This window comes from Gambusia affinis, linkage group LG13, assembly GCF_019740435.1.
Source record: "Gambusia affinis linkage group LG13, SWU_Gaff_1.0, whole genome shotgun sequence".
NCBI classification, from domain to species: domain Eukaryota; kingdom Metazoa; phylum Chordata; class Actinopteri; order Cyprinodontiformes; family Poeciliidae; genus Gambusia; species Gambusia affinis.
The window spans coordinates 9,881,311-10,088,619 of record NC_057880.1 but is presented as its reverse complement, the minus strand read 5'-3'; the positions used below and the strand labels follow the sequence as shown (position 1 = coordinate 10,088,619).

General features: G+C 38.4%; 7 protein-coding genes across 11 annotated transcripts; 4 read left to right on the top strand and 3 right to left on the bottom strand.

The window, feature by feature from the left end:
- Positions 1-1,868: 1,868 nt before the first annotated feature.
- Positions 1,869-16,686, top strand: LOC122842129 (coiled-coil domain-containing protein 6-like). Its single transcript, XM_044135727.1, has 9 exons — positions 1,869-2,268; positions 4,191-4,340; positions 6,471-6,599; positions 8,066-8,169; positions 8,901-9,061; positions 10,533-10,689; positions 12,989-13,089; positions 13,680-13,801; positions 15,442-16,686. The coding sequence occupies exons 1-9, from the start codon at positions 1,897-1,899 to the stop codon at positions 15,646-15,648; spliced, it is 1,503 nt and encodes a 500-aa protein (XP_043991662.1). The 5' UTR covers positions 1,869-1,896; the 3' UTR covers positions 15,649-16,686.
- A 5,138-nt stretch (positions 16,687-21,824) lies between these two features.
- Positions 21,825-28,916, top strand: LOC122842128 (monocarboxylate transporter 9-like). Of its 2 annotated transcripts, none has more exons than XM_044135725.1 (6): positions 21,825-22,230; positions 22,980-23,237; positions 24,581-24,724; positions 25,932-26,027; positions 26,425-27,300; positions 27,444-28,916. In XM_044135725.1, the coding sequence occupies exons 2-6, from the start codon at positions 23,039-23,041 to the stop codon at positions 27,626-27,628; spliced, it is 1,500 nt and encodes a 499-aa protein (XP_043991660.1). In that variant the 5' UTR covers positions 21,825-22,230; positions 22,980-23,038; the 3' UTR covers positions 27,629-28,916. The 2 variants fall into 2 exon arrangements, with proteins under 2 accessions (XP_043991660.1, XP_043991661.1); XM_044135726.1 differs by lacking the exon at positions 21,825-22,230 and adding an exon at positions 22,251-22,832.
- Positions 28,917-29,927: 1,011 nt separating this feature from the next.
- Positions 29,928-48,307, top strand: LOC122842126 (protein FAM13B-like). Of its 2 annotated transcripts, XM_044135721.1 has the most exons (22): positions 29,928-30,215; positions 31,041-31,242; positions 31,373-31,582; positions 32,103-32,283; positions 34,137-34,311; positions 35,934-36,055; positions 39,463-39,684; positions 39,781-39,862; positions 40,120-40,220; positions 40,558-40,566; positions 40,884-40,941; positions 41,465-41,539; positions 42,628-42,820; positions 43,664-43,913; positions 44,039-44,171; positions 44,821-44,902; positions 45,258-45,493; positions 45,614-45,697; positions 45,788-45,889; positions 46,192-46,406; positions 46,924-47,025; positions 47,526-48,307. In XM_044135721.1, the coding sequence occupies exons 1-22, from the start codon at positions 30,186-30,188 to the stop codon at positions 47,647-47,649; spliced, it is 2,988 nt and encodes a 995-aa protein (XP_043991656.1). In that variant the 5' UTR covers positions 29,928-30,185; the 3' UTR covers positions 47,650-48,307. The 2 variants fall into 2 exon arrangements, with proteins under 2 accessions (XP_043991656.1, XP_043991657.1); XM_044135722.1 differs by lacking the exon at positions 40,558-40,566 and having other exon boundaries at positions 29,942-30,215.
- Positions 48,308-49,059: 752 nt separating this feature from the next.
- phyhiplb (phytanoyl-CoA 2-hydroxylase interacting protein-like b) lies at positions 49,060-65,150 on the bottom strand. 2 transcript variants are annotated; one of them, XM_044135724.1, is made up of 5 exons: positions 64,682-65,150; positions 55,140-55,327; positions 53,203-53,377; positions 51,843-51,960; positions 49,060-49,849 (listed from the first exon to the last, which is right to left on the bottom strand). In XM_044135724.1, the coding sequence occupies exons 1-5, from the start codon at positions 64,713-64,715 to the stop codon at positions 49,312-49,314; spliced, it is 1,053 nt and encodes a 350-aa protein (XP_043991659.1). In that variant the 5' UTR covers positions 64,716-65,150; the 3' UTR covers positions 49,060-49,311. The 2 variants fall into 2 exon arrangements, with proteins under 2 accessions (XP_043991659.1, XP_043991658.1); XM_044135723.1 differs by lacking the exon at positions 64,682-65,150 and adding an exon at positions 63,221-63,897.
- Positions 65,151-70,596: 5,446 nt separating this feature from the next.
- On the bottom strand, positions 70,597-138,019 carry LOC122842125 (protein bicaudal C homolog 1-like). The gene is made up of 21 exons (XM_044135720.1): positions 137,489-138,019; positions 110,350-110,396; positions 103,208-103,277; positions 96,224-96,303; positions 95,520-95,678; positions 94,389-94,442; positions 89,967-90,149; positions 87,090-87,341; positions 85,425-85,556; positions 82,719-82,923; positions 80,909-81,070; positions 80,645-80,811; positions 80,413-80,548; positions 78,762-78,915; positions 78,216-78,375; positions 78,101-78,140; positions 77,851-78,005; positions 76,773-76,929; positions 76,349-76,512; positions 75,546-75,645; positions 70,597-74,363 (listed from the first exon to the last, which is right to left on the bottom strand). The coding sequence occupies exons 1-21, from the start codon at positions 137,685-137,687 to the stop codon at positions 74,236-74,238; spliced, it is 2,904 nt and encodes a 967-aa protein (XP_043991655.1). The 5' UTR covers positions 137,688-138,019; the 3' UTR covers positions 70,597-74,235.
- Positions 138,020-141,087: 3,068 nt separating this feature from the next.
- LOC122842124 (ubiquitin-conjugating enzyme E2 D2-like) lies at positions 141,088-145,674 on the bottom strand. Of its 2 annotated transcripts, none has more exons than XM_044135717.1 (7): positions 145,499-145,674; positions 144,893-144,956; positions 144,696-144,727; positions 144,390-144,467; positions 144,134-144,239; positions 141,494-141,587; positions 141,088-141,416 (listed from the first exon to the last, which is right to left on the bottom strand). In XM_044135717.1, exons 1-7 carry the CDS (start codon positions 145,520-145,522, stop codon positions 141,371-141,373), a joined length of 444 nt encoding a protein of 147 aa, XP_043991652.1. In that variant the 5' UTR covers positions 145,523-145,674; the 3' UTR covers positions 141,088-141,370. The 2 variants fall into 2 exon arrangements, with proteins under 2 accessions (XP_043991652.1, XP_043991653.1); XM_044135718.1 differs by lacking the exon at positions 145,499-145,674 and adding an exon at positions 145,100-145,385.
- A 4,430-nt stretch (positions 145,675-150,104) lies between these two features.
- On the top strand, positions 150,105-205,972 carry rgs7a (regulator of G protein signaling 7a). Its single transcript, XM_044135716.1, has 18 exons — positions 150,105-150,339; positions 152,160-152,278; positions 182,757-182,853; positions 186,943-186,993; positions 193,198-193,304; positions 194,360-194,411; positions 195,680-195,744; positions 195,981-196,057; positions 196,224-196,305; positions 198,299-198,373; positions 198,474-198,572; positions 198,819-198,880; positions 199,294-199,404; positions 199,526-199,651; positions 201,208-201,394; positions 201,629-201,718; positions 202,192-202,228; positions 205,430-205,972. The coding sequence occupies exons 2-17, from the start codon at positions 152,201-152,203 to the stop codon at positions 202,210-202,212; spliced, it is 1,380 nt and encodes a 459-aa protein (XP_043991651.1). The 5' UTR covers positions 150,105-150,339; positions 152,160-152,200; the 3' UTR covers positions 202,213-202,228; positions 205,430-205,972.
- Positions 205,973-207,309: the final 1,337 nt, after the last annotated feature.

The window sequence follows — 207,309 nt, the reverse complement described above, 5'->3', positions numbered from 1 at the left end:
ATTCACTGTCATCATAGAACAGTGAATGTTATATGATGACATGCTATGTCTTCTAGAGACATATCATGTGTCTGAACATTGCTTTCTCTGTTCCTATGTCCCTCTAACACTAATCTGTTTTTTATATATTATTTTTGCTTTAAGACTAATGGCCTCTTCTTTGCTGAGTGACATTCCAGCCCTCATCTGTAAATAAGGACATTTTCTTACTGCATTCACATTTTCCACCAAAAGATGTTCATCTCCCTTTCCTTCCTAAAAGGCACGATGGCTGGACATTCCCTTGGCTTACATACAGTTATGCTCATAAGTTTACATACCCCAGCAGAATTGTTGATTTTTTTTTTTTTGCCATTTTTCACTCATGGTTAGAGATTATGTGAAGCCGCTCATTTTCAGTCAACTGTATTTACAGTTCATTGAAAACACTTTAGATGGCAGAAAGACATTTTCTGCCATTTTTTTAATAAAAGAAACCCAGTGAGTTTCTGGTCTCTTAACAGACCCTTGTGTCTTCCATGCAGCGCTGCGTTGATGTTTTGAGTTTCTGAGTCATGGGGAAAGTAAAAGAATTGTCAAGTCATCTGTGGGGTGGAAAATAGCAGTACTGCATAACTGAAAAGATATTGGGAAAAAAATGTCCAAGGAACTGAGAATACCAGTCATTAGTGTTCGAACTAAAGGTAGAAAATGAGGGATTCTGTTGAAACCAAAGCACGATCAGGCAGATGAACAAATATTTCAGCAACAAAATGCCCAAAAAAAAAAAAGTTTGGTATGCAAAAAACCCCTCACAAATAACTTGGGCTGATATACAAGACTGCAAAATAAAAGTTGTGTGACTGTTTCAAGATGCACAATAAGAATGTCTTTGAAGAACAATGGGCTGCATGGTCGAGTCACCAGAAGAAAGACATTACCACAAAAATGCCACACAGTATCCCACTTACAATACGTCAGGCAGTACAGAGACAAGTGTCACTATTTCTGGAATAAAGTTATTTGGATTGGTGACACCAAAATGTTGAACAAGAAATCTGGTGGTCCACAGTTCTCTTCCTGATATCTTGTCTCATTTATTTATATTTTTTTCCATGATTCCACTCAAAGATTCGGTGTGTTTGAGGTTCCGTCGTAAAAACCACCCAGATGTAAATAAACTCAGATAACGAAAAAACCCATCAGAAGCTTACAAAGCAATGGAAGAGCAGCGGAACAAAGTGACCTGATCTGTCTTGTCACATAATCTTTGTGTTTGTGTGTAATGTCTGCACATGCCAGGTGAGGGAAAAGAATTTGGCAGGGACAGTTTGATACATTGGTCAATGTTCTGCTGGGATTCCTGAGAAACCTTGCAATTCTGGCATGCATGTGGGTGTTACATTGACCTGAACCACATTTCTAAGCAGTAGACGCTGGGCTGAATTTTATCAACAGTTCAAACTGTGTCACTGGAGAGAGTTTTGTTAAGTCTTTATTCGCTTGGTGACAATACACACACACACACACACACGCACACACACACACACACACATACATACAAAATATTTTCTGCCATTTGTCATCAAGCAATTCTTACATTGACACAGGCAGAAATAATTACTGTACACTGATCAAAGGTATGTTCCCTTTTGATAGACTTAGTTTTCTCCATAAACATAGGTAAATGATTAGATCTCTTAACAGATGTATTTTGTCTGGGACCTTGAAACTCAAGTTTGTATTATAGCACTAACATAAGAATAAAGAATATTGAATTTTTAGGCGTAAGCAAGAACATTTATATCTTATATTTTACAAACGGAAAGAACTGAAGGCTCTTCTACTTTGTCTAAAATGTCTCAGCAAAATGTACCATTCACTATGCAGTACTGGAGACATCCTGATGGGGTCGCTATGTCGGCACGCCGGGGCAAGGTCACATCGTGTACAGTTCTGCCGTACTCGCCCCTCACGCTTTCTGCTGGAGCAGCCTCTTCCCTTCCTTCCCTCTCTACTTACTGCCGCACAGCCATGGCGGACAGCGCGAGCGAGAGCGACACCGACGGAGCGGGGAGCAGCTCGGCCACCCCGATGTCATCCTCCGCTTCAAATTCTGGGAAACCAAGTATAGTCATTTCACAGTTTCGCCTGGAGGAACTGACGAACCGTCTTGCATCGTTGCAGCAAGAGAACAAAGTTCTGAAAATTGAGCTTGAGACGTTTAAACTAAAGTGCAAAGCCCTGCAGGAGGAGAATCGGGACCTCCGCAAAGCTAGCGTAACCATTGTGAGTAACGTTAGCCAGCTAACTAGCTACACGCTGTTCTCATTCAACCACTTATGTTGCATTTGTCAGTAAGTTAGCTGCGGCTGGTGGTATTTATTTAGTGGGGGCTGGTCCTTGCTAACAAATTCGGGGCGTTATGTGGTGATATTGCTAAAAAATGAACACAACTCTTGGATGTTTTGCTAGCTTTGCTAATAGTTAGCTTGTTGCTAAGTAAGCCAGCGGGGTAGCGTTTGCCAGGTGGTTGGGCAATGACTGGCAGCTACTTTGCTTTGTTGTGCTTTGGCTTGCTAAAAAGCTCCAGGAGTAACATGTGCACCACACATTGGTGGTCTGTTAGCTGATTACGCACAATACTGTCCCTACGTTATAACCAAGAAGGATACAGTAACTGAGTTAATAAATAGCCGTGTAGCAATGTTGGCACATGCTGACGCCTGACGCGTATGTCTTCATGCTGGGTTAATCAGCCAAGCTTCGTAGATATGTGAAAGCGATCTGTCGGACGGGTGGGGGATATTTAGGCCAAACTTTACGACGTAGCGACATGCCACGCCATTAACATGGACAGGTCGACCTCCCTGCTCACCACTTAACAATTTCGGGAGTTGTGCGTAGCTATTACACGGGGCGACTCGGTCGTATTGAAAAGTTGACACATTGTTTCTGCTTGATGAACCCAGTTTAGCCATGAGGACATTGAAGAAGAGATGGGAAATGAGACTGGCAAGGACAGACATATCATCACTCTGTAATGCTAGCTGCCGTGACTGTCCCAAAACACTTCTCCTTTGCCCTCCCTGCTGCAGTCTTCCTTTCATTAAAAAGTCGACCTCTACTCAATACCTCTTGACTCCTTTGAGAAAAGTATGCTTCCTCAATGACTTACAGACTTCCCTGCTGCCAGATTTGGTGGAGCATCTGTCTATTTTTTTTTTACAGACAGGTCTAATTAATTTTTACACATACAGTTTTAAGGCAAAATGGATTATTAAAATGTTAATATTTTTGATTGATTGGAGACTTTCCTGACCGATACAGAATTTTCTTTTAGTTTTAGCACTGACCTTCCAATTTTTGTTTAATTTTTTATTTTTTCTTTATAGGGACTAAGACACACAAAATAAGTAGTTCTTTCTTTAGAGGTGGTTTTGAATCAAACAGAAAACAAAGAAATTACAAGACTACTTCCATTTAAACAGTAACGTGTAGGTTGATGTGTTTATAGTCCAAGAATGGTGGGAGTTGCTTGTCTTGATGCATTTGCTAAATAGAGAGTGTTGTTTTATTATTTGACCTGCTAACCCAAAAGCAAAAAGAGGGGTGTATCATATGTTTTCTTATGCTACTCGTGTTTTGACAGAGCTTATGTAAAATCTCCCGATTGATTGAAATGTTTACATGTTTCCTGCTCAAAATTCAATCTTGTGCCTTAAAGGATTTTGGTTAGCATAGCATTATAAATATCTGAAAGTAAGCTATCTGCTTCAAATGCAGATGTTGTCAGCAGAAGCAAGGTGTGAGTTTGTTGTGTAGAAAAGTGAACCGTGTATGAAACCGGTCACGTCACACTCAGGGCTTCAGCATACAAAGAAACAAAACAAAAAAAACAACACATTTTTACCTACCTCTTTTATTTTGAAGTGTGAAAAGCCCTTTGACAGCACATAGGATATGAATTTGTTTAAATGTGTGAAACCCTTAGCTATCCCATGATTTACTGAGGATTGTGTTCATCAAATTTCTTAGCACATTATCCACTTTGCAGGAGTCTTAGCTTCCCGCATATGCTGTACTCATTGCTTTTTGCTGCTCCAATTTAATCAGGATAAAGATGAAAACATTATCCCATGCCAGGTTGCTAGAGTCTGTTTAACTGACATTTCCTTTGGCACTGTCCCCATTTGTTTTATGTTGCACAGCAAGCAAGAGCCGAGCAGGAGGAAGAGTTTATCAGCAACACTTTGTTCAAGAAGATCCAAGCTCTCCAGAAGGAGAAGGAGACCTTGGCAGTCAACTATGAAAAGGAGGAAGAATTTCTGACGAATGAACTGTCGAGGAAACTTATGCAAGTGAGTGATCGGATCAAGAGAGGTGGGGATCGGCTTTGGAGAATTGCCAAACCTTCAGAGTTTTGACCAGTTTATGTTGAGTGATCATTAGTGGATGATTTAAGCAGATTTTCAAGGTAATCTTAGAGGCTTTCTACATCATCATGTTTTTGACAACTCTTTTTGTCATCCATCAGATCTTTTTGGTGCTAGAAATTACACCTCAGTTGGCCGTATTGCCTCAAAAGTGAACTTATTTGGTGCTCTGTTTCAACCAACGTTATGTAAAAGTGGGTCAAGGAAAATGTTCCTTCACCAAATATTGTGTATTTACAGGTAAAGGTATAACATCCTACTAATATTTGTGTATAAGTCAGGATGCATTTCTGGTGCAGAAGCAGTTTCCAGGAACAAGAATAAATTTTTTGTATGCAGTGTTGGTCAGGTGGATCTCCTGGATTTTCTCCGGAGTTTCATAAAGGGAGATTTCTTACCTGTGAAATATTTCCAGTGTTTGATTTTACTCGTGTCCCAGATGAAACCTGTTGAGCGTTCATATTTTCTCATAAATCTACATTTTATATTTATTTGCAAACATCATATTCAAACCCAGCCATGTTTCTGTGAGCTGACTTTTAAATGCATTCATAAAGTCAGACACACTTACTGGAAATCTGAATTAAATGAAGTGTAGACTTCTGCTTCAGTGTTTGTGGAAGGTAACCATTGTTAAATATTCACAAGTTATGGCTGTAGAGCTCTGGGTGGTAATCTTGAATAATCTGTGTCTTCTTATATAAGAAAGTTCTGACAATATTCATTGAGCTACTACTACTACAGGCTATTAGTACTCAACAGTGCCGCCTGGGGTCCTTGGGACCTTTGCCTCATATCTCCCCCTGACCCCTCACCCCTTTCTCTCTCTGCCCAGTTCTTGCCTGTTTGCTGCAAATTAAGGCAGCAAAATCTTCGAACAAATCAGCTACTTTTACACCTTTATCTGGAGATTAGAATGACTTTAATTATAAGGTACTTGCCATGACAGAATAATAAGTTACATATTGCTAATAATCACAACTTATTAGTGACCAGATCAAAAGTTAAAGTAGGTATTGCTTACATATGCTATTTTAACATCTTACAGTTGCCCTAATTTCAAACCAGACTTTAAAACGTTGATATTCTGTACATTTTAAAAACTTGCATTTGAAGAATTTCAGACTCAGTGGATGGAAACATTTTAATTCTCAGTCCCAGTAGTGACATTGTTTCTGATTTTGTTTTCTCTGCTTCAGGAGCAAAAAAAAAACAAAAACCGATTGGATATGATGGCTCTGGAACGTTTAGCTGAAATGAAACCAAACAAGCAAATGTCCAGAATAAAATGTAGGAGATAAAAAAAAAAATAATAATACAGTTTAAAGTCTTAACCTGGTTGGACAGCAGACCATCTCCAAGTTTGAATTTAAGTGTGTGTTGAGAAACTCACTATAGAAACAGCTAATTGTGTTTGGTTGTAACGGGGTTAATAAAATGTCCTTTGAAGAATGAGAACAGAGAAACCTGTAGCTGCAGACTACAGTAGGAGGGAGGATGCATTGCTGAAGCCAAAATAGTCTGCAAGTTGATTAAAAATGACTGCTCTGGGTTTGCCGCAATTTACTGAATGTCTCTATTCACATGAACATTGTGGACTGAGAACTAATTGTGTGTGAATTTAGCTTACTGGTAACAGTCACAATGTAGGAAACATTTCCACTAATGAGCAGGTATCAAAATAAAAATGCTTCCCCCCCCATCTTTCCAGTATTTCACATCAAGTGAATTTAAATTCTTTTTCCATATTGGTTAGTGAGTTATGTAATTCATAACAGAGATGCTCTGATCTGCTCTGTTCGGCCGCACCCTGGTTTTGTTTTTAGTTCACGAGCCCAAAGTTCTGTGGTTACCATGTAATTTTTTCCTGTCTGTCTCTCCGGGAAGTTCGTCCCCAAATTCAATACAATATTTAGTTTTTCCTCCAGGTATGTAAGCCAAATTTATAAATCTTTATTCAGGCTGCTGCTCTAGCTCATATTTTGTCTTTTGTTTTTGTACATTGCATGCATTTTGTTCATCCCCCTTTTTCCTTTGTCTGCCTTTCTGTTATAGCTCCAGCATGAGAAGGCGGAGCTGGAGCAGCACTTGGAGCAGGAGCAGGAGTTCCAGGTCAACAAGTTGATGAAAAAGATTAAGAAAATGGAGAATGAAACCATCTCGAAGCAGCTAACCCTGGAACAGGTAGGCTTATTCTTGAAGACAAATGTGTCTATTAGCCCCCTATCAGCTCAGCTACAGTTTTAATGTCTACATCTTTTCCCTGTTCTTCTTTGCATGTTTTTATTTGTGGCAGCAGCAGGCTCTCCCAGCTGGGAATGAACTTTACTGCAACAGTCTGTTTTTTGTTTTGTTTTGTTTTAATTAACCATCTTTATTTACAGAAAAAAAAACTTCGAGATTAATGTATAATACCTCCATGGATTATGATCTACAGAATCTCTCAGCATTATTTTAGAATATGGCTGCAAGAAGAAAAATATGCTTTAGCTCTCAGTACAAGGACTTTCCCTGCTATTCTCTGTGTTGTCATGAAGCTGCCTGCTGCCCTCATCACTGCCTGTATAACAGGAGAACCTTCACCATGTATTTCAGTTCCTACAATGTGACCATATTGCATCAGTGGACATTTTTTGAGAGAGTATATGATTTTTATTGTCAGATTGTGAAATTTACACACATTCAAGATTACAGTTTAGGAAAACCCAGATGAGAATATGCAGCAGTTAAAAAAGCTTGTCAGAGAAGAGGAAGCCGTTACTCCTACAGGAACATAAACAGCCAGATTAGTTTGTAAATTGCCTCAACGACACAGACCTTCATTTTGGAGACATGGGCTCTGATGAGACTAAAATTTTAATTTGTAGTATTTGAAGGGCATGGCCAGTGACAATAAGCATACCTGGATTCATCTGAATATATGGGGAAAACACATTCTCAGTGTTTTTGTCAATTAATCAGCAGCCTGAGAGCCAGGTGACATGTTTGTTGTGCACTGCACTGTTGATTCGGCTTGCTTTATTCTCTGAGGACGTGCTGACAGATCTGTCAGGTTTCGTCCACACAAAAAATAAAATGCCCGTTTTTGCATTTACCAATGTGAGGTAAATACTTCCCAGTCCTGAAACCTGAAGTTGGTTTCTATTTTCATGAATTTTGCTGTGAATGCTCCAATCAAACCAGCAGGCTATCGTATTCCTCTTGTCTTCGATTTCTTGATGCAGATCAGTCTCCTCTTCCTCCTCCTCGGGGAATAATGTGCCAGAGCTTTTCTTTTACAGACTGACAGGTACACACTGCAGCCAAACAAAAAAAAACACAGTCCATCCCTTCAGTCTTGCAGCAATTGGCATCACCAACAGTAGATTTGATTTGAGGTTTCAACTCTCGACTCCCCACCCCAAAGGTGTGTGTATGGCTTCTTATGTGCCAAGAGTCTGAACATGGACATTTATAGCGCTGGGTAATTTTTTGGCATGTTTGTGCTCTTAAATGTGTGACGGGCCAAAATACGGTGGTTCTTTATGGAACAGTTTTATCAGGATGTAGTTCTTGGGTTTGAGTTACAGATTTCTTTTGTGTGGTCGCTTCACAACATCAGAGGTTTTTTTGTCTCTGAATGCCATTTCTTTGCCTTTTCTGTTTCTCAGTTGAGGAGGGAGAAGATTGACCTCGAGAACACATTAGAGCAAGAACAGGAAGCCCTCGTCAACAGGCTGTGGAAGCGCATGGATAAACTGGAGGCAGAGAAAAGGTAGAAAACTGCAGCGTCTCGGCAGCTTTGTGTAAACAGAATTGTTCAAAGATGAGCGTTTTATTGTCATGTGAGGAATGGTTCTAATTTATGAAGCCAAGGCTGGAGCTCATTTTACCTGACATGTTTTTTCCATACACAGGAGATTTCCTTATTGGAACTTTTTGTTCTCCGCACTTCAGAACCGTGTGTCTCCTAAAAAAAAATGTGAATATGGTTATTATCTAGATTAGGTTTATTGTGTGATTAAAATACTGTTTATATTTGTTCATTTTAATTTTACAGCAAATGGAACTTTAGTTTATTTAGAGGCAAAATCCACACTCTGTCGATTATTTAGATTGCAAAATATAACATTAAAAATTTGTGTTAATGTTATATTAACTAAACATTAACTGTTTTTATTGGTACAAATGTAATTTTAAATTTATTTTAAATTTGCAAGCCCATTTTTGTCCCTGAAAGTAGGTTCATTAATGCCAACGGGCAGAGTTGCACTAATTACAATCACAATTTCTGTAACAAATTATTTTGAAAGTCTTAAAACAAAAGAACAAATATTTTTAGGCAATTTATGATCAGAGATCAATAGAGAGCACATTTGTGTAAAATCCTTTTCTATTCATATGTTCTGTAAAAGTTGCTTACGCTAAATGTTTTATTTTATTCTTATTAAAGCATCTATGGCATCTATGATTCTAAATTAACATTGCATCTTTCTTCTAAACTAGAATTCTTCAAGAAAAGTTGGACCAGCCCGTATCGGCTCCTCCATCTCCCAGAGACGTTTCCATGGAAATAGACTCACCGGAGAACATGATGCGGCATATCCGCTTCCTGAAGAACGAGGTGGAGAGACTCAAGAAAAGCCTGCGCACCACAGAGCTGCAGCGTAAGTTTTCGTTCTGCCCTGTTTTATCTGGTATCACAAAGACCATTGAGAACAATCTGTCTTCTTTCATGGCATTAGGTTTGTTTCAGCTTCATGACCTCGATCTTCTCTGGATGCAATAAACCAATGTTGTGACTGAAAGTCTATAAAACTGACCTAATCATTTTTTAAAATAGGTTTATCTCCGGTCTTTATTTTAAAAAGGTAACCAGTGTTTTGTCTTCACTTTATTATTATAGCCTTATTAAAAAGCACACATTTCAAAATGCTGATGTCACTATGAAAACAGTTCAAATAAATAAAGTAAACAAAAAGTGGTTTATGAAGACTCGTAATCGAAGGTGTTTGCTTTGGGGAGGGATCTCTCTCTGTAGAGATTTTTTTTAAACAAAGATGAAAAAGTTGCAAAGATGTTTTTATCTGTACTGTTTTCATATCCCACAGTCAGCATTTTTGCTTTCCCAACTCTAGCTGTTGGCCAACTTTTACAAAAGTCCCACGGTAAGTGAGGAAGTTTGAATCACCAGAGATTGCTGCGAGTGATTTGGAAATTGTTTCATGGCCGGGTGACAACAAAGCTGATGCAGTGATTGTGACAGCTGATCGACTTATGGATCTACATCATCTGTAAACGTTTTGAATGGAAATATTTAACTTAGAGATTTGTTTTCAGTGGACCCCAGTTAAGGTTTTATGATATATTATAGTATAAAGTACTGGAATCTCTTCTGTACTGTTACAGGGGATAGTTTGAATGATAATCTGTTCAAGGTTATCCTTGTCTTTAATGGTATTGTATAATGTATGCTTCTGCAGCCATACAGTCAATAAAGGACGGATTGGCCATTTTAAAAAAATGCACCAATCAGAATTATATGGTCTTTTTTTTTAACTCTAGTTTTTTGTTTCACAAGCAGATACTGTTTTATTTCATTTATTTATTTATTTATTTTTACAGAGATAAATGCTCCATAAAATAGTTGTGGGTCATTTTTTTTTACACAGGAAGCAGAGGCAACATCATGCCACATGTGTGAGAAAAATCACTGTAGAAATGCTGAACTCTGTTAAGCATCAGTAAAACAGACTGGATGCAAAGCAAGGTAGACTTTGGATTTTATCTTTCTGCTTTTCTACCTCTAGGGGGAGATGTAATGCTAAATATTTAAAACAAACTTGGTGAAAGACATTCACAACAAGACTGCCATGTCATTCCTCTTTGCTTGTGTTATCCAAGACTGGCATTGACCCGCTTTGTAGGGAAAACAAAAACATTGTAATCCACAAACTGGGTTATTTTGTGAGATTACTGGAACACAATGTGCCATTGTTCGGGTATCTCTGTTTTTGTGTGCTACTGGTTCGACTAGCTGAATATTGCTTCAGGTGTTCTTTATTTTACCACCCTGTATTATATCTGTGAAAAAAAATCTCTTGTTTTTTTTTTTTTTTTTTTTTTTTGTCTGTCTAGACACAGAGAAGCGTGCGCAGTACATAGAGGAGGAGCGGCAGATGCGGGAAGAGAACATTCGATTGCAGAGAAAGCTTCAGAGGGAAATGGAGCGCAGGGAGGCGCTGTGCCGGCAGCTGTCAGAGAGCGAGTCCAGTCTGGAGATGGATGATGAGAGGTAAAAGGTGCAATATGCCACAGTAAAGGTTGCCGCTTGGGTCAGAGTAATTCTGACTTCTACTGGTGTTCAAAATTATATCCACCAGTTAGTTCAGTAGATAAGTCAGAGTCCTGACCAAAGTTTTGAAAGCATTTAACTTGTTGGCGTTTAGTTTGAACATTGTAAATTAAACAACGGGTCATTAAACCTGCTAGTTTGAAGAGATTGAAAACCAAAACAAAGATGAATAACAATGCAAGACTCCTGTTCAGATTACAACTTGGCACCAAACACTTGAATTTGGCTTCCTCTCTTTTTAAGGTGGAACCTGTACAGTAACTTGCAGAAGACCAAACCTCTGTCTTGTTACAGTTTGAGGCTGAAACGTTCTGAGTATTTTAACAAGATTTCATGTGATTAACACAAAATAGTGCATAATTGTAAAGTGGGAGGAAAACATGCAACGCTTTTCATAAATACAATCATGAAATCTCTGACATGAAAATTCTTTTAACTAGGTAGATTGAATGTGAGGAGTAGTCATTCACTTTTTTCGTGATTAATTATGTTGAAGCCTCAGAGGCGACCATGAACTCAGTGGCCACTTAGCCAGAGCGCCAGTGTTTGTTTTTCTGAGATAAAACCACACAGGAGGTGAGCCATTGATAATTGACTCCAACAAAAGGCCTTTATGTAAGAAGTTGAGGGTATTTATATTTTTGCAAGGTGCTGCATCTCATTTTGTGTTTTAGTGGAGTTTCTTGTCTTCAAGCAAAGCGAGAACAAGACAAAATGCTGGCCACATCAAAGCTTTGCATTTCTCAAGCAGCTCTTCTTAATTGATGATGCTTCTTACCTCTGACAGACAGTCTTGTAAATAAAACACACAGGTTGTACCCACACTATAAAAACACAACATCTTACCAAGTATTTTGGTCAACTTACTAGAGTAAATTTACTTGTACACCTGAAATAAGACAAAACTAATTTATATCTTGGGAGCAAGATATAGCAGCTTGTTTGTCTGTGAAACATGCCCATGAAGAAAGAAGTTCTTTCTTTCACTTGTAAGAAAGCATTAAGCTGATGTAAGTCCAAAAAAAAAAATCTGCCAATGAAACTATTTTGGTGAAATTTTATTTGAGGGGTTGTGTATAAGACTGACATTACATTGTCATAAACATTACACAACTGTCATGAACACAAAGGAGTCTTCATCAATGGTTGACTGTTGTCATAAAGTGTCAATTGGTAAATAATGACATGCATTTTTAATGCAAATTCAAATTTGCATTAAAAATGCACTAAAGGTGTCAACTTTGCATTAATTGGTAAATAACACTTTTAAAGCAAAGTTGCATTAAAACTCGCTTTAAAAGTCAATTAATTGTCAACTTAATTATATATTTATATGCAATTATAAATATATAAATAATTATATATTTATATGCAAATATAATTATATATGCAGGGTATAGAATTGTTCTCCTATACCCTGCAGAACAATTCCTTGTAAGTTTGTTTTTGTCCTATTTCAAGTGCATGTAGATATTTGCAGTAGGAGCTGAAACAAAATACTTGGAGTCCAGGTGATTTTCTGCTTTGTTTATAAGTCTACATTGTTTGCTTTATCAAACTGATTGGGACATTAAGGGATTGTTAGCTGTTAGCATGCTAATACAATGACCACAAACTGTGCAGAACTTCTTTACACACAAAAAAAAAAACATTTACTGGTTCATTGACAAAAGTACTACAACATCTAGAACCGTGTTGCCTGCCATTTGTGCAGCTACTGCAGAGTTAAAAATAACACCAAACAATACAATATTAGATTTTCCTGGCTTCAGGGGTCTGCTGGGTGTTTCAGTTTTAGGGCGCGGCACATCTTTGACACCACAGGGTGTGGAGTATACACATGATACTGACTGAAAGTAAGTCAAATCATTCTAGGTCATGGGCTGTCGATTTTATGAGCTGTAACATAAGATAGCAAAAACCCAGTCACATCGTTCTGTATTATTAAGGATTCATCCAAATGGACAGACTTAGACTGGATTTATATTGAAAAATCAATAGGAACCTGTTTGCTTATTGTAGCTTAGCAATATTACACCCATATCACAATGAACATCTATGATCACATCTACAATCTGTCTTGCTTCAGACTGACTTGAATGTGATCTTCCTGTTTACCTGTCATACCACTAATCTAACTCCAGTTTCTCCATTTTTGACTTTCTGCATTTATAACTGCCAGTTTATGCATTTATATGTCTTTTCGCAGGTTATCATAAGGTTGTCTGATTTTTCTCAGGTACTTTAATGAGATGTCTGCACAAGGCCTGCGAGCGAGGACCGTGTCCAGCCCCATCCCCTACACTCCTTCCCCCAGCTCCAGTCGACCCATATCACCTGGTGAGGACAAAACATCAATAAAAAGCACCTTTGATGTCAATTAATGTGACTTTTATCTTTGATCCAAGTTTTATCTTTGTGACAAAGATAGTATGGTTATTGTTCTGTGTCTAACCTGGTGCAAATATTCATAAACAAGGTATTATAAAATCCTAATCCCAAATCCTATCTGATCTTCATCTGATTGAAGATACGTCCTCAAGGGCTTTTGAACTAGAAGCCCTATTTTTAATTTTATATCTTTAATATCTTTACTGACATACAGTACTGAACATGGTTTGAGTATAGTTTGATCTAAGGAAAGCTATATTTACTAGTGAAAGTTGCCATAAAACCAAAACAGGTTGAACACACGACCAATGATTGAAAGATTTGACAGGGGTTGGCAACCATCTCTGTTTGATGCTGCTTACTACAGTTTGACCAACTTTGACGTCTTTGTAGCAAACACACTCCACAAAATGTGAAATAAAGCAAGAATATCGAATTAAATAATTTAAACACATGCAGCTATTCACGTCCAAATCTCCGGTTTAAATATCGCTCCCGATGGGTGATTACTCTAAATTTCACTCCACCTTCTCTTCCAGGGCTCTCGTATGGGACTCACACAGTCGGCTTCACCCCTCCAGCGACGCTGTCCAGAGCTGCCATTTCCCACTACAACACCCCCGCCCTGCACATCCACGGAAGCTCCTCTCATGCCGTAACAGTAAGTAACATCCACAAGTTATTGTCCTCAACTCTTTAAAATATTGGTGGCGCTCTGAGGAGAGTGTTGACCTCCAGTCTTAAAGGGCGAGTGTGCTTTGTATGTTTCTGCTCTAACACAGCGGATTCAAAAGGTTGAATGATCTCCTCAACATGTCATCAAGTTTTACAGCAGCCTGCTAATGGCTCATTCATTGATTCGAGTTTGTTGCGGTACTAAAGCAAACATGACATCAGTCCTTAAATACAGACTTTGTTTTACTCTGGTTTACAGTTTACAGATGTGGATAATAAAATAGAAAGCGACGGTAAACAAAAATCAGCATGTACACTTTTTAGATCATAAAAATATCCCATGACAGCAGGTTTAAAATAGTACTTTTATGTACATTCAGTTAAGATATGTTTAGATGGCAAAATATAAATTGTAGTTTCTTAACAGCCAGTTATTTAAATAGGTTTAAATTAGGGCTGCAACAATTGCAGTTTTCAGGCCGATTGTCGATTACCGATCTTTCAGAAAGCCTGACCTGCCAATTCATATTTTGGCCAATACCAGTATTTTTTGTCTGAAATTTTCCTCAATATATAGTAGCAAGAAAGTTGCTGAATTGGCAATAGTGGGGGAACTATTGTTAACTGTAAATGTTCAGACATTACCCAAACCATCATTCGTTTTACTTCACGAATTCATTTATTTTCTGGGAAGACAAAAAAAAAGATGCCAGATTCCATATAATTTAGGTAACTTTGAAAAGAAATTGACTAATGATATTTTGTATATTCTTCCATTTATTTCTTATTTAAAACATTTTATATTGTCCTTTTTGAGATTTTCTTTAAATGCAAAGAAATTACAGATTGTAATTTTGTCATTAGCAACTGTCTCTGGCCTAATTTCCGTCTTTGACTATAAGATTGACTCTGTTGAGCGCTAATGTGCTCTTAGGGTTTATGTGTCTGTTTGAGTACGGAAGTATCTCTTCGAGGATTTGAGTAATTGATGTGAACCACCACCACCTCCAAAAGCTCAGCCAGGGAGCATAATTGGCACCTTTCAGATACAAAGCAACTGTCTGTAAAAACCACGTTAAATAAAAGGCTTCTGGTACTGAAATATTCTTGATTTTTGAACAAAGGATGTCACAGACTTCAGTAGATTGTTTTAATGCTTGTTGAATCATATTACTAGTAGCAAGACCTCAAGCTATATAACTTTTATTTGGAACAATGGCTGTAAAGGTATTTTCTGCCTCTTGGCTGTAATTTACAGGCAGGAGGTTTTCACATGCAGATGTTTGGAATAGTCATAATTGCAGCCTCAGTTCAGACATAAAGTAGCACCACCCTGTCAGGAACACACCACTTCCCATATAGTTCTGCAGTTATTTCAAACTAAAACCTGGCAGAGAAAACTCTTGGTTTTGGTTCTAATATGGCTGCACTCTGCCGCTGGGTCTCGACTGCATGTTCATGTTTTCAACAAGTTGATAGCAAAATGTGCGTACCATGTTTACATAACTGTTTATGACTCAGTTGATGTTTTAATGAGCTGGTTACACATCCTGCATGCCTCCATGGTTCTTTCTCTTGTCTGTTTGTACAAACATAACTCATATTTATTTCCTCTTTCTTTCTCAGAGGCCCTCCCCAAGAAGAAGCACCAGTCCCGACAAATTCAAACGTCCAACGCCTCCGCCCTCTCCCAACACGCACTCAGGGGCCCAGCAGGCTCAGCCGCCACTCCCCCCACCAGCCCAGCCCATGGTCCAGTCCATGTCCTCCCCAGCAGCCATGTCACAGCATGCAGCGACAGCACCACCGCAACAGCCTCCCTCCCAGCCTTAACGCCGCACACACACACGCGCGTGCACGCACACACACACACACGAAGTCTCTTTGTTTCTGCGCATGACTGCGCATTGAATGCCACGATGCTACCGCTGCAACTTCCATCATTACCAGCTCTGGAAGTGAAGTTTCTTACTCTTAACAAAAGTCCACAAGACGCAGCTTCTGATGTTTCGGAGGGAAAAGGAAACAAGAAGGCAAACTTGGCCTCAGTGACGGCAGCAGCCTGCCAAACCCACATGTGGCGTTATTTAGCTACTCTCAAGAGGAGTGGATGGATTTCAGAATGAAAGCTTCTGGGATTTGTAGGATAATTGTTCCACCCTCTGTCTCGTACCTGTTATGTTCTTTGTTTGGGACTCTAGCTGGTTGGAGTTGTTGTGGCGCTTCTAAGATAGCACAAACGGCACAGTTAGTGTGTTTCATGGTGGTGTTTTATTATAGGTTGGATGTTTGGATCAGTGGATGTACAGCTAGAGAACTGGATGGATTGATAGATGGTTATTTTTTTTCATGCCTATAATACGACATAGCAGTAATTTCCTGCACTCCAGTTCTCCCCTGTTGTCTTCTAAGCCGTGTCATCATGACTCCAAGTTAATTGTGGCTTTGATTAGGTCCTCATAAAGTGTCGTGGAAGGATGTTCTCCGTTAACAGGGCATTGGATCAAAACAGAACCTGCAATGCAGTTATTTTAGTTCCCGAAAGCCTTGAGTTTAAAACGAAAGTTTAAAAAGAAAAGAAAGAAAAAAAAAAAAAAGCATCCATGAAGATGGACACTGGTACATAAACCAGAGATAAATGTCACCAAATATAGTCCAAGGTGTTAAAGCTTAGTCATGTACTCAGTCTTCTCTCTGATCTCTCTATCTGGTGTATTTCTGAAAGCTTCTATCATCCTAATGGATATTTCTCATCAGAAAAAAAAAAAAAAGCATAAATCTCTTTACACTAAATATACATACTGCTAAAGCATTCTGACTGAATGGTACTGTTGACTAAATTTCTATGTATGATTAAAGCTCTTGACATGACGACACCTGCTTTGTCAGTTTTATGGGTAATTGTTTCTCGTTTGTAATCCTGTGAGGGTATCAAAAGCAACCCGCTTACAGCCTTCTGTTATGAGTTTTCCTAGGCAAAAATCCATTGATTTTTTTTTTTTTATGCACATATTTATCAGATCACTGTGTATTTAGCCTGCCTGTAATGTTTCTTTGTGGAAGTTATATTTTACATTCTAACAGTAATTGATGGAGAATGTTTGTGCCTTAAATAAATCTGCACCATCTAAAAGCCCAATGTGATGCTGTACAAAGACAATGCTTCTGATGAGGGGATTCTTAGTAAATGTCCAGCGCTGTACAACAGGTGAGTCCGTTTTAGACCCTAGTGCCGTTATGGTTCGGTAACATTAAAACAGCTTTTACTTTTCAAGTTGTGTGTAAATTTCTAATTTTGTTCATTGAAGTCTTGCTGGTCTGACGGGATTCCTGCAGGGTCTTAAAAAGTCCTCAGTTCAAAAGGCTCCAAACATCTCTGATGCATCCAGATGTTCAACAGCAGCTTTAAATCACGTTTGGTTTCATTATACAGTTGGACACATCTTCACTCAAGTGTCTTTCTTGGACTTTGTCAACATTATTTTTTCCGCCGCTGCCATCTTAAAATTTCTTTTGATTATGTCCAAAAATGAAGGGACAGGAAAAAATAATAAATTCAATTGACATTAGTAATTGTTACCTTAATTTTCTTGCCATTAATCCTCATTCATAAAACCATAAACAGCCCAAAGATTCACATATGTTTGACAAGACATCTGCTTAAATGTCTTGCTCTAAATGTTCTCTTTCTGTATTTAAAGATCAGAATAAAATACTTTAATTATGGTTTATAGCTAGTGAAAACCTGTAATTCAGTTCCTTAAAATCATAAAACACCAATTAAAAAAAGATTGCTTGAAACAAAAATGTTTACCCACAAAATTAAAAAGATGCTTGTAGTATAGGCACTTGTGCATACTGCTTACATTTTCTCTGGTTGAGAGGCCGATTAACTCAATGAATTACTTGTGTCCCATGTTCTGGATGCACCTGTGTCTTGTAGCTCTTAAAGCACAGACTCCAGCTGTGGCCTGCATCTTGTCAATCTTCACTCAAAGAAAAGATTTTGCTTCACAATCCTTTTAAAATTGCATTTTTCTCTGTGGCCTGTGCACCTGTGTCTTCCCTAATTCCTTCTACTCAAAATTCCTCTAATAGGCTTCTATAAAATAAAAACAAAATTTTGTTTTGGCAGAGTCCTTATATGGTGACTGCTGGTTAATTGTAATTTCTTCACTATGGGCCATAACAGTCTTAAAATAAATGTTTTATTGGTCTCGTATACCATTGTAATTGCTTGAAAACAGTTTGGGGTTTTTCATTAGCTACATAATCAGGAAAATCAGCATTAATAAACAGAGTTATCTTCATTCCAGTGGAGTCTTAACATAACTCTTACTTGTTGAATTGAACTATTGGAGGGGGAAAAAAAACAATTCAACAATGTAGTGAAAAAAGGTGAAAAACATACCCGTGATTGAATTTTTGAAATTAAAATTGCAATGATCAGTAAGCTGAACCTTGATTTCAGAAATCACGTGGCACATTAAAGCGCTCACGATCACATGTCAGGCGACCCAAATTTAACAGATTTATTCAAAGCTCTTATTACATTGGGGACCAAACTGGTGCCTGCAAGGACCAGCAGGGTAGCGTTCCTTTCTGCACTGCTAAACAAAAACATATGGAATCCGTTACTCTTTATATTTATCTATTGTTATATAACCAAATCATGTGATATTCCCGGCTGCACTCGGTCAAGTCATTCCCCCTGTGCTAGCATTTAATTTTTATGTAGTCGGCAAGGTTTAAACCGGTTCTAACTGGCTGGACGCTGGAGGAGTGGTTTCTATAAATCAATCATCCCAGGATCATTAAACACCGTAAACCTTTGTAATGTGGGTGTAATAACAGCATGTGCGAGAGGGAAAAAGTACAAGAATGAGACACATTAGGCTTCCATTAGGTTAGTCCAGGTAAATGTAGCTCATTTACACACACGCACACACACACACACTGTTGGTTGAAGCTCACCAGAAGCAAAACATACTACTCTGCACTCTAGGCGCGATATAATTATGTTTTCCTCTATAAAGACTTGCTGAGAGTTGTGAAGCAAAGTAAAAGTGTATTCCGTGTCCCGAGTTTTCTTATTACGTTGCCGCGTTATCTCAGTAACCTGAACTAATCCAAGCAGGAATCTAGGCTGGAGGCTCAGGTGGCCATGTTGGGTGCTGAAGTCACCTTTTCACCCCCGCGGCTCTCTGGAACCAGGCTGCCGGACTGGAGAGATTTATCCAGATCGCGGGGGGGCGTTCAACTGTCCGACCTCTCGCAAGAAAGAACAGCGGGTTGCTGCTTCTCAGGTCTCACGAAAGTCCTAGGCAAAAAGAAAGTACTCAAAATATCACGTCAGCACACGTGATAAATGATGGGAATGTAGAGCCTCCCTGGATTAGAACAAAATGATCCATGTTTATGTTTACTGGTGTGCATTTTACAGTAAGAGGACATCGGAGGGACTTAAGTAGCTACATGTTAACAACTGTTAAAAAATGTTTGTGGAAACATTTCTTGGCTCTGCAGCTGATTCTTTTGATTGTTCCTTCTTCCCTTTATCTTTGATTTCTTTTTTTTTCTGTATATTTAAATATCCAGCTATTTCTGTAGTCATCATTCAGATTTCTGAATTACTTCAATTTAAAATCTTATTTAATTTTGTCCGTAATCCTTGACTGGAGACCTCTTCCTGTTTAAAATGTGTTTTTGCAGTACACAGAGTCAAAACAAATTCAACATATGTTGGCATCTTTTGCCAGATGATGCTTCACAATTACAAATCTTTTCACCGGCTTGTGAAATTAAGATTTATTTCTTAACAAAAGACTGGAAGGACTTGTCCAGAATTAGTGATAAATAAATAGACATAAATGCAAATTAAATACACCATATAAAAGACGTTGAATTCTATAAAATGCTTAATGTGGAAAAACACTGAAGTTTGCAAACTGGAGTTTATTAATGACAAAAACAATAACTGCAGTAATTTATAGAGTATAGCTCCCTTAGGTTTGACAGTTTGTCTCTTTTTCCCATGTAAACTAACAGAACTTCAGTAGTTTTTAACGCTACTAAATAAAAAAAATGTGATATTACTAGGACACTTTGGAAAATGGATTAAGTAACTAAAATGTAGCTTTCCACCATTAACGTTGCATTGCCTTAAACCTAAAACTCACGGGTCAATAAGCTGTCGGGATTAATGACCCATTGAAGTTCACAGCCGACATTAATTCCAGAAATGGTTAATAATCCACTCTAAAAAATCCTCTGAATTTGTTCCACCATATCCCCGACATCTAGTTGAAACTGGTCTGGAGGCACTTGTCAGTGAAATGCCAGTATAAAGTACAATTAAATGGGGATTATGGATGCTAAACCTTTTCACTAACACCCTTCTTGGCAGTTGACCTCAGTTATGGGAAAACGCATCAAAGATCCAGGAGAGCCTTTATCTTGAAACCTGCTTGCACTTTTCTCTCCGTTCATCCCTCCAAAATTTCCTCCTATTTATGGCTTTTTATCTCCCATGTCCTCGTTTCGACTGGCTGTTTATTCTCAGCGCTTTTATTTACAACCCTTCTCTTCAGCGTGTTCTGCTGACAATGCCGTACACTGTGTCTGACGATAGGTTTTTTGAGAACAGGGTGATATAATTTTATGATGTAGAGTGACAAGGAGCAGTTCCCCCTGACCTCACACCTTAACAGCGAGAAGGAAACAAGAAGACACAATGCTCTGCAAAATGTATTTACACCCCATTGAATGTGTTTTATTGACATTCGCCCTGAATAGATCATCCCAGCAAAATGCTGTGGGAATGGAGGGTTATTTTCCAGCAGTGACAGGGAAGTTGGTCAGAGCTGATGGGAAGGTGATTAGAGCTCAGAGGGGAAATCAATGAAGAAAACCCGATAAGGACTGTAGAAGATTTGGGATTGGATCCTACTTTAATTTCCCTCGGGGATAACAACACTAAAAACAAAGCAAGAGATTCAATTGAATGGTTTGGATTGACTGTTTTAGAGTGGCTCAGTCAAAGTCCAAATGTGAATCCGGTGGAGCCTCTGTGGCAAGCTTGAAAATGAATATTGATAGGCGATTTCCGTCTAATTTGTCTGAGGGTATTTTGCCAAGAATATTGAGGCAATTTAGCGAGAAGTAGAGTCAAACCTGAAATGTGTTGCAGCTGTAATTGGAGCAAATTGGGGTTCTATAACATATAGCCTCATGGGGTCAAAATGCAAATACAAGCCCTAATTTCCAATGCTGTTTTTGTTATTATTATTTTTTGTTAAGCTGGGTTAAAAAAAATGAGCATAACATTTTGTTATGGAGTTTTGTAAGCCACAGTCAGGCATTTGTTTATCTTTCTAAGTAACTAACATTAAGTTTTCTTATAATCAGTTCATCGTCTGACGCTATTCCTGGGGTCGCTTCTGACTTGATCGGGCTATTTATGGTGGACTCACGTGTTGCAGCCTAATCTTAAATCGCACTTATCCTTCCACAGTATTCCCAGCCTTTTACTTTCTATTGTAGTGAGGAGAGATAATCAGATTCGGGCGTTTTTACGCGGGTTTCCCCGTTCAAGGCGGCTCAGCGCAGGGAGTGCTCCCCGCTGGTGCTGCGTGGCGGCGTTTTCACCATCCATCAACCGGTTCAGACTGGACTCAAGGCAGTTGTGACTGGGGGGGGGATGGAGCTCACTCACAAGCACTCCTCAACTTTAAGCATGCAGTTTGCCATTGCTAACTTTTCTTATTAATCTGAAAAGGTGAATTCTTAAAAGAAAAAAAGAAAGAAAGACTGTCTCCTGTGGCTGAATGAACTTTGCAGGTAAATAAGTGGGATTTTGTTCTTTGTGCGTGCACGCGCTGGTCTTTGGGCTTTAAAAAAAAATAATAATAATAATTTGAAAAATAGCCTACGTGTAATTGATTTAAGCTAAAAAAAAAAAAAAAAAAACACACACACACACACAAAAAGAAAAAAGTAGAAAATAGAGCCACAAACGAAAGCAGTCGACACATCTTTGCGGAGCGACACGGAACCGGTGTGCTGCGCGCGGCGCTTTTAGACGCGCAAGGAGGAAGAGCCGCTTCCTCATCTCTCGTGGCTGCGCTCGAGCTGCTGCTGGACCAGCAAGAACAGCTTTGAACCGGTTTGTCACCAGCTACAAAGCAGTTAAAAAAAAAAAAGAGAGAGAGAAAAGAGCCAGCGCACAATGAGCACCATTGATGTCGAGCGTTTCCCCACTTCACACGCATATCTCATAGAGCTCGTCATAAGGCAAAGCATTCCGATTTTTTTTTGTAAAGAGAGATTTCTTTCTTTCTTTATTTATTTTGTACATGAAAAGTTCCCGTGGAGCGCGCAGCTCCGCAGGCGCTGTCTGCTGCTGTAGATGCTGAGGTGAGTGCGACGTTTGTATACAATAACGTTATACCCGCTTTCTTTCCCTTCTTAATGCTATTTAGCAAAAAAGACACAGACGAAAAAGAATGTTAGTGCTTGCGGTGAATATCGAGTTATTATGGCATATTGATTTTCATTAGATTTCAGTGGGGGGAAAAAAATAGCATTCCTTAAACAAACCCAAACCAACTATTTTTATTTTGAATGCGTTGCGAGCGGATGAATCTGTAATCCAAAGAACATATTTTATCAACTTTTGCTTTTATAGTTTAAACGTAAATAACACCTAATATGGGGAGGGATCCACTGTGCTGCAGTAGAGTGCAAAGATGCGATGGGCTCCAAATAATTTAGAGAAAGTACTGTAACTGATCAAAGACCCCCTATCGGAGATGAATTATGAAAAAGTCAGATCACAGAGGCAGAGAGAGGCGATCAGCAGCATTCTCCTCCTCCTGTAAGGTGTGGTTAGACAGAAAGCAACAAATAGGGCAGCTGGCTGTGGGGAGGCTGCAGTCACATCGAGCCGAGGACCTCACACAGGTGACCGACTGCCCAGGCCAGGTGTTGCAGCAGCCCTCCTTACATCGAGGCTAGGAGTAAGTACACAGTCAGGGAGATGTTGTAGGTCATGCTTTAAAAAATGTCCTGCATTTTACACTCACATAGACAAAATTAACAACATATATATATATATATAATTTTATTTTTATAATTTATTTTTTTCTTTTTCTTCTTTTTTTCAGGAACTACTCCTCAGTGAAAGCTGTAACAGATCCCATCGGCCCCCAGTAACATCAGCACCATGACTTCGTCCACCAAAGTCCTGGATGGAGGCTGGGGATGGGCGATCGTCGCTGCATCCTTCATGGCCCAGCTCCTGGCTTATGGATCACCTCAGTCCGTGGGGGTCCTGTACCCCGAGTGGCTGCACACCTACCAGGAGAGCAAGGGCATGACGGCCTGGGTAGGCTCTCTGGTGGCAGGAGTGGGATTAATAGCCAGTGAGTAGCAGCAAACATTGCAGTCATGCAATAAACTATTTGTTATTTCTTAATTAATTGATTGATTAAATTCTCCCTGGATAAATACAAATTCAGCAAATTCAACTTATGACTTTTAGATTTTAAACAGTATATTCCTATCAATATGATCAATACTTTGCAGGAATGTTGTGTTTGTTGTGCTCTTGAAGAGCCCTTTCAGCCTTACACTTGTCGTTCAACCTTTTCCTTCCCAGTCATAATCACTCACACAGTGCCACTGATAAAAGAGGCAACGCAATGTTTGTTCAAAGTCTGAGTGATGAGTAAGGAGCCACTACATTACGGAGCAGAAATACAGCACAGTTTTTATAACGGCGATTAATCAACAGATGGACAAAGTTGCATCATGACTATGAGCACTTTGTGGCTCCCTGAGCAGAGTTGCAATTATTGATTTTCCCAGAGAGCAGAGCGAGTGCATGTCATCCTTGCTGTGAGCGTAGGAGGATCATTTAGCCCTGGAGCCAACTGCTGAGACACTGAGAGAGCAGAGGAGACGCAGAGGAAGACAGAGATAAGGGAGAAACATGCATATTTGTTCCTGTTCTTGAAAATCTAAAAAATAACTAAATGAAATAAAAACAAAAAGAAAGTGTCCGAAAAATGTGGCAGAACAAATTCTTGCTGAAAAGTTTGCCAACACTGTAGAAGTTTATTTACTCTCCAGGAACGCTGACAAACAAGAGCAGTGGTAGACTTGTGAATTTGTCTGGTATTCCCATCTTGGGTACATCTCGCCTCTCAGCCTGGGTTCTGGCTGTCTGTCTCGAAAGAGAGTGTGGGGGGAAATCTTAACTGGACAGATCTGCCTTCAGGCCTGGGCAAGACTCAGACAGGTGTCCCGACTGTCTGCAGTTGAAGTCCTGCAGTTCCTGCTAGACGACAGCAGGGAAAGAAGGGATCTTAGAGGAATGAGAATAGGAACGGCTTGCATAATACATGAGTTCACCGGCTTCAGGACATGGATATATTTCCATTTGTGAAAAAAGAATGTTTGTTAGGTTTCATGCAGATGCACTTACTGTGGAGGTGTTGCCCGAAAGTTAAGAATTCCTTTCATTTTCACCCTAAAGGATAGTCAAGACTACAAAATTGTAGTTTAATGACACGTCTGACATGTGTGGCTAGAGGCAGCAGTGCATTGCTCTTCTCAGAAAGCTCTGTTATGAAGGACATGACAAAGCAGTTTATATCTTCTCTGCTCTTTCTTAGGTTGATATTTTTAGCTCTGATCACACTGCCATTTTCCTCTGACTCTACTTGTCTCTCCCCTTGCCTTCCTTTCCCTGTCTTCCCCTCAGGTCCCATCTGCAGCGCCTGCGTAGACAACTTCGGAGCACGTCCTGTTACCATCTTCAGTGGTGTTATGGTGGCAGGCGGCCTGATGCTCAGTGCCTTTGCTCCAAACGTCCAGTTCCTCATATTTTCTTATGGAATTGTTGTTGGTAAAGATTCACTTATTTTACCTGTAATTTTGTTTTGTTTTGGTTTTTTTAGACAGTCTTCACTTGAATTTCTACAAAGTTTGCTCTTTTCCAGGTTGAGGTGTTTGGACATAAATATTAAATCATGAAATAAAACATTCATATCCATTTTCTCTACACTTTTTGAAGTCCTACTAAAAGCAAATTGGTCAATGAAGGGAAAGAAAATTGGAAAAGAACTGCTATTTGGTTTGTCTACTTGCAAACTAAAGTGGACAAACCCAAATTAACATTGGTTTAGAGTTGCTTCTAAAGTCAATTTACAATGCAGGCCTGGTAATTTTTGTTTCTTTTTCATTTGCTAAATTTTTTTCTGATGGATTTTTTAAATATTCCTCATTTTCCATTAGAGTAGCATCCTTTTGAAGCAAAACTTACTTGTTGACTACAATCAAACACATACCAAATCTCACGGTTCAAGAGCTACTGGGTCTAGAGGGCACTATCCATTTAGATCTTATCTCGTAATAATAGAATATGTGGTTTATGTTGCTCTGTTCCTGGGCGCAAATTTACCTTGTGTCCTTCTGACCTATGACAATCTCATAACACATTGTATAATCACTGGAAAAAAAGCAAAAGTGCATGTTGAGTCAAACGCTTATGTAACATCAGAGACTGACTTTAGCCTTAATTACTAGTTAATGAATATCAATGGACCAGAAAGGATGACAGGATATACAGCTAAGCATGGCTCCATTTGTTTGACCATTACTGACCACTGTTGACAGAAAAATAAGAACTAATGACTCAGTCAAAATTCACATTTGGGCTTTTACAGCCTTTGTTCCTTGACTCAGCTACCACCTGTTGCTGCATATTAAGTGACTGTCCATGCGTGCTTGATTCTGGTGAACCCTTTCACCGCCCATGTTATGTTTCATGCAAGATGCACTGATCAGCAAGGTTGTACATAGTTAAAGAGCAATTTATTTTTAGAGGTGCCCTCAGATAACTGACCGTTCCTGCGCACGCACATGTAGCTTGTTTACTTGTCATCAAGTTGCATGGTTTTCTAAGGGTGTTGCATAAATCTTCTGACTCACACCGCCCTTTGAAAGTAAATATGTGTTTCTACAACATGGGACAGTCAAAACACAATTGTAGGTGCAGAAAAGGCTATCCTTTTCATCCAGGCTAATGCATTTTATATTTTGTCATTTCCTAGGCCTGGGTTGTGGACTTGTCTACGCGGCCACCTTGACAATCACCTGTCAGTATTTTGACAAGAGACGCGGCCTTGCCCTTGGCATTGTCACCACAGGTACTTCTGCCTACCTCTCCCCCGAGATCTCTGGGTGCCTTCCTGTTCTCCATGCTCATTTCTTTAATGTATGAGCTGCCAGGAACCTTACAAAGCTCAGGTAAACATATGTAGTAGTTAAGCCAGATAGGCCTATTAATAAATCAGGTGGACTGACCTGTTAACTACGTCTAACCTGGCTGAGAATGAAAATTTCCTGGTAATAGGTCAGGATGTTTGACTCCTTAAGGTTGTAAGATAGAACTATGTAGAAGACTGAGCACATTATTTTCTTACACATTACAACATTATAATGTTCAGTCTTATTTTGCATTAAATAAGACTGAACATTAGTCTTAATGTTCAGTCATTAAATCTGAACATTAACATTAAATCTTTCTCCTTTCCTCTTGTGCAGGCACAAGCGTAGGCGCATTCATCTATGCCACTGCTCAAAACGAGCTGATTGTCCTCTATGGTCTAGATGGCTGCTTGCTCATCATCGGAGCCATAGCACTGAATCTCATGGCGTGCTCTGGTTTCATGAGGCCCTTGAACATGCCAGGTTACTACCTCAAGCAAAAGGCCGCCCTCGAACGGAACACAGAAGAGCAGCTCTTTGTCAAGCCGCCATTCGACGACCTCAAGATCGCAGCGGGTTCTGCAACAACCACTCCAGAGAAACCTCTCACAGTGAAGGAGTTGCTCATCACCATTGATGTTAAGGACTTGTCCATTCAAACAGAAAAGAAAGAGGGTCACCTGACTGGGCTAGCCATTGTAAAAGCAATCAAGAAAAAGCAAAAGGCTTACTCCAAGTACATGCGGTCATTGTACGAGATCTTACAGGACCAAGAAATGGTGGCCTTCTGCATTGCCATCTTCCTATTCAGCTTGGGTGCGTTTCCACCAGTTCTCTTTGTAGAGGACGTGGCCCAGAGTGAAGGACTTATTGAAGAAGTTAGTGTCATTCCTCTTGTATCCATAGGTGCTATTGCCACTTGCACAGGCAAATTAGCGCTGGGCATCCTGGTGGACATTAAATGGATCAACGGCATTTATCTCTATGCCTTCACAATGTTAGCAGCAGGTTTGGTACTACTTCTTATCCCTATCACCAAAAGTTACGTTGGACTGCAAATCCTGACAGCCATCCTTGGTTTCTTCTCTGGAAACTGGTCGCTTACTTCTTACATCACCACTAAGATTGTTGGCTTAGACAGACTGACACAAGCCCATGGCATCCTTATGTTCTTTGGGGGATTTGGGATCATGCTTGGACCTCCTGTTGTAGGTAAGATGCTTGTTTCTATCCATAGTTTAAACACCATACACAGGCATGTTTTTTTTGTGTGTGTGTTGTTAGTTTTAAGACGTTTTTTGTCTGAAGCTTTGTTGCCCATTCTAACCATGGTGTTTTTCCATTTCACTTTTCAGGGTGGTTTTTTGACTGGACACAGTCGTACGACTTGGCGTTCTACTTCAGTGGTAGCTGCGTTCTGGTGGGGGCGTTCATTCTCTTTCTACTCAGCCTTCCCTGCTGGAACAGGAGGCCCTCTGAGAATGACAAACCTGAAGTTCAATACACCAGCACCTGTGACAAAGTTGCCTCAGTAGCCTGAATTTAAGCACCTTTCATGAAGATCATGGCACCTGCTGCTGACTGACTGTTTCCAAACTATGCCCCCCCCCAAAAAGCCCCTGGAGGATTTTTTTTCCTCTGAACATGCTGGGGTTTCTTCTTTATTTCTGTTGTCAGATTTCAAAATACCAGGTTCTCAGGTTGGACCCATTTACAACTGATATTTTTAAAGTATCAACTCCAAAGCCTGCTATGAATATTTTTCTTATTACCTCATTTTACGAGGTTAACAGAACAATGTTGGTAAAAATCCAAAATTTCTCTTTTTTATGTGAAGACTATTACTTTTTCTTCTCTGCAGCTTTGAAAATATGACATCATGCCACCCATGAGACCAGGAAAAAGATCCTGAAAACCACTAATTGTAAAAGTACTCTAACATTTCATGTCAAAATGCACATATAGCCACCCATTTTAAATATAAGATAATTTATTCTATGTTGGTTGGAACACTTTTTATACCTATTAAAGTAAAATTTGATTCTGTATTTTGGTCTCAGTAAACAAGCTCTACATTCTGAATGCTACCAAAGCATCCATGATAGACAGTCCCTGTCATCACATAATGCCTGTAGAACCAATTCATAGGCCTTTGTTTGCTATGAGATTTTGATATTTAAGTGCATGGAACTTGTTTGCAATGTTTTACAATAACTTACACGTCATGTAGCTCTTGTTTCTGGACCAGACAGATGATTCTAGAACACGTAGAAACAGCTGCGGGATCTTGCTGTATGTACAACATTTTGCAACATGCTGCATGTCCTTATCATGAGACCGCACAGACATTCAGTTTGACCTACCTGGTCCTTTTCATCACATTCGGTGTGATTAAATGTTTGTTTTGCGTGCATCCGTGCACCGCTGTATCTTTGTGTTAACCGTAGTTTGTAAAACCCTATGTGCTTGTGACGTTTAGAGAAGGCTCTAAGGCACAAACCTGTGCCTTAGAGCGGCACAGTTAAAAATTGTGATCAAGGTTGTTATTGTGATTTAAACTGTAACAGGCTTTTAGAACTCCTTGAATGCTGTAAAGTAAACCACTAGAGATGTTTTTGGTAGCTCCAGCTTCAGGTCTGAGAGTGAATCTGGGACATTTGTGTTTAGCATTATTTTGTTCATAGAGGGTGTTGTTAACGTACTGTAGCCATTCAGCTTTATATTGTAGCCTCTCATTTTTTATTTTATTTTATTACTGTAGTATTTATGTTTGCCTTTCAGTTATTGTGTTTATTTAAAATGTGCCAATAAAGACATTTCGATTAGTAGCACTGTGTATTGATTTGTTATGAAGTCTTAATATTTTAAATTCTAGGGTCAGAAGGTCGGAAACCTGCAAGAGCACCTTTTACTCTGGCTCATATCAATTTTAACAGAGTGTAATGCGGCAAAAACCCCCAAATGTTGATGGAGAACCTCACTGAAAAGCAATTTTCAAGTTTGTCACATTATCAATGAGTTTTTCCATTGTAACTGGTTGTATGTTTAAGGTTGCTGTCCTGCTGAAAAGTGAACCTACAGAAGGCCTGTAACAGGCTTTCCTCCATGATTGCCCTGTATGTAGCTTTGTGTAACTCACTGTTATCCCTGACCAACTTACTTGTTCCTGCTGAAGAAAAGCCTCCAAAAGCACATTACTGCCATCATCACCATGTTTTACAGTGGGGAATGGTGTGTTTAGAGTTACATGTTTTTTGCATCCCTATTTGCTTAAATTTTTTACTACCATGCTGATTGCAAACTTGATTTCTAGCTCTGTCATTTATTTAATAGTATTGAGGTACAGGGGGCTAAAAAGGCACCCAAAAATTACTATTACTAATTTTTCTAAACAAATAAAATTTTGTCTGGATTTGACACACGCAGCTTAATATGAAACAATTGCTGATCTACATGAATCAAGATGCTGCAAAAGGAAACAAACAGTGAAGACTTTCAGTGTTATAATTTTATTTAATAATAAAGTTGCGAATAATGATTTGCACTTAGATTTTCTGAATATTTAGTAAATTGCTAAATCTAGAAATTTGAGGCAAGACATTCGTGTAGTATTATGAAACTATTTCGCCGGAACAATTTAACACCAGGTTTATCTGTTATTTCTCATTTTAATCAAATGGAGTCGAAATTTAAAAACTTCTGTCTTATGTAAAATGTGCTGCTGACCACACTGGCCAAACACGGCAAGCATGATGGAAACCATTTCTACAGAAGTTCAACTTGAGCATCCTGAGCCACTCAACTGTTGCCCTTAGCAATTCCCATAGCGACCGTGTACCACGTGACTTGTAACGTAAACAATTTGCCAGCGAAGTTAGCAGGAGGATACTGAGCCAAAAAGGCTTCCTTAAAATAACTTTTTATATATACATATATATATAGATTTGGGATTATCCAGCCGGCGGGATGTGAAGACCATGGCAACGATTAGTCGCGAATCTTCGAAAGTTTCTGCAAGCGGAGCATTCATTTGGACAAGATGAAAATCCGACTACAACTCAAAGGCGGAGAGCAGTTCCAGTCCGCTGAGCTGAAAAATGGGCGCAAGCGCTTCATTATCCTCGTGTGTAAGTTCACACATTCAGTGTGTTATTCTACTACTAAAGGCTTTCCTACGTCATTATGTAGCAAGTGCGGCTTAATTTTGTACAGTTTTCCTTTTTTCAGTGGGTCCCTGAATGCGTTTCTTTTTTTTTTTTTTTTGATCACGCAACGTCTGTGTCATGTTGCCAGGCACTCTAGGATGGACTTGTTTCAAATATCTTGTAGTTCTGGAGATTGACGTTACTTTTAAGAAAGTTTCAGGTTACGTTATCTTTAAGGGTCAGTAATGAAAGGAAAAAAGAAAACAAATCTACATACTAATAAAATTATTATCAAATTACTTTGTCATTCTTCACTTTTATTCAATAAGTTATATGAAAATGTAAAACCAAAATGAATTCTAAATGATAAACAAACAACGAACCTTTGAAAAAATATTACTTATAATACTCTACATTACATAGGTATAGAAGGGAGGAGAAAAGATAATTACAATATTGTAACTTCTGTCTCTGGTCCAAGGTGTTATAGCCTATAAGGTTTCTGTCCATCCATCCTGATCTACTTGAAAGAAATCCACAGTAAATTGAATTTTTGTGAACTTTGGTTTTCTTACCAATTATAAACTGTTGGAAAAAAAATAGACGTGGAAGCAAATTTGAGTCCGGAAAAGGTTTTACATTTAGATGAATTCTTGTAAGTATACTCAGATATTTATACTAAAATCAAAGTAAGTGTAAAATGATAACATATTTAACCGAGACAATTTTTTTAAGCTACTTCTGGTGTTTGTTAACGTTAATACAATAAATGAGATCTCCCGCTGTTAATTTCTCTTCTCGCTGCAGAACAAATTATCTTCAGTGAAAATAATAAGACCCAACTCTAAAGTCTGCCCAGAACACACAGTTCCTGCACATGTTCCAATTCCTGGAAAACCACCAGGGTGTGTATTCGGTGTTGCTTTGGAAAAGCTAAATGAGGACGGGCAGATGGTCAGTGGGATACCTCTTGTCTTAAGAGACATGGTGGAGTTCTTGGAAACGTTTGGTACGTAGAGCCCTTCTGAGTCTCTTAACTAAATATTCACCCCCTTTTTAAAAAAATAAAATAAAAAAATTACATTTAACTCAAGCATCATCCGTATGTGTTGTGACTGATTATGTTTTCCCTATTTTAGGACTGCAACACAGGGGTCTGTTTCGTTTGTGTGGGTCCTTAGTACGTGTGAGGCATCTGCAGGAACAGTTGGACCAGGGAAAGAAAGTGGAACTGGACCAATTGGGCGACGTCACCACAGTAGCTTCTCTACTCAAGCTCTTCCTGCGGGAATTGCCCACGCCTTTAGTTCCTGAACCGCATCGCAAACAGCTGGTTCTCAGCCTAAAGGGTACTTTAGAGGATGACAAATGACTTTTATACATTTTACTAAATTTTCACTATTTGTGTGTGTATGAGCATGTGTTTCTTATGCTTCAGATGTAAATCATTTATATTTCAGGTATTTGAATTGATCAGGAAGTCATCAGTGACTTCCTGTTGCGCCGAGCTGTAAAAACCACGTCATTCATGTGTCCAGATGTGTTTTCCGATGTTTAAATATGAGGAAATGGCTACAAGAAATGTGATACTTGTCTAAACATGCCAAGATTTACTGGATCCATGTGCTTTGGTCTGAAAAAAATAAATAAAAAAAATAAATAGGATCCAGTTTTATGAATTACCTGCAGTGATTTTGGAAGGAGGAATGGTCAGAGGTCTGTTTCTCCGTGCGTTCTAAGCTGGTCAAATCTTATTGGCCCTGGTTGCTATGGGAGATTCCACTTAAATAAAACTTAGTTAAATTAAAGCTTTATACTCATCTTTACCAGGGAAACTAATCAATTTTCAATGTTTCTGCATGTTTTTAGAGTGTACACATCAGCCAGAGCTGAACCAAAGACTGAGAGAAAATCTTTCCCTCCTGCCTGATTTCAGCCTCAATGTTCTCTCTTACCTCTTCCACTTCCTGTCGAAAGTGGCCTCTCAGAGTCAGTGCAACCACATGCCTATGGAAAATCTAGCTACCGTCTTCGGACCTTGTGTATTTCAGTAAGTTGCTTCCTTTTTCCCTAAAATTGTGATAGGAGACATGAATTCAGCATGAGTTAAGTTTTGACCAAATGGTGTAATTTATCTCAGCCTTCTTTTTGTTTGTTAATATTTCAAGTTCAAAGTACATTGTTTCAGCATCTAGACCTGTTACTTTGTTACTTGTTATAAATACATATAACCAGACCAGCAGTGCTGTCTGTGGTGGATGTTTCTGTCACACATATGTTTGTAATTCTGGTAGATTGCAGTGCAGAAAAAAAAAAAAAAAAGTTCCTCATGAAAGCAGCCTTCTGTGTATGTGGCATAGTTCAAACGCTTTGCTGCCGAGTGTTTGTCGTGTGAAGTCGAGTTCACCCCCCCTCATAGGAAATGGGTGTGATCTGTGGCTTGTAATGCAGAGCATGGCAGAGCAGAAAAACGACTTACAGATATCAACAAGGTCTTCAAGAGTTTGCTTGTTGCTTCTCCCTTCCTGTTTACTGAACTGTAAACAAGCCAAGTCTCTATGGAGCCTCATACAACTAGTGACTGCTGTGCTTTCGTGACAGTAGAAAGGACTCATTATAGTTTAGGCCGACTCGTCATTCTTTGATCTCTGTTGTATTAGTTGTTTTGTTAGTCATCGCATAAAGGCCAGGGTCTGAGAGGAAAATGTTCATCGTAGCCACTGGCGAGAATCGTCAGAGTTTGGGTAACTGGAAAAAAAAAAAAGTCTGGAAAAAACCGTGTGGGTTTGAAGGTTGTGAATTAAGCTGTTTATTTTTGCTTTCTGCGAAAAATGTGAACGGCTTTGGGAGACAAATATAGTGTTTTATTTATTCAATTCATTTCAATAATAATAAAAAAGGAGTTATGGCAGTTTATTGGACTGAGAAAATGTATTTTCTCTGGTCTAATTTAAGATTTCAATAGTCTAATCAGGGAAGGCAGGCTCTGTATGCCAACACTGGAACATATGTGCTTGGTGGCAGCTCCAGTGACACAGTCTGCGCCCCATAACTCCTCCATATTTGCCTCCCAAATGTCTTCATAGACAGCCACTTCCTCTCATATGTCTCTGTGATGTAACAAGTGATAGACTTCAAAATGATTTGTCTGCCGTGCAAACACATCTGTTCCTGCTTAGGTTTTCTGCGTTTTAACTCCCACCACCCTTTAGATCTTTTTAATTTTTTATTTTTGCATAAGGGGATTGAACTGATTTTAAATTAATAGCTTCTGTTTGATCAACAGAACAACGTGTTGGAAATAAATCTTAGCTGGTAGGCCAATTTGATATGAGTTGATGAATAGGGCTGAAATGATCAAATTAATTGTAATGATTCGATTATTGCAATAATTGTCAACTAGTTCAGTAACTGATTAATCGTTAATTTTAGTATTCAGACTCAGAAAAAGGCAAATTGTAGAAAAAAACCTCAGAGCAGTAATTAAGCCAAACTTAATATATATATATATATATATATATATATATATATATATATATATATATATATATATATATATATATATATATATATATATATATAGCTTCACAAATATGTAAAAATAAATAAATAAATAAAAATCTCAAATTAGCCACCTTGTGCTATCAAATTATTAATAAATTAATACAGTTTTTTTATTCAGTTCATTAATTATCAGAATAATTGATAGTTAAAATAAACGTTACTTGCAACCCCGTGCTTTCTGTTGCGCTTAATCTGTTCCTCTCAGTACAGTGCTGTTTGTGCCTCTGGCCACTAGATGGCAATCTTTACCACTATGTTTGTAACTTAAATAGCCATTTTGAATGTTGTAGCGTTGACAGTGACGTTGTGCTGTTGTTTCTCTCTCCCCTCTTCATGCAGTGTTTCAGCAGGGCCCAGCGTCATTGAGGAGCAGAGTGTGTCTAACGCCCTGCTGCTCCACCTTCTCAGACACCAACCAGATCTCCTTCCGGTCAAAGAAGAGAGCTCGATGACCCCATCCGCTACTTCTTCCTCACCTCCTCCTCCTGCTCTCTCTGCTCTTTCACATTTTGAGGTGTGGATCATTTTGAGCTCAAACACTATTATCTTGACAGGACTTTAGAAGCGTTATTTTAGCACAACTTAGAAAAAAATAAAAATAAACGTGCCAGTGGTTCTTAATTGATTCGAGGGAACAATGTAGCCTTTTTATTTGTGCGTGACTTAGGAGTGAAACTTTCTAAATTTCATTTTTGAACTAAAGCAAAGAAATGTCCTGTGAAGTCAGAATCTCAAGTGGGAAACTCTGAGGTTTCCCCACCAACCCTGACTTTAAAGTGGTCTCTATGCAGATGAAATTCAAAACTGCATGGAAATAGAGTTTTTAGCTTTAACATTGATTTAGTTACTAAATCCCACTGCTTTCTGATATTTGAGCAGGGACCGATGTCATTCCTAAATCCAAATACTGACTTCAGTGTTAAAAGAGTATTTTGTTCTTAACCACTAGAACTTGTCCTGTTGGTTCATTGTCATCCACTACAGTTTGTACCTGGAGAGCTCTGAACTTTCACGACTGAGCTTCTGATGAACAATTTCCAGATGAAAGAGTTTTTTTTTAGTTCATAAGCTTTATGTCATGGTTAAATGTTCTATTTTGGGTCCTGTACTACTAAAAACAACCCAACTACGACTAACGCTCCTTGGCACAGTTGGAGAACCAAGGATGTGCGAGATAAGGCATAACATTATGACCATCTGTGCATTGTGTCGGTCCTCCTCGTGTACCAGCTTGCCTTCTTCCCATATTGTGTCTTGATACGTTGTGCTTCACAGTGAAGTGACAGTTCTGCACTGAAGCTCGTCAGACTCGCTGTAATTGTAGTGCTTGACATCAAAACGTCAACATGCTGCCTCATGTAGCCTGTCTGCTAAGCATAAACATTTTTTTTTTTTTCATCTTTCAGTGGTCATAAAGGTATGCGTAATCATTACAATTATAGTGTCGGTCAACATGAAAGGAGAAACAGCGTCGCCTCAATAAGCTCCTTTGTAAGTTGGTATCAGCAACCTTCTTACCACTTCTGGTTTATAGAGATGTTTTACATATGAATGTCTATCAGTGTGTAACAGGCACATCATTATGAGTTGTAATCGAAAGCTGAATGGCCTCCTTTAAGAGTTACAATCACTTGATGATACTGATTTATGAAACTCTACGTGGCTTTGCTCCAGCTCGCTTAAATTCTCTTTTACAACAACCTACCACTGCCCATTCCTTACCATCTGACTACATTCTTCTTTTGCGTGTTCCACATGTTCAAAGGAAAAACATTCAGTGTTCTTGCTCCTTTATCATGGAATCTGCTCCAGTCTGAGCTCAACACGTCAGATCGGATTTCATTGGAATTATTTGGAGCACTTCTCAAAAACGATCAACATGTTTCTTTTGAACAATGTCACTGCTTCTAAACTGTTTTTGTAATTTTCTTAAAACTTGTGTGTGTGGCGTAAATTGTATTACTTTTGAGTAATGTGTTGCCGATTCGATTTCTGGAAAGAAAGAAAAGTTTTTATCTCATTGTGCAGAAACGGACAGTATGCTGTGTTTGCGGAAAACGAATCCGCCTGTTCCCGTAAGCAACATCTCGAACATTGCCACGAGTTTATTAATGTCAGTGTTACCTGTTTTGGCAGGTCCTACCCCGCAGCTGTGAGTGCGAGAACAGCTGCATGGAGACGTTGGAGGAGGAGATCGCTTCAATATCTGGGAGCTTTGCTTCTGAACTAACTCTGCAGATGCAATTAAAACTCAAAAGGTACTCTTCATCTCTCTATGGATGGATGGGTTGATTCTTGCTGTGACTTGGTCCAAAATGAATTAAAGAAAGTAGAGTTTCTTTCATTAATTTAAAACATAGATGATTTAATTAAATAAGAAAGAACTACTCTGCATTGATAATCACCTAAATGTTCCTAAAGTTTTAGTAAGACAAATAACATTTAAGAAAAATCTCTTGCATAACAAGCTTTAAGCAACTTGGTTTTCATCAATCTTAGAGTAGACTGATTTATTGTAGTTAGTAGGAACACAATATTATTAACTATTGTTTCCACACCCACAATTATATTAATACACCTCGTCAAAAAATTGTATCTAACAGCCATCTTTAGTCTATCGTACTTTCTTCTTGAAGGCTGTGAGGGTGTATTAGAGACATGAAGTTGATATTTAACATCTGTTCTCAGTGTTGCGTTTGTGCGTCAGGCATTCGGATGCTTTTTCATAACTGACATTTAAGCATATGTGTCCTCATTGTTTTGTAACGGAAGTAAAATGAAACCGTCTGGCTGACTGTTCCAAGTGAAAGGGCAATTTCAAGTGAGAAATGTAATAGTTTCGATGTTTGATACCCAACTAGCTGGAAGTTTGATTCAAATGTAGCCTCTGAACAGATGAGTCATCCGGTCTGTTGTTTGAGGCATTGGGACATGCAGCTGATTACGCCCTGAAAGTGTAATTTTCCCCGTCTGACACTCAAAGAATGACGATGTTGCAGGTCTGTGCATTCCAGCCAATCAGCAGACAGCTGTTTGTTGTTTCTTCACACCTCACGCTCATTTTATGTTTGTTTTTCCTTTTACATATAAAGCAGAACAAGCACAGTCAAATATATGTTAACTCAAATAACGTGTAGATTTTAAAATGCAACATTTCTCCAGGATTGGTTCCCACACTTGTAAATTATAAATTTGTCCTATACACAATGGACTCAAAGGGATATTCCACCTACATGTGTTTCAGTCTAAGCTGTGTAATCAGACATGTCTGCTGACAAAGAGTGGCCAGGTGCAGCAGAAGCAGAGTGTGAAAGAAGGCCAGTGTTATGCTTTGCCTTTGTTTTTGAGTCATCATGGGGCAAATATCAATCATTTTTCATCAACAGCTTCCTACGCTCATCTGCTTCTGCAGGAGAGAGATGCTGCTTCTTTCCAAATGTTTGGCTGGTTTCCTCGGCTCACCCAGGGCGTTAAATTGGATAGCTGGAGTAAATATTAGGAAGGAAATATCTCTGTTTTCCACATTTTTATTTCCCATGTAAAAAAAAAAAAAAAGAAGCTGTCCAGAATCAAGATCATACACCTACATTTCTTATTTTTTCTCTCTTTTTAAAAAAAATCAAATCAGTTGGAGGTCTGTAGTTATTTTATTCTGGTTTGTCAAAATCACGTGTTAGCTAAAAATCACTTTTTTGGCTCGCACAATTCTGGTTGGACAGCATAATAATATGTGAGGGTTACAGTATATCAAATATATTGGGGTCAATGGGACCAAAGCCAAGGGTAAATAATGTTTGGATTTATGAAAATCTCCTTTTCTATACCCATTGCAATAAAGAGGGTGGTGTAGTTAAAAAAATAATAATAATTTGAAACAACTCCTGATCAGATTTCATGAAATTTGCCTTGAAACTGAAACATATATTGCAAATCATAAGCTAAAATAAGAAAAATAGCTCAGTTTGGGTCAAAGGTGCGCCGAGGGTCATCCCGACACTTATGCTGGTTGCATGTAAACTTCTGACCGGTGCTGTAAATGTGGGTCACCTTGATGCTTCTGCTTATTCTGATTCTTATGCTGTTAGAATCAACAACATTTACATAATTCTCATTCACAGATTCTCCTCTGTATAATTGTGCGTTTCACTTAGGTTCTGTATTTACTAAGTGGTTTGTTGACGTCGTTCATTTCACTTATTCCCACCGTGGTCCTTACCGAGGTCAGTTCTAGAAATGTACCATATTTTGTGAGATGAGCTTAATTCCTTGTGGGTTCGGTCTTTGATGATGAAGGAGTTTCTCCTCAGTGGTAAATGTGCTCGGATGTGTGTGCTGTCCTCTGTTGGCCTTTCTGACCTACTTCTGTCCGTGCCTCTGTGCTGCGCCGGTTCTGCTAACTCTAAATATGATTGAGCAGTTTTGAACTCCGGCCCCTTTATCATCACAGGCGAGAGTGTGTGTGCAGGGAAGTAACTAAAGCGACTGGGTCAGTAGTTTTTGCCTCCGGAGCTTTTTTTTTTTTTTTTTTTTCCCTTTACTTTGCGACCATTAAGCCTTTGACGTCTCCGCACTCCTTTCTTTTCTCCAGAGCAGCAGGCCGCTTGCTTGCTTGTTGTCTTACATTTTAGGCTTCTGTGAGAAATGTTCTCGTCTTTGATCTGCTTCAGCGTCGGCGACGGCAACTGTGGATCGACGGTTCACGGCAAGTGAGTGAACAAGTGGATAAAACTATCCTGAGCACGCTGCTGGTATTTGTCTGCAAAGAAATCTGCTGTATGATAATAACTGACTAATATCTATGATGATTTAGTGAACATTTATCACTGCAAGTGTTATCGACACCCTCGGCTATTTGTTAATTCATTTTCATCACTATGTTTTGGGTGTGATTGGAGTTGTTTGAAGAGGGCCAGAATGGATTCTGTATTTCATCTAGTGCTGAGATGCAGAGCTTTAAGCGACGTTTTATCCTGTAGATTTAGATCAAAAATTGTTTTCTGATCTTTAAGGTTAAACTTTAATACATGCTTACTGTGTTTACATTCTCTTGTGAGCATGCCGTTTTCGGTTCTGCTCCCATAATTACAACCATAATTTTTGAATAAATTCTTTTGTGTCAGACCAGATTAAATCAGAGCTTGAAATGTGTAGCAGTAAGCAATGATACATTAAAATGAGCTATTCTGATTATTAATGTTCTTTAAACTGCAATTTTGTGTACGGAGACTTCATAATCCATTTTATTCATGGCTTTGGTTGTGTGTGGTTTGTGTTTCTGTTTTACTTATCGTTTTTGATTGTTGTTATTTTTATTTTGGATATTTAAAGTATGTCACAGTTCCAGTGTGAAGTTATCCTAAAATGCTATCATTATAAATATTATTACTTGAAAAATGTCTTAAAACAACAATATTATAATTTTTTTGTACAATTACTGTGGAAATTTATTATGCATAAAAGTGTTTTATCTGTGTATGTTTTCACCCCTTTACAGTGATACTCCTGCACATTGCTGACTTTTTCGGCCTTATCTGTTTCTTGTTAGATCTTGCATCTTTCTGTGGGAGTAGACACAGTAACCCCTTGTTGCCGATCTGCTAACAGACTGATTCCCTTTTGTCTTTCTCTCCCTGTTCGTTTGTTCTCACATTTCTGTCGTTTGAAGTTCTGACACACTGCTGCCAGCTTGTGAAAACCGCTCTGACGTCAACGCTGACATTCAGGCGCCGACTGCAAACCGGGAGGTTCTGCAGGAAGGCAGGATCCCAACGGAGGCGGGCAGCGCTCTCTCCAATCACGCTGACCTGCTGCCAGGGCGTCAGCCGCAGACCGCCCAGCCTCGGCGACCGCCGGCGAAACCGTCTGAAACGGCGCCCGCCGTGCGACGGTGAATTTGTTGTTTTTTTTTAACCCAGTGGTCACGTGAAGATTTTTGCTGAAATAAGTTTTCCCTACTAGTAACTCATTCACCTCATCTCACCAGGATTTTATTACAGGCACCACAGCCCAACACCGGATCAAAGCTGAAACAGGAGGAAGAAGACGGATTTGTTTGCTCTTCTTCGGTGTGCATCTGTTCCTTCTGCTATTCTCTGTCTAAACTCATTCAGCAATACATATTCTTTCACTCTTAAATATTACTCCTAGAATTTCTTTTTCTATTATTATTATTATTACTTTAGAAAAACTTCAGCAATATACATTCTGGAAGAGTTAAATGAAACTTTATTTGAAAATTAATTTTCACGTCCAAGACAAAATAAAAATGGATAAAAAATTTTTTGTTTGTTTGTTTGTTTGTTTGTTTGTTTGTTTGTTTCAGGTCGCCTGCAGCAGCACAAGACAGAATTGTCCTCATTCGGATCTCTGCTTGTCGAGCGAATCACAAAACAAAATGCAAATAAAGAGTCCGCTCCCAGACAGGTGAGATAAAACGCCACCAGTTCGGTTTGAGTATTTATGGTGATTGAATCACTTTTTAGTGAGTTGCTTTTTCTTTTTTTCTTTTCTTTCTTTTTTTTTTTTAGCAGTGAAAGTGTATCAGATGTATTTAGATGGATACTGGAGTTATTTTTCTTCCTCTCAGTTCAGAAGTAGGTTATCAGAGCAGAGCGCTGCTCATTGACATGGCTTTGACATGATTCCAGTCCAGCTAACACTGACCCGCTGCAGGGCCTCACGTGGAGCAGGCCGACTAACTGCATTAGATGGACTTAGTGTGGCTGGTCGCTGAGATTTTGTCTCTTGTTTGTCTCCACAGATCGCCTTGGTAAGCCATAGGAACCGACCGTCTCAGTTGCGCCTCACTCATTTGAGCCATAAACAGTCCATAGTTTAACAACCCGACTGCAGATCTAAACACATCCGTTTTCAGCCATGTTCATGAGCAGATCCATGCATTGCTTGCTATTAAACGTACCTGGACTGTAGCCTGAGGTAGAACCAGAGCCGGCGCACAATTTGTGAAGCCGGCTTTTGTTTTGTTGTTGTTGTTTTTTTGTTGTTTTTTTTTGCACTGGCACTCAGTCCGATTTGATTGGGTTTTTCAGCTTCAGTTCATTGTGCTTCCTTGTTATTATTTTCTAGCCTACTGTGCTGCATACAGTGCAAGACAGAAGATGAAGGGATGGTGTCCCAGTACAAGGTAAACTGGCTTTTCTACAGAATAGTGGCTGTGGTCTGGAAATCGGTTTATAGTTGCAGATTTGCATTGTTTCGCTTGAACATCCAACGGAAAAGATAGTGTTTTGGGGTTTTTTAAGAAAAAAAAACAAAATTCACTTCAAGAAATATGTGTTTTTCTTGAAGGTTTTTTTTTTTTTTGTAATGAATACCTTGATCATAAATACATAATGCTGTTAAAAGCAGTTGTTTCCTGTTTTAGGCCAGTTAGGATGACTGAAATTACCTTTGTTTGTTAAATCCAAAAATAATGGCAGACAGTTTTTTAGGTAGTTGTTTAACTTTTTTTCTGGCATACATTTTGTGTTTCAGATCAGGGTTCAAAACATTGTCGTCCTTTAAGCTAATTTTTAACTAATTTAGTCATGTTACTTCCCCCATTTGGTCCCTTTTGAAATCTAATAAATCTGTCAGAAGCTAATTTTTTTCTCCAGCTCTGTACATGCGTATGGCTTTGTTACTGATGGAGTTTTCTCTTCCTCCAGAAGAACAAAGGAGGAGGATGCTGTGGTCCCTCTGACACACATAGTGCCTGCAGAGGCGCAGACAGCCGCCATGACGTAAGTTCTCCTTCCTCGCAGCCCCTTTTATTTTTGTGCCACGAATTGTAAAAGAAGGACAGGTGATACCTGGAGTTATTTTCTGTGTCTGGGTGTTTGTGCATGGCCGCCCGTAGGTGTTTATCTTCTGTAATAATAGCCTCACTTGCTGCCCTCCCCTCACTTCCGTCCACCTCCTCTGGCTGACGCACAAGCCTGGTTTTATTTATTTATTTATTTTTTTATGAATGAACCGCTGAGGAGGATGAGTGAAGGGAACCTCCGCCTATAGCTGCTGCCGCTGCTGCTGATGTCAGATCAAATATGTGGTCCAACACGACTTTGTTTTACGATAACACTTGTTCGCTCAGTTTTTTTTTATTTTTTTATTTTTTCCTTCAACCTGCAATACAGAGTCAGAACGAACTGCATCCACACACACACACACACACACCGAACATACACGAACAGTTATTCTGACTCCCCGCATCGACTTCTTAACCCAGCCGGACTACGTTGCCGTGGAAACGGCTCGTCACATACAGTAGCTCTCTCCTCCCCTGCGCACGCACCCACACGACACGCAGCAACACGAGCGATATCCCCGCCGCCCCTTCATCCGTGCTCTATGAATAATCCATGTGGAGGCTGCTCGTCCGCAGAGGTGTCGGGAATGCCGGTCGGAAGGATTTAAGAAATTCTCAGAAGGCGCTCGCGGAGACACAAACACGTGGACGAGGGGAGGCAGGGAATGCTTGTCTGGATGCGGGTGCAGCTCGGGAACCCGACCCGCTCGCCTGGTGGGGAGACCGCTTTGAGTACAGCTGTGGAACTTTTGTGAAGCGGCAGGGGAAACGTCTTTGATTGGACTTCTTTTTACAAAGATCACGTACACAGAGCTGCTTTCTGCTCTCCCCCTCACCCCGTCTCACCGATCAGTTAACCTAATTTCGAAAGTCTGTTTCCGACCAAAGGACAGGATTTGTTTTCCAGGACTTCCAGAAAATTCCTGAAGCTCACGTGAAGAGCCAAAGACCGCCAGCTGCGCTCCTTTCCCCGACCTCGTCAGTCATTTTCCTGTCCGAACGATGTTCTGCTTCTGTTTTCAGACTCCTTCCCTCAAGCTCCAAGCCCTGGACTCTAGACCCTCGTCAGACTCATTAGAACCCCCGGCTCAGGATGACACGCCTGCGCGGCAGCAGCCTTTTCCCTCCGAAGGTCATCATTTGAACCAAACTCTGGCTCTGTCTCCGTCTCAGCATCAGCATCAGCATCAGCACACAGTTGACTCATCACAAGAAAGTAAGACGGAACCAGTGAAGTGATACTGATGCGGTGGAAGATTGCAAATGAATTGTTTGGACTTTCAGGGACAAATCCACTGTCACAGTGAGATTAATGTGAATCCCATAGAGAATAAAAACACTTTTTAAATATTTTATCGGCTAAAACTGTGCTTCCAGTTTTAACGGGTTTTTTTCTAGAGTCATTTGTCAATCAGACAGAGATCGGAATGTACAATTTACCCTGATCCGGTCTAATCTGTGATCAGGAAGTCAAATAGGGAAAAATCAGATTTTTTCAAATGCATTAAACGCATCAAAACTCTGTTTTTGGACTATGAGCTAATCAGAATGCATGTGCTTTTATTCTCTTAAAAAAAAAAAAATCAGAGGTCATTGACACATTTTGATACATAAATCAGAATAATTATGCAATGTTTTCATTTTATGTTGGATTTTAAGCTACTACCTTTTTCCTACAGTGTCTTAATTAAGTTCCTCATATTTTAATTATTAAAAAAAATCTGAATAGATCTAAATCAGACCTTAGAGAAAGTGGGTATCATCCAGTCGTGAAGATTAATCCAGTCACATTAATATTCATCTTTACTGCAAAGAGTCATATATTTTATTAAATCCAACTTTAATAGACCTACTTGAAATGAGAGTGATGCCTTCCACATATTTGCTGAAGACAGAAGAAATTTCAACAGTAAATACAATTGTGTGTTTTATTTATTTATTATTAATTTGCTCTATTTCCCTTTCCGGAACCAGTTCTTCGACCCACCAGACAATTTTTATTTTTTTTCCCCTGTTATAAGTCTCAGATGATATGCTGTCTTTGCTCCCTGTCTTCTAGCGCTCCACTCACCTCCGTCTCTGTCAGAGTCCGTCTCCGCTCTCTCCTCCGCCTCCAGTACTGAAGGACTTGTGAGAGAAGGCAGCTTGCTGAGCCCACCGCTCCCTTACTCCAGCCCGCTCTTATCTTGTTTTACCCCCGGCGATTGCCCTGTTCCCTCGCCGCGTTGCCCAAGCCTCAGCCACAGCCTGCGCTACAACCTCGACCCCGACACGGCTCCGTCGCCGCCCTGCTCGCAGCACATACGCATGTGAGACGAGTGAGACAGCTCGGGCAGATTTCCCATTGTTTTGTTGGTGTTTTCTTTTTGTGTGTGTGTGTGTGTGTGTGTGTATCGCAAGCAGCATGGGTTATTAACAGACTTTACCTCTCCAGGGCTCGCTGCAGCGTCCCTGCAGAGCAAGAAGACGGTTCTGTGTCCGTCTCGGCGCTCAACAGACACATTCACACGCTCAGGAAGAAGATCAGGCGATTTGAGGAGCATTTTGAACAAGAGAGGCACTACAAGGTACATAAGCATGAACTCAAACCAGCTGGACAGAATTAAGAATTGTAAATGCAGTTCATAGGGAACTGTTTTCCCAACAATTTGACATGGTGCCAAATCTTTATCTATGAAGAGCCTTTATTGTTTTTCTTAGATGAAGTTGATTATGTTGATTTATGTTAAGACTTTTTGTCTTTGGCTTGTCATATCAAGACATCAACCTTTCTTCTGTTCTTTAAGAAAAAAAAATTACATTTAGTGTAGGAGAGTCCAGTCCAAAAGTTACTGAATGTGAAATGAAGTGGCTTTATTTTTGTCCATATGCCAAAAAGCAGTACCATGGCCCTTTTACCATTCCAAAAACCCTCATATTTTGTTTCATGATTTGTTTAACCTAGACCCAGTTGATGTTAAAGCAGTTCAATTCCATATCTTGGACCTAAAACGTTTTAAAAGCAGGAGATTTATACGTTTGAGTCTGGAAGAAAGTTGAATTTTGAAAATAAAATGTGTCGAAAACCCTTTAAAGCGAGCAAATGACTCCCTCTGCTGGTAAACTGGAGAACTACAGTTTGTTCTACAAAGTATCTTTTACAAAGCAGGTTAGCAAAACAGAACAAAACAAAAGCGGCTCTGCTGTTAATGATCACATTTCTTTTAATGCTTTCAGCCAGCACATAATGACAAGACCTCTCATCCAGAAGTGGCCAAACTGATGAAGGAGCTCATCAGGAGCCGCAAGCAGCTGAAAGGTCAGTTATTAAACCTTACAGATGACCAGAGTGAGAGGAATATTTTTTTCACTTGAAAGCTGCTCTTTTGGGGTGGATGTGGTTGTTATTTATGCAGAAAGTCGCCTGGAAGCGATATTGGTTACTTTACTGCTAATGCTAATGCCGATATTTTCAGCTAGACCTATTTATAAAACAACTGTATGAAGATATCAACCTATCTGAAAGTCTGTAGAAAAATCTAAAGTTTTATGGAAAACTATGACTTCTAAAGTCCAAAGTGGTATTTTTAAATATTTTAGTTCAAACGCTTAAAATATACACATATTTTTTTACTTTAAACAAAATCTGTTCTTTTTTCTTGTTTCTTTTTCAGAAATAAAGCTGACACAGTCTGAAGGGTCAGGAGTTAAGGGACGTGGAGGTTTCAGTCCCTCGGGTGAAACCTGCAGGACCAGCGCAGCGCAGCGGGAGGCGGGGCCGACAGGAACCGAGCTTCAGCCAATCAACAATAACAGCAACGCCACGCAAAACGTGGAGGAAACGGTGAACCTGATAACCAACCAACTGAGGGAAAGGAGGAGTGAGCTGGGTTTGCCGGACAGCATCAAGGTCGGTGCTGTGGAAACGTTACCATCACTAACACAGTTATTTTACATTACGTTTAGAGTTCGAGTCGAACAAGATGCTAAAATAGATGCAAGCTTTTTATGCTTTGTCCTCTCTGTGCAGGACATGTCCAACTTCCAGTTGAGTACAGAGAAGACCTGCATGCAGAAGTGTCTGCTGTACTTTGAGGGTCTGCACGGACGCCCAGTACGACAAAACTTTTTGCTTCTTTGCTTTTTAATTTGTGTAGAATTTTAATTCATTTGTGACAAAGCAATGCTCTTTGTGCCACTTCAGATCACCCGGCAGCAACGGACTCTGATGAAACCGTTCTATGATCGGTACCGTCTGCTCAAGCAGCTGCTTTCTTCCGCTTCCACGGCAGCCATTACAACCATTGTGAGTCGCAGGGCAAGCAAAATATGTTTTTGTGTAAAGAACATCACTCGGATCGTAAATTCTCACTAAGACATTCAGGAAATTCTCTCAAACAAATCCAGCTGCCAGTAGTAGTGTCTCTGCGCCCTCTAGTGGTCATTATGAGAGCTACATAAACTGCAGCCTGTATGCACATAGCTAGATGTTGACAAACTGTTGAATAATGATGCAGCAGCTGCTGGTTTTAACAGATTAAAGGATAGGCATCTTCTTTACAGTAAAGTAGTGTTTTGTTTTGTTTATTTTTTATTTTTTTTCTCCAGGAGGAAGAGGAGGGTTCCGATGAAGAGAACTTTAAGCAGCAAAGCTCCAGAGAGGAGCCACTTTGGTTAAAAACGCCTATGTGCATGTCGCCAGAGGAGCCCCAGTTTACATCGTCTGTGGAAATGTCCGGAACGCCGGTGGTGTCTCCGCTGGACGAGGGGAAGACTTTCCACGCACAGATCATCACTATGGCAACACTACATGAAGCATCCAGGTACAGCTTCTCTGCATACCGGTGTGTGTGTGTGTGTGTGTGTGTGTACAACAAACCAGAGGCTTTCATAAGGTTTGCATAAGGTCAGTTGTCACATTTCCAGGTTAAGCGAAAATGAAATTGAAGAGCATGTTTAACACTTTGAATAGGTGTTTATTTGGGACCCACAGTCTAATATGAGATTTGATTCAAGTATTTCCCTAGTCCAAGTAAGTCTGGAAAAATAAAGTATAAGAATATTTGCCTCTTAGATGAATATTCATATTATTTACAAATATTTGCTGCAACCATTGTGTTTTTAGGATTCGTTTTATACAAAAGATGCAGCCAGTAGTGTTTTGTTTTGTACACCACTTTAACCTTTTAACATCATCGCTTTTTTTGAACCGCTGACTAAATAAACCTGAGATACCTCTGAAGGTTTCATGGTTGACACGATTCATGCATCTTTTTGGCTTACTAAAATGACAGAATATGCACGTTGACGCTCGTGTGTAACATGTCTTCCTTCGTGCAGGCAAGAATTACTAGATCACCTCCGGATGGTTCGATTGGAGAAGCGACGACTTCACCTAACCCTCCAAGAGTTCGAAGACCGTTTCTACGCACAGACCGGCAGGTAGCAGCAACACACACGAAAAACACACAGGTCCTCCTCATTTCTTGGCATTTCCGTTTTATTTAGTCTTTTAATAAACTTGGAACATTTGGTTGCTTTCTTTCTTTTTTTTTTTCTTTTTTTTTTTTTGCCTTGTGACAAAACAAAAGACATCCACAAAAAGAAGAAAAACCATCGCAATGGTACAACAGTGTAATGTACACCCATGTAACGTTAACCCAGCAGAGAGAGCTCAAGAAGGAGACAGAGATAGACGTTTGTTCTGAACTGTACACATCCTTTTGCGCTGTACATGTTAGTCCTCCAAAGTAAATACAGTTAGTTGATGAATACAATACACACACCGTACAAAGCTATTTGAGTAAGGCAACATAGGGACCATCAACCAGTCGTGGAAGCTGCTGCACTTTGTTTCGAAACTTCGAAAAACAAAAGAAAATAGAAAAAGAAAAGGTTTTTGCCGTTTTTTACATCGTCTCACCTGCGTGTCTCGCTAACAGGGTCTGTCAGAAGGAGGACCGTGGACCAATGGCGGAGGAGTACTGCCAGTACAAGAACCTCAAGGCGAAGCTCCGCCTACTGGAGGCTCTGCTCAGTAAACAAGACTCAACCAAAGCAAGTTGAGTTATTCACAGTGGGACTTTTTTGTTTTGTTTTTTTTTTATTTAGTTCAACACAACTCTTTTGTTTTTTTAATTACTTTGATGCTGATGGGTCTTGTTTCATTCCATGCTTGTAATGTAAATGCACTTTACATGAAGAAAACTGAATGACCAAAAATCGCTGACACTCTGAATGAACACTGGATCTGGATCTGTGTTTTTTTTGTTTTATTTTTATTTTTTTCATCCCCACCATTTAGGACACTTTTTCATAACCCTGTCGTAGCCATTTTAGCACAGTTGCCATGTCAACAATGCAGCAACCTTAGTTACATTCAACTAATTTGTGAAGACTTCATCTATATTACAGCACTTTACTACTCACTTCCTTCCTTTATACCAAAAAGGTTTTCCTTCATCGTAGTTGATGTGGGAACTGCATTATCAAAGTGCTGTCTTATGGAGAGAAAAAAGAAAAGAATGAAATGAGCTGAAATCAGCAAGACAATCCAGCAGTGTTTGTGCATGTCGTGTTTTTTTTTTCGTACTACATTGTGCTACGATATGCATTCATATTTTCATAGGTCATCTAAATTGTGATCATTCGATTTAGATGTTGATCTTGAAACATATGCAGTGAACGTAGGCGTCATAGTGCAAGTTGAGTTTGAAAATTTACTTCCCCCCCCGCCTATATGAAGTCGCCCCCTCCCCTCGAAATGTCCATGTTGACAAGGATATGAGCTTTTGAGATTGTGCACTTCTGGTTTATATAGTTTTCTATGTATTTATATCCATCTATATATAGATATCTATATATATATATATATATATGTGAGTGTATCAATAAAAATAAATATTTTTTCACATTTATTCTGCAAAAAACACATTTCATGGTTCTACTTTCTTTTTTCAGTGATGATGAAATATGGTGGAGGTGCTGACAGTTTCAACACTCGTGCTGCACAGAACTGCATCATGCTGTTTTTTTTGTCGTCTTTTTTTTTTTTTTTCAATTTAATAAATTGCTCACAGTTTGTCACCTAAAGACCTTGTGGATACACACGGAGAGATTGTTGCATTAGTACGGTTCGGATTCCACCGCGATTTAACGTCCGGGTTTTAATCCTTTGGTATAAAAGAAATCATGTGAAACTGATTGAGAGTGTTGCAGCCCTAGAAAACTGTAGTACCAGTCCGTGCCACTAGTAGGAGGTAAGTAGAGATCTGAATTAATCAATTAAAATGATAGATATGGAATGCAAATTCAGAGTCTCAATTGCTAGTTAACAGTGCATCAGTAAGACAGAGGCTAAGATTGTTAATTTAACATGGATCATTACATAATAAAAAAAAAAGCATAATGTTTAATAGAAGCAGACTTATAGTACAGTTAAAGGGTTTGGTCAGTACACAAATATGAACTACGTGATGATGGTGTTTTTACCTTTATTGGATGATGATTCAAGGGTGTTTTTTTTTTTTCTTTGATCTTTGGGAATGACGGTTTTCGGTAGGGACGGGGAGCAATGGGCCTTCTAAATCTGCTGAGTCATGCATGTATTCGCCTGCTTCGTCGGTCCTTGTGGCCTTCCTTCCGTTTGTGTGGATGGGGTCAGTCAAAAAAATTAAGTCCCTCTCTCCCCCTCCTGGACTTTGGGCTCCCTTTTTTTGTTTTTTGTTTTTAGCGTCCCACGCTGATGTTGCACGTCTTGCAGCTGGGGTCCTTCTTGGCGTTTACCGTGGACAGACTCATGAGCTGGTGCCCGCTGATCTCCGCCACCGTCCCCAGAGCCAGGTCCACGGGCTCCGTGTAGATCACCTCCAAGATGACATCTTGGGCGTGGTGAAACACCAGGCCGCCCTCTCCGTCCTGCTTGCAGGTCAGGAAGCGGTTGTTGCCGATGTCGAGGGCGGGCAGCCTCTGCTTGCAGAAGTCGTCGCCCCTGGAGCCCTTCGGCGCCAAGACCAGGATGACGTAATGGTAGGCCGTGTACATGCAGTAGAAGTCTCCGAAGTACAGGTTGGTGTCGGGGTTGAAGAGCGCGTCGGCCCGCACCTCGAAGCGAAGGCGGCCGTAGGGGGAGTCCTGCGGCGGCTTGCCGGTGTTAAACTCTGTGTTGCAGCTGAAAAAGATTCCCTCCAACTTGCCGCTGATGGGCGAGCCGTGACTGCCGCTGTTGTCTTTCACCGACGGCATCATACGGTTGTCCTGCGACTCCCTGGAGTTTTGAAAGAATAGATTTAGTTTTATGTTAGCTTTCCCAAGGAGCGATCTGCTAAGGAATCTGCAACGTGTCTTTTATTTCTTGACATGACAACCACACACTTTAATGTACTTCAGTTGGATTTTATGTGATAGACCAAAACAACGTGGCACAGTCTTGTGTTCCTTGATCTTCATGATGGTGTTTATTTACTATTTTTCTCCATCAAAACTTTGCGAACACCTGGGTTTATGAGAGTTCCTTCTGTGGAACAATAACACCAGTTTTTAGTCTATTTAGAGGTAACAAATGTCTGAGTCCTTCACAGAATAATTACATGTGCACTGAAACAGAATTATGCAGTTTGATATAATTGACTAAATACTTCATCTGGATTTAGGAAAAGGATGTTAAATACAAATGCAAAGCTCACTTCCCAGATTTTCCAAATAATATATATATATATATATATATATATTTTATTTTTTTTTAAAAAGAAAGAAAGAACAGTTCTGCACTACTCTGTGTTGATATTTCATGTAAATTCCTAATGAAATATTTTGAATTTGGTGGTTGTAGCATGACAAGAAAGATGAAAACGTTCAAGAGACATCAATGTTTATTTTTTGAGGCACTGTACAGATTTATGTAATTAATTTATTTTTCCAATTAAAAACAGGACAGCTAGGATTTAGTGGAGGGATCTTAAATGACCAATTATGCTTATCATCTGTTACCAAGGAGAGGACAGCACAATCTCTTGTATTATGTGTTTAAAAAACCCCACTTAATAATTCAGTTTTCTTTAACCTTATAGACATAAATTATTTAAGGACAGGCATGGAAGTGCTTTCATAAATTCATAGAAATCTAGATTAAAAAAAAATAAGCTAGTGCCACCACAATAATAAAAAAATGAAAATAACATTTTGGACAACTCCAGAAAAAAAAAATACACACTAAAACATAATAAATCTGACCTCAAATTGTTAAAATAAATACCCCAGTCCTGTAGCTAAATCTCCAGAAATCCTGTTTTCATTGTGGGAATAATACAATTATTCTGCTCGTCATATGAAAACGGCAGTACTGGTAATCCCCACATGATGGGGTAGTCCACCAAATGCGCTCTCCACGAACTAGTTTAGTTGCAACTCAGCAAAAAAAAAAAAAAAAAAAAAAGTAAAGAGTAATGACGTCAGGTTGTACAGCACCAGACAAAAGGGTGCTCATAATCTGCAGCCCAAGTAAAGAAACTGTTGTATAACTGTGAGCAATTCCTCCAGGCAATCTGATGGAAGGAAAACAGGAGAAAGAGAGGAATGTCCGTTTGAAGAGAAGAAAGAAAAAAATCGGACACAAGCCGTCCGCCTACTCTATGTAGCTGAATGTTGTCACCTCACTTTCAGTAAAAACATGAGGGAGTAAAAACAACCTTCCTGTTATCTAAGGCTGTGTGTGTGTGTGTGTGTGTGTGTGTGTGTGCAGAGAAGTCTCCTGGAAAAGCTGGCTGTTTGCTACAGTAGCCTTGATGTGGCACATTTGGATTGATGGCAGTAATTAGGATGCTTGCAGCGGCTCCCTCCAGCTGATTCTCATTTCTTCACTTAAGGCACCTGGAGAGAAATGCTATAAAGCAGAGTTAGGAGGCCACCATGTTGTTTTGTAGAGTAAAAGGTTTCTGTAGTGATCGGTCTACGTCCCTGAATTGTCTCGGCAGCAGCATACGCATAAACTCTAAATGTGCCGAGAATGAAGTGTTAGAAAATCTGTCCTTGTTAACTCATGACTGTTTTAATAAATATCTCACTGAAACACATGCTTGCCAGAAGCAGAGAGCGCTACATGTTATTAATTTAAAACGCATAAAAGAGCAGCGCTGCATTCGCCTTCATTCGGGGCAAATTTGATGAAGTGTTTCATGACATTAATAACAAATCTATCCAGAGCGAGGAAGTAAGTGATGATAAAAATAAGTGGTGATGAACTTAGTTATGGTTGTACCCACCTGGCGTGATCAAAGTACTCTTTATGCTGGTTCCTGTAGAAAACAGAGAACCGCAGCATCCGCCCGGCAATGACTTCGGCCTTCTCCAGCAGCTGGTTTAGATGAACCGTAGAGTAATCTAGAAACAGATTCATTATTTTATTGGTAAAACACACACCAAAGACAGATCATCAACTGTCATGAATCTATATTGAAATTTTCAGGTATTAAAAATGCTAAATATCTGCCGCTCTGCCAATGAAGAAATATGAACTTAACATGAAGAATAATTAAATGACTCCCCTCCAAATATCCTCTTTGCGACGAAGCAGCTGGAGCAAAAACATTTAATCAAGTCTCGTGATGTGATTCTACTCCCACCAATCACACGAGGGGCCTTTTCTTAATGAGTGTGAGTACAGGCCAAGTTCTCCAATAAACGAGTGCTTGAAGACAAACGAAACGAGATGTGCAGTTTTGTTTTGTTTTCTTCCAAGAGTTACATATGCTTTTCTAAGAACACCTCGACTTTTGCTGCTACCCTGATCCTTCCTGTACACACAAAACATTTGTTTATTGATGTTACCAGGAGTTTTTCTACCCAGCTAGAACGTTATACCTCTCATGCTTCGTTCTTTCTATTATTTTTCATTAGCTTAACTAAAACAGAAATAAATTGGGTTGTGTGATAGGCTGATAAAGAGCCAATATCTTTCCCAAATTTCCTTGCGTGTCAACAATCTTGGTTCATTTCTTGAGTGCAGCCACTTTTTCATGGCTGCTTATGTTTTGATACAAGCTATGAAATTAAGTTCAAGCACTTAATTGCTAAACAAAATTTATTCGGCTTTTCAAGAATGTTACCTTGCTACACAGCAGTTTGCTTTTCCATCTGCAGTAACCCAATAAAAATAAAAAATCAATTGAATTCAATGAGCTAATAATATACTGCTTGGCCGCGAAGCGTCAGAGTTAAGGACAGGCAGGGGAATGGGCACCTAAGCTGTGTGTCTGTTCTCTACCAGGAGGCCTCAATGGATAAGCCCCCTCTTACCCCCCCTGGTCTGCTATCCATTCTTTCCCCTCCCCCACTATAAGCCTCTTGGTTGTTATGTTATGTGACTTTAGCATTCCAAACATATAGCACATCTCCCCTTCTTCCTTTAATCCCTCTATTTTCTCATCCTCCTCCACTCCTCTATTGATCTTCTCCTCAAATCATTGCAGACTTCCTTTAATATTCTCCCTCCCAATGCCATCTTCTTTATTTCTGTGTGTATTTCGTACAGTTTGTCCCCTCCAAAACCTGAAAATGCAGCACTGACGGAGGTCGATCGAGGATACGTGCTACGTTGGACTGTGAGTTGTGTTGTGTACACACCGGCAGTGCAGAACTCAATGATCTCGCTCCACTCGGAGACGGTGTAGTCCCCGTCGGTCTGCTTGGACGCAGTCTGGACGGCCACAGTGTACTCTGTGCGGGGGCTCAGGAACCAGTGGCCCCGGACCGTCATGGGCAGTGGCACCGCCTTGGCCACGAGCTTGGTGGGAACGTCCTGGGTACAGAGAAGGGAAACAGGATGACAGGCAAGGAAAGGAGCAAAAAAAAGGTCAACCTTGACACGTCCTAATTACTCAGCAGGAGATTGACCATGTATGGGTCTTTTTTTTTTCCAGCTAGACTCATATAGATCAATTCTATACCCAAAATGCTCTGTCAAATTTCATCAACAACCCTCCTGCCCCACCAACCACCGCCACACAGGTATCAGTTGGCCTTAGCAGCTCAGTGATTGGACCGACAGCTCCTGCCTAGCAACAGAGTCATCCCGCTACAACAAGGCAGAAAGAGGAGAGGTTCTCTGCAGCAACTCAAATAAAATAAAATACAGAAAGAAGGCGGCTGATGAACCAAATGTTAAAGAATTACTAAAACAGACACAAAGCAGGGTCTGTTTCAGTGCCGCAGAGTTGTGAAGGCGTCGTTAGCCAATCAGAGCATCTGGTGTTAGTGTCCTGAAGTCAAAACCACCTTGAAAGGAATGTTCTTTAAGCTCTCAAAGAGCGGTCAAGTTGAAATAAACTCCACCTTTATTTAAAAGAAAAAAGTACTAAAGTATAGTAAGAATATAAATTTAATGCAAAACTTAAGATCCATTTATTTCCCTCTACATAAATCAAGGGTGAACAACACACTTTTTTATGGATGGATGGTTGTAATGGGATGGATGCCACACTCTTTTCCCATATTTATTCAGACGAATTTATGCATTTCATATTACAAAATCATACTGTGATAAAATATTTAGATTTTATTTAAATTTTAAAATATCTCCACCACTGCCAAGTGCATTATGCATGTAAAAACAGACTTTTTTACATGCAGACTTTTTGGAACGCGAAGTTACAAATATAGATACTATAAAGATATTCGGGTATTTATAAGTATTTGTATACTTTGTCTTTGTCTGTTTCAGAGAGAATGAGCAATAATTTTCATTTAAATGAAATTAAGATCCCTCCCGACCCCTCTACGGGACAAGGGTGAACAGAAAATGGATGGATGGATGGATGGATGGATGGATGGATGGAATTAAGATTTGATCGTATTCTGTCACTCCATTCATATAAAGTACGATAAAATAATAATATAAAAAAAGACCTTGAACATTGTTTTTGAAATCAGTGAATCAACAGTAAAACGTCGCTGTAGTGTGCTAATGGAGAATGGCAACTTAAAATAAATCTGGAATGAATTTATGCATTTTATTACAAAATGGCATCATCTGATGAATATCTCGATTTCATTTGACTCATAACTGTTCAAAGCAAAATCTTTGATCCTAGATGGCTGAATTTAAAATATTAAAAAATGATTTAAACATTTTTAAACGTGCATAATTCATACAAGATTCTCTCTACACATAAATCAAATATCAAATGAAAATAATTTGAGCAGCACAAATTTGGTCATTGTTTGTTTTGCCATCAAAATGGTTATGTTAAATAAAATGTGCATCCATCTTTAAACATCGGAGACATGAAACTAATCAAAGTTGAGCTGTGTTAGGACCTGCTCTGTTACATTGATTGTTACGACTCATAATTTGATAGGAACATTTTGTTACCAATAATAAAATTTAAAAAGCCATTTCAGAGGGTGATTTGCGTTCTGAATTCAATTATTTTGCAAAAATGTACCAGTAAAGAGCCTATCGTTTATCTTCGAAAGGCCATAATAACATCCTGTTTGGTGATTCATCTTCCAGTGGCATCACCTTTAAAAGTGTCTATGTGTCTGACTCGCGCCTTTGTTACCTTGTGTTTGAACTTGTTTGAGTTTTTGTTCTCCTTCTTATTCAGGTCAATGAAGTAGTGTGTGATGCGTTCCTTGCTGCGCGCCTCCATGTCCCAGCAGATCTTAAAGGAGTCGCAAGTGATGTTGCTGATTTTGATGTTCTGAGGAACAGGGAGTTCTTCCATGCTGCCATCCTGGGATTTGCTATCTGTGTAATTGAAAAAAAAAAAAGAAGAAGAGAGAGAGAAAAAAAAAAAGACTGTCACCATGGACCGGCATAATAGAATAGCAAAATGGGCTTAAATGACAAAAATTTTTTTGAATAATTACACTCGCTGCTTGAATATTTGCTTACAACAACCCAGAGGTGATCATAAATCACCATTTTATGTACACAGTTCAAAACAAGAAAACCCTGACTTCACGCATTTATAGTCAGCCTGCACAGTGGAATGGCTAAAGCTTACCCAAAAAAAAAAAAAAAAAAAAAGTAAAGAAAAACCTGCAGTAGCTATTCAGCACACAGCATTTACAGTATAGCCATCAAAATGCACAGCGGGACAGAGCTGCGTACTGTATACGCTGCCATGGAAACACCACTCTCTGCACGCTTGTGCACATATCTGCTTTACAGAGCCTCAGCAGCATTACAAATCCGATACTCAACTCCCTTCTCTTCTAAGCGCCCTCATCGGTTTTATGAATCTTCTGCAGAAGCAAGGGCATTCAAACAGTAATTGGGGTCACGTTATTGCCACAGTGTCACTAACCCATTTGGCCTCTACCAAAAACCCAATGTGTTGCAGCAAATCTCAAATTTTCTCTGCTACACGCCTGCCAACGGCTTTACAACTCAAAGTTCACCCAGAGGCTGATGGAAAAACAAAACCCAGCTGAATAAGAGCTTTGTCACGTAAGACAGAATACGGACTTTGAGACGCCCACTTGGCATGGCAACAATGCATTTTCTGTGTATGCCCTGGGGTCTGCACACAACAGTGCGTAAAAATTCAAGAATCCCGTGTTTGGGGGGCAATGTTCAATATGACTGGGCTCTATAGAGGGTTAACAATAGCTGGAGTAGTGGAGCATGGAAAATCCATCTCCGTTCGTTCGCCGGGAGAGGCAGAGATAAAAGAGTGGGCTGGTAATTGGGTTTGTGCACTCTAATGCCTCACCTCCAAGTAATTGTCAAACAGTGCAGCTTTTGTGGATTGATTTTCTTAAAATTAGACGAACGAAGGGTAGCTTTTAACACTCAGTGTTGCATGAGCACAGAAAGCAGAAAAAAAAAACCCTGCAATCACTGCTTTTCCAAATTAAAGCCCTTACTTACTCTTGGTCTCCAGAGAGTGTTTTCAAAAAATTATTTGCCATAAAACATGTCAACAGCATCCCAAAATGAACCTTTGGACCTTGTAAAAATATCTTTAATCTATTTTAAACTGGTTATTATTTAATATGCCAACACAAAGTAATGCACAATGAAGTAAAAGGAAAACTATGTACGGACTTCAATGCTATTTTGAAAATAAAACAAATATGGATTTGTAATCAGAACAAAACAATAGGTGTTGTGCCTAAAATTTCACATCAATTTGCATCTGTTTTGAAAGGTCTTGTATAAGATTTCTTTTTTAAATAAATGTGACAACAAGCACTTGTCCCAGCAGGACACATCTGCACCATCCAGGAACTGTGCTAGTTAATCATCAGCAAAGACCAAATGATTGAAAAAAAAAAAAAAAAAACAACGAAAAAGAACAAAGTAATACAATATAAAATATGGTAGCTAAAAATAATGAGACACACTGAAGAACATAAGCTGTAGCTTACCAACCATCTGTAAACTGTGACTGTCACTGAAGGAAGAGAATTAGGTCTAAACTTCTCTTCAACTACCATTGTTATCAAATATATTCTCATATCGACCCAAAACGTTCCAGAATCTTCCAGACAGGGCCGAATTCCAGAGAGCCAAAGACATTAAATTCAGCGATACTGATTGGCCAAATGTCTATTATTTTTCCCTAGCAACCACACATGATTCGCCATTTAGCGCCGCCACTGGGTCGCTGTCCTGTTGTACAGGTGAAGGATCGGTGAAGGTAAACTCAACGTTATGTGTTGAGGCGGAAATGATAATTCAGATTATATAAGCACACACTCTTAAGGAAAATAAGCCAATACCATTTTTATTACCCAAATAAGTTCTTTTTAGATTTTATTTCACCCCCAAGTCAGGGAAACCGGCGCCACAGCGCCCCCTGTGGAGCAGTCATCACTGCTTCAGCCATTTCCCTGTCTTCAGCTAGGGAAAGTGTTGGTATCTCAGCAACATATATTGCATTTTGTGGTTTTAATATGACAAAATGTGAAGAACGCTTGCAAAACTTATCAGTTTATGATAAGGCCACAGGCTAAGTTCCTGTATTTTAATATTCAGCATGCTTGTCTGCTGTCAGTTTATGAGGCACAGGGAATAAAGCAGCTCCTGATAAGCAGCCCTCTTTCTGAGTGCACTTGGCCTGACTTCTCAAAGTCCACAGGACACGCCCAGTCCTCTCCGCGTTGATTGGTGGAAACCTCCTGTCCCGTCCTGCTGGCGGTTTAATGTGTCCATCTCATTAAAACAAGACCCCACTGAGCTGATTCATTTGGCTCAGTCTGAGGGGGTCAGCGCAAGACATGACGGGGCACAGATCAGAGAGGAAGTGTTTCATCAAGTCAGTGCAGACCAGACAGTGATGCAAGCACCGTAAAGTCCCATCGGAAACGGGATGGTGCTGACCTATACCGAAGTAAGGGGGGGAAAAAAACAACCTTTGTTGTCATTTTTTGACATCTCCCTTATGCAAAAATTAAATATAGCTGCAGAAGCATACAAGGACTTTTTCTTTGGTTTCCCTTTACGGTTATTGTTGTGTAACTCATCTCTTTCGGGAAAGACTTCTTTTCTTCTAATTCTGCTTGCTCGATTTAAAAACCTTTTCCATGTGTCGTCAACAATAATATTTTCCTTCTAAACTAAATCCTGTGAAGATTTTTACCCTCCTGCCTTCGTCTGACTACAGGATGCTGACTCATCTCCTGTTTACTCCACCGCTCACCTAATTCATTTGCAAACTGTCTTCATACCAACACACTCAGCCTTCACTAATGTGCCATAATGCTGCCTTTAAAAACCGTAAGTCAGTACTTTCACGCAAATCTTCATTCACCACCAATCTAGTCTACCCCAGGGAACTTAAATTGTGGCAATGCAATGAACTGCAGTGGGTTTTAGGAGTACTTTATGTAATTGAGCAATAAAAATGGAGGAAAAACTTATCTTGGAAGAAAAAGGACACATGGCTTCCATTTATTTTTACAACCAGTACATGCATGAACTTCCACAATCAGTCTCAGGTCTTTGATAACTTTTAAGTATTTTTCTCCCAGGATTTCTCCATATTTACTTCCATTTATCTCCCCGTCAACTCTTATAAACTTCCCTGTCCCCGTTGGAGAAAAGCCTTCCCACATCATGATGCTGCCACCAACATGTTCCACCACAGGGATGGTGTTTTCCACTGTTTGTTACTTGTTACTCTCAGTTTGCTTCCTTTGGTTATGATTCTACAAAATACACAGGTAAAATAAAGTTCACCAATTTGTATATTTGTCACACAATTTGTGCAAAAGTATTAAATACATGTTTTTTCATCGACTTAAACCCAAGAGTAACTAAACCTGAGACGTCAAAGATAACTTCTTGAATATGTGAGATACAAAACCTTTGCAGACATCACAGGCAAATCTGCATAAACGTAGGATTACTTTTCACCCACATTTATAATAGGCAACGTTCTTGAGTGAGCAAAATACAACTTAATTTAGTTATTTGTGGTGGTTTCTAACTGGGGCGACATGGGCAACCACCCAGAGCGGCAGAAAACCTCCACCCCACCAGCCCCTTGGGATGTGAATGTTATGAGTTATGACAGGGCCTAATGCATTACTCAACTCAGGTGAGGATGGAGTAGCTGAGGGTTGTTCACACAGGGAGCCAAAGAGCCCAGGACCGTCTCTGATAAGAAATAATATGAACTCTCATGTTATTAACTTAGTTGCACACACACAAAGCTTTACCGAGTAGCTAGACGTCTTACAACAAAGTCAGTAGTCCTCTCAGTCCTCCTTCACTCCTGCCACTCTGCAAAAGTCCAGAATATTGAGTCTTTGATTATCTGCTATGAATTGGGACCAGCAGGTGGGTCGATCAGTGACGGTGAAGAGCAGATTTTAAAGCACAGACTGGCAAATCCTCCCCTCCTCCATCTTCCTCCTTTTTGTTGTCTGTTTGTTCATCAGTTTGTTTTCTGCTAATCAAATCTCACAACCTGCCTTCCTCTTGCTTGCATTCGAGTTCCCCACCTCACACATCACTTCTCAAATGGTCTACTTTGTCTTTTCCTATAGCATATAATCCCAATAAAAGGCATTAAAATTTGAGGAGGTGATGGGAATTTTTCTTTTTTTTTCTTTTTTTGAAAACGCTCAAGGGGTATGAAAACTCTGCTTTCGCGGCACTGTAAGACCATAACCACTAAATGTAAACAAGATGAGCCAGGCCCTTTCTGTGGGAAACTAAAGTCAGCTTTAAACCTTCGGGGACTCGGAGAGCGCAGGATGAAAAATGGAGGGGCGAGAGTCAAGCTGGATGAAGGTCAGGCTGTGAGAACGAGTAAACTGTTCAGTCTCTCACAGGAGGCCTTCATCCTCATCCAGACTTTAATTAATCTGCCAGCCTTACGCCCTTGGCTCCTTCTTCTTGGATTCGCTTAACGCTTAATTTGGCCACCGTGTAATGTTACCACAAAGACATATTACGATGCGCTCCCGTTATGTTTTGCCTCATGCACTGACGGACTGTAACGCTCTGCTGCACGGAAGAAGGAGGCTGGGCTTTGGCGCATCATGATTAAGCAAAAACGAGGCAGTTTATGAGTCATTATTTAAGAGTTCAGAAGTGCAGATTAATTATGCAGCTCCCAGAGGAGATTGCAACAAACCCAGGAGACCTCTGCATGCTTCAGCAGAGCACCGCATATCGGGATGCAGAGACGGCTGCTCTGCAGGAAACTAGTCGGCCAAAATTATTTAAACTCAAAACACACAATCTTATTGTCTGCAACTGCGTTTGCTGGGAAAGTAGTTCAGACTCAAGAGGCGTAAAAAGATCAAACATCAATGAATATCTTGGTAAGATGCCTATGCAGCTCCATCTAGTGACACCTGGAGATATTGAGTGTTACATTTCAGCCGGCTTCACTGCTTCAATTCAGTCTGTCTGAACAGCTTTGATATGATCTCTGTGTGGTTGCCATGTCCACCATGTATGACTAAAGCTCCATTTGAGAGCTCTGGTGGGAGCGAGTTTGAGAGAAATAAAAAGCTAGATGGTAGTTTGACAGCAGAGGTGCACACTTTAAGACAAGCATGAAGCACAAAGGGCGAGTCTAAAATTGATCTGAAAACACGAAGAAAGCGATATTAGTCAGCATAGATACTCAGAGCCCTTTGGAGAAGAAAAAAATAGATCACAGCTTTCTTATAGCTGTAACACAGGCTAGCCTGTGATAGGAACCATGCTGTGAGCCTGAGAAGCTGCCAATGGCAAAAACATCTTTCAGAGTGTGAAAACACTCTGAAATATCGGGGTTAAGATATTTATTCCACCTTTAGTCATGCTCAATAAAGATAAATAGCTTTTTATTATTTTTATATATATGTACTGGTATATATATATATATATATTTGTAGTTTTAGGAAAACATTGTTTTGCTGTTTTCCAGCACAGCAAAAGCTGATTATGTCTGCCATTTTATTTGTTTAACTCATAGTCCATAAAGAACCTATTTGTATTTACAAGCTAGCCCAGATGGACCATAGAGAGCAGTAGCACCCCAGAGGTTGATGGCAGCTGCAAAAATCCACAGCTCAAGAGGAAGGATTCTTCACCACAGAAGAAGATGGGACGTTTCACACCCTGATGAGTTGCATTCATAGACTGGTGAAGGACATGACACCAAAACACTAACACAACTCAATACAAGTCTAACTTATTCACTGATTCTGCAGTTTTGGCCTCAGTAAAACATCCCCCACCCCCGAGTGCTGAAGACACACATGTCATAGCCACATGAGCACAGTGAACCATTGACCCCGTCTCTGACACAGGGAACACAGAAACAACTTGTTTCCCACTGTGCATTGAAAAGCTCTAACAGTCTCTCCGTGTGTGTGTGAGAGCACTCCATGCGTTCGTTCGGCTGGCTCAGCCTGGGCGTTCGAGCCTCTCACGTGGTCGGTTAAATATTAATGGGGATTCGGATAAATTTAGAAAGTAAAACAGAAATGGATGCGGTCGGCATCGACCCGATGCGATGACGCCGGGTTTCCAAGAAGGGTGAAAGTGAATGTGAGAGAGAAAGTGAGGAGTACAATGCCTTTCTGGGAGGAATTTGATGCACACAGTACCAGCTGAAATGAAAGCGTGAAGTGCCTTTGGGATCCAACTCAAACAGTTGGAGCTGCTTTAAGTTTGCGAGTTTATCTTCAACAAAGTCTATGCCACTGTACTGACTTCTTTTTGTTGTTGCTCATTTTGTCACACTTAGACGGTTCAGCTCTTCCAACTCATTTCAGAATTAGGCAAAAATTAAATACATAAATAAATAGTTTCTTTTTTCTGCATATATCCAAACCAAACCTTAGATTTTAGACTGAGGACTGACAATAACTTCATAAAGATTTGGTACTTTTTTAACATTAAAACATAAAGACACGACAAAGGCTTGCCAACGGTTATTACAACACTGCCGTTGTTCCAAGTGACATATCGCATGAATATTTTAAATCACAACAACCCATCTTGTGTTGAGAAAGAGAGTGGACATTGCTGACAGAGCAACACAGCAACAGAGAGTATGTGGGCGTCTCAAGGACAAAGACTTAGCTACTACTTCCACGAGGAACAGTGCTGCAAACACAAGACTCACTCTAAAACCCTGCCTGGAAATCTACTTACGTGAAAGTACTAGAATGATTGCAACAAAGCACCAAGGGGTTATGGATGCATCCTGTTGTATTGCAGCATGTGAAGTAGGAGAAAATGTGCCACTATTGCTGGGGGAGCATTAATGGAGATAAACCACTGGCTTCTCCAGTCAATCGACCAGTCCTTTTATTTTATATATATATATAAGACTGTGAACACATATTTCACTGGTGCATCAGTGAATTAATATACAATTAATCTATGTGAACTGGCATCTCTACAACCAAGCCTCAGATGTGGAATCAGTGCTGTGTAATTGCACTAACGGGTGTGCGGGGCTGCACCGCCTGTGCACGCTCTCGTGGGTGCAGCCATGTTTTAGCTTTTTATTCTCCTCTCATGATGACTTGCTTCCCCCTCCCTCCCTTTCCCTCCCACCAGCATCAACTGTTTCACATGAGGAATATGAACAAATTCAGTTTTAACTCTCAGATGTGCAGCCTGCTGTATTAAAAACGACGTTCTTCCTGCCTCCTAATTCTATAACTTTGGACCTTGATGAGAAGTCAGTCAGTCACAGACCGCAAACGTGGTTTAATGAGATATGACATTACTGTGACATTTTGAGTTATACGATGCAGAGAAGTTACTGAAAACGAACTGGCTAGGGGGCTGGAGGGAAGGATGCAGGTTTTTCCTCCAAGAGAAAATGAACAGAAGTAATGATAAGCTATAGGCGGGGTTGGTGCCTTTCTCTGTCCACGCCTGTGGTGCTGAAATGAAAAGGCGCTTATCAGTTGCCAACATGTGCATGCTCAGTCTGCAGAGACAGACAGTTATTTCCAACAAACGACTTCTTCTCCTTTATTAATGTAAATGTATTCAGCTATGTTCTCTCCACGGATATAAAGCGCACAGTTTATCTGCCTAAGCAACCTGCGGAGTCACCGGCCCTCATCCCTCATGCAAACTATACGGGTTCTCCAAGTAAGAGCAGCGTTTATATTGCCCCCTTTCGCCCCGCTCTCTTCCACTTTAGAGCTACAGTAACATACTCACCGTCTCTTTCGCATAACTGTATGGAATCCAGACTCAGGTCCTTGATCATCCCCTCGCAGGGACTTAACGGGCTGGTGATATTGTGCGCCAAGCCTGGTACCTCCATCGCTGCTGGGAAGTCGGGGGTGATGCTGCCGCTTTGATTGCTGCGTATTGCAGGTGGACAAAAAGCCGTTCGTCCGCGTTGGAAGAAGAAGGAGGAGAAGAAAGAGTCCGGTGTCCAGCCTCGCTCGGTCGCTCTCCTCTTCTGTCTCCTGGGTGGTGCGGCTAGTGGCGCGTCAGCGGAATCGTCACGGCCCCAACAGCGCAATGAGCCGCCAGCTGCAAAAAGAGGCAACGGCAGCCTCTGCAGCAGAGAACGCGTTAATACGCCGACTTTAGCCACCGATCGCTACCCGCTTCCAGCACCTTTTTCTTTTACTGCACAGAGACTGCGAGCCTGCGAAGAGCCGCACGGAGCCACAAGTGTGCGAAAAGTGACTGCGCCCTGTGCTTTAAATGTGTTGCCTCGGGACAATTGAACATGAATAGTTCAGAGGATTACCGCAGAGGGAGTCTGCAGACTCAGTGGCTTCTTATGTAACCAGATTAGGCCGGTGTTCCCCCTCTGTTTTCGGTCTGCATCTGAACCACGCTCACATGGACCGGTTCTTTTTCTTTTTTTCTTTTCTTTTTTTTTTTCCATTTTCACGTCCAACGTCATCCCAGCGCAGGTTTACCACATGTCCTTATTTGGTAAGGTGTAACTCTCTGGTTTCGGAGCGCAGGTGCAAGTGGGCCGTACCAAAATGAGCTGGGGAACTTTAATTTACTATTAAAAAATGCTAATGGATGACCAGGCTTAATGTACCATTTTATGGGTCAGCAGTGGAGGCTGGTGAAAAATATCTCTTGGTGGGGCTGACGTGCCAATAGATCTCCCTTCCTATAATATTTACAATAATATTTCTTCATACAGCAAAAATTACATGGAAGGTTAGATTAGCTAAAAGTAAAAGGTCTGATCACTAACTTGCAAAATATACAGTATTTATATAAATGCCAGCTAATTCTGAATCAGACTCACAACTGTGAAAAATACCAAACCAATCCAAACCAGTGTAGAAGTTTAAATTTCTAACATTTAGAACGGCCATTTTAGGCTACCCAGCAAACATTATTATATCAACCAATATAATAGCAGGAGAAACGCAAAGAAGGCAACAAGCTCATCATTATTATAACTTTTTTTTTTTTAAAGAAATCTTAGCAACATTTATCCAGAGCAGCATTAGCATTTTGATAACCAGAGGAAAGTGCTTTGTTTAGCATTGCTGTGGTTCGTCAGATAAACCACAACATTCTTTAACCGATTATCAGCAAAGAATAAATGACAGCAGCTGAAACAGAAAAAGCAAACAACAAAAAAGTACAGTAACTAAAACTAATAAAACGCGCAGAGGTACAGAAACTTTAGCTTACCATTCAGGGCCATAGAGAGAGTGTTACCAGCCATCTACAAAGTCCTGCTCCGTCATTCAAAGTGGAGAATCCAACTGCCGTTGTCAACTATTGATTTTATCACCATGGCGACGCAAAACTTTCCGGCTAAGCGACCACAAAACGTTGAATTTAGTGATGCTGATTGGTCAAATGTTTATTATTTTTCCATAGCAACCATGCACGATTGGCTACTTAGCTTCACTTCTCGGGCGCTGCCAGCTTCGCTACGGAAAAGAACTGGCAGAAGTCTGTCGAGGAGAGTCAGTTTGTCGAAACGTAGTAATTCAGATTACATTTTTAGGCACACAATCTAAAAGAAAACTCGCTAGTACAATATTTAAAAAATCTTTATAGGTCGTCTTTACAAGCCGTCCTCCCCTTCCACGTAAAGGAGTGTGGCACCTCAGCGCCCCCTATCGACCGGCCGTTCAATGCTTTGATTGTTGAAAGAGATGGAGAAGTTGTGTCTCATCACATTTAAGCACACCTGGGTCAACTTAATTGACTTTTATTTACTACGCTTTGTTTAATCCTTCAGCTGCATTGTGATTTTGATTGCTTAAAACTTGGTTGCGAACTGAAATCCTCACAAATCACATTGACAATTGTAATATGAGAAAATGGGTTGTGCATACTTTTTGGAAGGCACTGTAATGGTCTCAATTGGGCATCTACTCAGGTTATCCACAGGAATAGAGACTTCTTAAGACACAAAAGGTCAACTGCCCCAGATTTTGTGGTTAAATGGGCTACAGGCTCCTTGGCCTTGGGTCATCGCTTCACCACGCAAAAAAAAAAAAAAAAAAAAGCTGATCATGCTAGAGTCACTGTTGTCCACACATTCCCTAAAGTGGTTTTGCTTCTATGCACTACAGAGAAACACCACAGTGATGCAGTGTCACTTTCTATTTGTTATGGCTTCTCCCTGTGTCACACAAGGCGCGGCCACAAAAGCGATTATCTATTCCACTGACAACGCATTCTGCAGCTGTGCCCTCAGATCTGCTGCGGCTGAAAATGCCAACGAGGAAGCTGCAGCCTAATGAAATGCATGGGGATGGTTTTTAGGAGGTCAGGCACTTCATCTCAGCTGATGGGGTGCATTAAGACGCCATCGTCATCTTAAGTAACACAACAGAGGAAAACAAAGCTTTGTACCAATTCCTCGTTTTCACTCGGTCCACGCTAAAGTAGCTGGTGAGCCTTTTCATAGGGCTTCGAGGATTTATAGAACGGGGTTATGCCGGGCAGGTGAATTAAACTCCCCGTAAGCTCATAATCACTGGCATTCAGATGCAGCCTCGTTCAGATTTCATCTGGGCACTGCTGCATCTGGCTCAAATTTCCGGCCTGGGAAATGAAACTCATTAAAAGTGAAGGTCAGTGGCAGGCAGAAGATCCGATCAAACACAAAGGCATCTTTATCTGAGGGGGAGATGCTGCTTTAGCTTACAGTAAATTCAGACAAAGCAGAATAAATACATTTTTCTTCCTTTTTACTCAGTCTCAGTCTTCTTGCTACTTATTACTTATTATTTTTGAGTGCCTGCTCTGCATTTTTTGGTTCAGGAGCAGCAGGGTGTGAAGATAATACTGCCCGATTCTAGAGGATTCTTTCCCATCCCACCTCCATCCATCCTTCCTGTCAGCCCTGCTCTCTCTCCACCCACCCGCACTCCCTCCAGCGAGAGTCATCCTGTGTTAACATCAGTGTTTCCAGTAGGAGCTGCAGGAGGAAGAAGGAGAGCGACTCTGTGTCCTGCGTAACTCACACCAGGCCAATTCCAACTCCTTTGCCTCCTTCCTTACCAAGCCCGATCTTTTCTCTTCCAGTGCACACATTTTCTGGTTTTATTTCGTCTCAAAAATGACCATTTAACTCCCCCCCTTCCTATTCTGCTGCTATGGATCTTCTTTTGTCTCACAGCATGCTGTGTTTTGGCTGTCCTCTCGGATTTGTTCACTCTGCTGTGCCTAAAGGCCACATGATGGTAATACTCCCAGACAGATGGATTATTAGCAGGGAGAAAGGTGCAGAAAGATTTTAGGCCAAATAGTAAAATACATTTAAAAGAGCAAACCAGAGACGTGTATTTAATCTTGAAGCAGGGCAATTTGTATCGCACGGTTTATACACATGGTAAATCAAAATCCAATAACGGAAAACAAGAGAACATAGGTAGCAAAAAAAACAAACAAACAATCAAAACAAGCAATGGAAGGAAACTAATAATAGAAACACTTAGTCATCAAATGGAAAAAGCCAGTTAACCCATGTATGTGATGAATTCATAAAATAATCAACCTTCATGGAGAAGCTGCAGTTAACGGAGTAAACAATACTCTGATGACCTGTCTAAATGGGTCACTCCTCAGCAACAATTTAAAAATTGACATAGGTTCATCTAGCGTCTTGTAAACGATCAGCATGGATATAAAATCTATCCTATTTCTGAGAGTTAAAGCAGGGAGTTAGTGGATGGCATAACTGGATTAAGAATCAATTCTCCAAAAGGTTATTGATTTCTAATTCAGTCAAAACTAATAAAGCAATGACTTCCTCAAAAATGAATGACACAAATCACACAAAGTAAGTTTGCAAAGTAAGACCAGAAATAATTCAGCACATTCCCAGATAATCCCAAAAACTGTTCCAGCTACCACCAAATCTCAATTGCAAAATAAAGTTTGCTTTTGCAAAGTGAAATAGTATTTGGAATCCACGCCAAGTGTCAATTTATCTAATCTTAATTGATTTAGAGCTAATTGTCCTCCCTAACAAAACACAACCCTTGTGTCTTTAAGCAGGCTTACCGTATTCATCCTGGGCTGTGGCATCATTGCACCATTTTATTAGTTTTATGCCTATATAAATAAAACTAATAAAACTAGCAATCACAATCCGGTAAAACCATGTTTTGAAGCATTACTGTTAAGACGGGTTATTTAAATCTTTTACCTTTTTTTTTTTTTAGAACCTTTTTGTGGATTTTTTTAATCACTTGTGCTCCTGTATGCACAGCACAGTCACTACGTGTCTATTGTAAAACAGGAAATGGGATAAGAGGCAATGCACGGAGCACAGGGCGCAGCATTTTTCACTGGGAGACAATAACACAAAGTCTCCAGGGTCCAACGAGACAAACATATTTGTTTGGCATTTATGGGATCACCAAATGAAGCATGTCATTGATCTGCAGTGTGCAGACTGAGCCCGGCTGTCGCTTGATTGATAACGTTGATGCACGCTGTTGGCTCTCTAGTGACATTCCGGTTTATCTGCGCTTCACGCGAGATTCAAATGGAACAAGTGGGCCACTCATTTTAATCAGCAGAGAAGAATTAAATGCAGAGCCGAAAAGGTTATTAGGAAAATAAATTTAATTGGCGCACAACATCGTAAGAGCCTGGAGGAATTGCTCGACATTCAATGAAATAATAATAATGTTTGGTGCCAGGAGTCTTGCGAGAAAGTAAAATGAAGCTGAAAAATAAAAAAAGATTTGATCCAGGATCATTATAAAAACCTAGAAATTAATTATACCAGATTAAGCTTCTGGTATAGCTTCCATCCCCCTTGAGTTGCTTTTAATGCAGGAAAGATGATCTGGTCACGACCCAGACTCCCCACTTGACTGAAATGCTGTTGTAGGACCTTAAGAAAGCTGTGGCGAATATCTCCAAACCTCAACAGACATAACCAGTGCTTTAAGGGCCTAGATGTTCCACAATAATGTGAAAGACAAGTCATACTGAAAATGACTACTTCAAGGTAATGCTGCTTAACTTGCTTCCACAAGCTAGAATCATATGATTCAGTCACAGCTCTTCTATTTTGGCTATGTTTGTGTTTCATAAATAATGCAAGGTAACACTTTATTTGAAGGGGTGTGCATAAGACTGACATTACACTGTTAGAAACATGGCATAACACCTGTCATGAACATGCAGGAGTCCTTATGAATGTTTGACTGTTGTCAGGAAGTGTTTTCTTGTTAAATAATGACACATTTAATGCAAATATGCATTAAAAGTTGCATTAAGAGTCAACTTTGCATTAAAAGGGACATTATTTACCAAATGACACTTCATGACAACAGTCATGAACATTCATTAAGACTCCTTCATGACGAGTGTTAAGACATATTATGTTTATGACAGTGTAATGTCATAAACCCTTAAAATAAAGTGTTCCCCATTCTTATTATATCCTAATAGATAAACCTCAATGCTGCTGGGTCTTTTTTATTTATTTTTTTGTTACAACATGGATCAACAGTTCATCTACGGTTTGATTTGCAGACCTACTGATTTGGATGTGCAATTAAACACATTCCCGAGAAACAAACGCATGTTGAAAAGTTGAACGTCTGACAGTAAATAACCTCGACACCTCTTTACAAATGCTTGCAAAGATGCTCTTCAGGGAAACAAAAGATGTGGAACAGACTGTGAGCATATTATCCAGTGGAAAGAAGCCAGGGACAAAGAGATGGTGTCCAAGTCACAGCTCCTGTCATTTACACCTTCCCTGCAGAGGGAAGCTGCCCATGAGAGCAATATGTGATGCTGTAGACTTTGCAGGACTTTAAATAAGGACATCTTAATAATAATAATAATAATAATAATAATAATAATAATAATAATAATAATAATAATAATAATAATAATAATAATAATAATAAAAACAACCACTTCTCTTCTCTGTAATTTAGCTGTCGTTCACTCTCTGCCTCTCACAGTAGAACATGAAATTAGAATTAGTCATGCAGGGCTCTCAGATTGATTGCCAGTTCGTGTTTCTGCCTTGAGAGGGACTATTAGAGATTTCATCTTTGGTTAAACAGCTTTTTCTCCTGCATACTATACAAAATATCTTTCAGTGGGTAAAATGTTTACTGAAGAAACTCAACTGGGCCGTGTTATATACATATACAACCTATATTTAAACCTGGTATGGCTTTTTTATTTGTTTACCGCATACAGAATTGGCGAAGACGCCATAATGAGTGTTTTCTTAGCGCATCTCCCACGCGTTAACCCTGGGCTTCTCAGCTGTAACAGACCAGTATTTACATCCCATTGGCGTTACACAAACACGAGGGCGTTCTGTGTTCTTCCTCCCCTCAGCCCAGCACCTGCTTAAATTAATGAGGGTGGAGGAGAAAGCGGGTGACTCAGTGGCTGCCCACAGAACAGAGTTCAGAGGCGCCACCTGTTTCTGCAGAGGGCCTGGATGGGACACACACCGTCTCTCTCTCTCCGACCATCTGAACAATAATCTGCTGCCATGACCAGGTTGCCCTGTGGACCACAATTAAGAACACATTTAATTGCCATATATATTTAAACTCAAAAACACTCTCCTCTTTAACTGTAAAATCACAAGATTATTTACTGTCATCACAATACACTGTAGGCGATACGACTCTCGTGAGAAAATAGAAAGTATTTCACTTTCAGAAAAACAAATCCGGTCGGGAGAACGTGAGCGACTACTTTTTAAAAATGTTCCAGATTTCTTTTGAAGTGATAACACTGCCCTCTGGAGGTTTTTTGGAGAACCGCATTTGAAAAATAGAAAAATAATGACAGCAGGAACAAACCTGCGAGTTCTTTACATTAAACATACTTTTAATTTTAATGAGCCATTGACACAAAGATATGTTGCGGAGACCAGATAGCTACACATACTGTATAGAAGACACATTTCCCTTTTTTTGGTCAGTAAAAGGACTCTAAACCTCGAAAATGTAAGGTGGTTTTGGAAATTCATCTTTTAAAAACTGTAATATATCTTGATACAGCTTACAGACCTAAACCTATACTGAGCATGTGATGATTAATAATTACGTTTTCAGGTAAACTCTGTACAGAAAACAACAATCCAATTCTGATTTTTTTTTCATAAATTTATTTCCTTCATATTATTGGAATCTTTGAACATTTATTTTTTTATTTTTTTTCTGCTGGATGATTTCTGCTTGTGTCTTTGCTACCGTACAGTTAGAATAACATCATCATCAACAGATGGAACATGAACAGAGCTTTGGCCTCATGGAAACGTTTTACACGCCATTTCTTTCCAGGAACATTGAAAAGAATTGTACCTATTCTCGGACAAAAAAACAAAACAAAAAACAACAACAACACCCCCCCAAAAAAACCAGATGTATAAGAAGAAAAAAGAAATACATAATACATAATTCCTGTAGTGGTTTACATTTACTATAAATGTACCATTTGACTGCAGTACAAAGATTTATTCAAATACATCCCTTTGCAAAGAACAATACAACAAGTCTTAGACATAATTAAGAAAACACTAATAAAGGGAAATACTTGACAAGCTGGTGATGAACTTGGACTTATTGAATTTTTTTTTCTTTTTTTATTTCTTTTGTTTTGTTTTTTGCTGGTCTGCAGTCACATGAATCAATAGTTCTCCAAACAAAACTCACTTGATGAGACGCGAACCCTCTATGCTCCTCTGAGCAACGAGAGGAGACAAAACAAATGTCCGCCAGAGCAGGAAGACGAGTCGCAGCGCTGCGAGAGCTCGGATGTACGCACCATGATGAGTCGAGGCGGGTTTTTCTCTCGGAGTACAGGAGCACACTCTTAATTTAATCTCTTCGTCGCTTCGTAAGACTCGAATGGCACGACAACAAACGAACAAGCAGAAGAAAACCTACTGTACCTGGTCTGCATTAGCAACCATGTCAGAATATTGTTCAGTGAAAACTGCTGAAATCAGATGTGAGGAGTGTTGAAAAGTAAACAGAAAAAAGACTTGAATCTAAAAGCATGAGTAACTGAACGATTCCCTTCGTTTTGTTTTGGTCACGGATGGATTGCTGGTTCATTACATCGAAATTGAATTCAGATAGATAAGTCTGAGGGATTTTATACATTCGACTCTCAATTAAACTAATGCAGTTCTCATTCCTCCCTTTTACAATTAATGAACTGCAAATACAAACAAGAACTTTACAACAAGCCATTTAATTGCACTTGAACATGCTCCGGACGCTGGGAAATGGTGTCTAGATTAAGTCAGGGATATTTTAAGAACGTCACAGAAAATAAAGCAATATTTCAGCTATCCAAGTTAATGAACTGCTGGGAAAAGATGTTTTTCTTTTTCAAAACACATTCCTGAAAATATTACAGGAATACAGAACCGGCAAAGGCTCTGATGATAAACATCGGTGCATGAATAATCTTGTTACTTCACTGAAGGCTGCTTAACTAGGTTTGTTGGATAAAAGATTGAGTGGACCGATAGTAGAAAAATCTGGATTTTTGTTTGTTTTCCTCTTAAATCTCAGCACTTTTAGCAAATTTATTTCTCCATATTTGTGTCTAGCATAAAGTCTAACACTAGAGCAGTCAGATTGACTTTTTGTGTGATGCATGATCTATCTGGACAAGGAGGGTCAGACCAAAATATTAGTGTTATTAACAAAATATGTCCCTGCTGAAAACGACTTATGTACATTGGCACTTCACTCTACAAACGCACAGCTTTGCTCTGTTATGAGGTCTTTGCTTTCTCTAAATTAAAAAAAAAAAAGAAAAAAGAAAAGAAAAGAAAAGAAAAAAAATGGCAAGCAAGTCTTGGCAAAGCATCTCACATTCCGGATACAAGCAATATAGTCGTGATTTAAAGCACATGGAGCTGGCAAATAATGGATGAAATATGCCCTATGAGCAAAAAAAAAAAAAAAAAAAAAAAACACGATCGGAAAGAGGACTCTTTTAAGGCTTAGCCTGACCACGCTTTTCTGCTGTTGTGTTATGGCACAGCCATATCATGGCTCCACAGATTTAGGGGCAGAAACAAGGAAAGGAAGCAATAAATGCCAAAAATAAAGACAAAATAAAATCATAGAAACTCATCATGAACATATAAAAATACATATGTAAACTGATTAACAATAAACATTCCACTCATTCGCCTAAAATAGTAATAAAACTAAACATAAAATCATAATGCGGTAAGAGTACAAAAGATTGAGTTTTGCTTTGTCTAGAGATACACAGACAAAGAGGAATGTCATCCTACTGACACACTGCAGACAGCCAATGGTAAAAGGCCACAGGTATTTCCTTTGGTTTATTTTGTTTAAAGAGATAGGTCAGGATTTTTGAAGTGAGGTTGTAATGTTTTACTTGCAATAGATAGAAATATCATCCGGTATAAATCGTGATAGTCTGAAAAAGCCAAGGACCAAACAGATGAAAAACAAATCCAGACTCAAAACCATCACAGCAGTTTCTGAAAACGCCTCTTTATAAACGCTTCAACTGTCTCTTTGTCTGCATTGGTTGGTTTATTTATACACACGTTTTACAGAGGTGATGAAGGATTGGAGGTGGTGTGCCACCGGTAATCTTTCTATGTGAAACGTATTCTGAGAGAGGAACATATAGTTTATTTAAGCATAGGTGTCTTAAATAAAATGAGAGATTATCATAGAAATGATAATTGCTATGATAATTATTTAGCAGTTTATATAATCTGCTAAAGAATCCTTGAGCAGATTATATAAACGCAATTTTAATAATTGCCTTACTTTTACATCAGATAGTTACTATAAGCTTAAAAGCTTTACATGCTCCATTCTCAGCAAGTGTTTGCGGAGGAAGATTATTAATGATGTGCCACCTCCGGTCTTCATTTCCTGCGTAAACACTTCTTGGTTTCTGTGCAACAAGGCGTCCAATGGAAATGTGACGGCCGTAAAACAGCCATATTTTCTAAGGTGTAAGAAATCTGGTTAATAGTTAGCTTCAGCTAGGATCAAACATCTGCAGTTATTTATATAACATAAAAAAAATTATCTACTCAAGTTAATATTATAACTGCTTATAACTTCTTAACAGAACCTCACTTCTTAAATCCTTTACTAGTCCTTTAAAGTGGGTGGAGTCACTGCTCCGGTGTGGTGACCTGCTTTATTTGGTGCAGCCCTAATCTCATTGGCCAAGTGCTTCCTTTTAATTATTATTATTCTTTTTGGTACAAAATGCATCTGTGCTTTTATTCAATAAAAAAAAAATGTATAGTTAGTATTCCTTCATTGTAAGAAGTAAGGCTCTCACAGGCAAAAGTCTAGTAATAAAGTGCATGTTACTGATACAATTGCATAACACGAATGCAGGTAGTATCAATCTGTAAAAGGATTGTACTAATCATTCTGCCTGTTCCCTTAATACAAAACATGGTGAGAAATACTGGACATTATCCTTCTTCAGAACCACAACGTTACCCTTCAATAGAAATGCTCTGGAAGGAGTTAACACTGAAACATCCCTTATCTTTAGTTGGCACTTAAGGCACAACTATGGCTTTTTATAAAAATAACTTCTTTTTTTTTTTACTGCATAATAATGCAACATTTGAAAAAAAAATAAAAATGAGGGGAGGGGGAGTACACAACCGCAGAAACTTGGGCACCAATGAAAAAAAAAAAAAAAAAAAAAAAAGCACAGGCAGCTGGTCTTCATGGACGGTTTCCAGATGAGGCCTACCACCGTCCGCTGACGCTGGCCACTTCGGCGTGAAACTGGCGGGAGAGTCGGCCGCTGGCTCCCCCCTCCAGGAAGGAGGACCTGATGGGTGGCTCAAAAAGCTTCCTTCGGTTCTTGTTTAGTTCTGCGGATCCCAAGACAGAACAAAGAACCACAAACTTTCAACAGAAGCAGAGGTGATAAAGGCTCGATTTCCTATTGCGGACGTTCCCCCCCCCCCACACACACACACTCCCCTCTTCTGCGAATCAAAGCACAGAAATAAACACAGCCAGAGAAGTTTGTTGACAATTTTTCCCCTGGCCTCAGTCCGTCAACAGTGACAAGAAAATAAGATGCGAATCACCACAGACTTGCTCAGATCAACAAAAGCCGTCTTTGCGGTCATCTGGTTTTATGTTAGAATAAAAAAATATACGTTAAAATGGCACGATGGTATCTACGGCTTGTTCATATGATAGGAGAGTTCGGCTTCTGCCAGCATAAACCTCCACTTTGATTCCTGGAGACAGGCAGCTTGCTGCAGCAGCTCTTTTTGCTGGCAGGGGAACAGGAAGTTTAAACTCTTTATAAGAAGGAAAATACAAAACGGATAAGGCAGACAGAACCGTGCATATTTTTGTTTTCAAGGCCTAGACATGGTCAGCAGAGATGAAAGCTGACCATTACTTGGCACTCTAGCCTTTGGAAAACGGCATCATTAATAATCAGATCAGGCCTCCATATTTCCCCTCGCTGCCTCACCCTGGATCCACTCCGAAGTTTGTGGACAAAACGTTTGGACAAAATCCCCTCGACAGGAAGCCCTAGCTCCCAAATGTAGCAACAGCTCCGGCTGCTGCCGCCTCCAAAATATGATGTCAGTAATGAGGTGTGACACAAACCACATTCACATTAGATGAAGGAGTCTAAATCAGCACCGATCCACTTAGGCTCGTTTGGGGGAAACGTGAACGGAAAACAATTAATCTAGGAGTATCTTTAGCAGGTTTAGTTAACAGGATCAGGCTCCAGTCAGCATCAGATGAAAATCAAGAATAAGACTGCAAGCAGTTATAATGGGTTCATCGCCCGACCCGGCAGGTGCCCCTCCTAGCTCCGCCCTCCTGCTCCACCCTATCCCCTCCTAAATTACACCTCCCCATGTGCTTCCCGTCGGCCTCGGCATCGCCGGCGCTCTGTGCGCGAGGACCAAGTTGGCACTTTTTCAGGATGAAAACCAAGAAAAAGATGAAAGCTCTCTACACTAACATTTTTAGCTTCAAGGAGAAGTCAGTATTTATATACAAAGTTTCTTCATGCATACCTGAAATGGCAAGTAGCATTTTCCTGCGAGCACCAAAGGTGGTGATTCCTAGTTCCTTCAGGTCCTGGTCTGTTAGAGTCAAGAATGTCTGGAGGTCAATCTAAAAAAAAAAAAGGATCCATTAGCAAAAGATAAAATTATATATATAAAAAAATATTTTTAGCCAATTATTTGACCAGCGTATCATTGGTAGATATATATTTGACATGAGCTAGCAGAGACGAATAATGCAAAATGTGGTAAACCTCTTTACTCATATTTCTTTTTGATTTTCCTTTTGTGTTATTATAGATATTTCATCAACTTTGGTCCTGATCCTTAAGAAGTTGGGAAATGCAGCCCTCAGCAAATATACAATAAAGTGTAATGAGGGGATTATCTTTCCCAGATATCTGTATTTGCAGTTCAACTTTAAATTTCCATTGTTCGTCTTTTAAGAATAATGGAGCAAGTGAAAATACAGCCGTACTTTTTATTTTTTATTCACCACTTTGAGTGGCGTTTGTTGTTGTATGAGTTTGTATGGCGGTATTCAAACGAACACATTCAGAGTTCAGATAAACAACTGAATAGAATAAAAGTAGAAGTAGAATAAAAATAACCAAGCAATTAAAACTAAAAAAAAAAAAGCAGATAAAACATTCAAATTCTGGCGCAAATAAGTAAGTCACCACATGATAACATCATCCTTGCTCAGCATTTAATTGCTAAAATCACAGACATTTGGCTGGGTCGAAGCTTTGATAAAGCACAGAAATTATTTTAATAACACGTGAAACGATAAAATAAAAGAAGCTCTCGACCTCCTGCTGCTGGAAGACGTCGGTGTATTTCCCTAAGCCCAGCTTGCTGAAGAGCTCAGGCAAGTCGGAGCCTTTCAGGGATGAATTCAGGCTGCAGCCGTTGCTGCCGGTTACCGAAGAGATTGAGTCCATGTAGTTGCTGCTGCTGAGGTAATGCTCTGCAGCTGCACAGGCAACGTTCAGAGCAGCCAAGAGAAAAAAAAAGACAAAAAAGGGAACAGCTTAAGTGGATACTCCAAGCCTTCTGTTTATTTGTCACATTATTATTAGAACTCATGCAAAAAAAGATGTTGGACCTTTATGTTTCATTATTATTCTAGGGTGAATTCTCAACAAACTAGATTGAAAAAAATATATATTTTAAAAGTTTGGAGTCAGAGGCAAAAAGTTCAACAGTATGGAGAAAATATGCAATAAAACTGACCAGATTTGTTCTGCTTCCTCTTCGGGCTGCTGACCGCGGAGGGGAACTCTGTGTGGTTCGGCAGACCGTTCCCGTTTCTCTCCCTCCAGTTGTCCGAGTCACTGCCATTTCCCACGCCTTCCCGGCTGCCGGATCGAGACAGGGACAGTGGAGAACCCTGGAACGCAAGAAAACGAGACAGACAAGATATTTGAAGAGTAATTCTAAATGTAAAGACAATGTTAAAATACACAAGAATGATTTTAAAGTAAAAACACGACTGAAATGTTTCTATGCAGTCTTGAAAAGTATGGAACTTAATTTCATATGTCTGGATAAGTATGAACAAATGTTGAATATTCAAGATTTAAGAGATCATAATTTGACTTTACAGGGTGTTTGTGATGGGTGTTACTTTGTCACATCAACACATAAACCTTAATACAGCTTATTGATTATGCTTGATTTTTTAAGTAATCAAAAAAAAAAAAAAATCACTGCTTTACAGGATTCTGGGTTGTTTCATATCTGTCTCTAAAAAAGGATTTGAAGGTTGTATATTTCACATAAAATGATCTAATCCAGGTTTTTCCACATTATTAAAAAATTTTACATTTATTCCGATGACTAAGTAATTCTTTAACACACTGATGATTCAGAACCCAGCTTCAGCACAGTACCGCTTCATAAACTGTAATAAAGACAAACCCAGTTGATTTGTACTCAAATAAAAATGCTGTAATAAAAGTGATACAAAGCATGGCACATTTTTCTTTAAAACCCATTTCCAAATAACTGTAAAAAAAAAAACAAAAAAAAAAAACAGGCCACTATTCTTTCTTTAAGAAATCCTATGAAAAATAAAAACTTAGTTCAATAAACCTTTAACAACTTTGTAAGTTTCAACATTTTTATTTACTCATAACATTTCCTAGGCACATACTTATTTTTTGTTTATTCATTTTTACATTTTTTTTTCTATTTTATTGGATTTTATTTAACCTTTAGGATGCAAGAAAAAAAAAACCCTCCAAAGCTGTTTAGACATCTGGGCTGCTGCTGATGCTAGAAGCATAATTTTTTTCCTTCTATGTCTGACCTCATACGTGGTGCTCATGCTGGGTTTGTACGGGACGTGATTGGCTCTCCGCAGCTCCTTGATGGTCTCAGCTGGCATGGACTTTGAGAAGCCCAGACCGCTCCAGGTGTTGGTCGGGGTCCGCACCTCCGTCACCACGGGTTTCTTTAGCATTGCTTTAATGAAACAGATAATCCACGGTCAAACTGAAGAAGGGCAAACATTTGTAATTTGGTTACATGTTGCTACATGTAGCGAAGCACAAACTGACCTTTGGTCGCCAACAGCTTTTTCTGTTCGTAGTCGAACGCCTGAAGAAAAACAGGAGACAAATTAATCTCTTCACATTTAGAACAGGTAGAAAGAGTTGTGCCAAAATGTTTTACCTGCATGTTAGCAAAAGAAGTCTGCGGCACCAGTCGGATCCTCTCCCTCTCGTTTTGCTGTGCTGCCCGTTCGGCTGCCCGCTCACTGCCCGGTGCCCTCTTATCCGCCACAGGACCGTCCGACGAGCTGGACTCGGCGTCCGACAGGAGGCAGTCAGAACTGGCAGAATCACAAAGAAAACATGAAAAAAAAAAGATGCAATTTATGCCTTTCCCTTTCATTTCATCTCTTGATGTAATCTTTGAGGATGTCTTGTGTTTAGGGGTTATGGGATGATTCTACAAGGACCTAGTTGGCTCTTTCTGTAACAATCCTGTCCAGGTTTAGTGTGCAACACGGTCCTTGTGGCAGCCAACACCTAAAACTCCTAAATCCTCTTTCACTCTGCGGGGATAACTAACCATCTGTCATTAATGTAGTAACATCTTGCCTTAATTAAAACAAAATCTGTAGATTTGCATTTCATTTCAGCCAGATACCATTTCATCCAAAAAAAATAAAAAATCTACTAGGAGACGCCAAGGTCTTTATCGACACAAACATACTGTAGATGGGAGTTCTTGGTGCCCTGCAGGAGCTCCACAGCCTGTCGCTTCCCAGATGACGTCTTGCACGAAGCCAGCATCTGTTTCAGCTCGCTCCCATTGGCTGAGTGAGAGGGGCTTCTCGGCATGCCCACTTCCACAAATGTGTCAGAGCCTGAAGAAAGAAAAAAAAACCTAAATATTATGCCGACATAAGAAAAAAATAGAAAAGTCCTGAAAACAACAGCTGAAATAATTCAGGTTTGAGCCCAACTGTGTCACTGTGTGTACGAAGACGAGCGGTAACATTTTAGTCGGATGCTGAATTAATTAAAAACACAGCGGCTGTGATGATGATGGTTTTCGTATGACACTCGTATGAAAAGAACCCGCTCTGCGCACATCTGTGTGCGCGTGCTTCGCATGTAAATACAACTACACCAACACTGAGACATAAAACACGATGTCAGTGCCGTTTTGATGTTTGCTCAGACGATCCTTGGTGCAGAGTTGACATGGATCGCCTGGGCCGAGTCCAAACACATTCTGGGGCACAGAAGGAGGTGAGAGAAGGCGGGAGGAAAGCATACCGGGACGCACCAGGAAGGAGAGAGTCGAAGTGCTCGGAAAGCAGCGGGGAAAAACGAGACGCGTGAGAGTGAAGCTTTTGAGGGCAAAACCCCACGAGTGTGAAACGCAGAGGAAATGAAGGCCTTTCTGAACCGGTAGGAGACCAGCAGTTAATCTGTCTCCGTTCCAATAAATGCAGAGCACGAGCTCGGCCGGACATTATAGAGGAGAAGCAGAGAGACGTTAGCATCACACATTTCCCTCAGTGTGGTTTTCAGAGCGACATAAATCTCAAGCGGAAAAGCGTGATTTTGGACGTTTATGCTCGGTTCGGATGGCTGAGCTCCAGCAGAGCGCAGTCGAAAATGTTAGCAACTCAAATTTTTAGTCCGGCCAAGGTCATAATAACGCATAAATCACACTGCTCTGTTTAAACATATATGATGGAGGAAGTGGAACAGGGCTGAATATTATGAATGGGAGGCAAATTTCTGAATACAACCACAACCGCTAAGGTGCTTTAATCTAGTTCAAGAATTTCATACCTCATGACTTGTTTTTTTTTCTTATTATTATTTTCTCACGTAGCAGCAACTAACTTTGATGCATTTTGCACGAAATTTATGGGCCAGACCAGGAATATTTTCAAATAGGTATAAAACCTAAAACTAACATTTAGGACTGTGTTCCCCATCTGGCTTATGGCAAACATCTGACCTTTCTTCCATAAAGGCCAGAGTCTCCTTCCACTGATACTGATGGACTGAACAGTGCTCTCCAGAAAGCTTTTTACTATCTAAACCTAAAAGGTAAATAGACTTGTGTAGCATTTTTCTAGTCACAAGATGAACCTCGACAGGCTGTTTCTATGTGTCTGATTCTCCCTTGTGCACCGACACAAAGATTTTTAAACAAAATCACAACTTTATCCATGACGTGTTCTTTCATTGTATATCATGCTGTTTATTTACTAATGTTCTCTGAAATACTGACATCCACGTGGGGCTCAATATTCAGGAACAGAGATGTGATCCCATCTAACGAAACAACATTTATTTGGTGTTTAATCCAGCATGGTTGCCTTTTAGTTTGACGTTTTTACCTTCGTCTGGGTTAGACTTGCTTGACAGCGGCTCTGAAGGACTGTGTCCACTGGCCTCCTGGGCCGAGTCGCATGGAGTCGGACTTAAGACGGTTTCTGTGAGGGATGCCGTCGCTAACCTCCCGTAACCAGGATGCTACGCGAGGAAAGACGGCAACACGCGAAGATATTCAATTACTTCATTTCCAGCAAAACTGAGTGACGGGAGGACAAATGAGGATGCGAGGCTGACCTTGACGTGTCCGTTTAGCGCGCATTCAGGGACCCCGTTTGGCTGCTTGTCTATGGGGGCGAGGCCGGGCGGAGGAGACGGCGTGCTGTGTGTGTAACCCTGCACGCCTGACATCAGGATGCTGCTCAGGGTGGCCTGAGGGTGCAGCACCAGCTGGGACGTAAAGCCTGCAACGACAGATAAAGCGCAACCGCCTTGTGGGCAAGTCCGGACGAACGACATTTGAGGAAAGAAGGGTTTTTAGCAGTTGTTCTGTGTACAAACTTTGAGTGCTGGTGAGCGAACTGGGCCACATGGAGGGCGCTGGCGTGGGGGTGCTGGGGCTCGGCGTCTGCAGGGGGCTCAGAGCCGAGTTCAGGCTGTTCAGAACCGTGTTCGGGGTGGCCGAGGCGGGGAGGGAATGGGGCGCCGTCGCACCTAGGAAACCTGCAGCGATCACAACGAGACAGAGGAAAAGAATGAGATCAACGGTGGTCCCGTCGAAGTGCAGGGCCATTTTTCAAGCTAATTACACGTTTCGCTGAGGCCCTCAGAAAACAATATCGGTTTTCTGGCTATTTTACTGGAATTCCATCAAACTCCGACCAGACAGCAAATGAGAGGAAGAATGTCTTACATCTCTCCAAGGTTGTGGAAACAAAAGCATATATCCAGCGTATCATCATACCCAATAAACCCATGTTAGTGAAAGCACCCAACGAAATGGTGCCTGGTGTTTAAACCCAAACACAGTGTATGAAAACAGAAAGAAACAGGTCTGTGGCTTTCACAAGGGGCTAGTTTGGCTCCAGGAATAAGACCCGGGATTCTTCTGGCAGGCGGGCCTGTAATCTGAGGAAAAGAAGCATGTAGCAATTACTAAAGGCCAGGATGTGGCCATCCACAGCTTCACCCCCGGGCCCCTGGGTTTAAATGAAACAGCGAGAAAACGTCTACCGTAGCGGGTTCCCCCAACCAATTTACACATTTTACTAAATTTATTGAGAGGAGAGAACAAGACGAAAAAAAGTGTTTAACAAGCCCCACGCTTTATATCTTAATAATGGTTGTTTAAAGGACAAAGGAAAACTGAAGCATTTAAAACATTAATGTTAAAGAGATTCGCACATAAGGCTTCCTCCACTGATACAATAGCGCTCTCCACAGCGAGTCCTCAGTGTCCACTATTAATAATATTTAATTGTGTAAATAATGAGAACGTCTGGATCAAATCTGAACCAAATTAATAAGATTTAAGTAACAGTCTCTATAAAGCTACACGCTCTATAATTACTTTTTTCCCCTTTACACGCTGATTGAATTAGGACATTTTGTTGTTTATTTTCATCATAATTAACTTTCTGAAAATTCAGGGATTTGCAAATATATTGTTAAGAACTGGATGGTAAATTACAGTCTGGCTGTGGTCATCTACACATTTAATTATTCATGTGAAATGCAAAAAGAATATATATATTTAGATATTACTTTGTGAGATACAAACAAAAGCGAACATTATGGAAAAAAATAAACACATTAAAAACAGAATTTGGTGAAATGATCAGCAAACAGTTAATAGGTTATAAAAAAAATAAATACATTTGCAAAACTGGAGCCCCAAAATAAGGAACAAAATTCTAATCTGTGATTATTAAATACCTCAAAATAAAATGTCCATAATTTTTCGACTTAGTGCAACTACATGTGCGCTGACGTCATTTTCTCATGTTTTGAAAGTCAAAGATGCATGATAGTCAGCAAGTGATTCAGATTAAGACAACAATGGCAATCTTATGGTATTTACATCTCTTTGTGCCACCTGGGATTCTACAGAAACAACCAACATCGCACTTTAGAGACATCTGCGATACTGTGAATGTGTCACCAGATGCTGACAGGAAGTAAAATGTGATTTACGAGGAAGTCCGCTACACTGTCAATAAATTTCATCTCGGATGCACTTTGTGTAACCAATAAAAGAATAACATGTTATCTTTTGAAACCGATTTATCTTTTCTACATCACGGAAAAACATCTGGAACGGCACCAGAAGCAGCTTAAGAAAAAAAAAAAAGATTTTGGACAGCATTGTTACCCAGATTACTCAGCCCCAGGCCAGCTGAGGTCAGGATGTCCAGGCCAACGGGGCATATGAGGGACGGCGATGGACCATTAGTGGTGGGATTCAGTGCCAGGGAGGGTGAAGAACAGGACACCCCGTTGCTCTCGAGACCCAAGAGGAAACGCCGAGCTTCGTACATGTTGACGGCGTTCCTCTCCACACTCTTCACTATCACGGACTGGGAAAGAAGACAAAGGAGATCAAAACATAGTTGGGAAGGATAAAAATACATGGTGAAGAGGGGGAACGAGCAAGGGGACGAGGCAAAGAAAGAGAGGGGTTGGGACATGAGAAAGACGCAGAAGAAAAAAGAGAGGAAAACACACATGGAGGAGTGAGGCATAGATAGGATAGGGAATGTTGGCACCAGAGATAGGGAGTCTGAAGGAGACCGAGGAGGGGGACAACAAGAAATGGGAGGAAGGAAGAGGGAATTAAGAGCAGATTAGAAGGAAAAACATTAAGGCGGAGTGGGAGAGACAGGGGAGCAATGTTCTAGAGAAAGCATTTCTTCATCAGCTGCTAGAAATCCATCACCTATCTCACTTTTTGACAGGAGAATATTGCGAAACAGTTAATATACTTAATGTCGGAAAAAATGTAAGACATTTCATCATGAAAAGAAAAACAAAGCTTTCCACGTTACTGGAATCCAAGCCCGTCATAAATACTCAAAATAAATCTGTGCACAACGTTGCCCCGAATTTGACCATTTGGAGCTTTTGAGAAGCGATTCCCAAACACGATCACTCTCGGTGACACAAACGCAAAGCCCTCCGTCTTTGCCAGTGCGCCGCGAGCGCTAACACTGCAGCGCACACTCGCATTGGGCTTCAGGGGGACTGCAGTCACCTCGTTAAAATGCTTAAGTGAAGGGTTCCTGAGTGGGTGTGGGCTGGGTCTGTGTTTACCCTGGCACCTCTGCAGAAATCCCTACAGAGCTGTCTGCTCTGGGCACAGAGCCCCGGCTCAGGGCGGGACGCGGGCACCTCAAAGTGTCTCGTCAGGACTTTAGCTAAGTGGTGAAATACGATTAGAAATATTAAAAGTTGTTGAGAGGGAGAATGTGAGCAAAACCAAAAGCATGTTTTTTGAATCTGAAGCTGGCTGTGGTTGTTTTAGCAGACTAGAAGTCACGGCATGGAGTAGAGGGTTTTGCAAAATAGCCCAACTTGCTGCTTTAATGTATTCCTTGACGGAAAAGTGCTAATCTAAAAACGAGCAGCTTATTTAGAAAGGCTGAGAAAGAACATGAGCAAAGTTCCCATCAATCAGGTGGAACATGCTTTGGCAGCCTGTTCTGCAGAGGAGACAGCTCTGATTCCCCACTGTGGCAGATGTCTGATTGCCAGAACTCTTCCCACTGTTGGTACTTGGTTCCAGTTTTCCTCTTTCAGCTTTCTTCGACAATAACAAAATGCAGCAAGGCAGATTTTTTTTTTTCTTATTTATTTATTTAGATGCCACACTGTGACAACTGATGGAAAATAGTTTGGAAATGCAACAGTGGCTTTTTTGTTTTCGTAACTCAATCCGTTTTTACATTTGATCGAATGAGACAGAAGCCATGTTTTTTCCAGGGAGAAATCTTAACACATGTTGCCTTCTAAATATTAGGGTTAGCTAACATTTGATTTTAGTCGATCTAAATTCTAAGATTTGCCATCAATCAGAGTAAACTATTTTCTGACAAAACCCCTGACAGTTATTCGTTTGCTGGATAGTAATTTACATAAAACAGCTCTTTAATTACGAACGAAATTACTGCAGATAGTGAGAAGGCTTATGTCTAAAAACGCAATGGGAATTCTCAATCATCTATTTAATACAATGCAAGAACAAAATGTTACCCATGCATTGACGGCATGTTGGCAAAGCGACAGCCATTACTGTGGGTCATTAGGGTGATCCAAAGTGCCACAGTGATTGTTTTAAGATTTTTTCCCCTAAAATGTTTACAATATGCTTAACTGAAAACAGACTCATTTGGCCCCATCATTCTATTAGTAGTGTATCAAACCAAAGGTGAGCCATTTTGGGCCTTTACACCGCATTTTCATTTTAGCCACAACAGCTGCAAAAGTAACAGCTGTAAAAACAGGTTTTTTCTTTCTGCATATTCTGAAGATGAACTTTGAACATGCTTCCACACTTTACTGAAGTGAAGCATCTAATACTGGGGAATTTTTTAGAATTTTTTTTAACCTCTTCTAGGCTTTGGAACCATCTTAATTCATTGTTGCATGGATGCAAAAAGGTCTCTGAAACATTCATTTGAGTTTGTGTCTATATTGACACGACAGCTATCATGCACTTGCTGCAGATTTGTTGGCTCACATCTTGTAAATAAACCTCTGGTCCTCTACATCCCAAAGAAGCTCTATCAAATTAAGATCTGGTGACTGTGGAGGTCAGTATGATACAGTCAACCATTTTAAAAATATTAATCTTTGTGAAGTTGTACTCTATATTGCTTGAAGTAACAATCCATTATGATAACAGTCATCATAATGGAGTAGACATGGTTAGCAACAGGAAACAGGATGCCTGTGGTTTTTAAACAATGCTAAATTCTTACAAAGGAGCCAAAACAAATATTTCCCCCCCACATCATTACGCCACCACTGGCAGCCTGAACTGTTGACAAGAGGAGCGACATTAGTATGTGCAGTCCCGTACCTTGCTGGGTTGCTTTGGCTTTGGTTTGATGCTGATGAAGACGTCCAGCTGCTCCATTAGTGCCGTGATGCACTGAGGTTCCACCTCGATGTCCTCTTTGATGTCAAACATTAATACCAGAGGCAAGCAGCCCTGGATAAAAGGAGGAAAACAGGATAAAAAAACAAACTGCAGCAGACCCTTTCACACTGTCGGGAGCACGACGACACTGCTTAACACTATGGTTGCGTTTTATGCCCTATTTGTGTACTAAAATTATACACTTTCTCAAACGAGCAGTAAATTGTCTTTCATACTCTGCCATTTATAGACCGATATGTTAGCCATGCCGATAAATACGAGTTTCATGGCGGCATTCGACCCGTTGCAGCCTTCGGGAAATTCCGGCAACTTAAATCTCTTCTGCACGATCACCACCACAAGCACCACAAAGATCTGTATTTTGAGCTGAGATCTGGATGGCTCTCCGATTGAGAGTGGGTGTAATTAGCAGCAGAGTATATAGAGCCAGGCCGGCTCTGACAGGGCCCTCGGACCGGAGCTGTAATCTACCGTCTGGCCTACAGGCAGCAATCTATGGAGGCCAAAATCACAAAGCCATAGGTCTGCGGGTAGAAGTCTTCTCCCGCTCCTGCGTCGTCTTCTTTCTCTTTCTACCCTCCGAGTACTCCTCTTTAATTCACCTTCTCTGTTTTCCGTGTTCATCACCCCTTCTATTACTCCTTTACTTTTCAAGCAGAGAGGGATCGTCTTGTGTGTTCTCTGAAACAACTCTGGCACTCCCTCAGCGTCTTTGGGACCAACTGGGAGACCACAGACAAAGAAAAGCAGCTTTTCTCGAACAACTACACCGCATTACGGATCTCCGGACAACAACCCATTCGCTGTCTACAACAGAGAAGTCCTAACTAGTTTAGCAGAAGTTCAAGCCACTGGTGATTAAACAGCCATTACTTTTACACATCTCTGAAATAGACTTCTTATTATACACCAAAGTAATTTAGGAAAGAGTAGCCTCAGTGGTTGAGGGCAACAAGACAAAAATGGCCACTTAGCATTTTTGGACAAAATGAAAAAAAATTATGAGGTGCTACTCTTGATCCAACACATGAATGCTAACGGAGGATTTTTGTGAAGCGGAAACATGCGGATGAATTCCAGCTACACGCAGGCCAAACCCTTATCATTAACTCTAACTAGAAAAGTATGTACGCGGACAAACCATGAAGCCCCGAAGCCAAACTAATTTAGCCGGAGTCCATCCTGCATGCAGGTATGTAGACCCTACGATCACACAATCTAAGCTTGAATCGGAAACAGATTCTCCTTTTGTCCGATCTGAATATTTCAACAGAGGAAGAAGAGCCAAGCAAACCTCTCTCAAGGCTGCTCGCGACCCATGAGCCAATCATGATTCACATTGCGACTCCCCCCGCTCCCCTTTACTCGATTTAAAAACCACGCATCACTCAAACACACCATGATAATGTAAATGAGACAGAAGCATCCATAATAGCTACCACAAAGTCAAAGGAATCTGTGTATGTAAGGAATATGCTACCACTAGCATCCCCTAACCACAAAACAATGTTTAGTTTAAAGGAATCCATCTCAACCATTGGATTGGATGTCAATTAAAAAAAGAAATGCGAAGAAGACACACACCATGAGATACTGCCGCGCCAGGCAGACGGATTCGATGGTGCCCTGAATGTAAACGGTGGATTTCTTCTGGGGGCCGTTGGGGTCGGGGAAGTGGATCTGGGCTCCGGTCCTCTGGGTGATGTGCTTGATGTTGCTGCCGTTGCGTCCCTTCATAAAAAGGTGGTGCTGCGGCGCGATGTCGAGGTGGGTGGTGATGGAGATGGTACTTGCCAGACTACCGGCCAGATGTTCCAGCAACAGAGCTGTGCCTCTCTGGAGAGACAGGGGTGACGAGGTGGTGGATTATAAACAGAACTACTTAACAAGACAAGAAACTTTCATTAATTCTTATATGTACCACAGACACATTTAACTCCTACAGTTGGTGGCAGAGATTATGCTTTCTCAGTCTTAGTGATATAAAAATCAATAAATCTTATCTAATGAGTCAATTTCAGTAATTCAACCCAAAAATGAAGGTTGTATTATATGGACTCATTACACGATGACGTATTTTAAGCATTTATGTCTGTTAATTTTGATGATTATTTGCTCAAGATATTGAAAATGTAAAGCTCAGTTGAGTATGTCCAGTGCATCCGGAGAACATTCACAGCACTTCACTTTATCCACATTTTGTCAAGCTACAAAATGTGCTTGACAAGATAGAGTTCAATTAATTTCCTTCCTCAAAATTTTTGAACACTTCTTGAATATAATGCTACAAGCTTAGCACATCTATCTCTAGGCAGATTGGCCTATTCTTCTTTGAAGGGAGGGCTGTGCCGCCATTTTCAAATGTTGAATCAAATTTAAGTTTGGATTTTGGCTTCTGAAACACTCCAGGACATTTGTAGAGTTATTCTGTAGATTTGTGCCTCAAGACAATCCTGTCTTCAAAGCCCAATTGTCCTTTGTACAAAGCAAATTGCACATATTGATACTGCAATGCTGAAATATTTGTGATATACTGTGCAACCCTACGCTTGATGCAAAACTTAGCAGACTTATTCTTTGGTGCCTCTGTGATTTGTCTCTTAGCAAGTCTTTTCCAGTGTTTAACAGGAATCCACACACTGTGGCCAGCAAATGAGAACAACCCAGAGCGTTTTTGGCAAGAGTCTAACTGAGCTCCGAGGGTCTCACACTACCACACAACATAGCTTACATATTCTTATGATCCTTTAACCTCCATCTGGCACGTTTCCCAAGCCCTCAGACCCAACCCATCAGACCTACCCCAAAGTCGGGGATAATTCTTGCATTCACTTCCATTCGTTGCAATGCGATTACAATGTAATGCATTAAGGCTGTTCGGCAAAATATGATTTGAGCCAGAAGAGATGCATAAATGTGAAACAATGGGTAGTAAATGCTGATATTTGCAGAAAACAATGACTGGAACAACAACCTTTGTTCCCAGCCAAATGATTAGTTAGTAAGGTTGTTTCCAATTACTGAAAGGAAAATTTAACAAATACATTGGAAGATCAATGAGCCATAAGAAAATCTGTAAACAATAGGAGTCGAACTAAATAAGTACAGATTTTAAAAAACCCCAACAACTATTCAGTCAAATATGGCTGCATCTTTTACCATATAAAGACGTCTTTATTTCCCATTTAGAGTAGATTTCAAAAGTATCCATATCCCTTTAACACAGTTCCAACAACAAACTTAAAAGTATTTTTTATTATATGTGAAAGAGCAACACTAAGTGACACACAGATGCAAAGTGGAAGAAATACTTTTTTAATGGTTTACAATATAAACCATTGTTTTGTGGAAAGGTCTAAAGTAGATTTAAGTTTTAAAACAATATTCCAAGCTTTGAACATTTTGCTGGGCATGGTAAAAATAAAGAGGCAAAACTGCAAATCTGACAAAGCATATTTATCCAATTAAACTGACTGACTGGAGAGCATCAACTAGGGAAGAGACCAATGACAATTCTTGAGCTGCAAAGATATAAAGTTCAGGTCGGAGAATTGTAGTAGAATTGATGATAAGACAGATGGCTGAATTCTGGGCAACACTAGAAGAAAACCTTTAGACTGAGGTGGAGGCTTAACCTCTGGCTGAATAACAACTTTAAACACACTCCCACAATGAAAGCACGGTCATATGGTACAATGAAATCCTGAGTATATGTGGGAAAACCTGAGAGCTGCTCCACTGTTCACAGCAGGAATACACTGACCAGTCCCAGGTGTTGGGTCATGGGCCCAACCACAACATCTTCAATGATTGATATTGACAGTCCCTGGTCAAACTCAGCTCCCAACACCCTTTGAACATCAGTTACGTGTGATTATTTTATCCATACTTGCACAAGAGATGCAGTTTGACTTCTTGTGCATCGTTTGTATGACTGTGTTACCGTTCTAGCCGTTCTAGCCATTGAATTTTATGACTTTAAAAACAAAGCACAATGCTTCTGAAGCTAGAGAAAAACTTTTTCTGCAGGATTTATCTGAACACAATAATCTGGGACCACAACTGAATCATCACCAAGTCATATCAAAACAGAGTAAGCACGTTAGTGTTAGCTTACCACTGTAGCAGAAGCGTAAACGTCTTCTGCTGAAGACGTTTACGCTTATGAAAGACTGCGACTGTAGATGTTAAGTCTTAAATATATACTTATAAAGCTAAGAGCTTTTTAGGTGATGCAATATAAGAACATTTCAACCAAAATAGTAGATAAGCTAAAATGTTTTTGCGTGGCAATGTAACTATTAATTCAGTTTGTTCCAATTTTTGATAATTTGTACAATCAACTGAGGTACAAGTTCTTCAAAATAAAACATTCCTTAAAAAAACACAACTAAAAACCAAAAAAAAAAAAACTCCCAGAAACATTTGCAGCCAACAACAAGACTGGAAGACTTTGCTCACCTTTACTGCGTTGACATTATTCTGTGAACCACGAATGACTCCGGTGGCCCTGTAGAGACGCGTCGGGGGCTTGAAGGAAACTGTGAGGTTGTACGTCTGTGAGATGTGCTGCACAGTGGGAGAGCTGGGGTCTGACTGCATGATGGCTGGAAGCTCGAAGGACAGCACGAGAGGTAGCAGCTCCTGTAAGGCGAAGGGATGACGGGAATGATGAAAAGCAAACCAGCAGGTCAAAACTATCATTGTTTTATTCCAATGGTGAGCTAAGAACTTGTAGCTGGTAGATTATGAAAACTGCCAGAGCCACATTTTGCTAATACAGACTAACACAGGTGGAGTAAAGCAGCTTGCACCACAACACACCAAACAGACTTATAATGACCAATGGGAGAGGAAGTGACACAGCAGGGATAGGGTGATTTCTGTTCATGTCGGAGACTTATGACAGCTGACACACAGACAAAACAGCCAATTCCTTTAGCCAAAGGTGGAAGAACTTCACATCCAACTGTCAGGTCAATCCAGACAAAACACTGCAATAAGAGTGAAACTGCAGAGCTCCTGAGTCCATTAAATATTATGGCTGCAGAGCTGCTCAAAATTAGATTTACAATTCTAACAAACATCAGCAGTCGTTAGCCTGGTCATTCTCACACATGTATGAATAGAAAAACCTTGCATGGAACCATGAGAGGTCAGTATCCTGTTCAATGTATCAAACACATCCCTCAAGTGGAATAGAGGCTGACAGGAAGGCTACACTCATGCATACACATGCATATGCATGCATGAGGGAGAAATTACACTGGCTCACATCCATGCGGATTCAAACTGAAGGGGATACAGAAATACACACTGACTGATGAATACGTACACACAGTTATCCAAACACTGACTTTTTGGGCAGAGCGCCACTATGGTTTTGGCTGTCAGTGAAGGGCAAGCAACATGAATTGCTCTGACCAAAGAAATGTATCCCTGATCACTCCCATATGCGCTTGGCCTTACATTTATATCACGTTTCAGCGCTCCCTCTCTGAGGGCTCGAGAAATTTAGGTCAGGATGGAAGGATAAGCAAGAAAAGACAAGCAGTGAGCAGCAGGAGTCAGGCGCTGAATGAAGAATAGACCAATTTTTACTGTGGAGCTGACTTTAGCTTTTTTTATTTTTTTTATTTTTTCTCCTCCAAAAGCCTACAAAGCAAACAGTTGCACATGTATCCAATCAAAGAGTACTGCTTTAAAGGCCTTACTTCTACTGACGCGACGGGGAAAAGATGAAGAAAAATGAAAAAGTCTTTGAGGTGAAGCAACTGGGCGAAGCTTTCACCGCCTGCATGTCCGTTCCACCTTTGAATGAACAAGTGGCTTGTTACAAGAGCTGAGCCCGGATGGCTTTAGGAAACTGGCTTTATGTCCAAGAATTTAATAGACATCACGTGTATTGTTAAGGCATAATAAGGAACCATTGATGATATTTGGGTCAAACAGGGACAGGAGAAAATACTGTGGTGTTCATCACAAATTCTAGCACCACATTATTCTGATTGTTGAGGACAAAAAGTAAAAAGACAAAAAAAAAAAAAAATCGGCAAATGTTTGACAGGAGAAGTGGCAGGTCAGTGAGTTTTGGTTCTACATCTGAACAGGAGCATTGTTGGTTATATTTACTAAACCATCCGTCCATTTTCTATATTCCAATTGCTCTTGAACGGTCGCAGGCCGCCACTCCATCCCATAAGATAAATCACTAAATCATTTTATTTTTTAAAAATTCCATTTGGATTAACAGCCATACACATGATTTGGCAGAAAGCCCAATATGTCACAAGAATTTTCTACAATTGTTTTGAGTTTTATTGATGCTTTCCAACATGTGACTCACTAGAAACCTTTAGATGCAGCCAATTTCAGGAAGTGTTATTATTCTCATAATTATTCACTGTAGGACAGTAGATAATTATTGTACACAGTTTAAAAAATGTGTAAAGTTTCAGAGAAATTCAGTCAAAAATTAATATCTTGAGACTGCAAGTGAAATTCTTTTATGTTTGTTGCTTTAAGGCTAAACTGGTTTTAGCAGAGATTGACAAGCAGAAGAAACACAGGAGAATGAGCAAGACAGCCAATCACTGTAACATACGCAAATAATATAAATGTCTCTGTCCAGGTGTACCACTTATGTTTTCATTGGTATTTCTATGGATTTAACAAATAAAACAAAACAACACAAACAACATTCTGTTTCTAACTACATTAATTTCTTCCTTGCTGATGTCCAAGAAGCATTTTGTTGGTAGTGTGCGGGATCTACACCTGGAGGTTTTAAAGACATGGCAGATATGTGTTTCCATCCATTAGCACAGTACAAATTTTGTGTTAAGAATATTAATTTTTTTTTTTGTTCAAATAAACTAAAACACAGAGTACCTGTTATGCTTTAGTTTATGCCTTTAACATTTTTGGATAATTCACAGACTTTTTTTCTTTGGGACGTTCCAAAATATTTTTGGAATGTGTAATTTTAAGCTTGTAGGACTCCAGACCAAGACGAGATATATAGGATTATAAATAGAATTACACATTTACATCTTAGTAGCAGTAGTAGTAGTAGTAGTAGTAGTAGTAGTAGTAGTAGTAGTAGTAGTAGTAGCAAGCCTCTCCACTGCAACGAGCAAAAAAGTTTACATTACTTTTTTTTTTGTTCTGGATATATAATAGTATCTGATGAGATTATGGGGTGGTATAAAATGCAGCATACTCAGCACTAAGTGGGTTTTTTTTTTGCACGTTTTATGAATGTGCAATTCCCCTCACTGCACATTTATAAAAGAAAAAAATAGAACATTCAAAGCCCAACTTACAGATACATTGTTTTTTTTTTTCTCTTTCTAATGCCGCCCTGGGCAACCGGCAGTGTAAAAGAATAAATACATTAAATAAGCAAAAGAGTAAGTAGATTTAATCATTTTGGAAGTGTGTCATAACTGTTTCAGAATGGGTAAAAACCTGAAACAGAAAAAAAAAATCAAACTTTGGTTGGATTTGCATGAAATATTCTTCCTTTGAATGCAGCAAGTTTGAAGAGTGCCGAAGTGACCTCCCGTGACTTACTCTGCAGCACACACTTCACTCACTCGGCTGTTTTCACAGGCAAACTCAGCACTGTTGGTTCTGGTCAAATCGCAGCGGAGGACCATGTTTGCCGTAGACACAAATGTAGTGATGAAACGCAGCGAGAGTTAGGAGAGGTAACAGAGCCCCCTGAAAACCAGCAGAGGTGGTCCTCTGGCCACTAAAGCTGGCTTCCAGTCAGACCAAAACTCAAGATGAGGAAAAGGCGAGGAAACGGACGGGTGATGGACTTGCCAAAAAAGGAGAAGGCTCTAACTTTTATTTTACAACTGATCAGAGGAAGGGGTTAGAGAATGAGGTAGGCTGAGTTGAGACTGTAGCTCTTCTCTACTTTAGTATTTGGTAAAAAAGAAAAAAAAAAAAAGAACAGAAATTAAGGCTATTTTTCCTTATTCTTAGTTGCAAGACTTTTGAAGCAAATAAAAGTATTGTTTAAATTATTTTGTACTTTTATTAAATGCAGGAGTTCTATTAAAACATGCTTTGTGCTGCATATTTACAGACAAGGTAAAAATGTAGTTCGAGTTAATTGAGACATTTGTCATATATTTAATTTCAACAAAAGTAAAAGAAATATATATGTAAGAATAAATTAGTTTTTTCGTAAGTATCCCAATGGACAACTGAGATGCATCTTTTGTGTAAATTAATTTAATTTTTATTTTTTTTAAACTCAAGTGCTAGCTCAATAGATAGATAGATAGATAGATAGATAGATAGATAGATAGATAGATAGATAGATAGATAGATAGATAAATAAATTTCACTTGAGTTTTATTTTTACAAAAGTTATCTATATAGATATAGATCAAAAACTATCCAAACTATCCAACCGCAGCATTTTTTGTTTTGAATCTTACAGACAGTTTCTGGGCTGACTCAATCGGATCAATATTTTTCTATTGCTAAGAAGCAAACATTGATCAGTACCAGTGCTGTCAGGTTTGGTTTATATTTCTAGCTTGTTCTTATCTATCCTAATTGAGGATGTAAAAGAAGGACTTTAGTAATGTCAGTATGAAACAAAATTATAAATGTAACATTAAATAAACAACATAATCTAACCTAAATGCATTTTCAGTATAAGCTAAGAAAAATAAGTGGCACACTTTGGGAAAACATCATGGAAATATGTTGCTCTTTTTCTCCCAACAGAAACAGTAAAACTTTGCTTCATGAGGATAAAAAGCATAACCTTTCACGGGTGTAAGGAATGAGGAATTGCCATTTAAAATTCAGGGTGGAGTATCCCCTTTAGGCAAAACTGGCCGATCTCCAGCAGCTTACCCTTATTTTTACACGTGCTGCCTCCACGCCTGCTGGCTGCCCTGCGATAGACACCTGTTAACAATAAAAATATGAAAATGGGTTAGCCAGTTTTGGCCGCAATCAAAACTTGATAATGCCAGAAATGCAGTGCATCAATCTGTACAAAGCTAATTCTTTCCTGTAGGAGCTTCAATAACTGGCTACAACTCAAGTAACTGAGTTTTTCAACAACAAGTCAATGAGATTCAGAACAGAGGAATTACATTTTCAACAGCATTTTCAGAGGACACGGGTAAATATATATTTTGAACACTGGTATTTATGACTAAAATACAAAAATAGGTTGAAATTCATTCTAACCCGATTGATAATCAAACCCTGATAATCAATTTTGAAATGTAGCAAAAAAAAATTTTTTTTTCTTAATATAGTTGTTAAGTACAACAACAGCCTAAGTCCCACTGGATTCTGTCAGAGATACAAAACAAACAAACAAAAAAACACATCATTGATTTATCAACCAGTCTATATCTCATTATCAACACCACCATCACTCTCAGTATTGGGAACATATCAGCAAGGTTCAGCTGAATCTGAAAGTGTTCGGCGTCAGAGGAAATTCAAAGGAGAGTGCATAAAGGGGCCTAGCCCTGAAGGGAGTCGTCTTGCTGCTAATCAGCCAATGCTTGCATCATCAGAGAACAACTGGAGGGGATTGAGCACTACATGAGATCAGAGCAATGAAAGGATTAACGGTGCCAAACATTCAAACTGTACTGGGCTGCAGAGATCAGACTTGAACTTTTTAAATAATGGACAAACTTCCCAGTGGGTTATACAATGACGCATTGGAGACTAGCTGGTAAAAGACGCGAATGTGACGCTTGGCTTAGTGCTACACTTCGGCAGGAAGTACAGCAGGATCCAGCCGGTCTCCTTCTGTAACTGCCAGTATTCACAGGACACTGTACAGACACCGTACAAACGATCCAGCCGGGTATCTTATGTCAATTAGCATAGGAAACAAAAGCCTACACTCACAGATTGACCCACTACGCCTGGAGAATCAATCATTATAAGACGACAATTGGTCTGCGCTATCGGATGACATTTTTGGCTCATGGGATAAAAAATGAGCAAGTCTCAAACCTGGTTGCTTTTCTCTGCCTGGTTGTTCCTGTTTGAGTCAGGAAAATGGATATGGCACCCCGTCTCCTCCATCACCCTCTTGATGTTATTCCCACCTTTGCCGATGACATGCGAGTGCTCTGTGTGGGAAACGTCCATCTTCAGCGTCACCCTGTTGCTCTAATGTGCAGAAACACAGAGGTGCATAGTGTAGAGAAGTAACTTTGAGCTACATATAAAAATTACATGTATTTATATACACAGCATTAATGCAGATGATCAGAAACACCCCTAATTCATCTCTAAAATAAACTTTACTCCAAAGAGATCTTATTTCAATTTCCGTTTCTGCTAAATACTTGCATAAATTAAATCAGAAAAATGAGCAACATGAGGAGGATTAAGAAATCAATCAAATATACAATATTTGAGTCAAATCTAATGGACTAAAACAACCGTTTAGTGACAAAACATGTAAAAGTGTGCAAACAAAACAAAATCTGCACAAATACATTTTTTTCTCTAGGAGGCGCTACAGTGCAGTGCTCCAGATAAGCAAAAGTCTGTGTTGCTATGGCAAAGAAGCTACATACAAACACTTAAATCCATGACAACATAGATATAGGAGCATTGGGCATGACTGGAGACTAGTCAGTGTGCAATCTGTTATTTGCACTGCAGTAAAATACATTTAGAGCCAAAAAACAAAAAGAGTTAAACTTTACCTTTGTGTCAAGGACAGACATGATTCTGTATTTAGCTTCCCTCACGTTATCTCGTTTTCCACACACCTTGATGTGTGGATCTGAAACAAAGAGACAAAGCGTTGTTATTTAGTGGGAAGGTGTTGGTGCCGATAAGGACTAACGACAGAATGCGAAAGAAAGAGACAACTTAAAGCCCATTCAACAAAAGATGGCTGCATTTATCAGCAAATTAGTGAGCTTAGGAGAAAAGCTCTGCACGAATAATTGCTTTTTTGATATGTGCAATCTCGATGAAGCCTGCAAGCAGTCAGACGGCTCCCTGTGGAAGTGGATTTATGCCATTTGTCGCTCTTTAGAGTATGTTAAAAAACTGCTCATGTAAAGCATTGCAAAAACAGAGTGACATCTTGATTTTCTGCACATCCTTGTCTTAAAACCTGGGAAGCTAACTTAATTATTTTTCCATCTGTTTTTTTGTGCAATTTTTATTTTATTTTTTTACCAATTTACAATGGCTGTTGTGTGAACCCAATAATGACTTGATTTTCATATTTTCTTCCACAACCAATCACTTGGAAGAAAATAAGGAGACAAAAAAAGATTACCACCAGCTTAGATGTAGCTGACAGAAAGTGGAATATTTTCTAAATTTGCAAGCAGGCATTCATAAACACCTGGCTGTGTGGTTGCGGTTTTATTAGTTGCTTTGTGCAAACGTTTGCACCTGAGTATTCCAAGATAAAGTTCAAAAAGAGAGGCTACTGGTTTCTTTGTATCATTTGCAACAATATTACACAACACATCTAATTCCAGAATAATTGCAACACATCCACAGTGGGCTCCGTTACAGCAGGAAAAGTAAACTTGAGGACTCATGCATTGTTTATTAATGTACGGTTCTGCTTTATTACTAAACACAAGGATAGCTTTTGATGGAATCTGAAAGATAATGAGCAGGAAATATCTGCCAACCAGATAACAACATGGAGGCCACAAATAGAGCAACCTGGGCTTTTTTAGCACCTTAACATAGGCTAATCATCTCGTGCTATGCTGAATTAAATTTGTAATTCATGCAAAAGGAACAACGACCAAGTACCGAGTTCAACTCATGGACATGCTCATTAAACTGAGTTTTGTGTTCTTCTATTAGCTGTAGTCAATAATCACAAAAATTAACAGACAAAAATGTTCCAATGTGTAATTAGTCTACATGAAATCTGACTTGTTTTACTTAATGATGATAATATTCTAATTTATTGCTCTTGTAGATGTTTCGAACATAAGAGCATGCAAACAGAGAAGAAGAAGAAGAAACAAACAGTGTTCCCTCAGCTAAGAAAAAAAAAAAATCCCCAGAAGAGAGATTGTAACGATTCCCAGGTAAGGCTCAAAACTGGCAAATTTCACACAAACATAGACCCATAGAAAGAGGACAAATTACTCTGCACCCTTACAGTCCATTTGCTCATGTTTAAACTGTGCTGAGTAGCAGGAAGCTCACCAAAGCCCCTTTTCCGGGAATACCCCTCCCAATGTAGACAAAAACACCCCAGGACTCAGATTTACAGTACGAGCTGCACACCAAGCTCAATGAATCACATTTATTGGTTTAGCTTCACAGTTGCATGTTGTGAGTCTCAAAGAGGGCAGGACTGGTGAAATCTCCAGGACGGGTCAGAAGACTGCAAAAGCACACATTTCATCAAGAATATGAAAAAACACATGAGTGAAATCATAAAGCAGCCTAAGTAGAAAAAAAGAAACGCAAAGGGGGAAAAAAAAGTGCACAAAGAACCAATGGAGACTTTTCACAACCTCACTGCTGATTCCAGGCAGTTTTCCCATCACTTGGCTGTTGCTGTAAACAACCAAAAGCTCTCAATTTCCTCCCGCAAAACTTACTGTGACCATTAGGGGGAGTCTGGCTCCTCTAAGTGTCCGCCAACTAACCTGCAGAGCACATCTGGCAAACATTAGCCAGCCTAAACGAGTGTTGCAGTCGTGATGTAGAACACCCCCGCATTTCTGGAGTGCGTTAGGTAATTTTTTTTTTCTCCCCCTCTTCTCTTCTAAGGTGATTGATTGTGGAATAAAAAATGAACACCTTAAGTCATAATTTGGTTCACACGGCAGCTATGAAAACAAACAACAACAAGGGCTGGACTCGCAGATGAGGACAGTTAGCCTTTTCAGTTGCAAGCAGCTTTGCTTGACAGAGGAGAAACCTTTTGACCCACTGTGAATTCTCCACTGGCAAAGGACTTTTTTCCAGCTACATTAGAAAATACCACACAAATGAAGCGAATTAAGAGAGTTTGACTTGGCTTTTTCCATTCAAAAACATCTGCGGAAACAGAGAAAGTTCCAGTTGGCGTCGTGGAGGGGCTATTAAAATGATTTTCATATAAAAACAAAGAAGAGAACCTGAAAAATTGCAATCTAAATATGATCAGATTGAGTTAACAATTTGTTCAAAATGTTTTTTTTTTTGGTTTTTTTTATGGGGAAGACAGGCATGAGTCCACACTGTATTAAATCACTGCCAGTGTGCTTCTTCTGATAGCTAGCTCCTCAGGCTACTGACTGGACTTATCACACTTCTGCAGGTTGCAGAGATTACTTCCTGCAGGTGATAAATGAAATGGAGAGGCTGTTTTTTTTGTTGTTTTTTTTTTTTGGATAAAGTGCTAGACTGAATGTGGAGAGGTTACAAACATACAATTCCCGTCAATTGAGATGGATTTCTGTATATTAACACCAGATGGCAGAGGAAACACTGCCGCAGAATTCCAAGGAAATAAGCAGAGCTATAAAAAGCATGACTTTAGATTAAAATAGTTAGAAACACATTTCAGGACCAGAGAAATGGCTGAGTCGTCTGTTACTTTAAGGGCTGAGCAATTGAGGTTTGTGTTTTATTTATTATTACATGATGAGAAACAAATGCGGTGAAGCTCTTCGCCTTAAGTAATTTTAAATGTAGCTTCTACAACATTTAAAATACCAGTCAATAGTAATGTACTAATTATACTTGCTATGTGCACATTTATTATGTATTTATGATGTTGTTTCTCAAAATAAAATACATTAAAAGGAATTAATAACGGCAGTAGTAAAGGTATTACATGACAGTTTTACTAATAATGATCAATAAATTAGAATATTAGTGAAAAGTTAATCAGCTCAGTAACTCAATATATAGTTAATTACACACAGGTTGATGTTTTCAAACCTTTATGATTATCTGTTTCCGACAACAAGGTTTTGTCTTCAGACAAAGCCAAAAAAATAACAATGCCCTTATAACACAAAGAGATAACTTACATGAAAAATGGTAAAATAACAAATAACATATTTAAATAAAACCATGGGAATTACTGTAACACACAAATAATGATAGCACTTCAAAAGAAATAGTCATTGAACCACAAGAAGGATTCATGCAGAACAGGAAGTGTTAATTGTTAGAAACAAGAGTGTCGGCATTAACATCGTTATTTTTGTCTTTAAAGGCAGCAATTAGCAAGGTTTAAAGATTTGACAGCTGTCTTTAAATAAACCATTTTTAGAACAAATTCCAGCAAAACAATAATTACTTAAATAGTTGTAAAAAGTGTTATTTTGAGTATTCCTAAGGCCTGTATTGTATTGGTTTGCAGAAAACTGTCTTTGTCTGCTATGTCATTAGCATTGCCAACAAATAGCATTTGTATGTACATCTAAACAAATTCCAAGAATACTCAGAAGATGAAAAGTCAAGGCCAATGTTTACTTCATAGGACAGAGAAAATAGTTCTCTTTACCAGTTTTTTTTTTTGTTTTTGTTTTTTTGAAGTATGATCCTTGCTAAATGTATTAACTTCTCTCTTCTGAGAGAAGTTGTGCCTTTCAACAGAGAAACCTGACCATTCTGAAATCTAAATGCATTCGGCTAAAAGCGAACTTTTAGCCGAACGTAGCTGCCTACTTCTACCTAGGCAGCTAATAGAAAACTGAAAAGGCTGAGAACAAATTACATAATGTCTCTCTCCATGTAGGTAAGACAAAATTAGATTCAAAAAAGTTTGAATACCTTTAAAAAACATTCTATAATACACCATTTACTTTTAACGTAGCCTGAGTTGTTGAACAGCCAAAGATCACACAGTTTTTAATGTCACAGTTACCGAATACAGATTTAATAACTTTATTTTAATCTCTAATTTTGCAGTGTGAAATGTTATTCTGTCATCTCTTCTAGTGAATGCCCTTTCTCTTGATCTTGGCAGATAAAAGCTAAATGGAAGCTAATGGGTTTCCTCGACCTCTTCCTTTCCTTTCTTTGCCCTGAGTGCAAATCATTGGAGCACTCGGACAGTTCCCCACATCTCTTTGCTCAAACACTCATAAGATAATTAAGTGATTCCCCACAAGTTTTCATCCTTGCTGCTTTTCTTGGTTTCAACAACACAGCCAGAAAAATGGACAAATAAAAATCCTGGGACACAATTGAAAGTATTCTCCATATGTAACTTCCCCCAGTCGGAGTAGGAAGCAGGTTTTTGTGAATGAAGGGACCCTTAGCGTGAATGAAGGGTAATGTACATATGAACTGCCAGGACTTAAAGTTGATTATGCATCAGAGAGGGAAAAATTTTAAAGAATCCCCTTATAATCCCTTCAACATTTGTCTGAGCCGACAAACTGAGGAAGTTACATGATGTCAGTGGATCACACATCTGGTTCGAAGACTAGTGCTGGCAATTCTCCTGGGGGAAACAAGAACGGGCACAGCTACACCTAGTCTCTCCCTCCCGGAAGAGCTTTAAATAACCATGCAAATCTTTTATTGGTAACAGAATGCTGGAGCAACTTTACCAACAAACACGAGAGCTTCAACTCCCACACCTCCGCCTCCGCAGGAGAAAGAAAGGGGGAAAAAAAACAGAAAGAAAAAGTCCTGCGTGCAAGTGAAGTTATTGGCTTGCGAGGAATGGAAAACATGTAAGCTTTCATCTGTGCAAATGGCTCAATTAGCTTTTTACTAAAGAATGCAAGTGCAACGTAGAAATACCTTCCTCTCATCCATCTGATTCTAATAACATCTGGCTAAGACAACACTCACTGTTAAAATAAACTCTTAAATAAATAAATAAAAAAATCTACGCAAAACATGACTAGATGTAACAGTTTTGAAATTCAATCTAACTGGTGAATTTTAATTTAAAGCCTCTTTTTGGACACTGATTATGACAAAAATGCCCTTTCCATTAAACTAGCTGCTGACTGTTCTATGTTATATTTGTTTTCATTAGAAAACACTGTGCAATAACAAACTAATAGATGACATAATTAGCATGAAAATGGGAGCACTAGAAAACAACAATCACATAAAATAAAGTTCCTCTTTCATCATTAGGGTCTTCTAGTAACATATCTACGTAAAACCAGGTTGTAAAATGGCATTTATGTTTTAAAATCCTGTTAGTAAAATGCCAGAGAAAAGGTCGCAGTAAACCGAATTTTTTTTCATTTTAGCAATGTAGGAGCAGAAATTGTTTTTGCTTTAACTAAAAGCGATTGGATAATGCTACAGACTTTGTTTGTGTAACAACATTGAAACTGTGGTATTTTTTTACCACAGGTTGTCATAACGGGATAATCACACAGCAGCCCATGCATACCCTAACTTTGAACTACTCACCATTAGTACAAATAACCGTGAATGTAGCAAATCCTGTAAGGTAACAAGATGTTCAACTTCAGAAACTAATCTGCACGTCACTTGTCCTCTCTCACGAGTAAACATATTCATACTGGCCACGCATTTTACGAGCACATTTTATGAGCTCAGCACATCAGACACAAACATCCACAAACAGAAGAGGCATGGCAGAAACAACATCCAAGTAAAGACTAACATTGCTTCAGTCTTTGACATGACTTCAGAACAATAGATCACAATCAGGGGATCAACAATAAAATTTATGTTGTTGTTTTTTTTCCACACCAGTCATTTCAAAAGTCCTACCTTCCACGAGCGTCGGATGTGTCAGTGAAGAGCATTTCACTGTGCAATAAAACTAAAATCAGAGGGCACACGAGGAGGATAATAACTATGTAAGAATTCAGGAAACATGTATTTTTGCAGCTTTCTTTTACAGTACAACCTGCTGCTTAAGCTAGTAGTCCAGTAGCCCACTAACTGGAGCAATTTGTTTTGAATTTATAGCGACAGAAACAGAAAGCTCCTTAAACTGTCAGCCACGGCTGAGACGAAAACACAGATTTAGAAGGGCTTTAATCACAGTTCCACAGCGATAACACGAATGGGACAGAACAAGTGTATCTTGTACCTAGAAGAAAGCAGAAGGGTACATTTCTGATAATAAGTTTAAACTCATGAGCTAACTCATGAAATGTATGATTTATCTCCAAATGCATTGGAAAAAAATAACATAGTGGTGCTATTTTCTCTGGAAAACTTGTGGATATGTGAGTTTTCTCACTTTTAGAGAGGAAACGCTTCTAAAAATGTTTTCTCACATAAAACCTACGTTATGAGGGATATCCTGATCGCAGAATATTTGAAATGATCAAAAATGAAGTTCCTGCCTAAACTGAATTCCTGAAACATAACATGTAATATTTTTTTGTCAGACAGAAAAAACACCAAAAACACCAATCTAGACCAGGTAGAACAAATGAACAATTATATTTCATGTGTTCAAGTAAACATGCATTTACGATACTAAGTATAATGTAGTATCAGCCTGTGACTCAGTAACAATAATTGGTTGAGGATAAATGACTCTGTTCTACATTAGGAACAAAAAAACCCCCAGATCATTGTCCTGATTTTCATTTATGAACAATACGCTCCAGTTTCAAGGCGGACATTTTCAGCCACGATGAGAACTCTTTGAATCCCTGCTACCATTTCAACTGCTTACGACGTCACCATCTTGTCAAAAGGGAATAATAATCACACAATATCTTTATTTTATTTTATTTTTTCACCTTTTTTGGACTTGGCTCCAATCTTCAGTTTGGAAGGCCAGGCTATCTGTGTTTGGGTTTCATCCATGATCTGGAAAAGAGTGAAATTGGGAAGATCATTAGTTCATCATACAGACAATGACATTAGCAGACACTGTGTGTTGGAAAGATGCAAGGAAACTGTGTCTAACTGTTAAAGGAGTAAAGTGATGATGAACACAAAACTAGTAAAATACTCAAACAGTCAGAGGAGCTACAGCTATTACTAGATTTCACTTTGAACCTATTTGCTGAATCAGGGTGCTTTTGTCCAGACATATATTTCTGCTCAGGGTTAAAATTCATCCCACCAAAAAATGAAAAAAAAAATTAAAACAGAGAGGACTTTTAGGTTGGGAACTACAAAAAGGAAGAAAAAAAAAAAAAAGACATCTTTATGAGAAGAACCCTTTGACAAATCTAACCAAGAGCATATGCTAGAGTGGTTTAAAAAACACAAACAGCAGGAAGTGGGAATAAAAAGAGTAAGAAGGTGTTCGGGAGGCACTTGGGTTTCTTAATAAACTCCCGCTTGTCTTTTTTGAGCAATAAGAAGTTCACCTCGACTGGATTAACAATTGCAGTCCATAAACAACGCTCTTCGGAAGAAGCTCGTCCTAAGAAGGGGTTAATCTAAATGGAGAGGGACAAAAAGCCAACAGAATAACACCAGAAGAAAAAAAAGAGAAAAGGAATGATCGCTGTGTCCTAATGGATTTGTCCTCCTCAAGATGTTCCATCCTTGTTTTCACAAACGTCCTGCAGTCTTTTGTTTATTTTCATACTTTCCAGGGGTTTGTTCTTTCAGGGTGGAGAAGATATGAATTTGTCAAAGTTCTCGAAGTCTCGGCCACGTGACGACGCACTGGAGGAGCGTGTCGAGCCATTACAACACCGCCAGCCACCACTTAATATATCTCAGTGGACAACTGCATTGAGCCATAAGATAAACAATGCAAGTCAGATGGACGTGAGTGTGCATTAAGCCCCATTAGTGCTCCCTGCAGATGTTCAAGCTTATTAACACAGACAGAAAATCCAAAATGAGACGACTTTTCTCTTGTTTGTTAATTTCAGTGCCAGGATAACGTTTTGCAGCTTGCAGCTGGTGCCAAATACCTAACAAAGGTATGTGTTTAATTTCTCCGCATGGCCCTTTGGAAGCGGCGCGGTTTGTTTGGGATCCTTTGAAATAAAGTTTGACAGCTTGTCTATTGCCACCTACGCCCACCTGAGAAACGGAGAGTGAGCTCTGAAAAAGTCCAACACATGCCTTTCTTCATTCTGCAGCTTTACGCTCTGAGTCTGTGATGGTTGACTGGAAGCCCTTTCAAGCCTCACTGGTTTCCTACATCCCAGCCCTATAATCACATATAAAAATGGACAGGCTGGATCACCAGCTCGACGAAAACTCTAAGGCAATGTTCAATCTTTTGAACAGGCTCGGTAAAAATTGCCGTTTTTAGAGGTTGTAAAACAAAAACAACAAATGTGCGTCGGTTCTGATTTGAAACACAACATTCATCTGAAACACATTAAAGCAAATTAATGCAAGACAAATTTCTTGCGCAACACATTAGCACAACAAATGCCTTTAATAATGTGAGACATTCTTGTTTTGTTTTTCCAGCTTCGGCTTTACACCATGTCCTAATGTGGATTCAGATCTTGACTTTAACTGAGCCAATCTATAAAACTAGAATGGCTTCAGCAACTTCAGCAGCTCTGAAGCCTTCACAGAACATTTCTATTTCTCATGAGTTTACATCATATTCATAAAGACATGTGTACTATTACACTTATTTTTAAAGGCAGTTGGTTGAATTGGATTTCATGTAGGGGTATCAGACTGAGCAAAAATGAAAACAAATGCTTGGCACTCTTCACATTTACTTTGTAAAAACGTTTGAAAACCACGTACCACTCCTATTTCCCAATTACGCACCGCTTTCTGCTGGTCCATCACACAGAATCTGAACAAAACACAGTAAAGTTTGTGGTCTTAATTTGAGAAAATGTTGAAAATATCACTGGCTAGGGATATTTTGGCTGAGCAATCCATACTTTCACAGATCAGCATTTATTTGTTCTCATGAAGCAATCGCAAAATCGATTCCTTGTGAAATAAAATGCAACAAAAATAAAGCCAAATATTATTAGAGCTGAAAATGCCATAGGATTGTAACAAATAGTGGATGTGGACAATAAACAATTTTTAGTGCCCACTTTCACTGCCGTTGCCTCATAAAGAACCACATCAGTGTTGTGCAAACAGTTCGTCAAAGGCCTGCAGTAGGTTGGCTTTCTAATGAGATGCCACAACATTCGCAATAAGAACTACACTATCATGAACTGTTTCTCATTGTTTTGGTCTTGCTCTTGTTCCTGCGTCACTCAAATTTCTAAACAAAAGGAGAGGTGGTTAAAATTGATCCTTAAAATTGAATAATCGGGTAAAATATTGATCGATAAGTTGACTACCAAAATAAGCACTAGCTAAAGACGCACAATGTTGCCATCCCTTCTGTCTGTGGAGTTTTTTTTTTGTTTTTTTCTTTCTGCAATAAAATCAATGACTTCACATGCAGTAAAATACAGGCCTGAAACTTTAACCTGATGAGTTTTTTTTTCCTAACTGGGTACTTCATGTTATCCTGAGGCAGTAATTCCAATCTATTACAGGACACCCACCCCGCCGTCGTCTGGTACATGTGAGGAAGCCCAATAAATCATCTTCAGCCCAGAGCGGGACGCTATCTGCAATGACTGAAGTCACATGTTCGCGCGGACAGCTTAATGTGGTACAAACAACTGGAAAAAAAAGGCATTTTGTATTTAATGATACAAAGGGAAACCAAACCACATCAGTTCATGCTTTTTATTTGTCTATTTCTTTCTATTTTCACCTTTTTTTTAATTTATTTTTGCTTCAAGTCCTGTGACACGGTCTGGATTTTATCACAGAGGCATTCTTTTAGAGCACTGCAATTTAACAAAAATAATACTGCAGCCAGTTCTCAGAGGTTGCTGTAATTACGGAGGCAAGGATGGACTAAATATAAAACCATGACTGATTCCGTTTTGAGTTTTAGATAAAATTGTAACTGGAAAGTGCGACTTTAAAATTCTATTTTGCTCTTTTTTTTAAGCTAAGGTAAATTGCAATAACTTCAACAAAAAAAAAAGTTGCATCACAGCCCTTCGCTTGTATCGTCAAGCACTTGAGTCGTCAACATTTTCTGTAAAAAGGGCTTTGTTCGGAGAAACCCGCTTCCTGTCCAGCTTTGCTGTTTTTGGCAGCGCTCAGCAGATGGGACTGATTTCTGACAGACCACACACCATTTTAAAGGGCTGGATGGCGTTTGTTTTCACGAAGGGCCTTGAAATGGCTAAAGGTATTTGAACAAATTAAGAAACCTATACATTTACTATTCCACACTTCTTTTTTTCCTGCCACTCCACCCTTTTTTCTAACCTGAACAAATACAGACACTGCTGCGATAGGTTTTCATGGCATCCTATTAACAACACTGATTGGATAGTTGAGGTTTTCAGCTGCGAAGAAGTCTAGAGCAATGTGTAGCATCACAAACGAAGGAAATGTCTAAAAAAGACAGCACATGCAGTAAATGCGTGTGACTGGGTTGTCAAAGCAGCAAATCGGCATGGCAGAGTTGCTGCCTGCAACGGTGCAGCTGTTAGTTCAGCTGGAATGTGTGATTGTGGAGCGAGACGGGGAGAGGGCTTTAGTCGGGTGTAAAGCAGAGTTAAGAGGCTAAAGACAGCAGAGTTCGAGGCGGACAGAGCTGACTCAACCATCCCCTCGAGACTCAACAGCCGTGTCAAGAATCCAAGTGCTAACTCGCAGCTATTGCCTTGTTACTCCTCTTGGCTAGTAATGTTTACATAATTATGAAAAGGCAACACAAATTACAAGGACGGAAGATTTGCAAACACCCTTGTCGAACATTTAATCAACTATATACATCCTCAACCAGAGGAAACCTAATTATTTAAGCCGCCAAAGTAATATTTCTTTACTTTGCTTCTTAAAATCATAAAACAAAAAAATCCCCGCTGAAAAATTGTGTCAACACAACCTGCTTGGCCACCAGGTGGGGGAGTTTATGTTTTTTTCCAGCCATTTTAGAGCACAATCAAGTAATTATGTTGCATTCATTTGTTATAAAAATGCTGCACATATATCAAATGTGACTTAAAAGAAATGTGACTTTGTAATTTAGCGTCATAAAGTTGGTTCTCTGTCTCTTTAACATCAGCGGTCATACCATCTTCGCCGCTGCCATTCCGCAATATCTCCTTAATTTAGGATCTGCTTGAGGAAAAAAAAGCACAAAAAATATAGCTTTTTTTAATAGTATTGGAAAGAAAATTACACAGTAAAATATAAACTATATGTGACATGCAATTCTATTGGTCAGTGTTGTGATAATGACATGACATGTCATAAATAAACACTTCAAATTTTAATAGGAGCCAGTTAAAGTTAGTATCTCAATGACTTGGGCCGCAAAACTGTCTGACCTACTTATGTCAGCCTCTCATAATTTCCTGCAGGACGATCACTCAATCTGGACTGTGGTCATTTTTATTTATTTTATTTCTTTTGATGTCAGAGCAAAGAAATACAAGCTGATTTGGTGCAAAAAAAAAAAAAAAAAAAGAAAAAAAAAAAAACCTAAACTAAATAAATGATGTTTGGCCTCAGATCTAAGCGTGCTGGCACTGTTATATTAGGCCTGGCAAAATTTAAAGAACCACACTCTCTGGGAAGGAGAGACGGAACCGGCGATCCCAGATGAACTGGCTACAAGTTCAAAGTTGCCTCTCAGCTCAAAATCCACTCTGACACCTTCTGTGGTGAACAGTTATCATCTTCACCAGCTTCAGCTTAGGTTCTCAAGTCTCTCTTTTGCCTCACGGCTCAACCTCTGCACTGCTTTCCAAAAAGCTTTCTGGTCTTGGCCATAAATTCAAACTCCCAACAGATCACAATGGGAAACTTTTCCAGCACAACAGCCCCTTAAACTGCCTACTGACACATGTTTTCTATTAAACAATCATGAACCTAATTTGCAGAGAAAAACGCTCACTGCACCAGACTGATAGCAGTGACACATCTGTGGTATAACGGAGTGCAAAGACAAAGCGACATGAAAGCAAGAGGAGGAGTTTGAGGGCCAAAACCAAACGGATATTCCCTCATATGAGCTGCGAGAACTTCGACGGGGCCAATCCCAATGTGGTCCAGCTTGTGGTCTGCTGCCATCATTGTTACTTTTTCACTGACTCTGTGAACAGGGCGGACTAAACTAGACTCAGAGAAGTCCAGCAGATGGTGAGTAAGAGACTCTGATCAACCGAGGTAGCGGGCTTGGGGAGGACGCGCAGGGACGGACCGTTTCATGCTGAAAACTGAACAGCAGATCTCAATCCCAAAGCACAAGCAAAAAGAGTGTGTGTCGAAACAATAAGTACATAAATAAAACTGACCATATGCTTTCACGAGGAAGCTAGAGAACCTGTTTATTAGTTGTGCTGAGTATGTGTGGTGGGGGGTTTGGGACAGGCAGGAAGCCGTCCAACTAAGAGTTTCCATTTTAACCAAATTCAAGGTATTCTATGCACCTCATCCATTTTCTCTCAACAATACTGCTCCGCACTCCACACTTGGTGTTTATTTTCCTGACTTTTACTGGGCATTTACGGGGAATCAGGAGTTATGGAACTGGAAATACTGCTGGAAAAGCATAACGCCGGGACCCCCGCTTCTTGCCAAGTCAAACATCGGCAAGCTAATTATCTGATTTAACGTGTAATTAGGACTATTTCTTTAACACTAGAATTACCAGAGAAGGGTCATTTGACATTTCTACCATTGGAGCCCAGAGGAGGTCAAAATCCCTGGTAATGCTAGTGTTAAGCAAACTTTAAGTCACAGAATTTATATCCATGTACACACAAAGCTACAATACGGTGCATCCTCCAAATTCCAGTGAAGGGGAGAGGTGGGAAAGAAAAGGCGCCTGGCTTTAACTACTTAGGTTAAGAAAACTGCTGCAGGAAAAAATGAAATAGCTGCTTTTTGACATTAAACTCAGCTTCCCAAATTCCAAAACCAAAAGCGGAAAACAGAGAAAGGAGGAACGCTGAAACAAACCCCGCTGTCCTTCAGTTCTTTCTTTACAGCCCAGTAGCTTTCTGAGGAGGGTGTGTAATACAGTCTGAAGCTTGTTTTAGGCAAGTAACAATCTACAAGAGACGTTTCAAAGAGAAGAAAATAACTGGCAAAACTGAGTAATAAAACACAACATGGTGTTGATGTTTGAAATTTTCCAAAAAATGACAGAAGAGTTCATCTAATAGTTGCCATGTATGATGGGGAGGTTGTTCAACATTTACCTAAGACTTTCAATCAGAATGGCTGCAGCAATAAAGCCTGTTGTAAAGATGAGACTTAACATTTTATTGTTAATCTGTTTCAAACGTACATGAATGAACAAATTTGTTTGTACCCCTGCAGTGACATGATCTCACGGTGCATGTTCCATTCTTTATTCATTAAGATGTAGCTGGCAAGCAATCCACCTTAATCTAATTTTGGGAGTGTTGGATAGTCTAAGAAAATACTCCTCAGCACAATGGGAAAATACTTTTATATAAAACCCACACAGATTCACACTTGACTGACATATCAGAAAGAATACAAAGAACTTGGGGTGGAAAAAAACGCTTTGAGACCTTCTAAAATCAAGGAGAATCCTCCTTGTGCTATTCTTTATGTAGCGCCTTCATTAACTTTTATTACAACAGTCCGTAAAAAGACTCACCGCTGGGCCCATTCTTAACAAGATAATCTTGTATGTCACAGTACATTATGTAAGTGAGAATGGCCCCGAGTGTTGTGTCAGCTGTGTTTTGGCATCAGAGTCCTGGGGCCATTTAACGTCAGCGGCGTTCTATTGTTTTTATTTGTTTCGATTTGTAATTAGAAGTGACTGGACGAAGCACCTGACGTACGCTCCCTTGTGAGGAGAGAAGTGTTGCTCGAGCGTAACCCAAAGACAAAGCAAACGTTACCCAGGTGCAGACCGAACACTCACCTTCTGAAAGAAATCCTCTCCGCCGTTCACTCTCCCCTCGGAGGCAGCTAGAGAGAGAAAGAAAGAAAGGAAGAGAGAAATAATTTTTAATACAACTACACAAACATTCACTTTTAAAGGTGCAATGTAATCCTGTGACAGCCAAATCACACAATGATTATAAAGTCCTCACAGTGCTACAGTGTTTTCATTAAGAGCTAGTGTTTATGGTGGATTTCTGTTTCTCTGGATATTTTATTTGGCACATTTACTGGGATTGCTGATTGGCAGCAGTGGAATAAAATGTTCCAAGTAATTTTCTATAATCCCAGAGATGGGACACAGCTTCCGTGAAACAACTTGGTGGACACAAATCTTTCAGCGTTTTACACTAGCCAAAAATGAAGTCTTTCACATATTATAGTCAGATAGTGCTTTTGTGTTTTGTTATTTTTTCACAAACTGGTTGCCTAATCTCTTGGAGCACAGCTTCAAAGAAACTCAAAGCCTGTTTGAAAAATCACCTGTAAGCAAACTGAGCGTTAGGTGTTTACAGCCAGAGCTCAAAACAGAAGTGAGGCAGGTCTGAAGTCGCTCCAACACATCTGCAAGTCCTTCAAACTGCTTCAGCTCTGTTGATCTAAAATACATTATCTGCAGCGCAGGGCAAATTCTTATAATGCTCTACAGCGAGAGTCTAAATGATGCTTTCAGGATGAGTTTTCAAGATGGGTCACAGGCAGTCTTTGTAATTTTGGCAGCAACTGGTAGGCTTTGGTTATTGATGGTGACCTCAGTGAAACAACCGGAATGATATTATTAGAATAGAAAATAAATTCCTCCAAAAATGATGGTACTGCACTGAACTGAAAAGCCACAGAGGAGGTCAAACCGCTGAATGGAGCATATTACAGCACCTCTAATATAATTAGATGATGCCTGGGTCAGGTGATTCAAATATAAATTGGTAAAAGTACGTTGCAAAGCCGTTCTGAAAACAGATTTATTGAAATGTGCACACAAAACGCTGTTTACAGTTTCTAATCCATCCAAACGACCAACCGCCAAAGATCAGTTTCTTGTTCAAGCAGAGATTAAAGCCAGATTGTTGAGAGCCTACATCCAGAGCCATTTGTACTGAAGCAGACTTCAAAATAAACACGTCTCCAGACGAAGACGGAGAGTCTGGCTTTGCTCAGTAGATGAGTCCGTTCCTGGTCAAAATGTGTGCATGTAAAACCATCAGTAGCCCACTCAGCTCATGAAAGACCAATTCTGGCTTCTCTGAGACATTTAGATTCAAACACAAGAATTATTTAAGGAAAAGTTATATTCCCAAAAGCGTTCATAATTCTGAGTCATTTAATTTAAATTCTTTAGTAATCAACAAGAAGATTTTATCTCAGTTCATTTAAAGCAAAATCCCATTTGTGTCACAGTTTATATTTGTAAAGACATAATTAGATGTTAGCTTACTGTCACATTTGCTAGCATAGGGAGCATTTTGGTGCATCCAAAAACCAGTGATGGGAATAATGACATCAAAATAAGTAATGTTACTAACGTTGCTATGTTTTTCAATAGTGAGTAGTCTAACCAAATAGCGTACTTCTTTCACTGAAACAATGCCATTTCCGCTGCTAAAAAGAAAAAGCAGCACATTACTATAATTCAGAACTCAGATCATCTAAGCTAGCATTTTTAACTGAAAGTGCGGATGTCAATTTTTTCTCGAAGAGCTAAAAAGGCGCAAATAAATATTTGAAATGTAATTAATGCCTCAGTAGTAATGTTGTTCTTTATACCTGTAATAAGCAACTTCTCACAAAGCACCCCATGTTCTTCAACAGAACTAGTCGCAAAGAATGACAGCGTTGATGCTAGCTAGCTTGCAGGAGAAGCCGAAAGTCAGGCAAGGTTAAAATGAAGCGGATGGGGTCACGTTGTCCAAGCAGCCTAAGCTTAATTTTACACCGAGTAGCCATATCATTAGTGTACAGAGCTTACTACTTGTAGCTCGTTCTGCTAAGTGTCCATTTTTTATACACTGGATGAAAATACGTAACTTCCTTATTCCATACAGGTGAAAATGGGATCCCACTGAGACAGGATACAGATAAACATGTTGTCAGCTTTTGTAACATTAAGAGGTAATGAGGAAATAATGTGGATGAAGCAACGCTGGATTCCTTTTTAGCTACTTAAAGCGCTTCAGATTTTTTAATTTTATTATTTTTTTAGGTCAGAGTGGCTTCAAAGAGTGACTGATGCTCACAGTGACACACTTGGAACACAACTAAATATGTGTTCAAATCCTCAATTTCCTTGTAAAAATTCAACTGCAATAATTGAGGTGGAAAAAGTCTATAATTAGAACAACAATGTCTCAATGACATTTAATTTAGGTTCACATCAATTACAATAACTGGTGTGATGGTAAATACAAGGATAATTGCTCTGTTCTTTGGCAGCTTTAAATGATCCCAAATTATGAAAACCTTGTTATTGTGCAATTCCCCTGCTAAACTTGAGACTTTCAAGTTTAGTAGCTGCTTAGAGAGCAGCAAATAAGCATGGTTTATTCTCGGGTTGACAAAAGATAAACAGTCTAGCCCAACAGAACAGATTTTCTTCTGCATTCAATTCATCAGAAAAAAAAAATTGCTAATGTCAAACTTAATGTCTCTATTACAGGAGGTGAATAGAAAAGAAATGATTCAGGGTGGGATGTGAGGATGCAACAACAGTTTGCCTCTCCAAACTGTTTTTGCACAGATGGTTGACAAACATGCACCAATAATTTTGCCAGTGATAGAATTCAAACAATTTTATTTTCAAATACCCAGATGGACCATGGGAGTTTAGAGGTTGGGAGTAACAGCTGAGCCCTGCAGGATGTCTGGGGTCCTGGTTGATCCGATGGGTCTGTGGGTCATGGGTTGCTGATGTTGGGGGCTCACTTTGCTTTAGCATCTTTTGGGCTCTCAGGGAGGCCCCTGGTCTTGGTCGGCACAATGTTGGTGACCAACCTTTCACTATGTGTGGGCGTGTCCTGCGTCTCTATTTTAATACACTATAGACACTTAGGACTTTGGTGTTTAGGTGGGCTAGACACCGCTGTTTGCAAGTAGTGGAGGCAATTATTTTTCACACAGTTTTAATATTTATTGTTAAAATTTGATACTGAAGACATTTAAGTACAACAAAGAAGCTGAAACAGAAAAAAAAAAAATCTGTAAGTGGGCACTTTTTCAAGGGGCTGTGTGCTTAAATCTCCTAATTCCCAGCTTTAAATGTTCAAGATAATGCAACTAAACAGCCACTGGTAAATTTAACTGCATTTGCTCTGCATACCTCAGTGTACTGTTTTAGCTAATGTATGTGTTGTTTCAGCTAGCAGTGCTCTATGTGAAAGAAACCAAAGGTTTTTACAGCGGTTTTGCAGGCAGAGCAAAGGGAAGTGATCTTGATTATTTTTATGTAGCTCTTAATGTAAAACTTTAAAGTACTCAGTATGCCATGCTATTTATTTTCCATGAAAGGAGGTTGTGCAGCCAGTATGACGAGGATGGAGATGCTTTGACTACATAAAATGAGAACAGGAGTAATTCGTGCCAGAATGGGCTGTATGGAACTCTGCAGGGTTTACTTGACCAATGCAACGTTCATATAAGAGCTGCTATTGTGCAAGTAAGTAATTTTGCAGGTGTACGCTGCAGCCTCATACTGCTATAAACTAAACTTAAGACTTTAACAGTATAATTCTCAGTTTTATGACAAAATATGTTTTGCATAATGTTCCTGATACATAAAAAGAGGTAGGATTTTTTCCCCAATAATGAAATTATTAAGGAAATTATTAGGAAATTTTCTTTAGGAAATTATTTTCCTAAAGGAAAATAATGACAACTTTAAATAGCAAAGTAAACAATAAAACAAAAATAACATGAGAGTTAAAGCTGGAGATAAACAGGGAGATGTAAGAAAATACATTGCGTAAAGAAAAATACTAGTAATAAGTAAGGCAAATACTAGTAATAAGTAAGGCAAATAGCTCAACAGCATTTTTGGAACAAGATTCGGGAAACTGAAAGGAATCTGCATGTTCTCGCTCATGAGTGAGAACATGAGTGATGTGTTCAGAGAAAAAACATCCTGTTGAGCGCACATGGAAGAAGACTTGGGAGGGACACAGCACGGGGTCTCTGAGCTCTGCAACAGTGAAAAACACTAACTTTAACATGTCCTCTGGGGTGGACATGCTCCTGCATGATGCAACAAGCTAGCAGTATAATCATCTTGGTGAGGTTCTGCACTCAATTCATGAGAAAAATTAAAATGCAATTTAAATGCAATGAGAATTCTAAATGCTTTATGTTGGGCATCTATTAAGATACACCTGACCACATCTTGACCTTTCCAAATAAAAGTGATCAGCAATAAGTATAAGGAACATTATTTAAGTTTGTACGTTAGGTACAAGTTTGTAGAGGGATATATAGCATAACAGAATGGATGGAAAAAAAACTGATTACATTTACCATGAAGCTTTTCCTCCTCTTAATGGAAATAAGAGGAATATAAAGCTGCCCCTAAAATGCTCAACCTTCAGCTGAAGATCCCAGTCAACTAAATTTACACATATAGAAAAGAAAAATGTGTCTTTGTTTGACAATAACACCAAAAACTAAAAAAAAATAAATCAATAAAATATTTATTAAATATTTACTGATGAAAATTGTTCTCTGCAGCACGTTTTTGTCCAAACAAAAGAAGGCTTTAGTGTTGTCAGTCTGTATTATTGAGGTGATTGAAAAGCAGGAAAAAAAGTTGATAAAAGAACCCCAAAAAGTGACTTTTTTTTATAAGTATCTAGAGAAGAGAAAGAGAAAATTTTCCATAAAAATACACAGCTCATGCCTTTCTGCTTAGAGAACCGTGAACCTTTTTTTCATTTTGTTTGGCCCAGAGCTAAAGAGCATATATCTATTCTTCCGCTGTGCTTTACATAAAAACAATCTGCTTCTGTGTCTTTTCAAAGGTTACCTGAGTTCAGTGCGCTCTCCTTCGTTCCAGCAAAAGCATCCAACTAATCGGCCCAGATTTGCATGTTGCAATCAGTTCTGTCATCAGACCCACTTTGAAAAATATGCACTGAATATCAACAGCTATTCTCTTTCGATGGCGATTTGAGAAAACAGTTATGACATTTGAAGGTAATCAGACACACACCCTTGCAATTTTCCCTATCCGACTTCTTAAATGAATCTCATCACTGTAACGGGATGAAAAGGGCGACGGACATCAGAAGGGAAAGCACCCGGGGCTCGACGCTGCCAGATGAAGCGGGAGCGTCTGGGATTCATTACTCTGCGGAAAGACAAAGGTTCTGGGAGAGTCCGCTGTTTTGACGGTAAAGGAATGTAAACAGCGCTTATTTATACGGTTATGACTTCAATCCACACACAACAGTCCGCAAAACAATAGAGACAGAAACCCAAATCACAAGGCAATTTTGACATAAACAATTTCACTGTTGCATAGTTTGAGTTGGACACTACTGAGGGTTAGCGAACGACCGAGAGGGAGCACAAGTTCAAGAAGTTACAACAATTCCAAATGGCACACATGCAAGCCATCACGCATTTAGTTTTGACACGCTATATAGAAAAATTTATTCTGACATAATAAAAAGATGCATGACCAATGCATGTTCACCTGTGGCACCTGTGGGTTTTCAAATTGGTCCTACGTGGAGGGATGTAGTTTTGTCTTAGCACAGAATTCACTAATCAGAAATTCTTGTGTACATCCTCTTTATTCCAAACTCGATATTGTGATTCCAATTGTTTTTATTAATTAGCACCCTAACTTTAAAGAAACAATTTGTTTCTCTGCTGTTGCCCAGGGTGACCAAGCTGGACAAAAATCAACAAAATCATGAACTTGTAGTGTTTCAATAATTATGCTTTTCTAGTTAATAACATTATTTATCTTTCTTTTTTTTTTAAATGTAAAAAAAAACTGAACTCTTTCATTTACAATTTTACAATCAACTTACTTTAACTCAAGTGGTGATAGTAATAGAGAGATCACCTTGAGGATAGAGCAGGGGGCATAGGACTGTAAAGATACAGAGGAGATCGCAAACAGTATATGTGCTGTTTTTTAAGCACTTTAAAACAGCTTAAATTTGCACTTGAGAAAGTGCAATTTTCTATTAGTTTACTTGTACTCCCTAATGTCCCATAATTTCTAGACAAACCAGTTAAATAAATGCCATTATTATATATGTATTTTAATTTCTTCTTTTAGTTTGTATACTAAAACCAATGCTATCTTAGAAACTTGATTTTATTTTATTTTTTTTCAGGAATAATTTTTGTTTCCACAATTACCAATCACCAGCCCCTATGAGTCAGACTGATAACACTTTGCATGGAACTCTGTAAATTAGACCCAGTTTGATATTTCCAGTATGAGTGAAATGTTTTAAAATGAAGCCTGAGGAAGCAGAAAGTAAGAGGCTACACAGGAACCTGCTGGACGAGACAGAGGCACCAGAGTTAAGCTAATGGTCTGTAAGGTAAACACAGTCTGCTGTTAGTATATGAACTGTGCTAATCATACTAATAACTTATCTGATACTGGTGACATTTTGAAATGTGATATCTAGTTGTTTTGTCCTGTGTGGTGTGCTCTCTGGTTATTTTACAAACAATTCATTCCTGATCTCTGAAATACTCTTAAAAGTTCCACGTTTCTTCAAATAAATGAATGAATAACTGAATCTAACACATAAAAACAAAGCTGAGCTTTTTACTTTCACATATTAAGTTGGGCTTGTAGAAAGAACTTAAGTATACTGTGATAGAATAGACAGCACACTTTGGGATCTTGTTAATAAGTAAATGATATGTAATTTTCTTTAGGTGGATTTTATTTATGGATGCATCTGTCTCATAACCTAGGATTCTACCATACTTATAGGTTTAGATACAGAGAGAGGTAGCCCAGTAACTCTGGGCTACCTCTCTCTGTAAGAAAAACAAACCTTTTATTGTTAATATGGCTTTTTTTTTTTTAAAGCTGATAAATACATATTTTGTTATTTACAATATAAAAATACATATGGATAGATCAGTGAAAGTAGCAAAATTATACTTGTGACGCTTGTGACTGAAATTTTGAAAAATTACAGATTCAATATAAAGAAAACTCCTTATGATTTCAGGGAGGACAAGTCAAACCTGCAATGACAAAAAGATGAAAAAAAATACAAAACATTTTATTTCAGAAGAAATGGAATTTTCTTCTTTTTCATTATGTTCAGAAACATGACTAGATACCTCTTTTTCCTGAAAAACTAACAGTATGCTTTTGCGGGCAGAATATGGTAAAGATGGCTGTTTTCACAATCACCTTTTAACCCTCTCCTCTAAGTGATCCGTTTTTCTCAAGTCTATGATTATCTTCCAATTTTGAATTAAGAAATGAGACCACAACATTTCCCTCCAGTCCTTAAAAAGCTGCTTAAACTTCACATTCTTGAAATTGCTTTTCTTTGACGCCACTTATTCACCACAAGTAAAAACCTACACTGTAAAATGTCTTTTACACAAAAAAAAGAGCAGCAGGGAAGTAGTGGTAGAGAGATTTTAAACCTATTGCTCATAAACAAGCAACAATATATATATAAGGCATAGCAAACACACTTCTCTAAACCTTTAACCTCTGAATCAAAAATGGAAAGCAGTGACAAAGTTAATACCTAACTAATAAAAAAATGGCTTCATATTTACTTCAGTCAAGATACAAGTAATTTCCCACCAAACAGGCTTCAAAATAGATTAACCCTGTTAATCAAATTTTTAACCCTGTTTCAATGGACAGATTGTACTGAAGAGATCACATAAAGAAGTGGACTTATTGCTAATTGAACACACCAAGCTGGTTTTATAACATATCATCTTCTTTACATTTTATGTACTCTGTATTTTTCTGCATCTGAGAAATATTGTTGAGCCGTAAGCTTCCTTTTCTGCAAAAACTAAAACATAAGAAAGGATTCAATATCTATGGGGGTGCTCAACTCGACATCTTGAAAATATCCATTTCAAATGCGAACCACTAATTCAAATCCCAGTTTGCAATAAAGCCTTTTTACAAGACTGGCTTGGTAAAATGTATGCCAAACAGATTTAATTATTATCAAAGCTTTTGGCAATTTCTTTAAAAACAAAGATTAGGGTTTGGCAAAAACACATGAATATAACAGAGAAATATCACAACTAACCATTTGTTGTAGCTTTGTGACTATCAATCATCAATAATCCATTTGTAATGAGTCTGATGAAAATCCGCTCGGCTTCTCTTCATATGCCTTCTTGTTTTCTGATTTGTTAGCGGATTTAGTAAAACGTATGATTTTTAAAACAGCTGTTTTTCATTTGCCTGAGATGACAAAGTTTGGCTCATCATCTCTACTAACCCCCTTTTAGGCACAACATGCAATTAATCTTTATCAAGGGCAGTCTAAGCAATGGCAATTAGTCATTGGTTAGACTGAATAACAAATGACTAATTGGTTAATAAGATAATATTAACCCACATTAATATTATCTTATTAATATGGATCTGTAAAATAAAAATGGGCATTTTTACAGCTGTGAGATCTTCTAAGTTTAGCTAGACATGAGTTCTGGCCTGGCTTATGGAATTAAAAACTAAAATATGATATAATATTACTTTCCTATTTTCATCACGGCATGAATGACTCACATCAAGGGACAATGAGAAATAGGGTATTGCGATATCCTACTGCATAGCAAAGTGTAATTTTGCCTGATCTTCCCTGATAAAATGTACCAGAAAATAAACCATATCAGAATATTGATATGGTTTATCTATTTGGTGTTCCTTAGATAGAGGACCACTATCTAAATCCAATGTAACCTATTTTCTTTAGATATTGAAGCTCATGGAAAGCAGCAGCTGAAATCACATTGCAGTCTTGCAATTACATTACAATGTAAATTTTGGCCGCTATTGATATCTAATATAAATACTAATGTTATGGCAATACAATAACTGATATTCACTGAAACTGTACATGCTTCCATACTCTTTCAACATTGTAAAATAAATGATGCCCCACTAACATTGCTTCTCTACTTCAGTTGAACACCCATAATCCCATGCTGCATTCCTGTCACTTCTACATACCCAAACAAATTCCACATGATCAACACTCTCTCCATCCTAAAACACATTACACAAACGATGACAAAATGGAAATAAATATTGGTTATTGGTATCTGTCCAATCTGTTTCACTTATGGAGCCGATACCTGTATGTTCAAAACTAACCAACGGCCAACACCAATGTCAAAGCTGATACATTGTGCATCTCTGGTAAAATGTTTTGCTCCTTTGTAAAATTTCAGCATGAAGGCATCTTCTTCACATATGGACTGCGTTCATGAAATGTTTAAAAGATATTCCGGGAAGTTAAGGGGGCTTTCAAATGCATTCTTGAACTTCTTTGGAGCGTTTTCCACACAGCTCAGTGATAGAATGTCTATAAAATCAGCAGATGAGAGAAAATGTGCAAATATTACTTGAAACCAGAGGATTTGCTACGAGTGAGTGAACGTGCTTGGCGTGAGTTGTATGTCGAATTCTTCTTGAAATCGTAGATTTGCTCAATAAATGTGCTATTCCTAAAACATGGCATGTAGCGTCAGGTGCTCTTCTGAGAGTTTTACAGTCAATCGGTGATTTCCACAACTATACTTCGTGCATCATATTTAGCCTTTCTCTGCTACCAAAAGACCAGTTCCCGCAAAACTATGGTGGTGGTGAGATGGTCCATCTCCAAAAGAAAAAAAGAAAAAAAAAACAATCACCACGAATTATGTATGTAAAAAACATCTGAGCCCAATCAGCTGCATGTTCTCATGAATCCTTCTAAATGTTCATGGAAGAAAAAGAAAACAGACAATACAACTGATAGCATTTGACCTGGCTCCTTTTCCACGGAAAGGGCTGCTCTCATTCATCCAGACTACACGTCTTCCTCCGCTGACCGAATGTTTCTACAAGTGTACGACCTTGTAGCTGACAGGTAGTTGGCAGTGATGGGATTGAAAGCTAAATGAAAACAGATAACTCTGTTTCCCCGTGAGCCGTTCTGGGATACTTTTATTTATGTTGGCATCTTAGCAACAGATTCCAGCACCTGAGACGCCTTTCAGCTGTTTCTACATGGCAACAGGGCTATCTATTTGCCCATTCATGACTGATGCAGCTGAAGGAGAAACAGCTGTCTGGTTAATATGCGCTGCTGCATCAGTCCTGCCAGAGAAGCTTTCTAAGTTTTCAACATAGACATCGTTTTTCAAAGACAACTGGAAGGTTATTACCCCCTTTTTTTAGGCCAAAAAATCATTAATATTTTACCAATTAATCTTGTTCGTTGATGTCTATCAGTCGTTACATCCTGGCTGCCTTTTATCGCTTAATCCACATTCCTTGTTGTAACTCTTAGTCTAAAAATAGTTTCGGGGTTTGTTTTTTTTTTGGTTGGAGCAACAGATCACATACCTAACACATAACTTACTGTCTGCTTTCTGTGTTTCCTGCCTCTTTCCCTTTGACTGCTAGAGGTTCGGTTATAGCAAAAACATAGGTCCGTCTATACCCATTTTAACCTACCAGTGAATCAAAATAATAAAATCCAACACCAAGTATACAAAATACATAGCACATACATTGAAAGTGGGAGATGTCAAGGAGTTTAAGTGACTTTGAACGTAGCATAATTGTTGGTGCCAGACAGGCTGGTCTGACCATTTCAAAAACTGCTGATCTGCTAGCATTTTCGCACGCAACCACATCTTGGGTTTAATCCGAAAATGATAAAGCAATCAGAGAGCAGGACTTGTGTGGATTAAAGTGTTTATATCAGAAGTCAGAGGAGAATGAGCAAAGTGGTTTGAGAAGACAGAAACCCAATTTTAGCTCATAAAAAACTAACAAAAAACAAAACAAAACAGCTGCCACACTTGTCGACTGTAATCAGCAAACTATGGCTAAAATTCTGACAGGTTCGCCAAAGTTGGGTAGTAAAAGATGGCAAAAATATCCCCCTGTTCTGATTAATTTTGATTTCTGCAGCAAGATTTTAAGATCAGAATTTGACACAAACAACATAAAACCATAGATCCATCCTGCATTGCATCACTAGGTAACACAGCTGAAGGTGAAATGGTTCAGCAGAATTTCCCTTATTATATTAAAGTTTTTAGGTCTCTTATGAGAGTTCCATTTACGTTTATGTGAAATTAACGTGAAAACATTAACGGCAGTGATAGCCTCCATGAAACTTTTTATCTTCCTTGCAGGTCTACTATCCCCCATAATCTACATTTAGCTTCTCTAAATATGAAAAAAGGCTGCTCTTCCTAAAGATATTTCTAAAGTGGAATGTAGTTGTAGTCTTGTATAAACTCTTTTCTTGCTGCTGATTTTCATATGGAGCAGTTTGCTGAAATAGTGGGCTAATTCTAGCATGTTTTTCATGAAAAAAGACTAATATTTTATCCCATTACAAATATTTTACTAAACATTTTTTTGCAGCATTTAGACCTCCAACACACATGTAGTCTTTGATAGAAAACAAATTTGAAACTGAGTTTAAGGTTTATGTATGTGAACCAGATACAGAGTAATACCTAAACACAAAGGTTCATTTTACACTTGCCCACTCTGGCTTTTTGTACTAATAACCACAAAAATGAAGCCATTTTTATGGTTCTGTCCAGACTTTTTCTAACTTTGATTGTGTTTCCATAAATCTTCCAACATGTTAAGCCGATGCTGAAACTAAAAGGTGAATAAAGTCAGGAATAATACACGAGCTGCAATTGTTTTTGATATAATATTTAGCCTCTTTAGTATGCGCTGGATCAAATTCTTATGAATATTTTTGTAGTTACTGTTGACATCTTTGCCAAATATTAGCAGAGCATTGGTATTACAAGGTTTTTGTAGGAATTTCAGAGACACTGGAGACGCTTTTTTTCTACAACAGAGCTTAAAATATCCAAACTCTTTTGCGCAAGGCCTAAATCCAGCATCTACCGCAATGAGTCATTCTGACTGTTAATAATAAGCTACTTCCAAAGATCTACTAATAACAGCAAGACACTTTTTATTGACATATACTGGCCTGATATGTAAATATTCCATTATGTTAGTATTAAACAATATTATTTCAAGGATTTCAAGTACATAATTCTGTTTCTCAAAATTTTAAAAAATGACCACAGTTGAAATTCCCAGCCTTTTCATCAAAGTAAAAATATGCTTTTTTTACTTTGACATTGCAATCACTTAAAACTTTTTCGGACAGCTCACACCCACAGCTGACGCCTATTCCCAAGCAGCTCCTCTCTTCTCCAACTTCCTGCTCGGTTGCCAAGCAACTACGCTATAAAACACATTTACTAAGTGCCAGATGTTCCTGCCTGACAAATACAAAAGCCTACCGGGAAAACTAGATTCACTCACCCTACGGTCACAACAATAGGGAGTCTAAAGACTAAGAAAAAAAACCAAACAAACAAAAAAACGTAACCTGATCCTATGACAACAATTTTATTAAAAATAAATTTCTGCAGCATGTTCAACAAAACCACAATCATGTTTGTTGTAGAAATAAGATGTTTGTGGTGAAATGTTTGGGTCATCTTCCCCTTTATCTGCCTTGTGTAAACACTGCCAAAGGGTTACATAATGATATGCATTCCTGGTGCCTGGTATCTAATAGATCCCCCACTGAGTGTAGGGAGTCGACTTCTATAAACATTTCACTGTACTATTAGGAAATCACTGACATTTGATGATCATGTCTCTTTAGTTACAGTGCATAAGACCTGCCTTTTAAAGATGAGACAGATCTGTATAGAAGATTATTTTTATAGTTTTTTTTTTCTTTTGTTCTATTCCTGAACTTCATTACTCAACCTCTGAAGTGATACATTTGTTGGGGATTGTCAGAGTGTAATGATACAAATTTCCTAACTCATTTAAGGTTTTGGGAAGTTTCTCTCTTAATAATTAGATTTCCTTTTGGTTCTCCACCCACTCTTTATATATATATATATATATATATATATATATATATATATATATATATATATATATATATATATATATATAATTTGAGTGGAAAATGTTCCAGTAATGACTGGGACTAGGTGCACACATAAAACGGCTTCGCTCCAATCAAGGCAAGTGGAGAAAGGCAGATTGTTCTGGTTGCTGAATGAGGAGAGAGAACAACAAACCGAAACCCAAGGTTATCCACATATAAACATTAAAAAAAAGTGATGCTGAGGGAGGGGTTAAAGGCTGGCTGGTTTGGATGTGTTGGTGTGGCTGGTCTTTGCGTTTACGTGCTCGTGCGCACCCCCAGTGAAAGACTTTCTAAAATAGCAACCGCAAACCAGACAGAATGTAAATCTGTGCTTTGAAAACGACCGATGAAAAATAAGTTTGAGGGCCATAGAAAAACAGGTATTCATTTCAGCCCATTTACAGCTCCAGCAGCAGAAGAAATGGGTCACGGCACTCCAGCTTGACTCAGAATGTCGAAATAGCACGCCTGGTTTTATTTTCTTGAGTAATGAAATACAGGGTTTTCTGTAGAGTGAAGCTCAATTATATTACAGCTTCTGAAAGTCTCCTCCTGCCCAGCATGGAGGAATTTCACATGTAAGCAAAGCTAAATAAAATTGGTTAATTGCATCAGCATGTTTTAGAAAGAGAGAACAACTCAGAAAGGCAATGCCAACTAACAAAAAACAAATTAAACCAGTATTTAAGTTTACCTTTCCTGGACATGCTGAATGTTGTTAACGTTTTATGATTTCAATGACTACTGAATAGAGGGACTTCAACTTGGCTACAGAAACATATATGTTCTTTCAAAGTACATGGAATTTAATGTAAATGGAAAACACTGAATTACTGGTGCTTTCCACAACGTTCATAGGCACTGGACTCACGTTAGCATAGTTTTGTGACGGCCTACCCTGCACAGCAACTACAAAACTCCTATTCAAAGTCGTCAAATACCCCACTGTTCTTCTACCTGACATTGTGTAGAAGAAGAAAAAACAGCAATGATGCTTGTTCTCAGAAAAGGTGCAAATTGAGAGGTAAGCTGTTTTCTGGCGTCACACAGGTGTGTACTGCTATTCTGATAAAATATCCAAAGTAAATGCAACTATTACACACACCTAAAAATATAAAAAAATATTCTTAATATTTTCTATACTTTTGTTATTTCCTTGTATTTTTTGCTATGGAGTCAATAATTATCTGAGCAGTTCTTTAACTTGACTTAATTTACTGATGGTACATGAACATCATCACTTCAATCCAGGAATTTCCACAAACCATGATTTGTCATTATACTATATAATAAAGTGGAGTAATGTGCATACAGAAGCTAATCTATCTTATTTTTGCTAAATGATAGGGAAAACGTTGTTCAGTTAGTAGGTAAACTATTCTTATTGGAATCTAAAACTATACATAGATCAAGAGTTAAGGCACAGCCATCTTAACTCTTATTCAGCATGAAATCCAATCAGAGTCTGGTGAACAAATCTTTCTGAACGGCAGACAATTTCCAAATCTGGACACGAGACAGGGATTTTCCTTTCTGTTGCTGGCCCACTCTCTTGTTTTCCATTCTTTGCAATGTTTCAATCCAACAATAATCTGTTAGAGGATTCTCTCCAAGTTCCCAGCCTTTCCATCTTTACTTTCACTTTAGGCTCATCACGTATGAAAAAAAGCATCATCTACTATGTCCCAAAAACCCAAATACTTCCAAAGTCCATTCACTTGTATACATTATGATGAACATAATAATAATAAAAAAACATGTGTTGCAATATGCAGCTGTTTTAAAAGTTGCTGATGCCTGAACTTCTCCACTTTTGTGTGAGAAGGTTTAATGAGTATTGAGCTGTAGGGTTGGGAGAACCCCAGCAAAATCTGGAAACTTCGATGACTGTACCATGGGTTTGATGGAACAACATAGCAGTGTAGAACCGTCAGTGTTGAGAAATAAAGGGGAGAATGAAGGGAAAAATCAAAAGCCAGCAGAACATTCCCCGAAAGACACTCACTTCCTGTCTCAGAGTCTTACTCAGCAGCCAGGGGAAAGAGGAGGCTGAGGCCCCTTTCACTTAGTACCCTCATTATAAATTGGTGGAAAACCTAATGAAGTCATTCTTTGAGTTATAGGAAAAAGACAACAGCTGAATTTTCTTCAAAGGTCTAGATTAACTACTCGTTTTTCTTTTTTTCATAATTCTTTTTTTATACTGGCTAAATGGTTACATTTTTAAATTTAAAGCAGTTATTGCAAATTTAACTACCGTACTACAGCTATTGCTAAACATAAGCAACATTACAGCAATAAAAACATCTGGACTAAAAGAGGAAGGCTGACTATTAGGCTCGGATGGTAGTACAGTATTACATATATGGGGTATGTATCTAAAAGATTTTTACATATTTATAAAACTATCACTATGTTGTAACCATATAGAATGAAATTGATAATCTGGAGAGGGGGGGGGAATCAAGATCCTCTGCCTTCTTCCAATGCTCCAAGGACTAACTACAGAACTAACACAGCTTGGTCAAAAACAATCAGAACCAGGAGGAGGGTCTTAGCGTTGTTAATCTTGTGTATGTGCCTCTCAAAGCTGCCCTCCTTCTCTCTGCCATGATACAGATTCTTCCCATCAGCACACCCTGCCACAAATGACTAGTTAGTATGGCCACCGATGACAGCGGATAAACAGTTTTCCTGTAACAGTAAGTTATTTTTCTGCCATTAGCACACTGAGCATAAGTGATTGGCGGTGCAAAGACCCTCCTCCTAGCTCTGATTGGTTGTTTTTGACCAGGAGTGGTGCATTTCTTCAGTCGGCAATCGTAGCTCAGGGAGGAAGTGGAGGAGATTGACATGTATGTAAAAAACTTTTTAAATAAAAGTTATATCCCCCAGCTTTATGATATAAAGCAAGGGTATTTAAGTATTGCCATTACAATCTACTGAAAAGTCAATGTTTGTCATGCAAAGATATTTAAAACATTTGATTTATTATCAATCCTACTGCTTATATTATGTAGCCAACATCAATTGACTGTAGTGAGTGTAATTTAGACATACGTTGTTATTTTACTATCAGGATGTTTACATTGGTGTCTCTGAGAACTCCCCAGGTGTATTTGGCATTAACCTGTTTACAGTGTTCACACCTCTTGAAGTATTGTCTTACATCTTGCCCCATGACACCTAGAAACCAATGGGCCAACACTGTGTCACACAGTGTTGTTTAATCTCAGTATAAATCCAGCTGTTGTGTGAAGGCCATCGAAGTTTGTTAGAAGACGCGAATGAAAAGCAAAATGAGAAACAAGAAAAACAACAGACAAGTCAATGAAAAAGTTAAAAAAGCAGGGTTAGGATTCACTACTGTCCGTCGGCCACAGGGCAGCAGCAGTGACAGCTTAGCTTGCCACCATCAGTGTGTGAATGTGTGCATGAATGGATGAATGCAGTGTGAAGCAGCATGGAGTCCTCTGGTCTAGATAAATCACTACACAAGTGCAACAGATTTACCATAAAACAATTTGTCAAGCTTTGAACATTTCACAAAGCACAGTTCAATCCATCAGCTGATGAATGGATTGAACTGTCCTACTTAGCTGACACGTCAACCAAAGGGAGCATTAATTACAGAATCAGCCGAGTAGACCATTGCAGCTGTGACAACCATGGCACAGGTGGGGCAACCTTTGACAGGACAAATATTAATCATGCCCACTACAAAGTTTGGCCTTTACGGAGGAGTAGTAAGAAGAAAGCAAATCAAGCCATGCAGGGGAACCCACACATGTGAGAAGAAAGTGCTCTGGTCAGATGACATGAAACAAAACCTTTTGAGCTACATGTCAAACACTATATGATGTGGAAAACTAACAATGCATGTCTCCCTTAATACGTCATCGCCAGAGTGAAACATGGTGGTATCAGCATTAGGCTGTGGAGATGCAAATCTTCAACAGCGATGGAGGAACTGGTTAGTGTTAATGGAAAGTTGGGGCTAAATACAGGCTGAGGAGGAGGTTCTCCTTTTAGCAGGACAATGACCATAAACCTAATGGACGGCCAGAGCAACAATGTTGTGGTTTAGATCAAAAGATGTTCACAATAAGGTAGTAGAATATATCGGAATATATTGTGTATGCAATATTCATATCTAAAAGGACTGTTTGGAGAGCAACAGGTGTTCAATAATGTATTTCAAGTATAATTAACTTGTAATTTAGATACTAATGTAATATTCAACCAGTTTATCAGAGTCTCATGGCATAAGATGCTCAAACTAATGTAATTTCCCCAAATTCTAAAGGTTACAGCGCGATACACACAAAGGTGAAAAGTAAAATAGGCCTACTTGGCAGCTGATATACTCATCACACTATTTGCTATTACTATATTAATTGCAAGATTTTCTATTGTGCAGCCCTAATTCACAAGTTGGAATGACCCAGTCAAAGCGTGGACCCTTCTAAAAAATCCTTTAACATTTCCATTCCACTTGACAATTGAGCAATGCTTTATCACAAAATCTCAACAGAATACATTAAAGTGTGTTTGTGTGACATCACAAGCCCGTCTCGACAAATAGCATAATTGTATACCCGGTAATTTTGGTACACACTCAACAACCCCAAAAAAGTGGATACAGCCCAGCCCTACTACAGTGGTCAGACTGAAAAAAAAGCATCACTTAGCTCCACTGTTTCACCACTTGTGAACCAATAAATTGTTATTGCAACAATTTACTAATATTACACCTGTCTCATGGCTCCATAAACTAAACAACAGTCAGGAAGCGCAAGAGTTACTGCAACAATTTGCCTATGACAAACATAGTTTACATAAATTATATTTACAGGTACTGATAAAATTGCAAAAAATCGTTGCACTCTTACAAAAAAGAAACAAAACAACCCTGCTGTCCCTCTAACCCATAATAGGCTGTGGGGAAAGCAAATTAGGTAAAAGAGGAAAATGATTCACTTAGCCTAATTGTGGGTTGTTGCCACCGTTTCGCAGAAAACATGTTGTTACGATGTGTACACACACTGTCCCACCAGGAGTCTGAGCTTAATCACAAACACCACAAAACTATCATTACTAGTCTGAATGTAGATAACCCATCCACAGAGAGAAGGATTAAAAAGTTATGCATTGCTTTTTAAAAAAAAATTTAAATCATGATTATTTGGAGAGAAAATTCTGTTTCTTTCCAAAGCTATGTTTTAAGCTATTCAGGATAAATGTAAAAAAAACAAAACAAAAAAAAACCACACACATGCACTCTCATGCAGCATCTTTCAAGCTTTTGTGTCTCTGTGAAAGTCGTCAAGGCATTAAATGGGGAGTTCTTATAAAGCGTGCCAAGAGTACAACTGTATACCCAGAGACCATTCAGGGTGAGATTTTGTTGTCACTTCACCCTCTACTTACTGATCTGAAACCCTGGAAACCCAAGTCGCTGCCAGTGATGCAAATGCTAAACTTGTAGTTGCTGAGCAGCTAATAATTTCCATGTTTTTCTATTTAAACCATGCAAAGACATGGGGGCCATGCACAATATCTGACCCAAACAACAGTTTAAGCGAGTAGATTAGGGTTTATTACTGGGAGTTATTTTACTTACATCCCTATTATTTACCAGAATTCACACTATTCACTGATACTCAATTCTGGTTTTGTACTTTTATGTGCCAGTTTTTGAATATTCTAGCCATTAGACAAGGGTCAGAATGAGACTGTCATGTTGTAGTAGCATTTAGTAAAAAATGGTTTGGGCATGCTGCTTGGAACTTGTCACCTAGTTTTAAAACAACATTACCTTAAATATGAGTGATCGGTGGTGTGCCTTTAGTTTCCATTCCATGACAGTCTATGTTTAACAAGAAAAATTTATATTTCCAATTGTAAACATTGGAAAGTGTAATAGCCTTTCATCTGCCAGCTTGACAGCAGTGTGCAGCAACAGGTGGGGGAGGAGCAGCACTTCATAACTCTTCTCTACAAATAGCTGGCCAAAAATCTAATTAAAATAAATGCATCTAAGTCACAACTCCTTCAGGTTCCAACTAGAAAAACTACATGCATACATGCATATATAAATACATACATACATGCATATGCCATTAAGACAAGGTCATAATGAAAACATAAACAAAACATGCGACTGTTATGGTACATTTTACCATCCATTGTGGTAAAAATGGATACGTACATTTTCAAATTGCTAGTGTTCTGCTAGACACCCTCTTTAGGAGATCGATCTATGCCGACCCAGTTCATACCCATATACTGAAAAATATATGGGTATGAATATCAAATTATTTCTCCTTGCATGTGGATGCTTTTGATTAATTGCTTAGATGGGGAAAAAAAATTATTAATAAAAATCTTACAATAATTTATTTGTGTATAACACTGAGCACCCTGTTTTCATTAATTGTGCTCCTGATCATTGTTTGGGCCAGCTGACTCACTTGTGAAATATGTGAAATTATGACCCCTGAGTAAACCGCGCTGCAATTCAGCAGGCTGTGGGTACCATGGGGAAAATCACTTTAAAATCATCAATTGTCAAAGCAGGTACAAAAATAAAAACGCAGGAAGTGGATAAGGGGTGAAATTACTCCTGGTGGAAACATCGCATTACACTTGGAATGGATTCGATTATGGACCGTACTGTAAGCACACAGAATGCACAGCAGCTTTATTCTGCAGAGGAACTTTTTTTACTGAGCTCAAGGCTCACATTTCCTTTTTTATAGACATAGCTTAAGAACAGAAAGTAAGGCTAATACTCTCTATGCAATTCAGCAGGCTGGGAGTGCCATGGGGAAAATCATGGTACTACAGGATGTAAAAATATTAATGCGTCAAAAGGGAATTTCAAGATTACATTTGCAGTTATGCACATTAAAACACACACAATACACAGAACAACTGTGAGGGCTTCAGAGATTATTGGAGATGCAGACGATGTTGGGAAGAAACTTTCACTACAATATCAGAGTGTGCAGTGTTGCAAACACAAACGGCTGCTTGGCTGTATTATTTCAAGATCACGCAATAACACTGTACACCTGGGCATGCTGTGATGGCGTAGGGGAAAGCGCAACCCACATTCGGAGGCCTTGAGTTCTCGATGCGACTGTCGTGGGTTCGAGTAAAGAAAATGTTGGTGAATTTAAATAATATTGAACATTTTACGTTTTTGACCCTAGTTCATACCGATGATAAATTACAAACAGGTAGACTATTATTCCTAATTGTGGGACTTCTGACGAGAGTTATACTGGATTTATCTAGGGGCAGCAGATTAAATCGGCAGATCTTTGAGAATGTCAGGTATCCTTAAAACCATGTATTCTACTTCTTCTTCTTTTTACAATTATGCACTAATTTGAGTCAATCCCATACAGTGCACATGAATTAACAATCTAATTATAATTACAGACATCTAGTTAAATTCTCACCTAGTTAAATTTTTACTGAAACTTTCTTTTTTATAATTATTGTCTAACATTGCGGCAGAAGTTTTCAATGCCCCATTGTTTAAGACTGCACAGTTTCACCATTCACAGCAGCATTTGCAATATTTTGCAATTCCAGACCAGATGGTCAGCGTGGCTTAAAAAAAACAACAAACTTCTGCAGACAGACTACCTGGATGCAGCCAACAATTTGAATTATTGTTGTGTGGGAAGTGATTACAGCATGATGCCCTTTGGTTCGTTCCCCAAAGTCCAGTTAATTTTCCGGGACAGACAAAGCAGCGAAATCGTTACAGTCGATATAACAGCGGATATAAAAATATACTGGGGTTCTCATAAAATGGTTTCATTATGGTCCAAACTCTGGCCTTACCAAATCCAAATATATAATGCTATCCAATCAAAGCACAAGCAGATGTTACAGAGCTGTGACTTAAATAGATGAGGCTGAGGGAATCATTTGTTACAATCTAAATTGACTTAAAAATAAGAGTGTCTGATTCTCTACTTTTTTTAAGTCACTAATCACTGTTTGTAAAGCAGTTCTACTGCGCACTCTGTCTGACTTGTCACCATAGCATACATACATAAAATATTTTGTTAACTGCTGCAGGGGGCAAAGGTCAAAAGTTAAAGCAGTTTCAAGGGTGAGAAAGTCTGAAGCTCCGACCCACCAGACAGATCAGCGGCTGAAGCAGAGCAGACGTTTCCAATCTGCATCCAAACTGCAAAGTCAACAAGAGCCGTTTCAGCCATGACGTAATAAAGACAAGATTGGGAAACGAGATGTTGGCAGGAAAAAAAAAAACCTGAGAGGCTAAAGCGAAAAACTGTTGAGATTCACCCAAACAGCTCCATCATGTCACATACACAGATGCAGAACGGCACAAACAGAAATGTTTGGGTAAGCTTGCGTGACGTGGCGCCTGGTATGTCCGGAGGACTCCGACTCGGGGCCGGCCCCTGCTTAAGTTGTTTTCCTGGAAGAGTTCGAGATGACATGGAGCTTTGAGGAATGTACGGAGCAGCGAGGCAGCCACCAGGACATTCTCGAGGGGAGCCACATGTGTGCATGCACACATCTGTCTGTGTTCAGAATAAGACCAGCTGCTTTCCAAAATATTATATTAGAACACCATAAAATTTACTGATGTGCTCCTAAAACCCCATTACCCAGAATGCACTTTAAGTGCAAAGTTGAAGCACTTGAAATGTTCCATGTTTTCTGTTCTGCAAACGTTTGACACAGAAAGCAGCTTCAAAGCAGTTCGCAGCAACTGTGTTCCTGTGATACTGATAGCGACTTCAGCTCCACCAAGCCAATGCGTCAAGATGACGCACCCTTGTTTTGAAATTAAAGACAAAATGAACTCAGCCTTTCTTGTAAGATATCTGTTTATCGTCACACAAGAATTGTTAGAGAGACACAGACAGAGGGAGAGGCTTATTACTAAACATGAATGGGTCAGTCATCAGCATTGAGACATAGACTCTACAGGGAACTGCATCCGTTCCCTATAGAGTCAATAGAGCAGCACATGGCTATGCCCCTCCCTCACCTGTAAATGCCCACTGCCACTCAACTGCTTGACAGATGGCTACTACACTAAAAAAAATAATAATAATAATTTCTTTAGCAAAAAACAAAAATAAGTAAGTTGTGTTAACTAGTATAGACATGATGGCAGCATCATGCTATTACCGATATGAATGTTATTTTAAGGGAAGCACTAAAAAGTAGGGATGCGCAATATTGGATGTTTTGGTCAATATCCAATATGCCGATATACTAAAACTCATTTGGCCGATAACCGATACCAATACTAGTATTTTCCCAAAGCTTGTAGAATCAACTGCTGGTGAGGTTTTTGGGTTTTTTTCTCCGCGGTTAACCACTCTCTCGCTTTCCCTTTTGGCCACCATGAACTCATCATAATGGTCAGAATGGTGGTTCTTGTCATGGTAAATTAGGTTCAAAGTGTTGTAGGACTTTGCTGTCGCTCCTCCTTGCATCACTGATGCTGAGCAGCCACCACAAACAGCAGTTCTGCTATCAGTTTCCTACACTTTAAAAACCTTCCACACCGCTGACGTTTTCACTTGATGCTCTCCCGCCGTGATCACAACAGTTATGTGTGCGTGACATTATGACGTTGTGCTGTGCTGCAAGCGTCATTGTCACTGGTTTGCCATATAAAAACGGCACCTTTTATATCAGTGACTTATTTTGACAGAATGGCCGATGTCCAATGTTAAATTTTACAGCTAAAATCGGCCGATACCAATACCATGCCTATAATATCATGCATCCCTACTAGAAAGCCATGCATGTAGATTGACTGGTAGCATGACTGATGGCCTCCTAAAATCCCAATACACTGTAAAATGTAAAAGTAAAGTGTACTCAAAAAGAAAAGTGACCTGAACTCATTCCAGCTTACTCTGTTGACTATACTAACTTAAACTTAGCAAAGACAACTTTCTACTGAGGCAAGTAATCAAACTCATCAGCAGCAAGTAACCCGAACTTGGAGTTATGAGTGAGCAAAACGCATCTGCATAACCAGCAAAAAACTCGGCATCATTCGGCAGCTCTCGTTGAACGCACATGCGCATTGGACACTGACGAGTGACGACGTGTTTGAAAGAAACGCCAAACTGTCAACAATACGGCGGTTCCTCCAGCTAAGTTTTGTCACGGTAAGTCCCACTGTTTTTTTTAGCAAACTTATATTTGTTATCTCGGCCGTATAATTCATCCATAAGTCCAGGTTTTGAGGTTAACTTTATGTGTAATGATTTAGCGATGCCTGGGACTAACGTTAGTCGAAAATATCATGTTTATTTAGTGGCAACAAGATGGAGCGGCAGTGCAAAAAAGCTATCCGGGCGCAAAACAAAAAAGGAAAAGGATAAGGATAAAGATGTTGGCGGGTTAAAAAGCCGCTGTACTGTTATAGAAGGCTTATGATGAGTAGACTGCCATAGGTAGACAGCTGTAAACTGTAGGAGAAGCAGCCATGATGAAGAAGTGTAGGGTCACCAGATTTGGGTTTCTGAAAAGGAGGACACTTCGTTTTTGTTGGCGGGGGTAGAATCGGCGGACACACATGCGCCAGGGGTGGAGATGGGGAGACAGGGGTGGGGGTAGAACCAGCGGTAGCACAAGAAATCGTAGCACATGTGTACATGTGCTACCGATTCTTGCCATCTAAAAAAAACCTGGAATGGAGTAGTGGAACGGAGTGGCAATGTAATCACAATGCACTGTAAGCTATGTAATGTGTTTTGAGGCAGTTGACCAAAATCCCGATTTTTAAATTCCCCGGACATTTTTTAGGTCTGAAAAGTAGGACATGTCCGGGAAAAAGAGGACGTCTGGTCACCCTAAAGAAGTGTTATGTTGATATGTAATTGTGGTGTTACTTCTATTGGTAGGACTGCGAAGACCCAGACACACCCCATTGTCTCACACCCCCATTGGGATCCTGACCATCATTCCTGAGGACAGGCAGGCCTCCACTGACTCACTGCACCTCCAGTCTTCAAGTACTGCCATCATTTTGGAAGGAAGTCTTGTCATGAATGATCTTGGGAATCTTCCACATGCCATGTGCTTGCTCTTTGGACTTATTTATTCTCTGAATTTGGAGTACCCTCAACAACTGAAGTACACCTTTGACTTCATCCAAAGGGTGCTTCTCTCACTTGGACATAAATCCCTAAAACCAAAAATACAATCACTCAAAAATCTTCTGATGCAATGAGTGAATGTGATGTGACATTATGGATCAACGTTGATACTTTTACCCTTATTGGAAAAGTGATTTTTATTTCTTGTTTGATTCTTTTTTTGTTGGAGAGAGCATCATTGCACTTGCAGACTACTAAATGGTTTTATGTTAATGAGGAGAAACATTACTTCACTTCACTACTTCACTATTTACTTTATCAATGTTATGATAAATGTTAGGCTCTAGTATTGAGAATTGAGTTTTTGTTTCACACCAGTCAACAAAGACATTTAAGCAGGGATTCTCAAAGTTTTAAAGACTGAGGGCCATTTGAAGGATTCAATATTAGATTGAAGGCTAACCTAGAAAAAAAGTCATGTCATTTTTTTTTCCCTAAAAAAAGTCTATGGAAAACTTTGTTTCCAGGTTAGTGTGTATGTAACCACACTTGAGAACCTTGTATTTAAGGTAAACTTGTTTAATTATTAAACATTTTTTTCCATTCAAACTGTTGTCTGTTGGCTCTTCGTTTCAATAACTTAACACTTTTGGTTCATCTTACTTGAACATATCAAGGCAATTGGTTTCCTGATATTTTGCAAGTAATGTGAACTCTTAAATGTGTAAGCATAACTTATTTTTATGAGTACTGCTTAATTGACATAACTCACAATTTGAAGTAGTCACAATTGACATTTTATAGTCAACTTTACTAATGATTTTGAGTTAACGGCACTCAAGTTTACTGCCATTACATGAGTTGTCTGAATGAATATTTTACAGTTAACCCAATTAATGATTTTGAGTTAACGGCACTCAGGTTTACTGCCTTTATCTGAGTGGTCTAAACATAGTTATTTTTAGCAATAACACCTTAAAATGAATTAGCTACTTTACTTGAAGATTTTGAGGCAATCGGTTTCCTAACTTTTTTTAAGTAAAGTGAACTTATTACTTTTTACAGTGTAGCATGATATTAGCTGGTAATTAACCAGCTAATATCATGCTATTAGATTTGTGTTACTCTGTAGCAGATCGACAAAAAGGTATATTTAGCAAAATATACTTTTACCTTGAGAACTACTACTTCTAAATTTAGATGGCATTTATTCTGTTTTTTTTTTTAATATAGATAATTATGACTGTATGCAGTACTAAATGCTAAACCTGCAATATTATATCTGGATATTTCAATGATGGAACTGATTGTGATTAACCCAGGCGTTACTCACATTGTCTTTTTACATCAACACACTGTCTCTACTACTGTCCTTAGGCTTTAGCATCTTAGTCAGCACAATCTACATGAGAAGTGAGTCTTAAAAATAATGACGGTCAATCCATGTGGTCAGTTTATAAGGAAGCAGAGTTTGAGTACATGACCTCTGAAGTGCTACAGCCTACAATATGTTGCCTTTAAGCCATCTATGCAATACAATTTATCACTTATTGTGATAAATTTCTTGTCATGATAAGTATTTTGACTTATCATCATTACAATAATTTCCAATTGATGATGCTTTTTTTTTAAAAAACTAATCTGTCCATATTGTCAAGATTATTATTTGTACTGTTTACGCCACTGTTTGTTCAATGAGAGTGTAAATAAATATAAATAAATTTAAAAATATGACTAAATAGAGTTACAGAGTGAAGTCTGGTGATACAAGTCACACTTTTTATGTTATTGGTGACCTAATGAAGCGTATTACAAATAAATACGTTTTTCAGGAGTGGTATTTGTGTTTGTGAGGCTACAGTAGTTGTGCCATTCAAGTCACAGCCACCTCAGAAAAAAATAATAGTTCTTATCAGTACATTTGTCATTATCACAATAGTACCACAAAATATTGTGTTAAATCCATATTGAAAACCAATACTGTGCATTGCAATATTACATGTTGATGCTACAACATGTGATTATGACAGCGCAGAAATGGGAATGATTGCTGCTTTTGCCTTAAATACATCACTGATACCGTGTTGTGGATTTAGATTTTAACATAAATGCCAAGTTTGTATTCAAGGTTACAATACAGTGGCACTCTAAAATTAACCCAGTCTTAGTTCTAATACTGTAGAAGCTTAAATTATTCCTGGCAGCTCAGCAGGAACCAGTTATGTTTTAAGCAACCATGATGAATGGAGGCACTGGCAATAAAGAAAGGCTAAAACATGAAAACCTTGAGATGAGTCAAGCCTGTTTCATCAGCTGTACGCATAAGCAAACTCTTCTGCTGGAAAGCAAGTAAACTGAATGTTCAGGTCAACTTCAGTTTAGTCTACAGACACACCTGCAAGCAAACAGGAACTTGTGTCGCGACACCTTGTGGTCAGAGCACGTAAGTTCGGCTACAACTTTCATGACAAAACAGAGAAACTCTTTTTTAACTTCTTTAAATTTAGGGCCTCATCCACCGACAAATTACAGAATAAATCTATAATTTAATTTCCCTCACAGCTACTTTATGTATTGGTGTTAAAGTCACAAAGCAATCATTGAAAACACTAATTGCCTTGGGTTAATTGCTTTGATTGATTATTCCAAATAATGCACAAGAAACTTAATTTTATGCCACATGGTATCAAGAAAAACCAACATGTCCGCCACTACAACCATACTTGCCTATCAATTAAGTATCCGAAAGAGTCGGGTAGTTGCTACTTTGTTACAAATATTTAACATTGAAATTAGGACATATTAACTTAACTGGAGTTTTTTGTTTTTATTCATTTACCTAACAACATGATTTCCAGCTTCTTACGGTCCACACGGAACCTCTCCTCGGTCCACTCCGGGTCTGGTAGCGGATGGGGCCCGCTGAGGTCCTCCTCTGATCCGGGGAGAGGGGAGTCGGTGCTGCGCTCGCTGTTTGAGCCCTGGTCCGACTGCTGCTGCTGCAAGTATCCGCTCAGAGTGTCGCACTGGGCAGCCATGGCGCCGCACGGTAACTTTCTCCAGGGGCCACAGCGATTTGACTTTTAAAGCTAGAGTTAAATAAATAAAAAAAGACAATAATAATAAAAGAAAAAATCCAGACGTCTGTTAACTTAAAAGAAAATAAAAAAAAATCCGTCACTTCGAGGCGCCGTGCGTGCTCATTGTAGGGCAGTCGAAGTTTTTATTATTATTATTATTATTTGAAATTTTTCCTCCGCGGTTACTTCAAGCCCAGTCGTTTTTCCCCCATTGGACAGACTCATAAAGGTAGGCAGCAGCAGCAGCAGCAGCTCAGAGATCCGCTCGCTGTTGTTCGCCTGTCTGCAGAGTTAACGGAGCCTCTACCAGCACACATACCAAGCAGCTCCTCGGGAAAGTTTCACGTGTCAGACTCCTCCCAGAAAGTTTTAGAACATCACCCCCCTCCACACCCCGCCCTCCGGGTTCCTGCGAAGATCTCTACATTTTCACTGGTTCCGAGAAAGTTTCTGGATTTCATTTGTTGTTTCTGGTTGAGCAACTTCATGCATCACTTGAAAGAAGAGGCTACAGTCACTTTTACACCTTAAAACATGTGCATTCAAAAGTTTTTACAGTACTAAAAGAAAACATGAGGCCGTCTTGAATCCTGCAAGGAACCAATGCACGAACGGAACCAAAGAAAAATTTAGAGCAGGCCATCTTTGAAATTAGATGCTACATGTCACTGGCCACTTTATTAGGAACACCCTACATGTACTAGAGTCTGCTTGAGTGAGTCTTATGCGGTTTCTACTGATGCGCTGCTGACCCCCTTTCCCACCACCTTCCAAGCTACTCTATTGGACTGAGATCTGGTGACCAGAAGAAGGGTATAGTGTCCAATGAACTCCTCGTCATGTTCAAGGATGCAGTTTGAGAGGATGTCAGCTTAGACTACATTTCCTCCAGAACACAGCCATCAGAAGACGGGTATGGGATCACGATGGGGGAGATGTATGCAATACTTAAGGTGGAAGTGGTGTTTCAACAATGTACAGTAGGTTGAAAAGAGCCCAAACTGTGCCAAGAAAATATCCCCCATGGCATTACACTACCATCACCGTTAATAAAAGCAGGATGAATCCATTCTTTCATGTTGTTAACACAAAATCCTGGCCCTGAATATTGCTGCTCAAATTGAGACTCATTAGACCAGACAACATTTAGCCAGTTCTGGTGAACTTGTGTACATTTTGATTCTAGATTTATTTTTGTTAGCCAACATGCTGCTGTTTCCCCATCTACTTTAACATGTTGCACATTCAAGAGACGGTATTCTGCATACCCTGCTCATAAGGTGGTTATTTTAGCGATTGTTGTTTTTCTCTATTGTCCATTCTGGCTAATCACCACAATCATCAATAAGGAAATTCATCCACACAACTAGATGTTTTCCTGGACCACTCAGTAATCCAAAGAGATGGTTGTGCATTAAATCCCAGTACATTGGCAATTTATATAATATTCTAACTACCCAATCTGGCAACAATGACCACATCACATTCAAAAGTCACTTAAACGACCATTTTCACCACATTTACTTGTCTAAATTTACAGAGTGAGTTGCTGCCATGTGCATGGCTGATTTGCTATCTGCTTTAACAAGCAACTTAACAAATGTGCCTAATAACACAGCCAGTAAATGTACATAAAGTGTGATTCTGACTCAGCAGGCAAGTAAGTCTTTGTGACCAATGATGACAGCCATAATCTGATTGCTAGACTTTTTCTTATTCCAGTTAGCATGCTGCCGATAAATCACATGCCATTTGTTGCTACCAGCAAGTTTCTTCCAGATATTTTAACTTGTCCTTCTAGAAGTGCTAAAACTTATTTTTTTTAAAATTGGTTGGCTTTTAGGTACACTACATCCACTTTCAAGAAGATTGATGTCAGGCTATCCTGAACTGAAAGCACTTTAATATTGTGGATCATTTCCCTTCTTATTCACCCAATCTGTATAACAGTTTCAACAATTTACTTGTTGATTTAATTTTAAGAATTTGAAGGTAGTCCTACTTCCTTATTGTACAGTTCCAACATTAAACTTTTTTTCCAGAAGCTCCACAGTCCAAAAACATGACTGTTGGGTTGATTGGTCTGTCTAAACTCTTCTCAGGTGGGCGTGCGTGCTTGAAAGATTGTTTATCCTGTCTGTGTTGCCCTGAAATGGACTGGCCATCTGTCCATTGCAGGATCGCATAAGTCAACGCCTCTTGCCCGTTGAGTGCTGGAGATAGGCGCCAGCACGCATCATGACACCACTAGGGGTGTGTAAGAGAACGAGTGGATGGGTAATAATGGGGGTGTATGTAGTATTTTGACTTGTGTAGATTAGAGAAAAGTCATTGCAAATTTAAGCTTGTGCACCCAATTGTTTGAAATATACAACCACTGAACTTGTCTGTCACAGCATGTCTATTGCATCATAATTACTGCACCGTATAAAATAAAATGAACAATTTAAATAATGAATGCTCAATTATGTAGCAAAAAAATATTTTTTTTGCCATAATAATTTACCTAAAATGGTTTTCCCCTAGCAACTAACTACAATCTGATCTAGTGAACAAAATTGGCCTGTTAAAGAATGGCTATGAAGGCAATGCAGACTATATCTGCATCATAAAACCCTCATGTATCTTCATACACTGCAGGAATTAAATAATAAAAACTGTTAAAACCAGTTTACCTTGTAAACACTGTAGATTTACTACACAATAGGTACAGCTGCATAGAATAAAGTACCATAAAATGACATCCTCATCATAATGTCTGCATGCTATATGACTAGAACTCAGAACTATTTTGTTGCAACATAAGGTCTTTCCTTGAAATGAAGTTTAATTTATGCTAAAATATAAATGATTTTTTAAGTACAGCAAGATAAAAAAATTTTATATTTTGCAAACTGCAAAAATGTAACTGTAAAACAAAAAAGCATGTTTGCAGCCCTTCACATAAATAAGCACAAATGAACATTTTAAAAGAAATCTGGAACATCTTCATTAATCTGTATTTGCTAATTGTACAAGAACATTGGGACAGCTGTTGGAGAAGATAATTCAATTTTAATTTATAGAACATCCTTTCTATTTTTATTTCATCATTCCAGCAAAACAGTAATAACCACAGTCCACATAATTAGGCATTTGGCAAGTAGACCAAAGTTAAATAAAACAAATCATGTGGAGGGGAACAGATAACGCCTCATTAAAAATGGCTTGGTTAGTATAAAGTGAGGTGTGCCATCTAGTGGTCATGTAAACTATAAAACAGACAATAACGGGGTTAAATACGGAAGCCCTCCTACAACACATTGAAGGAGGGTTGCTTTATTAAAAAAAAAAAAAAAAAAAAAGTAAATGGATTTCATATTCTGCTAAATATCTTTATTTCAAGATAATGAAAAATATAAATACAAATCTGTTCAAAGAAACATACAGTCGCTCCACCGCAACACTTCGAATAAAATATTCCGAATAATAATTCCAATAATGCCAAAATAGTAAAACGGGTAAGTCAAGTAAAACCTCAGTAGAGAAAGTGCATTAAGCATATTAAACACCTCAGTTACAACCAGTGTGGGGAAAGCACTTGAACAGTACTGTCATCTGTTGAGAAGTTCTGGCAGAAGTTGTTGCTTTATATTTTTCCGTCACATTGCGTACCTCTGGGTCCATTCTCTAGCTAGTTTGTTATACCTTAAGAGGACAAAAAAAGACATAAATTAGAAAGAAGAAAAGAGATTTGTCAGATAATTTAATACAAAAATACTCACTTTTGTCTATCTGTCTTGTAGATCTGTGCAATCTCAGGGACGAGCGGATCATCAGGATTTGGGTCACAAAGAAGGGAGCAGATGGACAACAAAACTTAAAAAACAAATAAGAACAAAAAATGTGTGTAAAAGAAGTGCCTTTTTGTTTGAATTTGCTGTACATTTCCTGCTTAGATCTTTCTAGGAGCCTTCTATTGAAAAGAAAACAAATTAGCAAAAAAGGAAGATTTTCTTATTGTATGTATGCTCCATCTTTCTCCCGCTTCTTGTGCACGCCGCAGATATCCGACACGCACTTCCTCACTTTTCTATCTTTCTGACTGTATTTTAGCTAAGAGTTTCTCAAGAGAAAGGAACAACTCCTCACCAAGTCTTCAAGGTCAGTTTGCAATTAACACCCTCATTTCATGCCTCCAGACAAACTCTTCTTTTTGTTTTAATGGCAGGGGAAGACAAAATGAAACACTTCTGTGTTTGCCTGGTTACTCTGTGGCAAACACAAATTCATCACCACATGTACCACACAGCTCTTTTACGGACATGTCGAAAGGTTCTGCTGCGGCTCTCACATGTCATGCATACCACACATGTGAGTCTCACGCACAGAGCTGACACAACCCACAACTCAAAACATCAAAGCTTAATAAGATTCTTCTCAAGTGAAATGTACTTCAAAGCAGCTGGCTTTCTGAGGCGCAAACAAGACAAGAAATTGCAAGTTTCACCTAATTGCTAATTGATTTGGTTAATAATTGCCAGACTCTGGAAACTCTGAAAAATGGTCCTGATGCACCTGCAATTCTCTGAACTACTCAGAATAAGAAGACATTAAAAGCAACACAAATATCTCTAAGACATTGCATTGACGTCACACAAAATTCCTTTATTTCCCTCACATTTAGACCAAAATGGCATACATTTGGTAATACACCATTATATATGGAAAGCTATAGCAGTTTAAACCACAGTGTATCAATTTATTTAGGTGCTGTTCATTTTATCCGTTTGAATCTTTTCAGCTGTTGCCACTGTGGATCCCACCTTTTTGGATTCACGTCATGTCAGTCATGCAACCAATTCATATTACAAGGAAATGTCCTTCATGGCTAATTACTATATTATATTTAACAAAAAGCAGCAGCTCACTTAGAATTATGATCTTGTTCAATCATAAGTATCTTAATCTGGCATAAGTGTCAACGAGCCAACACTTGTGTCAGAACAAAATAAAATAAAATGAACTAGAATTAGGGGCTGCAGAGTGGCGCAGTTGGTAGAGCTGTTGCCTTGCAGTAAGAAGGTCCTGGGTTCGATTCCCGGCCCGGGGTCTTTCTGCATGGAGTTTGCATGTTCTCCCTGTGCATGCGTGGGTTCTCTCCGGGTTCTCCGGCTTCCTCTCACAGTCCAAAAACATGACTGTCAGGTTAATTTGTCTCTCTAAATTCTCCCTAGGTGTGAGTGTGTGTGTGAATGGTTGTGTGTCCTGTATGTCTCTTTGTTGCCCTGCGACAGACTGGCGACCTGTCCAGGGTGAACCCCGCCTCTCGCCCGGAACGTAGCTGGAGATAGGCACCAGCAACCCTCCCGACCCCATTAGGGAAAAGGGTGAACAGAAAATGGATGGATAAACTGGAATTAGCATGTGAGAAGAGCATTTTTATGGTGAATCGTCTCAATAATTTAAGAAAATAGTTAAATACAAGGAGAGATGCAAGGATATGTCAGACTACATCTGTATAAAATTGGTGGTTACTGGTCCCAAAATAGAAGCAAAATGGATCAAATGAAGGTGCAAATTAAACCAGAGCCATTTATTTCACACTGTATCAAATAATCTTTGAATGAGTCGTGGTGATGAATTGCCACAAACACTGAAATCTCACATATACCTGAAAATTTATATGACAGCCTATTTCCATTGATTTTGATTCTGATCCCATTTTGGGCCAGGCTGTGACCTTGAACAAACCAAAATGACTGAGCAAGAAGGAAATAAGGAATATATGTACCCTTTTTTCACATGTTTTGTGCAATCTATTGCAAATATGATAACAGTGACAATAAAAAGACACAAACACTTCATACTGCTCTAACAATAACGTTTCACAATTTGAAAAAGGGTTACTTCCCTTCAAGGCTTAAATTAAGCAGCACAACTATGCCACTTAAGACTATATTAAGTTATATTTTTAAATGTAAATGCTGCATTTATTGATAACTTCATGGAAATAAAGTTATCAGTTAGGTTCAGCTATTCAATTATTCAGTCAGTTTTGAGGTAAGCCAACAGTTTAACATGATAACACAATTACTCATTTTTGTCCCATTTCCCCCCCCCAAGGCAATGCTAGATAGTACAATAAATGGCCACCCCTACATACCATTGTAATAAATATAAAAGGAAAGAACAATGGTAACAAGTAAATGACAAAAAATTACTTTAAATCATCAGTTGTCAAAGCAGCTACACAATGTCTACATGTCTTATACAAACTGAGAGAGGATCAGTATGAAACATGTGCCTCATTTTTTGTCCTTCACCCAATTTACATTTACAGTTGTATTGTTGTGTATCATTTTTGACCCGCATCTGTTGCAGCAAAGTCTGTAATGAATTGGCAAAATACAAAGTTTAGTTACCTTTTGAGATCGTAAGAGCAGGGGACCACTGAGACCTCAAGATGTCAAGGCAAATGCTGCCATTGCTGTTTATGTTTGGGTGATAGATTTTTGTAGTAAAGGCGACCTATGGAGGAAAAGAAAGCCCAAAAAAGAAAAAGCTCTTTTTTACAACGAGGTTGAAGTCCAGCTATACCAGACTGTAGTTGATATTTTTATGTAGCAAGTTCATATCTGACAACAAAGATAATGTTTTAAAAGACATTTCTATTTTTACCTTTGGTGGTTTAAAAGGATAGTCAGTGGGAAAATGGACAGAAAGGAAAAAAACTCCTCCGTGGTAAGGGCTGTCATTCTGAAACACAAGAGTAGATTATTGCCAAAGCATGCCCAATATTTGTGGCTCAACAGCGTCATGGGCTTCAGTGAATAACATTACGGTAGAGTATGCTAGTCTGTGTTCTCCATACACAACAGAAAGAGCTGTAAAGTCAACATAAAACACTATTGTCTAAAGATCTAGAAGCAATTTGGTTTTTAAAAGTGCTGCAAGCAAATCCAGAATCCAGCAGAAACAGCTTACCGGTCCTGTGATGGTGGCTTGCCAGTGAAACACTTAAGGAAGTAAGATAAACAAACATCAGGTTACGCAATTAACACACATAACATCTGAGTCACAACTCAGTCTCAAAAACACAGCACTAATTCAAGGATTAAAAACATAGAGAAAAGAACAGATGGTTTCTAAAAATTTTCACAGATCCAGATCCTCACACTTACTGTCTTCTCCTACAGGTCCAGCAGAACATGAAGCTGGAGGGTCTCTCTGCAAGTCATTTAGCTCCTGAAAAGAAAACTAAAACTTTACTATTTTGCACACCTTAACAATATTAATGCTTACACACATTTACTTTTACTTAAGTGTCAACTAGTTTTAGCAAACAAGCATACAAGGGAGGAAGCTATACTACGCTGTAAGAAACCAACCCAAAATGTGTTGTCATTAATGCTTTCATAATGCCGCTTGCTGATAGCATAATAAGCTTCGGCATACAACCATCACATGTACAAATGTGAGCCTTTTTACAAGTCCAATAAATGGCTCGTGTCCTGATGTCGGTTCACCACACTCTGCAAATCAGCGACAAAAGCAGGAAATATGATTTTTTTTTTTAAGACACAAATTAATCAAAAGTTTGATTGACTCAAAAGCAGATTGCTAAAGCAGCCTGCTAATTGTACAAAATCGAGAAAATGAGACTTACAACAAACAGCCACCAGAAACGGCTAACAAACAGATAGCTAACATTACATAGGCGTTTCCGCCGCATAGCTTCATCCTGTCGGGCACATTAAACAAAATTAAGAAAAGACGACTGTTCTCACCTTCTGTATTCTCTTCAAAGCCATGCTAAGTCTTTGTGAGTGGGTTATGAGAAGCTACGGTCTAAACTCTGACAGCTGTCACCCACGACAAGGCTCACTTTATGCCGACTCGTTGCTTGTTTTGAAAAACTGATTAGTTCTTTTGTTTCCGCGTTTTTGTTCGACGACGAAGAATGGGCAGCTGGATTGTGGGAAATGGAGTCTTTGACCCAGTTTTTAAAAACGCAACAGCCCACTTCAATAATCTTCGTCAAAATTATCGTTAAGCTAACTACTGAAAGCTTAGGCAAACACAGTATTGCTATAGTACTCTCAACAATATTTAATTAAAACCTTATTTGGGAAAATGCACATTGATTCCACTCTACTAAAGCAAAAATACATATTTTCAGTTCCTCAAAATAGAACAAATTTTTTTTTATTTTGCTCAGTTCCAATTCAAAAATAGTTCATTATTCCCAAAGAAAATTAAAGGTATCAAGTACAAGTCTATGCTGTTAAAGGATGCCTTAAATGAAAGATTGTTTGGGTTAGTATTTGTTTGTCATTCAAAGTCACAATTTGCCATGTAAAATGACAAATTGCTATGAAATGACTAATAGTTGTGCACACAGTCGCAGATGTCAAATGTGCACACCATTATATTGTTTTTCAGAAAACAATATTATCATAAAATAATGTAAAATACGGTGAAATAGCACAGAAATATACTACTACTACTACTACCCCATAAACATGCCATTTGTAAAATAAACAAATAAAAATAAAGACAAAATCAAGGCAGGGCAGAAATGGATCAAAAATCAATGTGTTTCAAAGAAAATAATAGAATATGGGTGTTTTTTTTTCTCACCCATCAGCAGTTGGCTCATCACATGTTTAACTTGACACTCAACTGGAGCAGGGTTTTGACTCCAGGCCTTTTCAGCTGACTGCCTCCTGAAGACCCAATGAATACAGTGCATTTATGTCTTTATCAAGCAGATTAAATATTTATTTTGGCTGCAAAATCAGCATCAGTTTATATGACTTAAAAGCTGATGCCAGCGCTCTTCAACTAATTGGCAGCAAGAATTAAGATGTAAGCAAAAACCATATGGCAACATCTTAAAAGGATTTGTTATGACCAAATGATTTGCAGGGAAAAGTAAAGAAGGATTTAGCTTAACTCCACATCTGATTTGATAGACAAGAATTAGTCATTGTTACCAGTTACAGACAATAAATGATCATTTCGGCACAATATTGACATTAATGTATGCTAGAGATCCAGTTTTATTCTTGAAAAGAGACAAAAAATAATCTGTGATGCATAAATTAAAAAATAAAACTACAAAGACACAGTTCAAGTTTTCTTTTTAACTAAAAAATAGTTGATGTTTGCTGCAGGTCCATTTAAAAATACTATATCTAAGTAAAATACAATGAAACCCTGTTACATGTGTTAAAGAACTTTGTGTCAACGTTGTGGCTGTTTTCTGTATTATTTCTCTTTTGAGTTTTAGTTCCCCTTTTATTTTATGCATTTTATTTTGACAATTTGCTAACTATTCTTGTGCAGTGTTTTCCATAAATTCATTGTTATTCATGTAACATCTGTCCATGGATTCCTTTATTACTTTGCACAGCTTTTAGATCACCTTGTGGAGCATATGGATCTTAAAATCCAAGCCTTGAAGGCCAGTGTTCTGTACTCATAGATGTGTTTCCACATGTATAAGTGTCAGCATCAGGTGTCATCATTTGACACCCGAGTCAAATAACGAGGTCAACAGCAGGACTATGGAGAACTTGACTGGAATCAACCATTTGATTCCAGGGACACACCCAAAAGCTGCATGACACTGGTTCTAGAGGCTTTAAAGCTGGAGCTTCTCTGGACCTGGTCACCTCCAAGGCTGGTCCATTAACACTGTCCTTTTTGACAGCCACTGGACTGACCGTCCACCTATCCATTTTTTTAAAATCTTTGTTCGACCCTACAAGCCCTGATGTTGCCGTTATATGAATTTCCCCAAAGTTCTATTCTATTCTATTTGGTATGGCTTCCAGGCTTTCTGCATGAACTGCATCCCAGTCACCTTCCTTGGCTCTTTTGCATACTTTCATTCCCCCAACAATTTGAGTCCTGATTGCTTTTGACTCTCTCATCAGAGAGCCTGAATAGGTGTATAAAGCTGGCGTTGAGAGACTTTGTCTTAATGTTGTGGTTTTATTCTGTATTTTTTCGGGGGGAGTTTGCGTATAGGCTTAGGTTCTTGTTCAAGTTGCTGTTTCTGCTTTGTTTTGGTCATTGCCTATTGCTTGTGATTAGCAATGTTTCCACCCAACTCCCTCATTTCCTGCTCCACCAGAGGCTTTCCATCATCATTTAATCAGTCTTCTGTTTTAATCCTGTAAAATTCCTCCAGGTCCATTTAGCCCTTATCAGATCCCCCTGTGTTACTCTTGCTTAGTGCTTAATTTTTCTTACCGTTTTTGAATTGGACAACAGTTGTTACTCTTCTTCACATTCAGTTCAGATTCTGCTCTACTACAGTTCTTCGCTTTCACCATGAACCTGCCTGCCTCCTTCCTGTATTGGCGTTCTACACAGCAAAATCCCACTGTAGAATATGAACCTGTGCATCTTGCCTTTCTGTGACTGATCAAAATAAAACAAGTTTGAGTCAGATGGATGCATTAGTAAAAATAATCAAATTGAAGCAAAGATAAGAAGAGATTTTCACCCTTGCAGTTTAACATCAGTATACTGTTTAGCGTTGTTCCGTATTTACCTGTTTTCAATTTCAGGACGGCATGTTTATGATGATGAGGCTAACAGTATAATTGGACATTTTTCAGGTAGAGTGAATGGCATTATTTGGTCAACTGAGTGAAGGGCCTGAATCTTGAAAGGGCAAAAGAGGACATCAGTGTTAGATAATACAGGGACATACAGCACATAGGGGGAAGGGGCACATCTGTCGCCTTTCATGGCTGATCTGTTGGATACTTCAAAGCCAAACACAGCAACAAAACCGAGAAGTATTTATATCCATTTATCTCAGTGGATTCCAAAAATGTTTCTAATTAATCATGGTTTCTTACTCTCCATTCAGTGTCTGACTAGATCTCATCACAAGACTGCAAAGTATAGAAGTCTAGAGTCACATAAGTACTTTGGCATTGAAACTTGGGTGCTTGTCTTCTTCTTCTTCTTATTAGTATTACTTTATATCTGTGAAGCCACCAAGGATCTTTTTATTTTGGTTTTTAATCCTTGTACATTTAAAATGAGCAATTTATCTTTCCTAGATTTTAGATCACAAAAACAACTCAACATGATAATATTATCAGAGGATTAAAAGTTATTTTGGCTCCATAATATTTTAATAATCTTGTCTACAAACATTTAATGAAAAAAACAAACAACTCCTACCTTTATAAGTCAGTTAAATTCAATTTCTTTATTTAGCACTAATTCACAATAAATGTCATCTCAAGGTACTTTACAAAACAAAACAGTCCAAATTATGCATTGAATCAATATTAAATATTCAAATCTGCAAAAGCACACAGACAGAATAAAATTCAATTGCACACTTTTCAGTTTGATCCTACTTATGACACAGTGCAATGAGGTTCTGTTCTTTTTTCTTTTTTAACCAGTTGAGGGGAAACAACCATTTCCCTAAGGAAACCCAACCAACATCAAATCATTGATTTTGCAGCAGTGTTTTGTCCACACAGACAACAGACAGCTTAGCAATGAATCAATTTTAAACTGGATCTTTAGAGTCTGTTTTTAGCAGCCTGCAATTTCTTCACTTGAATCTAAAAAGAACTAAAAATCCCACAAGTTGGCAGACCTAAACTAGCTTTCCATATTTGAAGACCTTGGTTATTTTGGAAAAAATGGGTAAAAACCTAAGACATCTGCAAATTTTCATTATGCTTTTGGTCAGTTGTACATACAATTTGGATTTACCTGAGCCATTTTAGCACACATACAAGTTTTGATCTAAAACATTCTATTTTAACACTTGTCCTGCTGGAAGGTAAAAATCTATAGACTTTTGCAGTCTGATTTTGTCTAGGCCTGCCCTGCATCTATCTACCTAGCTATCTATAAAATATGACCAGCTTCTTTCTCCATACTGTAAAAAGACATTCCCACAGCATGGTCCTGCCAACACCATGCTTAATGGTGGGATGAAGGTGATTCAATGACAATGCAAAGACCAAAAATTAAGTCTCAGTTTCACATATTCCTGTGCACCATCTTCCTCTACATGGCTTTAGGCAAACCTTAAACTGAATTTTTGAATGGCCTTCTTCTTACCACCTTAAATAAAGGTAGGCTTTGTGGACTAGCCGGTTACTATTACTACCAGCTGGAACGTAAATTGCTGCAGCTCCACTATAGTTTCCATGAACCCTTTTAGTCTCCTTTAACATGTTGTGAGTAGTCTATTTCTATCGCTAAAGCACCTTTGACTGTCAGAGCTATCACTGCAGTTAATAACAAGTCACATTTTGTGCCAGAAAAATAGCCCCACGCCTCCAAAACAGGTTGTAATTTATTCCTCACACGCCATTGGTCACACAGATCGATGCGCGCTCGCGGCGCTCCGCGGCGACGCGCCCGCTCTTCTGAGCATCGTTTCGAGGGGACGAGAGCAGAGCCCGAGCCAGAACTGAACCACACGCCGACCGTCCGCCGAATGTTTGCTTCTTCCCGCCGCCAATGCACACCCCTCACATTCCTATGTCCGCCAGTTGACACACTGAACTTGAAGGACCAGGCTTCCAACCCTGCCGGGATTCAGGCGTCCTAAAGCGGGCGGCTTGTTTTTCAGGTAAGCCTCTCCCTCTTCTTTCCCCTCTTGTCCTCTCCTTCTGTCTCTTCTCCTTCGGTGATCGTGGTTCTAACTGTATTCACGCGTCGGTCGAGGGGGAGCGGATAATAACGGGACGCGGGTGTTATTTTACGGTTGCTGTCCGTAGTGCTGAAAGGGCATCGACACTTTGTAGTAAAAGCCCAATACGGCACCACTCTATGGCCTCACGGTAAAAAAGCAGGTCGCATGACTACGCTCTTTGAATGTTATAAGGTGGCTCTTTCTGCAGACTACACAAGGATGCCGTGAGCGTGTCAATGGAAGGGCAGAATATCAACGCTGCAGATGATTTAGCAAAGTCTTACTCATTTTGACAATGGCTGACCCACTCCAATGGATGTTTCCAAGCTGCGCTGTAGAGTATGATACCTCCTCTAGGGACGGTGTGTTTTACTGTTGTTAAGGTCTTTGTCTCACCTTATCTTTCCTCATCTTTCCATTGCAAACATCCAATCAATGTAATCTCTTACAATTACAATGTTTCTGTTTCAGACTAATGCAGAAAACGAGTCCATATTAAACAGTGGCCGATACAACAATTATTTTAGGGTGAACTTTTGTCTTGCCCACAGATAACTTTAACCACTTTCTCTATTTACCAAGCCGGGCTTTGTATAAAATAATTCTTGACACATTTTCTGAAACAGTGTCATTGAAGCATTGCCAGTTTCAATGACAATGCTTCATTGCCATTGAAACAACTCATTCAAGTTGTTACAATGCTCTTGTTGAATGCTCTTACTCATTTAAGTAAGAGCAAAATTTCCAACAAACTGCAGCCTGGCTACCTGAGCAGATAATGCAATTAATTAACCGGTTCATATTAGCTAGAGATGTACTGATCCAATATTTATATCTGGATCAGTCCAGATAAAAAAAACTAATAAAAGATGGATCAGCTATCATGACAATGCACCGATAAATGAGAACAGATCTATTCAGTCTATTTCTATTCTTTGTACTCTGAGACAGGTCATGCTATTTATTTCACATTATGCTTAGAATAACTAATTGCACTTTCTGAATCATTAGAAAAAAGGATTGTTGCTATTAATTTTTTGCATGTTTGACCAAGATAGCCATCCTATTGTTTTTGTCAGTTTCTTTATGATTTTTTTTGACACTTTCTGCTATACAAATTGCACTGACTGAACAAATTAAAGTTGTGTTGTTTTTAAATGTTTGACCTAGCGTGTAAAGTTATTGGTATATTTAAGAGTGCTCTAATTGTGCAGTTATAAAATAAATTGATCATTTAATACATTTATGTGTTTCCTTTTTATTTCCTTCTTTATAAGATATGTTTTTGCTGATGCTGAACCTCAGATATATGTATCAGTATCAAAAGTGAAAACGTGGATTGGTACATCCTTGATATTAGCTTGCTATTCTTGTGTTTACTTCTTCCAAAGAACATATCGATTCTACAAACTGTGCATTTTCTTTTAAATTTTGGCAACTGTTAAAAGATGTAATGCTTTTCTGCTTTAAATACAAGTTCTTATCATGGCATGTGATTTTGTGCAAACACTGAAATTGTGGCATTTTTACCTCTGGTTATCCCATCTCATATCAGCCAGTGCCTAAAACATATGAATGTCTGAGGGTCTTCACCTTCACAATTCATGTTAAAATGTCAAATGTGTTGAAACATGATCCAGCCCACTAGCATTGTTTATGATTCCCGTCTTGCCAAAGGTAAGCAGGAGTCACGTTTGGTCGGCTGCTGCTGCATTGTTTCTCTGATGGGCCAAAATTTCCCTCTCTGCCTACAACAGGAGCTCCTGACATTTCCCGTGGCAGATTTACTCAAAGGATCATGGCACAGACCAACATCAGCGGGCAGGGGACCAACGGAGTGGCGGATGAATCCCCCAACATGATAGTGTACAGAAAGGTAAGACTGGCGCTATTTTTAGCTCACTCTTGTGTGAGCATGCATGACTCTCTGGAATCAATTTTGCTTGATAATGAGCTGTGGCATAGAAACTGCAGATACTTGTATCGGAACATAAGACATAGGAGATGTTGTCGTAGTTGTGTTAATATGGAAATCCAGAAATATATAACATACTTGTCTCAATGTAGGGTTGTCTCATTGGGAGTTTTTTGCGAGTTAACTAATGAAGTAAAGGTTTCATACATCTTAAATTTAGTTTGAAATGTATGTTTAAGAATCTCTGTGCACAGTAGAAAAATCCAGTTCAGTTTGGCCCGTTTTAGTTTTTGATAAAATGCAGTCCAGATTTCTTAAAAACAGTGAATTCAACCTTTAATTAAGCATGAATGTGGAATCTCAAGTTAGACATCGAATTGGGCATCATTTGCCAGCGGTGAAATGTACTCTATTGCATTACAGTGCTGCCGCTCTTTACAAGGAGGGGCCCACTCTGTAGCTCATAGAGCCTCCCCCCTAGACTGACTGGTGCCCTAAGCAGTCTGCTATATTTCTAAAATAAAGGAAAACAAACTGATTCTGCAGGTATTATATTGCCAGCAGTTGCCTAAATACATACACATATTTTACATATTTTCCACTTGAATCATTGGATATTATTAGATGATGTCTTAACCCCCTGTTATGGTGACATTAAGAGCACATAAAGGAAGTCAAAGGGAATTAAAACATTTCGTATTACACTGAAAGTCATGTATTTCTTCACTGTTAAATATGTTGCTACATTAGGTAATTAAAAGTAGCAGAGAGAGTGAAATGGCCTCACTGCTGAGACACCTTAATCTGGCACTGGTCCAACACTGAACAAATTAATGAGATTTTAATCTGCATGGAAGATAACGTTTGTTTACTCAAACCATGACAGCCAAATGTAGTTGTTTTATTTATATATATTTTTAGGAGATCATTTACAGTACTTCTTGAAGGCGTTTGCATGTTTGCAATTTTTCTCCCCGCTGTACAAAAGCTGTAAAGCTAGATTTAAGATTAACCTACACATAAGCCATTTAGAAAATTGCTTTTGCTTTAACCGGGAGGGGTTTTAGTTTCCTAGTGGCACAGCTTTTGTGTGATGGTTGGAATTTTTTTTTTCCTGATCTCCTAATGTAAACCATGCTGTGTATCTCTGGCAAATAAAAGCCAATGCCTCATACTTAAGTGCCAATGGATTAGAGCTGATGGCGACCTGCAAATGTATTGAATACCAGCAGGAGTGGTTGTGTATGAGGATATAATTGCCTGTTTTACTTCACTCTCAGATGGCCCAATGAGGTGATCATTTGCTCCCTTTACTTGTGGGTGACTCAAGCAATGATTAGATTTCTTTCTTTCTATTTTCTCATCCAAAAATGCTCCCCCACAATGGAAAGAGGATGCACTTAGCATGATAATATAGACTGACAGGCTTTTTGTTTTTTATGGCACTCACACTGCGTTAAGCAATATCTATGCCAGTGTGGGACAAGACGTGTTGCTGTGTTAGTCGCAATAGCAAGCGCTTGCTGTTTTAGAGGTCAAAAGTTTCAGAAGCTAGATTTGAGGAAACTGGTTTGATGGAATTAGTTTAGTCAGTAAAGCCTCTATAGGGAGACTGTTGTTACAATTTTCTTTACCCTACAGTACACACTACTAAAATATACAAAGTCATGATGAGGCTCTGACTGCATCCTGAATGAATATTGACTTGAGGTCCAGATATACAGTTACATGTTATGTTTCTTATTTTGTCTCTCTATTGATCTGCACGCCTTGCACTTTTCAATTATGCAGTTGAGTTGATGGAATTACAGGTACAAAGAAGCAAAATTGAGGCTAACCCTGCATAATAAGACTACTATTGAATTTTATATAATTTCTTTAATTATAGTCTTGCAATGTCAGGTAATATTACATCTTTTCAGACTGACAAAATATATATATATATATATATATATATATATATATATATATATATATATATATATATATATATATATATATATTAAAACCTATTGCTGCCAGTTAACTTCAGAAGTCACCTGATTAGAAAACAGTTTTGCAGCGTGCAATTTCATCCCCATATTTTTCCAAGACGTCAGAGGTTTTTAGTGAACATGAATAAACAAGCAGCATCATGAACAACAGCAGAGAGATGAAATCTGGCAAGAAGTCCGTGGCATCTCTGGAGGACCTGCACCTAAAGTGAAAAGAATCTGTTGATGAGACAACCAGTAATTAATCACGGCACAAATGTGTCCCTTAAGGAAGAGTGACAGAAAGTGGTTGGTGAAAGAAAGCCTTTTTGCTCCTTAAAATATTCTGTTGTTCAAGTCACATGTAGAGATGATGATAAACACGTGGAAGAAGGTGCTCTGGTCACACATGACTAAAATGCAACTATGTAACTAATCCGAATGTCTTGCGTGGCAGAAAAATAACACTGCAGATCACACTGAGCAGACCATCTGCTCCAAGAGTCCTGCTATGGGGAAGACTTTTTTTCTCAACAGCAACAGGAAAGCTGATCAGTGTTGATAGGATGATAAATGGAGCTAAACACAGGGTAATCCAGTAAGAAAACCTTTTAGATGCCTCTAAAGACTTGAGACTTTAGTGGCTGGAGGTTCACCTCCCAGTAAGACTACAAGCCTAAGCTTAAAATAGATTTTTTCTTTTTTGTATTATTATGGTTTCTCAGTATTCAAAAAACATGTAATTGTAATGTTATCACTGAATAATGCAGTATTATCCCAATGCCACCAGTGTTCAAGAGCTCTACCATCGCTGTCACTAAACTGGACATTAGATGTGGGACATGAAAGTCCATCCAACTGACTGGATTTGTTCATAGTTATTCAGAGCATACACGCATGACACTGAAATTGTAATAACCTACCAAATATTTCATTAATGCATTCCTTTGTTTTAGTAAAATGTCAAAGTTATGCTGTGATGACATTTGCTATTTGACATATTTTGCAGAAGTGTATATCAAAGCATATTCATGTGCTGTTTTGGCCCCATTTGAAGTTCTTACACTAAAACCGACTGTGACTTTTAAGGAAGACTTGAACATGGTCATTTCTTGATGCTCTACATCCAGTTTAACTGAGCTTAAGTCATACTGCAAAGAAGAATGGGGAAAAGTTTCAGTCACTGGATGATGGCACCCGATATCCTGAAAGCTTTGCTGGTCCTATAAAGTTTAAACTCAGAGAGGGCTGAATGCATGTGCATTTCACGCTTTTTAGAGGTAATCTACTTAATAATTCGATAACTTCTGAAGGCAGTAAAGTGCACTGCATTTTATTTAGGTACTTTAGATTAAAGAGGGCCAAAAATAAGCATGCATCTAAATTTTTATGACATAAAATGCCAATAAAATGCATTAAGGTTTGTTGTAACTAGATAGAAAATTCATAAATTCTAGGGGTTTATTTCTTTTGAAAGTCTTTGTGTTATGCCTGGTGCAACAACATAACACCAGTTAAGGTGATAACCTCCATCTGTCAAGTCATCAAGTTAATGCTGTCACCTTTAGTGGCACTATGTTCTTTTGCTGCAAGTGACTGAAGGCAATTATATTGACATAAAAACTGTCACAATTATCTCAACTGATTGCAAAACTACATAATAATAGTGGCGGGTTCAACTGTTGCATTTTTATCTTTGTTTGTACAAGTTTGGGGGAACAATAATTGCTTTAAGGAGGATGCACTCCATAACGCGCGCATACAAATGGCCACCGCTCGGTGACCCCCCTCCGACAAAACAAACTGAAAAACATTGAGCACAAAATCATAACACTGGAGTGGGCTTAACTGAAACTGCAATTGGACGAACACTCTCTGCAGACATGCGGATGCTGCCAAGATGAACAGGTGCTCCGAAGACTTTTCAGATGGAGATAGCTTGGCAGAGGTGATGCAACCCTCAATGAGATGAGGTGAATTCTCAAGTGGGAAACACACTTTCAGGGTCCTGTTTTGCTGCTCAGACCTCCAGCACATCAATATCATAAGTGCGCACCGAAAATGCTGCAAGAAACATTGATAGAGAGCAACGAGCCACATCTACTATGTATCTGGTGATGTGTGAATACAGCATAGTAGCGGATGTGTTATGTAATACGAGCAGAGGGAGTTTTATGGTCGAGGACAGCAGATAGTGGTTTGATAGTCTTTCCACAGGGAGCATAAATATATCCGTTCACTTTCTCGGTCTTTCTTTCTCTCCCTGCTTTGTCCATTCCTCTACTCCTGTCATTAATGTCTAATGAAAATTGATATGTGTGTGTGTGTGTGTGTGGGCGTGTGTGCTTGGATGTTGACCTGCTTGCAGAGGAGATGAGTGCACAGATGCCAGTATGCATTGAGGACAAATGAGAATTGCTTGAATGCACATAAGCAGTCTGAAAATAAGAAGTAGTACAGATAAATAAACAAATACGGCTTTGGGTTGAATCTGTATTTGAAGGACTGGTAATTCTGAAGAAATAATCCCCCAACAGTGTCAAGTGAAACGATAAACTTCAAGTCCCCCAAATTTTTAGAAGAAAAAGTGCCAAAATAGTTTGCATTGACTGGATTTAATACCTGAATATATGACGCTGTTCCCCATTACTTACAATTTAAAGCCTCTTTTAATGTTAAGTCATGCCAAGTTGTGCTCTTTATGGGCCGTTTTATGCGAGCATCATAAATAACGGTGCAATGTGTGTGAGTGCTGTATGTAGGGCGAATGTTGCTAAGAGAGAGTTGTGAATTTTTTATGCGAGCCTAAAACAGCTTTGGTTCACAGCCACTCAGCATGAAGCAGGAACATCTTCTCTCACTTTGTGCTTGCGTCTGTGATTACATTTGTGTCTTTGCATCTATGTGTCTGTGTGAGGGCACACATGTGCATTTGTAATCAAGTAAAGGAAGTTTGTAACGTTCTAATTATCAGGTTCTTTTTGCAAAGTACCTGCCTGGTTTTTTTTTTTTTTTTGGCTTGTTAGTTTTGGTTGCAAAAGTAAAAACCTGAGATGATTCTGGATGCTAAATCTTCTAAAATCGATTATTCAGCTATTTGTTGTTTCTCAAATGTTGCTATTACTAGAAATGTAATGCTTTTAACATTTCAGTTAACGGTTACCCAGATATAAGTTAATGTCAATCGACGCTGCTTACACAAAAAGTCAATTTTAGCTCTTGGGAAACGCATTATTCAAAGGCTCAGAACAAAACAGAATAGATTATTAGGTTTTGGCATATTTTTTGCAGTAAATTAGAATTTGATCATCCTCGGTGGCCTGCTAACTGACAGCTGAGACATCAGCCCATTCTTACTTACATCTGAGCTGCCGTAGGGTATCCAGTAATTGGTCCTCCAGCTGCCAGTTTGGATTCTATATTTGTCCTGCACGTGCCGTATTTATTAGTCTTGCTCTATTTTCTCCCAGTAAAAACACAGCGTATTATAAGTTTTTAATTTTGTAGTTAGTAGACACAGTTGAGTGGTGTCTTGGGTCATCCATAACGCTTTTGAGTTAAAAACACAAGTGGAAAAGTTAAATGGAAGAAAAAATAAAAAATATCTATTACATAATTTAATAAAAAAAACTTTTATATTTTATTTTTGAAAACCATACCAACAAAAGGCAAACAGAGTTCAATATAAGTTCCAAACAAACCTATTATATTGTCTTCAGAGTAGCTTTAAGAATACCATTAATAATTTGAAGAAAGATGTGTCTCAAGAATTATATGTTGGAACTTATTCCAAATATTTAGGGTAAATAACTTCCATGTTGAATATATCTATTTTCCTTGTTTCAGAATCTGTTGAAATCTGTCAAAAGTTGCTCGTCCTCTATGCGTTTCACAAACGGGAGTTTTTCAGGTTGATTCCTGTGCGTCTTGTGATGCCAGTTACCCAGATACACACAAAACATAATTGAGTATTTCTCTGTAGCCTTTGTTTGTACTTTGTATTTTGTGGAATGCTGCATTTGGAAACTCCTATTTCAATACCCTTCTGTGTTTCATGGCATTGTGAGAAAATACACTAATGGATAGTATTTTTAAAGAACTTGCTGTCTGTGTTTTATTGTTCAGCCAATAACTGTGCCTGAAGGAGTAGATAATACTTGTGCTGAACAATTAACCTTGTTAAATAATGAAATAAATGAAAAATGCTTTTTTTTTTTAGGCCTGATGTTAACAAAATCCACAGCCTTACTCATGTCATTATTGTGACTTTTTGTTTCACTCCTTTGCAATAATTGGTGTAAAATTAACCAGTCCCCAAGGGAAATATGCCTCAAATCATCAGCATGTTGTGTAGTCATGCCATTGCTTCCACTTTACATGAACAAATAAAATGTGACACGCTATGGTTGTACTGTTAATGTTGCATCAGTTTCAATATTTCATTTTCTGTGCAGAGGCTATGAAAAAAGCCAGCTGTGTACCTCTGCTTTCAGACTATCCTCTGTTCAAAAAGCTGCCTTTAATGTAATAAATTAATAAAAGCATTATCATTGTTCTAATTATTTCTGTCTAAATTTTGTGTTATGTTGTGATTTTTTTGTTTTACTTTTGCATATGTGTGTATTATGAGTCTGGTATCATTGTTTTCCAATTTGTGTGTTCAAAGCTGAGCGATTGCAACCATTTACAACATTTAGCTACAATGGATATAGAAAGTTAAAGTAACAAACGTGGTCATGTTTTTATGATTAGATTTGAACTGTTGTCCCATCAGTGAATGTAAGTAATGAGGCACTGAACAAACAGAAGACAAACCGAGTCATTGAGTCATAAATTGATTTGTCAATTGATTAGGTTAATGTGTAAAAGAGATTGGTTTGCATAGACAAAACCCTCAAACTCCTCGGAATCACTGCAGCACAGCCCAATAAACTTATTAAATTTACAGTAGCTGTAAATCTTTGAGGATTATGTAAATTGATATGTGTGCATTATTCTGTAAAAAAAAGAAAAAAAAGAAAATGAGAGCGTTCTACATTGTTACGTTTTATTACAATTTTGGATTACGTAGCTTGTGTTGGATTATTTTTTTTTTTTAATGTTGCTCAGGTATCATGACCTAGACTCTTGATTAAAACGGTTAAAAATCAACACAGATTGTCTCGTTGAAGGGCACTTCCTTTGTATTTTCAATCTGCATCCGTTAAACACCTGCTTCATCAGCCTTCCATGTTATCAACACAATTTCCAAACCATCCCACAGCGTTTATGACTCATAAAGCAGAGGGAACTGAATAGATTTTCAGCGTTTTCTCAGTTAAGAGCCAGATTTGAGGGTTCTTGTAAAGCTTTTCTCCCTTGGTGTGCAATCAGAAGATCACTAAGACCAAGAGAAAATGGGAGCTTGAGGTGGAATGATCCATAATTGGTAGATCAGAGAGAAATCTTTGTGCAAAGTGGAGTGCTTTGTGTGTCAGATTGTGAGCCAGGTGATTTTGCTTTGAATGTATGTAGATATGGATGTTCTCTTTAACATGTCTTTGAGAAAACAAATGACTAGAGTTGGATTAATGGTTGACTTCAGTAGCCTGAGCTAGAGTTCCTAGAAGTTACGTTATTTTTTCTGGATGAAATGATAACTTGCCTGATGATGCTATATTCTTACTACAATTTAGCTGGAATATCTTAGAAAACCTTGTTGTCATTTACGTGGGTATGAAAAATGACAATCTCAAACTAGGATTCTTTAATCTTTCAAACCCATTTCCAGCCTCAAATCCTACACTAAAATCTGATGCTACAAGGACTGCTTGACACAGAATGATATATTTACTTACATACTTACATATATATATGTAAGAAAGAAAAAAAAAGTATATGTATAAACTTATTTTGAGATAAGTTACATCAGCCAAAGACTGATTAAGAGGCTGTCAAGGATTTTGGAAAATAAGGGTCTTGGTAAAAACTCAAGAAAAAAAGTTATGATCACATTGCCGTTTAAAAAAAAATTAAGCATCATCTTTGGAACTTTTTTCTAATTCAAGAGGCCTGAGAGAAGAGCACATTTATAATGTGCAGTAATAAATGACAAACAATGAAGTTGTTTCAGCCCCAGGCTTTAATGGAGCATATCTGGCCGCCTGAAAAGGTTAGTTCAGAAACGGGGTTTGAAGGAGTTGTGCAAATCAGAATTGGCGAGAAGCTGAGCAGCTTGTCCGCTACTGCCATTTTTTGTAGTGGACAATTAAGCTGGCAGATGGGGTGAGATTGATTGCAGACCTGCTAGTATCACTGTGTATCTTAGTATGAATGTGCTCAGGAAGACACAGAGGGGCAAAGTTGTCGGCAGCCATGAAGGTGAGAAGTACAATTTTATAAATGACTATAACTGATGCAGAGAGCGAGTAAAGCTGCTGTCAGACATTGGGCAATGTGGTTGAAGGTATTCTGGAAAACCTTGGGTGCAGTTGAGGTTTGAATCTGTGAATGGACAAAAACCCCCCTAAAAACTGTGGTTAGAACAACCACAACAGAATGCAACCAGAGGTTACCAGAACCGTGGCACGCTTGGGTGTGAGAAAAGGGTGCGGATGTAGAATAGTATGTAAATGGAAGGAAACTGACTCCATGAAATTGTGTATGTTGGATTACCGCGATAGGGTACTTTTAACAATAAAACACAAACTTTTAACCTGGTTGGTAAGAGCAACAGATGAACTATCAAGAGAAACAGCTATTTGTTTTGACCCCATTAGGTTTTGGGATGCTGTAAGAGAACTAGGATGTGATTTAATTTAAGTTATGAAATCCGGAGAGGCTCGAGCACATAGCCTTGGGCTGTGCCAGTAGATATAAGGATGGGTGAAACTGAAATATGTGAGTTTCATCATTTGAGCTCTAACAAATAAATATAGTTTAAATAGATAGGATTTAACCCAAATCCTCTACAAGAATAATAATCAAACCTCTGTCATTTCAGATTTTACCCCATGGCTACGTTTTTCAGAGTGGAAAGAAATTGAAGTAATATGCAAAGCCAAAGCCATTTCAGAGAGACAGGTAGAGAAGATGGAGTGCTTTGGGGGGAAAAAAAAAGAACAACTCTAAACAGTGACATTTAAATACCATATTTGACTTGAGGGTTTCAATATGCCATCAGTTTGTAGAGTTGATGGCGGTTTATTTGGGTTGTTTCCTTCTTCCTGTTTTAATTTGTTCCTTCAAGGCAATATTAAAATCCCATGAATACACATAAAGCTTGGCAGAGAAAGAATAATAAATAAAATGACATTATCAGCTCCAGACTTTAACTGTTACTCTGTATCTTACTGTATCTTAATATTTCCTCTTTTTCTCATTTAGCAAAAACAACTCCTGAAACGCTTCGGCTTGTTTTGGTTGAAGTTATAAATGATCCCTGGCTGTGAGCCAGAGCTGTTAAAGTGACAATCTGAAACCATTTGCAGAGAATTATTTTAATACTGGATGCCACTACAGGCTTGTTTCTAAAGAAGTGTGGACAACAATGTAGAGTTTAAATAAAAATGAAAACATTTGACTCTCAAACATTACCTAGTAACGAAACAAAAGGAAGTTATAAAGTTAGGAAACTGAACAACATTTTGATATTAGATGCTGATATGTGAGCAATAAAATATGTTGCTAAATACATTTAGAAGTATTTTTCTCACACAGATTACATCAAGAAAATGTTATTCTCAGAGCTCTTTTTAATTCAACCAGAACAGCTTTAGATGGCCTTCTCCATATTATGCCAGTCTTTCATGTAGTTCAAACCTGTAAGTCTTTAAGCATATTTGACAGATTTAAAATACAATGTATTTTAATGATGTAATGTACAATATAGCTCCAAACTGCTGTTAAAAAACTATAGCTCCAATTAGCTCAGAATTGATTTTGAAAGTCTCCTAATAATTGCTTGTTTTTATGATGGAAAAACCCCAAATTACACTGATATAGACTCCAGTTGACCTCTGAGGCAGAGCAGGAGGGAGGCTGAGGAGAACCATGATAACCGAGGATTCACACAGCTCTATCACTCCTAAATAGTTTTCACATTTTGTCACATTAAAGCTCCAAACCTTAATGTGTTTTATTTGGATTTCATTTGACAGACTAACACAAATTAGTAGAATAGGTGTGGCAGAAAATGTATTCTTTAAGTAGAAAATATCACAACAGTATGTGAATTTGTATATTGTATCACTAATACTGTAACTAAAAGTCAGCATAGCCTGAGAGCTCAGGAGTTACCTCACTTGTTACAGTGTAACCTTTTTCTGTAAAGGCCTCAGAGGTTTATTTAAGAACATTAATGGACATCTAGCATCACAAAGACCAAGAAACACAGCGAGATGATCAGGGATAGCATTATGGAGGAGTTACATCAGGGCTAGAGTATAAAACAATGTTTTAAGCTTCAAGCTATTCTATTTATCATCCAGAAATGGAAAACCCATAGCACAACTGCTTACATAAAAAAGTGTACAAAGTATTCAATCACAGGAGCTGAGTACAAATGCACATCTCACTTTTAATAGTTTTATTTTGAAAAAATGTTCAAAGCTTTCAAAAGGTATTGATACTTTCACATGACACTTTTTGAATGTTGACTTACCAATCATGCTTATGAACACTTGAGCAGATTGACCCTCAGCACTCATGTGTGTCAGTGTCCTTGGGTAACATACTGAACCCAGATATTGGCTCCCATTTATCCAAAAGTGTGTGTCTGCAGAGAAAAAGTCTGTAAAGCTTCATCCAGACTTGAAAGAGCACAACAGCTCTGTAACGAAAGTGAGCTGCTACTTGCTTTAAGCCATTCCAGCTAAATACGTCTCCCACAGCTGGACTCTTTAGGCGTGTCTGTCAGGGTTATGTAATGGTGCAAGGAAGCTTGTGCATTCAGATAGAGGGTGACTCAGACATCATCTTAGTCTAATAATTATTTCAAGTTCAACATTTTCTAAAAGATTATAGAAGTGCCCTGAACCAGATCTGCTAACTGCATGCTCTGTCATGATGGTGTTAATGAGCACAGAGACAGTAGGTTTAAAAAAAAAAAGAAAAGCAACTTTATACAACGTACAGTGGTATTTTAAATTAATCTGTTCACATGAAGTGCACGCTGTCTGTATGTTCACATAAAATACTGAAAAGTTCTTGCTCTCTCCTTGTTTATAACTCTGTCCCCGCTCGCCTTACTCCTTCATTACAGCACACACCATCTGCAGTCAAACCGTGCCCATGCAGTCTCCACTTCTAACACACCATCCAGTCACTTCTTGTGAAGCTTTGCTCCTTCCCACACACCGTCAACAGTGTATAAATTCCCACTTGCCTGCTTGTCTCTATGCCTTGATGTTTATGGTGTTGTGTCTGTTTATTGTAGAAGCTTGGTGTGTTGCCTCCCTCATAGTTTCCAGGTCTATATCTTAACTGTTCTGAAAGGAACTGCATAGACGTAGCTTTAAATGAGTGTACGGCTTTTTTTTTTCTGGATTCCAGAGATTCTGAGCTTGCCATATAATGACAATTGCGCAGCAAGTCTTTAACTACGAAACCGAAAAAAGAGAAATCTTATCTTCACTCAGTATCACGCTCAAAGCAAGTTCTTGGTCTTTAGATATGTCTGTCTTCCCAAACTTGTAAAGACACTTCTCTCACTCACAAATTTGCCTTCCCAGTTTTCATCACTGTCTGTTTGTCACTGGCATTCACGCTCTCATTGCTGTCTCTTTTATCCCCCTCCGCCCCGTCACACTCTCTCCCTCCCACCTTCATGCCCTCTTTTGTTCCATTTCAGGTCTTTGATGTTTCTCAAATGCTGAAAAGATCACACTAACTTTCTCTCTTTGTTTCTCTCAGGCTGTGCCCAACACACGTGTGCACTCTCGCCCTCTGCTTCCACAGAAGCATCCATCTACCCCTCCATCACTGTGTCCCCTCCTCTCAGATCCCTCATCTCTCTTTGAAGTCATCAGAGCCCTGTGCCTCTCCAGTCAGCTTTTATCCTCACATACAGAAAAAGAGAGGAATGCATTTAGACTCTGCTGGAGTACAGTAATCTGTCCTCTTGTGTGAAGTGATTCACTTGTGACTCACAGCTTTATTGGGAGCTTTCCCTAAACAAACAACCATTGGACATAGCGTTTTCCGTCCAAATGGACTCTGGCTGTAACTGAGAATGCGAGCCTGATTGTGCCCCTGCAGCTTGGTGACCCTCTCCACAATGAGGTGTTGTTTTCCTAGAAGCAATCATGTCTCAGCGATTAGCCTGCCACGACTGAGTGCCAATTCACATATCCAATACAGCAGAAATAATAAAAGCCAAATCACTCCAAAGGGTACATTTGAAAATGGTAGAGACATACTGCATTTTCATCTTACAAAAAAGACAGACTTTTAGCCTAAAATTGTGTTTATATGCACCTTTAGCTGCAACCCACTGATTCTACCAGTTGCACTGTTAGTTTGTCAATATTAAAATGCAGTCTAGTCTATGAGCCATTGTGACTTAATTTGTTTTTGAGCTGAGTATTAGTTGTCTAGATGTGAAAAAAAATGTTTTCTGTTTTGCCATACATTTTTCAATTAAATTCCAGAAGGAGCTGGGCTACAGACTCTCCTAAGTAGCTTAACATATTGCTCAATGTCAGTAAAACATAATATTGCATGTTTTAGACTGATTTAACTCAGTAAATTTTAACCTTATAAATATCAACTTATACATATGATGCTATCTTGGGGTGCAATTGACACTGAAACATTTATGTTTTCTTTTTCTTTTAATGGTTGTGACATCCACAGTGACATAATAATGATGATGGCACCCTGGAATACCATTTCCTTCAACAACATTAATAAATTGAAGACATAACACTATATTGTTCAGCAAAGATTAAAGGTCTAAACACTCAAACCTTTTTAATGTTTGTGATTCTGAGTTTTTTTATTTAGAAAACTGGATTTTAGGTGATTATTTTTTATGTTTTGAGTCAATATCCCAAACTAAATGTTGAAACAGCTTTGAACTATGCAGCCAATATGACTTAGTGAACAATAGACAGTGACAATAGACAGTTCCCTTCCTGGTTCTTGAGAACATTTACCTCATACTGAAGGATCTGGTTCATTGCGATCCTGGAAATTTCCACTAGTCCGTAGTAGAAGGGATATTTTTATACACTCTTTGTAATTTAATCATCTAATGCATAAGAAAATAGGGTTGAACATTAATGATTAGCTGTGAAAACAATATATTAACGCACATCTTGTACATTCATAAAATTTAGTAAAAAAAAAACAAACAAAATAAAAACACTAAACATGGCAACTATAGAGAGTCGCTAAATTTCACTTTAAAACAATATTTCCTATTATCTTCCTTTGTGAAATAATATAGCCGGCAGCCAAAACAAAGCAACTCTACCACAGCATTCATTAGTTGTTTGTCATTATTTCATTCCTTTTGGCTCCCAGACACTGACTGCTGAAAGTGACTCGTCTGCTAATTGAGAGATGGCATTCCTGTGGACACTGCTGCTGTGTGCAATGGTTGTGCTTTCTCCTGCCCTCTGTTTTGTTTCTGCTGTGTTATTCGCTGGTGGCTGTTTTGATCAGAATCCCAAGACCACCATGCCAGCCGTCTGTCAAACACAATTATCTCATAACACGTCCACGATGTGTCCAGAACCCCTTTAGCTAGCAAAATGGCAGAGCATGATTGTTTATACGCATGCGTTAGCAAACATCTGCCCATTTCAAAAAGAAGACTGTGCAGTCTGTGAAAGCCTGCACAGCAATATTCAAGCATCTTTCTCCTGAATATTTTACTTATGAATACACATATGCAAAGTGTAAAGGCTTATTCTTTTTGTACTTGATCATATTATACCAGGTTTATACTTTGTATGGCTTCTGTTATTTTATCTGCAACATTTATACAGGTCTGATATCATTATATTTTCATTTTTTGAGATCAAGTCATGATGAGATCTAAGATTTAAGGGTGGAGGTTTGATAAGTTCTTTTTAGGGGGATTGCTCAGGTCTGCTGAGCTCATCATGGGAACTACTCAGTGCAACACTCCTAGGAATGGTTGTAAAAGGCATCATGAAAGAGACTGTTGTGATGGCATGGTGAAGGCAACATGTCGGAAAGAGTATAGGAACTTCATAAAGAAAGAGAGGCCAATGTTATGGCGTTGAATTGTGAAGTGAAATTGCAGCATACAGCGTTTTAGCACTGACTAAGGTAAAAATAATTAAATGTTGCTTTGTTCTGCCTCCAATCTTTCAAATAACTACGACAGACGAAGAAGGTAGTAAAATTACAAACCAGGCTCTTCAGTTACAGTACTTTGATGTACGGCTGTTGTAAACAACTATTTTAGTCATACATGAGCAATCACTTTTCCCAGGCATTTACAGCCATTTGTGTCCATTTGCACAATGGGATTTGACTCCTTCAAATCATCTGGCAGAAAAACATCTGACAGCTGCATTCTGCCATGGTGTTCTGTGCCACCCATTTATTGTGACTGGGATGATGGGAAATTTATTTTTCTGTTCGTCTGTATAGCTATGCTAAGCATCAGCTGCAGCAGCTGCAGCAGCTGCTGTGTTCTGTCTGCATGTCTCCACTCCACCTGTATACATACACCCGACGTGCACTTCACCGCAATTCGCTCCAAACTAGACAGTAGCTCCCCTGAAAAATTACAATAACATATGATCAATCAATGAAATCCCCCCCCAGATACCACAAACTGAATTTGAAAATTGGACATCGTGCAGCTAGCATTTAGCATTCATCGACAACTCATAAGCAGAAATGACAGGGTTGCGCAACATTAATAATCACATGGGTGGAACACAGTGCTCTAAATAGTAAAAGATAAGTTAATGAAGCTCCGAAGCAGATAATTTGCATTGAGGAATTTTAATAATCAAGGTACTCAAATCAATTGAGGAATTATTACAGCCCTACTTTAATGTTATATGGCACATCCAAAGGAGCAAGAAGACGCAAGAAGAGTAGTAAATCCTACTCCCAATTGACTCATCCAGAATATACATTATGCATTTTAGTCTTAATACCTGTCTATACTATCCACATATATATGTAATTAAATCATTGTCTCACAGTTTGCAATATTTACACCTACTATATAACTATAGACACCTTCCTTTAAGAACTTGTCTAATTGTCAACCTAAACAAAAAAAACAAAAAACTTTTACACCATTTAACACAATCTGGTTCCGTTTTCCCTGACAGACAAACTTAACATGCTGTACTCTATGTTCACTCTAAAAAACAATTAGTAGTCACACGTTGATATCAGTGCTGATTGTCACCCAGTAAAGACCAGTCAGAAGAATAGCTTTCATACCACCAATATTCTGTACAAAAAACAAGAAAACATCACTGTCTACCCTTGAAAGGATAAAAAAAGACAAACAATACTTGCAAATGTGTTGAAAAGTCTCCTTCTGTTCCTTGCAGAGAACTGACTGGATGTGTTAGCAATTGCTTTCCTCGCTTGTGTCAGTAGACCCATGTGAACATGAAGTTATCAGTAGTGGAGATTGAATAACACGACAGTGTGAAGGTGACAAGATATGCTATTAATAAAGCCTTCCAGTATGAGCATATGAATTGTGAAAATTTGTTTTCTGCCTTGGCTTCGGGTATATGGCAGCTTAATCTTTAAAGTCTTCCATGTTCAAAAAATCTTAATCTTGTTTGTGAGTTTTTTTTTTTTTTTTTGCTTACCATAAGGACCACTAACAAATGTTTAATCATTCCTATCTGTAATCTTCTAAAACATCTACAGGATCATTTAGGTCTGTATTAATGATTTCTTCAGTCTGAGTCACTTCACATGTATTTAGTTCTCAACCATGATCTATCATCCATCATGTCCTCACTCGGCGGTTCAAGTGTCACTTGCTTCAAACACTCTGCCATTATTTGTTTATTGTCTATACTGAGTGATATGTCCTCTGATATGCATGTGTGCGAGTCTTGTCGGACACCCAGTCCTTGTCTCGACTCTGCAGACAGGAGAAGACAGAAGGATGTCAGCCTGCCAGGATCCAGCTGCTTCTTGCCTATTGATATTCTGGGCACACAGAGCCGTCCCGAGTGTCTGTTGCACGTGCCAAGGAGGAATGTGGGAAATGAAGGGATAGTGAGTCCCACTCTCTCTTATATTGTGCAGACCTAAAAATAGACCGCATCCTCTCTTCTTTTCTATTCCCCATGCATCTAGGTTTCCATATCTAGCTTCTTTCCCTGTTTCTTTTACTTTCCTATCATCCCTATTTCCTTGTCTCCCTGTTTGGTCTACGTAAATATAGTTCCTGGTGCCCTGAGATAAGACTCCTCAAGAGTAATGCCAGACAGTTTGAAAACTAGCTTACACACATTCCTTGAAATAGGATTAACTATGTGGTTGCTTTTGCTTGCCAACACTGTATTGCCTTTGCCAGTTTTCCACAATAAACCACCGTGAAGTAAATAATCAATGTCATTAAGAGGTGCAAAAATCAATGTTAACAGTGCTGTAGATCTGTATATGAGTAAATGGGGTGTGTGTAAGAAGAACTGAGCAGTCACAAACGACGGGTTAAGCCACTGGGTAAATTGTTAGAAAAACTTCTGCAGGATTCATCTGTATCAGGCCTCTCATATTATTATCTGCTAACTTATGATGGCATACTACCGAGTGATAAAATCATGGTGGGTGGGCAGGAGGGATATGGGCTTTCAGTGGATTATTGAGCGGATGGCTAACCTTGGCTTAGTCATTGCGCCCACTACCCGCCCACCGAGAAAAAGAGTGAGATGAGGACGATGAGTGGCCTCGCCCTTTAAACAGTCCCACCAATTAGATCAAAGTGAATTTTGAAAAAGACAGTAAGAAAAGAAAGTTAACTAAATAGCAGTGTCAAGATGAGAAAACTGAAATCCTTCAAGAACACATGTAATCAAAGATTGTTGAATTTTTGTTTAAGTTGCAGATACTTATTAGTAAATTCAAGAAACCTTGAGCAAGCTAGTGTTTAACTTACTTATTTATTTGATACAATTATTATAAGTTATACTTATTTAACATACTATTTCATCCAAAATCTTAGTTAAAACTTGTATTCACACATAGATAATGCTTATCCATGACAATGTGGACTCTCAACATGTAAGCTGTGGATTTGACTATCTTAAATAAGAAGACAGGCAAAATACCTCTAAGTTCAATTAACTCTACTTTGGGTATTCCACTCTTCAAATAGTGGCACAGATAGGGAGGTGCTGGGAGGCACCAGAAACAGGATGTTTTTTTTAATGTTTTTTTTGTATTCTTTATGTATGCTTGAAAGATAAATAAGCCTCCAGTCACAAGGTGGCAGCAGTACTCTTGCTAATCAACAGGCTGCCTGTTGAACCCAGTAGAAGAAGTAACCTACAAAGTCAGGCAGACCTATGATCTGATGGAGAATGAGACATGGAGAAATTTGTTACAGTGGGGGGGGAAAAAAAAGGGTGGGGACACCAGAAACAAGTAAACCAAAAGTGACAGTAGCCACCTGAAACAAACCATGTGATATGACAAAACCTGCATAATAACCCTTGGGTTACTGTGAAGGCAAAATGTTATGCACTTTATATCTCTTCTGGTAAAGTATAAGCTACATTGTGATGATGTGAATGATTCACAAAAACTAGCAAAGGAATAAGCTGATGAAGCTGACAAGTTAGCAAGGTCTGGTTTCAAAAGACTTCTGAATGTTACTGCATTTAGATACATGCACATCCGAGTAAATCATTTGCAATCTTTATTTAAAGTTACGAGTTTAGTTAATAAAATTGACTTGAAAGAAATTCTTTTAAGGGGAACATCAAAATGAGGTGCAACGACTCAAAAAATAAGCTGTTCTCCAGCAGCTCGTTTACATGAAAAAAAATTTATGTTCTCATGAAGAACCACTGAGCTATTCACTTTTAAGTCAGCTTTTTCATGCTTTTATGAAGGTCTATTTTCTCCTCTCTGAACATTGTACAAAATTTGTAAATATGCTAAACTGTTGGAACATGTTTTATCGTATTTTAGTTCAATATAATCTAAGTATGAAAGAAAACAAGTGAAAGCATCAATTTTCTTCTGAAATGGTCAATAAAATAGCTGCTTGGTAAAAATATAAAGGGTTTTAATACACCGCAAGGCAGCTAGAATTGTAGTGAAATAAAAAGTTAATCACTTTAACTAAAAAAAATATCACAAAAGGCTAAAGGCTGCCATAAGGTGGAGATGTGCTATCATTCTTTCAAAAGTCATTTTATATGTATTGCATAAAGTATGAGCTGGTATATTTGGAGCAGAATCTTCATTAACTGCAGCACAGTCAAATGGGGATAAATGGTATTTTTTTCTTTTTTCTATTCTTGTAGCAGAAATATCTGGATGATTATGTCTCATCCATGATTCAATCCTCTTCTCTTTATCTTGTTGCGGGTGATTAAAAGGAGCCGTTGAAGAACAAGGGAAAATATCAAACATCCTTCTAAAGCCATACACCAGAGCCTCTGATTATCATTGGAAGTGTAGAAGAAAGCTGTTTTGCAGTAAATTGTTAAAAACACGGTTAGTGATGGGATTACTGTGACGATTTATAGCCTTCTGGAAAGCATTCTTAATGAAACAGTGGCAATACCATCTGTCCATCCAGCAAAATGATGGAACTATTATTAGACTTCGAAATAAATCATAAAAAAAAAAGCCGAAAAACCAATGCAAGAAAGGGACAGTTTAAAACAACGAGTAATTGTGTTTTCATAATAACAGACATATTTGCTCCTCTGTCTTCACAAACACAAATTTTAGTGACATCCAATTTTTAACTCATTGGCAAACCATCTGTTGCTATAGCAATCTCAACTCTTTCAAGAAGGCTTTCCTCAAAGTTTAAGAGCATGTTTATGGGCATTAGTGACTGTTTTTCCAACAACTCCACCTCTGGATTTTATTGCACAGATGCCATTCACCGAGTTTCAGAGAGTGACCTGTTCTTTTGCAAATATTTGTCGAAGAGGTCTTCATGTCTTGGTGATAGTTTTTATCCAGCTGTGACTGTGGAATGTATTGTAATATATGAACTAAATGACTTGGGGGTGGGGAGGCGGGATGAACAGATACTTTTGACAATATAGTGTACCTTTGACTTCTAATTAATTGTCGTGTCTTTCTATGGCAAATGAAGATGCACAGCTTTAAGAAGCTAACCTTCTAAGGTCATGATTATATCCATTTGATGTTGTAACATATTCTTTTTATTTTATTTTCTAAGCTAGGCTCCCAAAGATTGTTTTTGGATACTTAAAAAAATTTTACTTAAGTGAGAGTTGCAACTCAGTGACATAGTGTATGTGGCAAACAGATGAAAAAGCTATGAAATGTAAGTGAATGCTACTCAGTTGTTGTAGCACTGACCTAATACTACAATTGCCTAATCTCATACTGATAGTAGTTTATAGAACTATTTTTTTATTGCACCTCCATTCCACATCAACATGCTGAAACTTCACTCACTATGGCAGTGAATTACAGAGCGGTTGCAGTGAAAGCACCAAGGTCATGGAAATGTCTCTGAAAACTCCATCTCATAATTTTTTGACCACTTCCGGTGTCTTAATGGTCAGACAATCACTAAGTATGGAAAGAGAAAAAAAGTGAGCAATGTTTTAACGTATGCCTTCAAACACACACAGTAACACACTGCAAAACACTGACGCATCTAAAGCATCACGTACTTCAAAACATGAAGACAAAGTGCTGCTCTGTATGTCTTCATGTTAGAACTCATAAAGAGACACACCAAGTGTTTTTATGAGTTTTGAGAATAAATTGTTACACAAAATTGACAAATACATGTCCTTTATTTCAATTGTGTACTTTTGATTTAAATTAACAAAATAAATGCATTGTAAGATATTCTATCCCTAACTGGGCCCACTATGCATCTATTTATGAAGTGTGAGAGATTCTGACCCCTGATCAAACCAAAATAACTACAGGCCACATGCTGCTCACAGATATTGTTTATTGCAGTCATAAAACCACATTTTATTTAGCCGACAAGTAGAATTCAGAAAATTACCAGAAATTGTTAGTTCTCAAGATGACTTATGTTTGGTATGAAATTTGCATCAGCAGAAGTAATAATTCTCATGAAAACAAATTAGGTAGAAAGGAAATGGCCGAAGTTGCAAAGGTTTAAAATTACAGAGGCAAAATGATCAACATTTACTTTTTCAGCTAGAAATCATTGTACATTTCCCCGAACTATCAATACTCCACCCACTTAGAAATGTATGTGGGAGCAAGCTGCTTCTCTTTACTAATCCAGTTTGTGTTCTCAAATGGTAAAAGTACACTTTATTGCGTTGGATAACATCAATGGTAATATAACTTTAAGTCAGGCCTCTATATCTTTAATACTAGGTAAAAAATAAACCAAAAAAAAAAACACAAAGTCTAATTATTTGCACATTAACTTTAAAGTAAATACTGTATCACACAAATAGTTCTCGAGTACAGAACAAAATGCAGAACTAACAACACAAGGCACTCAGTCAGTATCATTAAATTGGGAATCAAAGATATGCTTGTTTGCCTGCAAACATCAGACTCGCTTTCATCCATTAGCCATTCAACCCAAATCAGATCAAGCCATTAACAGGCTCTCAGTCACATCTCGAACATTTCAAAGCAGCGAAGGCATCATGGTTGACAACATCCAGGCGAAATCTTTCAAATAAATCAATGTTTGTCATCACTGTCCCACCAAAGCTCTCAAATTTGTGAGAAAGAGGTCTTCCCTTAAATTCTCTCTTGTGTTATGGACAAAGAAGTACAGTACCAGCTGGTACATTGTGTAGCATGTTAATTAAATTAGTCGTGAGAGGAGGTTTTAGAAACCAAAAATTCCATGGTTTCTTTATAATGTGTGATTAGTTTGTGATATTATTGCTCGTGTCACATGATGGCATATCAAAAGAGACAAAGAATGAAACTACAGGGAGAGAGAACAACCTGAAATGTGAAGCAGTAAAGTGTCCTTTTAAGAAACAAACATTCACATTTGGTTGATTGCTTGCTGGAGCGTGAGTGTATATGCAAAGGCAGAACTGAATCGATGAATTCAACTGAAAACGAGGCTTACAAAGCAGCAAATTGCAGATATTGTTAAACGGCTCATCAGTGCCTTTTCACAATCTCCCTCACAGAGAGCAGAAAAAAAACCAACCTCTGCTTGGATAGAGTAATTGCCTTCTCTGCGGGCGCTGTTCTCACCTGGGCATCTGCTCCTCTCGTTAGGTGACCCTGGCCTGCTGAGAAGCAGACTGTTGTCCGTTCTCCATCTGAGCACCCCCGTCAGCAAACCTATGATAAATGAAGGGCTGCATGAACAGGGAAAATTGCGAGTGGAAAAATAAAGGGACAGAAAATCTCAGGGAAGGAAACAAATCAACCAATCATGTTTCAGGTGGGCTGTGTTAAGTGTGCAGCCTTTGTATTTACAAAGCCAGAATGTGCGTGTGTGTGTTTGTGTCTGAATACAATCTGTGTTTTGTGTCTCTTCTAGGATATTGAAGTTTAAAAACAAATGTTTGAACGACAACAGCTTTTATGACCCTGTATTGGTTCACCTTTTCCGTTTTAAGAAAAAAGATCACAAAAATAAAGAAAAAAATCTTAGAAGTTGGTATCAATTTTCTTTCTGGTTTTTGTAAAGCTTTGACTTGCAGATAAAGACATTGACTTATTCTAAGTTCTTTTTAGGAATAGTGGTCAAGAAAATATTTATTTTCTTGACTTCCTAAAAGTCTTTTAGACACTGACAACATCACACTGCTCTGTGGGAGAACTGTAAGTGTAATAAAGGGAATTACTATTATGTAAAATCAAAGAATAAGTGATTACATTTGAGCATTTTAAATTGTTCTTAGAATCTTGTATTAGCAATTAGCACAGTTATTGAGGCTAGCAGTAGCAGCTAGCAGTAGCAGCTAGCAGTAGTTTCTGTGTATGTTCAGGAGAATGTAGAGCCTTACCCAAGTCTCAATCTTCAGAAGGCTGCCAACACATCCAAATCCTGCATGGAAAAAAAGGCAACTTTGCAGTACTCTGTCAGCCAATACTATCTACTCAAAGTCACTCTTTCTCTCACTCTCCTGCAGCCTAAAGATAATTGTTCTTCATACTTATTTTGGTGTTCATAGATTGTCATTTTTCATAAAAGCTAAGAGGCCCAAGTAGGAAGCAGAATCAACCTAGATATTGCTTAAAATATTCTAAAATTATATTTGATTAAATTTAAACATGACTTTTGAGTCATTTATGATTATGAGTATTATTCATAATACTCTTAACATCTTCACAGAAGTTTTAATATAATCCAAGCGAACACAGCTCAACTGTTTTTTTTTCCCTTTTCTTTTTTAGATAAGTATATTTTTGGCTCCTTGTTTTTCTGTTCTTACATAATTGTCCTTTTCAAGTATTCCCATTACTCTGAATGCTTGATGGTTAACATGCTGTACTTTGGGCCTATGGGTGATACCCTGTGCATAATGCATATCAGGACTCAGTTTAAATTTGTCGCTTTCTGTTTTGTCTAAGACAAAACTACATTGAGCAGAAAGATACCTTTATTTTCTTGGGTAATTTCAGGCATATTTTTGTGTGTGGTTAAAAAAAGTATTAATTAAATCAGGTAATAGTAATATATTTATGTATTTTTGCTTCAGCTGCAGTCTTGAATAAAATAATGACCTTAAAGTAATAACAAAAAACATGACCATAGGGTACTCCATTAAATGTACCGTCCTATGCGCTGCATGACCTCTTCCCCTCGCTTTCCTCAAGACTCTCCTTTCTTTCTCTCATATGAATGAGTGGTGGCAAGCTGCCAAAGATATCCTTACAATAGTGGTTTTAGAATGTGTTGCTGTGGTAACTAATATGGCGACGTCAGTGTAACTTAACATGGAATCTATTCACCTTATCTGCATGAACCTATCATTTTTCTGTAGGGCAGTTTTGTCATTTAATAAGTGAAAAAATAACTAAGGCAGTGTTTGTTTAAAAAAAAAAAAAAATCTTAAAGCACTATATCCGGTGAGTCAAACTGAAACATTTGTTGTCATTTACTGGCCTTGAACAAAATATCCGCAATTGGTTGTACTGTGAAAATTTTGTTTTTATGCTTTTTCCTGCGTTATACGGCTTGCCCTGTTCCCCTTAGAATTGCACGAAGAACATTTTGTTTCTGCTTTTTCTCAATATGCAAATGCACAAGCCTGTTCAGAAGCAGTGGGTGATTTATGTGTGGCGACACAGCTTTTCAGAGTTATTTAACAAAGTTGTAATGTAGACATTATGTTGTTTTTTTTTTGGGGGGGGGGGGGTTGCGAAAGCTGATCAACTTTAACTGAATTAACTTTTAAAGCAGTACAATCAATACTACTTTGCTTTTTATTGATCCCGTATTTTCTGGTGCACGCTGGACATTTTGTCATTTTTTGAAATCACAACTGGCTTTTCTGGGGCAGCAGAACATAAATATTATCCCTCACTTTCCACATAGGTTCACTGAGTCTAGCAGGAATTCAGAGAAAAATAGGATCAACCAGCCTCTGAGACTGTTTTATCTGCTGGTGCTGTCATGGTTTATAGCCACTGGTTCTGCTCTGGCGGCTCTCACTCCACCTCAGGCAGCCGGTTTTTAACTGGGTTGCTCACCTATTTGATGCTGCATTTTTTTTTTTTAACAAGACAGTTTGCACCTTCTGGCTTAATAATCGTCTGAATACGTGATATATATTTGCATAATTATATAATATGGAGTTAGGAGTACTTTTTATTCTCTCTTTGTAGACACATTTGTCCACTGTCAAAATAATACCAAGGTACTACCACAGCATTCTAGGCCGCAACATTTAGAAATCACAGCAATGCTCGTGAGAAGACGGGAGGGGAGCGAGACACAAAAATGTTACACAAGTTCCTTTAATTTCCTCTCTATCGGTGTCGAACTGACCAACAAAAGCTAGCATGAACTGCAAATTAGTTTTCAGCTGACTGACAAGACTATAATCATTAGAGAAAAGGGAGATATGATTCAACATATTCAGATTTTAAAAAGGGGTTGCACTATGAACTCTTTGAAAGTACATTTTCTGAATCAACATCAAAGCTAGCTGTAGGCACTGGTCTACATTGGTATTTAATGGTGTTCAAATTAGGCCTGTTTTAAAAATTTAGTCGGTTTATTAACTATTGAGCTTTTTTATTATTTAAACCTTGCTTAATCATGGACAAATATGCACAAAAAACTGAAACTAAATGCTGGCTTCATGCTGTTAAGACAGAATTGATTTAGGTTTGACTAAATAGTGTCAAAAACTGCGGTGTAGAGAAAAGAGTTAAAGGATGCGCAGATCACCATTTTCAAGTTTTAAACAACTTGATTAGACCTTATTGAACCTCTTTCCCAGTATTAAATTAGATATGTTGCACTAATAAAATATTCTATATAAATATAAGGGATGGAAATCTATTATGATATATTTACAATGTTTATGTTTGATTCAAAACAATTATTCAGGATTTCTGCTTCAATATATGGTTGTTCAAAAGATCCTCATTCATCTTTTGAAATTGATTTTGGGGCATTTTATATTGACTCTGAATTATAGTACATAATAATCATTATTCTTATGTGAATCTCTTTTTTGGAACACACCTAACAAAAAATATTAGTTGTCACTACAGAACAACTTTGTCCGCAAATCTAAATAGAGTAAGCAAGTTTTATGTGTTTAATAGTCACACTTTCACCAGAGAAATTGTGATAAAGTCAATAAATCCAGGTAGTTATTTATAGCTAAACAATGAGCTTGACTGTTGAAAGATCTTTTAAGATATCATCAGATAGTCTTAAATTCCCCCCTGATCATTTAGCACATACACAGTGGTGCAATGTTGTGTCATAAAAAAAACTTCTGGGTTTCAGTCCTATTTGGTTGCACGTTCTTCACTGGACATACCTGGATTCTCTAGATACTTTGACTTTTTCCCACTTTCCAAAAGTATATGTGTGTTAGCACTATAAATCATCCTTAGATATGAGAATGTGTATGGCAATATGTCTTGTTTGTCTGTGTGACTTGTTCAGGGTGTACCGCACGTCTTCCAATATTTTAATCTCAAAGGCCATTGCAGTATCATTGTGTGCATTATCACAATTGCATATATCATTATAATGGATGCTTACAATATTTTGTGGGATATTATATTGCGTGGTGTGCATACAGATTCTGCATGCCAATTATGGACACTTTCATTTTTCTCTTTTCCCACGCTTATTGCATTATAGTAGTCTACAAGATAAGAAAACTTACAAATATTGCCAATTGGACATTGTGATAAAGAAAGGAAATCTGGACATTACTGTTAGTTAGAATCTGGTGGTATACTTTGTGCAGCCTCTCTTCAAATTCTTTGGCATCTCATTATGTGGCCAAAGTCTTAACCCAACCTTGTTGTGTTCACTTAACAAGAGCTGGATAACTACATTTTGCACAAAACTGAGCCAGGAAAAACAACCCGCCTCAGGTGTTTCATTGCCCAGCCGTTTTCAGAGTATGACCTACATTGTGTACTCAAGCCGTACTTAGAAATCTGCAGGTATTGCAGCCCTTACAACAATTATCTCTCTTGGCTTGAGGAGCTCACTTAAATGTCAAGGTCATAGCAGTTCCCTGCAATTTCGAGGCGTGTCTCTTGAAGCATACTGTAAGCAGCTGATTGAAGCCCAGACAGATGTCCATCATCACTTCACCCACATTCGTTTTCCTAAACGCATGAAGCTATAACGGTTCATGCGTTAAGTGGAGACTTGTATGACTTCCTCCATTCTCACTGTGATAGCTATTTTTCTCTTGTTAGGAAAACTAACAATAGTCACCTCCACACGGATTCTCTTGAGATCAAATTCTAAAAATACAGCACCTTGCAGATTTATGTACTACTGCACATTTAACATTATATGTTGTCATCTTATTCTACTTAAACCTGGCCCCTTGGATGAGTGGGCAGGTTTTGCGTAACAGTGGCTTAAAAGAAATCCAAGAGGACAGCCCTGATTTACAAACCGCATTTGAGATGTTTTTTTTTTTTTTTCTTGCTCCAAATGGTACTTCAGAACATTCTGATTGCACCGCAAGTGCCCTCACTGATAGTCTTTGAAGTGCTTCAAGCTCTGTACTAAAGCTCAGTGTGTGCTTATATCCGCAGCTTTTGTTAGTCACTTCATATGTACTGAGTCCAGTCCCATCATTATTCAGTGATTCACACTGTGCAGCCAAAACATTCACTCTTATCTGTTAAGAGGCTGCAGAGACGCAGTCAGACAGCGCTGGGTGGGTGGATGGGTGGGAGATGGAGAAAGAAAGACAGGAAGAGAGTCTTGGTCTCTCTCTCTCTTTCCCTCTCTCTTGAGGGAAATGATTTTCCTCTCTTCCTTTTCTCTACATGAAGCCAAAGAGCATCCCAACGTCAAGAGCTTTAGATCTTGAATATTCACGCTGGTGGCATTTTACCATCTGTGGGCGGTGAGGCTTTGCAGGGATTGGAGAGAGCGTGTGAAGTATTGATCACTGTTGCTGTTGTCCTTGTTTGCTCTGTCTCTGTGTGCCAGCTGACTCTGAGCAACAGTGAGACGAAGACAGACACAGAAAGACAGTTGGTGTTATAAGGGCATTAGCATTCTGTTTAAACACTGAACAAAAATGCCACCCATCGCACAAAAGCAGGTTACAGCAATTACATGACTATTGATTTATTAATCATGAAATTACTTATACAGTTTATGCTAAGCGTTAGTAATATTTTTGACTGAAATGCATTGTAAAATGTGATATACTAAAAAAAAATATAATGTCAGAGTATGGTGATACATTACACTGAAATTGACCAAATAAAAAAAGCATAAAATCTGCCACCATCTTTTTGGCTCACAGATTCAGATAGCGCTATGAAGTTAAAAACAATAAAACCAAAAAATAGGATGCTTCAGTACACCATTTACAGAAAGTAATCAAATTATGCTAGTAGTGAGAAAAAATAAACATTTAAAAAAAATTTTTATAGGAGGAGACAATAGAGTTTCTTGCTGGAATAGGCGAGTTGTACAAAGGTGACTTACCATCACAAAACCAGGAAGAAGTGATCAGAGCCAAACACATTAGACCAGGCACAGGGCACTAAGTGACCTGGAGCATCAACAATAAAATGGGCTTGATAAAAAATATAGGTCATTACATATTTAAATGAAAATGTGTGAAGCATGGTCATAGATGTAAGCAATACAAAAGCAACAAATTTGCTCCAGAAAAAGATGAATCTCTACCAGCGTCCCAGTGGAACTCCCATACATACACACAAAATCCAACCTCCTCCCAGTGATCTTTTATATTGTGTTTCATTTTCAAATTTGGAGAAGAGACAGCAGGATGATACTCTCTCACACTCTCTCTCTCCTTTGGTCACCGTCTTATTCTACTTAATACAGTTTTGCTGTTTTGGTGGGGGCAGTACCACTGAGTATTAAGTTTAAGACTTGTTCCTTAGGATTGTCGAAAGTTCTCAATTGAAGAACCTGTCAAATGGGATCATACCTTTAGGGGTTCTTGAAGTACTTGAGGCAATCCAACCACTCAAAATCATGATCTAAGGCTTTCATCAGAAGTGGAGATCCGATTATCTAGAATCTTTAACAGTGTTAGAAAATATTTTTTTTGTGGTCTTTTTTCCATTTTCAGTTTGGTAAAGGTTTTGTCAACACAATAACTTCATAAAAGTTAGGAAAAGACTCTCATTGTGACTAGAACTTCCTGGTTTACATGCACTAAAAGTCTTTCCAGGGTTCCTGAGGAACAATTCCATCAGCTAAATTAAGCACACTGTTTTTTGAAGGATTAACAATATGAAAATGATCAAGAAATATCTTTAAGAGAAAATCTGGATCTTTTTCCTTTCATCCTTGACTTTCTTGGTCCTTCTGGCTGTAACCCATCAGCTATATAGTTTCAGTTTTTGCCTGTTCTCTATCATTGTCAATTAGGCTCCAATCACTCACTGGCATGGTTTTTAGCTACAGGGTATTTCAGTAACTAGAAGCTTTCGTTGTCCAGTACTGTCGCACGAAAAGCACAATCTGAGTGGTTCAACATTTACAAATCAATCCCAGCCTTTTCTTAATCAAAACTGTTCTCCAGTGTCATCAAGAAATTCATTTTCTTCCACACAAAACCCTCAATAACATAAGAAGGAATTGGCCTCAAAGATGAGTTGCTCTGATAAGGTTTGTCTGTGTCATACAGTATTCAAGAGAGAGAGTAACAAAACCGAGGAGCAGTTTGACACATAACAACGTTGTACTTGTTTCTTTCATGGCACAGTCAACAATAATAGCCATACCATCCAGATAAGACAAAATGATAAATGTTTCTGAAAGCCTTTAGATGTAATTACATATATGTGAATAAGTAAATAAAGTAGAAGTATTCACTATCCTTTGCAAAGGTCTAATATCTTGACATGTTCCTTGTAGTTAGCGAGACATTTTAGTTGCTATTTTAAAGTGTTTTTAACTGGAGCTAAAAAAATACATGTTCTTAATGGAAACTTTCATCTCTGGAATTGCTTTGAAACGTTATTGATCATCACTGATTTCCTCAATTTCTGCCTCAATAATTCATAGGTCAGAGTAAAGCTTAATAAGCCTTACAAGAGAAAGAAACGTCAAAAAAAAATAAAAAAATAAAAAATCTAAAAATATTGATAAAGGACAGAAGAAAAAACTTTGTAAGGTCTTCATAAACCTGAAAAACTGTTGATCAAGAACACTTTAAAAGAAAATCTGGGTTTTGGATTGATTGAGATCCTTTGCAGCATGATGTAGTTGCAACTTGGTTGTGCAGAGTGCAGACTGTAGAAGCACTAAAATGATTTCTAACAAAGACCATTTAAAATATTTTTAAATGCTCAAACCTTTGATTTAGGCTCAGACACAGAAATATTGACTCGCTGCCAGAGCAAATTGATATTTGGAGATATTTTTCCAATGCACCAAAATAATCCTTTGACATCAGTAGATAATTTGTTTAAGTAAAGAACACATAAGAAATAAAAATTAAAATAATTTTTTTATCCAAGACTTGTTAGATGACAGGTTGCGCAATCAGCTCACTGGTCTGCCTGTACTCCTGCTGAAGCATATTAGCCACAACATTAACAGTGCTGTATCCTCTATATTCAATTTCTTGTGTTCCTTCCCTTAAATCCCAGGTTCTAAGTGTTTTGTTCAATCCAAAATGTTGGTTTTTGGAGAGTGAGAAGCAATCCAAACCTCCTCTCACCTATATTCATGCAAAGAGGATTCTTGTGGCACATGTGTTTGCTACATCCTTTTTTTAAGTGGCATCTAATCCATTAAAAAATAGTCAAAATGTATTATCCATAAGAGATATGGTTCTGTCTTCCATCTTTTGAGGACTTTTATGGAAACGGTGGAAAAGGCACTTTTAAAAATATTTCCTATTCTCAAAATTGATTTTCCTTCAACTTTGTTACGCACCGGTACATATTTTCTGAGTCATATGTTAATATCGAAGGAAGACTATGGGGAAATGATGTGGTGAGGGATCTGCTTATTGCACATCAGAAGGTCTGCTCCACTATTTACCCTTCCCCCTTTGGCATGCTGTTGTCAAAGTGTTTGCTGTGTGCCGTCCTGCCAGTTCCTTGAGCTACATCCCAGAAGATTTCTGCCATAGTCGTGTGTGCAAATCTATGTGTATGTTTGCGCGTTTGTCGGTGTGCTGCTTTTTACCCACTCATGTCATTCCTGGAGGCAGTTTTTGGTTCAATTTTTTATTACAGCTTAACTTAAAACAGTTCTGCCTGATATGTTTTGACTCTGTGCCGTGTAGTTCAGATCTGTGGCTGGTGGAAGACAGAATAACATTGTGGTAGATAATACCAAAAAACTTTACAGCAAGGTTTCTAAAGTTCAGCACTCAATAAGCATAGCTTACATCTTGGTTTATGTGACAAATGACAAGTATCAGTAAGATTTGTCATAGCAGAGGCAGAAATCTGACAGCTGTGCTTGTTAGTCACCAACGTCATTGCTTCTCTCTCTCTCTTGCCTGGAGACACAGCTGAACCACATAAGAAACTATTTGTATTTGTTTGCCTCTTTCTGTCTTTACTATCTAAACTCACACTTTTTGGAAAAGGGCTATGGAATCCACTCTTACTTTCTTTTCGTTCCTCACTTTCTCCCTCTCTTCTGTTACTGTGCTGTCCAGATGGAGGAGTTAATAGCACGCATGCAGGATGAGAAAAACGGCATCCCCATACGAACAGTGAAAAGTTTTCTCACCAAGATCCCCAGTGTTTTTTCAGGTAAGTTCCCAACTCCCACCTGTCTGAGATCACCACTTTTCCCACTTTTTTGTGCATGACCACTGAAATTATTGTAGTAGTTGCTCAATTTTTGTTTCATTATCTGTGCTGGTGATGATACTCCACTCTTGTTACTTAAAAAAGAGAAGTGCTTAGGAGAAAACTCAAATAAAAAAGGGGGTAAGAAGTATACATTTATTAGAAAACAAATATAAAGAAAGCAAAAGAAATAAAGAAATAAAAACAATACCACACATTATATTAGAATTCAGTCTTTTAAGTGATAACAGTAATATTCCGAGATCGCAGTTGGACAATTAGGTAATAGCAGCACATTTTTGTTTCTTAAAACACATTAAGAAATTTCTTGACATTGTTGCAATAACTAAAAATTGTTTGTGCTTGTATTAATACCTAAACAGGGAACAATTGGTATTAAATGGTGAAACTTTAACCTACATTGGCCAAAGAGATGACATTGATTTGTTTTTACTCCAATAATGACTGGTTGAGGTAAATAAGTACATTTCCAGCCATCAACATTGATAGCATTGAAGATGCTGGATGTCTGTACCTCTACACTAACTATGGATCATCTAAAGGTTGATATAGGTGTGTTATATCTTTTGTTCCCCAAATTATTCACAATTGGGGCAAGATTTTTATGAAATGAAGAGTGTGGTGCATTGGCTTGATAAGAAAAGCATGAGAATCTCTAATAAATACATTACCTGAATGGTTGCATGCATTTCACCTGAATCAAACATATTTTTCTTCATCACTGAACTCCAATTTTAGCCTTTTGAGCTCCTGCACATATCCTCCTGGGGATGTGTGTCTAATAATTGCAAAGAGATTTTATCCAACTGGTAAAGTGTATTCTTGGCATGGAGAATGGGAAAGCATTATGGTGGAAATATAATAACCTGGCATGTTGTGCAGTCCTTGGAAGTTTTAATGTTTATCTCATTTAAATTGTCAGTGTCATACTTTGAAGGAACTTTTAGATGTCCACTCTTCCCCAACATTTCAGATGCTTAGCATTTAAAAAGACGGTGGTATGACTATCAGAGAAAGTTAACAAATATCTCCTCTAATGTTCAGCAAAGTTTGAAGTTATATTTTTAACTGCAATTGATGCAGTTAAAATCCAAACAACTTTTTTTCTTATCAACATTAAATTAGAAAGATTTTCTTGTTCCAGATCAATTACAATTACCAAATTTGTAAATGCTTTCAGGGATAATTACCTTAATTTTTGAAGACATGTCCTGTGGTCTCATGAAAGCAAATCTAAGCTGTCGAAGGACAAAGGAGAAAGATTGTAAGTCAGAGAATAATGTCTGGATTGTGAATTATGGAGGAGCAGGAATCATGTTGTGGAGGTGTTTTGCTAAGGAGGCCCTGGTGAATTTTATAAAATATACTGGATCATGATGATACCATAATTAGTCATCCAAATGGACAAATAGCCTAATCACCATGTTACTTACAATGTGGTATAAGGATTTTTTTATTATTTGGAGCGGCCATCACAAAACCCCCAATCTCATAACGTTGTTTACAAAGCTGTTAGCACCAACGCAGTTATATTTGCGCTGTCATGAATAATGGGCCAAAATTCCAATAAAATATTGCAAGAAACTTGTGGAAGAAAACCCAAGTCATGCAGCTTAGAGGGGAAATAATATTAATTCCTGAATTTGAAGAAAGCTCAGAAATATTCTCACAAAAATCTCTCTTCTTTCCGCCATAGAAATATGCTTTGAAATACTAAGTGACCTAACAGTAAATATTCAAATATGACATATCAGTCAGTGATGGGAAAATTGTTGTGTCTTAATACTGCATATTTAGCTAAAGATTTTGCTTAATATTTTAAAGGTGGCGGTGCAATTACATGCCACCTTCTAGAGAGAATCATTGATTACTCAGTCACCAGCTTTAACTTCACTCTGGCCCTTTGACCAAAACTCATACAGAAACTAATGATACGATGCAATGTAGACATGCAAAGAAAAAAAAAATGCTTCCACACGACTGGAAATAATCTACTCCTTACACACTCACTGATGCAGACTTGTGGTGAGAGATATATTGTCTCATCAACTGAAGGCAACAGGGAAAAATAAGATACTGTGAATTCAGTATGCCTATAATGAAACAAAATTTATTGCATTGAAATTGAATTGTATTGACTGATAAATTGTCATTGTAAGATAAAATAGTTTTTTTAATTTGACTTTCTTTCTGATCCCCTTCTGTGCTTATTAAATAATTCAGATTTCAGTATAAAGAAATGGCCTACAGACTAAATACGAGAAACTAACTTGGTATGTTATTATTATAGCGTTTTTAGCATCAATATCGATATTATTGTTAATACTACTAGAGCTACTATTAGTAATACCTATGGAAATATTGTAAGCACATCATTGAATGTACAGCGTTAGCCCTTAATCAGAGTAGAATAAAGGTATACTGCTGCAATAGTTATGAATAAGAATAAATATGTGTAAGGTTGCTGCAAACGGGCTATATTTTTATAAGTTTATACTTGTATCTGCTTCTTTGAACATTTATTATATTCATTTAATATATAGTCATTTTATTTGTTGTTTATAACATCTAATAAACGTACAAAATAAAATAAATAATAATATAAATACTTTTGGGCTTCAGTTTTTTTTTTTCAAATAAATCACCATTTTTATGTTTTGAAGCACAACACTGTGGATAAATAGATATTTGTTTACCATAAGTGTGTCTCTTTAGTGTGAGTAGGTGATGTATTATGATATATGTGTCACTGTCAGCTGCGGTACAACTGATCTAGGGCTAAAAAAACATTTCAGCTGCTGTCGTCTGTGTATGCTCAAACATGTGAAGGTCAGTAAAGGATCATCTTTTCTTCTCTTTGCAACAGTAAAATGTTGCACTTTCATTAATTTTCTCTCATTTGGATTGCGCTGTGTTTTAATCATTTTTATTTTTTTTGATATGTAATGTTTTTTTCTGAGCTGTTAAGTTTTTGATCATTTTGATCCAAAAAAAATTAACTGCTCACTGAAAATGACACCTGAATATATCAGTGTATGGCTGTGACACATCTCAATTTAGAATCAAGCCTTAATGGAGAATTAAACACACTTTATTCAAGCTGGCTCTAAGAAAGTAGGTCAACTTCCACAGGATGAAAATAGGGTGGTTCTAATTACATTCGTCCATCAAAACTCACATCTAGTTGGTGTATGTGCAAATGCAATGGGGGATGCAATAGAGGTGAAATAAAAAGCCAAATTTCAGCCGCACAGAGTAGCAGCTTGATGGACGTAACATCAGCCACACGGCTACTCTGTCTTGTTGCATGAATTCCCCCATGTCTCCATTTCACACCTTTTTCCTGCCTTCTGTGCCTTTGGTCTGCTCAGCACACCTTCACCTGTCACTATGACAGACAGTAATGATTGCTCGGAAAATATATAGTCAAAGTGCTAAAGTCGCATGTTGTGTCGGAGTGTGAAAATGCTCGAGGGAGAGCAGAGGATGCTGTTATGTTTGTCTGGGATGTGAAAATGATTCAGTCACATTCTCAGCGGTAAAGATGCAAAAATGGCAGCCGTCATAAAAGTCGTTTCACATTCCTGCATGTAAAAGTGGCACATGAGTCACGTGGACAATCTCCTTTCCTCACCTCTACTTTGTTTATGCTGGTTTGCAACATAGAATGCAATCACTGACTTATTAAATGCTTTGAGTCACAAATTCTGTTGTTATGCGGCACATAATACGTGCTTCAACCTGCCTTTGTACCTGGTGTCATTTATATTAATGGTTTGGAACCAAAGAGAACAAGCCTAAAGAGGGCGTCAGAAAAGAATATTGGATAATGGATGGCCTATTACCCACCTACATGGTGCAAGGCAAGAGACATTTATATGCGCTGTGATAATGAAGGGAGGTGGACAAGGTTAAGGGTGACAATGTTTTCTGTTTCACTCTCATTTATATGCAGAAAGCATTTGAAGTGAATTGGTAAATTCTTAGCTATGTCTATGATTCATACTTATGTACTCTCTCTTATTACAGGTTCTGATATAGTACAGTGGCTCATGAAGAACCTGGACATTGAAGATCAAGGTATGTTTTTAATAAGATGCATTCAGTTTTATTTATTAGTCGAAGAACAAAGCCAGCAAAACCTGATTTGGTAACTAAATTAGTGTAACTGCTGATATAGTTATCAGAAAACAGGGACAGCTAGAAGTTCAAGAGCACAAATGTTGCTAAAATTGACAAATTGGTGCTCACTTAAATTGATACCAAAAAAGTAATTAAAGTACTAAGATCTCAAATTTGAAGCTACTTCTAGTGCCTACAAACTAAAAGTACCTGTAGTTATAAACCTGCTACTGTAAAAATATCACTATTTGCCCTTCTGTTCTTCATGGAGTAACCCAGGTAAAACAGGCTGCTGGGATGTTTGGGTCGCCAGCCTGCAGTTGGTTGATAAACCAGCATGCGGCTCGTATTTTGCTGCCGCTAGTCTTAAACAGAGCGAGAAGTGGTGCGATTGTAGATTCCTATTATAACTATTCATACCATTTATAAGCAGAAACTGCAACACTTGTACTTCATGTAAGTCACTTAAAAGTGTAATAATGTTCTTTCAGCCAGCTGTCAGCCAATGCTATGTAGTGGTTTGGCAGTCAAGGTGTCTAGGCGGCTAAACATAGAACTTTTCTCCAATCAGCGTTCAAAAATACCAGCAGTTTCTAGTGTAAACCAAGCCATGTCAATATTTAATGGTGGCTAATGTTACGTCGTACATCATGAATGTTATTTAAAATAGTCAAAATCAGCTGATTAGCTTTTAATTTGTGTGTACACTACATAAAAAGAACACACTTAGACCTGTAAACATACTACCTTCTAGCTAACGCAAATGTAGCAGTCCATAGTTTTACATTTCTCCTTCAGCTGTCTTTCTGACCCTACCTTTTGAACATTCACAATTCCTACTCTTGTTCTTTCTTTTTAATATTCTTACTTGTGGTATTTATTCTGTTTGTGTGACAATTTTGTAAGACTCAGATTACTAGTTCAACATTTTATGGTACATGCAGTAAAACATCAAACAAAGCACTCATTTGAACTGAAGATGGAAAGAAAGGCGAACTGGAATAGCAGCACTGAAGACTTATGTGAATGAATGAGTGCATAGTAAGAATACCAAATGTGAGAAGGTGCAGTCAGGCTTTCGTATTGGTCATTTCACATGTGTCAACAGATTTTTCATTTTAACACAGTATGTGCAAGTATGTCAGTTGTCAAAACTTGGTGACAATGTATTGTAGATTCCAAGCTTTGTTGTACCATTCTGTCTTCCATCACCAGTAATTGCACTGAGCGAATTACTGGTCATTGTAAATTTTATGTTTAGCTAAATACATGAAACTGTCTTCCAAAAGATTGGTTCTTTCTCAGGTTAGACTAAACCATCCTGTGACAGTGACCTGTCTGAGAACATGTCAGCGAGCAACAATTCTTGTCCCCACAGACTGTTTCTTTCAGATCTGAGCGCTTTCCGCAGAACGGACACAAAACATGCTGTCAGTCACCCCGCTGTGGCAAACACTATGTTCTTTTGAAATCTCTGTGACTTTCGCTGAGGCCAACTCCTGCAGGAGTTGACAAACGACTAACAGAGATGCAATTAATTGGGCTCAGCACAGCACAACGGCAGCAGCCACGCAAAGTTTATTAAGTGAAGGCAAATGAGCTTATTTGAGCTGAGTGGAGATCATGAGTTTTTTGCTAAATGAATCCCTCAGATAATACACTCACCACCCCGTTTAACTCATTATCCTCTCATTTAGAAGTCTCTGTTTATTCAGACCAATTTTAATGTGGCTTATTTTTATTTATTTAAATCTAAAATGTTAAGTTACACTGTGGACAACAATCTAATTCCAACTATATTTTCCCTATTTTTTCTACAATTAATAAAGGACCTTAAATCATGATGGATAAGGATCTGAGTTATGTTGCAACCACACAGTGAGCTTAATGGCAAAAAAGCTAAAAACTTCACATTTGAATAACTGCAAAGCATAATATTTCAATGCCACCAGATCTCATAAACAACTATTAGACACTGTCTCTAGCCCAACTGGTTGAGAGTGATGCCAGAAAAAAAATAAATGTATATATTTATATTTCTTGCTCTACAGTCGTGGAGTTTTCTAAACTCTTCTAAGGCTTTTAGTGGAGCTGTGTGCTTTGGTCAGAGGAGAATTAAGCTTTATTAAGACTGCTGTATAAGATGCAGTATGTGATGCTTTTGGCATGTCCACATCCCGAAGTTCCAGAAACCTTGATAAAGTGTATGGAGTTGTGAGAGATGTGTCACTATTTTATAAATTTCTGTGTTCAAATTAAAATTTTTTGCTGATAAGATTTTCTATGAACCAATTCCCTTTGATTTCTCTGTATGTGTGGATTAATGGTGACATCTGGTGTGAATATCATGTCAGCGGCCCTACTACCTTAACTGACGAAAATGTGGACATGTTCAATACCTATTTTACCCTACTGCAGGTTAACACATTGAAAACACTGCTGTCAATTTGACATTATTATGCGAAGTGAAGAAAAATCTCTTGATTATGATTTTACTTCATTAATATGGTTATTTCTGTATTTTCCAAGCATATATTGAAACTTTTTTCTCTTAAATGAGAAGGTAATTATTTCAGTTTTCTTAATTTAGTTAAAGAAATCTGTCAGACGTCCAGCTTTTAATTTAATTTATGTGCAGTTCTAAAATTCATTTGAAAGAAATGTACATCTTAATGTTGTCTGTATGGCAATGACAGGATAGATCTTTAAAAGATGACAGGTGGCTCTCCATTACGCAAACGCACCAAAATGCCAATATAATGTATGTAAATAGGGTTCAGGTGTAGCTTACAGCTTAACAAAGCTCTGAAAGTATGACTCTGTTTATATTCCTCTGCATGCCTAATGATGTACCCTGCTGGGATAGCTCAAATTATGTTCATCCCACAGGAAAGAAAAACAACACAGATGTGAGAATGTAGAAAATTAACTTACTTTCTAGACTTTTTCCTATATCACTATTTTCATAATAGACCAGTTAGCTGTAACTAAAACTACAAGTACTGATATAAAGTATATGATAATGCAAAACTTTTACATAATAACTTGAAAAATTTGATAAAATTTTGCAGTGCAGTATATGGATTAAATTTATAGTTAAAATAGTTTAATGCATCATTGACATTTGCTTTGTAGGATATAATAATTCAATAATGTACATAGTGGTTTTATTGCTATTTAAATGCGTGGTAAAAAAATACTTCTCGAATAGAAGCAGTTGTAGACCTTAGATGAATAAACAAATCTCGATAAACACCTGAGGGGAACTCAGCAGAAACCAACAAATAAATGGAAACTAATAATAATCCAACAGAGTGTTAAATTGTCAAGAGTGTGCACCAGGTAGGGTCTGATTTTGCATATGAAAGAGCATTTCATCCACACTGGTAGATGTAGCAGGAAAATGATCTCAGGGGGAGGACACAGGGCTTAGCCTGGAGAGGATACATTTATTTCCCTGTCATGATCTTTATCTTCTGTGTCAACCTTCTTTTTTTTTCTTAAATCTTTTCCCCATTTGAGACAAAACTCCCTCCTGTATAGAACTGTAGAACTTCACAAATTGAAGCTGACAGGCTGCATGTTTAAAAGGTTCATTGTTAATAATCACTTTTTTATATCATGTTTATATTACAGATGTCTTACCTGCTGAAAAATGCTAAATTAGAAGCACCGAGTTAAATAAGTGTATTGAATATTATAACATTAAACTTTTGTATCCAAAATCTTAAGCTCATTGAGGATGAAGTTGGGTAATCTCCAGGCTGTGACACTGGGTGATTAGAAGGGTTATGTGTACAAGCTGACATCCAGCATGCAGTAGATATAAGGAAGAAGGAAAAGGCTGGTAGGTGACATTGATTGTAGCAATGTTGCCATGCCTCTACGCCCAAAAGCATGAGTGTAAGGTTAATTGGTTACTATCTCTTAGAGTGTGTGCATGCATGGCTGTTTCTCTGTGTTGCCCTGTGATGAACTAGTGACCTATCTAGTGTCTACCCCTCCTCTCATCTAGTAACTGCTGGAGAAAGCCACCAGCCTCCCTGTAATCCTGGGAGGATAAGCAGGTATAGACAATAGATGGATAGAATAGTAAGGCCAGACTTACAGCTTAACATTTCTCTGTGAATATAAAGGAACCATAAATGTATGCTTTTTCCTTTTTTTTGCCATCATTGGATGAGCTGTGTAAATGTAATCTGAGATTTTGTGCTTGTATAAATATTTAAAGCACAGCTGAATTCAGCTTTTAATGACATAATAATGGCCAAGTCATTTTCCCTTTGTACAAATCAGGTAAAATACATAACAGTGTTGTTAAAGTCTTCATTAATACAATATTTTTTGTTCTTCTACTATTTTAATGTCTAATAATGGTAACTATAATTACAAAACTACATATATATGGAAAATTGTTGGTGATATAGTACACAAAAAATTAGTCTTGAATAAAATGGCTTTTCTTTAAAGTAACATACAAAAAGCTGGTAATATTGTGAATTTGACAATGTCGGTGTAGATGCTAGATGCTAGATAGCTGTATGGATGAAAATCTATTTTTTTTATCTAGTATTTTCAGAAGACCCGATGAGCTTTGTCAGGTCCTTAGCTACTTCTTAAAACTTTATAAATCTAAATGATATGAAGAAATCAGAGCCAATATTTCATATAAGGAATTGCCCTTAGACATAACACTGAAGCTCAAGAGGAAGGGATTGTGTTATGAGTAAACAGATTTAAATAAAGTATGAGTCATTATTTATTAATAAATTGAGCCTTGTCACAAACGTGCTTGTGCACAAACACACACAGACATCCTGACCTCTTAAAGCTGCAACAGTCTCCTCAATGCTAAGGGAAAAGCTGGTCTATATTTATCCTTCACACATGCAACCGGTGTGTTTAGATGTGTATGTGTCATAAAGTGAGAGGGCTGCGATGTACTCGTTTTCTGCAGTAAGTCTCCGTTAGTGTATTGTTAGACTATGAGAGACATTTTAACTCCATCTTCCAGTTTTGTTAGAAACAGAGACTGAAGCTCTGCTTTATGGAAACTCATGTAAATGACGTGTTTCCTGTGCTGGCTGCTAATGAACAAAATGTGTCAACACATAAAAAGAAACATGAAGGTCTTGTAGATTTACAACTGCAGGAAATACCTGGTGGCAGATGAGACACCCGGTGGAGTATGATGAGATGTTTTCATTACCTGATGGTTTAAAATCAGGAACAGTAAACCATGTGCTGTGCAGCGCCTGGGGGGAAGCGGGTTTTCACTCCAACCAGGCACAACACCAGGTGATGTGACTGATGAGTTCCTCCTCTCCCGCTGAAGGTGGGCTAATCAGCCATACCCCCGGCTGTGCTGTGTGTTGTTGGAATGGAGGCCTGTCTATCCATCTGTCAAAGCACTGTCAGATGCTTTTAAAGCAGCACTTCTTGATTCAAGGACTGGTGCTCAGAGTCATTATTTAGTTCAGGATGGATGTGCATCTTGGAAAGATGGTGGGCTGCATTAACTAACCTACCCTCTGAACGCAATTCATGATTTAATTTGATTTAATTCACGTGTCTTAATAAAGTAGTTTAATGTTTAACACAATGCTACCCCCTGTACCTGTCTAGCTTACTTATGGGCCAATTTATCATGGTTCTATCACATAAGGTCCTAATTAAATCTGACATGGATTGTTTACATGCAGATTGTTGTTTTTGAAAGGTGTTTTGAGTAAACTGAGGATTTTCAGCTTACATCTAAATAATACATGACAATTAAGAGTAGTTTATCACTATAGACCAATAAAAAAATCCTTTTTATACAGAAATGTGAGCTTAATAAAAAGTATGTTTAGTACTTGCTTATAGGTTATTTTCAAAAGATTCCTTTTGTCTGACAAACATCTGAACACATAATCCAATTTATTGCATAATTCCTACCAAAGGAGAAATATTAAATAGACAACCTCTCTGACTGGACTTTATGCACTATGAATTTTCTATTTGCTCTAAAGCAGAAAATGTGGAGACCAAAACAATAGCTTATGGAATATTAGTTTTTTTTTAGACTTATATAGCTATTTGTACCAGCGCTTGGATCAACAGAACCAACACTGGAAGACCAAAATATAATCTGACTCTTCACTCTAATCTGTTTTTTCCTAGTGGAGGCTCTTCACTTAGGAACACTGATGGCTGCTCATGGTTACTTCTTCCCTATTTCAGACCATGTTCTTACTCTTAAAGATGACGGCACTTTCTACAGGTTTCAGGTAAGAACATTCGTGCACAGCAGCATTTCACTTTAACATCTACATAAGTGGGATCTGAAACCTAATTCATTGCTGCCCGGTCTGGGGCTTTAACCTGATAACGTTTGAAGTTATAAAACTGACAGTTAAGTGTTGAGTTGTTTTTTTGTCTTTTCAAAATTTGCCCCGTTATTCTTCCACATTTTTGTGCATCCAGGATATTCTTTTAAGTACAATTTTGCTCATGTTTGATCCACTGATGAGTCATTCATTGCTCAAAGTTTATTTATAGCAATTTTCATGCAACATTGTGCAACAGTGTTCTGCAAATGTATAAAACAGATTTAAAGACATAGAAACTGCAGCAGACAATTTCAAGCAAAATACATTTTTAAAATAATTTCCAAATAAACAAGATAATTACAGAGGACACGGAATTGTAAAAATGCTAATAAATATGCAGAGCCACTGACCATAAGGTTTTAATCTGGTGTTATGTAAATTTATAGAAACCTTAACACTGTTTAAGATGTGCTCTAGTCTCCACTCCAAACAATATACAGAGTGCCTTGTTGTGTGGCTGAAAAAAGGAATGAATCAGGAGTTGTTCTTTATGGTTTACAAATATAGAAGAAAAAGCACATTATTCCCAATGCCTGCAAAGACAGACAGTTGTAGTGATTTTTTTATTTTTCATTTGGTTCTCCAAGTGTGCTACAAAGAGCTGACCTGAGTAAATCAATACCTAAGACTGTTTGTGTTGGTGGTTGGCGTCACTTTGCTTTTTATGTGTAATCGGTTCTCATCTGAGGCCAGTCTATACAATGCTGCCCTAAGGAGAGTCAAGATTCATGTTTGTGTCTGCTCTGAGCTCTCTTTCTGAAGAGAGTGGATGTCCTTTAGACCCAACACCGAACCCATTATACAGTAAAGTGTTTTGTGTGACTGATGTCGCAGTGTAGTTCTAAGCCTCATTATCATGGTGGTAAAAAATATATTGTTTTGAAGAACTGTGTTCTTTGTTATGTACCGGTTTCTTTGTATCTTGTTTCCTAATGTTCTTATCTTTCATTCAGACTCCATACTTTTGGCCGTCAAATTGCTGGGAACCTGAAAACACAGACTATGGTGAGAAAAATGTTGGAACGTTTTCATATTCATGATGTGTTCATTAAAGGGCCTTGCAGAATTCATATTCTGGTATATTTCATTGGGGGGTTGGAAACTCCCCAATGAAATAGACACAAGATGACACATTCACAAGTTGACAAAATTGTTGTTACTGCTCCGTTAATGACAAAACTGATCCCGTTGAACCGCAATTCAAAAGCATTGTCTGACTTTCACTGGTCAACTTTCTGCATTTTTTTTCTTTTTAATTTATAGCTACTTTTGTCAGTTTCAAAATATTTCATTGACCACTGTGAGTTTATGACCATTGTGAATATGATTGCACTGCTCTGGCAGTATAAACATATTGCCTGAGCAGTGCAATTACATGATTCCACAAAGTATTCACTCAACAGGGCTAAATACAAATGCATGTCACCTTTTTTCAGTGTTATTTCTAAAAAGAAATTGATTTCTTTCCACTTCATAATTGTCTTTGACCTTCTTTTGCATAAAATCCCACGTTTACACTTCTCATGTCACAAAATAAGAACAAATGAATGGCCTTGAATGCTTTAGTAAATCACCTTGTTGTGTCTACATTGTGGTTTTATAAATACTCTTGAAACTGAAATTGTAGCCATGCTCCTCGATTCCATGTAGCAGTGTCCTCGACAGCAGCAATGCGATGCATCTGGACAGAAAAGCAGAGATGCGTCTGTTTGCAGGCACCTGTTGTTCACAGTTGGCTGAGCATTTTAATGTTGATACAGGGAGGAGCTTTTCATTTTTACAGACAAGCAGAGTGGATATAAAGCTTTCATAATGCCAAAAATGTTTTTTTGATGAATACCCGCACCCTGGTAGGTCTGTCATTTGCAGCAGAAGAGGGAAAGGGCTAAAGCTCACTGTGGGAATAATCCCGGGAGCGCCAGGGGAACTTCGAGAGCAGCAGATGCCGAGGCTGATTCACGTGAATGATGCCCCATAATGAAAACAGTCTAATGGCATAATGAAGCTCCCGCATTACGGTCCGTTAACAAAGAGATGAAGGGACGATTATAGCACAGGAAGAGATCAAAAAGTCAGGGATGCACACACAAGCGCTCGCAGGAACAGACATGCTCGCAGCGTGCACAGCTAAATGACCTTTGCGATTTGCAGGCCAGTTTAAATGTGCAGTTGAGAGGATTCAATGCATAAACGCAGAGCCACTTAAGGCTGTTAAAGCAAAGCTGAGATTCTGTTCTCTTTTTATTACCAGTCTTTCCCTCTGTCTTTTCCAGCTGTTTACCTCTGCAAAAGAACAATGCAAAACAAAGCACGTCTGGAGCTCGCTGACTATGAAGCGGTAAGTAAAAGATCTGCTGTTAGTGTCACATCTCCTTAAATCCTCTCCATTTACTTTCTTTCAAGATAACAATGAGCACAACTGATTTTACTTCATGCTTAATCAGTGACTTAGGTATTTTCTTGGGTCCTTTTTTTATTTTAAAGATAGGAACTAATCTGCCTGTCAAGCAAATATAAAAAGCCAAGTTTCCTCAAAGCCTTTCTTTTCTCATTTGTTTTTTGTTTCACCCACAGGAGAGCTTAGCAAGGCTACAGAGAGCTTTCGCCAGAAAATGGGAGTTCATCTTTATGCAAGCAGAAGCACAAGCAAAGTAGGTTACTAAAAGAACCACATATGCATTGAGCCATGATAAGCGAGTCCTCTGCTTGTTATGAATCATGTTAGGAGTATACCATCATGATTGTTAACAGGTGTGCACATCAGAGGGAACATGAGGGTTTGATTAAGACAACTGGTATTTTTTTTTCCGTCTCCAGGGTTGACAAAAAAAGGGACAAAATTGAGAGGAAAATTCTTGATAGTCAGGAAAGAGCATTCTGGGACGTGCACCGACCAGTGGTGAGTAAATCCACAGGCTGTATTGTTGTGACTTAATAATGCTGGAGTTCATAATATTTCAGATGATCAACACTATGACCCCTTTAAAAAACAAATCAACCTGCACACCCTGTTCCAGCATTCTCAATTGGAAATTAGTACCGTGAAGAAAAACAACTTGAGCTTTTTTGTTGTCAGTCAATTTCACTGAAATCGTATCTGATAGATGATAAGCTGGAAGAAAAATCATGCTTTTTTTTCAACATTATTACAAACAAAACTCGGAAAAGATATGTCATTGATCTGTATTAAACCCCCATTACTCAAATAACCCAAATAAATCCCAGTGCAACCAACTGCTGTTAATCCAATCTCACTGCAAATAAGATTTTTCTGTGAAAATTGGAGCAGTTTCTACAAGAACATCAGAGAACAAAAAGCATGAATGACAGGAAACATGGTAGAAAAGTCAAAAATTAAGCTGGATTTGGAAAATGAAAATTTAGCTAGTCTAACTGAGCTCTTTTGGAAAATGATGTGCAGAAAAGGATTTCTTGATGTGCAAATATGATAGAGACAAACCGCAGTTTATTTACAGCTAGCCCTGAAATAAAAAGTGGTATTACAAAGCGTCAACTCCAGTAATCTGAGTACAAATGCATGCTGAACTTAATTTTTTTTATAATGCATCTTCTAGCTTACACACCACATTTAGACTTTCAAGTTTTTCCTTATAACATGACAAAACTCAAAGGTTAAACGGATTAGGCACTGAACATGCGATAAAGCATAAAACCCAATGGGTTACTGTTTCACACCTTTCATTCCCAGTAGGGATGTAATCAAGGTGTTTAATAAAGAAATAATGTTTTAAAAATGTCATGCACTTACAAGCACTCTATGGATTATACAATGTCACGTGCTTCCTGCAAAATTTAAATGTTGTAAAGAAGCAAAGCCACTGCAGAGCCACTGATGTGTATTTGCCTTTGTCATACACATGAAATGCCACATCAATAACTGTCACAACCCATCAGCTTCAGTAGCGCTTTTTACCTTGTTCTCTGCACACTTGCTTTGCATTAGCATTTAGTTTTCTCCCTCTTGAGTTTAAAGGGTCTCTTCTGGTGTGTTTCTCCCAAAGACAGTTTGGCGGTTAATTGGAAAATAACGAGTTCAATTTATGCATCCTTGGAGCAACATAATCAATATTAATTCAAATTTCACAGTGATGCCGTCGAGCTTCTTAGCTCCGTTTTTCTGCAAGAGGGCGAGATTATGACCACTTGTTCAATCAGCCAGAAGCTGTACTCTGAAAGTCTGAGTTCCTGCTCCTTGACTTCTTTTTTGCATCAGCTGGCACATTCCTTGTTTAATTAAACACCCTTTGACAGATTACCTTAGATATTTCACTGCATGATTAGGCATATTAGATTATATTAGCTGATACTCATTTAGTGTAGGAAAAATTGCACTTTGAACCCTGAGGTGGTGTAGACTGTAGAAGATCTGGGAAGCTTCATGGAGATAAAATAAAGTTCAAATGGGCTGTAAAACATTTTTTATAATAGAAAGGACAGTACCTTGTGTAGGCCTTAGGGGAATGCCGGAGAACTTTGGAGAACAAGACCAAGAAACTAAAACTACTTAAAATGACGAGTACATCTCATGAAAACTATCAAGTAGAAGAATCTGTCAAATATTAGTGGTACTCATTACAAATCTGCACTTAGTGGAAAAGCAGCAAGAAGAAAGCAATTGTTTTTCTAAATTTATGTGGAGAGCTCAACCAACCCGTTGGAACCCGTCTTCTCCAGGTTCCAACGGAGAACTGTGAAGGCTGTATATCCAACCACTCAGCATCAGAGGGTTAACACAGACTATAGATGTATGGAATGGAAACAGTGTATCCATTACACCAGAAATATTTCTAGCAGAAAGAAAATATCTATCTACAATTGAAACGGTTAAGCTAAATTAAAACCTTATTATTTACATTTTTCTCTTATCACAGCCTGGTTGTGTGAATACAACAGAAGTTGACATAAAGAAGTCCTCCAGAATGAAAAATCCACACAAAACCAGAAAGGTATCCTAGTTTGTACACCGTTCTTGTTCTTGCTAATGTTAGTCTGCGTATTCAGAGCTAATGATTCTGATGCATGCTTGTGACTGGTTTGTCATCTCAGTCGGTGTATGGGCTACAGAATGACATCCGTACCCACAGTCCTACCCACATCCCCACTCCAGAGGCCAAACAGCCCACAAAAGAAGAGCTGCAAGATCAGGTTAGATCTGAAAACGGTTATCACGCTTTACCGACAGGAGGACCTGTGAGACCATTCTGTAAATTCTTTTTAGGAGGTTTAGTTCATTTCAGTGCAATTTGTGCAGCCCTTCTATTTTCAGAAAATGGAGTAAAAATTGGGTTGAATGTGGTAAATTTGGTGCACGAAGTAAAATAATCTCATCTGATGGATCTAATGTCTTCTGTGAGTTTACTGCATACTTGTTGTTCCATGCTGTTGTTTCAGATCACCTTTGGGCAATTACAATTAGACCGGCATCGACTGAAAATGTCCAAAGTGGCAGAGAGGTGAGCAATGTTCCTCGTGTCTTCATTGAGTTTAGGCATCGATCTGTTTATTGAGGCGTTAAACGGTCGTAAAATGCAGAGGAACCGAGGACTTTAGTGACCTTGACAAGAGTTTGGGTTCAGATAAAATCTTTTCTTCTTTCCTGATCCCACAATACTTGATACTTCATGTGCATATTTGGCATTTGTTCAATAAAAAGACTGGTGTACAATATTCAGAAAAATGCTTCTCTATCCTTGCATCCAAACAAGATATTAATAAATATGTTTTATTTAAAATTTTGGAAACTCTTGACATTGTAAATTCACCTTTTATTTCTAAGAGAAGTGCATGTAATTACAATAATTTTATGATTTATATTTCTGATTCGTCACAGTCACGTTTCTGTTTCGTGTTCTGTTGTGTGCGATAGTTTGCTGGGTTACACAGAGCAGTATGTTGAATATGACCCATGCCTCACACCTCAAGACCCATCTAACCCCTGGATGTCAGATGACACCACCCTCTGGGAACTTGAAGTCAGGTAGCTACATGGCCTCATCAAGTATTCAGTTCAATACCTTCACCTATTTTGCAAGATACCACAGATTTATATCTTAAAAAAAAAATATATATATATTCCTGCTTTCGGTTTCCTTCTCTAGCAAGGAACCAGGCCAGCAGAGGGTAAAGAGGTGGGCGTTTGGTATTGATGAGGTCCTGAAAGATCCTGTTGGAAGAGAGCAGTTCCTGAAGTTTCTTGAGTCGGAATTCAGCTCAGAGAATCTCAGGTACTTCAGAAAATACAGGAAACTTCAAAACAATATACTTTTTAAAATGTTTTATTTTAATTTTATGCCATTACTTGAAGCCTTACATGGCTTAAAGTAGCTACCTGCGTTGCATTATCTATGTTTCAAGATAACGCAACATAGATGGATTAAATATTGCTTTTTTATTGCAGTGGAGTGAAACCACCAGATCTCAACTGGGTTGCTTTCTTTCTATCACCAAAGAGCTTTGACTTTGTCACCTAACGTCTCTGGTGTAGGGGTTAAATTATTATTTGCTCTGCGCAAAGCTTTTGTGGTTTCGGGGCTGAACTTTAGATTTGACTGTTATCATCTGGGAAACTTCAAAGAGTGTCAGACATCCCTGGAGGTCTGTATGTTTATTATAACCTCCCTACACACAGCTGGAAGTGTTCAGAGTTGATAATGAATAATAGTGCTAGATTTATTTATTTATGTTTAGAAAGCATATTTATTTGTTTCAGTGTATACGAGCTAAAAGGATCATTTCCACTAAAGCGGATGGCAATATTTAGAAAAAAGAAATATCAGAGTTTCTAATAATAAACTGGATTTGATCCATTCATTCATCCATGCACAATGGTCCTTATGGATGATATGCAACCTGGACCGATCACCACTTCAAAAGAGGACAACACACGTACCATATACCATGCATTCCATGCACACACGTACCATGTTACACACAAACATGTCATGCACGCACTGTCACTCACGCACAAGGGTAATTAGTAGAGACCAATACTTTTTTAAGCCATTTTAAAAATGCTCTGTTATAACATTGATATAATTTGGTAAATCTGTTGAAAGTAACTTTGCAAAAATATATGATGCTGCAGTTATATTTAGATATGAATATTTTTGCTGTTCACATTCCAAAGAAAGTGTAGAGCACCAAAGGTCCAGAGAATTCTTACAGGCAGCAAATGGCTCATCAGCGCCCTCTGATGGTATGAGCCTGGACTGTAATTCTTCAAACACCACACATACCTCAGTTTAACTAAAGTAAAATAACTGTTCATTACTCTTTTTTTAATTCCTAATGTATATGTAATAAAAACAACATGTTTTTGGAATGTTCCCTAGAGCAGTCTCATTTGTAGTTTGGATGACAAGTCAGGTGTGGCTATGCTGTGACAAGACTACAAGGCCCGTGATTCAGGGAAGCAATAAGCAATTTATTTCCATACGAGCTGGTGTCCTCTATAGTTAGGAGATTCAAATCAACATTCCGATTTTGCCATTCACTGACAATTCTTTCATCACAAGGAAGTGTATATTTCAAAAGACATAGTTTAAAATCACAGATTCCAATGAACGGGTAAAATCCTCTGTCAGTAGAGCATTTGAACCTAACCACAGGCTATTGTGGAAATCAAAGTTAGGTAATCTATATGTAAATCTCAAGTGGCAAAAGCACCAATTTGAGTTGGAAACAGGTTGTACTAGATTATTAAAAGTTGTACACAAAGCAATCTAAGTAAATTTTCAACAAATATGTCTGTACTGTTTTTCTCTCTGCTGTTGGGATTCAGGTTCTGGCTTGCAGTTCAGGAACTAAAGAAGCGACCCATCAGAGAGGTCCCAACTCGTGTTCAGGAAATCTGGCAGGAGTTTTTGGCCCCCGGAGCGCCCAGTGCCATCAATGTGGACTCCAAGAGCTATGGCAAAACCACTCAGAATGTCAAAGACCCTGGACGTTATGCGTTTGAGGATGCACAGGTGAGTTATAATGTAGCTATTTATTGTGATAAGCAAATCTGAATTGCATATTTCAAATAGTCAGGTAGAAAAAGTTTGTCTCTGAATATTAAATGATGTCAAAACTATTTTAAAACTGCAGGTTGCAGTATATTTCTCCCTGCTGTTCGGTAGTTCAGATACATCTGGCATCTCCTTCTCTAAAGCACTGTTTTTGCTTTGGTCCTTAATGTTCTCATTCTGTTTCCTCCACAGGAACACATCTACAAATTGATGAAGAGTGATTCTTATAGCCGTTTCATTCGTTCCAGTGCCTACCAGGAGTTGTTACAGGCAAAGAAGAAGGTACAAGAAAACACAAGTCTTAATTTCAGACATTGAATAATACATCAAATTACATATAAATGTTAGTAACTAGATAGCATTTACAACATCTAGATGAAACTTGTTATTATTGTTTAATGGAGCTCAGACAAAGGGTAATTTAAAACAAATATTCATTCATTAGAAACTGGGACGCAGATAGAGCAGAAATTATTTTTCAGGTGTGATTGTTGCAGCTCACCACCACTGAAGTTAAGCTTGAAAAAAAAAAAAACTGAAATAAAAGAGTGGGTAAACATGGGTTAATTCAGAACAGCTGTAGTGTATTTATGTTCTTCAAACCTCTTACATTTTCCTCTGCCTGTCATTTTGGCAAAGATTTCGGACTAATATTTAAAAAGAAGACATTGCATTACCACCTGCATATGACGTGACTTTCTATATTTGATCAAACTAAATGTAAATACATTAATTTGTCTCTTGTGTCTCCACAGAAAAGTAAAAATTTGTTCTGAAGTCTCTTACTTCCAGGTAATGTCTATATAAAATATTAAAATTGATGTATTGTGTCACGTCGCCATAAAGTATTGTCTGTCTTTCAAGTAATGCTGCAACAGTGCTTATATGTGCTCATTCTACACACCGCATATTTCAGGATGTTAAGACATATTTAATTATTGATATAACTCAAATGTGTACACGTTCCTGGTATTTGAAGGTTATAAATCTAAAGATGGGATGCATGCCAAACACTAGCTGTGTTGTTTCAAAATACGAATCAAAGAAAAATTAAAGTCATTTTTTAAAAAATGTTGAATTAAGGTACGCTTATTGAAGTCAAATATTTATCACTGAGGGGATATTTAAAATGCAGTTTGTTTTTTTTAAATATTAGAGATTTACAGATCAGAGTTTTCTGATTTCTGATGAGATCTCACTTGCTATGTTTGTAATTTAAGACATTAATGAAAAGTGAAACAAAGACACAAAGATTATTGTCTTTGGCATCTTCAATTAGCAATAAGCACAATTGGCATTAATAACATACAATTAAAACAAATTAGAATTATATGATTAAAACAAGTTAGACTTGGATAATTGTTTTTAAAAGACCAACTTTAAAACATTTCTACCTCAATTATTTTTTATTGATTAGTGTTCTAAACTTAAATGTCAGATTTTAGTAGCTAAAAGCAGAAAATCATCACAGCTAACAAAAACATAGGCTTACATGTTTCACTTTGTGAGTAACTGAAATAAATAAACTTTTCAATAAGTCTAGTTAACTGAATATGACTGCGGATGCTAAGCTAAACCCTGAGAAAATCAAAAGAGTTCCAGCATTTCCAGATCCAGCATGTTCCATGACAAACAGATACAGAAAAAGATCAAAGAGAGCGTCTGTGCTGAAATATGTTCTGGCATCTGCTGAAGTCTTACTTCCTGTTTAACAAAAGCAGCCTGAACAAACAGTTGACCAAGCTCAGTGGAAAATAATTATCTTTTGATTAGTTTCATACACCTTTTGAGCTTCCTCTAACTTCAGTTTTGAACAAGTTGAAGACATCTTTGTCTGTACTGAAGTTTTTTTTGTAGTCTCCCTTACAACTCATTTTGCAAGGAGAGCTATTGGTTATGCTAAACATATACGTCAATGACACACTAAGCTAATTTGCATAATAAACTGTATTCATGTAACTGCAATGGATGTTATTGGAGAGATACTATTTTAAAAGTGAGAATAAATGTTTACATAATGCCCTAAATATTAGTAGAATCTGTTGGTTGTAGGTTTTGCACATCTGTAGCTATTATCAGTCTGGATAAAGAGGTAGCAGCGCTGTCTCTAGCTGAGAGGGACTGTAGGAACTGCAACATGAGGACTGGGCGGCATGTGAATGCTTCCAATTGGGATCTTAAGAAATTTCAAGTCAATAATTAAAGTGACAAAATTGATTAACTGGCTAGCATGGCAGCAACCACCTAGAGGTGTTACGTTTACTAACTGGAAAAATATTTAATTTTTAATTTTCGACCCATCTCGATCAGTACCAGTTTCAAAATAATTTCCTGGTGCATTCGTTTTAAATATATATTGTTTGTTAGTATGTAACCACTGTTCTAGTTTTCCCCTATGAACAGCGCCCAGATTCTCTGACCTACACTCTATCAAATACCTCACAGTGAGAAAATAGTGTCTTAAATGGCATCAGTGTATGTCGTAAATAGAGTGCGTAACTGAGCACAAGAGCAAGGCTAAAATAACTACAACTAAGACCTAAATGTAGTGCAACTTTGACCTTATACTAAAATGAGGAAGGAAAATGGTAAAGTAGAAGATGTACCAGTTTAATAAACCGTACTGGTCAGTAATGAACCAAGGGCAACGCACAGTTAACTTTAGGCACATTAGAACAATAGCACAGAATATATCCCATCCATTAATTAGGTATTAATCACAGGAAGAGCTAGAACTAAACATTACAACCCCAATGGATTAGTAATATGATTTTACCACACTTAGTGCAACCGTTAAGTCTCAGAACTGTTCAAAACAACCATCTAAACAAGTCATGTACATAAAAACAAAAACAACGCAAATGGCAATATTTCACTTTTGAAAAAACGTCATGATTCTATGTTGCTCATTAAATAAAATCATATGGTAATGACAACGATACATGTCTGAGGCATGGGTATGACTCACCTGATCGGACAGATATACCAGTTTGTCAAACGAGCGATCTGACAATGTATGGCTATCTGACAGAACACCTGTTCAACAGTCCATTCCGCTCACGAGCGTGGTTCGGATCTGCAGCTCCAAAATCCAGGCAAAACCTTTAGGAAAAGTTCGTAGCTCCAACTGGTTAGCTAAAAATAATAACAGTCCAAAATGGCATAAATCCAACCTAGTCCATGAACAGCCGCCGGCCGAGTGCCAGTACGAAGCAGCGGGCACGTACACATCCAGTACAGTTCTCACCCCAGTCCATCACAACCAATCAAATTGCTTAAACTTGATTTTGCCCTTGACTGACCAGTAAGGTGGAGACAAGTAAAATTGATGCATTTACTGCCAGTAGTAAATAACAGACGCTATATTTACTGCGTGTTTTAAGCCAACAGAAAATACATGTATGTACTATTGTTATGGACTTATACAGTGTGTAAAACCTCCAATATGTGAGTGTAAAACATTAACCAAGTTAAGTAAAAGGTGACTATTATTGTTTAAGGTGAAAAAGTCTACAATGCATTGTATCTAAGAAAAATGTTTAAGCAGTGTAGGAGAAAAGAATTATAACCTGAGGGGTTACAAGTATAATTTTGGATCTCCCTATTCTGAGTGTCTATGGTCATTATTTAGTCACAAGTACATACCACATTTTAAAGGGAAATTATTTAAAATGTCACTTTTATATGTTGTATTGTATTTAAGAATCCTCAGTTTGTCATACCAAAGCTAATTAAATCCTAAAAGATGTAGTTCATATTTAATTTGCAGGTTATCCGTTTATTGAAGCATAAAGAATTAATGTCAATTACTTCTGATGACCAACATGACAAAGTCAATATAACATGCGTTTTGGTACTTTTGTTCCATTGGTTAGCAGTAAACTTTGAGAAACGTTAACTCTAAATGTCAAAAGTGGGAAATATGGTTTCCATGGTAACATTTCACAACTTTCTTTATTGAAACTCGACTTTCTTCTTTCCTCTCGAGCACAGGTGGAACCACTGGCAGGCGAGAGACAGTAAAGTTGTGTGCCATGCTAAAAATCAATGGCTTCCCTCTCCCCGGGGTAGAAAGAAGGGGAGCCATCGCATCTCATCATCCTCATCGTCCGTCATCTACTATTGGCTCAGCCAGACAATGAGCCAAGCTGCCTGTTCGTCTGTTGTCCACAAGATGTTGCATGTCCATGGAGAGGATGTTTCAATTTCTCTCTCCTCTTTCAGTACAGATATTTCAAGTGTTCCCAGAAAGAAGGCGCTGTTGGACTCGAGGGGAGTGAGAGACTAAGAAACAAAATTGGAGAAAGTTCAATCCAGTGTCCCAGTTCTTTCCATGATAGCTACTCTGTTAGGGCACTTTCTCTCACTTCCAGCAGAAACAAATGATGTCAGAGAGAAAAAAGAAAAAGAATCCCTCCCCCAAGAGAGCAACAGCTTACACTGATAACTTTAAACAATGTCATTGCTTTACATGAGGTTACAGAAGCTTTGTCACGCTATGGGAAGTGTTGTGCAGAATGAATATACAAAATATATATATATATATATATATATATATATATATATATATATATATATATATATATATATATATATATATATATATATATATATATATATATATATATATATATATATATATATATATATATATATATATATATATATATATATACATATATATTATGATTCTGATTATTTATTGTGCATTTAGTTTGCTTTTCATAATTTGGTTGCACTACAATATTTAGCAAGGTCTCATCCAGATTTACAAAGACACTGTCTCCTGTCTTATGTAGAACATCATTCTTTGTTATTCTCTCCTGCATTTATTTTTATACCATATTTAAAGACACTTTTACTTACTTGTATTAATAAAGTTGATCCTCTATCTGTTACAGTGTGGTCTTGTACGTTTATCCATGGAGTTTGCATTTATTTTCCGGGGATCAATGCGCCTTCTGTCCTCTGTAACACGCAATGCAAAAATAGATGCCAGGAGCTTTGTTTATGCTGTGCACTTTTACAGTCAAACACAAGAGGGCGATAAGTTATTTCTCCATGACTTGGAAGATTATGACCATCTTCACAGATCAGTAAATATACAGATAGATGTGAATTTGTCATGCAAAAGTGCCATCATCCTCCGGCCTGCTGAAAAGGGTTATTGTTCATACGTTGGCCCTCTGATGTTTTGGAAGGTCTGTTGATGTTTCAGCCCTTTGATGCCAGAAGTGACCGTCTGTGTTTCCACTGTCTGTGCCCGGCAGTCAGTTTAGCAAGAACCACAAAACAGACAAACATCTTTGTCTTGACTGCATCAAGGAATGTGAACTGTGGCGTTTCTCAAAGCACGCTCTTCATAGATTTGTAGATGTGCATCCAGTGATTTATGGACTGGAGGTTATGAGACTTAATGTGATGTGGTTTTGCTGCCAATGGAAGGTTTGCAGAAGACCTTTGTTTTTCCAGTGTCCCTGCTTTTATTGTCTTTGGTGGCAAAGATGTAATGGCTGTCTTTGGAACTTACTTAGATATATAGACACCAGACACACACACGCACACACACATATATTCTTTTTCCCCCTCATTCATATGTGTCACATTGCATTTAGGCTAAATTGCATAATTTTGACTCATCTAATCTGAAAAGGACTTCTAATTGTTATTTTTGCCTCTGCTCTACAAAAGGCCAGACTTGTGGAAAGCACATGATGTTTGTGAGAAACAACTGACAAACCCTCTTCTAGTCCAGCGGTTAAGTTGACAATGGATTGATTATTTGCCATACATTTTGGTTGAACATTGTGCCATGATAAGTATAAAGATTGGATAAATTATTTTGTAACCTAACTCTTCCTCAAACTTCTTCA

What these genes read in the sequence shown, in the direction of transcription:
- LOC122842129 (XM_044135727.1), top strand. Translation starts at nt 1,897, where the DNA reads ATGTCGGCACGCCGGGGCAAGGTCACATCGTGTACAGTTCTGCCGTAC. An exon ending in TGTCGAGGAAACTTATGCAA is followed by an intron (nt 4,341 to 6,470) that starts GTGAGTGATCGG and finishes TTTCTGTTATAG; the next exon opens with CTCCAGCATGAGAAGGCGGA. An exon ending in CAGTCGACCCATATCACCTG is followed by an intron (nt 13,090 to 13,679) that starts GTGAGGACAAAA and finishes CTTCTCTTCCAG; the next exon opens with GGCTCTCGTATGGGACTCAC.
- LOC122842128 (XM_044135725.1), top strand. Translation starts at nt 23,039, where the DNA reads ATGACTTCGTCCACCAAAGTCCTGGATGGAGGCTGGGGATGGGCGATC. An exon ending in CCTTGGCATTGTCACCACAG is followed by an intron (nt 26,028 to 26,424) that starts GTACTTCTGCCT and finishes CCTCTTGTGCAG; the next exon opens with GCACAAGCGTAGGCGCATTC. An exon ending in GCTTGGACCTCCTGTTGTAG is followed by an intron (nt 27,301 to 27,443) that starts GTAAGATGCTTG and finishes TTCACTTTTCAG; the next exon opens with GGTGGTTTTTTGACTGGACA.
- LOC122842126 (XM_044135721.1), top strand. Translation starts at nt 30,186, where the DNA reads ATGGGCGCAAGCGCTTCATTATCCTCGTGT. An exon ending in GCGCAGACAGCCGCCATGAC is followed by an intron (nt 41,540 to 42,627) that starts GTAAGTTCTCCT and finishes TTCTGTTTTCAG; the next exon opens with ACTCCTTCCCTCAAGCTCCA. An exon ending in CGGCAGCCATTACAACCATT is followed by an intron (nt 45,890 to 46,191) that starts GTGAGTCGCAGG and finishes TTTTTTCTCCAG; the next exon opens with GAGGAAGAGGAGGGTTCCGA.
- phyhiplb (XM_044135723.1), bottom strand. Translation starts at nt 63,326, where the DNA reads ATGGAGGTACCAGGCTTGGCGCACAATATCACCAGCCCGTTAAGTCCC. An exon ending in CATTGAGTTCTGCACTGCCG is followed by an intron (nt 51,961 to 53,202) that starts GTGTGTACACAA and finishes ATCTGTTTCTAG; the next exon opens with ATTACTCTACGGTTCATCTA. An exon ending in GAGTACTTTGATCACGCCAG is followed by an intron (nt 49,850 to 51,842) that starts GTGGGTACAACC and finishes TCAAAACTCCAG; the next exon opens with GGAGTCGCAGGACAACCGTA.
- LOC122842125 (XM_044135720.1), bottom strand. Translation starts at nt 137,687, where the DNA reads ATGGCTGCCCAGTGCGACACTCTGAGCGGATACTTGCAGCAGCAGCAG. An exon ending in TGTCTGTCCTTGACACAAAG is followed by an intron (nt 95,679 to 96,223) that starts GTAAAGTTTAAC and finishes TCTGCACATTAG; the next exon opens with AGCAACAGGGTGACGCTGAA. An exon ending in GAGGAAGCAGAACAAATCTG is followed by an intron (nt 76,513 to 76,772) that starts GTCAGTTTTATT and finishes TTGCCTGTGCAG; the next exon opens with CTGCAGAGCATTACCTCAGC.
- LOC122842124 (XM_044135717.1), bottom strand. Translation starts at nt 145,522, where the DNA reads ATGGCTTTGAAGAGAATACAGAAG. An exon ending in CTTTGAAGAGAATACAGAAG is followed by an intron (nt 144,957 to 145,498) that starts GTGAGAACAGTC and finishes TTTTCTTTTCAG; the next exon opens with GAGCTAAATGACTTGCAGAG. An exon ending in TGCTCTTACGATCTCAAAAG is followed by an intron (nt 141,588 to 144,133) that starts GTAACTAAACTT and finishes TTGTTTTTTAAG; the next exon opens with TTTTGTTGTCCATCTGCTCC.
- rgs7a (XM_044135716.1), top strand. Translation starts at nt 152,201, where the DNA reads ATGGCACAGACCAACATCAGCGGGCAGGGGACCAACGGAGTGGCGGAT. An exon ending in GATCCCCAGTGTTTTTTCAG is followed by an intron (nt 182,854 to 186,942) that starts GTAAGTTCCCAA and finishes CTCTTATTACAG; the next exon opens with GTTCTGATATAGTACAGTGG. An exon ending in AGCTCGCTGACTATGAAGCG is followed by an intron (nt 195,745 to 195,980) that starts GTAAGTAAAAGA and finishes TTTCACCCACAG; the next exon opens with GAGAGCTTAGCAAGGCTACA.